The sequence below is a fragment of the Nymphaea colorata genome, chromosome 4 (assembly GCF_008831285.2).
Source record: "Nymphaea colorata isolate Beijing-Zhang1983 chromosome 4, ASM883128v2, whole genome shotgun sequence".
NCBI lineage: Eukaryota > Viridiplantae > Streptophyta > Magnoliopsida > Nymphaeales > Nymphaeaceae > Nymphaea > Nymphaea colorata.
The window spans coordinates 22,256,870-22,506,958 of NC_045141.1; the positions used below are offsets into that span (position 1 = coordinate 22,256,870).

General features: G+C 39.5%; 25 protein-coding genes and 1 non-coding gene across 41 annotated transcripts; 9 read left to right on the forward strand and 17 right to left on the reverse strand.

Annotated features, from left to right (window-relative positions):
• Nucleotides 1–27,133: 27,133 nt before the first annotated feature.
• On the forward strand, nucleotides 27,134–32,150 carry LOC116253130 (uncharacterized protein At1g32220, chloroplastic). The gene is made up of 7 exons (XM_031627903.2): nucleotides 27,134–27,357; nucleotides 28,994–29,087; nucleotides 29,210–29,298; nucleotides 29,412–29,467; nucleotides 30,812–30,958; nucleotides 31,446–31,571; nucleotides 31,665–32,150. Exons 1-7 carry the CDS (start codon nucleotides 27,200–27,202, stop codon nucleotides 31,943–31,945), a joined length of 951 nt encoding a protein of 316 aa, XP_031483763.1. The 5' UTR covers nucleotides 27,134–27,199; the 3' UTR covers nucleotides 31,946–32,150.
• A 1,176-nt stretch (nucleotides 32,151–33,326) lies between these two features.
• Nucleotides 33,327–42,008, reverse strand: LOC116253129 (homeobox-leucine zipper protein ROC3-like). 4 transcript variants are annotated; one of them, XM_031627901.2, is made up of 12 exons: nucleotides 41,807–42,008; nucleotides 39,079–39,277; nucleotides 38,773–38,942; nucleotides 38,439–38,556; nucleotides 37,983–38,171; nucleotides 37,242–37,703; nucleotides 36,830–36,934; nucleotides 36,392–36,604; nucleotides 35,709–35,883; nucleotides 34,992–35,260; nucleotides 34,786–34,881; nucleotides 33,327–34,411 (listed from the first exon to the last, which is right to left on the reverse strand). In XM_031627901.2, the coding sequence occupies exons 2-12, from the start codon at nucleotides 39,232–39,234 to the stop codon at nucleotides 33,992–33,994; spliced, it is 2,373 nt and encodes a 790-aa protein (XP_031483761.1). In that variant the 5' UTR covers nucleotides 39,235–39,277; nucleotides 41,807–42,008; the 3' UTR covers nucleotides 33,327–33,991. The 4 variants fall into 4 exon arrangements, with proteins under 4 accessions (XP_031483761.1, XP_031483759.1, XP_031483762.1 ...); XM_031627899.2 differs by having other exon boundaries at nucleotides 39,079–39,282; XM_031627902.2 differs by having other exon boundaries at nucleotides 41,709–42,008.
• Nucleotides 42,009–54,258: 12,250 nt separating this feature from the next.
• LOC116252132 (plastoglobulin-1, chloroplastic-like) lies at nucleotides 54,259–57,133 on the forward strand. Its single transcript, XM_031626210.2, has 3 exons — nucleotides 54,259–54,918; nucleotides 56,177–56,372; nucleotides 56,569–57,133. Exons 1-3 carry the CDS (start codon nucleotides 54,380–54,382, stop codon nucleotides 56,881–56,883), a joined length of 1,050 nt encoding a protein of 349 aa, XP_031482070.1. The 5' UTR covers nucleotides 54,259–54,379; the 3' UTR covers nucleotides 56,884–57,133.
• A 4,124-nt stretch (nucleotides 57,134–61,257) lies between these two features.
• Nucleotides 61,258–62,855, reverse strand: LOC116252105 (probable calcium-binding protein CML11). Its single transcript, XM_031626177.2, has one exon. It carries the CDS (start codon nucleotides 61,954–61,956, stop codon nucleotides 61,465–61,467), a length of 492 nt encoding a protein of 163 aa, XP_031482037.1. The 5' UTR covers nucleotides 61,957–62,855; the 3' UTR covers nucleotides 61,258–61,464.
• Nucleotides 62,856–63,963: 1,108 nt separating this feature from the next.
• LOC116252349 (uncharacterized) lies at nucleotides 63,964–68,329 on the reverse strand. Its single transcript, XM_031626540.2, has 2 exons — nucleotides 67,943–68,329; nucleotides 63,964–64,628 (listed from the first exon to the last, which is right to left on the reverse strand). Exons 1-2 carry the CDS (start codon nucleotides 68,071–68,073, stop codon nucleotides 64,172–64,174), a joined length of 588 nt encoding a protein of 195 aa, XP_031482400.1. The 5' UTR covers nucleotides 68,074–68,329; the 3' UTR covers nucleotides 63,964–64,171.
• Nucleotides 68,330–69,009: 680 nt separating this feature from the next.
• LOC116253595 (uncharacterized) lies at nucleotides 69,010–70,915 on the forward strand. Its single transcript, XM_031628499.2, has 2 exons — nucleotides 69,010–69,360; nucleotides 70,523–70,915. The coding sequence occupies exons 1-2, from the start codon at nucleotides 69,033–69,035 to the stop codon at nucleotides 70,696–70,698; spliced, it is 504 nt and encodes a 167-aa protein (XP_031484359.2). The 5' UTR covers nucleotides 69,010–69,032; the 3' UTR covers nucleotides 70,699–70,915.
• A 2,717-nt stretch (nucleotides 70,916–73,632) lies between these two features.
• Nucleotides 73,633–77,059, reverse strand: LOC116253648 (binding partner of ACD11 1). Its single transcript, XM_031628579.2, has 5 exons — nucleotides 76,807–77,059; nucleotides 74,888–74,991; nucleotides 74,728–74,803; nucleotides 74,525–74,608; nucleotides 73,633–74,436 (listed from the first exon to the last, which is right to left on the reverse strand). The coding sequence occupies exons 1-5, from the start codon at nucleotides 76,810–76,812 to the stop codon at nucleotides 73,867–73,869; spliced, it is 840 nt and encodes a 279-aa protein (XP_031484439.1). The 5' UTR covers nucleotides 76,813–77,059; the 3' UTR covers nucleotides 73,633–73,866.
• Nucleotides 77,060–79,533: 2,474 nt separating this feature from the next.
• Nucleotides 79,534–81,972, forward strand: LOC116252351 (protein SAMBA). The gene is made up of 3 exons (XM_031626546.2): nucleotides 79,534–79,764; nucleotides 80,193–80,303; nucleotides 81,396–81,972. The coding sequence occupies exons 1-3, from the start codon at nucleotides 79,641–79,643 to the stop codon at nucleotides 81,518–81,520; spliced, it is 360 nt and encodes a 119-aa protein (XP_031482406.1). The 5' UTR covers nucleotides 79,534–79,640; the 3' UTR covers nucleotides 81,521–81,972.
• A 1,853-nt stretch (nucleotides 81,973–83,825) lies between these two features.
• TRNAK-CUU (transfer RNA lysine (anticodon CUU)) lies at nucleotides 83,826–83,898 on the forward strand. Its single transcript has one exon. It is a non-coding gene; the product is annotated as a tRNA-Lys (tRNA).
• A 3,914-nt stretch (nucleotides 83,899–87,812) lies between these two features.
• On the reverse strand, nucleotides 87,813–90,722 carry LOC116252958 (heat stress transcription factor A-1-like). The gene is made up of 2 exons (XM_031627618.2): nucleotides 90,285–90,722; nucleotides 87,813–89,407 (listed from the first exon to the last, which is right to left on the reverse strand). Exons 1-2 carry the CDS (start codon nucleotides 90,546–90,548, stop codon nucleotides 88,145–88,147), a joined length of 1,527 nt encoding a protein of 508 aa, XP_031483478.1. The 5' UTR covers nucleotides 90,549–90,722; the 3' UTR covers nucleotides 87,813–88,144.
• A 3,192-nt stretch (nucleotides 90,723–93,914) lies between these two features.
• LOC116252532 (uncharacterized) lies at nucleotides 93,915–102,293 on the reverse strand. Of its 2 annotated transcripts, XM_031626864.2 has the most exons (7): nucleotides 101,565–102,293; nucleotides 97,175–97,249; nucleotides 96,570–97,101; nucleotides 96,001–96,386; nucleotides 95,224–95,447; nucleotides 94,931–95,078; nucleotides 93,915–94,406 (listed from the first exon to the last, which is right to left on the reverse strand). In XM_031626864.2, exons 1-7 carry the CDS (start codon nucleotides 102,141–102,143, stop codon nucleotides 94,278–94,280), a joined length of 2,073 nt encoding a protein of 690 aa, XP_031482724.1. In that variant the 5' UTR covers nucleotides 102,144–102,293; the 3' UTR covers nucleotides 93,915–94,277. The 2 variants fall into 2 exon arrangements, with proteins under 2 accessions (XP_031482724.1, XP_049933440.1); XM_050077483.1 differs by lacking the exon at nucleotides 93,915–94,406 and having other exon boundaries at nucleotides 95,005–95,131.
• Nucleotides 102,294–102,384: 91 nt separating this feature from the next.
• Nucleotides 102,385–105,453, forward strand: LOC116252534 (THO complex subunit 7A-like). 3 transcript variants are annotated; one of them, XM_031626869.2, is made up of 4 exons: nucleotides 102,398–102,535; nucleotides 102,744–102,930; nucleotides 104,075–104,705; nucleotides 105,051–105,453. In XM_031626869.2, the coding sequence occupies exons 3-4, from the start codon at nucleotides 104,112–104,114 to the stop codon at nucleotides 105,180–105,182; spliced, it is 726 nt and encodes a 241-aa protein (XP_031482729.1). In that variant the 5' UTR covers nucleotides 102,398–102,535; nucleotides 102,744–102,930; nucleotides 104,075–104,111; the 3' UTR covers nucleotides 105,183–105,453. The 3 variants fall into 3 exon arrangements, with proteins under 3 accessions (XP_031482728.1, XP_031482729.1, XP_031482731.1); XM_031626871.2 differs by having other exon boundaries at nucleotides 102,744–102,850; XM_031626868.2 differs by lacking the exon at nucleotides 102,744–102,930 and having other exon boundaries at nucleotides 102,385–102,535.
• A 1,367-nt stretch (nucleotides 105,454–106,820) lies between these two features.
• LOC116252533 (histone acetyltransferase MCC1-like) lies at nucleotides 106,821–110,364 on the reverse strand. Of its 2 annotated transcripts, none has more exons than XM_031626866.2 (6): nucleotides 110,216–110,364; nucleotides 108,501–108,672; nucleotides 108,251–108,395; nucleotides 108,077–108,176; nucleotides 107,762–107,990; nucleotides 106,821–107,195 (listed from the first exon to the last, which is right to left on the reverse strand). In XM_031626866.2, the coding sequence occupies exons 2-6, from the start codon at nucleotides 108,605–108,607 to the stop codon at nucleotides 107,015–107,017; spliced, it is 762 nt and encodes a 253-aa protein (XP_031482726.1). In that variant the 5' UTR covers nucleotides 108,608–108,672; nucleotides 110,216–110,364; the 3' UTR covers nucleotides 106,821–107,014. The 2 variants fall into 2 exon arrangements, with proteins under 2 accessions (XP_031482726.1, XP_031482727.1); XM_031626867.2 differs by having other exon boundaries at nucleotides 108,501–108,753; nucleotides 110,216–110,345.
• A 1,054-nt stretch (nucleotides 110,365–111,418) lies between these two features.
• On the reverse strand, nucleotides 111,419–116,250 carry LOC116252531 (alpha,alpha-trehalose-phosphate synthase [UDP-forming] 5-like). Of its 6 annotated transcripts, none has more exons than XM_031626857.2 (5): nucleotides 116,053–116,250; nucleotides 115,513–115,571; nucleotides 113,305–115,309; nucleotides 112,109–112,382; nucleotides 111,419–112,024 (listed from the first exon to the last, which is right to left on the reverse strand). In XM_031626857.2, exons 3-5 carry the CDS (start codon nucleotides 115,290–115,292, stop codon nucleotides 111,707–111,709), a joined length of 2,580 nt encoding a protein of 859 aa, XP_031482717.1. In that variant the 5' UTR covers nucleotides 115,293–115,309; nucleotides 115,513–115,571; nucleotides 116,053–116,250; the 3' UTR covers nucleotides 111,419–111,706. The 6 variants fall into 6 exon arrangements, with proteins under 6 accessions (XP_031482717.1, XP_031482719.1, XP_031482718.1 ...); XM_031626859.2 differs by having other exon boundaries at nucleotides 113,305–115,320; XM_031626858.2 differs by lacking the exon at nucleotides 116,053–116,250 and adding an exon at nucleotides 115,796–116,021.
• An 11,359-nt stretch (nucleotides 116,251–127,609) lies between these two features.
• Nucleotides 127,610–135,228, reverse strand: LOC116252923 (ABC transporter B family member 10-like). Its single transcript, XM_031627548.2, has 10 exons — nucleotides 134,705–135,228; nucleotides 134,368–134,422; nucleotides 133,850–134,025; nucleotides 132,731–132,931; nucleotides 131,673–131,932; nucleotides 131,045–131,585; nucleotides 130,289–130,659; nucleotides 129,478–129,899; nucleotides 128,273–129,211; nucleotides 127,610–128,166 (listed from the first exon to the last, which is right to left on the reverse strand). The coding sequence occupies exons 1-10, from the start codon at nucleotides 135,035–135,037 to the stop codon at nucleotides 127,610–127,612; spliced, it is 3,855 nt and encodes a 1,284-aa protein (XP_031483408.1). The 5' UTR covers nucleotides 135,038–135,228.
• A 9,543-nt stretch (nucleotides 135,229–144,771) lies between these two features.
• LOC116252917 (transcription factor MYB41-like) lies at nucleotides 144,772–146,617 on the reverse strand. The gene is made up of 4 exons (XM_031627538.2): nucleotides 146,564–146,617; nucleotides 146,207–146,474; nucleotides 145,365–146,015; nucleotides 144,772–145,062 (listed from the first exon to the last, which is right to left on the reverse strand). Exons 2-4 carry the CDS (start codon nucleotides 146,467–146,469, stop codon nucleotides 145,023–145,025), a joined length of 954 nt encoding a protein of 317 aa, XP_031483398.1. The 5' UTR covers nucleotides 146,470–146,474; nucleotides 146,564–146,617; the 3' UTR covers nucleotides 144,772–145,022.
• Nucleotides 146,618–158,898: 12,281 nt separating this feature from the next.
• On the reverse strand, nucleotides 158,899–166,864 carry LOC116253342 (uncharacterized). The gene is made up of 8 exons (XM_031628119.2): nucleotides 166,742–166,864; nucleotides 165,111–165,596; nucleotides 162,062–163,229; nucleotides 161,883–161,941; nucleotides 160,588–160,657; nucleotides 160,346–160,471; nucleotides 160,081–160,209; nucleotides 158,899–159,605 (listed from the first exon to the last, which is right to left on the reverse strand). Exons 3-8 carry the CDS (start codon nucleotides 162,773–162,775, stop codon nucleotides 159,198–159,200), a joined length of 1,506 nt encoding a protein of 501 aa, XP_031483979.1. The 5' UTR covers nucleotides 162,776–163,229; nucleotides 165,111–165,596; nucleotides 166,742–166,864; the 3' UTR covers nucleotides 158,899–159,197.
• LOC126409196 (protein FAR1-RELATED SEQUENCE 5-like) lies at nucleotides 165,174–173,260 on the reverse strand. The gene is made up of 5 exons (XM_050077689.1): nucleotides 171,630–173,260; nucleotides 167,373–169,775; nucleotides 167,208–167,308; nucleotides 167,032–167,139; nucleotides 165,174–166,864 (listed from the first exon to the last, which is right to left on the reverse strand). The coding sequence occupies exons 2-5, from the start codon at nucleotides 169,763–169,765 to the stop codon at nucleotides 166,860–166,862; spliced, it is 2,607 nt and encodes an 868-aa protein (XP_049933646.1). The 5' UTR covers nucleotides 169,766–169,775; nucleotides 171,630–173,260; the 3' UTR covers nucleotides 165,174–166,859.
• Nucleotides 173,261–173,394: 134 nt separating this feature from the next.
• LOC116253343 (uncharacterized) lies at nucleotides 173,395–175,159 on the reverse strand. Its single transcript, XM_031628120.2, has 3 exons — nucleotides 174,518–175,159; nucleotides 173,971–174,143; nucleotides 173,395–173,876 (listed from the first exon to the last, which is right to left on the reverse strand). Exons 1-3 carry the CDS (start codon nucleotides 175,085–175,087, stop codon nucleotides 173,771–173,773), a joined length of 849 nt encoding a protein of 282 aa, XP_031483980.1. The 5' UTR covers nucleotides 175,088–175,159; the 3' UTR covers nucleotides 173,395–173,770.
• Nucleotides 175,160–183,522: 8,363 nt separating this feature from the next.
• LOC116253745 (probable xyloglucan endotransglucosylase/hydrolase protein 30) lies at nucleotides 183,523–188,709 on the forward strand. The gene is made up of 4 exons (XM_031628726.2): nucleotides 183,523–183,905; nucleotides 184,101–184,201; nucleotides 185,791–185,999; nucleotides 187,917–188,709. Exons 1-4 carry the CDS (start codon nucleotides 183,692–183,694, stop codon nucleotides 188,428–188,430), a joined length of 1,038 nt encoding a protein of 345 aa, XP_031484586.1. The 5' UTR covers nucleotides 183,523–183,691; the 3' UTR covers nucleotides 188,431–188,709.
• Nucleotides 188,710–190,696: 1,987 nt separating this feature from the next.
• On the reverse strand, nucleotides 190,697–191,455 carry LOC116253252 (probable CCR4-associated factor 1 homolog 10). Its single transcript, XM_031628016.1, has one exon. The coding sequence runs from the start codon at nucleotides 191,453–191,455 to the stop codon at nucleotides 190,697–190,699; it is 759 nt and encodes a 252-aa protein (XP_031483876.1).
• A 1,406-nt stretch (nucleotides 191,456–192,861) lies between these two features.
• LOC116253588 (TOM1-like protein 1) lies at nucleotides 192,862–198,233 on the reverse strand. Its single transcript, XM_031628491.2, has 4 exons — nucleotides 198,078–198,233; nucleotides 196,945–197,525; nucleotides 196,463–196,717; nucleotides 192,862–193,468 (listed from the first exon to the last, which is right to left on the reverse strand). Exons 2-4 carry the CDS (start codon nucleotides 197,461–197,463, stop codon nucleotides 193,067–193,069), a joined length of 1,176 nt encoding a protein of 391 aa, XP_031484351.1. The 5' UTR covers nucleotides 197,464–197,525; nucleotides 198,078–198,233; the 3' UTR covers nucleotides 192,862–193,066.
• Nucleotides 198,234–199,884: 1,651 nt separating this feature from the next.
• On the forward strand, nucleotides 199,885–200,589 carry LOC116253253 (FAS1 domain-containing protein SELMODRAFT_448915-like). The gene has a single exon (XM_031628017.1). It carries the CDS (start codon nucleotides 199,885–199,887, stop codon nucleotides 200,587–200,589), a length of 705 nt encoding a protein of 234 aa, XP_031483877.1.
• Nucleotides 200,590–205,253: 4,664 nt separating this feature from the next.
• LOC116252742 (extra-large guanine nucleotide-binding protein 3-like) lies at nucleotides 205,254–211,795 on the forward strand. Of its 2 annotated transcripts, none has more exons than XM_031627240.2 (9): nucleotides 205,254–205,948; nucleotides 206,280–207,601; nucleotides 207,738–207,875; nucleotides 208,409–208,513; nucleotides 208,619–208,804; nucleotides 209,139–209,316; nucleotides 210,051–210,292; nucleotides 210,625–210,791; nucleotides 210,966–211,795. In XM_031627240.2, exons 2-9 carry the CDS (start codon nucleotides 206,510–206,512, stop codon nucleotides 211,549–211,551), a joined length of 2,694 nt encoding a protein of 897 aa, XP_031483100.1. In that variant the 5' UTR covers nucleotides 205,254–205,948; nucleotides 206,280–206,509; the 3' UTR covers nucleotides 211,552–211,795. The 2 variants fall into 2 exon arrangements, with proteins under 2 accessions (XP_031483100.1, XP_031483099.1); XM_031627239.2 differs by having other exon boundaries at nucleotides 205,256–205,948; nucleotides 210,048–210,292.
• A 546-nt stretch (nucleotides 211,796–212,341) lies between these two features.
• Nucleotides 212,342–219,849, reverse strand: LOC116253505 (26S proteasome non-ATPase regulatory subunit 13 homolog A). The gene is made up of 6 exons (XM_031628339.2): nucleotides 219,534–219,849; nucleotides 216,654–217,100; nucleotides 215,356–215,436; nucleotides 214,012–214,208; nucleotides 213,484–213,583; nucleotides 212,342–212,791 (listed from the first exon to the last, which is right to left on the reverse strand). The coding sequence occupies exons 1-6, from the start codon at nucleotides 219,681–219,683 to the stop codon at nucleotides 212,606–212,608; spliced, it is 1,161 nt and encodes a 386-aa protein (XP_031484199.1). The 5' UTR covers nucleotides 219,684–219,849; the 3' UTR covers nucleotides 212,342–212,605.
• Nucleotides 219,850–242,938: 23,089 nt separating this feature from the next.
• LOC116252070 (uncharacterized) lies at nucleotides 242,939–248,247 on the reverse strand. Of its 3 annotated transcripts, none has more exons than XR_004172062.2 (4): nucleotides 247,814–248,247; nucleotides 246,009–246,179; nucleotides 243,504–243,748; nucleotides 242,939–243,213 (listed from the first exon to the last, which is right to left on the reverse strand). XR_004172062.2 is itself a non-coding variant. In XM_031626114.2 (3 exons), the coding sequence occupies exons 1-3, from the start codon at nucleotides 247,877–247,879 to the stop codon at nucleotides 243,554–243,556; spliced, it is 432 nt and encodes a 143-aa protein (XP_031481974.1). In that variant the 5' UTR covers nucleotides 247,880–248,246; the 3' UTR covers nucleotides 243,286–243,553. The 3 variants fall into 3 exon arrangements, 1 of the variants encoding a protein (XP_031481974.1); XR_004172061.2 differs by having other exon boundaries at nucleotides 242,939–243,219; nucleotides 247,814–248,246; XM_031626114.2 differs by lacking the exon at nucleotides 242,939–243,213 and having other exon boundaries at nucleotides 243,286–243,748; nucleotides 247,814–248,246.
• Between the last annotated feature and the right edge of the window lie 1,842 nt (nucleotides 248,248–250,089).

The following is a 250,089-nucleotide window of genomic DNA, read 5'->3' on the forward strand; positions in this document are numbered from 1 at the left end:
AGATATCCAAACGTCTGTATTTTAATAGAAAAATCTTTTGCTTTTAATGCCTTCACTACCATTGTGCATTGGTAAAGGGATTCTTTTGGGTTTTGGGTGCATCTAGGAACCGACAGTCAGAATTGCCTTCCCCTACCACAGGCCAATAAAGTATGCCATCCCATCCTCCCTCATCAAAGGGGGTGTTAGGCTAAATATTACTAAATTCTACATGTAACCCTCTGTCAAAAGCCATGGAACTCTCTCCAGTGTCAGGACTTCCCCCTTGGATCGCCCTCTTCTTTCCCGCTTCTTACTTACTAGCTGTAGCACTGATCACTTTTTATATCCTTTCCATTTACTGTGAAATTAATTTGAAGGAAAAGTCAAGATCCTGACCTTAAGTTATTAATCTTCAAATGTAAGTGATATTCAACACCGGGTTCATCTTTATAAATTGATCATAATCTTTACAATTTTCTAGTTAGAAAGGTGAAAAGAATTAATGGCGTTCACGATTTTACTGTAGAATGTTGGCGCAATGTGCTGCTTTCCAGTGTTACAGTAAAGGGCCCGAGGCATGAGACGGGACGCTTATCTTCTTGGACATGCAAATAAATAGCAGGTCACATCATGTAGGAACGTGTGTTCCTCTCGTTGCGTTGTTCCTGATTGGCAAATGCAGTAAGATCTAATTTGAGATGTGCCCAAGAGAGAAGGAGAGGGAGAAGGAGAGGGATGAAGGAGTAAACCTACTCTCCCATATGTGTTGGGTAGTGGCCTTGAGCTTGATCCCTTTCTTTTTGCAGTTATAAAATTAAAACAGGAAATAAATCAAATATTAAAGTTTTCGTTTTAATTTTTACCATAAGTCTTCATGCCATAATAGTAGTTGGGATTTAAGGAAATCCTAAGAGGCGGTCTGTAAAGCCCAGCCTCTATTCATCTAAAAAACGTTGGTTGAGAAATCAACTGCGCGTCTCTTAGAAGCAAACCTTGTTTCTTTCTTTCTCTCTTGCTCACAGGTCTTGCATTTGAGATGCTGCTGGTGGTGGACCTACTTCACAGAAGCCGTTCCGCTGCTTAAGATCCAACAATATGCTCAGCTTTGGAAGATCAAGGTGGTGAATTCAAGCTAAAGTATTGGGACCCTGATTTATCGAGTAAAAAGAAGCCTGTTTCTGTTTGAGGAATCTTGCCACTGAAAACCAAAGGAATAGAGTTACTGCAAGCAGCTGTGGGTAGCAGATGGCCTGGTTATGGTTATACGTTTTCCAACTTTACTATACTTCATTTGCAGGCTTCTTCAAACTCACCCAGGTAAACTTTTCTGAGATTTAAGCTTTAAAAGGTTGTGTCAGAGCTTTTTACACTGCTCGAACTGTGATGGCAAGAGGGACAGGTCAAACTAGCTCCCTCACTTGTTAAGTAATTTCGTTTATGCAAAACTTTATAGTGCGTCAGGTAAAAGATAGAAAAGCCATTTCAAACTATCCAAAGAACTGAGAGAAAGATGGAGAGACAGAGAGATAGGGGGACATTTTTGTTCTTTGAACATCTCAAAACCCTAGACTAGTCAATCTCATGAAGTGATAAAACTTGGGAGGAAGGACAGAGCACATATTTTCCAGACACCACAAAAGAAAAAGAATGGGAAACGAATGAATGGCATCTAAAAAACAAATTATCTACACGACGCATTCTGACAGCATGTGAAGATGTGCCCTCGTTGAAAGCAAAACAAGCATACAGAGAAGCGTGTTATGAAGGTCTATAAGAGTCCTTTGCTTCTTCTTACCTTAGATTTAGCTCTTGTTTAATGCACATTTACTCCTTTTTCCAAGAAATTCCTTTTGACTTCCTTGAATCATATATTAATAATTTCCCTAGAAGTCTGTGGTGGTTTAAAGAATGCCTCTAGTTGACGACAAAGTGCAGGAGGGAGCACAGAAGCCAGGATATACTGGTCTGTAAACTCTGATAGTCCTAACTGCACTGGATGACCCACCCGCCTCACCTTCTGTTCGATCGAGTTTGAAAGGAAAACCCAGACCTTCTTCTCCCTCTTGTGATCAGATGGAAAGTGAAAGCCTTTAAAAAAATGATTCACAGAGAGTGGTGCTCTCGGAGAACAAAGTAGACCACAGTGAGATTTAGTGAGCCACTGTATGCGCAGGGAATGGAGCTCCTCTTTATGGCACACCAGTGGTTAATGAACCAAAAGAAGGTTAGGTTGTTATATTTGAATTTCAAGCTGACATGTTACCTCTTTCGGTACATGTGTCTCTCACTTCACTGTTGCTTCTCAGAAGTTCCTGCAAACATCTGAAAAACAGATACTGACTTGAAGTCCATGTTAGATAACTCATTTTCTGGTAATAATGAAAATGCTTCGGGAATCACGTTAATGAGTTTTCCTTCGCATTGGGGATCGGGAACGAGGGTTTTCTTACAAGATCCTGTACGGCTGCGAAGTGTTTGGTGTCACATATGTGGAACTGAGAGCACAGCTTCCACTTCAGTTTCCTGCTCACATTTTCCGAGTTTGTCGCTTGCCGGATGCAAAAGCTTGCTAGTTTAGTAAATTGATGATGTGGGGCGGAGTTTGCAGAGATTGTTTAAGTTAGAAGACAGAAAGGGAAATGCTTGAAATGAGAGCAACTTAAGTCTGCTGGTCTTTGTAAAGTCCAATCATCCGGTGATCATTTAAACATGCAAAAGTTTCCAACATGAGGATGTTTCATGAGCCCATAAAGTAACTTATTTCTCACTCTAATCAATTGAGCCCGGGTTAATCTTGGTTTTCTGGCTAAAGGGCACTCGTTATGAAATTTTAAATTTTTAAGGAGCACCATTACGTAAATGAGAAAAGTTACCTTGAAGTTTCCAGTTTCCATATAAAAGTAAGCATTTTCTTTGTAGGCAATTACCCACACAATGGCCGCATCTGTACAGTGGCGGAACCATAAATTTTTGGGTAAGGAGCACAGTTGTAGAAATTTTATGGGGCACAACAGATATAAATAAGTAAATGATTGTAAGACGTCCACATACAAATAAAATAAAATAAAATAATTGTTACTGGTGTGGCCTATATAGCTCCGCTACTGCACCTACCTCTGCCCCTAGTAGTAGAATTTGACCAAAGTCAGAGACAGAATAGCTTTAAGTTTTACCAGTTTGTGCTCGATTGGAGGGTATTATGATAATTTCGACCATCGGGCCGGAAACAAAAAGACCTGCTTGAGGCAGTTGGTTGGGCACTCTACTGGTCGTATATTGCGAAAAAAGCAGATGTGATGGATCAGGAGGATGCAGCGAACCAGTGCGAACAATGCGAACAAGAATCTGGAGGATAAGAAGGAAGAGATGATCTGAAACACCAACTATTCTGGTTGTGAATATATCAATCAATTGGGTGGAAGAAAGAAAGAGTCTCAAAAATTCACCAACACTAAAGGTGGCGTGGCATCTCTCTTTAAAAGATGCAAGGACCATGTCTTTATGATCAGTAAAAACACTAAAAAATGAGCTTTACTTGGTACAATACAGTCCCACTTTGATGATAAAGTCTCGCGCCGCCACGTAAGGCAGACTGAGCCACAAAAAATCAAGCACACAAGATTGGTGGGGGTCCAAAATCATGTGGACTCCAAAAAGCGAGTTCCATTTCATTAGAAAGTGAGTTTCATTAGATCACGAAACGGGATTTGTAGTCCCACAGAACTTGTTAGAGAGCGTCTGGACGTATGCATGGGGCGGGCCCCTGCTGTTCCTACGCCCCGAAGATGGCTGCTACAATAGCTGCAATCGATTCATTACATGTCAGGTTTTGAATTTCTTTACCATCATCAGCAGATCTGAATCTGATTACTGTTCAGATCTCATGTCGCAGTTTCATATGAGTATCAGATGATCTTAATTCTTATGCTAGTCGGATTCGATTTTGGTTTTAGAAAACATGGTATGAATCTGAATTTAGATTAGCTATATTCGGCAAACATGACTGTTTTCATCTTTAAGATTAGGGATGTCAATAGATCATACTCAAATTGCGAAGCACTCGTAACCTATCCGGGATTTTTTGGTTATTTGTATATTCGGATTCAAATAGAATCCAATTTTTATTCATATCTGAACCCAGATATGAATTTTGAACCGAGTTGCACTCGTTTTCAGAATGTAGGAGCATTGGATTTAGGATTTTTGTTTAAAACTAAATTTGATCGGATATTTATGTAAGTCCAAATTTAAATCTGATTAGATGTCATTTCTTAAATCTATCTGATCCGATGATTTCTTAGTCAGATATTAAACTTTTTTATATTTGATATTTTAGAACGATTTGATTAGATATCTGATTCAAATTAGATCCATTGACTAGGCCTGGGCGTTGAGCTGGGCTGGGGTCGGGTCAAATATTTTCTTTATCGGGCTCAACTTGAGTGAGCCCGGCCCGGCCCGAGAACTTAACGGGTCGGGCCCGGTTATCATTCTCTAGGCCCGGCCTGGGCCGACGGCCCGTTAAGTCTTCCTTCCTCCGCCGCGCCCTGCCGCCCTCCCTCCCCTTTCGCATTTTCCTGTTCATCGTCGTCGAACTGCGCTGGTCTCTTCCATGGTTGCCATCAACGGCGTCATCGGCGACAAACCCGCTGGAGAACAAGCCCACCGAAGAGTACCGAGCTTCTCATCTGAAAGCTACCCTTCCAGTGTCTCGTCCGTGTGATCGCTCAGGATTTCAAGACCGATCTGAGGTTTCAAACCAGCACCATTGCAGCACTTCAGGACACCAATCTGTGCACCATCCACACCAAGAGGGTGACGATCATGCCGAAGGATATCCAATTGGCAAGGCGCATCAGGGGCAAGCGCGCTTGATCGCGTACATTGGAAGCATGTTGGTGCCTGGCGAAGATTAGTTTTGCTAGGGTTTCACGTCCTTTCTTTCTGTTTGCGTTTTGGGGTTGGAAATGGTGAAGATCGCCTACATCACACTTTGTTGCTGCACGGGAGAGCGACACAGAAAATCTCCGATGGAAGGAAGAGGTCGGGGAAGGAAGGGAGCGGACGGCTGCCTTGGTCGCCGTCTGGGAACGGAGGGAAGCCGATGGGGTCGTTGACAGGGCGGAGAGCCGACGGGGAGGAGGCGAAGACGGTCGTGTGGGCATCAGGCCGACCCAACAAGACCCGGCCTGGCCCGGCCCGGCCCGCCAGTTAACAAAAACGGGCCGCGCTGGGCCTCGGGCATGGTTGACCAGGCCCGGTACCCAGCCTGGCCTGATACGTCAAATAATCGGGCCGAGCCCGGGCCAGGTCTTGGGCCCGACGGGCCGGCGTGATGCCCAGGCCTAATATTGACATCGCTATATAAAATCGGAAATTCAAATCACCAAGAGCTGATTTGAAACTGCAAGTTCGGGTACACTGGCAAAAAGTGGTTGCTTTTCTCTCACTCTCTCGTGTAAAGAATATGATCCAAACCTTGTTTCGTGTGAAATCAACGACCATGTATCCATCCATATGGAGTTTGATTTCAGTGATGAGGATGAGCGATAAGATTTTGGTGAGAGTTCCGATCTGGTCCAAGTTGGATCCACTCGTAATGGTTTTGAGACAGATCCATTGTCTATGACAACTGATTTAATGACTTATATTCTTACTTGAAATTTTGAAACCGAATCCACATTCAATTACAAAGGTAAGATATGGCTTTCCATGTATAGTCAGGTCAGTCAGATCCTTATCAAATTAAGGACTCAAACTCAAATTCATATACCCGACCCATATACTGAATTCAAGTTGGACTATAACTAGGATCCGTTTTGCCTTGTCAAATCCAAAACCATGCACGCCTGATCCAGGATCCATTTAGAAATCCAAGTTGGACATGGCTGTAAAACCAGACCCGTAATGCGCTTCATTAATTGTTCAATTAAACTGTAAAAGTGCAGATGCCATAACTGGGGAACAATGGTGTTACATATCACATGCGGTGCTTTAAAAGTGAGATCGGTTAACAGAAGAGCAAAATTAACGTCATCCCATCAACATGTGACTTAGATATCAACACCACAATCAAATGTATTTAGTACCCACCAAAAACTTTATCTTACCAAATTACTGAGGGTAAAGTGAAAGTGAGGTGGTAAAAGAAGAGTCCTACGCATCCTAAGCGAGCTTTCACATGGTTTTGACTTAGTGCTGTCAGTATCAGCTCCAGTGTCGTACCGGTTCGCAAACTGATACTTCGATTCAACGCCCATAATTGTGACACGTCTTTATTTATTTATTTTTTTTAATGTTTATCTGACTGTTACTGCATATTTGATTTCATCTATAAATCCATTTTTTTTTCCAATGAGTTTCAGTATCTACAAAAATTAAAACTTTTACCGTTTCTACTATTTCTATGTTATTGATATAGTATGAATATGCCAATTAGTTATCTATGACATAGGAAATGATCCAGAACTTGGGCAGAGATCAGCTACTAGATTTTTTTTAACTTACATGTAAAATTAAAAAAACAATCATTTATCCTGTATACAAATTTTGAAAAATTATATTTCAGCCCCTGTTAAAATTTTAAAACTATACTTTGGTCTTCCTCATGAAAAATTCTTTCCTTCACCCCTGATGCCAGCTATTTTTGTAACTAATTGGAGTGCAACATATATGTCGTTTGCATTTGCATTCTAGAGAAATAGCTCCATGGGAATCAAACTAACAACTGGGCTTTCACTAGCCCACCAGTTCGACCAGCCCTCCATAAGGATTTATACCAAGATAAATTGCTAGGTCAAGAAGCTACATATTGGACTAGAGTAGAAGCAAAGTTTGAGTCCAATAATATTTAGGGTGTCCATCTTTCATCGCAAAGCCAAACACGGGGAAAAATAGCATTGAGGAGTTTTATACCACATTGTCTTAGTATATAATCAAGATTGTAATTAAGGAATCGATAACAATTTTTAGGTCAATGTTTTGTTCCTAAAGCAACTGTTTCAAGTAGTTGATTTCCTTATACATATGCACCAAACACAGTCTAGTCTAGTCACAGTTAACGTACAAATAACTCGCTTTTAAAAAGACTTCTTGGACAAGATTTGGCTTTTAACCAATCTTTAACAAGTTAAAAAAATTAAAAAATTTGGTCGCAATCTTGGTGATATTAAAACCTGCGTCTACAGCCCAAGTACCCATCATGCGAAGCCAGTCATAGCTGTCAAAATTTCGTACACCAGTATGGTCAATAACATAAATACGGTACATCAGTATGGTTAATGACAAAAATACCCTTGAAAGTAAATTTTTTTCGAAAAAAACTAAAAAAGTCATTTCCTTTTAAATAATTTCTAAAATATGTCAACTCCTTATCCTTTCCCCGCCCTCTGGTCTCTCTCGCCTTCACTCGCTTTCTCACCCTTTATATCTTCGTAGATTTTCCATCGCCATTGTTTATGAAAAATTTTTCGAGCAAGCCATTGGTGGGATAATAATCGGGGTGGATTAGGTTCGGGTTTGGATTCCAATTCTAGCCTTGACTTAGATAGAGAAAATCCAAATATGCATTACCAATTCGGGTTGCGATAAGTCTATTGAACATGTCTTTTATGCAATCAATTAGAACCTAGATCGCAGCAAGTAATTCCGGTTCCAGATCCATATTTGAATTAAACCTCATTTAATATAGTTGTTAATTATGTCAATTTTCTCTTCAATGTCAAAGCTTGGATGCATATAATTCCAAACTACATATCCTTATTTGTATAACAGTCCCAAAAATAATTTCTTTGTCATGTGGACCCGAAACTTTGGATAATGTACTTATTCGGTACTAAATTCGTATCTGTAAATAATGATCCGGATTCACATGAATCTGCAGGGTTTGAAGCTAAAATGGCACGTTGGAAATATATTGGAATCTTTTAAGCACAAAAACATATTTGAGGAACACATGCCCATTTGACTCCTTAGCAGCAGTACAAAAAGGACATCGATCTGCTAATGAAAGTCCCCTCTTCTTTTGTCTGTCTTGAGTAGGAAGACGACCATTTAAAGCAATATAAGTGAACCAACGACCACAATGATGAACATCTTTGTTCCAAATGAATTCCCTCCAAGTTTCCTTAGGTCACTTTTCTCTAGTATCCTCCTAGGTATTTCTCACCTTAGCTTCAAGGGCAGGCCTCCCAACATAATGAAGAATATCCATATCACTTTCCAATTGAGGTTTGGGCATGTAAAACCTAGAAGAACTGCACCGAATTCAGGAACAAGGAAGAGATCAGATTCTAAAATTTGCTGGATGGTCATTGTTCTAGATTCTTGGAGAAATAAAAGTTCTTCTTCTATGAGGGCATCAGCCACAACATGACCTCCTCATTTACCATACCAATAGCTTATGTCACCTCTATCGATCTGCCGCACAACATTTCCCTTAACAGGATACCACGACATAATGCAGTTCTTGATTGTTTCGCTTTGGGCTTAATAACCCATAAACTCCTTGGAGTAACATATTTCTTGTGGCAAAATTTAGCCCAATTTACTTCATGAGCACAGATGGAAATAGACCATTTTACCTAGCACGCCTTAGACCATTCTTCGAGACGTGGTAATCCCACGCCTCCCTCCAAGTAAGGTTTGCAACCTTGGTCCCAAGCAATAAGGTGCCTAGCTCTATAATTCTCATCTCCTCCCCATAAAAAATTGGCCATAGATGCAGCAGCCCAAACACTTCTTAGGAAGACGAAAGACTGACGTTCAGAAGCCAATAACGCTGCTAAGGATGTGTTTGAGGAGTCATAGTCGACCAGCATAGAAAAGGGTGGCTGACTTCCACAAAGAAAGCTGGTTTTTTACCTTGTTGATGAGGGGTTGGCACTAGTCATCCTTAAGTTTACCAGCGAACAAAGGCAGCCCAAGGCTTAAGACCTAGGGAAGGCATCACAAGGCCATCCAAGAGTGGCACAAATCCGCTATGGTTACAAATAGAAAGCAAGAAGGATAACATGACGGGCATACAGCACAATGCACAAAAAGATCACCCCATTCATCACCAGAAGTTCAATGACTGCAGAAAAATTCAAATAGCGCCATTGCAATCAACATTTACTAATCTTGTTTGCATTGCTATGTGTATGCATTTGTGCGCACGCATGTGGGTATGATTCAGCAGAATGATGATTTATTTCCAAAGGAATATTTTAATATTTTTTTCCTAAAAATTCTTATCTATTGATGCATTGATCTCCCCTTTTTCAAAAGTCACTCATCCGCTCTTGCATCAGTTTAGTCGAGACAATATAAGATTGTGGTCATATGGTTGTACTTTTTTACTTTTTACCTTGGACATGGGATCAAAGGTTAATTGGAATCGGGGATTTGATTACTTCTTATTTGAAATCCATAGATCTAATATGGATCTATGTTTTTTCAAACCTCGCAAAAGGTCCAAAGTAAAATCCATGATTCAAGATCTTAAGTTTGACTTGAGATCCATATTTGAAATCCTTATTTCGTCTTTCCGCAATGAAAAAAGGTGGGATTTAAAATCAGAGGAAGGGAGCCTAATCTATTAAGTCCACATTCTCAAATCTCGAGAATGTTAGCTCTGACACAAATCACGCCCCTATTTAAAGATCCTTTTTTTTCTCGATGAATCAAACGCTTTCCATTAAGAGGAATTGAAAAACACAAAGAATATTGAAAAAAGAAAGGAAAAGAATTAGAAAAAACAATCTAAGCATGAGGTTTTTCTCATAAACAATACGGCAAGCTCGGAAAAAACGGGAAAAATACAGTAAATTTTTAAAATTTTTAAAAAACCAAAAATGAAAGAAAAATAAAACGAATGAGAAACTAATAGCACAAACATTAATACATTTGGAACAAATAAAAATTATAAAATGAGAGAAAAAACTGTTTCAATAAAAAAAATGAAAAAAATGAAAAAAAATGAAAAAAACTTGTTAAAAACACGTTTTTTTTTCATTTTTTTCAAAAAAACACATTTTTTTGTAAGTTTAAAACAGCCAGTTAATTTATCACGTTTTTTTTGTTTTTTTTTTTCAAGAAAACACATTTTTTATGACTATGATATATATATATATGGGGTTCTGGAAGCTTGTATAGTTCATACTTCATACTCGTCTAATTACTAAGACAATGTTTAATAGTTCCTATATAATATCTCATAAAATCATTTTTACAAGGTGAGACAACAGCCCTGACATTTACTCAAATTTAAAGTTGATCTTCCCATTGTATTCCTTGGGAATTCAAAGATTTGCAGCCTTTTGGTAAGATAACTTGAGGATTGCAGGTCTTGTTAGGCTTTCTTGAAGGTGCAGGAGATTATTATAGTTGTTATAGCTTTATCGTGTAAATGTTATCAGTTCTTTTTCCTTCCGATCGCTTCTTTTTCATCAACAGAATGGAGAATACATACTGGGAACTGAGGCCACATCATGTCAAGTTAATCTTCTCATTGATATATTTGTTGATGCTCTGGATGTGGGGATCCTGACCTTATAAAAAAGGATTGGTCAGACAACAGTCGTGGCACTAGGCAGATTTTGAGGAAACAGCAGATTAAATAGAAGATACAGCAGAACTAGGAAATGTAAAGCATAAATAAAACTGCCGGCGATGCTGAAGATTGCTGCCATCCATTGCTGGTTGCCGCCGGTCAGTGAAGCCCCCCCACTGCCACATATCTGCTTCTGTGCTGTGTTACATTGCGGCTGAAGAAGAAATTTTAAGAGGCATCAATAGAAGGAGGAGATGCCGGGTGTAGGTTAACGATCAATAGGGGATATATATAATAAGGAGAGAATGAGCCCCAAGCAAGCTATCCATTGGAGGCTCTGATGGGTAGTTTAGTTGACTGTTAACTAACAGTTGGATCCTCCAAACAGATTGTTTAACAGACCAAAAAAAAAAAACAGAATAAGAAGAAAAGTACCAAAAAACGAAAAACAGAAAAGACACTGATTATAAATTATATATACTATGTCTATATATGTAGTGTTATAACAATGTATATTGTGTGCATGTGTACAAGCGAGTGTGTGCAGTGTGTTTTGCCTAATGCACATTACTTTTCTACTGACTAATCTGCTCATCTTGCACTACCTTATGATGTATTTGTTTTTTAATTTTACATGTTATTAAAACATGTATATGTGTTTGACTTACTGACCTTGTTAGAGAATTCTTTATGTTGGTTGAGATGCAGAAGCACAATAACAACTTTTTCTTGTTTTATTCATTACTGACTACTGACAATGTTGACTCTATCTATGTTTCTCATCTTGTGCAAGGTTCAGATAAGGACTTACTATCACATGATAAACTCATTCAAGAGCTTTTGGATCCATTTGATCGGGTCAAAAAAATTGCAAATGATACTACCAACCAAATATGCGACTTTGTTGGTAAGTTTGTGAACTAATCAGTTTGTATCTTCTGATGTCTTGTTTAATGTAACTTTCTGTGCTTATGTAAATGAAGCAAGAGCTCAAATTAACATGCTCAAGGAATCCAGAAAAATTATTCTAAAAAAAGTAAAACCTCATGGACAAGTGCTTGTACATCAAGTAATAAAAACTAATTTGAGTGCACAACACATGAACATAGAAAAAAAATATATTTTTTATATAAGATACACAAGAAAATGTATAAAGTGGGTTCAGGAACTTTTATGTGCACCGAATGACAGACAAAATATAGCCATTAGGCAATTTAAGAGCTATAAACTAACGTATGGCAAATGCAACAACTAGTTGGTCATACAAATGGAAAAACCCTTATAATTGAAAAATAAAAGTACACCAGAAAATAAATTACAGGATAAAACATATATATTTATGTATGTTCGTCTATACTATGTGTAAAGCAGCTACCACACATAATACATGTGCATTACTTTCTCATTGTTGACATTGGTCAATGACATGTCATATTTGAGGGGTTCCATTTTGAGCAACAAATAAGGAAGCCGTCAAACTAAAGTTGAAGTTATGATTGAATAGAAGCTACAATTGTAAATGACTGGTTTTCGTGTTGCCTTGCTGGATGGTGAAGGATTCCTTTTCATTGAACTTCAGTAGCCATTCTAATGAAACAATGCTGTTATTTTTTCCAAATGAATGCGGTATGCACATTGAGAAAATTTTGAACCCATTACTTGAATTACAAGGACATCTTATTCTTGCTACATATTATAGTTTGTACTCTCTTAGGGAATATTTATGACAAAGTAACTTTATCTGACATATTATATATGGTTCAAATTCTATCCTTTTTCTATTTCGTTTCTAGGTGCAAAGGTTATATTTTGGGACCTGAAGGAGCCATTTTAATTTATATCGAGGGAACGAAGACAATGCTCGTCTGGAAATAGCTTTGGAGCAACTTGATAGTGTATGAGCATATTTTTCATATCCAATGTGTATGTACATGTGTGTGTATGTATATGTAAATGTGCTTTCATTGTGCATGAAGACCAAAAATCTCTCATTCAGTTCAATCTATCCAAGGACATTTCACCATATGATTGTTTGCTATAAAATATACTTCATATTGTGCTTTGTAAAAATGATGATTTTTTGAAGTCAACGAATTTTGTGTCATTGTTTTTTCTTACTCCAAATCCTTTTTGCACATTGCAGTCACATGAAAAAGGTGTATTCTTTGTTGAACTTAGGAAACCATGAAACTATAGACAGATAATAACAAAGGTTCTAACTTATAATATTCACTATTTGTGCATGATACCTGTCCATATGCCTACCACGTAGTGTTGTGCATACACAAGCATACTGCATTATTACATACATAGTTATGTCATGTTTTTAATACACAGTGCATACGAGCATGTATTTGCATGAAGGAGGATGAAAGTTAACCAAGTTTTCAGTAATTTATCATCTAGTGGAAAGTTGTTCGTTAGCTGCTTGATCAACCTAACCTCACATATCCATTTAGCATAGTATTTTTACAAAGAGGCCACTCTGAAGTGTGCTATCTTAACATCTTGATTTTTTTTTTTTAGATAGTAAATTCAGTGCAATGTGGCCCTTGATTTTGAAATTCTTACAAACCATCTATTCCTCCAAGACAATCATGGACAAGTTGCTCGATAAACAATTATAGAGATCATATCTACCGGATTTTAGTCCATATAGAAGGTGAAGAAAGAATAGCATCAAGGAAGCAAATAATGTCTGTTAAGTAGCACTTGCTTTAACTGTTGTGCCGAGAGCAGCTCCCTAGTCAGCCTCCGCCATGCATACCATAGCAAGTCCGTTATGTGTTGTCGTGTTTGCTCCTCCGCTACCCTTGTCTCATTCTGTTAACGATAAGGTTAAAAGACATTGTTTTAGAGAGATTTAAGGAAAGAATCCCCGCAAGATCAATCAAAATTAATGATAAAGAAAAAAAAAATCTTTTCACAAAAATTAGATTTAGTTTCCAATTTAGTTTCTCATGTTTATCGTCACCAAGATTATAATGTTAACTGTTGTAGAGAAATTCAAAGAAAATCTGAGCAAGATCAATCAAAATTAATGATAAAAGGAAAAAAAATCTTTCCACAAAAATTAGATTTAGTTTCTCATGTTTATCGTTGTCAAGATTATAGGAACTTCAATTATTTAACATCTTTCTATGCATTGTGTAACCAAGGCTCATGGTAGCCTTCCATGGTGAAAAACCATGCACGTTAATGAAATTGCTTTTTTTTATTTGTTTTGTTTCTTTTGATGTTTGATGAAGAAGAATGAAGCCCATAAGTAGCCTACATACGACCAAATATATCGCTGCCTTCTTCACGAAAGCGAAGACTCGATCCTGTGAAGAAGTATGAACTGTACAAGCTTCCAACATTACATATATATATATATATATATAGTCATAGAAAATGTGTTTTTTTTTTAAAAAAACACGAAAAAACGTGATAAATTAACTGGCTGTTTTAAACTTAAAAAAAAAAAAGTGTTTTTGAAAAGAATGCGTTTTTATTTTTAATGTTTTTATTATAGTCCTTTATGTGCGGTCCGGCGCTTCAAGGCCTGGGATCTTGGGGAAATATTAGGTTGGCAGTGCTGTTCATATTGCAGCCGACTGCCCTCCTTTTTTATTTCCAACGACCCAATTCCATGCACATTGACAATATTACTTGGGGAAGACATTATATATGTATGACTTGTTTATGAAGATGCAATAAATTTTGACATGACAAATTGAATACGATTCGAAGTCAAGGGACCTTAATCATATAGTTACACACCGTCGAGTGGACAACTACTGACTTTCGTTATGTTACACCAGCGCAGCCAAGGCCTTGGTTGTTCCGTGTTTAGCAGAATGTGTATGAGAATTTAATATCAATATTTTAACCCAATTTGAGAAGGGAATAAAAGTTTGGTTCCAGAGACTAAAAGTTCCCAGGCTTATTTCGTGTTCTTTTTCCTGCTATATCGAAAATCTCATTCTAATTATAGCCCGCAACCGGGATCAAGATGAATACCACCGCTTGAAGATGGGGGAAAGAAGAGAGAGAGCTTTTACTGGTGGGAAATCACCCACCAAAAGCAACAAGAGAGACCAGGAACTTCAAACAATTCCTAGTGCTTTCGTGTAAAATTGGAGAAGGAGAAACGGGAACCAGGACCACGAAAGTCATCGGCCCAAGTGAAAAGTTTCCTCTCTAAATCCCCGTGGACCTCCTCGTGGCCTCGATACTCAACCCCTATCTAAAATATACGTGGCCATCCAATACAGAAAAAAAAAAAAAAGAGCAAGCCAAAGCCTAATTGCGAAAATGAAATATAGCAAGACAAGCACTTGTACAAGCAAGGAATGACTTGAACGCCTGAATATATATGTAAAAGAAAAGAAAGAAAAGAGGAGAAAAAGAAGCGATGGTGGTCGTGGTATTTTGAAATGTGAGAAATGTAGATATAGCTCATTAATGAAAAATAATGACAATATCGTGGAAAAGTGAAAGGGAGAGAATGTGAAATTGGCGAGGCTATTTTGAGTGGCCTAAGGTTGAAGGCGTTCAACCCAGCACAAGTTTGACGTCAAATCGAATAAGTTGCATACTATTCAGCCCTATAATCTCATTCCACTCTTCACTCCTAGTCAAATCCATCGCATCGCCCCAAAGTTGGACAGTTTTTTACTTCTAAAATACCACGACCACCATCGCTTCTTTTTCTCCTCTTTTCTTTTTTCTTCTTTTATATATATATATTCAGGCGTTCAAGTCATTCTTTGCTTGTACTAGTGCTTGTCTTGCTGAACTCCTGTCAAAGCCCATTGACACCAAGGTTGCAATGGAATTCTATATATATATATATATATGTCATAAAAAATGTGTTTTTTTTTGTGTGGAAAAAACACGAAAAAACGTGATAAATTAACTGGCTGTTTTAAACTTAAAAAAAAAAAGTGTTTTTTTGAAAAGAACGAGTTTTTATTTTTAATGTTTTTATTATAGTCCTTTATGTGTGGTTGGGCGCTTCAAGGCTTGGGATCTTTCTCTATCTCTCCCTCTGCAACTATGCTCGGTCAATCCTGAGGATCTTCAGCATCTTCCCGATAGCTGAAAACATATCACTATGTACTCGTGGCACCCCATATATTTGTAAAGAAACTTAATAATAGTTTCTTATCAATGATCTTAAAAAATCAACAGTGCGATCATTAGGCTTTATCATTAGTATTTCTCATTGTTTCACGACCTTGGAGCAGTGAGACCACATCAAGATACGTGGGAATAGGTGGTTTGAGCATTGAAGTCATGAAGGTTTCATAACGTAAGCCTAACCCGTGAGAAAGCCACAAGACTTTTGTTCATCTTTTATGGGTTTGCCTATAGCAGTAAGCTCATCATGAATGAATTTAGAACCTATCACATATTCAATAATTGTTTGATCTTGTTTTTTATACATTTCTAATTTTCTTGAGCCATGATGAAAATTTGTTTCAAGGATCAACAGCAGATAGTTCTTCTAGTACTGAAATCCTTCATATCACAACACTTTTTTATGCCACGAACGGAAATTAGAGAACACAAGAAATGTTTTCGTGTGGTTCCGAATGAATTCCTACGTCCACAGAAATTAGAGCACCCCTAGGCTTTCCCCATTCCCTTTTTGTCTCCACGGTTCAAAATTCAAATAACCTTCAGTAGATTGAAGCAATCCGTATGCACGGCAGCCGCATTTGCCCTTATATGTATATATATATGGCCGAACAGGTGGTTGGCCGATGTCCCTACTCTTTCACTGCATTTGCCCTTATATGTATATATAAACTACATGCATTTATAAAGAACGTGCACATGATGCGTCAAAACTTAGACCGATGGATCATTAATTGGTTGGAATAGATAGATTATCTCAGCAGACAAAACTGAACTAACATCCATTACTATACTGTGATGCCTGCTTAACAGCGGAGACTGAGATGATACAGAGTTATCAAGTGCTTACTTTAAAAAACACCAAGGTACCGGCTATTTCATATCCTGTATAAGCTGTCACCACTGAACCCAAAAGCTAAGGTTAGACACGATTACGCCTCCAAAAGATGAGATAATGCACTCTGTTCCTATACTTAAGCACTCCAAAAGATTATAAACAGGAATTTCTGCGGACCAGGTCTACGTAGACCTAAACATTGTACAACGGGATCCACTGTCAACTAAAAATCCGAGCCTTTAAGTTAGTCCACTAAGTTCGCCTTTGAGGTTCACAGTCAGTGCACTAAGTTTTTGGCATAAGTCCATCGCATCTCTTTATCACACGGAAAAGGGGCAACAAGAAGCAGAGGTTGGGTAGCCGGTGGGCTTGAATGTTTTTGTGCGATTTGGCACGGTAGATCAACCAATCTTTGCTTTCAATATAAAAAGTTGTATGCAAATGTGTCAATGAGTTATAAGTTGCAACTGCATGCACCATTAAAAGTGTGATGCAGCTCTAAAACGAGTGCATGCAACAAGCAAGTTTTCAGGAATGTTGAATGTGCTTTTGGTTCCATTCAGGGGCGAAACCAAGATTTTTTTTCAGGGGCAGGCCAAACGGTATGCAGGTCAGGCCAAGAGAAACAAGAGGCGACAGGTAGGGCCAAGAGGAGTGACGGGTCATGCCAAACTAAAAAAATTGAATTTTTCAATATAAAACTTTTTTTTTGAGGAGGTTGGGCCAAGAGGAGTGACGGGTCATGCCAAACTAAAAAAATTGAATTTTTCAATATAAAATTTTTTTTTTAGGAGCGATGGGTCATGCCAAACTAAAAAAATTGAATTTTTCAATATAAAAATTTTTTTGAGGAGCAACGGGTCAAGCCAAACTAAAAAAAATTGAATTTTTCAATATAAATTTTTTATTCCTGCGCTCACCCGAGCCATGGCCCAGATGCACCCCCGCCCCTCGCTCCATCTGTTACTGGCTAGAGAGCTATGTCTATCTAGCCCATAGGTGTTTATTCTCTCTCACAGCTTCCTATGTTGCTTCATTCTGTCTATATATATATATATATATATATATATATATATATATATATATATATATATATATATATATATATATATATAATATATATATATATATATATATATATATATATATATATATATATATATATGGACGGAGCCAAGATTTTTTTCAAAGAAAAATGGGGGTTGGGTTTTGTTGGTTGGATTTGGATAGGGCCAAACTGAACTCACAATAAAAAAATACAATGAGGCAAAAAAAAATTTCAATTTTTACACTGTATTTTTTTTTTCATTTGGTTGGGGTGGGGCCATGGCCTAGGCGAGCCCCCCCCTCCCTCCGCCCCTGTATACACACACACTACCCATTCTTATATTTTTGAAAAAGTTATTACTTAGGAGAGAATTTTTGGTAGTAAGGAATTAGTCTTTCATATATCAAAATTACTTATGCTGGTAGCCAGGATTTACTTTCATAAGCCAAAGTTAACTACGCATAAGGAAATTGTCTATGTCTTTTGCTAGGATTTACTATTTCGTATGTGAAAATTAACTATATAATATGTGTGAGAACCTGTACACACTTAAAAGAAATAAAAAGAACCTGCTTACAAGCTAGCGAATGGACAAGAAACAAACATTACTCGTTAAGATGATATTTAATTACCTCTACTCTTTTCTTGGAAGAGTTGGAAAGGCTTCTACATCCTCCAAGCTTCAGCATCTTTAAACATCTCAACTGCTCAACACCAGGAACATCCACAACCTTTTGGCAACCGGTCAGGTCCCGTAATTCTAATTGAAGCATGTTTTAGGTGAAGTAAGTGTTTTTTGGTGACCCTATTACTATTAATGGAGTTTTCCCGAATTCTTGCCACTTCGCGTGCTCCTTCAGCTCGTCACCCTCATTTAGGAATCGGTCGACCAAATCATGGCAGCCAAAGGAGGGGGGCCTGCTTGGGCCCTGATTCGGGTGAGCGCAGGAAAAAAAAATTATATTGAAAAATAAATTTATTTTAGTTTGACAATGCTCATTGCTCCTCTTGGCCTTACCCATCGCTCCTTTTGACCCGACCCGTAGATCGTTTGGCCCGCCCTCAAAAAAAATCCTCCTGCTCCCCATGTATATGTATATATGTTCATTTCTTTTTCAAAAATCCAAAGACACTCTCAAAAGTATATGTATATGTTCATTTCTTTTTCAAAAATCCAAAGACACTCTCAAAAGTAAAACGGGGGCTAGCGTTAGATGCCCGGTACCCTTTATATTTCAATTGCTATGCACGTCAATTCAGTGGCTTCTGATTTACCTTTGAGACATGTCCATGATTTTGGCAGTGGATTTGAATCCGATTTCCGATTTGAATCGGATATCCGATTGATCCGATTCGAAATAAAAATTTAATATCCAATTAAGAAATCGGATCGGATTCGGATTTAATAAATGACATCCGATCGGATTCGGATTCGGATATACATGAATATCGGATCGGATTCTGATACAAATTCGGATCGGATTCAGTTTTAGACAAATATCCTCTATCTAATACTTGAAAAATGGCAAAATCCGGTTCAAAATTCGGATTCGGATATAAATATAAAAATCGGATTCAGATCGGATTTTGGATTCGGATATGGCTTTGCTTTATCCGAATTCGAATCCGAATCCGAATATATGAATATCTGAAACAAACGGATATAGTTGAAGATGTATCTGATCCGAATCCGATCCGTTGACATCCCTACTCACAGACCCTTTTTAATAGTTCAGGCGAACTTGAGTTCGATGGGGGTCGCAGAGTGTATATATTGTTTGATAATTCCCTTGTTATCATTTTAACTATTTATCTTGAAAAAAAAATCAATAACCAAAAAAGCGGAAGGAAAGGGAGGGCCAGCCGGGGCTATGGCCTCACCTCTCATTTTGGATTATATTTTTGAAAATTTTAAATTTGACCCATTTAAAAATTCTGAAAAATATTGTTAGGCTCCCGTATAACTTTTAAAAATATTATTCACTTCTTCCCTTCTCTCAACAAAAGAAAAAATTTCTGACTCTCAACAAAAGAAAAAATATCACGGTGGTTTTAGTGATGAATTTGAGTTTTTTTTTCCTTTTTAACAATGAACTTTTAAAGTTTAGTGACATAGCAACTATAAGTATTTAGCGACATTGACTATATATATATATATATATATATATATATATATATATATATATATATATATATATATATCACAATTTTTCTCTTTTATAGACAAACATCTAGTTGCATTAGGAATTGGTTGCAGCCAAATTCTAGCACTGGATCTGGATTGGAACTCCAACATAAAATTTGATGCCACGTCCAAGTAGGAGGCAGTTTTGGCTATTGGGTTCATCTGAACTAATATTTAAAGCTTAATCATATACAAGCCTCAATCAGAACCACTTATATACTTCCACTTCATGATAAGAAATGTCCCTTACTGCAGGTCGCGAAAAGATTAAAAAAGAAAAATGCTGATCACAGCTCGTGTTCAGCCACGCGGGGGGCCGGGGGCCTCAGGATTGACAGTATGATGTATAGATTTAATAATCTTGTATCAGGATTCTTGCTACCTCCCTCATGAACGAACGTGGGATGTTTTATGCTGGCGAACATAATGTTTTCGTCCATGTGTACTTCACTATTTGTTTGCTTTGTTTGTATTTTATGTGTTTGCACTTCTTCTTTCTGTTTCGAAAAGTTTGTGTGAAAACAAACTCAAAAGAAACGAAACGAGGCCAAAAGGAATCATGCCTACTCTTAGCAACAAGTAAGATGAAACAAGGAAGCAAAAGAACAAAAGAAAAGGCACACAAGAAGGAAACAGTATCAACATCATTTGATTGAGATGGGTACCTTGTAAAGTTGTACCGTGACATGATTTTGTTCCAACTAGCAATTCTTTGTTGATTTTGATGTTTCGGAAGGAGAAGGTCAGATCAAGAAAAATGTCGATGAATAATGGCACTTGTCAGGTAGAGGTATGATCTGCAAGTAGAAACACGCATCGTGCATTTTCTGCCAACAAGAGATTGGCTCAAGTAGCTAGCACATTGAAATTAGTTGGTGGGAACAGCAAATAGAACAGCTATCCAAGAACAAACAGCGGTTACAGAACAGCTATCCAAGGATCGTGAAGGGTTGCTTCAACCTGGATGATAGAGATGCACCAACAAAGATGGGTCAAGCCAATCCTCAAGGCCACACAACTGAATGAGGATGGCGTGGAAGTCATACAAGTTGGATCGGCAAATCCAATGAGGATGAGGGTGAACAGCATCATTCCTAGCTAGCCATAGATGCCGCCAAAATATGGTTCCCCAGGCCCACCAAAGCATCGTATCCCTTTCCAAATGTCTCACTTCGTCAGGGCCAAGAATCAGATCTCTGACTGTAGAGCCCACTCCGGCATGCGGCCTTGGGGAAGCCCATGTACTGTAAGGGTTCAAGGAGCGTGTATCAGTTGGAATAATCATATAATGATACGTTTAACTCCAGTTTGTATATTTAAAAAAGAGAAGAAAGGATGAAAAACTTAGCTGGTGGAAGAATTGTTAAAGGGTAAATATCCTGACATTCTGAACCTATCAATTTTCCAGAAATATGTGACCGTCTATAATAGATAACAAATAAAGAAAGATATGACGATATGAATAATACAAAAAAGTAATTCGTGTTTCTTTAAAGTTAAAACCACAATAAACGTTTTTCAGATGAATGAACTTGAAATTAAGAGATTCTGAGGGAGAGAAAAAAGATCGACACCTGCAACCATGAAGAAACCGTGCACGGTAGAATACTCGTTGGAGTTATAAGGTGAAGATGACTTTTCTTCATCATGCAGCTATATTATGCAAGGGCATCCATTTCACCATGGCAAGAACATAGAAATGGACAACAATAATGATAAATAAGAATAATAATAATAACAAACTACGACTATATTACTATTGCTAATTACTCGGAATCTTGCAAAGAAAAACTGTGTCTACGCGGCTGAAGGATTAGACTTGAGACCTTCACCTTCAAAAGTGAATGTGGTCAACGACTTAATAAGCAGGGCACATGTGCTTCCTACGAGCCTCTCTAGATCTACCTCTTGCTACAGTAGGCTTTGTCAGAGGCATTTCCTGGAGAAGTTATTTGCTTATTCTCTCCATAGGTTAAAACCAACTGTATGCAAGAAAGCAGCATATCTTTTCCTTGTTTTCCCATTTAGTAAAATGACTAGCACAAAAAAGTAGAAAACGTCATCATGTTGAGCAAAAACACACTGGAAGTTCATAAAACAGGATTTTGATAACTATCCCAGAGGTCAGTAGTTTAAGCATCCTTTTTAAGTCAACCACCGCTGTTTGTTGCTTTTCTCTTCTCCGTGGACTGTTCCAACTCCAAAATCTTGAGGTATGAAGATGTCCCCACAGACAAATGACAACCTGAGGCTGATATCCATTATATCAAACCCTTAAATATATTATGTCCTCTCTCCTTCAAGCACACAACTATGATTACTTTCAGGGATAGAACAAATAATACAACAATATCACACGCACATTCAACACCACGAGTTTTCTCTTTTCACATACTACTTCATGTCCAAGTTCCTCTTCCAAGCACCTTGTAGGAAAACAACCAAAACTGTAGTACCACCATCATCCACAAGAATGTTCCATTTGCCAACCTTCTCATTCTTAATTAAATTAGTAAGTGTGGAGAAAATGATCGTAATTATAATAAAAATGGGAAATAGAACGGTTGATTAAATGTGGTTCAATTTCAAGATTAAATGAATCCAAGCAAGCAGAGGACTTTTCATTAACTTAATCAATAAAATGAAGAAAAGTTGTGTGGCTACATTAAGAACAGGAAACAGAAAACCAAAATTTTTATTCAGAAAATTTAACAAGTTGGAGGCTATATGATCCATGGAATGGGATGATTGTTATCATCCGTTTAAGGGGCATTTGGCTAATGGAATAGTAACATGTTGATCCATGAACCTGCCCTAAAAATTGGCTGCACTGAATTTGGCAAGCATTTGGACTGTGTGGGTGCATGAAGCCTCTCTTTTTTTCACTATTTCCACTTTAGGCTTGCGATAAGCTATCCAGAAACTTATGTTAACCTGGACTCAACTAGGAAGGTACAGCACCTGCGTCAACACGGCCAGACAGAGGTGAAATCATGTGAAACCACTCCTTTTTTCACTGTTTCCACTCTAGGCTTGTGATAAACTATCCATAAACCTATGTTAACATTGACGCAACTAGGAAGGTACAACACTGGCATCAACACAGCCAGACAGAGGTGAAATCATGAGTATAGGTCTGGGACTTGCACAAACATGGATAATCCTGTTTCCTGTGCAGTTTGTGAACCTATGGCTATCCTCACCTAAAACATTATCGATTCATTTTGGCCTTTTTTAGGTCTTAACTGAATCAATTTACAGCAATTTTGGTTTGCTACTCTTTTATCATTTTATGGTTCATGAATGTATTGTTTATCATTTTGTTCACTTCAAGTTTAAAATCATATCATTAATTTAATCTGTGTTATACATATGCATATATAGATATATACAACCTTATGCCCACAACCAAGTTTTGTGAAAATGCTTTGCACCGATACACCCACCTATGTGACATAGCCAGGAAATGAGGATCAGTTGGCTGATGACTATGACAATAGAAAAGATTGCTACAATAAAAACAAACAAAAATTATGACGGATATGAAAAAAATTAAGCAAGATTCAGAAATAAAAGAAAAAGTTCATTTTAAAAACAAAATTGATTCTGTCATCTTACATTTGTATAACGAAAGACAAGACATAAGAAAACATATTCCTTCATTTACTAACTGGTAAATCACAATAACATCTCTGCAAAGCACAGTATGTCAATGTAGGTGATCTTCACATAGCCTAGGTTAAACATGAGAAACAACAACTGAGGCCTTCCCTCAGCAACCTGAAGTACACAGAGACTGCTTTGAGAAAAATCCCAAGCAACAAAGAGAATGGTTTCAATCGGTTAAAAATTAAAAAAGAAACATTAAAACATTACAATAGTTCAATGAAGGATGTTTTCAATGTAACATGTAAATTGACCCACCATCGATGAGTCCCAGAATGACATTGCCTGAATATTTCAAGAAGTTGGAGCATCAGACACTACATCAGAAATTTTGAGAACTGTATAACATGTATGAACTAACGTGGCCTAAGATGGGAAGGTTCTGCTTCAAACTGAAACAGGGAAATTCACATGGACCGACTCAGAGAACAGCACCAATAGTTCATCAATGAAACAGAAAGTATAATCTAGACATAGTTTCTTTCTCTTGCCGTTTGACATTCTGTTCTAATAGTTTGTGAAAGCACACCCTTATCCAAAAAATGGAAACCATTTTCTTCATTATCTCAAAGAGCCTAAGGTCCAAAATCTGGAAATATCTCAAAGTATTTAAACACACACACAGAGATGTAGATAGATGATTGCACAAACTTTGTTTGATCAATACAAAATGTCCACTTCAAATCTTGAAAGGTGTAGACAGATGATCTCTCACATCTTACAACCATAATTTCTCCATATAAGTTGTAATCACCCTGTCCATCAAACCAACTTACATCAAAGAATTTCAGAAGCATATAGACAAATGTTGTGTAAGCCGCTGCTGTCGCCACAAATGCCAAAGATGAAAAACATGTTCAAGGCTTCAAGCATTAAACATTGAAATAAGTTACTTTTAGCTGCCTAACACTCTTTGCAAGATCCCAACATGTTACTTGCAGTACCAACTAAGTACCAAAATGAAATGAATTTTGGACTTGAAAACTACAATGCTGCATGCGATGGTTGACAGGTTAGGACCATGGAACGCTTTTTCTTCCAGGTGAAGTCATGAAGAAGAAACTTCCAATGCCGTCAGCAAGCCCACTGGGCCACTAGAACACCAAGCCCAAAGATGGATGAAACAGGCAGTGAAGTTCTAAACATAAAATTTTATTATGAGCTATAACTGATGATAGCTCAGCAATCCCCGTCCATACGGTAACATGAATAATGCAAAATCACAATACAGATTACTGTAAAGCGAGGCATGTTGTTGAAACAAGAAATAGTAGATCAATGACAAAGAACAAAACATTCAATTGAAGGCCAGTCTATAACTTGCAAGTTGCAACCATTAAAGCACGATCTCCGGTTGCCCTCATCACCACGCGCAAAAACATTCAATCTTTTGAAATATGTCAATGCACTAGCTTTCTTAGTCCTTAGCACGGAAAATAGAAAAATAAAATACAGAAGAGCACATAATCCGCCGAAGAAAAGTTGGAAAAATGAGCATCAACTAGTACAAATTCCTCAAAGTATATCCTAGAAACGGTCTTCCAACAAGCCACCTTATACGGTATGCCGTCAATCTAGAAAGAAACTAAGCATATACCTGAGAAAAATTCCAGCGTACGGATTGGGGCGACGATTCAGGCAGAATGATGATTCCCAACGGGTCGATGATGTCCAAACCCATGGTATGTGACTATCTGAGAAGCCAGGGAAAGTGGGACAGTCGATAATGAAGGTGCAAGAGAGGAAAGGGTAGGACGGAGGACGGTGGAGAGGAGAAGCCAATCGTTGGGCTATTTATCGGTCCAAAAAAGGGGGGAAGGGCCTTGGTTTTGGCGCCTCTCGTCCCTGCCGTCGGTTTTTGAGAAAGGAAGCTTCGACCCTTCACATGCTAATACTCTGCCGCGACGGATAACATCCGCCGCAATTGAGTCGCCCTCCCACTTCCAGCGACGGATAACTTCCGCCGCAATTGAGTCGCCCTCCCTCAACGGTTAACTTCCGCTACTGAATGCCTAACATTACTTTCATAAATAGCAAAAACATTATCATGCTTCACTATTTTACATGTAATCAGTAGAAATAGAAAAATATATAAAATTTTTTAGCAGGTCCATTCATTCAAGTGATGGCCGAAACCACTTCCTTCTTCTCAACGCTGTTTAAAGCAGCGAATTGGTGTGAAATTAGCATTTCATGTTCTTTCTATGTAGCTCAAAAGAATAACGCTTAGGGGATCACTCAGACATTCAACAACTAAAAGAAGGATTGGTTCTTTGGGATCCTTCCTCTCTTCAAAAGAAACAAACCAGATCGAAACCCGAAATACCCTTCTTGATAATGATATAATTAATTAGCTGATCTTCAACTTTTATATAGTGTTTGATAATGTAGAATTAAAAATATATTTTTGCAAATATATTTCTTAGAAAAATGAAATGAGAAAAATCTTTCCGACTTTTTTCTCGAATATGCTAACTGTTCGCTGATTGATTTATGGATGTTGCAGAGATAAAAAAATTAGATGTATGAATGGGCCCTTGATCATTATTTAATGAAAAAAAAAGGGGGCAAAAGATACATAGATCACAAGAGGTGAAAAAAAATATTTTTCACCTAATTAAAAAAGGAATGACTCCTCATAAAAAGTATTTTTATTATTTTATATCAAAGATTTTTGTTGACAGCCAGTTTTTTAAGAATTTATGCCAAAAGTTAAGAGAATATACTGTTAACTTTTAAAACTTGAGCAGTAATTTATTATTTACCTAAGTAATAAACAGCCTTTTTCATCTTTTCAATAGTTTTTCTGAATAAGTATATGGGAAAGCTTGTTCCAGGCCAGCAAACAATACCAGAAGACAATAAGTTGACTTTATTTGTTATTATGCATATATTCAAACATAATTGTCTTTTGTTACAAACAGTATTTTGAATAACATTTTTGAAAATAAAATCATGATTTTTTATCCATTAAATGCATTGTGAGTTATTGAGACTTATGCTTTTGATTTTCCTTTTCATACTTCTAAAACTATCTCAATAATTCATGTTTGTCTAGTAGATCATATTAAAAAACTATTAAATCATATTAAAAAAAGGAATTGGAACGATATGTGTAGTTGGACTTTATCACATCGATACGATACTGCAATTCATAATTAACCTTAGCAGTCGCGAAATATGATTTTTATTCATGTGTTTTGCAAGATTTTTTTTTTCAATATCCGCCATTAAAGATAAAAAAAAAACCTGCTAAAAGTTTTACAAAACTGTTGTCCAACAAAAGCAGTTGCTAATGCAGCCATTACGATGGTTTTTCAACAGTATATTTTTTAAAGAAAAATTCGTCTTACGGCAGTTGCTAGATTTATTTTAGATTTGAAATAATATATATATATATATATATATATATATATATAGTCGATAAAATGGAAATGCATAAGAAATTCTTATATACAAAAATTGGAAACAAATCCTTAGTTGATGAGGAAAGAGAGAAAGGGAGATTGAAAGAAATCTTTTCCTTTGTGAAATTTGAAGTGATGCGCTACCTCAATATATCAAATTGGACTTTTCCACTTTATTTCGGCATGACCTGTCGAATTTCAGAAATTCTTCTGAAGGAGTCGTTGCGTCGATGTGTCAACCCAGATTCCAACCATCTTCATTTACATAGCAAACACGCACACTGAAGGGAACCACGCACCCCACGCCACACACAATTTCCCGCTCTCTCTCTTATAGCCACGAGTTAACGACTGTCCTTCTCAGACCCATTTCATTTGTGTGTGAGACAGTGAGAGAGGGAGAGAGAGAGAGAGAGAGATGTCGAGTGTTTCCCCTTCGACGGCTTCCCCCTCCATTTCGTCCTCCCCTCTCTTCTCCCCCCGCTCTCTTTCCAGAGCACTCCCCACCTGCCTCCAGCTTGGCCGGCGAGGGCGCCTCCCTTCTCTTCTTCTTCCCGTTTCTGCTGGCACTAATTGGTGAGTGCTTCCTGTCTCTTATTTCTCATAGTTCTCATCACCCATCAAATCGAGTAGTCCAAAATCTTAAGATTACTCGACGTTGTCTGAATTTTCTTTCTTGATGAGATCTGGAGACTGGGCAACCCGATATTATCAAATTGATTCAGTGTTTAATCTTCTCAAGCCCTTTATCTTTTTCCTTCTCTCTGTTTTGGGTGTTTCCAGTTAAGTTCAATTACTTACCCAGTCGTTTCAGAATGTTATCCTTGCAATCTAGGCTCGTTAAAGTTCATGTTTCCCTGCATGCCTTTTTGTTGTTTTTTTCTGAACTGAACATGCTGGCTTAGTTTGCATGGAGGCGTTTGGTGCTCATTTTGCTTGTTTCTGCTGGATGTGTTGTGACCCTCTATGAATCACTGCTGCTGGGAAGTCATGCCCAGAAAATAGAACCTCAGTGGTGAGCGGAGAGCTTGTCGAAAGTACTATTTTTTAGGACTTTCTGGGTTTTGAGTTAGGCTTCAAAGGAGGCTGTCGATGTCTTCGCACGCTATGTAAATATGAAAAAAGGAGAGAAATGCAATGCCATAGTTTTGCGCATTTGGACCCTGTTATGTATTGTATGACAAACAGGTCTACTGCTCTAAATGTCTCTGTTGTTGGACATGATCAAGATGGTCAAGGGAACACCGTTTAGCGATGGTTCAGATGACTCTTACAGGATAATGATAGTCGGTTTAAGAACACAAGTTTTCCTATTTGAGATGCATGGCATTAAGTTTGATATATGTATTGAGCCTTGAGATGCTCTGAATAGCTAAAATAAAGGCCTGAGGTGAAGACTGGGGAATGAAGGATTTAAGGAAATGAAGGAAAAACGAATGGCACTGGAGACTAGGATTAGAGAAGCGAGACCCCAAGTGATATTGCGGTATCTGGGGTATTTTTAATCAAAGTGCATATTGTAGGGTTGGCAAGTTCTTCCAATCTTAGCAGGATGATGATTGATGACGATCACTATTAGCTGCTGATTTGTTATAATAATTTTTACTACTAGAATGCAGAAATTGGATGCCTTCCTAATTTTTGTTTGATTTCTTTTCTGCTCATCATGTTCTGTCTTTTTCGTGGTATTCTAAGGAATTCTAAGGATGCATGTGTCGATATTTACTGACAGTTAGCATGACAATATGTGAAAGTGAAACAACTTTAGCGCATGTAATCTGGCCATTAATGAAAAAGTGTTGCAGATGCAAAAGCATGAACGTCAGGAAAATTTATTACACATCTAGGTTTGGCTTCCTTTTCTATAAATTATCTGTTGTCATTTTTCTTATGTTCATCATCATATTCATGATTGTAGATGATGCTGTAATTTGTGCTGTTATATCATTAATGCTGCCTCAACTATGACAACATGTGTCCGATCTGTTAGGCTGATCTAGTTGCACCATTGTCGTTGTTGCAACAGTATCTATATTGAGGATGACAATGGTTCACCTGTTAAATCTTTGGTGGAAATTTGTTACCCAAAGATGTTAAGGCTTGCTAATGTTCATACCTGAAGTTCCTTTTGCACTAATACAGTGACAAAGAGGTGATTAAATCTGTCAGTGTATCTTATATGGCTGATTTCAAAAGCTTATGGGTTCTGCAGGTCTAGGACCAAATGCAGTTATGCTGCAGAAAGTGTTAGTGAAAACTTTTCATCTGCCCCAATAGATGTTGTGGCTGATGTCAAGACTGAAAAGGTTCCAGTCTCACTTAAAGCTCTTGCCTAAGTTTATCTGCATGAGTTTGATGCATGACTTGTTCTGTTTATTCTCTTTCTGATCACTGGATGATGGCCATTAGTGGAACTAACAAATGACAGATTGTCGTCTTGGGAGGGAATGGTTTTGTTGGATCTGCAATATGCAAAGCTGCCATCTCCAAGGGCATAGAAGTCATCAGCCTAAGCAGGTAACATGAATAAATTGCTAGGTGCTCTAATCACATTATAACATTTGGTTGGGTTTTAGAGCTTATTTCTTTCAATCTGGGAATGCCGTTGAAATTTTTGTGCTGCCTTTAAGGTCTGGAAGACCTCGATATCTGGATTCCTGGATAGATCAAGTCAAGTGGGTTGAAGGTATGAAGATGCACTTTGTTTTTTTCTTGATGTCATTTAATTTAGTTTGAGATCACTCACATTGCAGGAGTTGCAATATTTTCACACATTCGCTACTAGCAAATAGCAAGTCAATTTTTACTGGAACATTTTAAGTGATAGAACTCTTTTGCTTATGCCAATGTTTTCAGTGGACAATTTGTTGTTAGTCTCAATGCTTCTGCTGCATTTGATGGGAGCAGCCTTTCATAATGATGTTTGTATAATTTCTGACCATATGTGGAGGCATATAGCCGAGTGTTGCCAATTCATCATTCTGTATTATCCTTGGTTACATTTCATACATAGGTATATGTACATAGGGATAATATTTTGTGGAGGATGTGCTTTCAGATCATTTTCCATGAATCACTTTGCTGATGAACATCAAGAAAGCATGCATTATGCAATAAAATCTTTGTTGCCATATGTTTTCAACATGCGGAATACCATTTAATCTGATTAGTAAAGGGGTGCTCTTATTCCAATAAGGAAGTATTATCCCATTCTCTCTATCGTTGCATTGTTTCCTGTAATTTTTCAAGGCAGTAAATTATCTACTCATGGTACACCTCTGTACATGTAAACTACCAGACCCTGAATTTTTTGAGATCTTCTTTGCCTAAATGAAGAAGAATAAGTTCCCAACTTCATACAATGCAACTAATAAAGTGGTACTTAGTATCTTGAAATGGTACCATGTTTCAGCGACATATTGGTTGTTTACCTGATAAGGTACTTGCTATTATATTGCATTGTTTATTACTTTATACCTAATATCTTTTCTCTACTTTCAAGACTTGCATGTGTGAACATTATCATTTGATGCATATCGGCCGATGTTGGTGAATGTGCATTGTGTCGACATAAGAAAACTAGATGAGCTAATATAAAATTTACCATTTTTTTTACTTTTTAACTAGTTAAATACTTAAATTATTTTTTATATTTTTTTAAAAGATAAAAAATGGACAAAGCTGATTCATTGTGATAACGTATGGTCAACATGGCCTGCTTGTCTATATCATTTCATGAAAAGGTCACCAACGATGCTGATATTGACAACATTATTATATAGAAATGCACCTGCCATTGCGCTTGTCTTTCCCCCATTATTGTTGGTTGTAGAGAATCTTTTCGTTCTTGGCATCCTTCAGTCTGGTCTACAAAAGAATTTGCTTTGCCTTTTTTCCAGCATCTAGTGTGCTTCATCCTGGCTCTTTTTTTAAATTTCAAGCTGCCTCTTTTGCTAAATTATCCATTCAAGTTAGCTAGTTAAGCAATTTATTGAAGAATATGAAGTCACCGATTTTAACCGTATTGCAGGAGATGTGTTCTATGCAAGCTGGGATGAAATCCTGGTTGGTGCCACAGCTGTGGTCTCTACTCTTGGCGGGTTTGGAAATGAGGAGCAAATGAAAAAGATAAATGGTCAGGCAAATGTTGTGGCAGTTGATGCTGCAAAGAATTATGGTGAGACCCCTGTCCTTTACTGTGCACACACCAAAATTTGAATCACACGGTTTAGTTTTCCATGTTAAAGCAATGCTCTGCAAAAGAGTCCCCCTTGCATGTGTGTCTGTTTATGTGTGTGTGTGAGAGAGTGTGAGAGAGAGTGAGAGAGCTGTAATCTGTTACATCTTGATTATAGCTGTAATCTGTTACATCTTGATTATAGCTGTAATCTGTTACATCTTGATTATAAATGTCCTCCAGTGGTTATTGCCTTGCTGGAGCTTTTCCTACTTATGGTTTGGTAGAAGTCACTGACTGAGTTCAAGTACTATTCTGACGTTTTCTTTTCCATTAACGAGAAATGAAACAAAACAAAATTTAGCTCAACCTCATCTACAGGTCTCATGCTATTTCTTTTTCCTTGATGCACTTCCTAATATTCTCTTACCATTCTTTTTTCTTGCTAAGTGCGCTTCTCAAAGTCACTTACATATGCTTGCCACAGGAATTCCGAAGTTTATTTTGATCTCTGTCCATGACTATAACCTGCCATCGTTCCTGCTTTCATCTGGATACTTCACTGGGAAGAGGGAAGCAGAATCTGCAGTCCTCTCCAACTACCCAAACACAGGTGATCTTCGAGTATTTGTCTCCCTGCTATTTTGTGTCTCTGTCATGCTTTTCTTACCTCTACTGATTATGTCAACCCATGACTGTTCTTAAGGAGTGGTATTGAGGCCGGGATTTATTTATGGGAAGCGAAGAGTGGATAGTCTGGAGATCCCCCTCGATCTAATTGGAGAGCCCCTTGAGAAAATCTTGAGTGCGACCGAAAATTTTACAAGGCCTCTGAACTCTCTCCCTGCTTCGGACCTCCTCCTTGCTCCACCAGTGAGTGTTGATGATGTTGCGCTTGCAGTCATTAAGGCGGTCACTGACGATGACTTCTTCGGTGTTTTTACTATTGAACAAATCAAAGAAGCAGCTGCCACTGTGAGGGTTTGATCTTGTCCGTGAAAACTTTTCTTCTCATCGTGGTTTCTGACTGTGAATCTGTTGTAGATAAGTTCTCTTTTTGTAAGTCCGGCATGCTGTACAACTTGACTTGGCGGAGAAGAGGTTAACGTGACGAGGAGATTTCCAGCCTTGAATAAATGTGGTACATGGATACAAGTAGTTAGCATTTGGTTTTGATGTTGGACACAAGGAATCCAACGCAATCTACCAAGTCAGGTTAAATGTCTTAGTTTGAGCAAAATGGCTAATCAGGTACTGTTTCGAGACAAAATTGGATCCCAAGTACCATCTGGTTTGGGCTTAAGTTTGGATCCGGAGTGAAAGCTAAATCGCGTTAAATTTCTCCGCTTTGATAAATACCTAGTGTTGGTCATGGAATATGTCCAGCACACCTTATCAGTGTGGCTTTTACATCGAACCTTATATTCAGCACAATTTTGTATTGGTCAAACACCATATGCTTTTCTAGTTGGTTTATTCAAAGTGCTCTCTAGTTGGAAAGAGATCAAGAGTTCAAAAATTAGGTGCAGTTCTTCATATATAGGAATCTTAGTTAAATGTGTCAATTGAACAGTTTTGCTGCAATAAAATGGATACCTATAGACAAGAAAGAAATGAGTAGATAACAGAATGATATGCCTGAATTTGTCAAACGGAAAACTCTTTTTGTTAAACACGTGACAGTAGTGAGTTGCTTACCATGATTTAACAGAAGATGGATTTGCTTAACAAGTGCAAATATCACGGAATACATCCAGACACCGCAAGGAAAGACACGTATGTTGCCTTCGCCCATTAGTCAGAGATGAACATGTAGAAAACCTTCCAAATTTTTGTGCCATCTCCGTGAATGTTCTTCAAATTAGTCCAAAAATTTCATGTTTGGAATGTAAACCACGAAAACAACAAAAAGTCCCGTTGATGGCACAATAACGTCAAGGGTTCTCTCCAGCTTTATCTAACCTCAATTTGATGCACAGCAAGGGAGAGATGAATGCACCACCTTCGTGAATATGCAATTCAGATTAGGTGAAACTGGAGAAAACCGCAACTGTACCATCTTCGTGAATGTTCTTCAAAATAGTCCAAGAGTTTTATGATGACCTCCACTTTAAAGACACAAGAACAGCAAAAAATCGTGTTGAATAAGAGTGAAAGATTATTTACCTCTTTGAAACTCAGGTTCATAAACATTAAATCACATTGCCATGATCTATGTTAGCACTAAAATAGTAATTAGACGTACACTTCTTCACGCGCACACAGAGATCTACCCTTTGGTTATCAACGAGCCATCCACTACCAAGTTGGTGAATCTAACATCATTTCTGTAGAGCTTATACGAGTTTTAAAGAAAAGAGAAACAAAATGTTTAAACAACAACTCATTGAGTTCTTCAAATATCATTGCAGCAACAGAACCAACAACAAGAACAACAACAGCATTACAGCAATTCAGAAAAGAAAAACAAGAAAAGCAGGAAGTCAATTCCCGAACCATCACCCTTGCTGCATGGTGAGGCCAGCCCCACTCTTTTTATCTCTCCCTGTGCACTTGCTTCTTCTGCTGCAGCCAAACCATACAGCAAGGGTCGAACATCTGGTGCGCTCTTGACTTCCTCATCCTACCCCACAGGAAATATCTAACTATTACCTGCTCTAAATCTTACTTCATTAGTTCTCAGTCCCTTCTCTTATTCTCATCATATCCACTATGGCCATCCCTATGATAGACTAGTTTTACTTCTTCTAATCACTATTAGGACTAAACCCTGCTTCTCAAAATGACAAAACTACCCTTTGCCGCAGCAAAGGGTACCTTAGTCATTTCAATCCTTCCTGGATGCAACCTAAGGCCAGAGGTCTTCAATGTCCCAAATGGGTACAAGGTCACCATACCATATCAAATTGCATTTAATTAAATCCTAATGTAGTAAGCAACAGGTTCTCTAATATGCTACATGGATCAAGGTACCTTAAAATTTTAGTTGGTCCATGTTCTTTTACTGGTAAAAGCCTTAGGCCTAGTAGTTAATTAGTGACTAGAAGGAGCTGGCTCTGAGGAGCATGTAGCCAATGCAGCATGGATTTGGCGAACGGCATTGCAGATGTGGTTGTTGATGGTAGTGACTGTAGACATGCTGATCTTGGATGCTGGAACTGCACTTGCTAACACTTGGAATGCCACGGTCAAGATGCAGCCGCCATTGATGGCAGGACTGCTGGCACCCAGATTGTCCGTGTTGATGTTGCAGCTGCCGGAGTTGTCATCGCCGCCGGGGACTATGACAAATCCGGATGGGAGCAGAGGAATGCAGGATGTGTCTTCAGCGCTCATTGCTATGTTGACACCAGCGACATCAATAGGTGCATAGACAACCATGCTCCCAGATGCATCAGTGAAGCTCTCCTGCACCATGAGCTCAGCACTCGGGCTCCCTGAATTGGTCGCAGCCTGCACGAGTTAACAGTTTTTTAAGATCAAGAAACGAAACCGAGAGGTCCATGTCTGCAGTCCTCTCTGATGAGGCTAATTTGGAAGATGTGAAAATATCGATGACCCAAAAATTCCAAAAGTTATACGATTCATTAGAAATATATGCCTAAATGGAAAACTTATTGTCCGTACTCTATAGAGTGATTCAACCAAACATGCCATGTATATGACATATAAGAGGTCAATTTTAGTTCAAAACTGAAACTCTGAGACTTCAAATTAAGTTGGCGTTTGTAACCCCATCTACGTGTGTTGAAGGCTTGTTTCTTTTACTCGAACATGTTAAAGACAAAAAAGAAGAAGAAGTGATTGTTATTGATCAACAAACTCACGTTTACACGAAGAAGAGCGACGCAGTTGCCGGGATGTGAACCATTAGCAATATGAGCCACCTCTTGGAATGTATTGCCACCTGAGAACACATCCAGCTGCAACAAAATAGTCGAGCACAGTCAGAATCTACACAAAATTAGGTACATTACATACAAAGGCAAAGATAACCCTAAGATCGAAGATAAGGGCACATAGGTTATTTCACCTGCGACCGCCTTTTCTCGCACCGGAGGAGTTCGAACACTTGGAGGTGGGAGAAAGGGAGCCAAGTGGAAGAGACACCACAGAGGATGACACCATGAGGTTGTCCCGGCCCGGTGCTCTTCCGGGTTGTGATCCGAACACTGTCGTCCACAGCGCTGCCAAGGGCTGTCCATGCCTGGCCGCCTGCCGAGCTTATGCTAATGCTGAACAGTCTCACCATCCTTCCCGCTAAATGCATGATGCTCCTTCTTGCCTCCACTGAGTTTGCCACTGTAAATTAAATAAAACCTCAATGCCCCATGAACCTAGCTAGCTGCATTCAACCCATATCTCCTTAATTAACTAGATTCAGATCCAGATATGGAACTTTTACCAGAAAATATCCGAGTTATGGTATGGGTGGTTCGAAGGACTGCCAAATCCAAACCGATATAAATACTTAATATCAAGCTTATGATGATCCACATATTTTTCATGCAAATACATATTGATGTGGATCAGCTTGTTGCTCCTTATCTAATTTGATACCGAATTTCTATGCATCCTTGCCTATTTCTTTTCTTCATCTTACTGTTCATCCATCTTCACACACACACACACACACACACACACACACACACATATATATATATATATATATATGTGTGTGTGTGTGTGTGTGGAGAAAATGATTGGCAAAGAAAAGAGAGAGAAAAAGAGAGATTTCTTGATCGTGTACCTCCTATGTCACGCTCCATTGTGTTGGATGACATGAGGCTGGCGACTCGATCACACTGGCGCTGCAAATTGGCAATCCATCGGTGTGCTCCAAATGCACTTCCACTGAGAACCAGCTGACTGAAGGTCTGGTGCACTGCCCTGTCTTCAACCTCTACGTGCTCCACCCATGTCACCTGTTGATCATTCATTTTTTTGTTTATGTATGGAACACGAAACCAACAAGAAGAGATGAATATATAGCAGACTGTTCAGTCCAGAAAACCCAGTATTCATCTCAGCCTGCAATGCTCTGGAGAAGTCTAGCAAGAATAGATCCAGTCATTTGTCAAATCTGACCTCCACCATCTATTAGACTCATCCGTAACCATTTGCAGAGCAAGTGGTAGATATGATCCACAAAAGAAATAATTTATTTTCGAATACTGTGCAAGTATATTCAGTGATGGGGCCATGATAAGTGCACCATTAAATACTCATGAGCAAGGAGCATATATAATATATATCTATCATAAAAAATTTAGACTCTGGAGACTGTAGATCTCTTTTCGATTGAAAAGAAGTAATGTACAGATCATGAGGTTAATTCAATGACATTACTGAGCTCGTGATGGATATTAGAACATTTTGGTAGAGTGATCTGATCGATTATGTGTTCTAAGGGGTCGGAGAAACAGTGCTTACCTTGGAGTAGCCGTTGGGGACGTCTTGGATGAGGAGGCCGGAAGGTCGTCTCCTGTAGACAGGGGCGAAGGACATCTGAACGCTGTCATTGAAGCCATCGACCGGGAAGTCCACGACCAGCCATATTCCGTCCGGGCTCTGCTGGCAGAAGCGGAGGAAGTAGCATTCCCTGGTTGGCACCAGCGGAGAAGGGAATTGAAACTCTGCATGCATCTGCACCAGTCCATGTTTAAAATGAAGAATATACAGGCACTACTTTTCCGTCCAATTACAGTGCAGTAATGTGCGTGCGGAATCCACCTAATTCACAGTATTTTATAAAAAGAAAAGTGCTAAGAGTATTAGGGCTTAATTTGGAACGAGTTCATGTCTCCATTCTTGCCGTGTTAGAGTGAAAAGATGACATATGGACCTTTTGTTTTCAGAGAGGAAGATTACCAGTTGAAGAGAGCCGCTGCTGGCATGGTTCCCTACAGATGGTGTAATGACTTGAACAGTCCTCGCACGCCCCAGCATGGAAGGAAACATCTCCATCCACTTGTTCTGTGATTTGGAAAAATAAATAGCGTCAATTCACGGACCTATCATACATAAGATTGCATGCATGTAAAGATCCCTTTGTTTCGGGGAATATTAGTTTGCGAGCTTCCGGTTTTCAGAAGGCTTTCAGATAGAAGACCAGAAGATTACGCTGGTGGAACTTCAAGCGGATCTGCATGTGATGGGTTTCTTGGATAGAACACGATCAGTTTCATAAACTCATAGGGATTTCACAAACTTGTTCATGCTCTGCTGATGCCAAAACTTTTTATTGAATTAAACGAAAAGGAAAGAAAGAAAAAGAACTTACTGCATCTAGAAAAACTCCCACAAGATTGGCAGCATTCATGATAACAAGCGCAATCTCCCTTGAGGCTTCAACCCTCACGTCCCCAACTTGCTGCCTGTGAGTAACAGGCCAAGGGAAGGCCCTCGAGTACTCTTCCAAGTTCAGTACCTCCCTTCCTCCTTCACTCATCTTTATCCACAGAGCCTCCCCATCCTGAGACATCCTTGACAGCTGCTCTATGGCAGTAACCGCGAGGTCGAGTGCCAATGGCTTCTCTGATTCGAGCAGGCCCACGACCGGGCTTTCTGGGATCGAAACCGATGACATCATGTCCGTTGACAAAGAGGGCATTGATTCGTGGAAATTTCTTGAATAAACACCAATGTCTAAGTCCAATGATGGCTGAAGTTGCGGCTGCGCCGGCCCCATGACCTGCAATGGCCGACTGTTGTACCTCGATGCCATGCTGCAGACCCGATCGAGCTGCCAGAAAAGAAGAAGATGAATGTTAGTGCTGCTAAGGACTTTGAAAAACGCAAAAATATATATCATAAAAGGATTATGCCAATGAAAATGTCGAGGAATATTCATCAAGCGATGAAACCTGGTTGTTGCCGATAATTTTGAAGGCCTTAGTGAAGTATTTTGCCAATGAAAACGTCCTAGGGATATTCAATGAAAAGTTGATATTGACAAAAGAAAAAGTACGTTAAGAGGAAGACAACAGAGATAAAAAGATGAAGATGAAGAAGAACAGTAAACCTCTTCCCTAAGACGTGCATTTTCCAAACGAAGGTGCTGCTCATCGTACGACATCTCCCCAAGAATGGCTGGGCTTCCACAGTTAGGGCAGGTGATGTTTCTTATGGCTGCCTGGAGTCTGAAGTTCTCACTCTTGAGGCTTTCGTTCTCTGCCCTCAGAATCACGTTATCGGAACGATCTTGTTGTGCCTGGAGGTTAAAGGTAAATGAACGTTTGAACGACCGAACGTTTCTCATGGTTCTACAATGAAATCCACAACTGAAGCAGAAGGAACAATAAAATGCTCATGCTGTTGCCACTGATCACACTCAAAATTACTTGAGAGTTGAGTTTTTCTTGCTACTATTGCCTTACACACGCAGTCTCGAACAGCATAACATGTTTCTTCCCATTGCTCTCTCTCTCTCTCATGCATAATGAAAAGTGAGGAGAAAAAATTTCACTGAGGAGATCACCTTCATCTGAGTACGGCGATTCTGAAACCAAAATTTTACTTGACGAGGTTTCAGACCAAGTTCTTGGCTGAGCCTCAGACGTTGCTTCTCATCAGGGTGTGGGCACTCCTTAAAGAGGCTGCAGCAAGTATTAAGCAGCTTGAAAAGTAAGAAAACCATAAAAGTCTTTACGGATCAACAAAAAAATAAGCAAGTTCAAAGAAATCAGGGTGTCAGAATGTCTTAGTTCCCAACACACTGAAACATGAAAACAATTACAGAACGATGTTTCCAGTAATAAAATGACTTCTCAGAGAACAGAAGAAAACCCCTTCATAAGAAAGGAGAGCCTTACGATTCCATCTCTTGGATTTGCTTAGATGTGTGCCTGTGATAACGCTTCTTTTTGGGCTGATGGTCTCCTTCTTGGTCCTCCCCACAACTGCCATCCATATTGCCACTCCCACCAGACCTGCTCTCCATCTCTTCCTCCTTGCTTTTCAAGGAACCAGCCATCTCTTCCTTCTGAGAAACCAAAGCAGACTAAATGTAAACTAAATAAAAAGGAAACCTTAGTGAAGCAGAAACTAACGGAAACCAGAAAATGGAAAAGAAATGTGCCTCTGTATTTCTTGAGATGGGGAAGAAGACTAAGCTTTACCGGAAGGAGAGTAGAGAACATGGCTTGAGGTTGGAAAGGCATATTTGCAAGGAAGTTTAGATTGGCACTTCCAAACATTGTAGTAGGCATAGAAAATAGAGGCTCCCCAGCTCCAGTTCCACCCATTGAAGACAAAACTTGGCAATCCCCATACATTGCTGCAGACGATAGCTATATTCTTCTCATCTGAATCTCAGCCCTAAACTACATTCAAATAGAGAAAGTTTAACAAGGACAGAATGAATAGACCTTCAAGTAGATTTCCGATCCACCAAAAAAATTAAGCAACAAGCTTTCATGTAATAGAAGCATAGATTGCAAACAAATGTATAACTATCAAAACGAGAACAAAATGCAACATGTGATGATATATGAAAGTGAACTTGATCGAGGAGTTTTTGATGTTTAGTTCTTTACCTAACTGTTTCCTCAACACTTCAAGAAAATACAAGAAAAAAAAAGTGCTCATACTTAATTTAACTCTAGACGAAGCCACCTTCGAGTAAAACGTATCTGAGGCAGAGAATTGGAGATTTGACAATAGAAAATGCACGATTCAATGCGGATAAATAGCTCCGAGTTAATTAAACAGATGGGCAGTCAGGAATCATTTTTACGATATTGTTCTCTAGCTGTAGATGCTGTCTGTATTAAAATTATAGCCTTCTTTTTATTTGTGAACATAGAAGAGGCTTTAGAACTACACCTTGGATGCATTGCTTGGAGAGAATGCGAACCTCAATACAACTCATCCCTCCTCAAATTATTGTGCTATAAGATACAGTTCTGTGGCATATACTGAACATGTTTCGATTAGATAATGTCGATTCATGGCAGCACTTGGGAAATTTGAACGTTCTACCGCTGTTCCTTCCAGCCCCGATTAATCCAGGGAGTTCTAATTGAACACCAACAACTTCCGGTTAAGGCCTGATGCTCTACGGTCCTGGCTAGAGTTTTTACCTCCTCTTACCATGAGTGGCAGCACGGTAACATGTTCGGCGAGAATCATCTAATAACTAGAAAGAGTACATCGAAATAATTCGGCCGAGGGGGCAGGTTGTGCTGTCAGGAAGCAGCCATAGTTCGACCCACAAACGGATCATCTTTCTCCAAAGCAGGAGCATGAATCTTTACAAACAAAAAAATAAAGAGCATTTGAGAGGTTTTAATTACAAATAATGTCATATATATATATATATATATATATATATATATATATATATATATATATATATATATATATATATATATATATATATATATATATATATATATATGTTTGGTTTGGTGGCTAAGGGGAGGGGCTTATTAAAAGGGTGGAAGGGAGCAGTTATTGCGTGCCGTGCCGGGTTAAATGCGGACATTAACTTCGCGTGGACAGAAACCGAGTCCTGGCAGAAAACCAGTCCACGCGGCTAATGTAACCGGCACGTGTGCTTCTCTCTCTCTCTCTCTCTCTCTCCCAAGAGTAACGCAAGTCAACCAGACAAGGCAGGAGTTACTAACAAGAAAGAAACAAGAGAATCCTCAAGAAGATAAAAGCGGCAGAGGAAAATGTCGAATCCAGGAAGAAAATGAAAAAGTAAGAAAGGAAGAAGAACACCTGCAGTGAGAGAGAGAAAGGTCGTGCACAATACAAGGAAAAGATAACTAAAACACCAAGAAAACCTCAATGTAAACCATGAAGGATCACAAACAAAAAAGGTTTAAGAGCAGAGAAGAAGAAACTGCAAGAAATTAAAGATGGTCCGTAAGAAGACCATGTTTTTGACAAATGTATAAGCTGCTGCTTCTTTTTCCTTCATTTTTTCTTTTTTCTTTTCCACCGCCAAAGAGATGGAGATAACAACACGGAAACTGGCCGGTGACAAGAAATCGAAGAATAAAATATTGTTGCACTATGAATAATAACGTTGCACTATGAATAAAACAACGATTTTATGATGGAAAAAAAGGAGGAAACATACTGTCTGAAAGAAACGAAGAATAAAATATTGTTGCACTATGAATAATAACGTTGCACTATGAATAAAACAACGATTTTATGATGGAAAAAAAGGAGGAAACATACTGTCTGAAAGAAATCATCTGTTTAAGAACTTTAAAAAAAAAGTGAAAACTCAAATATGTTGGACAAGTGAGACTCAGCATTTCCCTAAAATAAAAATGTATGTGTGGTCGAAGAAATGCGATTTTACTCCTTTTTAAATGAATTAACCTTCATATCAGTGAGGGCAGGGAAGGGACATAAAATAGGAGACATGACTTCTTGGGCACTGTAAGTTCCAAGTTAGCTGAAGCCCAACAAATAAACAATGATATTTACAGAGGTATTCTTCATATGACATTCATTCTCCCAACCAAAACCAATAAAGACCCTAAAAAGGAATGTGATAGCGAAGAAGAATATGGGCTACCCAAGAAAAAAAAAAATCCGGGAGGGAAAAAACCAGACAAAATACAGTAAACCCTAAAAGAGATCCCTATTTTTGCACGCGAAACTGATAAAACTTAGTATCATGCTCTTCTGCGGAAGCAACGGAGAGAAGCAATAAAAGGCCGACACCGAGAACCAGATTCTCAAAGATGAAAAGTTTGGTTCTTGAGATTGAAACGAACGGCCGAACCTAGCAGTTGACAGTACCAAGATCGCTTGAAGATGGCCGAAGAAGTGACCCCGAGAACAGGAAAAAGAAAAGGGTGTCGTTGGTGAAGATCGAGCTACCTTTCTTCTTTGTCAGTGTGGCGGTGTGAAGCAATACGCAGCTCAACCTCCTTCTTTATAAACCCCAAACTCTCGTTCTCACAGTGCAATGAGCACCTTTTCCTGGCTGTTGATGGCGACGAGAGTGGATCAAAATGCTGCAACACAAACTCCAAACGCTCTCTCCCTTTCCCTCCCTCCCTCTCTCTTCCTCTCCCTTTCTCTCTCCCTCTCTTCTCTGTCTCTCCCCCTTTGTGAGTGGGCGGGGTTGGAGAAGACGCTGGTCATACAATAAATACGAGAGGAATTTGCTACAGAAGCCACTGTTTCCTTGGTTGGCATGAAAGGATCGCCTCCATGCATTTTTACCTTTTTCCAACTTGATGCCCGTCATTTTAAAGATATTTCACAATGGCTGCTGTTACACTCTTACTTTCATCAGTTGAAGGTTTTTTATTTTTCCTTCGAAAACCTGTCAACGAGTTGGTTGGAATTCGAAAGTTGACCCGAATCGGATTTGAGAATCCAGTACGGGACCCGGTTGGACTCGAACCGGGTCTGTTGTAGTAGATGAATTAGGTTTGACATATAATATTGCTTTGATGTCCAATCTGATCCAAATGGCTAAGAAACTCCTAGTATAAGCACACAGTTTACTATTTTCTTTAGTCTGAATCCATTTTATTAATTCAACATAATCTGAAACAGGTATAGAACCTCAACAACGATCATTTTTTTGAGTTAAATTAAAAGAAGAACACGAGGAAAAAAAAGCTGATCTAGCTATTACATATTCGACCGTTGGCAGCCACCTATAGAATTCTAAGTACGATGTGAACGATTCAAGTCCAGACCGGTTATCCATATATTAATCGAAGTATTTGGATTCCAATCATTGGCTTCAAATATATATTCATGTTAACAATAAAAAAGTAAAGCATTATCATTGTCTTAATTAACTAAGTCTTACTAGCAATATTGCCCATCTGATGAATTTAGACTATTCTTCCCTTGAATTGGAAGAAGATTATTAGCCTGTCAAATCACTTTTCAGAACAAATCTGAAATCTGCACCATTTCCTTTTACGATCGACGGTCATTATTATGAGCATTGATGATGTACTTTTAGATGGTGAGATTGAAAAGTCCCTTTGGGAAGGATTGTGCAGATTTTGCTTTCAATTTTTCCCCCCCTTTACTAATTTGGTGCTATCTTGGTTGAGCCAAAAACTTGTCATACAAATAAAGGACGAAGCTGCAGGGTGGTGTACGGGTCTCAAGCCTTGAAATTGGACTTGTTAAAGCAAGTTGGCGCACATCCTGCAGGCAATCAGAAAGAAATTAATTAAATCAGGGACCAATGTCCAATTACCAGATCCAAATTATGTAGGATTGGACAGTTTGGGTTTTCCTGCCCTAGTGAATCTGATTTGGGTCCAAATCCCCATGTATTATTTGATCTAAATCTGAACCCAAGTCTATCCAGCTCATGCTTTCCCCTTCATTAATTCATCATCTAAAGATGTAGATCTCAACGGGAAGAAGAAGAAGAAGAAGAAGAGAGAGAGAGTTTGATTTTTGAATTCTTTTTAGTCTCTTCTATTTGAACTTCGGATTTGGTCCGAGGCAAACTCACATGTAACTGTCGCCAATCAATGAATCCTTGGTGCCAATTGAGAAAGAAATGGGATCCAGCTTTGAACTGCGGTTGAATACATTGATCATTAATGGCTTATGTTTGAAAAAATGGGATCCAAAGATCATATTTTGTAGCAGGAAAAGTAGCATAGTTAGTAGGTACGGGTATGTATGGTTTCATAATATACGATAGGATGGAGTTCTAAGCTTGATGGTGCGTTAAATTTCCGTTTTTAATTAAACCTCCAGCTATTTCCTTTGTCAAGATCATGTTCAATACCTTAACCATGTCTTTGATTAGCATTACACCTCGGTACGTTTCTTCTCGTAATTAAATGTGTTTTCCCCCTTTGGGAGTTTTATTTAATTTATTGGAAGGAATTTCACAAATTTAAGTAGAGCTCGCCCTTCTTTTAAAATTAAAAGAGCAATTTTTTTAATTTACGCTGCTATTTATTTCTTCCATTCCGCCGCCTCATTACCACCACCGCTTGACCGAGACTGCCATCTTCTACGGCCATCACCACCAGGTCCACCACCATGACTTCACCACCACCACCACTGTCGCCACCGCCACCATCAGCAGCAGCGGTAGCATGAAGCGTTAATTAAAAGTTTGAAACGCCCCATCATGACCACAACCACCACTGCGGCCATCGTGCCGCTGGTGCACTACCGCCAGTGCAGCCGCCGTCATCACCTACCATCGCCATCCATCTTTTATGCTTAACTTGTTTTTTTTTTTTTAAATATTACCATCTAATTGTTCGAACTAAAGGAAGGATCTCCTTTTGTTAACGTTTGATTTATGACAGTAAACAAAAAAATGATTGGTTATAGTTGCACAAAAGCTACTCAGTTTGTGGATCTCAAACACTACCAATTTGTTGAGTTTTATATATATATATATATTTTTTTTGTTTATTTATTTATAAGAGCTTCTATAATCTATAGTTTTGCCATAAAAGTTATTAACTGGATTCTGGAAACAGGCTTGGTACCATGTAGGAAGTAGAGAGAGAGGTGGCGGTGATAGGATAAAATACTTCTCCTGTTTACCTAAAACTAAACCATATTGGGATGAAGAAAGATGTTGGGGTATTGGGAGCATGTACAATGTGATATCAATGTTCACCTTCTCCTGCTTCCATCTCTTCTGTGTGAGTTTCCTATCATATACAGCCCTCTCGAAGGTCCTTCATTTATTTGGGAGTGTCTTTTTTTTTAATTTCCTATTGAAGTACAACCCTCTCCAAAGGTCCTTCATTTATTTGAAAGTGTGACTTGTGAGCATCACCAGACAGTACTACATCAGGCGTTCAAGGCCCACAAGAAATTAATCTTTTGAAAATAGTTCCTTCCTTTCAATAACTCATCCTCACGACACCAAGAGCTTCGACATAAGATTCTTCTTCTTCTTCATTTCATGTGTATTTCCACAAATTATAAGCCGAAGATGAAGAGGGTAAGCGTTTCCTGCGTATAGGTTGAGTTTAGATCCTTCATTGACGTTGAATGTAAGCGGTTTCGAAGAGGAAACCGCCACAGTAACTGGCTGAGAAAATTTTCTCCTTTTTATGTTGAAACAACTAACGATGTATTAAAGGTGTAGCCTTCTCTTACAACATGAGTTGTTCTATGAGATCATTCATATGACCGCGTTACTTTAGATATTAATAAGTTTTAAGAGAGCGTCCAATAACGCATGATCTAAGTAAAAAACTTCATTGACTTTGGTAGCAAGACTACCATCCGTGGAATGAATAGATTTCTCCATTAATTGACTGCATGCGATGGTGAAACTTTAGTTTTTCAGTCTAAAGTTTAACCCGATTTGTACGGCCAACCCGATTAATACGAGGGACTCCTGCTCTTTCAATTAAAACGTAAAAAATTTTCACATTTCCAAGTAACTAAAAGTTACAGTTTCATCTGAATTTGGTAGGACCCCGTAATTCGTTTTGTGGCCCTTGCGAACTGCAAAAGGTTTTACCTGTCAAAACTTATTCTGACGTAGAAATTTCAAGGTAGAAATTTAGGAGGCAAATAGCTTAAAAACGATCTACACATATTTTATAAGCATCACTCTCCTTGCTTAGGCAATTATAAGTGTATAATCTAAGGCCTAATAGATAAATGAAGGTGTTTTCCACTGCCTCCAAGATGATTCAGGTCCAAAACAGCTGATCCAATTTGTGGGTAGCGTGGATGCAAGCACATACCGGAGGACAAAAGACAAAAATGCCCTTGAATCGTAAAAAGAAGAAGAAAAAGAATCTCTTTGTAAAGGATGAAATTGGATGAGTATTAAAGAAGTTGCTTTTCATAAATAAATAAAAAAACTCAACAAAAAGGAAAAAATGGATCAAGAGCACACCAATCTAGGTTTGGGTCTTAATTCTCTTCTTTCTAAAGTTTATCTTAACTTGAAAACTGATGGACCCGGCCGCAAGTTCTAAAGAAAAATATTGAAAAAAGAAAAATCCAATCGAGTCTTGTCCAATCCAAAGTTTCTCCATGGTTATACCATGCAATTGAATATTAAGATTTCAAAGCACACATCCTTTCTGTTTTAATTGTTTGGTCTACTTTCTTTGCTGTTTAGACATCTATCTTTTCAGCAGATAAGACAAGATATCTTCACAGCAACAACTTGAAAGATCTCTTCCCGTGGACTTGCCACACTGCTCGATCCATTGCTGTTAACTTGAATTTTCCTTGTGAGCATACGTTACGTGCGCTGCCATTAATGAGAGCAGTTACACCATTATGTTCTCACACACATCTCATTTGCCAGCCATGAAACGTAAACTTGGACCTCTCACTCACCATCTACCTCCATCAAATGAGATGTGCGATGGCGATGGCGATGGAGTGTAACAGCACAGAAGCTATTATACATGATAGCAACTGCTCTCGCCATTAACTTGCTTCACTGTTCATTGGCCAAGAAGCTGTTTCAACTTTTTGTTCAGAACGGGAGGGTGAAAACCAGGAGGCGGCTGGCTGCTTCGAACTACACACGCCACCTTTTCTTCTTCTCCTCCATGATTCTTTAATTGCAACTCCCAGAACCCTTACCACTTGCTTGCAAGAGATTGCACCCACCTAGCTTTGACCTTGAAGCACAAGGATCCAACTGCATGCTTCAATTCATGGCTTACATCATGTAAGAAATTATGATGGATCCCTTGCCTCCAAGAAGAGTTTTGGTATTATATCTAAGTGGCAAGTTTATTACTTTCTTCACGTTTGGGAACCCGCCAGGTGCCCAAGTGGTTGCGAGAATAAAGCTCAGCCACTTGTTTCTCCTTGTTAAGTTGTTTAACTACTAGTCTACTAGCTAGACATTTGCCCAGTAATTATTAGTATATTCTCATAAGTATTAACCGTAACATAACACACTAATGTGGAAAAAAAAGTTTATTTCCATGTTGAAGATTTTTGAAAGTATTCGATAGTTTCCAAGAGCCCTAAATGATTAGTTGTCCTGGTTCCCGGACACGAATTGAATTAAGCTTGTTTCGAATCAAACAAATTGAAAGCCTGAACGTAGCTAGTGTGGAAATAAGTCGGGTTGTTACAAGCACAATATTAATTTTTAGAAAACCAAGCATATAATCTAAATTATTAGGCAGCACAAGCAAAGGGTGAACTTGTATGTGTTATTGTAGCATGAGCATTTGTACCCACATATAGGAATATGGCTATATCCGAATTCAGTCACTGTTCTGAAAAATTTGGATATTAAGAAAAATTTAATACCTTATTAAGAAGTCAGATGGGACATACATTTAAGAAATGATATTCAATCATATTTAGACTTGAATATGCCAATCATATTCAGATTCCCATCAGATTTATTTTTAAATAATTATTCTATATCCAATGCTCTTTTATTCAAAAATATCGATGTGATTTGGTTCAAAATTCAGTTTTAAGAAATGACATCTAATCGGATTTGGATTTGAATTCGAATATACATAAATCTCTGATCAGATTCTGATTCAAATCCTATTTAGTTTGAAATAGATATCCTATATTCAATTCTCTTACATTTTAAATATCGGTCATATTCGATTCAACGGATCTGAAATCAGATTTTAGATTCAGATATGACTTTTCTTTGTTTTTATTCGAATACAAATATGTGAATATCCGAAAAAGCAAATATAGTTAAGGGTATTATCTGATCCTTTAGCATCCGTACCCATATATATGTAAGTAAATGTGTAAATGTTTACGTTTTCACAAATGATCCACTAGTAAAACCTTGCAAGTGGCTGTTATAGTTATGGTAATTAACATACACGATAACTGCATTGGTCACTTTCTTTTCACATGAAACCGCATCAACATAACTTCGTCGACCGCCATGTCCTGTTTTGGTGTAGCAATTTATTGTAAATAGTATCCATTCACAAGTCTTACTCTTTAATGTAAGTTTTCCTATTAATATCGAGTCAATCATCTAACTCTTGCATGCATCTTCCCATGGTATGTGTGACTCACGATAGTAGGTTGCTTCTAATTTATGAGAGAGAAAGATTACATGCACAGTTGTTCTATATTAATGAACTTTGCTGTTTATCTTGCAAATTTGTTCATGTTCATGATGTGTACTTTCTTTCTTAATTTACTTTTCACCTTGGCATCTAATATTTATCCAAGGATTACTAATCCTATTACTTTAGAGAGGAGTTTGAGAGAGCAGGTTAAACCGCTGAGCATCATATTGGCAGTTAATAATGTTTTAAAAACCATGCATGGTCATCATTCTCTTGCTCATGGGCAGAGCCAAATGGGGTCATAAGATCTAAGAAAAAAATTTACTTGAAATTTTTTTAAAATTTTAGTTTAACCTATATAAAAAAGTTTAAAAATTATATAGTGGCCTCTGCTAAAGTTTGGGAACTATAATTCGTTTTCCGTAATGAAAAATTTCTGCCTCTTCCCCTCCTCTTGCTCCAGCCCATGCACAGAGTTGATAACTGAGAGAGTATGGAATATGCATTGTAAACATGTATGTAAGTAAATTGGACAAGTGTGCCTCTTCATATGTGATTTCATCTTATTAGCAGCAGATGGTTATATGGTGAAATACTTCAAGTTACCACTTCATGTAACCTTTTTCTTTGTTATTAACAAAGAATATCACAATCACATATTGCAAGACACCACCGCCATCTTCATAGTCGTACATGTACTGGGAGACCCTCGCAATGTTGATTCATGAAGGAACGAGAGAAGGCAGTCTGTTGTTGCTGTTGCTGAGCCGAGAGCAGCTCCCTATTAAACCTCCTCCATGCATCTCTTAACAAGTCCCTTATGTGCTGCCGTGGTTGCACCTCCGCTACCCTTGTCTCGTTCAGTTAACGATAAGGTTGAAAGACAACCGTTTTAGCGATATTTAAGGAAAAAATCATTGCAAGATCAATCAAAATTAATGATAAAGGAAAAAGAAAATCTTTCCACAAAAATCAGATTTAGTTTTCTATGTTTATCGCTGCCAAAATTATAGTGTTGACTATAAGGTTGAAAGGCAACCGTTCTAGAGAAATTCAAGGAAATAATCCCAACAAGATCAATCAAAATTAATGATAAAGGAAAAAAAAATCTTTCACAAAAATAAGATTTAATTTTTCATGTTTATCGTTGTCAAGATTATAAGAACTTCAACTATTTAAGCTCGTTCTATGCATTGTGTAACCAAGGCTTATGGTGGCTTTTCATGGTGAAAAACAATGCACGTTTAATGAAAAGAATCTTTCAATTGCTGGTTTTTATTTGTTTTGCTTCTTCTTTATTTTTTAACTTGGTATCAGAGCAAGATGTTTGACGAAGAACAATGAAGCCCATAGGTGGCCTGCAAACGACCAAATACATCATTGTCTTCTTCACCAAAGTAAAAACTTGATCCTGTGAAGAAAATCTTGAAGAGTCAAACTTGGTTTTCTGATCTTGAAGAGTCAAACTTGGTTTTCTGAATCGCTGCCAAAGTACGATCTACCTTCATAAAGAACTTCATGAAGAAAATTTGGGATCACCGAATCACTGTTAAAGAGATGACATGATCACATTTTATAAAGTTCTGCAACAAACTTAGACTTTTAGATTCATTATCCAGTTTGAGAGAGAATGTTAACGATAAGGTTGAAAGGCAACCGTTCTAAAGAGATTCAAGGAAAAAATCCCAACAAGATCAATCAAAATTAATGATAAAAGGAAAAAAAAATCTTTCCACAAAAAACTTTGAGACCGCTGTTGGGAAATTGAATTTATTTAATGTCACAGACTTGCTATTCACAAGCAATCATTTGTGATCATGTGTCCTGTTGATCCATAATCCTTGAGTAGATCAATGATTATCGAAGAGTTAAGAATTAAAAACTGTAGTTTGGAAAGTGATCTCCTCATCTATCTATAGAAATGCTTTGCCTTTAAAAGTGATCTCCAACCCAACCCCAAATGCATGTGAAAATCCTTGCAATGTTGAAAGCCACGTTCATAGAAATGTGCTCGTCCAAGCCCAAGTCCCTCCGCCACCTGCAAACACTTTTAACCTCAATTTTCACATGAATGTGGCTCTCAACATTGCAAGGATTTTGGCATGCATTTGGTGTTGGGTTGGAGATCACTTTTAAAGGGCAAGCATTTACTCTTAAATTTTGTTGTTTTTCTTTAAACTCACCTCAATTTGTTAGACTCCAGTGGTGAAGGCAGGTGTAGGTTGCTTCTAATTTATGAGAGAGAAAGATTACATGCACAGTTGTTGTTCTATATTAATGAACTTTGCTGTTTATTTTGCAAATTTTGTTCATGTTCATGATGTGTACTTTCTTTCCTAATTTCCTTTTCACCTTGGCATCTAATATTTATCCAAGGATTACTAATCCTATTACTTTAAGAGGAGTTTGAGAGAGCAGGTTAAACCTCTGAGCATCATATTGGCAGTTAATAATGTTTTAAAAACCGTGCATGGTCATCATTCTCTTGCTCATGGGCAGAGCCAAATGGGGTCATAAGATCTAAGAAAAAAATTTACTTGAAAATTTTTAAAATTTTTGTTTAACCTATATAAAAAAGTTTAAAAATTATATATTGGCCTCTGCTAAAGTTTAGGAGCTATAGTTCGCTTTGTGCACTGTAAAATTTCTACCTCTTCCCCTCCTCTTGTTCCAGCCCATGCACAGAGTATGGAATATGCATTGTAAACATGTACGTAAGTAAATTGGGAATATTTTAAAGTAGCTTTGAAACAAAATAAATCGAGACAACTTGATATATCCGATATGTATTGACTTAATTATGTTAATTTATTATATTAATTATAATAAATGAGGCCTAATCTCATGGTGATCCTGCTCACAAAATGAACATATAAATTGCTTCTCTCAAATCCAAAAAATAAAAATAAAAATAAAACGACAATGAACTTGAAAACCGTCCGGCCAAATTGCAAGAGAAAAAAAGATTTACGCAAGTTGGAACTGCATGCCCTTATAATAACGCATTGACAACGAATAGACTACCATTTAATGACAGTATTTATTGTAATCCCAAAACGCACGGCCCTATTCACCCTTCATCTAGAGAGAGAAAGAGGGAGAGGCACTGTGCAATACGAACAGTTCAATGGAAAATGGTGCTGCTTCGTCGGTTTTCCTTTGCCTGGAATTTAATACTTCACACAGGAGAAGTCAACAAACGAAGTGCAATAAATAGGCCTACGATTTTGGCGCCTTCTGATCAGTAATGCCTCATTTACTGCAACTGTTTTTCTTAATTCCTCTCTCTCTCTCTCTCTCTCTCTCTCTCTCTCTCTCACTATATATATATATATATATATATATATATATATATATATATATATATATATGAATGATCCACACGAGACTTCTCATCCATAATAAACGCCTTTGAGTATGTCGCATTCTACATTTTAACAAAAAAAAAAAAAAAAACATGTGCATTCCATACGGTTCCACCTACGGTGTACAAGTAAAGATGCAAAAGTGTCTGATTTTGATCAGCTAAATATATAACAAAGTTACCCGAGTTAAAATAATTATACTGTTGATCCGGGATCAGGCTAGGTAGGTAATTCTTGAAGGCTTTTGATAAAAAAAAATTGTATTTTTCCGAAAACACCATACTCTTGTTATGGAGGGGTCTTTTTCTTATGTACAGTATTAGATATAAACATGGTGTTCTGCACTAAATTGTCTCAGTTTGTTAAAAAAAATTAGAAATATTGATCATCTTGAATTGAACATTATGCTTTTCTTTTCTTTATAGACTTTTCCACCAATTTAAAAAGTCCAACAAAAATATTAAACTGATTTTTCTCATAAACAATTGTATGAATAACTTCGTTCATGCATACTAAGATGCATTTCTTTCATTAAAAGGAAAGGTCATTGTTGGTTGTCGACACGTGGTTGATAAAGATTTAGAAATTGAGAACAAAAGAGGGGAATTCAAAAAAACCAAAGTCAAAACCAAAGAATGAGAAGGAAAGTATGGAGCCAAAACGCAAAAGATGGTCTCGACTTGTCAATTTTAATAATGTGGAATTTTTATTTTCAAGTTCATAGATATCGACAAGTCATTACACGATCTCATTAAACCAAACCATTTACGGCCAACATTTGAAAAAAAAAAACTAAAAGCTAATAAGAGCTCCGGCCACTTGTCACCGGTGACGTTTGAGCCACATGTAGTGTTCATGTTGGACCACGGTCCCGCTCAATTTTTTTAAGCCGGAGATAAATAAATGTTTTTAAACAGTTAAAATTTTCTGGTTTCGCCACTATTTTTTAGTGAAAGTTGGTTTAGGGATACTGTACTGTACAAGGTGTGCATATAGAGCCACTTGAATTTAAAAAAAAAAAAAAATTATTGCCGATAGATTTTTCATTTATTGATTTTAATTTGAGAAAAAGGTTGAATTTAAAAAGACTCCAATAAATGCCTCAATTGAAGATAGTTCCCGGACAGTGTACAAACACGCCTTCTATGGTCCAACATCTGCCAGAGAGGTACACGCAACTCGGTGCTTCAAAAAATCACTTCAATTCTCTTCTTTCTCTTTTTGTGGCCTTCCTTGATTCCTCTGTTGGCCCTCTCCAGTTCCTTTTTTTTTTTTTTTTGAAAAATAGAAATTGTCGATTTATTTCCTTCTTTTTTTTTTTGGGGCAAGAAAATACATGCTCATTATTCCGGGAGGGCGTGTTTGAATGGGGTGCACAGAATATTGCATGTCTCCCAAATGCACACGAGGCTTGGTGAGTGACACTCTCTTTTATATCAAAGGTGGAAAGAGAAATTGTCTGAGACAGATTAAACTGGGGATGAACCAGATTGGATCCAGTTCCTTGTAAACAGCCAACCGAATTTGAATTCGCATTTAAATTCAGTTTAAAATAAATAACCTACACTTTATGAATGAAACAAAGTACCGACAACTAAGAAATGCAAAACCAGATAGATAGGTATATATCCGATCAAACCCTTTCAACACACAATCACATACGAAAAGAAATTCAATATTAGATTAAGAGTTTGAGTTGGATTTTAAGAAATGACATCCTATCGGACTCAGATTCAGATTGACATATACATAAATATGTGTTCGGATTCGGACCGAATTTAGTTTTAAATAAATATCATATATCCAATATAGCTCTTATATTTCGAAATCGACAAAATTCAGTTCCAATTTAGATTCAGATACAAATGTAAAAGCTGGATTGGGATCAGCCTCAAATCGTGAAATCAGATTTCAGATTTGGATATAACTTTTCTTCATTTGTATTTGAATCCGAGTATACGAATATCCAACAAAGCAGATGTTGGTATGAAGCAGCCTGTAAGCATGTAGGATTGTGTAAATTATTTGAGCACAGTGATGTCAAACCGGTGCTCACAGTCATATAATTTCTTTGCACCAAACCAGAGTGCAGACAACTTTGCTGATGTATCAATATGGATGAAACATGCAGCCATGTGATTTTCCCAGTTCTTTTGTTACCTTGAGATGATTTGAAGTTGATTAGTGATTGCATTGCACCTTTTAAGTGTTGGGCATTGTTCATGGAGCATGAAAATGAGGCTATGATTCTTGTATATATGTTTGCAACACTCGCGTGCATCGTCAAATCTCGAGATAGCATTTGAAGGCCTCTAAACATCCTTCCTTACTTGTTCATCTTTTAATTAATTTCAGGAAGATCTGATCGAGAACATATGTGGATGTTCTATTTCTTGATCCCTCGAAAACGCCAATGACATAAAATGAATGAATACTGAGGGCGAGGAACCTTGTTAAGAGCTATGTTTGACATTTATTTTTCTAACATTACGTCGTGACCATGATCTGAAATATGGAATCTTTAAGTTTCGAGGTAATAAATGAGTCGAGCAAATGCCGGACAAACTAGCTATGCACATAGTCCGTAACATATATATATATATATATTTGGCATATGACATCTTATTTTACGGCTCTCTTAAAAAAACTCTTCATGTATACCCGTTAGCAGTTTTTGAAACTCTTGACGCGTCATTAAGAGTTTTTTGATATATTAAAATATTAAAATTTTAAAATAAGAATGAATATAGAATTGAATACTCAATGATATGAACTTGACATTCAAGACCCAACTTCAGCCACCAACAAAACAAAAGCTTCGGACCAATCCAAACCCGATTTTATCAAACCTTAAACCGATCAGGGTCCACCCAACCCGATGCCCACACCGAAACCCACTAAGTCATTTCAACAATCAGATAGGGGTATAACCGACTCAAAAAAAATTCTCTCGCTCTCTCCTTCTCGCCTGTTCTCTCACTCTTGCTCTCTCACTCTCTCGCTTGCGCGACGCGGGCCTTTGGATTCTGTCCCTGCTTCTTCTTCCCACCAATTTCAGGGAGCTTCCTGGACTATCCGGGAATATGGCGGTGCTATCGTCTACGGCTTCTCTGTTCCTGGAAAAGCCTGGCGCTCCGCGCCACCACCACCGATCGTCCGGCACCACCCCCTCCCCGTTCTTGTTCTTTCCCCGGAACTCTTCCAGATACCGGTCTGTCCGCCTCGCCTCCGCCCTCGGCGACGGCGAGAAACCGGCCGTAGGTTCGGAATCCGGCGCATCAGCAGGAAGGAATGTCGACGAGTGGGGGGAGAGTGCGCAATTAGGAGAAGACGCGGCGGAGAGCGTTAGGGTTCCAGGGGCCGATCCACCGAAGAATGAGGACGAATGGGGAGCAAACAACGTCGCAGCCGATTATCCACCGTCTTCATCTTCTGGAACTTCCGATGTTCTTGATGGGTTGAAGCGGAGCCTTGTGGATACAGTGGAAGGGACGGAGTTGGGGTTGCGGGCGTCTGCGGAGGTGCGGGCTGAGGTTGTCGAGCTGGTTAACCAGTTGGAGGCGGCCAACCCGACTCAGGCGCCGGTGGAGGCGCCTGAGCTCAACGGGAATTGGATTCTTGTGTAAGTTGATCGATTCTTCCCATTTCAGTTCGATGGTTCTATGGTTTTCGCTTCATTCATTTTTGTTCACTTGTACATCATAGATTGATTTCAGCTAATAGAAAAACAAACGGTTGCTGCTTCTCTTCATCGTTTATTTTTTCATCTCTTCAAATTTGTATTTATAAAATATGAATGAGGCATGACTACTGCATACATTTACAACCATGAACTAGTAAAACTTGATTTGTTTGTCATTTTTAGCTTTTTCTAATTCCAGCTATTTTGTCATACAGTTGGAAAGTTGGAATTGTCGGTAGGACCTTGTTCTTGTGTAATTTTTGTGCAAAGTTTTTGAGAAGGGGCTCGACGTATCGTTTCTTCTTGAAAAAGAAAGAAATTCTAATCCACAACAGAAGTGTAGTTAAAGTAAATGGTATCGTTTGTTTAGAAATAGTGTACAAATGGATTCTAAAAATGGAAAAAAGGCCCTCCATATGGATAAGGAAAACAAAGGCACAGTTTGATGTTCTGTCATTTTATTTTCGTTTGTTAATGGAAGCTAAATCTTGTTTTAATCCTCTTTATTGTATCAGTGACAAAGAATGGGCATCTGTCGTCCATTACCAATTGGACTTGCACTCCCAGTTAGTTTGTCCCATTAGTCTGTTGGTAGTTCTCCTATTTGAGAAGAACCGATTAACATATTGATTCATCCTGTTTGTCTTTCCAGTTCCATTATGTCGATCCTGCTTGGCTCACCCTACCCCGCTGACATTTAGCTTGCTAAATGCTAACCAATAAACAGGTGAAACCTTTCTCATTGGCTATGGCGCCTTACTGTGAAGTATGAAAAACGAGATGAAAATGGAGATAACCATAGTTCAAGAATTTGAAGGTGTTATGCAGGTTGATCCTAAGGATTAGAACTGTTCCACAATCGCAGTGGAGAGCGAAAAGCTATGTGATCAGTACGAGCAATTAAGTACATGAAACAGTTTCCTCGTTATAGTGGTCTCTTGGTGACAATTATTTGGTTTATCTGGTTTAGTCTACCCTTTGTTTGATTACTGAAATGCTGTCTAACACACTTGTCTGTGTGCACTGCATTTGTATTAAGTACGAGATTTAAACTTAAAAGATTGCGCGTGTACCTTCTTCACCTTTCCTCATTATGTTTTTATTCGTGGTTATTGCTGTACATTTTGTTGGTGGGATTTTCGTTTTTGTCAGCATATTGATTCCTTCTCCTTTTCTGCCACTTTGAAACCTTTCTCAGGTACACCGCTTTCTCAGAGCTATTACCTCTGATAGCTGTTGGTGCATCCCCATTGTTGAGAACGAAAACGATATCCCAAACAATTGACACGAGCAGTCTTAACATCCTAAATAACGTGACGTACTCAAGCCCTTTTGCCACTTTTTCTGTTAGCGCCTCTGCATCTTTTGAAGTTCGAAGCCCTTCAAGAGTGCAGGTACTCTCTCTCTCTTTCACATTTCAGTTGTGATCTGAAGTTTTATGGTTGTCTTTTTATGATTAGTTACGAAGTATAACAAGCACGTTAAATCGTCCGACTGACAAGGAATTCTCTCTTCCTCTAAGAAAGGAGAGATTGGTTTCTTTCTTTCGTTTTCTGTTATATAGTATCATAGCTGGCATTTATTTTTCAGGTAAAGTTCGAGGAAGGAATATTTCGGCCACCTGAAATATCGTCCACCATTGATCTACCACAGAATTTCGACTTTTTTGGGCAGAAAGTCGACTTATCAGCCTTGCAGCAGTTACTGAATCCCATTCAAGCGTCTGTGGCAAATATTTCACGTACAATTTCTGGGCAGTCACCACTCAAGCTTCCAATTCCCGGCGAAAGGTCACAATCATGGCTAGTGACAACTTATCTTGACAATGATCTGCGAATTTCAAGAGGTGATGGAGGCCTGTTCATCCTTGTCAAGGAAGGCAGCTCTTTGTTGAACCAGCAGTAACAGACTAGCTATGTACCCTGAATTCCGAGACGGAGATTACGCAGATTTGCATTCCTTGGATTGATGGCATCTTGCCTCGTTTTCCTTTTCCTTTTCCCTTTTTCCTCACCTTGTACCTAAGAGAGTGATATTATACATGTTTCTTCGTAATGTGCATGATTGTCAGTGGGCTTGCAGAATGTAAATTTGTTGGTCGAGTGATGAAGTGGGCTCAAATTTAATAAAATTCTCATGACTGTTGTCCAGTTCATAGTGTGAGTGTGGCTGTTTATTGGTGACTATTGTGGTCAATCTTTCTCTTTGCTAACTGCTCTATCATAAAATTTTAGCGGACTGCTTATTATTGTTGAAGTTTCATGGGTATGATTGCTTCTGCTTATTCAGTTTTCATGGAAATTGATCCATCCGAATTGAATTGCCCTTTTATTCATTCGAACTACCTATAGCCGGGATTGGACCTCATCCAGCGTGTTTCCTTCAGTTCATTTGAATAGGATCCATCCCAATTGAATTTTCTTTTTCATTCAATCAAACTATTCGTAGCTGATATCTGACCTCGTCCAGTTTGTTTCCTTTCTAGAATGTTGTCTTCATGATTGGACAAACCCATTATGAGTCATCGATAAAACTGAGCAGGAAGCTGTACAAATAAGGGTCCACGCGCTTAAGCCATATTCTGTGAGAATGGTAGCAAAGAGAAGCTGTTGAGCTGATGGTACATTTAAATATGACCTGTGAAATGTGTTGGAACATAAACATGCAGTGGGAAGTGTAGTCTGGGTTATCAGACACTGCAGCCAATGACACTTCTTCCGCTTTTTATCCTTGATCATGATAACAAATCTATATATATATATATATATATATATATATATATATATATATATATACAGGAGAGATACCGTAGCGTGTACATCTTGCTGCCTCTCATATCCTCCACTTGCTGGAAGATCTTCCGAACAATTAGTCGAGTGGCTGGCACATCCCATTCACACATTTATTTATTTATTTATTTACTGCATATATATATATAAAATATACACTTTTATTTATTTATTTATTTGCCGCAGCGTGCTGCGTGCACATCTTGCTGCCTCTCGTCACTTGCTTGAAGATCATCCGGTCAATTAGTTTAGTGGCTAAAAGCTCAGCACATCTCACCTCCTAAACTCCACGCTTACATGTACCCTTTCAACAAGTTTCGCTTTCCAACGCGCGACCCACAAATTTACCAAAGAAAAAGAAAATACTTGAAATACCAATCGGACGACACTTTCTCCACCGCTTCTGTCGCATCAGTTGTAGTTGTGGATACGAATCTCTGATGATGTCTGTGATGGTCCCAAAGCGAAGAACAGAAGAAGATTTTTGCGGCTGCCCACCTTGACGGTTTGGGTAGCCCGGACCGGATCTGATAAACGCGGTTTGCTTTTTCATTTTTCAAGCTAATAAAAGATGTTATTCAAAGATTTCATTTGGCAAATTTTACAGCATAAAGTTCTCCAAAACATTACCATTTCAACATCCAATTAGTAGGATAAATCGTCAGTTTTGTTGCTAATGTATGCTTGGTATTGCTGAACTGCTGACGTTAAGTAATAATCGGAGACGAGACTAGACAGGATTTCAGATGATACTAGAGATGCATGATTTGATTGAGCAATATCAGAGAATTTTCTAGACTCTGCGCTCTGGTTCTCGAATGAATCATGGTTGGTCCGATCCCTATCTGGACCTTAATTTAAAGCCAGGTTCTGGATTGAAATATGAACGAAATAAAATTAAATTTGAACAAAACAAAGTTCGTTCTGGAACTCATGGTCCTTCTCCTTCTCATGCCATGCTGGTTGAGCCATGTGACCTGGTTTTACTTAGGTTGGGTGTGTATGTTTCGGGTGAGCAGGAGGGAAGAAAATTTCAACTCAGGCAGAAACCCCCTTCCTTCTTCTCCCTGTCTCTAGGGTTTAACAATTCACAGGACACTCGTAAGAATTGAACTGACAACTAGGCACTCACCAGCTGTACTAGGTCCCTGGAAACATATGACAGTCTTGAGAATATGCTGATAATAAAAGCCAAAGCCAATGAGATCAACTTGAATTTGTAAAGCTCGGGGTTGGAGGCGCTTTCAAGAGTTAAGCCAAACTGATAAAAATAAAAATTAATGAGGGAAACCACTAAAGTTGTGTTTAGATGACACCATAAAACATTGTGGGTTTTTGTGATCGAAACCGGATTTTATGACAAGCTGATTTTTTAACCAGCTTTTGAAACCTAGCGTGACCTTTACATTGCAAGACGAAAACAACGGGCGGAGCCATGTTATTCACGCCCTTTTCAAAATGTCAGTTTGTTAAATCTAGGTTTTCTGCAAGCTTAGTTTAGATTGTCAAGCAAAACAAGCCTTAAATGCCGGTTTGGAGGCAAATGGCATTTGAGGGTGCCACCAAAGACGCTTTAAAGCTTTTTGGTCACACTGCATTTCTCAACCAAGAGTTGTATGTCTAGCATGCCTCGTTCTGATTGATCTCAGAAAAGAATCTGAAGTAACCCTCCTCTGTCCGCCAGTAATGGGTTCTGTAGTTTTGCTTTCTTTAGCAAGAGATGAACATCTAATACAAACAAAAACTGCTAGAGGTCCTGCCGAAATAGGTTTGGTAAAATGAAAATGGCAAATCGTTCGAACCAGATGCATCCAATCTGCAAAACCTACACGAAAGTACTAAACTTTACACATCCACAAAAGCTTTTAAACAACCCATCTAACGAACCAAGCTCCAACGGCAACAAGCCCGAATAAACAGACCAGAAATCTGCTTAAGAAAATTCACAGTATTTTAAAGATGAAGAAAACATTAGGATTTCAACTGTTGCAAGCTAATCACAAACCTCTCAGCGACTTAGAAGACCCTTTAGTTGAAGAAGGTGAAAGAGTTTCAATAGATCGTTAGCATTCCACAGTAGAGAACAACCAGAATAATGCACATAAAATAAGTCCATGTGAACCGCTGTTTTGCCTAATGAGTTGAGACACAGCTGAGCCAGCTAAGCCTACAACTGAACTATGCGTCGACTTGCTCGGGTACATCTCCAAGCAGAGATGGCCCCTACCAGCCATGCTTTGAACGAATTACCAGAGCGCGGGGATTGGAGCTGGTATAATATAACTGTATTTTCCCGTTGGCTTCCATGATCAACGACCTTTCAAACTCTAGCAATAAAACCATTAGGGGAGGCAGCTAGATGGTGAATCACTGTTTCGAACTTTGAATAAAGCCCTTGCAAGAGACTCGTCCATGGCTCTTACTAGGGATAGAAGTTCATGGAGTTCAAGGGGCCTTCGACATTGATATATTTCATGGTCGATAGCAGACTAAAAGAGTGAGTGGAGACCTCACACCATGGAAGTGGGCTCTCGATTTGTGACAGAAAAAATAAATCAACCAAAAAAAAAAAACTATTCTATCAGATCATCCAAATCTGAAAAAATCGATGCTTTTATGACCTTAGAAGTTTTGAAGACTCGGGGCCTATGATTTTGAACAATCACAAGCACCTAATCAAGCTTTGGTTTAATAAAAAATGCCATTCCTAAGAAATTGGGCCTATATCACATCCATATACTAGATTTTTCTTTTCGAAGGAAAAGCAAAGAAGAGAGTGATCATGCAATTTCACTTCACACCAATCATTATCACGACCACAAAGCAAACTTCTGTACGTGATAAATTGCAAACGTAAAGGTGATTGTCTCCTGTCATGAGGGCAAAAGCTTGTCACGGAGGACTCGGGGTTTTCGAAGCAATAAAAGTCATACTTATCTCCAGCTAGAAAAAATCGTCCCTCTGCTAGTCAAATTCATGCCTTGAATAATTCAAGAGTGCTTGTACTACATACGACCGTCAAGTTCATTTCAGCCTAGATTTCGGATGCAAATATAAGCATCATACTACAAGACACAAAGTCGGTTAATCTTGCAAAATATACAACTCATGTACAGAAGATTTTAATACAGATAAATGTTGAACCTAATTGTTTTACTTGTAATCAGTGACCGGGAAATAAAAGTGTCTACCTTTGGAAACTCGACATAATTCTAGTCAGAAATTTTACTCATTTTGTAATAAACCAGTACGAAGTTTCTATAAAGTGGCGTCAATTTGAAATCCTGCTCAAACAATTTTCATGTTAACTAACCACTCTGCTAATAACCTCGAGAGAACCAACAGTACTAACAAGGCATCAAGGACGAAACTGAAGATGCTAAAAACACAACGCGAACAAAGGAGGATACGTGCAGTAGGAAAAATAACCCACTTGTTCCCATCTTTTCCACAAAGCAAAATCAGGAAGGCCCCTGAAGAAGAGAGAAGGTAAACCGAAAAAATGTACTTTCTAAATTCTATACAACTATTTTACCAACAACACCAGAAGTTACAGTGTTCTAGAACAAGAGACGAAAGAAAAAGAGAAAAATGGGAAAAACAAAAGCAGACTACTACTAAGGAAAACCAACCTGGTGGTCTTCTTCTCCTGGGTATCAGGGAAAATGAGATGGTTGAGTACTGGCGGAGGAAAAAGTCATGACCAGGAGTTGTCAAACGCCGCGGATGTGATGGCTCTAGCAAACTCCGGAAAGCTGATACGACCATCACCGTCGGTGTCGGCCTCTTTGATCATGCCAGTGAGTTCCTCCACGGTGAGCGCATGGCCGAGACGAGCCATCGAATGCGCGAGCTCCGCCGCGGTGATGAAGCCGTTGCCATCGCGGTCGAAGAGTCGGAAGAGGGAGCGGAGCTGTTCGTCGGTATAGGGGGATTTAGCGGGGAGGAGCTCAGGGGCGACGAGGGCGACGAATTCCGAGAACTCGACTAGGCCGTTGCTGTTAGTATCCGCCTTCTGAATGAGAGCGTCGAGTTGCTCCGCGCTTGGCTTCAGCCCGAGGGACCGCAACAGCGAGCCGAGCTCGAGCTGCGTCAGGCTACCGTCGTTGTTCCGGTCAAACGACCGGAATATCTCCCGGAGCTCCGCCAACTGCTCGTCATCCAGCTCCACTGTCTCCTTCCCGCTCATTGATTTCTATTTCAACCGCCTCTTTCTCTTCGTAGACCACCAGGTGGATATATAGGATTAACGATTTCGTGTCGCCTGAATCCCTTCGATCGGGCTCCTCCTCCGCAAGTTTTACCGGCCTTGTGCTGTTTCCGGCAACTTTCCACCGACGGATCTTCGATCCTTCTAAGCTTATGCCTCCTTCCGCATAATTCACTTGGATTTGCTCATCGGATCGTCCTTCCCAATTGGTTCGAGATGTAAGGATCTCCTTCGGACTCGCTTCTCTATTCCTGCCTAAAAATTAACGAAAGGAACATGTAAGACGATCGCTCTGTTCACGAATCTAGACCTAAAGTTCTCTGTCAACGTTCTCCTGATTGTCCACCTCTCTCTCTCTCTCTCCCTCTTTGTGGTTCGTCCTTTCGTGAAATCCTCCAAACTCGCATAAATTCCGTCTTCCTCAGCACTTACAAAAACCTTCTCTTGATCGAGAGAAAAACGACAAGCTCGCTCTCTTTTTGGCGCTCCGGTTGCCGGATTCTCCACGGATTCGAACTGCGACCTTCCGAAAACCTTCTCCCGCGACCGGAAAACCTGTGTTTTCCGTCAATAACCCTCTCCGCGTCGGCAATGATCCGATTCGAGAGCCTCTTTTCCTTTTCCTCTCCTCCTTTTTCGCCGGTCCAATATATCCGCCGGTTCCCCGTCCACCAGATCAGCGACCACCCACGGCAACGCGGATATCCTTCCTCTTCGGACCTCTCCCCACTCTTAGAGAAGCGTGAATTTCGGAGCAAGGATAGAGAAACGCCTCATCGGGTCCCCCCCCTTTTGGTTTTCCCTTTCTGGTTTTTGGGTGAAGGAATTGGAATGGTGGCACTGGCATCCCTCCTCCCCCCCCCCCCTCTCCTTTTTAGTCTTTTCAACGCTCTCCGTCTTCCTCAATCCCCGCCGTCAACTTCTCCACATCGCGGACCTGCCGACACGTCTTCCTTCCCGCCACCCATCGACTGCGTCAAGTCCACACCCACCTTCCCTCCCTTTTCTCCCCTGACTCCATATTTAAACCTCCACCCAACCGCTCGACTGAATTTTAAATGCTAGGGAAAAAAGCAAAGAAAAATTCGATCACTCTCGAGTGGAGTGGGCTGTGACCATCTCTTCCTCTTTCCCTTTTAAAAAATCTTTACATTGGTCGCAACATTCCGCCACATATATCAATATATAAAACTTTGTCTCATCCAAAGTCATCCATCCAAACAGTAAGATGCATAAAGTATGGTAGCGATCTGCCTTACTGTCTTCCGATAAGGATAAGAGCAGGTGAACAATTTCTAAAGAACAAATCCAAAAGATTGTGACAATATAAGCATCCACACATCATTACAGAATAAATCCGTATCTTTTCGGGAAAAGAATAGCCATAAATTCCGAAGGAATAGTTAGGAAATTTTTGCTACGTTAGAGATACAATATGTATATATACTAACTGTTTTTAAAAGTAGAACTTTAAAACCTGGTGAAGTAATCAAGAGATTTTAGAAAACCAGAAACTTGGGAAGAGGATAACCCTAACAATCAGCATAGTGAAATTGTTCTGGTTTGAAGTCACTTGAGAGTTACTTCTGAAAACGGGTGAGACGTCCAAAAGCAACACTTGGCAAAGCCTTAACAGCGACCCCAGTTTCCCAACCTTTGCAAAATAGACATTTATGTTCTTCCATTTCCTAAATACCCAAAGCACGAATTTCACTTAATGATTGAGTTATCGGCTGAGGTTGGCGGACCCAAGTAGCAAAACAAGAATGGTGGATCTTAGCAGCAAAGCAAAGCAATAATCGATTTCCTAAGGGAAGCTGAAAGCACCTAACTTGGATCCTCATAAGTAATTTGATATTGTTCTGTCTCAAAATTGCTGTCCGGGCCAAAGTTAAATTCATTAGAGCCGAGAAAAATTTCTCAGCATCCATATCTTCCCTGCATTTACGTGCAAACGCTAAGAGAGAACTCTGTAAAATCCTTCGGTAAGTCAGAATTGATAGGAGATTCTTCCTTTTATTAACAATTAGGAGAGTAATCAGTCATACTAAAGAGACTGCCACAGTGACACTTCAAGCCTGAAACTTCTTTACCATGTCCTGTTCTCTACTATCAGAAAGTTATGGCAAGCTAGGCAGTATTTATACAAAAACAGGAAATGGGTTTAAAAAGAAAAAAGCCCCCATTTCCCATATCATTGTCCCATCCAGTATGCAATATCGCTCCTAAACACACCATCAAATCTCCCAACATGCAGATGTGGTTCTGAGTGAACATGCATGTGACGATAATGGCGGCTTGGGCTGCCCGCAACCTTCTGTGGACGCAGTAGCATGCTTAGGGTTGGGGATGACTTTGGAAGCCTAATGTTCGGTGGAGATGAAAAAATGCGCCTGTCCATATCTTGACCTGCTATCCTTGTGTTGTTTGCTCCATGAGTGAACGTGGGCGGCTTGGAATCTTTGATGAGCTTCCTAGCCGTGGTGTCGAAGGAGGTTAACGGAGTTGGGTCACCTCGAATTTGAGCTGACGGTTTCATGCGGTCAAGCCAACGAAGAATCCAGTTACCAACATTCTTCCCAACCTCTATATCTCTTTGTTGTATGTTTCGATGTACAGTTAGAGCAACATCAAAGATCTTGCGGGTGCGCCTGAATAAATAAACCTCAACGTAAATATTATGTGCCAAAAACCCATTAAGAAACAACGAAATCATATCCAATAACTACTAATTAGAAGATTGGGTAACTAAAACATATTTCTCAATAGCTAGGCAGCAATATACACAATAGGGATGAGAACCACACGACTAATCTTTTAGAGGGAAATTAGAAATTGCAATCCCAAAACAAACAAGCATGGTGAAAGAAAGCAGCAAGTAAACGAGAAAAAAAATGCAAAATGAAATGCTTTTTCCAAGAAAAAGGTGAACTTGTTATCGTTGTTGAAGAACACAAGGAAGCAGCATCTAAATATTAGATGTCAACCAACAGTGATGAACATATCCAATCAACAGAAAGAGAATAAAACCTGATAAGCCAAAGTAAAATGGATAATATAAACACCAGTTGAAACATGGGTAGGCAGGCCATTTTGAGTGTTCTACCTGTAATACAAATACTTGGGTGTGCTATGTGTACGGCTCAGATTAGCTGAACGTACAATTTTTTTTCAAGCAAATTACTATTTGAATATATCTGTGTGTTGGTGAATGCATATATAACAGAGAGAGAGAGATTATATGCATGCAATATGCTTAAATGTACACTCATGTATAAATCTTTCTATATTATCATCTCATGCCTTCCATGCCCAAAACCACACTGCACCTATCCCATACCTATGTGGCATAACCAAATCAAACACCACATCTACAGAAGCATGAATAACAAATAGAACCACTCAACAAAATGGAATTTTCAACATTGGGTTGAGACATTATAGAATACAGTGGCACACAAACTAGCACACTTGCATGAAACCTAACGAGAGTTTGTTCAGAGTTCACATGGATTTTCATATTCAGTCTTGGATAAGCACTTTAATGGAAAGCTAGCATTATATGCCTTTCTATATATCCATGTCATCCTCGCAAAAAGCCTCTTTCCTCCCCTGTATTTGAGATGGGCCCTTTAAAGAAGCAGACTTATGAGAACTTGCGAGCTCTCTTAATTTTGTTTCGCCATCATATAAATGCAACCAAATGCATCAAGTCCAAAATTGTTGCAACAACTAAAAGAGCTAAGTCTGTCTATTCAATAAATCTTAGTGAAGACATTTATATTCCAAGAAAAAAAATTTCTGACAAAGTGGATAATCATAAAACGCATTTAGGCCTTTAACATAGGTTATCTTAACACGGCATTAACTTGCCTTTCCCAGGATATATAAACAAATTGCCGGAAAAAAACCCTAGCAAAACCTCACCCATTGAAACCAGCAATGTTGTTGCAAACATATTGATAAATGTTAAAACATGACTAAATTTTGAATGAAAAAAATGAAAGCATAGACTTAAATTGTATTAAAACATTTTTTCTAAAAAAAGAAAAACATTGTGATGATATAACAATAGCAATGCAAGAAATTCAATTTGATGGTATTTGGAAAACATCACGAGATTTTCTGCTTAAAAATGTTTTTTGCTGCTTTGGTTCAAACTTCAAACCAAACAGCTGTTGCCAAGGCCTACATTCATGATTAATCAATGTGACTTTCTCGCTAATCACCCATAAGCTCCTTCGTCGTAATTGCTCGCAAAATAAATATATGCATATCCAACAAGCATTCCAGAAAAATAATCATAATTATGCGGGTCCTAGCAATGACCTATGCATCTTATTCTGAATACATGATTTACACAAATTTTTCAACTGGAACACCACATTGGCTTACCTACTGTGAGATGCAGCCACGTCTGGTTAAGAGAACAACATAAAAGGAGAACAAAACTTAGTCAGTTCATCTTTTTGTTGATAAGGTGGTCCTACTTGCGGAGTTCCATGTCAAGCATCTCAAGAATGATGGAGTAACAGCCATCATTATAATAAATTATTAGGGTCTGACCACCTCATGTAAAAAATATGGATTTGAACCTCTCATTTACGGCATGAAAAATTGAAGACTTGCTACTTTGCTCATTATATCACAATCATATGTGATATTTTTTGTGAATAACTCAAAGAACAAGTTTACATAAAAGTGATAATTTGAAGTATTTCACCATATAAAGTATAAACCATTGCTGCTAATCTGATGGAATCACATATGAAGAGGCACACTTGTTCAACTTCACTCTTCGCAATACCAAACCCCCCAAAGTCCAACTGCTTCCTCCTCAGAGAGCTTTAACACCACCAACTAAGCTCAAGCGACCATCATTAATAAAACAGAAAATGTAAAGGAACATTATGAGTATTCATATTAATTTTTCTAACGAAGTCCAGTATTTTTTCAACTTTGTTTCATATCATGTACCCATCGCACCACCATATCTAAAGTTCCATCTGCAGACTGACCCTGTAGATGCAAATGCGAGCTGCTATTACCAGCAAGACGCCTATACTACGAGAGATGGACTAAGCTCCATATACAAATTTTTTTCCCACAATCATGTTTCTTTATAGACCTAGAAATTTAACTTTCTATGTTCATATGTCTGAAGATTTTCAGAACCTCAATGACTCGATCACTTAATGCCTAAAGAAGGTAGCACTATAATGTATTCAGAACCTGGAAATTTTATCTAGGTTAAAATTCTCTAGATTTTGGCAGTTGTCGGAACTTTTTAAAATGACAGTAAATGATATTGCAGGACTCCAGCAATGCTCAACGAATAAACACCATATGCAGCCAATAGCTATTGAATCGTTATGTTTGAATTGGACGTAATCAGCTTAATGAGCGGTGACGCAGGTAGTACAAAAAGGTGAATACTTAGCGTGTTGTTTTCTGAAATTTCACCAAACAGGTGGCAGACAACTACTCATTTTTCAAATGTTCCAAGACGAATAATCATCATATTCAAATAAATTATCCAGCCAAATGCTCCAACCATATGGAAGAAAAATAAAGTAACCTCCTACTTTTATGTCGACCACAGGAAATCAAGTGCCTCGTATCGATAAAGATATAGAATGAGCAACTCTTGTGGTGTAGTCTTCCGTGCTTTTCCCAGTGTCCTAAAAAAAATGGAAAGCCCTCAAGGAGAATAGAGCTGCATCCGACTCATATACCTCAAGAGATAAGTGGAGATCTCATACCCAAATAAAAAAAAAAATAGTATCACTCTGGCATTACTTCTCATTGTATAAAAACAATCAAAATAAGATGAAGAAAGATAAAGAAACAAATCCAAACAAGACATTACTTCAAAGATAACGATCAGGATCAACAATATGCCCGAAAAAAGCTCGCTGGATTGCCCACAGACGATAGAGAGAGAGACAGAGACAGAGAGAGAGACCTGTGAAGGAAATGACGGAGCTTGGGGTGGTCAGGGCGAACGAGGCGGCGTTGGATTCTAAGGGCAAGCCTGTAAGTCCTCTTCAACCCAAGAAAGTAAGCCGTGGTCACCGTGATCTCCCATAGCACCATCCTTTCTTCCTCCTCCTTCCTCCCCACTTCCCCTACCCGCTCCTTCTCCAGACTGCACGCAAGATGCAAGAAAACGAAAACAGATTCTCTCTCTCGCTTAATCAATGGGGGCTGGGGGAGGACGGGATTGAATGCGTGACGTCGCAAGAGCCATCCCGGCGGCCCGCCTGCGGTCTCCGCTCCCGGTTTCTCCAAAACCCAAAAACAAAAAAAATAAAAAAAAAAATGTCGCAGAGATGATCGACGCCCAGTGGATCAGCACTGGTTTAGGGTCAAACGAAGGCCCCGAAAATGATGGAATACTGGATCCGGATCATACTGGACAGGGCCCAGCTCCCTGCAACCCAAACCAAATCAGGCGCCTGTCAAGGAGTCCATTAACAGTTCCCGATTCTCATTCCCATTTTAGCTCCAGATTCTATCGAGATCCAAAACCCACTATCTATGTGATCATGATCACGATAAGAGAGCTAATCGGGTCTAAGCATAGCAATGGGGTTGATGCAAGTTCATCTGTTTGGTAGGTTTCATTTCAATATTAGAATCGAAACTGATAGAAAACGGGTTGTGATTGCCTATGTATTTAATCCAAATACTAAATTGATAATGATTCGTGCAAAGTTTCAAATGCACATGCAAAGCTGGCTATGGTTTTGACAAAATGATTTTAGTTAGTTAGATAGAGCATTTGTTCATATCAAATTCGTGCGTGCGTGGATCCAATAGGTATGAAAATAATACGAACCGATACATCATGATTCCATCAACCCGATGCGCCGTATCGCGTATGCCGATACTAATAAAAATTCATTTCACACAAATGCCCCTACCATTTCGCAAAAGCCCTGAGGGAAAGTCCCCCGCCCTTCACACGCCTATCCGTGCTCACCTTTTTCTTCCTCAAACGTGAGGGCAAAAACGTCAAATTTTCCTGTATAAAGCCCCCGACCCTGGGTGTCATGCGAGCGTCAACTCGTTCGTCGTTCGTCTTCTTCTTCTTGCGCTTTGCCCGTAAAAACAGAGGGAGCGTTTGCAGGCACGCAGATATGCACAGGCTGTCCCTCTCGAACTCCCCTTCGCTGTTCCGTGGCGGGAACGAGGAGGAGACCGTCGAGAGCCGACGAGGGGAAGACGAAAGCAGAGACAGAGAGGAGATTGAGGAAGCCAAGAGGGAGAGGCTCGGAATGCGTATTTGCCGGAAAGACAGACTCGTCCACCTCATCCCGTTCGTTCTCCTCCTCTGCATTCTCCTTCTCTACATCTTCTCCTATGATCCAACCCAGAAAGGTGCGACGATTTCTGAGCTCTTGCTCGGTCTCCAATAGGAATGTCTCCATTTCTCTTTCGCCTCTCTTCTTCTCGGTCAATTGCTCTTCATGCCTCGGCTGCTAGCAAAGATTTCGTTCTTACCTTCTATAAACCAACTGCATTGTGAAAACCGGTTTTGTTATGTCAGATTCCGATCCTGCACCAGGAAACTATCTGATTTTCTTGCGGTCGACGCGCTTCGAGTTCCTTTTCAAGGAAGATTTTTTCGTTTTACGTTAAAGAAGAATGCAATGAACAACCCTGCCTGTTTAAGAAATACGATCATCTGATTCTTCCCCTTTGTCGAAGTATTGTGCATTCTAAGTTTTCTGGTTTTCTTTGCAATTCGATTAAGAACCCTTGTCAAAGCGTATTACTGAACAAATGCCGCCACAAGTACATATCTGATAGCTTTCGCGCGATTCTTCATTTAAATCACCAGCAAGCACCAGGTTCTATGTATTCTTTCCTATCTGCGTCCAACGTACCTCTCTTTTTTCGATTCTTCGTTCAAATCGCGAACTCGAACGCTCGATTGTTCGTATTCGTCTCCCGATTTGCTGGTTTTCCAAGTGAAATGCCATTTTCCGTCTGTTCTTCTTAAAGTTGCTGATATTCGGCTCTCTGTTTTCTCTTTATCACATCCCGCAGCACTTTCGATTTCCAATGGAATATAGTTCCCTTTTCCAATACATTAATAGGTTTACTGATGTAAAATGTAATTTGCATTTTAGCCTCGTTGAAACGATTTCATTATTTTTCTTGATCTTTTTCCATACGTGACACGTACATTCCGTTTTTCTTCAACAGCTACCGTAGTCTGACTTATGGTCCTGTATAAGATCCTGTTGATTTTTTATTTTTCGCTTTTTCCTCATCACGCTAACCCGTTCTCCCATTGGAAACCCTCTCTCGAAGCAACGGGGAATCCAAAAGTCACGTAACATTTTTACAAAGCAAGTCGGTCCAGCTTCCCGTCATCCTGTTCTCTCTTATTTCTTGTTCCGAAAAACGAACCGTTCACCTCCTTTTGCAATTCAAAAACTCAAATCGCCGCTTTCTTTAATTTAGCTCCCTTCTTCTCCCTCTTTGCACTGTCTTCTTACGGTGACCTGTATTTTCTTGGTCGCCATTTCTCCAGGGGACTCGAAGGTCAGTGACTCGGAGCAATTTAAACACAACCGAGGGATCGGGAATCATCTAGTGCTCTACAGCCACCGCAGCGTCCAACAAGCCAAGAAGAACCTTGCCACCGCCACTGCGACAGCCTCTCCTCCCTTACATAGCTACCGGAAACGGCGTCAAACATTGGGATAGTAATTAAACAAATACAAAACAGGAAATGGAAGGAAGACCCCGTTTCCCTCTTTGGCCTCCGCAAGTTCGACTAGCCTTCCTCTCGCTTGTTGCCGCGCAGACCTCTTTGCGGGCCGTGTCACGTGCACTCCCGACGTGAGTTAATTTTTCAACTAAAGCACCCTTACAAATGAACAGGCTTTATACATTTGTTCTACTCACCGACGGATTAAAACTGAGAGGGACAGGAATTCGACTCTTACTATATGGAGCCACCAATGATTTTGGAAACCATTAAAACGCGTATGACTTGTCTGGTCTAACAAAAAGCCAGCGGCTACTAGCTAGTGCTGCTTGGATTCCCAACGGCCGAACCATCTTTATTTATTCTATTAGCCAAGCAGAAGAGACCAATTGGTTCGCTGGTTTCCTGATTAGGAACTTCAGAGCGTCCATGAGAAGCCCATGGCTGGTCCCGTTGGAGCGATGCCCTCTTCCCGCACAAGCAGCGAGGCAAAAGAGGCAGACTCTTGAGATCATCTCGGTCGTGGGCTTGAAATAGCTTTGGCAGGCCGTTTAGTAGATACTAAGCGCATTTCCTGCTGACAAATTTGCAGGTGCGAATTTATTCGGTTCTATTTATCAATAGTGGATGAAACACGCTTTAGTAATTGCTATTTTGCATCTGGGCAGACGGGTACGCCAGCATACAGCAGCAATGTTCTTGAAATCGCGGACAGCATCGACTACCTACAAATTTTTTTATACTAAAAAACAATAAATAGAGTTTATATTATTTTTTTCATGCATTGATGGAGAAAGAGACATAAGGCTGATTTTTTAGGGAGGCCAATTTGGCTCCCTTACCTTTCCCCTTTGTGAAAAATCGCACAAAAATCACTTGTTGTTCTTTGGCCTTCAGCATTTTGCAATATTTTGCAAAAAAAGAGAGACCAACCAATAATAGCTTTTCAACATTTTGTATTTGGCCGTTTTTGGATGAATAGGAGGAGCATTTCATCCTACCCACCAACAAAATAAGTCAAGCTCAGCTCTTTAAAATGTAAGGTTTGTTTTTGGTGTTTTAAGGTGATATCATTTAGTTATGCTTAACTTACATATCGGTGTTTCATTTCTTCACGTTTTTACAATTTTTTTTAGCAAGTTGACACCCCAAAAGTTTGAAATTAGAATTAACCACTCACCATTTCTGTTCATTGAAGGCTGGTAGCGTATGACATTTAATAATGTATATTGCAGCCGCAATGTGCGTGCAGGTCTTTTTATAAATATGATGAAGATGTCACAAGAAACACATTCATGCCTTAAGCTGGACGGGCTGTAAACAGCATGTCTTTTCTTTTAATGGGTTGGGTAGGGTTAGGCAGGTGATAGGATTCACCCCCAACATCGAAATTTAAACGATAGACCGTGACCACAGCTGACTGACACCTGTGAGAAAACAGGAACCAAAAGCTCGGCAAAGATTTAGCTCGAAGGACAGCACTTAAGAATGATGTATCAATAAGAACACCAAATTAGTTGGGATTTCTTCTCTGGGTAAGACTTGATAATCCATTTGAAACTAATAACTCATGTGTGACTTTACGCCACAAAATTTGTAGGTAAGACTATAGAAATGTTGAACTTCTTATATAATTAGAAAAAGTTCCAAGGTGTCACTGACGTGTGTGACATTTCTCAAGGTTGGCGGACTAGAACAAAGGAAGAACAAAAAAAAATCTGTGTTACACGCGTGATCTTAGCCCGTATTCACCAGAGGTAAGGCGCTTGGGCCCGACTCCGGCCTTAAAAGCCTTGGCTCGAGCTTAACTCAAACGAGCTCAGCTCCTTCGAACTAAGCTGGGTCCGAGCATGGCTTTGAGGATGAAATACATCCGACGGCAACACATTGAGCTACTCCTATTCTGAAACGTCGAATTGTCGTAAATATAGGGAAAATTACATATATATTCATTTTTATGTGACCAATTGAGCTTAATGAGTTTCTGTGGGCTAACTCAAGTTCGGTAGCTTCTTTCCAACTCCTTGGAGAAAAGCTACCCCCATCTTAAACCAAGTAATGATTGGTTTAAATTAGTGTAGATCAAAATATATTTTTCATTAAAAGTGATGTAAAAAACATCCGGTGGTCAAATTCAACAATAGGCTCTTGGACGATTGTGTTTTGCATAAAACTAACGAGGAACAGACTCGATCTGCAAGTTGGGGTTAGGCAGACTATCATCAGTTACATTTGCAAGCCAGGGTTAGGCAGACGACTATCAGTCGCATACAACTACCAGCTTCTTCTGTGCCCTCCCTCGTTGTTGAAACACATTTCTTAATTGGCCAGTTTTAGCTAGATACGGTTTTGCTGACTGGGAAATCTCTCAAAATCATATCAGAATTGAGAAAATTTTTTACCAAATATGACTAGCTGAGTGGATGATCAGTTCATGACCAGCTAGCAACACAAGTGTGATTACTTTATGAGTCGTTTGGCAGCATAGTGTATCATGAATCTATCCTAAAGATTAGGACAGATTCTTAGAACACTAAAACTATGGTTTTATAAATCTGGCCTAATTTTATCAAAGCAAATTCCAATTAAGCTAAGTTCAAGAACAATAGTTTTAGTAGTATGAAACTGCTCCAATGTTTAAAGTAGATTCATGACACTCACAAAGTGTTCATACTACCAAACAACCCCTTAAAAGATGCTAATACACCAACATGCCTATATCTTACTTACACAAATTAGGATGAGCCGTTCTTCATACGGTGTAATCTTCATACGGTGTAATGAATAAGTTACATATGGTGTAATGAATAAGTTTTACAAGAATAACACGGTCAGCAGGTCCAATCACTCAAGAAACCTTGAAATCATCCAAAGCATGAGCTACCACCAGCAAAAAAGAGTCTAGTATATGTGCCAACTGCCAAATGATATCAAACAAAATAACTTACATTACCACGATCACGATTTGAATGATTGCCAGTTCCACATCAAAGGCACTATCCTCTCTGTTGAAGAGTTGAGCTCTCACCATTAGGAAGACAGAGAGCACACGGTCGGCAATCTTTCACTTAACAGAGTCCAACCAACTACAGAGAACGGGATACAAACATGGAAACACCAAACGTTCAAAATTTATAAAGCCTATTCTCAAATGCCTTAGACAATCAAAGAATCAATCCTTGTGCAGGTGGAGGCTTTGAAGAAGGCTCGCTGGGTGTAATAGATTTTGGAGATTCCGAGAGATGAATTGCTTGATAACCTTCTGTGTCTTTTCCGGTGCGTTCTTCTTCTGCCTTGACTTTTCCTTTGGCCTTCAAGGCCACATCTTCTGCAGCCTTGGCAACTTTGTTAAAGGCACCAGTCACCCATGTAGCTCCAGTAAGCACATAACGGTTTTTCATAATGGCAGAGCCAGCAGTGCTGACCTGTTGCTCTGCAGCAGCAAATGCAGACTTAGTCTTCTCGGAGACATGGAATTTCTGATCGACTTCCTTAACTTTCTCATTGACCGCAGCGGTGCCCATGCTTATCTTCTCACTAAGTCCCATCTTTCTATCCAGAGATGCAACCTTGGCCGTAGCATTGGATGTGAACTGGTGCTTCTCATCAAATGTTTTTGCTTTGTTGAGGGCATCCTTACCTAAGATGAAACCTTTTGCAAGCATGCCGCTTACAACATCCTCTGCCTTCTGAACCACAGATTCTGCACCACCAGCAGCTTTGTTTTCTTTTGCCTAAAAAAGTAACATTCATTGAATAAATAGCCTAGAAAGTGTGGCATGCTTTACATAGAAAATGGAATTCACAAGAGAATATGTTTACCGGTGGAGGAGCTAAGGCAGCTGGTGGTAGCTGGTAATCAGGAGCGGGAGAGATGGAAACAGAGAGATCAACTATTGTGGCACCCTGTTAACAAGAATATCTTATGAACAATGTCACATAAATAAATATGAAACAACAGCAGATTAGCAGACATGTCACCAAATATTCTTTAGAAATAACGCACACACAGAGGAGAAACATACAGAAAGAAGTAGTGCAGTCTCAGCACCCTGTGAATCTTTGAAGGTGACAAAGGCAATTTGAGATCGCTCGCTTTCACTGCAAGTGAAAGAGCTGCCTTTGAAGAAAAAAACTTGAAGAATTTAACAAACCTTCATGAAATTGAGGAAGATTTTAACAAACCTTTGCATTTCGACATATTCAATATCACCAGAAAAGGAAAAAAATTCTTTAATGTCTCGCTCAGAAGCACCTAGCGAGACATTGCTGACCTTCACTGTTTTCACCTGTAATAAAGAAACATGGGGAAGAAGGAAAATAAGAACACTAAATAACCAATAACGCAGAGTTGATGTAAAAAAAAAAGTGGAAAATAAACAGAATACATTTCAACTTTCTGTACCATAACAGGAACAGCAAGAAATGTACAGAAGAAGAGCCAATCATGAGTTGCTCCTGCTATCGATCCTGTTGATCAAGCTCAAGCCTACCTTACTTTGTTCGAGCTGGTAATACCAGCTATTATATTTCTCTTCCTTATTTCATCGCCTATTAGAAAAAGTACACATAGACCCAGCCAGTAAAAGTTTATTCCAAGATTCGGCAAATTTATCTTGTTTGTCAAAATTTATGCGAATGTACTCTTCTTTTAGTGCATGTGAGAAACTTCATCGATTTCCTTTGTCACTCATCAAATTTTGAAAAACTTGGCCTATGACATGGACATCATTATGTTTTGAAATCTACAACAGATCCCAAAAATAAAAAAAAAAGGTGATCTGCCTAAACTTTGTGTTGAAAATGCTTAGGGTCCGTAATGCAAGGACACCTCGTAGGCTCATATACACATTCATAGTTACATAGCACAAAATTGGTTGTGAACATGTCTATAGATTGAATCTTAAATGGGCACACACACACACACAACCCAATTCCACATATTATATTCATACATGTATATATGAATTTCTGTACAAATAAATTGATTTTCCTACCACCATGCATTGGAGATTGTGAAGAGAAAAATATTCTACAAAGGAACACCAACGACTCTCATCAGTGGTGCATTCATCAACAGGCAGCCAATTGGATGAGATGTTAGCGCGGCCATCTAGCTGTACATTGAAATAATTTGGCACAAGAAGGCCAGCATGTTGATTCATTCACGCAAATATGGTCCTCCCTAAGTCTATATCTTTATTCTCCTCTATCTTAATTCTTAACAAAAGTTGACTTTACCCCCAAAAAAAATTAATTTGCAAAAAAAAGCAAATCTGTTCATGCATACCTAGAGGAAACAGTAGCGAAAATAGGCACAAATATCAAATGTCCAACATACAAACTATCTACGGATATATGTTCATGCATCTTTAGGTGCCTGTCTGCTGCGTTTTCTAGCAAACAACGAACAAGGAGAGTGCTCAGAAATCATGATACTTCAGTTTCCTAGTTCTGATTCTTCCTCATCTTTCCTTTTGGTAAATACTTCAGTTCACCTGATCTGGAATTGGATCGATTGGCAATTTAGCAGTAAGCAGGACATGGACATTTAGTTTCTTTTGAGGATTAGCCCAGAGGAACACCAACAGCTAAAAATTGAAACACACATAAGAAATTCCAGCAAGATCCATGGAAAAGACTTTTGATGCGCCACAAAACTTTCGCCCAAAATCCCATTTTCATGACATCTACGATGCCACGATCAAAGACCCAAGTGCCACAACCAACCAATCTGACCGTCAAACATAAATTTTCCCGATTCTGCCTCATCCCTGTAAACATCCCTTTTTCCTTTTCAATTTTTTTTTCTATTTGTTAGGCAGGCGACAATCAGAGGATGCCAAAAAACACATCTCTGCGCGTAACCATCGACCTCCGTTAATCAGAATGTCTTAAACCAACTCCCCAACCACGTGAGCAAAGCTCTCATTAACAGTATATGCAAACACTTATCAGGTGCAAAATCATGAATTCCAACTCCACAAAAGTGCTGGTGACAATTAACTCAATTAAGTACAAAATGGAAGAAAAGAAAACTAGCAAAATCGAGAGCAGAAGAAAATGAATTAAACGAATACCAAATTCGAAGAAAAGCCACTCACCGACATCGTGTCTCAGTTTTCCCGCTACCACAGATCTCAGAGAGAGAGAGAGAAAGGGAGAAAGAGAAAGAGATCTGGGATTTCTAGATCGGAAGGGAATCGGAGCCCTAGTCTAAACCCTCGAGAAGAAAGCGAAAGAGGCCCACGCTTCAACGTTATGCGTGTGCGCGGAATTGGGGATGAAGGAAGAGGAAACGGGAGGAGCTCTCACCGATTTATTAATTTACGAGGAAATTCGAACTTCAAACCACAAGTAAATGACGAGAAGGGCCCCTACTTTTAAAGCTCGTCACGTCCAGATGATCAAGAATGGCTGGATTTGGGATCCGTCTCTTCAAACCAAAGCAGCATTTTTATATGATATAGGATAAATATTTGCATAAAAAAAATAAAATAAAGAAACTTCGTAATCATTTCCTAACTATTGAGATTTTTATATTACGCAAGCTTGTTTGGGGTATAAGGATTGGGCATATTTGAATTTTAATCATAGATGGTCAATAAAATTGGTTTGGATCGGATATCCGACTCACTTGGTCCAAAAAACCAAATGTGAAAGACCAATTTAATATTTGATTATGAAATTGAATCGAAATCATATTTTAAAAAATGACATCTGATTGAATTGAGATTTATATTTATATTATATCCTGTCACATTAGATTCATATCCCAAATGAATTTAGTTTTAACATATATCCAATGTCCATACTTTCTTTTGAAAGTCACTTGTTAGCATATCGTAATGTGACTCACATCTCGTATAAAAGTCATGGTTAGATTTAATGTGAAACTGAAAATCGGATTCAGGTCACATTCAAATTGTAATTTGAACTCAGATATAAATTCAAATCTGAACATATGAACACATGAAAATGTGAATATGGTTAAGAGTAAGTTTGATTCAAATCTGAATAATATAACTCATTGACATCTTACTTGCGATTGGGTAGCACGGTTTTCCCACTGGGGAAGACCACAAAGGATTTCAACAATATTGGTTTTTTGAGAAAATGGAGGAAAAGCTATTACCCAGTATCCAACAAAAGAACTAAATATTTTTAAATACTTGCATCTAAAAGTGAATTTTGTAGTTCTTAATAAGTTGTTACTGCTATGAACCCAAGTTCATGAGCGATTTATGAAACACTAACATCTGAAATAACAACTTGTTACTGTTGCCAAACGAGCTTGTTAGACCTTTTTTTGTTCAAATCTTTAACCTGCCTTGAAAAAAAAAATCATTGATTTTAATTATCAATTCATATATATATATATATATATGTGTGTGTATATATATGTACAAGACCCTTTAATTTATTGTTAACAAAGTATTTTAGATAAAATATAAACATCATAATATATTTATAAAAAAACTATTTTGATATAAAATGCTTTGAATCAACTTGTTTTTATGAAAAGTATTCATTCTTTTACTATTGAAATGTTAATGCTACGAGGGCTATTCATTTTTTCTTATTATAAACACATTATTAAAACCAAAACATGATAAACGTATTATATAATTTACATCAACTTGTCCTCAAAATCATATTGATAAGGTCTCCATTTAAAAAAAACTTTGCATATCATATGTAAAGGGTCTGGTTTTTGTTCCTTAAGTATTGGTTTTCTCTTTCTCTCTCTCTCTCTCTCTCTCTATATATATATATATATATATATATATATATATATATATATATATATATATATATATATATCGGTGTTCGAGTCCTAACTAAAAAGTATCCACTGTTTGCTTATTTCGGAACAAAACAAGCCAAAAATGACGTGATGCCAAACACCTCTTTACGTTGGGCGTCGTTAGAAATTTAACTAATCGTTTTTATTTTATAGAGGCGTGGCTAGAAACGATTCCACGATGTCCCGTTAATCTCTTTGGTTGGTTTTTTATGGCATTGACAATCTTGCTGCATACTTACGCCAGGACAACGAGAAGGGGCGTAAAATATCGGCCACATTCGCCTCTATCACCCGATAAATACGACAAAAATGTTAACTCTACTCAATATAACACTAATTTAAAGTTACTGATACCCTCATATGCACCAAATCTTTAAAAAAGAAAGTAATTAGGTATTGATATATCAAAGCCACCATTTTTCAAAATCGAGGTTCACGCAGAATCTTTTTAGTTCTAATCGATGTGAGTCACTCAAAACTATTATTTATTTTACAAAATAATGCCAAAGTAACAGTCGCACAGCACTAGCTTGACATCGACATGAAATTGACACTCCAAAAAAAAAATTCTACTTTTATTTGGACACAAATATATATTTTTCTTAACTTGCATGTTTCGGAGCATCACCGGAAGTAATTGTCATATTATATTTTTACAAGTTTAAAAGAATTATATTCATTGATTTCAGAATTAAATAAAGAGATACTTTGAAGAGGCTGCTTGGAAACCTAAATAAGAAGCAATACACTTGTCAACTAAAACCTCATATCTATCATTTTCAACCAAAAAAAAAAAAAAAAACCTACGAAATTTTCTTACTAACAATTGGTGTCCAACTAACTACATTAGAAAAAAAGCAAATAAGACTGAGGTTTTCAGAAAAATAAAAAACTCTATGACGCGTAATAGTAAATTTAATAAAGAACCTGCCTGCATTTGGGAATACTTTTCCACATTACACACGTGGAAGGGAAAGAAAGAGAGCTTGTTTTTCAAATTCGTATGGCATTTTGCGAACCCGACTCGTCCATCCTTCTTCCCGCCCTCTCTGCCTCTGCCTCGCTCTCTCTCTCTGCCCCCAAATTTTGGTAGAAAGGGCGATCGGTTTCTTGGGATCGTAATCACCAAGAATGAGCTCTCCGGCGAGATCTTCGGTTTCGGCGAGCAACGCCGTCATGGGCGATGAGTCGCCCTTCTTCCAATTCCACGAGGATATCGTTTCTGCCCAAGATTGCAAACTAGAAGCAATGACTGGTAATAGCGCTCCGTTAACCTTCATCTTTTTTGCCAATCCGTAGCTTTTTAGTATGCTTTGGTTCTGGGAGTAGTATCCGAAACGAATTCATTGTCCGTTATTTTCTCACTTCTTTGTAATTATGAGTACCGCCAATCATGTTCTTCCTTAGAAGAGGCGCTGATCTTATTTCTTCGTCAAAGGGTCGATGGCGTCCTGTAATCACTGTTAAATCTTTGGTCTTGCCGATGCTTCCTCTTAGCATAGGTTTCCTGAGTGTGATGTATTGGTTCTGGGTTTTGCCTTTGGGGTTTCTGTCCTTGCTTCTGTATATCAGTACTTGGTTGCAGTTTGCATCGATTATGATTATTACTAAGTGGACGTCTCAGCTTAGTTGTACGAACTCTGATGGTGATCGCTGACTGGTGGAATTTTTTCTTTGGTTCAGTTCTGAAATCGGATGTAATGGCTGCATTGCACAAGGAGGTGAAGTCATTGGATGAAGACAGCTGGATGTTCTCCGGGCCTCGTTCCAAAATTCACCTTGTATCCAGACCACGTAAAGAATTTCTTCTCATATTTTTGTTAGTTTATTGGTTATGGTTGTTCAAACCTTCCATCTTCTACTCGCTTTTGCTTGCCCATAGTAGTTGAGTTTTTTTGCTTATGTAGTCGGAATGCTGAAGGTGGGAGTGTAGAGATACATTCATATGTATGAAAGTGTGAACTCTATGTAGGCAGTCGGTATCTGTGAACCAACATGCTAATCCATAAGTTATGAATTTGTGGCGATGAAAATCTTTCCTGGTTTCAACATGTTAGCAGCGAATAATTGTTAATTAAAAGATGGACTTAGCAAGCAAACCTTTGAGTCCTCTCGAAGCAGTTTATATACTGTCAATATAGAAATGTAATTTTTCTTGCAAAATGTGCTATATAAATTCAAATAGTCAACAGTTATCTTAATGTGTCAGTTATGATATTTCAAGTTTCTCATTCAATTTTTCTTTGTGAAGAAATGGAAGTCAAATAAGGCATATTCTTTACTGCAAACGATGATTAAATTTCTTACAGTCACCTTTTGTCTGCGGTATATTGGGATATGCTTTCTCTAGAAAAGTTTGCCTGTCATGCTCGCAAACGTGGACACAAGGATGTATACCCTTTCGAAAGCAATATACAATTTTTAATGATATTGCGGCTTTCTGGCATTAGCTGTAATGTGAAATTTCAATCAAAATCTGTCTCAAAAGGAACATATCACATCAAGCCATGCCATCAAAGTCAAAAGATTCAAAAAATCAAGAAAAATCTGCAAAATATATAGTTCATTATCTTGCAATATTGGGTGCATCGGAAACAAAAAGGCAAAAGGTTTAGTCTTGCGTGTCATGAACTCATAAGACATTGAGAATCCAATAACCAACATGGCATGATGCGAATAGCATGCATATCTCACGGAATAATGGAAGTTGTGAAATATTGTGTGGTTGTATAAGACACCTGCTACACCTGAAGGATGCATCTGTGTTTAGTCTTGCGTGTGGATGAGATTGAGTTAGCACATACATGGAATTGGTGCAGTATTTTACATGCTTATGTTCCAGCATCCTTTTTTCATGATTATGCACATGATATATTGGATATTTAGGAAATACTGTACAATTTTTGCCGCGGGAGCCAATTGGATGGAACTCAAGGATGGGAATTGGAGCCAGTGAAAGGCCAATACTCCATCTTCAGCCTCATGATACACTGTGTTACAAGCCACGATGAATCACATGACCGAAGCAAAGCTGAAGGTATTGCTCAAAGGTTGTAGTGTTGACATGTTTTCCAGACAAAGTTTGGCATAAGTGGAGCTTCGAACTTCGAGGCTTGTCAAATCTTCTTTTCCTTCGGAAGATCCATGTCAGCTATACCATACTACTGTTGTGAAAAATCACTAGTTGGATCCTTTCTCCATTAGATGCTTTGATTTCTTCAGGACATTGTCCTGCATATATTCCAATTCTGTCTGACATCTCGGCAAGTTGCTCAACCATGACATTGTCGAAGACATCCTGGATGGTGCCAATATGCAAAAAGCTATTCTAGTGAATTGCTTGTGTTAAGCACATTTATGTTATCTATTTTTGGATCAATTTTTATGATTATGAACATTGAGTTCCCCTTAAGCTATACCACCATATTAATACAACAAAATTGGTTGCAGTTGTCACAAAATATGTACTTTTTGTACAATTATTTTAGTCTTCTATCACAAGTTACACGTTCTACATTAGCAAGTACATTACATAAATTTTCGGTTATTATACTTGATTATTAACATAGTAAATATTTAGGTTTAAGACGAACCGGAACTAGTCAAATGTTAGATATCCCATCATGGATGCTGAGATACTTCGTTTCCATTCTCTTGTCTTTCGTTGTTGTCAGTTCACTTCATCCAACCATGGCAGTGAAGGTCATTATGGAATCTTTTAAAAGGGCCTTAAATAGATGGGACAATGAGAGGAAAATGCCAATCACTGAATTTCTAAAATCTGAGAAGAGGCAGTACTAGCGGACTGCAATCACCTTCTTTTTTTCATTCCTGGACCAAGGAAGAACAACCTCGTGGCCGAGGCATGAATGGTTCGGGATTCATTAGGTAATCACTTGGGATCCCCGCTTATGGAATTTTTAATTATTAAGTTCAAATAGAGAGCCAAAATTGTTGGTAAATGAATCGCATAGTGTAGGTTTGTATTTTTTAAATGAGCAACTACCGGGATCTAATTTCTGTGAAACTATTAAGATCCAGAAAAAAAGGAAAAATCCGTCCAATGGATCTTGTTGAAGACCGACCCTTCACATTTCCAAAATCTCAAATGGTTATAATCCTTAACTTGTCTGCATGAGGACATGTGCCTCATATGATGTCTTTGGTTGTTTGTTGTCGATTAAAGTGACTTGCTTAACTGTCTTTATTCCTTAGCATGTATTATGAACTCATACTCAAATGATTAGTATTTCGGTACATGAATGTTCCCAATATGCATTTGAAACATCTAAGTGCAGCCTGAGAATCAAACTAAGGCTAGTTAGAGTACTTGCATCTGATGTAGAAATGTTTTCAAAGTCGAAGTGGATTTTCTTGTTGTGTGAAGCTGTATCATTCTGATTTTATCCTGCCAATAAGAGCCCTCGATCAATTTTTACTATTTTTCATATCATTGCATCGGATAGTACGTCTGTTCACCAGGCCATTCCAGACGCCATTGCAGCAGCCAGTAACTCGGTCTAATTTCCTGAGGAATTGGTTCATGGTTTTACATTGGGCAGGTCGACCAAATTGCAGATGAGACTCGGAATCTCCATCAAACATGTTCAGTTCACATGGATATGTGCTAAGCTGCTATGTTGCGTTTACTGGCTTATCCAGAGACTAGTGTCGTATCAAATCTTGGTCAACTCAATCTAATGGTTGACTAAGAGGGAACCAAGTTATCCAATTTCAGTAAGATCTGTAAAATCCTCTCATATGACTTACTCATGTCGACTTGCATAGCCACAGCTGAATGCCTTGAAATCATGATAATATGTTGTATTCCTTATGCATGAAGAGATATATTATCTACCCATGCGTGAGGGGATATATTATCTGCTAGCTTTTCATTCATAATTCCAGGATTCGTGCTAGAATGAACTCGCTTACGTTCATCTCAACGATAAATTGCAGGAGCAAGGAACCAACTGTACAGTGTCTGATACAAGAATATTATCTTCCAAACTCTTACAGGAACAGCCAAAGGGCAGTGGGAGGCACTTGAGAACGAGGACATAAATGGTTCAAATTACGATCTTGTGCCCAACCAAAGTCTATAGCTTTTTAATCAGATTATGTAACCAGTCGCAGGTTGGTTGCCAAGTATTTCAAACATCACAAACTTTTGGATCTGAATTTGGAGCAAACTCAACAAAAAATCTGAAATAAAAACACAATTTTGATAAAGTGGGGAATTCTCAGGTCTAATCTGGTGCCAATGACTGCAAAGAAAACGCTGAAAAACATTTATTTGAGCGAGTGTTCTCAGATGCCCGTCTAGCTCAGTCGGTAGAGCGCAAGGCTCTTAACCTTGTGGTCGTGGGTTCGAGCCCCACGGTGGGCGTTCGTTTTTTTAACTCTTTCCTCGTAGGCATTCCCTTCTGCTCTCTACAACTCGGTCTCTGCTCTGGATACTTCTCTTCCTTGGTTCTTTATGGCGTTCCCTGCCCAGCGAGGTATCCTCTTGGCAATCTGCGAAACTTGTTGCAAATGTTCAGTATGAGTTCTAACCAGGGGCAGCTCATTATTTCCCTCGCTCCAAACATCTTTATGCAATGGAGGAGGGATGAGCCTAATAAAAGCGTTCACGGATGCTATATGGTTCATTTCAGTGTATATATTGCTGTACGTGAATAAGTTCCTTCAAAAGAAAACAAGTGCATGCATGGCTTTTCAGAGCTTTACTTTCATGTGTGACTATAAAGTTGTTCACCAAAGGCGTCCTCTATCTCACAGGCCTCTGTGCTTTCTTGTGGCACGGTACTCGCATGCATGCGTTGTTTCGGTCTCTAGAATTTTGGATCGAAGATGAGCTTTTGCCAGAAATTCTTTCTCATGTGTGACCTGAGTCTTTAATTTGCTCTAGATATATGCAGATATCAATCTTTAGGTTGCGATTACAACGCTTTCGACACGGTTTTCCGACGTTGCCAGCTTGCTTCCCGGCAATGGCGGACCAATTTCTGGCAGCCATACTCCTCCTGCATCAACATCCTTCACATCACACCCACACATCAAACACACGTCGCCTCATCTGTCATTGGCCGTGGAACTACTACTTCTCGTTTTCTAATTGACAAACTAATGACAACCCATTACGTGTTTTAGAGGTTATTTGATAATGAGAGCATTAATATATTTATGTAAGATTGAGACAGATTCATAATAAACAATATATTTTTATTTCCATTACCAACCTACTTGTAAAAGATCATAATATATTACCAATATATAAGAAATAAAGAAACTCGAGACGTGATGGAAGATCAGAACGTGGTGAAAAGAGCGGCGGATGGGTGAATCGATTTATTTGAATATGGGTTTCCACATTTCAGTTCATGACTTTTTGCTGTACCAAGTCTTTTAATCGAAGATCCGAATGGTTTAGATCCCCAGCACACGAGTCTTTAGCATTCAACTCTCTTTTTTCTAGCTAAAGCTCGAAAGCTTCAGGCTAACTCTCATTTTTTTCACAGGCTAATCTCAAAAACAAATGGCCGGCAATGTTCTTCCCAGATTTCACGCTTTTGGCTTACAGATCAGCATCTTTTTCCTTGCATGTTTATGGAGACACTTGGTTTATCGTTCTTCACTCAAGTCTTGAAACAGCCCTAAGCCCAAAAGAGAAAAGATTGAGTCTTTTGGAATTATTCCTCCAGAAAATTTGTTGACAGCATACCTTTTGTTACAAAAAGCATGCCCAAGTTCATCTTTTTCAAGTAACCTCTCAAATTAATAAAATTACTCTTTTACCCTTAAAAAAATAAACAGAAAAATATGTTTAATTTTACAATTACGCCAACGTTTTTGTTGTGTAGCTATCTGACACTAACAAAGGAAAACTCACCATGCTAATTTTGATACTAATAAAATAATAATTTGGGTATAATTAAACATGACTAGTAGTATTTTTCGATATAGTTAAAAGGTCTAATACAAATTAATCACCATAAAATTTGTTTATTCTAAGTTAATGATAACCTAGGGTTTATTTACTTTGATAGTCTGTAACGTATTGTGTGGTAGACTGTCCACCTAAAAAAGGGTCTGAGGTTCACATCTCAATCTCATGGTTGCTGTCATGACCTAAAATATTCATCTTCTATACTGTAATAGGTATCGATGCACACTCTGTAAACCTTGAAGTGATGGACATTGGGACGAAACAGTTGCTTCTTTTCAAAACAGTAAAAAGGAACCTAGATCCGAAGTTTTTCCATACTTAACGGTGCAAAACTGAAGTGTTTTTTAGGAATATGAAAAGGTTAAATGTATTATTGTCAAATCGTTACTAAAAATTTGTTCAAAATGAAGTCCGGTGTGACAACATAGGCAGCACTTGTCCTTCTGCATGGAACTCATGGCACATGGTGTCACATTTCCCTGTCTAAAAGGTAAAACTACCGCATCTTAAAAGGAGGCTGTGAGCAATTCTGCTAATTTTGCGTGGCGCTAGCTAGGCGACGATCATGCCGTTTTAAATCCACGGCGCTAGTTTCAGGGGGCAGGTCTGGCCTATCCCGTGGGTATTTGAAATGGCTAGTAAGTTGTAAGTTTCTCTTTTGGATTTTTGGAGTTTGAACTTTATACTGACATGTAAGTTGAAACATAGCGAAAACGACAAATAGATGCTGAAAACTGGCTTAGTAACGAAAATTTCAACTCTCTTATTCTTATTAAGCTAAGCTGTTCAATGAAATATTCGTTCTAGTCACCCAGCAATATAACTACTTGATGGGCAGCTGTGGATCGACTAACAACCAATCTCTTAATTTCAATGCTATTAATAGCTGAAAACAAAACATATTGGATACAATAATTCTATCATCAACAACATATGTCTAATTATTTTCTCAACATGCATAATTTCACGGATCCACTGGTGAAGCGTGATTCCCCAAACGACATTTTCAAAGATTGCTCATATCCTCTTGAACTAATAAAGAATGCTTAATACCTGCAAATATGAATTAGAACTTGTAGAAGATGCATGTTGAAAAATACAGACTTCTCGTGACGCCGAAGCCTTTACTGTAAAAGAAACGATTACGCACGGGAGGAAAGGAAAAAAGATTAACAACACCAGACTTCACGTTTGGATCATGTAAAACCACTCTCACATCCGGTTGGACGTCATTAGAATAGTGTTAAGAACTTGATTTTAGTGTAAAGAACTGGTTTAATCCAAAAGGCTAGTTTTCACGCGGAAAGGGTGTTTGCTTTCTGTTTTCTGGAAATGCGAGACGTTCGGTTCCTGGCATTTCAAGAACAGAGAACAACATATGAGCACAAAAGGGCATACATGCAGGCGAAGGACTGTTCTACGAGTCTTTTATTAATCTATATTTTTGATTTTGAGGCAGATTCATGAAATACACCTATCTTTGATTTTGATGCAGATTCATGAAATACTTGGCTTGAGTCCTGTGTTTGGATTGACATCGCTTGGGTCCTGTGTTTGGATTGACAGTTGATCATTCAAATGGAACCTCTGTCTTGCATGTGAAATGGACCTCTGAGTTGGCCACACTGAATTTTATCATCACATTTAAAGAATAGCGACTAGCGAGGAAGTTGTTCTATAGCTTGATAAATTGTTGGTGTGGTCGTCACCATGGATGACTTCTCCATAATAAAAAATTAACTCGCTTGCACGCCGAACCTTCATAACTCCTGGCTTTTCAACCCCCTTCCCGCAGCGAAGGTAGAGTTCAGAGCAGAACTTTATCGGGAATAACTTTTCCATGTTTGACGGCTGGGTGTATATCAGGAGCAGTCTCCACTAGTGCGCGAGAGAATAACCCGCTTTCAAAAGACGCCCATACAGTCCCTTGTGCAGACAAGATTTTCAACTAAACTGTAACGAATGTGATGTAGGTTTTAGCCATGAAGTAAATACAGGCTTTAAGTCATGAAGTAAATACCTGCTTATGTTGCTTACCATTGTATTGTGGTGGATTTACATAGGCAGAGAAACCTCCATTGATTAAATCTGGCGACCCAGCAAAAACGACTCGGACAGGCATTGGTCTCCAAGATCAGAAACACGAAGGCAGAACGTGAACTTGTCGACTAGATTTCCGGAAACCGTCAAATCACTCGAATGCCTGACAGACTCCAATGGGAGTCAATAAAAGGTCAGGGCCTAACTATGATTGAAACAGGAAAGTCGCTGCAACTTAATGGCATTGGTGAGCAACAAGATTATCATACAGAGAATCAAAGACTCCAGTAAAAACAGTCATCAAATTCATCAGATAGTTGAAGAAATCAAATAAACCCTTCGTTTCTAACTAATCGGAAGTTCACATCGCCGCCATGGCATCGCCCTTCAGTGGCAAAACAGGCAAAGCTTACACGCAAGCGGGCAGAGCGCACTTGCAGGTGCCGGAGGAAGGCGCTTGCAAATGCTTGTATCTTTTACTGGAAAGAAGATATTACACGCATAAAGGCAACAGTGCAGTAGTTGCAGAGTATAGCGCGAAGCTCCTACTTGCAGATTGCCTTATTGTTTTTCTTTGAAGGAAACAAGAAGCTAGAAAAAACAGGAAATCAGCTTCAGGATTCACAAATCCATATGCTGGTAAGGTTCATCCATTCGCCTCTGATGAAAGAAGACCCATCTGTTGGGTTAGCAGCTGCAAATTAACACCATCCCAGAGGGCGTTTTCCTTAGCAAAAGTATCCTGGGTGATCGACTCAGCCTCCTCGGTGTCATCTGAGATCGGAGTCCACGCAAGCAACTGTTCCCAGGGAAAATCACTTCCATCTGGTGGAACGGGCACCCCATTAAAGAAAACATCGACATCAGCTTCGGGGGAGAGCTTGTCAGCTTCTATGGGGATTGAGCCATCAACTTGTACATGATCCTTCTGAGGAAGCCCAGGTTGTGGAGCCACATATGCTCCACTTGCAAGATCAACAGCACCATTTTCTGCCGCAAACCTTAGCACAGACGGGAGTGTTGGACTATGAAGAACTGTCTCGGCAGAGGCCAAGGGCTCCGGCAGTCCACAAACCAAATTCACGTTAGGCGAGCCACCTGAACTCGTTACCACCTCTGATGCACCAGGAGAAGACTGAACATCTGATATCACAGAAGCTGAAGAAGCCTCTGCAAGTCCTGAGACAGCAGGCAGATATTCAAACCCAGAAGTTGGTTTCATATCTGGAACAGTTACGCCGGACCTTTGGCTGGCAGCACAGCCATTCTCAAATGGTCCGGAACTTGCCGGAACAGCACCCATAAAGAAATTATTGGGATTGTCTGAAGATGATTCTATCCGGGAAGGCATATCACCGTTCAGTATCTGCATGAGCATGGCTTTCGTAGTTTCTCTTGCAGACTGATATTTTATGATCTGCCCATCATTTGGTATAGGTTCGCCATCTTGATGGTGCTCCCTCTTCGGCAACCGGCGCTTCTTGTTCACTCCAACCATGCGCCGCCTGTTATTATCATTCTGCTGCACCAACTGAGCCAAGAAACCAGGGCTTTGCATTGCCTTCGCCAGAAAGGACATCATTTGCTGCTGCCTTTGCTCCATTCCTTGAATGCGCTGAAGTACTGTCTGCAGCTGCTGGTCAGTAGTCTGCTGCTGCTGCCTCAATCGAACAAGTTCCTGCATGAGGACATTCTTATCCCTTTTCAGCCTCTCAATTTCTTCGTCCAGCCCGAACTTGCCAACCTCAACGCAGGCACCTACAGTCGCACTCTGTCCTTGAGGCAGCTGCTGCTGAGCATTGCTGTGGATGGGCTTCCGCCTGGAGATCATCTTCAGCAAATGCTTCTGACCCCTTAAGAAACCTTCATTGGCAAACTCCCATCTATCCGGATCAACTTTCCTGAAACCCTGAAAATGGTAACAAGCAAAAGCACAACAAACAGATTAGCTTACTAGAGGGTTTTTAGACTCGGAAAATTCCCACCCATCAGGAACATTTCAACAAGAAGAGTACAATTCTGTCGATCATAACCAAAAGATAAATATGCATATTATAGGACCACACAGCCAAACCATCCTTCTTTGAAGTCACTGAACACAAGGCTGAACAAAATTAAGCAGAACAGAGCATCTCTGCCTAAAATAAGTCATGGCTGTATCAAGTCTACAACAGTCAGTCTGCTTCTTTACAGCAAGCAAGCATCAAAAGAACACACAAATGATCATAACACCATTTGTTTCCTTTTCCCATGGTGCAGATAACCTCAGCTCTCTTGAACATGAAAAATGAGGAGAAAATCAATGCAACCTGAATACTAACCCAACGACAAAAACTAGATGAAGAGAAAAGGGAAATAAGAATCAAGAACTCTTCAAACACAAACGCAGAATATCAGAAAAACACCAAAATCGGATCCAATGATGAAAGCGTAAGTAACAAGTAAGGCACTAAAAACCGAGCCAAACTCACAAGATGGTGCTAAATAAGATACAAGAAATCCACGGACGTTAAGCTTACCCAACCAAAACGCAAAAAGCCAAGAACACATCACTTAAAACCCTCCAAAAGACAGCAAATAATTTATCAAGCACATGAACACCACAAGCGAACGTCTAATTCCTCTGCAAAACCTAAGAAGAAAAGATCAACACATCCAGAGAAAAAACACCAGCTACCTCACCCACGAAAAAACCGAATTGTCGTCTCCGGGAATCGAAACAACCACGGCGATCGATCGATCATTCGGACGGACCAATCCGGCTGGATCGGGATGAACAAACTCACATATGTGTTCAGCTGGCGGACGAAGCTGGAGAAGTTGTTGTGCTTGAAGTGCTTGGGGAGAAGAACGCGCGCGAACTCCGGCGGGTTCCACACGACAAAACTGTTGTTCCCCTGGCTCCAGGACACCACCGCGTCCGTCGACGGGTCGTCCACCATATCGTACGTCTTGCTCAGAAACGGGGGCGGACTGCCAACCCCCGTTCCCCCATTTCCTCCACCTTCCATCTTAGTGACTTCTGCGACAGACCCTACTAACTCGCTCATCAACAACACAAGACGAGAGAAAGAGAGAGAGAGAGAGCTTATATAGGAGGGTGGGGGGTTTTAGGGGGAGACGAACGAAGAAGAAGAAGCCGACGCGAATGACGACGGCGATAGGGGAAGGCGGTGGAGCGATCGGGGTTTGTGGGGATTGGGGAAGTTGCGGGGGGGACGATACCTTTTGGAATGCTATCCGGTAGAGGGTGGAAAGGTAATTTCCCTTCTTCATAGGAGGACCCCCCAACGGCGGGTCCGGCGACACGAGAGGGCTTGTGACTCTGCGCTGTGCCAACTTCTCCGTCTTCGGCCCTCCCATTTCCCTTAATGACGAGCACGTCCTCACACCTCCTGCAACCGTCCGGGACGCGTTCGTCACCAACACATCGTTCCAAAGGACTTGTACTCCAAAGCATCGACCAATAAAGTATAAACTTAAATAAAAAATAAATAGTTTTTTCTAAAAGAAAGTATTATCCTTTCAAAACTATGCTTGGTGCACAAGGCATAGCTCGTATAAGTTATTAAAATGTTTTTAAAAGCATGTATTATAATTTCAAAAAGATATTAAACGTTTAATTCGATGCTCAAGCAGTAAATTTGCCACTAACATGTTTCAACCGAATGTGATAAAGTGAAAAATAATAAAAAGTTCCAGTACTAAGTCGACCTATTATGTAACTAAAGCATGAAAGTGACGAGGCAATAAATTCTAAGCCAACGTAGTGATAGATGTCCAGATTCAAAGGCCGTTGTTTAAGACGTATGGTGGAAAATAACATAACATATTCTTTTGGTTTTCCCTTTTCCACCGGCGCCCCTTCACCCACAATTTTACTCAAATTTTCCTAATGAACCTATCTTAAGGCAACAAAAGACATCAAAGGAGTCGGTCTGAAAAATATTGTCAGTAAAGCACCTAAAACCGATGGTCAATAAATGGCCGATAAGCTTTGAGCTTTGGTTGGAGTCCCCACTGTCATCCACTGACGGAATTTGATACGCAAATTTCAATAAAAGAAAATACTAATATGTAAATTTGTTCTTACATGCTGACTCTGAGCGCAGTAACAAATGAGCCAAGTCTGGATCAGCTGCACGAACATGAAGAGTTTGATCCATATTTGAAGTAGCTAAAGTCCCCCATCTATTTTATCTTCCATATTTTTAATGCTCATCCCTTCCTGTATTCATATGTTTTCTAATGAATATGAACTTTTACGGGGACATTCTTTTACACATTTCTTAAGACAAAACTGGAAAAAGTTAAAACATATTGTAGATCTTTTTTTCTTCTTTTTGGGTACATAACATATTATAGATCTTTCCTTATAATAGGATTGATAGTTCGAAAGACTTGGTATTCTCAGTATATAGAACAATGTACAATACGTTACAAGATCATATGTAAGACCGATTTTACGAAAAGGGATTCACAAAGATCGAGTGACGTTAGACTCATGGTCCTTTTCTCTGACTCTATAAATGGACCTTCCTTTTAACATGTCCCCACAATCGGTGCCTAAGCGCAGATTGTCTCTGAAACTTTCAACGCTTGAAGTGCTGAGTGGCTTTGTAAGCCCATCAGCATGTTGCTCTTGAGAGCGAATGGACTGAATTTGGATGTCATCTTTGTTGGCATAGCCTCCGATAAAATGAAAATGGATTTCAGTATGTTTTGTCCTTTCATGAAAAACAAGATTTGAAGCCAAATAGAGTGCTCATTTGTTGTCAGACCACAGATTTGGAGCCTCTTCCAAGGTGAAACCAAGTTTTTTAATCAATGATTCTAACCATTATAACTCGGCTACTCCTCCAGACAAGGCCTTGTACTCCACTTTCGTGCTGGAGAGAGCGGCCATCGCTTGTTTGCATGACAACCAAGATTATAGCATTTCCACCATGGTATGCGACACATCCAGCAGTTGATTTTCTATCATCTGTTTCAAGTATGTAATCTGTTCTAACATTTGAAGCAGATGCATGAGACAATAACATATTGTTACTGTTGTCAAACGGCCCCATAAAGTACCTTAATTTTTTTTTTCTTTTACGACTGTCCGACGGTCTTCATTTGGACTTTGCATATAGCTGCATACTTGATTCACTGCCGAACTTATATCTGGTCGTTTGTTAGACATAGATATTGTAGGGCTCTCACTATGCTTTGGTAGCGAGAGACATCTTTAAACGACTTGCAGATCTTACCCAGTTTGACGGTGGCACTTGCTGGAGCAGGGGACGGTTTAGCGTTCCCCATCCTTGTCTTCTTCAAAGGTCCCTGAACATAGCTTTGCTGATCCAGAAAGAGATTGTCCCCATCATAGGTTGCCTTCAATCCAAGGAGATACGATAACCGTTCTAGATTCTTAATACAAAAATTATTCTTTCATTCATAGGATTAGTGACTGAATTGCCTTTGTGGACATTCCCATGATGAGCGTACCGCCCACATACGCAGGATATAAATTTGCACCAAATTGTGTTTAAAGATAAATAATGGAGCATCAGAGTTCGTTTATTTGTTTGGCTAATACACCCAGAACTTGGGTGTTCTATGAATAACCTGAGAAAGGTCAGGTTTTGCTCTCCTTTTAGAAAACCAAGTTTTGCCAAAACCGGGTTTTACAAGTTTTGACAGCACCAAATACTCCAGAAAAGCCCACACCCCTTTAATCTTAAGGCATACCTTCTCAAACCATGAAAATTCTAACACACTGACCATTGAAATTCCTTCTATTCATATGTTCAGCAAATGGAAGTTGCAGTAGCAAGTTGTTCTTATTATGTTGATGACAGGTGAGTATTTAGCGTCGCAAAAGTAGCGCCTTAGAATAGCTAAGACAATATAATGACAGGTTTAAAGCTTGACCCACGAGCTTCAACTTAACGCCCTTCGTATCCCCTTCGCTACATATGGTGGTCTAGTAGTGGATTAACATCAAATAACGTCAGGCTATGAAGAAAAGAAAAACCAGTGCTGTAACCATTCTCTCTTTGTTTTAGGTAAGAGAGATTATCCCACCATCTAAATAAGAGTCGAAGCTCTCACCTCCCCATGCTTCAATTTGCATATAGAGCTCACCTCCCTTTTTGGTACAAGAGCTTAACCCCCAGCGATCGAACTAGTGATCACAAGCCACACATACGCCTCCAGCCCACCCGTTTGAGCTATACACCTTGGAGCCAATGCGGTCACTTTGTTTCGAAACTTAAGAACGAAAAATCCTGCAGTATCAACTAATGAAATTATATCCCATTCGCACGTCGCAAAAACATGATCATCATTCCATCGTTTTCGCATAAGGAGATCATATTTAACACTTCACAGTCAATCTCGTAAGAAAAAATCAACAAGTGTCTAGCTAGAGCTAATTGTAGATGACCGAAAGCAGTTTTATTATAAACTAGATTTCAGGGAGGTGAGTTAAGCTACACACCAAAGCTTACTAGCAGTTTATTCATGAAAGGATTTTCTTTTAATGAGTAACAAAATATTATGGACACAACAAGTGTGCAGAGAAACATCCCCCGCACAGGCATAAGCCTCAGAAAATGACACTTGCGATTGTAGACAAATGCACCATCATTGGAGCTTTTTGTTAACGCACTTGAACAAAAATCAAGAAAAATAGAAATTAAGATGAGAAAGAACTCCTGCAAATAAATGCGCCCCAACCCATGATCTGGACGGACGGTTTCTCAACTCAAATGGGGGTTGGGTTGCGATTGTAGTCAATTTTGAGTATGTTGTCTGCAGCCCTTCGGTCCGTAGTGCTGTGAGCTGCGCCTTACAACTTTGCCACACAAAGCACAGAAATGATTTTGGCAGGACCAACAGAAGATGTGGTTGTTATTTCCGATCTGTATTTTACAAGAGAAAAAAGATTTAGAGGAATGAAATGGAAAAGGAAAAAATGCAAAGGTTAGTATATCCAAATTCACATTGCTTTGGAGTTCAACATGTTAAACATGCTTCTGTGGCATCATGGGACTCGAGTGCATAGAACGAACCAATTGTCAAACATATAGTGTTCATGTTCAAAAAAGAAATAGAAGAGACAAAAGCATGGTCTCCATTGTTTAGATCAAAACTTTATTAGACTTAAATCAATGATGTAAAGCTTTATTCCTCCTATGAACCTCTATCTATGCATTTAGGAAACAAGATTTTTGTATCATTTCCTAGCTAATGGACACATTTACATGCATATGGTTAGTTTCGTAGAAAGTGCAGCCAACGTTATCCCTTAGCACTAGCTATTTCTGAATCCACAATGGTAGGCAACAATGTCTACTACTTTAAAATCTGTAGGGGAGAGAGCATTTTAAAATAGTGTAGCTACCCATGCTCCGTGAAGATTTCTTCCAATAACTAGACTTCTCACCTTTGCATTCGCTTGACCGCAGAAGGGACAAGGATGAGCAGCTTCAGGATGCAATTCAGCCTGAGCCTGAGCGATGGCTTGTCGATCATTCATCTGCCGCTCCCAGTTTTGAATTTCTTGCGCAGCAAAAAGTGTACAATTTCCTTCGCTTCAAGGATAATGAGGTAGGTTTAGATTTGGTTCCTTTTTATGGCAAGGTTGCTTAGATTTTCATCACAATGAAAGAAAACCCAATTCAGTGGGAAGAAACCAAGCAGAACAAAGCATGTAGGCAGCTATCGTAAAAAATGTACCTAAAATGATCATAGCCATCAATTGCCTTGTTGCACTTATAGCAAAAGTACTGCCCACAGTTCCAGCACTCCATCTTGTTGCAACCTTCAATTTTTGAGATTGCCATCTTGCATGAAGGGCATTGTTTTGAAACACGGAGCACCTCCTTGACGCTAAGAATCTGGTTTATAAGATCTAGCTCCTTGCGCCTTTGATCGGCCTTCAGCTGACGCTTTTGGCGCTCCTGTAGATGTGGCAAAAGCTATACAGTGTCAAGAGGTTGTCATGGTAACAAACCTACACATTCATGAAATGAAACTGGAATTGTTTCAGAAACAAAAATTTCTGGAAGCATGTTACAAGGAGATGAAGAATGTATAAAACCAATATAGATATCTTACATCCAAGAAGCATCATATCTCAATATAAATTCAATTTTGAGAAAAATGAAGGCACGCACCAATATCCAAATATAATAAGTAGAGTACATGCACACAGGAATCTAAGACGGAAGTCTCAAATCAAGTGGGATCAGGCAATTGCCAAGTTAACGATGAAGATGAAAAACCAAAGGTTGAAGTGGTGGTACCTATCGGCTTTGAAAGAACAGAGATTTCACAAGACGTGAGGGTAATTGGACAAGATAAGTTAACAATAAACATGTTATTATCCTACTCCAGTTCAGCCACTTTCTGCAGTTCTTTACCGACTCCAGCTCATGGGTTTTAGACTTTTAGTACTAGTTGGAATCAATCTGCTAATCAAATATTTCCACCATAAAGTTGCTGGGTCCAAACCTGCAATATCTGAAGCTTTGCTTCTCGCGTCATGCATTCTATTCCTACATGACGATGTTCACCACAGAGACTGCAAAAGCTAAAGAAACACTTGGTACATTGAGCATCATGATCCTTGTCCTCCAAACAGGGAGTTTCGCACCTTGGGCAATACACTAAATCAGTCATCGAGTCCAAAGTTCTTTGCAATAAGAGTGACTCCCATCTTTCAAATGCTTCAGCTCCAAGAAGACACTTAAGCAGTGCAGGTGGTAGAATGCTCTTACACTTCACATCAGGACAATGCAACTTGTCTACTGTACCTTCATTTACATGCATTCTTGACAAGGTTTCCATGCATTTCCAGCAGAAAAAATGTTGACATGGGAGTCGAACAAAGTCCAGTCCTGACAAATCAAAACATTTCAGCATTAGATGGTAAGAGTACAAAAAGAGAATGACAACACTTTCCGACCAAACAAGATTGTTAAAGAGTTATAGAACACATTTAAATTTTAAACCATGACAATTTTCACAAAAAGCAAAGCAAATCAACAAAGATAAGCACGACTAGAAGTTAAAACCAGTACCCAAGTGCTCACTGAGGCAGATGGAACATGTATGCAGATTTTTTTGAAAATCCTCATGACACTTGTTCTCATTATAACTCATAAGTGTCAGAATATTTGCACTTGGAGAGTCACACCCTGATACTGCCCGTTTGTCTCTTACAGAACAATCATATGGACCTAGTCTGATCCCCCTTTCACACCCTAAGTATGGAAGAGATGAACATTTTAGCCATTCAACACACTGGTATATTACTTCCTGCCCTTGTCGCTCAGTGCAGATAGTGTCCAACATGCAGCAAATATCACTTATTCTTTTAGCATCCAGCCACTCAACATAGATCCTGAAGTAGGGGGTTCTGTGACTTGGATAAGACAAGGGCAACAAACATGTCAACTTAATCGGGGGAAGATGCTGAACCTTGAAAGAATACACAAACTCATCAGATCCACAATTCCCAATATCCCTTTTATGAGCATCCCCAACATCAGTGGATGAGTCAAGCTTTACTGAGACAGTAAAATCATCAGGAATTTCACAGTGAATATGGATCTGCAAAAACAATATAAACGAATGAAAATCCTCTTTCCCTCATCTGTGTGCAATTTCACAGGTTATAACAAACCTGGAGTGCTCGCAGTCCTCCCTTTCTTTCAGAATAACTAATATTTTCCCCATAAATCGCCTTCAAAACTAGTTGCTGTAAAAAAAAAAATCAATATTGGGAAAAAATATGCAGAATCAAATTATCAAAACAAGTGAAATTCACTATTTGGTGGCTTTAATTCACAAGCACACATTCAAAATAGAAGTAAAAGTTGTCACTAAGAACAATAAAAAACAATGAAGGATCAAGAAGATAAAACCAATTGAACTCGAAGAGATACTGGGGACTGCAATTCTGTTAGACACTGATTAAGCATCAACTGGTTATCCAATCAGAGTAGACTCTGGAATGACTTTCTCAAACATAAATACTCTTTTATCAGTACCGGTTCTCGAACCTTGAACCTCAGGTTACACTATCATGTGGTCCCACCACAAGGCCAGGGGACAACCTGTCTCAAGCATAAATGTTAATTCTCTCCTGAATTCAACAGAATTTGGTCCCATTATGTGGGAAACTCTAAGATAGACAAGAGGATGTATCTAGTCAGTTAGGATCCATTCTGGTCCCTGTTTCACGTTCAATTCCATTGTGAACCCATTAGATCACTGATTGAGTAAGTTCTAACCAGTCAAAAGTTGAAATGAACCCTGTAAAGTGTGAAGTTTAACACAGAGTATCTTTGCTGTTCAGAGCTTAAGCACCTTTTCTTTCAGACAACTCACCTCAAAAGAAACCCTTTTCACCAAAATAGCTTTAAATATGTAAGACACTTTCTTTCCCTTCCTGCACCTTTTCTTTCTTCCCTAAAATTCTAGTAAACCTTTGGTAGTCTTAATAGCAATGGAGCTGCTGTAAACCATCAAGTGGACAGATCAATAGTTTGGTAATCTTAATAGCAAGGGAGTCGCTGTAAAACATCAACTGAACAGATCAATAGTTTAGCTTTACGCTTTTAATCAGTGGTAGTCAGCAGTCCCAAATGCCCAATATATTTTTGGGGGACACCACCTTTATATTTTGTAATCAATCTTCATACTCGTTAATGATCCCCCAATTGGTTTAATCTGTGCAATCAAATATACATGTCCGCTGTTCTCACATTAAGGAAGGACAATTCAGGGGGCAAAAGTTCTCTCTTGGATGTGAGCTTGAAAAAGTTATAAAAAGGCAGCTAGCTTTGATTGTTTTACAAATACATGCCCAAAAATTGAATACATTCAGGTTCCCAACATGTACAGGTAATTCTCAAAAAGGCAACTTTGGTAACCACTATCCGGTCAACTACGGCGAAGTATGAGCTAATGACATAAGACGACAAAGCAACCCCCCCCAGACAAAAACCTCTAGTTGCGAACTAGAGCTTGCAACCCCGCTTGACATCCGTTATCATCTCTTTGTGTGTGTGTGTTCTTGGCATCAAAACCTGAGGGAAAAGGTGGAAGCTATGTCACATGGGTGCGAGGTGTGGGTGCGGGATGCAGCAAGTTCCAAAAAAAATTTGGGTGCGGGTACGACAAGATCATATGAATATATATGTATACATAACACATATATTATATACATATATATGTTATTTGTTATATAAGTAATTTTATTTGTCTATATTTTAAAACTTCTTTTTTATCAAGGTTACCTTGAGTCGATATATCAATGAAAACTTGGCCAAATCATTTTTTAGAATGGTCAAAACTCATTTGACGCAGTGTCAGCCACACCAGCACCAGCAGCCGCACCAATGCGGGTACGGGTGCACCACCAGAGTTGGCGCACCCGTGTGATTTAGGGTGGAAGTGGTCCATTTGGACCGACTGTAAGGGTGCTGCAGCTTTTACTTGTGATTGGCCCACCAGACCTTAGAATATGCATCATGATCTCTTTCTTCACCATCCACTTCAACTTTTGCCTCTACAAGGTCAACAATAGCAGGTCAAGGAGCTTCATTGCTACTGAAGGCACTAACGCCCTGATCGGTTGGAGGGAAAGAGAGGGAAAGGGAGAGATTGAACAATTAATCCTTTGTTTGGTTGATTAATTAGAAAGGAGAGAAAAGAAAGAAAATTAAAAAGTTTGTTTGGTTGCAAAGGAAGGAAAAAGAAAGGGAGGGAAATGAAAGGAAAATGTAGTGTAAATCCAATCCCTACAAAATTGGAGTGATTTGGAAGGAAAGGAAAGAGCTTCTTCTTTCTACCCACAATACCCCTTTTACCAACGCCTTCACGTTCTCCTTGTCTTCCCCCTTGCTTCTGTGTTGCGTGAGAGCTCTTTCTACCGGCTTGTAGGTACTCTCTCTCTCTCTCTCTCTCTGGTGTCCAATTCGACTCGAGGATAGGTTTGGGTCAAACCCAACCCGTTGACACTCTCTCAAGGGTATGGAGCATGGACTCTCCATCGAACACAAGACCGGGGCTCCAAAGAGAAACCACTCAATCTTTTAGGCATTTTGAATTTTAGGGGTATTATTGTAAAGTATTATAAATTAAATCATTTCATTTCCTTTATGTAGTCCAAACAAACATGATTTTAGCCTTTCATTTCCTTTCTATCCAAACAACTTTTATAATCATCTCTTTCCTTTCATTTCCTTTCCATCCCATTCCTTTCCCATTCTCTTTCCCATCCTTTCCTTTCCCTTCCTTTCTATCCCTCCCTTTCCCTCCAACCAAAGAGGGCGTAAGGATGCTCTCAATTAGCTCCACCAGAATACTCACCAGCATTTACTTTTGATGGCGATGATTTTTTTGATCAATTGGTCTATCAATCATTACTGACCCTGTATTGAAGATCATTTGCATGGATTTCAAACCATGCTAAACAAAATCAACATAAAAATCCTGAGTTTATTATTATTAAGTGCTTGCTTGAAAATCGAAGTGAAGACTTAAGAAGCTAGGTGTCTAGAAAACAAAAAGGGCAGATTGCATCCTATTCATCCAAGAAGTAGAATTATTAGAAAACAGACCTACAACTAAATAGCAATGAAATCACTTTTAATTTTTAACAAAGAATTGGGAGCAACTAAACAGTTAGGACCACTTCCACCAATAAGTGCAACACTGGATCCACAAATATGGTTCCAGAAGAATGAAGCAGCACAATCCCTGAAAAGGGAAGCATGGAATCTGCTTTGTTCATGCCTACAAGTTTGTGCAGTGTTCCTTGGAGAAGTTTTGAAATCTGCTAGAGGGTTACAGGAATCAAAACAAATCCAGAGAAGAGAAGTACTTCACCAGAAAGCCCAATCGGCTAAAGCTTTTTGGAAGACCACTCTACGTTGGTCTCTTCATCTTTTAATGCAGATTACTTTGCCTACGCTAGAAGTGACGGTTCCTCGTGAAGGATACTTTTAACTATGGAAACATTAATTTTACTTTAAAAAGCCAAACCAGGCTTATTCACCTGAACAGCAACTTTAAGCTCACACGTTACAGCAAAATTGGGCTTTGATAAAACAAGGTTACCAAAGAAACCAGATTCTTACAATCCGTCCACTGACGTTGAACCTCACAGAGGATCCTATTAAAAGAACCAGATTTAACTCGACCTACACTACCAGCTAGACTCAAAATTAACCTGAGTACACAAATTGGAGGATTTCGAGTTTCAACACATCCTGTAGTTTATTTCGCTCAACACGAAGGGCTGTGAATCAAGTCGACCATATTAAGCTCAGGTATATGCAGGCACCATTCTCTTCGAAGATATTAGATACGAAACCATTCTCAAGCTATCCCTACAAACAAGACATTACAATCATACGGAAAACACATTCTTGAAAGTTAGATCACAAGATTCAAGAGTTGAGCATAGCTCTGAGACTATCTTGACGCAAACCTGAATTCGTCCAACCACCCGGTCAGGTAGATCCAAACTGTCCTGTATTTTGCTTTAGTTTGAAGGCTAAGACACAATTCTCTTTTAAAAATTTTGCATAGGAGACTATTCCCAAAAAACGTCGATATATGGGATGCTATGTTCATGACACGCACTGGTCAGTGGTCACTTACGCTCATGCACTCCAGTGGATGAGATTTTGTTGTCAATAAGAGAAAACGTAAATGTGCCTTATTTAGTGATCCTTCCCCTACTTGAGCGTTGCCAGCAAGTATTTATTGTTTTTGTAGGTTGTGCATCACATTGGGTTTTATAGTTACGGTATTATACTTACATGATTCTTGTCCTTATTTTATGTAGACAAACGAAAAAGATGTAGAAATGGAAAGAAATCTATAGAGCAGGATATACAACATATCAGCAGGATTAAGGATGTAACGCGTTTCCGTAGTGCGTTCGCTTTTAATATGCGGATGTAACCCAGTATGATAGTGCGCTTGTCTTGGCGAACAGAGACACACACACAGAGAGAGGAGGGGGAGGGGAGAGAGAGAGATAAAGAAAGAGTAAGTACCTCATCTTCCTGCAGTTCCTCGTTGATCCTGATCTCTTCCTCGCTCAGTTCTGGCTCTTGAGCACCGATAGCAATCTCTGCTAATCGGTCAAAGACCACCTCCGCGTCGAGGGCATCCGTGCGCTCATTAGAACTCTCTGCCACTGCTAAATCTCGTTCTTGCGACTCAATCGTAGCAGGTTTCCCCTCCTCCCCTTCCTCAGAAGAAGAGGCAGAAGTAGTATCGTCAACCTCCGGAGGTGCAGTAGTAGCAGAAGGCAAAGAATCGCAAGCCAAATTCAGCGACCGGCCGCTCCTCGGATCCTTGTCTCTTTTAACGGAGCCTTCGTCCACGGAATTCCGTTCGTTTGCTCTAGAACGTGTCACGAACTCGGATATGGGAACCTGGAGAAAACAGGCGTCTCGAGAGGAAGCAGGGGAGACCCGATCGGCATCGGTGGGGGAAGGTTCGCCGTCGGCCCCCTGGGTTTCTCCACGGAAAGGACCATCATCGGAGGAGGAGACAGGTAGGTCCTGGAACCTCCAATTCTCGGGGAGAGGGAGGGAATCCTGGTACCTCGGCTTCCTCCCCTTCCCCATCACAGCCAGAGAAGACTGGTCATGCTTCCTGCTTCGTGGCGCAGAACGAGGGAAAGAAGGCGGGGGAAGGAGGAGCCTCAGAGGCGGCGACAGCCAGGACAGAGTCACCGGATCTTCTACAGTTCTCGAGTGGGGATCTGATCCGACTCACTGACGTATCCACTCCGGTCACAGGTAAAGGTTCGGATACGGGGCAGGATCCATAAACTTGTTAACTGGACTGGGTTCAATTCCAGATGCCTTCCGTTTCTAGAAACGGATCCGACGAAATCCAGCCCGCCTCTTCCGCGCTTCCTCCGCTCTTCCCCGCCCCTTTTCATAAACCCTGGTACCCCGTGGCGGTCTCCGGCGACATTCCTCCGTCAAGTCAGACGTCCCGGCGGCGTGTCAAGGTTCTCTCTCTTTCTCTATTGCAGAAATTATTTTGTGGTTTTTCTCTTGATTGTGTTTTGTAACCGATTGCGGGAAGGGTCGGGATTTTTACTTATGTAGGATAGCTTTTGTTGTGGTCTGCGAATTCTAGATCTGAGAGGTCCATACCAGTGTTTGGTCAATGTATTTTTTTTATCGTAATTACTGGTCGCTGTTTAATTTCTTCAGACGATTGGAGACCTCTTTTGGTTTGGTCGGGTGAAGAAGAAAGTTTTTTCTGAAAGAGTTGCTGATACCATTTGCGGTCTTGAGCCAAGCGTACTGGCGCATTTTGAGTTATGAGTTTTTCATGCTTTACCTGCTCTGTGGTCTGGGTTGGTAAAAATTGGAAGACACTAGCTTATCCACATACATGGTTGGTTGAGAAATTTATGTTTTTTCCCTCTTTGGTGTCATTTACTTGTTTCATCTCGGTAAAAGTGCGTATCTAGTCTAGCTTTGGCCGAAAGTTCTCGAGCAATGGCGGACACTTGAAATGGTCGAAATTGGAAATGGATTTCTGAAATATGTACAACATTTTAGTAGAAAACTTGTTTTCCTTTGTATGATGTTAAATTGGCCTAGGTCAAACATCTATTTCTTTTATCTAAGAATTCTTACCATGCGGATGGCGTGCCGCTTGTTTCATGATAATGTAGAGAAACTTACTGAAGAGTTTTGGCCATTCAGGACAGTGAATTTTGTTGGTTAAGCATAGAGAACCTTTTCCTATATCTGATTCTTGTCCTTCCATGCTTATGAAAAGATTGGCTTATCCTATTTCCAGTGGTAATTGGGGATATGAAGCTTTAAACATCTGCATTTGCCAGTTTCTTGTCTACTTCGGCTTGAGAGCTCTTTGAAGTTTGACATTGTGGGATGAAAGCATTATCATCCCATATTGGATAGGCTTTCTTCGAATAATGTCCTGCAGCATGAACTAAGATGAGGGCACATAATACATTGAATGTGGTCTGAGAGGAGAAACAGGGGAAAGGACACAGTGATCAGGTAAGGTGCTTTGGTAGGACATTTGGAGATAGAAAATAGTTGACATGAAGAAATAAAATGAAGCCTGTTGGTGTATTCAACCATCACTAGGTCTAGTTTTCCTTTTGCGTAAGTATGATTAGGAGTTGCAGACTGCATCTCTTAGGATCTAAGATGTGATGCCATTAAAGCTTAGGTGCTTCTATGGTGAACATCTTTTGTAGTGCTATTTTGCTTTTTGGAGGGAAAAAGAGCCTTCACTTGATTGCATGTACAGTCACAGCGTATCTTGTAACGTGATATTGTTGCAACAATTGGATGGACCACCTAGTATATGTGATCTGCCACAATCGATGATTTGGTAGGAAGGCAAGGGTCTGAAGGGTCTTGCATTCCAACGGTACAAAGGTGTTCTTACAGTTTGAAAGACAACAGCAAACTGTAAATGTCGACATGCCATGAGTATATTGTAATAGTTTCTTATGTTCATTGCCTCGCTACCTTATACTGACACTTTCCTTTTTCTCTAGTTGCCTGTTTTGCAAGTGATTGCTTTTGTCTGATAAGATGTTAGTGAAAGGGAGAAAAGTTGCTGTTAGGGGAGATGAAATGGGTGCCCATTATGCGATCGGCCCCCTTGATGATGATGTAGTTATAAAACACAGGCTTCTCACTCGAACCACAACGACAAGGGGTGAACCACCTATAAAGAAGCTCCAGAAAAAGTTTGTGGCTTTTGCTCTTGAGATTGACAAAGACTCAGATAACTACAGCGACTGCGATAGACTTTACAAAGCATTTTTGCAGGAGATGGCCACCTTTGAACTCCCTCTCCTTAAGAGCAAGGCAGTTATTAGTGCAAATCTTCGTGAAAAGGATAATTTTAATGAACTGCAAGAAGAGATAAACTGCCAAATCTTGCAGGCTCAGGCTGACATAGAAGATCTGAAGAAACAACTTGAAGAGAGTAAGATTGAGAGACAGCATAAGGAGGAATGTGAGGCAATTCGAAGGTTAATTTCAATGCAGCCACCAAGATCTGAGACACAAAAATATATATCAGATCTTGAGAAGGAGATAGCAGTTTTGGAGGCAGAGAACACGGCTGGTTCAAGAATGTTGGACTTACGCAGAAAGCAGTTTGCTCTCTTACTCCATGTGGTGAGTTTCTTTGCACCTTCCTTCTTAATACTCACTCTTGCTTGAGTTTGAGGGAATGAGATAAATCTCTTGTAACATCTAGAATCAGTAAGCAAATTGATGGAAACTCTTACATGCTTAGTGCTTGATTGTTCAAGCTTCAAACAGGACAGGAGTGGATTAGCCTGATGCTTCTCGTCATGAACTTCGGGACTTCATGCATCTAGTATTTTAAAACCTAACCTTATGAACAAAGATCAATTGATTGCTTGTTATTGAACTTGTAATTATGGTTCACTAAGGACTGCATTTTTTCAAATTTTTTCCATCGCCATTTTGTTAATTTGCTTCATTGCATTTCTCCAGGTGGATGAGTTGCAGAGCACCATCGATGAGGACCAAAAGAGTTTGGCGGAGGAGCTAAGAAATGCTATGGAAGAACAGAAGGTTTCTTTGGAAGAAACAAATGAAGGCCCGGAAGCCATGGCTGTTGACTAGTATCTCATCTATCTCAAACTTGTCTCTTCCACAAGTCAGCAGATGCTATAACCTTTTTCTCAACTACCATGCCTGATTATGCAGCTCTAATGTTTGTATACATCACATAAGAAAAAAGCAAAAGGGAATATGGAGTTGTTCAGTTTTGAGGATTTGTTTTTTTTGTTTAAGATTGATCTCTCTTCAATTTGTTAGGTCGCATTTTTCTGAAAGCATGCGCTACATGATCTTGTAACCTGTCTTCCTCGTAGAATCGCTTTTTATTCCTTCCCGTTCAAGCTGTCACCTTTCTCTTAATCTGAGTTTTACTTATGAAGCTGCCTGGTAGTATTCTGTGAGTGTGGGCCATATTTCAATCACAAGGCACACAACAATATTTCATGTTCAAATGGAACAAGGCAAACAAATATCATTATACTTCCAGTGCAAAATTGCCTGAATGTGTAACAGATTCATGAGTGTGCTTATAAAAGATTATCTGTTAGTCATATTTTCTCTGCAGAATAATCAAATTATTTGCTAATTCTGCATGCACAGATAAAGATTGTCTTTAATGGAGGGCAGATGTTGCTCATATTACATTTAATTTTTGCAAAACTTGACAAAAAAGCTGCCTAGCTTTTGGGCACATACCAAACGACCTACTAACCTTTGACGCGTAACAAGTAGGCGCTTCAGTTTTACTCAGATCACCGTCTGATGGCGAAAGTCGTAAAATTAGAATAAGAATTTACAAAACAACCCTCACAAGCAAGATATCTCAAGAAACAGAAAAAATAAAATAAAAGGACTGCTGGACAGCGAGGAGGAGCCAGTGGAAAGATGAGGGGACTTCATATTCTTAATGTCGAGTGGACAAAGAAGCATATCCTATGCCCTTGAAAACCTCATTGCAGAGGTCGAACACCTTCAGAACCAGCGGCTTCGGCGACAGCTGCCGCCTTGTCTTCTTGCTGCTACGGCGCCTCTCCACCCCTCTTCTACCTCCGCCACTGATGCCGAAAATGTTGCCACTCATTTCGCGTTCCCATCTCTCGACGCCGCAGCATTCTTCTTCTCCACGACCCTCATCCCTGCCTTCAACGACACGATCAAGACCAGAACCCCCAAATCCTCCTAAAAAACCACAAGAAATCTAAGCCAAAAATAAAACCCCGGGCTCCCAAACTCTCTGCCCCTCGTTCATGATGAACCAAGCTCTTATGAGTCAGGATTATAGGAATGCTCCATTAGATCACTTCCTTTGATATTTTTTGGAATCAAACTTCTTGGAACACGGATGGATGCGAGAAGAACAAATAGTCAACGGCATGGAATTAACTCTCAAGGATAAAAAATAGAAAGCCCAAATAGAGGGAGGAAATCTCCGCAGCCCCTTCTTTCTTTATTTGGAAGTTAATGAAAAATGGTCTAACAGACAAGGTCCTTTCAGTATTAAAACGAGGAAAAATCGAGACAATTTCTTGACAAGTATCTGGTGAGCCACCCACTCCCCCTTGCCAACCGACGACATGTGCGCCACGCAGTTCGTTTTTTTTTTTCTATTTTTTATTTTATGACATGTTTTGCTGTGCAAGGGGCAGTTCTGTAAACTATCTCATTTATTTAACGTTTTCTGTTTGAAGGCGGTGATTTGAGAATTACGAGGAATACTTGATCGCCTATCTGTTGTTGCATGTCAAAAGTTGAGCGGTTATTTGTTATTCAGTCAATAGAGGAGCCGTTTTTTGTAATTTTCGAACTTTTAACAATAAAAAAATACATACACGAAGACAATATTCCAACCTCCATGCTGTTGGCATACACGCGGCCCTGATTTTGCAAACTAATTGTTAAACACATTGCAGTCCACTGCTGTCAGCACCCTGAATGATTCTATTTGAATTGGGCAGTAGAGAATTAGCCTCTTTACATTTTGGCCATGCAGGTACCACGTCTCCGTGCTTCCACAATCTTGTTGTCAGAGACATAAAAAAGCTCCTTAAGTATGTAGCAACTGCTACGATCAGGTCACTGTAACAATAATAAAAATTAAGCAGTCAGGACTTTAACTCAGGAAAAAGAGTTCATAAAGTGTCTCAAAGAGGACTTGAGGAACAAAAGCATCAGTTACTTCCTAATACCATAAGCTTTGGCAAGTGCAAAGATTTGTCATAGCATTTTCTTGTCGAGATATGCTTGTACCATGAAGATCTGTTATGGACTGAAAATTTCAGGCTCATGCAGACGGCAATCTATCATAATCAAGCAATACTCCAACAGGGAAGCTGAAATTCATCCATTACTGTTGGAATTGGAGTTGTGCGTGCATGCATGTAAATGTGAATGTGCGTTCGCTCTTTGGCCACCACAAAGAAGTACAGGTTGGGGGGGGGGGGGGTGCAGAAAGAGAAAAAATGGTAATAAATAGCTAGAATAATTGCGAAAGGGCAGACATGCTTTTTCTCATTTTTAATGAACTTACTTACTCTTTTTCAAGGAAAACATTTGCTAGCTACTATGCTAACCAAAGCAGTTTGTAGGCAGTAAAGTGCATAATGCACATGATTCGGTTGACAAGGTGTGCGCAATATACTTACAGAGCAGAGCAAGGAGACCGTCCCCCATTTACATGGTATGCATACAAATATGCATCAAAATGCTGATCATTGATGTAGTAAAAGTACGGCAATCTCCGCAAGCATCGGAAAGCCATCCTCCTGTAGAAGAGGATGGCAGGTCTGTTGTAGGCAATCACGTGTAAATAAACTGCTCTGCATGCAGGAATGCTTGAAGCATAATTGATAACCTCCCGAACGAGAGATGAAGCTGATAATAACATACACAAAGATGAGCTCCATTGCCGAAAACACAAGACCGACAAGGTTGGTCCACCGAGTGACAGCAAGACTAACCTATTCCAAGATTTCTATACTGCTGAGCTACACCAAGTGTAAGAATATAAACCAATCTCCGGTTTTTATCTGAAGTGTCACATTGCAAAATGTCATCCACCTGCAGAGAATTGAGCAAAACATGATACGTGCAGCGCAGTTGGAAAATATAGCTTACTATAACTTTGGTGATACCTCAGCCTGTGATGGTATGACTACACGTGCAGTGACGAATGCAATCAGTTCATCGGCTTTTTCATAAGGACGACTGCTGTCTACAGCAGCCCAGGATATGATATCACGACTATTGACTACATTCAAGAAGAATTGCGACTCATACCTGCAAAAAAAGAGATTCTCAGATGTACCTCTTTGTCAAACAATTGCTTTATCTATGACAGAAGAAGTCAAGATGAAGAACAAACATAAAAGTGCCAACAGTGACCTGATCGGGAACAAGGACGCATGAATCTCCTGAAGTGCTTCTAGATCAGACGGCCTTATGGGCCTGTAAGCGATATACTGAGCACGTTCAGACTTGTGGGTTACCATTGAAGGCAACTAATACAAATCCCCTCTGAAAGTGTGTGTTATCTGGCGCCCATCTAACAATATATCTGCTCCAAATTTCATGAGCACTTGCATTAGCGATGGACTCTTCCAGAAAAAATATTCTTGTATGCTGTATATGCCAGGAACTGCACTAGAGTTTGATATTTAGCAGAAATTCTTTTCCATATAAAAACAGAAAATAGCAATTCAAACATACATTGCACCTTCATATTGTAATAATTTCTAGATGGTGGGATGGTCAAGTAACAGTAATCTATTTCAGAGTTGCAAAAGTGATTGAAATGGCAACTAATTCGTGTAATAAAATGTGTCTCTTCTTTTCTTGTTTACCCTGCATCTTTATTTGATGTGTGTCCCAAAATGCTAGCAAACAGCAGGTTTGTGGGATTTGAGGATCAAGATGGCCCTTCACCTTTTGCAGAAGAAAGGTAGAGAACGGCTCTTACAGCATAAGGACAAACTCCTTCTACTTGCAAACAAAATTTAATTAAGGCAAGAAATTTAACGTGCATATTTTCCTGTTGCCTCCGCAAATGTTTCGTAAAAAGGCATCTGAAACTCTTTTGATCCTTGCTTCACGGAAACCGTTCTCATGAGACAAGACCTAGAAACACAGCACGTTGCCAGCCAATCATCACCTCACCATCTAAGCTTCGTCCTTTCTTTTTCGGACCAAGTGTCTCGTGTGCCATACTCAGCGATCAGTCGATCCTTCTCTATGATCCATGGACAGTCACAACAATGCATAAGATGGCCAATCTAAGTGAAAAGTTTGGAGCCAGAACCATACACAATTCTTTCAACCTAAAACACACTAGGTTCCAACCTTTATCCACTATTTATGCTTGAAGCCTTGAACAACCTTTTATGGCGATCTAATGATTCTAATCAATGGCCTTAATTATTCCAGGTCTCAGCAAGTGTGTCGATTCTAAAAGAAATCAGATTCCAGTCCTTATGGCCATTGATGAAGCTCAATCTTATCAATAACGTCGTGAATCCTTATGATCCGGTAGGAACGAAGAATGCAACCGAATTGCACGTCATAATAAACAATCACAAATGAGAAGATGATGACCCAATCAAATTGCTAAACTAACGAGATTCATGATCATTCATCTGCATTCCCCACTTCAAAACACACTTATCTTGATTGTCATTCCCAAACAGAAAAGACCCACACGGGCTAAACTTACTGGGGAGAAAGACAAAGCACATATATCTACAACGATCCCAAAGCCACAACATTCAACTTCCGTTCCCTCTTCAGAAATTCCACGGCATTTCTCGGAAAGTTAAAAGAAACAAACAACCAAACAGAGCATCGCGAGTCTAAATCACACATAAATGAATAAAAGACAACCTGGGAAGTAAAAACAAGCAAAAGAGAACACAGGCCATCAACTATCAAGCAACGAATTCCCTCATTTATTTGTGTAGTTTCCGCCAAAATTGAAACAAACAACTCACGGCCAGTCAAGAAAAATCTCCATTTCAACCATTAAACAAACGAGAGAAAACTAAATTTTTGGTTTATAAAAAAGAAGGAGAATAGCTTAACAACTGAAGGGTAAGGATCGTGCTTACCTCAATTCATGATCAAAGAAAAGGGGAGAACAGAAGAAGACACAAATAATAGGAGGAAGACGACCTCGGTGCAGACGCACAACCAGAAAATAGCAGAAGGGGACTTTTCATTTTCATTGTCCGAGAAAAGTATCCCACTTTTGTCAAAAGACCATTCTGGGCTCTAAATTTTCTCATTTCGAGTCCCAGTGACCTCAGAAGTGAGAAAAAGTTCCGACGTGAGCGGATTATAGATCCACGGGTCTCTTGCTCGAACCTCTCACTGGACTAAAAATTCTGGATCTTGTTCTTGCGGAGACAAAGGAGAAAAAACCAGAGAGCGTCAGACCCATTGTTGGAAATCAAACTGCTCACTTGGATCCGTGTGTTGTTGAAAGGCAAGGTACTTAAATCCATGCATTGGATGCGATATGAGATCTACCTAAGATCCATAACTCATCAAATTGAGGATTTCATATCTGATTTTGCTATTTTAGACTGGATCCATGTTTTCATGAAAGTCAAGTTAATACAAGGATTTCCTATCTGATTTTGCAAATTTGGTCCGATAGTAGAATGAAGTTAATTGTGGTTTCCGAACTGTAAGCAAGTCTTTCTTGGCATATTTTTTTTTAGGATTGATTCACTGTCACAAATTTCACTTTTTTTTTTCAAAATATAATGCTAAAAATAAAAAAATAAGTGAAAAGGGGAAAAAGTAAATAAGTGATATCCTAAAAACGTCAGCAAATGAAAACATCGTCCATTTGCCATGCTATTTTCTAATTTCTTAAGAACACCCTTTAATATAATTTAAATATTTGGTGCTTACTTTTACATTTTAATAACTTTCTGAATTTCGTCTACGTTCCTATGAAAAAAAAAGTATACAATTCAGATCCTTTTTAGACAAGCTCCAGCAAAAGCGATCGATTCAAACAACCCAAGAATGATTATTCAAAATAGTTAAAAGGTGTTTCTTTGCCTGTTTCCTGTGCGAGGCACCTTTCCTTTGGATGGTCATTTAACAGATGAATATCATTTGGGGCATTTACAAAACAATTTCCTCCTGAGGCATATGAAAATTTCACGCTCCCTGGCCATAGCAGCAAGTCAACGAAGAAGAACACACACACACACACACACACACATATATATATATATATATATATATATATATATATATATATATTGCATATTGCACGAACCAGAGAACATCGTAACTTCTTGGGGAGTATAAAATTTTAACAGTAACTCTTTGAATTGAGGAACCACCGTTGCACATATAGACAACATAAGCAGTACCACTACATAGTGCAATTTTCTAGTTACAGCATGAACAGAAGCGTAGTAGTCACAATGTTAGAATCAACCTCTACTCCTACCAGACAAGGTTCCTTTTGGTTTGCATGTTATTATATATCCAAATCTCCAAACTGATCAGAAGTTATTGCAATACGTGGTGATGGAAAGCTAGAAGCATGAGCATCCATGGCCGAGGAAGTGTCCTCATCAGAGGCTTTCAAATGAAAGTTGTGAAATGGAGTTCCTTGCTGCCAGCTCTGATGCAGTGGCAAGGCCCTGCAACATTCTGATGATCTCTGAAGTGTCGTCTAGGTAGTACTTTGCTTTACTTGGCTTTTGACCAACTGTGCAGGCAAATACCTCTGCTATCGGTGACAGAGAAGGACCAGCCATGGCACTCGTGATAACCTCAAACATATCTTCATCAGACCTATCATCTCCCACGCAGAGAACAAAATCAGGCAACTTGCCTTTCTGCTTCATCAAAGAAAGCAGGCGCTCTGCAACTAGACCTTTAGTGACACCCTGCATTGTGGTATCAAGTTCAGAAATTACGTTGGTTAACCAAATTCGTGCGTAATATAACCGAAGATAATGGTGGCTAGTTACCTGTGGTTTCACTTCTACAATATGCTGACCGCTTTTCACTGAGACTGGTTCATTGGCAAGAACACTCTCAAGATGATCAAGAAGCTCTTTGGCCTGGCAAGCTCCAAAGTCTGGGTCAGCATATCGATAATGCCAGACAAGGGCACTTTCTTTGGCTTCAATGGAGGAACCATCAGTTGTTCCAGTATACAACTTCATCACAGGTTCTGCAACTTGCTTCCAATCAAAGTCAGCAACAGAAACACAAGTTTCCCATTCTGCATCATACTTTACCCTGGACGAATGTTCAACTAAAATCAAACTTGAAGGCATTATGGTTGAGAAAGGACGAGAAAGGACAAGTGAATAGGCCAAAAGTATGGCCATAACAAAGAACAAAGACATACAGTTTTCAGAGCTACAAACTAATAAGTTCTCGAGCTGGGTAGGTAGCAAAGAGGGTTCATTGGATCCAAGCACTAGTTGAGGGTTCTCAGTCTTGCGAAAAGTGAATTGTTGCAAAAAAATATTATGGTCTAGATTTCCAGTCATGTTACTGAATCTCCAGAATTTGAGTGGTCGCAATCAGACAAGAAATAAGAATCCAGTAGCCAGTAGGGGTAGTAACAAGGTGGAAGAGGCATGGTACCCTTCTGCACGTTCGACCACTTCTAACATGACAAGAATGTAAGTATCAACATTCTTACATGACAAGAATGTAAGCATCAACACGTGAATCACAAAAGAATTAAAAAGCCAAATGCATGAAGGCTGTGAATAAGATACTCCAAAATAATCACTGTTTTAAGAAATAAAAAATACATGAACTGTGAAAGGAGACAAATCTATATAAAATACCATAGCATTGAGATATTTTATAGAATACTGCTCATAATTGTGAATGTTTGAAATCAAGCCTACAATCATGTGATTAAGTCCTTTTCTCCATCTGAAAATCCAGTTAAGTTCTCATGGGTGGTGGCAAAAGGAACTAGTTTAAACCCTACCTTTCTAATATTTTTCATTTTTCCATAACAAAAGGGATCATATTTGTGTAGGAAATTGATGTCATCTAATCAGAACAATTTGTCCTTCAATAACAACAGGATAACTTGTGCAAGTTCATAGTGGTGAGCAATGATGATAAAACCTACCAGGACAACAAAATTAGCATAAGATAGGATGAAACATAACCAAAAGAGAGCTGATGAACTTACCTTAGAAAATAGCCATGCTCTGCAGCAATTCCCAGGTTCTCACAAGGGGAAAACCATTCACTAAGTGTCTGCTTGTCCCTGGCACTTACAAGAAAGACGACATTCTTTGGATCTCTGCACAAACTATTCAATATACTAATGGCCTCTGAATTTGGCGTTTTACTGATGGATGTCTGCGGCATCATCGTTCCATCATAATCCAAGAGGATAGCCCTATTCTTAGTTCTCTTGTAAGCTGAAACAATGTGCTCCACAGAGAGCTTCCTGAAATTGGGATCAAGTGCTATTACCCTGAATCCTAAACCAAAACCAATACCCCAACATCTCCTCCTTATGTGATCCCTGCATGTCCTTTCTAAGTCTTGCAGGAAGCTGTGAGCCCAATAGCCCACATCATGGCTGCTTACATACCTATAATGCTTCTCATGACGGAACTGCTTTTCTGACTCTTGCATCATAATTGCAGAATTCATGGCCTCAGCCACTGCATCAATGTTCCAAGGATTCACTCGAATTGCTCCACTAAGAGATGGTGAACAGCCGATAAACTCTGAAACAACCAGCATGCTCTTCTTTGGTAGTGATGAGTTTACTTCTAGTTGCCGGTCTAACCTATCATTTCCTTGCCTGCAGACAATGTACTCGTATGGGATAAGATTCATTCCATCCCTAACTGCAGTTACAAGACAACACTCAGAAATCACATAATACGCAATCCTCTCATAGAACTGAAGTGGGGTATCTATTAACACCACAGGTTGATAATCAGGCTTTCCAAATCTTTCATTGATGCGTTTCATTGTGGAATAGGTTTCAGCCTGCACTTCTTGCACATCTTTCCCTCGCCCTCTTGCTGGATTTGCAATCTGCACTAGTACCACCTTTCTGCTCCATTCTGGATGCTGAAATAGCAGCTGCTCCATCGCCAACAGTTTCAAACTAATCCCCTTGAATATATCCATATCATCCACTCCAAGCAACACAGTTCTGTCCTTAAATTGCTGTTTGAGCTCACCAACTCTAGCTTCAGTCTCTGGAAGATCCAGGACAGACTGAAGCTGGCCCATATGAATTCCAACTGGAAGAATTTTAATGCTGACAGTGCGTCCATAATACTCAAGCCCGATATAACCCCTCTTTGATTGATAGCTCAGACCAAGCATTCGGCTGCAACAAGAAAGAAAATGTCTAGCGTAATCAAACGTGTGAAATCCGATCAGATCTGAATTCAGGAGAGCACGAAGCAGCTCATCTCGAACGGGAAGAGTCCTATAAATTTCAGAAGAAGGGAAAGGGCTGTGCAGAAAGAATCCAAGCTTCACCCTATTGAACCTCTTCCTCAGAAAAGTTGGCAATACCATCAAATGGTAGTCATGTACCCACACGAAGTCATCATCTGGGTTAATCACTTCCATTACTTTGTCCGCAAAAATCTTGTTAACTGAAACATAAGCCTGCCAAAAGGATCGGTCGAACCTGCTGCCTAAATCTGGAGATAGGGGCAACATGTAATGAAACAGAGGCCATAGTTGCTGCTTGCAGAAACCATGGTAGAATCTATCAAACAAATCGCGTGGAAGGAATGCAGGTACACATTTGAATACCTCAAGCAGAGTTTGAGCAACATCATCCTGCTCACAAGGATCAACCTCCTCTTTCAAACATCCTATATAGATCACTTCAACATCCTCACCTAGCCCATCTTTTAGCTGTAGGAGCAATGAATCCTCATCCCAACTGAAATCCCAACCTTCGCCTTCTGACCGTCTATGAGCTCGAATGGGAAGCTGATTGCCCACAATGATCATCCGATCTTGTGAAACAGAGGAGGAGGAGTCCGAATTCACACTGTTGTTGTTCTCATCTTCCAAATCCGATATAATGCCAGCAACAGTCATCACTCGAATAAGCCTCTTCCCCACTTGGCCGAATGCCGGAGAATCCCCAGATGTGAGGTCCAGGAGATTTGAGTATGATCTTGAAGCCATTTTACTAATTTGATATCCTGAAAAGATCCTGTCAAATCCTCCAAAATGACTGAAATTCACTCCAATTTTTTTGCTAGATACAATCTTCAAGTGAAAAACTAGATATAGCACCATTCAATACCCAAAAGTAGGGGAAAATGCAGCATAATCCCATGACTGCAAACGAATAAATTTCCAGAAGCTATAGTGGCACTCTATAGGACTTCAAGAGTACAAGTACCTTTTTTCAGCCTTTAGGCTTCACCTGCAGCCCATCAGCTCCTGGACTAGAACCAAACTCTGAAAAAAAAACATGAAAAATCAGAAATGCAAACTACCACAGACACCGTTCTAATACATAATATTCTATAGTGGCCAATAATTCACTTCAACCATGGCTGCAATTGGCTCTCAACTACACTAGAACCACCAATTACCAACGGAACAGAAATGAAAAAAGCTAGGCTACACAAACAGTCAAGCATGCTTGAAACTAAGAAGAAACTGGTCACCAATGAGTTTACCCCACGGAAGGCAGACAAATATCTGCCGCAAGCAAAAGCAGTCAGAGAAGAACCCAGCACCATGACATGAAAAAAGCAAAAAGGTAGCACAGTTTTTATACCGAAGCGTTGGATAGAGAGAGAGAGAAAGAGAGAAGACAGAAGAGAGAGAAAGAGAGAACAGAGAACAGAGAAGAGAGAGAAAGAGAGAACAGAGAACATAGAAGAGAGAGCGAGAGGGTACAGACTACAGAGAGATGGAGGTGGCAAAGAGGTACCTTTCACAAGTCCGAGCATGTGGTTCTCTACCTTCTCTCTCTCGTTCTCTTTCTTTTGATGGTAGACGGCTTCAGTATCGATCACTTCAAGATAACTCTGGTTAGACCATGGTGAACAATGGTTGTACATCACCTCATGCCGTATCTGCCTCGGTTGTGCATGAACGTTTTCTTGTAGATTCAACCTTGGTGAAGGGATGTGGACCGTTTGATATGTCCACAAATCGTGTGGTTACTGTGCACTTGAGGAAGCACAACCGGGGGTTCGATTATTTGGTAATCTGATGAAGCAATAGCTGCTTGAGAATTAAACGGACGTCCATCCCTTTTTTTCCTTGAAATGACGAGACTGCGTTTACTATTTGTCACAAGGAGTACGTAAACAATGAATGACATTCTCATGCGGTATTCTCCATATATCTTGTTTGGTTTCCCTTTGAAATGTGGCATGTCTAATGGAATTCCTAAGAATCTCATCTTGCTAACTTTCCCCTTCTCCTACTCTCTTCCAACACTGATTTTTGCTTGGATTTGCACTATTCTGAGTGAAATTTAACCAGGGGATAGATCAATCGCGGTCCCTTTGGCTCATATCTTCCACAGAGGGCCAACTTTTTATCTTGAAAAATTACAAGTCCCCGTAAAGAGGGAGGGCATTCGTAGCCGACGTGATGTGGTTTAAATTGGAAACTATGGCTCATCATAAAAAGTCATATAGTATCTTTTCGTTTCTTTCTCTGTTCTTATTTTTCATTCCTATTTCCGAAGGGAAGCTTGACTGTGACGTAACGAGGGGCCAACAACGTCCACTCCCTCCTTTTGGCTGCATTAGATTTCGCCGTAAAATTAATGGGCCTTTGATGGGCAGTCGAAACTTATTTTTCTATAGATTAGTGCAATAAAACTTTCCGACCTCCCTTCTTTTTCCGGCACACTTTTTCTGCTCTCATACATGGGGACCTAACTCATAAGGTTCTTTCCTTGTGGGCATTCATCATGATGGTTCCTTTTTTGCTCTTTTTTCTCTGGCTGCAAACATTTTGGAGTTCATTTTCTCGCACAAGGTCCCTCTTCTTTTTTAGTACACCAAAAATTCCGAGCCGTTTTTTCTTGTTCTCTCAGATGGCAGGTGGAAAACATTTCCTCGACAAATTCCTAGATTCATACGAAAACCATGGGTGATGGGGGCCACCACATAAACTTTTGTATTTTAACCCTTTACCAAAAAGGGTTTCTGCGGTCATTTGCGGCCACTGGGCTTAGCCAAATGGCTCTGATTGGGACGCACCCATTGAAGGTAAGGAAGACAAGTAGGGGCACATCGGCATGGGCGAATCAGATAGAAAGGCTCTAGCTACGTGGAGCTGTGAAAGTATTTTTCAAGGAATGAAGAGTGGTTTCCCTCTGAGAAAAGAGCATGGCATCTTCACGGTGGGATTGTTGAAAAAATATAAAAAAAAAAGCAAACTAAACAAACAAAAATATTTTTTTTCATTAAACATGCATGGTTTTTTACCATGGAAGGTCATCATAAACCTTGATTACACAATGCAAAGAAAGAACTTAAATAGGAGACATTGGCATCCATTTGACGATAAACATGGAAACTAAATCTAATTTTGTATAAAGATCTTTTTTCTCTTTATCATTTAATTTTGATTTATCTTGCTAAGATTCTTTTCTTAAATCCCTTTAGAAGTGATTGTCTTTCAACATTATAGTTAACATCCACCTTCAAATTAGACGATGGATTTGAAATCAAGTTTGCTGCAGAACTTTGTAAAAGCTGATCATTTCATTGGTGATTCGGCGAACCTAAATTTACCTCATGAAGTTTTGCTTCAAAAGGATCAAGTCCTTGCTTTGATGAAGAAGGCAACAATCTATTTGGTCGTCTGTAGGTCATATTTGGGCTTCAATCTTTTTTTCCTATTCTAATACCATGTTGAAAAAATATAAAAGAAGCAAAGTAAACAATCAGATGCAATGAAAAGATTAATGGTTTTTCACAATGGAAGGTCCTCATGAGTCTTGATTACACAATGTAAAAAAATAACTTAAATAGGCGATATTGGCATCCATTTCACGATGAACTAAATCTGATTTTGTAGAAATATTTTCTTTTCCTTTGTCATTTCGTTTTGATTTATCTTGTTGGGATTCTTTCCTTGAATCTCTTTTGAAGTGGTTGTCTTTCAACCTTATTGTTGACAGGAACTTCATCCAATTTTATTGTCTATTGCAAGCGAGCTATCCCCTTCCTCCTCGTCCCCACCATTGGGGACACTTCATTCTCTCCATTAATGCAAAGTGAAGGTAAAATGCCGAGAACAAGAAATAATTAGGCCCCAAAACATCTTGGGCAATAATGCTGGAGATGCAGGCATTTGAAAAACTACCAAGCAACACAAGAGGCAGGTGCATATATTTTTACCATGCTATATTTTAGTTGTTCCCCAGAGTAAAATCCCCTCCCAGTAAGGCAGTAACTTTTTTCATCTCTTTATTGCTTTGGCCTTGTGGTAGATAGCATACGCTTACTCCATAGCTACCAAACATTATTAATGGGAAAACTGAATACGGGTCGAGCAACTTAGTCACTCTCTCATAGCTGTAATAATATTGCTTTGGTTTGCTTAAAGAGCTCAAATTTTTGTGATTCCCTCATAACTTTACATCTCATAGATGAAACCCAAGTCCACTATGCCACCCACTTGGGCGTTACTTTGACAAATCCAGTATTAAATAATTAAGAATATGTTGAAGACTATTAATATAGTATTGACGTGTTGTCTTTAAAAATATAAAACTTTTATGGTCCTTAATGCTCACTAGGTCTGTGGCATGTATGGTTAACCAGTAAGGGCCTGAACCAGTCGTAAGTTGACCAGACTCCAAATTCATCTACTAATGACCAACCTGGGTCATTGGAACCCAGTCAGAGGTCGGTGATTCTTATATTTTATCTCTGGTGTTAATATCCAAGTGATGATGGTTAATTTATTAAATCATTGTATCCTATAAGGAGGTCAACACCAAGTTCTTTGGTCTTACAATTTTTTTTTTTTTTTTTTTATTTAAGGGAAACTAGATTCGGCATAAAACCCCCAAAACAACACCTTTATGCTTCTAAAGTTTTGGCTTTGATTTGGGATCTTATATGCTTCTAAAGCCAGTTTTGGCTTTGATTTGATATCTTAGTGGACCTACGACACACCCTTCAATTCGATTGTTACACTTGCCACAATTTGCAACCTAAAAGAATAACACATCAGATGGAAACAACGGCCACAGGCTTCGAACTAGGAGCCTTTTAGATGTGAACCACCTTGCCACCCGGTTGTCCCGGTTGTGTTAAGCCCATTAGGCCTTTGGTTTTGCCTGTTCTTCCTGTCACAGCATAAATTCTATAGATTGCCGATAAAAAATTTCGATCCTCTCGCTTTTTCTTTAGGCCTTACAACAAAGGATGCACATCTTTTGCTTAAAGTTCGTAACCTTCATGTCTACTTATAATAAATTATTCTGTCAAGGGATTGTATTCCGATGGTCATTTTGTAGGGTAAAGAGCAAGGAGCAGTGGAGCACATGAAAGACGAAGTTCTGTCCAAAGCTTAACGCTTTAGGGTTAGATGCTCCATTCAAATCAATGCAGCCAATTAATAAGTGAAAAGCATTTGTTTTGTTTATTGTTGAAAGCAGTGGTAGGATTCCATATGTTCCCCCAAAAGATGAGAACAAAATCCGGAAGGGTAGATGAACCAACCACGAAGCATAAGCCTATACAGTAGCAATGTATAAGAAAGAGCCACCTACCATGAAAGCTTCACGCAAAGATCATGAATGGTAGCTGCTAAAACAGGCGCTCAAGGTCCAAATTTGTGGGCTACCATCGATGGTAATTAATACAAACCCCCTCCAAGAGTTGGTGTGTTATGGCGCCATCTACCCAGAAAACCAGGCAAAGGTTAAAGAAACAACAGAGCACATATACCTATGAAGATCCCAATTCAAACTCTCTTCGCTCTACAGAAATTCCACGGAATTGCTCGAAAAATGAAGGAAAAAACAAGCAACCAAATCGAGCATCACATTATCTAAATGAGAGACCAATGAATAAAAGACAACTTCAGAAACAAGCTAAAAGAGAACATAAGCCACCAACTATCCAACACCAATTTCCCTCAACTGTTTGCGTACTTCAACCAAGAAAGAAATAAAGAAAGAACTGCGCGAATCAAATGAAAGTAATATCTGGATTTTAACCACGAAAGAAACGACAAAAACCCAATTTGTGGTGTAGAGTAGAAGAACAGCTTCATAACTGAAGGGTAAGAGTCCAGCTCACCAGAAGGTATCGGAGAAGACGCACACGAGAAAGGGAATTTTCACTTTTATAGATCCACATATCATATGCTCACTTGCATCCGTGTGTTTCTGAAAGGCAAGGCCTTTATTCCATGAATTAATGATATTTTTCCAAGTCTTTTTCTCTTCTAGGCAATCCCCGAGAAAAATTATCTTTACACCAAAAAGTAGGTGTGTTTCTTACGTCTGTTTATAGGCTACAATGACAATTGTAAGGATTATTTAAGAGCAGGCTCAAATAAGGAAACTGAGGGCCTCTTTAGTCTTTACTCAACCATGAAAAGTTAGGCGTCTGTTTTATTTCTAATGAGAGAAAATCCTTGAGCGCGGCCAGACAAATTATGAAGATGGGATCTTCTAAAACCGGAGCAAAAATGACGTTCAACTGAACATTAAGCTCCATTAAAAGCGATGATTCAAAGTAGTAAAAGGTGCTTCTTTGCCTTTTCCGTTGTAACTTCTTTGGGAGCTCAAAATTCTCAAGTAACTCTTTGATGTGACGAACCAACACAGTTTCACATAAAGATGACACGAAAAACAGTACCACTACATAGTGCACTTCGATAATGGAACACTGTCTCCAGCATGAACAAACACTTCATTATACAGGAACCAAAATGTACTCACAACAGACCTTTACTGTTTCCACACCAGGTTTCTTTCTTTTGCATATTATTATCCAAATCTCCTCCCTTGGACATTCTATGTAGATCACTCCCCATCTTTCAGCTGCCAGAGCAGTGAATCCTCATTCCAACTATCCCAAGCTTCGCTTCCTGGCCGTCTGTGAGGTCAAAAGGGAAGCTGATTGCGTACAATGATCATCCGATCCCGTGAAACAGAGGAGGGGTCGATCGAAGTCACAGTTTTGTTGTTGTCTAAACATGATAAAAGTGCCAGCAAAAATCGTCAGTCTAGGAAGCCTCTTCCCCAGTTCGGCTGAATGACAGAGAATACCCAGATGTGAGGTTCAGGAAATTTGAGTATGACTTGAAGCCATTCAACTAAATTTGATATTGGAAAAGATCACATCAAATTCTCAATAAGGATAGATCTCCAGAAGCTACAGTAGGCACTCAAAAGGACTCCAAAAGTTCCAATTACCTACCTTTCAGTATTCAGACTTCACATGTGACCATCCGCTCATCGACTAGGACCAAATTCCTCAGTTGACAAATAAACGTCCAAGCATAAAAAAATGAGAAGCGCAAACGAGCTGCCACTGAGACTGTACTAACATATTATAATGTAGCTCTACAGTCGCCAATAATTCACTTCAACTATGGCTGCTGTTGATTAATCCACAACTAAACAATAACCACCAACTACTGATGGAACTGAAAAGAAGAAAAGCTAGACTACACAAACAGTCAAAGATGCTTGAAACTGAGGAGAAAGTCGTTACCAACAACATTTTATCGAAGGCAGAAAAAGTTCAGCAAGCAAAAGTAATGAAAGAAGAACCCCACCTTAGCGACATGAAAGAAAGCAAAAAGGTTGCTCAAATTTTTATCAAATTGTTGGGGAGAAAGAGAGAAACAAGAGGTACAGGTAGAGGTGCAAAGAGGAATCTTTTCCAACTCCGAACATAGGCTTCTGTACTTTGTTGTATATATACATGTAACTGGTACTGTCCTCAGCCAGGATCAAGGTTAATATAACTATAGTTAACCGATGGTGTCGGATGGATGTCTTCACCTCAACAGTATGTTGCTGTAGGTTCAACCTTGGGGAAGGGATGCCGACCGTTTGATATGTCCATATTGCCAGGATAGGTCTGAAATTCAAGGGCCACTTGGTTGGTTTCTGTGTACTAGAGGCAAGCACCGAGTTTCAATTATTTGTTAATTTAATGGAGAAATAGCTGTTTGCTTCAGGAATATCCGCACATCGACCCCTTGACATTCTCCTGAAATGACGAGAATGTGTGTACTTTTCGTCACAAGAGCTACGGCGATGACATGGTCATGCAGTACACTCCGAATCTCTTGTTTGGTTTCCCATGGAATGTGGCATGTCTGATAGAATTCCTAAGAATCTCAGCTTGCTAACTCTGCACCCCCTTCTTACTCTGTACCAAAGATAATTTTTACTGAGATTGCATTGTTCAGACTGAAAGTCCAAGCCGGGTGGTGATAGATTCACCATGGTCACCTTTGATCATATTTTGCAGAAAAGGGTTGCTCTTATCTTGAAAGATTACAAGTTTTCGCGAACAGATGTAGCATTCATAGCCGGCAAGGCGTGGACAGTTAACCAAATTGAAAACTACCGCTCATCATAAAACTCATCCAATATCTTTTCGTTTCTTTCTTTGTCTGTATTCTGGTTTCCGATTTCCCAAGGAAAGCTTGACTGTGATGTAACGATGAACCCACTCCCTCCACTCCTTTCGGCTGCACTAGAATCAGCAGCAAAAATTTTGTGGGCATTTGATTGGCGGAGGATACTTAATTTTCCATAGTGTAGTGAGCTAATTAAAACTTTTCGGCGACCCCCACGATGAAGTTGTCGAAGCTGGCTGCCTGCAAAAGTTGTCCACACCTTTTCTTCTCTTTACGTACTGAGGAGACAAGGTTCTTCCCATGTGGGCCTGGTTCTTTCTCTCTGGCTGCAAAAATTTTGGAGTTCATTTTACGAACAAGATTCCCTCTATCTTTTGTGCGCACCAAAAATTCTGAGTCGCTTGTTTTTGTTCTGTTAGATGGCAGATGAGAAAACGTTCCCTCCACAAAGCCATGGATTCTCATGAAAACCATGGGCGCCACCACCTAAACGATTCCTTTTCACTCATTATTGGAAAGGGTTTCCGGGGTCCTTTTCCTACTATTTGGGTTGTCCAAATGGACCGGATTGTTCATTCAAGTTGGGGAAGACAAATAGGTGCCCATCGGGATGAAAGAATCAGATACAAGGGTGGGAAAATTCTTCCTAGCTACCCGGAACTGTGCGTAGCTAGAACTGTGAAAGAATGTTTCAGGAAACCCAGAGATTCTGTTTGAAAGCCACAGATCTTAGATTTGAGGCTGCATTAAGAATGTGCTTCTCAAGATCATCACTTTAAACAAACTGAGGATTTCTGTAATGTGCATCTTAAATTCATGTTGCATGTTAAAAACCATGTTGCATGTTAAAAACCATGGTTGAATTAGAGTAGGGTCTGGTTTTAAATCCATGAATTCGAGATCCTTAAGATCTCAGATCACCATGAATCTCATAGCCACAAACAGGCATCCAAAGATTTGCCTTACCCAACATGGTTATCGGTTCAATGCCGATCAAAATCAAGCCTGAATCGTCTTGATGGCGAATCTATACGATCACCTGCCGATTCAAGACTGACACATGCCACAGTCTTAATTACATTAAAAGTTTTTTCTGTGTTTTCAAAACATATATGATAATAGTTTTAGCCCGGATCCTTGAATTGGCTTAGTCGATTCGATTTTCGATTTCAATACCACTGCTCAAGGCTGGTGAATGCCACTCAATTCCATCGGGTTCTGAATGCCATTAAACAACAGCTGCTAAATAGACCAATTACTTACTGTGGGCGTGCAAGAATCACATGCAATGTTGGCTGCCAAGGACTCATAGCATGACTAAACATTCTCCTAAGCACTGAAGTTCCCCATGCCATGTACGTCCACATTTAGGGCTTGCCAAAAAGAAAATTAAAAAGAACAAGAAGCAAGCAAACAACTAAAAGGAAATCTCATTGACGACAAACAGAATCAAATTGATTATTTACTTTCCACAGACAACAAAAGAGTATTTCATCCTAACGTCTGATTGATAGCTAAAGTCTCCATGTTCCCCTCATTATCTTATGGTAGGATTTGATTATGGGGCCTTAGGATGAAATTTTCACTATACTTCAACTTGCATATCAATATTCCCTCCCCTCAACCAAAATTTTGCAATACAGAGAGTAGTGGCGGAGCCACATATAAGCTGGTGTGGGAAGTTTCCCACACCATCTTCTCAATTTTCTTTTATTTTTACATTAAGATCGTTTGATATATACTTTGTTATACATGTAAATGCCCCCTTCAAGTATGAAAACCTGTGAACCAATGCTCCTTTTAAAAAATTTTCTGGCACCACCACTTACGAGAGTTGACGCCACGACAATTTGAAATGGAGATTACCCACCTACCAACCCCTGTCCTGTCAATTGTGCCAACCCCATTAAGGATACTTAATTATTTACTTTGACAAACACAACAATAAACAACTAACAAGATCAATATGCTGTGAATGTTGTCACTCAATTTCCCACTTGGCATCTTAGCTTTCATGAGTGTGAAAGCTTTTCTTACAAAAACTATATAAGGATTCATGACCTTCTAATTAATCCCAATAAATTCAAAAATTGGTAAACTACCACGGATCTAGTCCTTGAAGGGCCCCATATATTTGACATAAAATTTTATGTTATAAATCAGAATTAGATTCATCATCTCCAACATATATATGTTCATGGACCCAGATAGCTTCACCACAATCTCAACCTGATGCGTCCTTTTACCTTATAAAACCTTTCTGGGTCCTACAATAATTTGATGCTTCCTCTCATGCTTTTGTGACATGGAGGATTAACCAATAAGGACCTGAACCAGTTGTAAACCGGACTCTACCTCACCTAATAATGACCAACCAGGGTTATAATTGGGACCCAGTGAGATGACTATGACTCCCTTAATTGCTTTATCTCTACCGTTAACTCCAAATAATGTCAATTACTTAACATTCATCGTTATCTTGTAAGGAGATTTGTTACCAGGTTCTGTGGACTTGCTTGCTCTTGCTGCCATAGCATGAATTCTACTGGTACCTCTCGATCTTCGGTGAAACACACACACACACACACATATATATATATATATATATATATATATATATATATATATATATATATATATCTTTTCCTTAGGCCTTACAGCAAATGATGCACATCTAGTTTTGCTTAAACTTCAGAAATCCTTCCACATAGATACTGCTTAAAATCTTTATGTAGCGCAAATCACATCTAAGTATAATAAATTGATCAGTCAAATGATCATCTTCCCATAGTCATTTTGTAGGGTAAAGAGAAAGGAACACATGAAAAAACAAAGTTGTGTCACTTGTGTCCAAAGCATAATGCTTTAGAGTTAGATGCTCCATTCAGATCAATGCAGCCAATTAGTAAGTGAAGAACATTGGTTTTGTCCATTATTTTTGAAAGCAGTGGTAGGATTCCTTATGTTCCCCCAAGAGATGAGAACAAAATCTGGAAGGGTAGATGGAGCAACCACAAGGTATCAATCCATACATTAGAAATGTAAAAGAGAGAGCCACCTACTATGAAAAGTTTCAAGCAAAGGATCCTGACTAGTAGCTGCTGAAATAGGTTTTCAAAGTCCAGCAGCACATTTTACATGATGATGCAAATCGCACCTCATTATCTTATGGAATTAAAGTAGGGTTAGCTTAACTGAGTCGACTTCGAGCTTGGACTTGGTTTACCGAGTCGAGCTCAAGCTCACCTCATACAGCTTGACTTGAACTCCAGTCGAGCTCGAGCCGAGTGAGTAATATGTGATTCAAGCCAAGCTCGAGCCAAGTGAGTAATATGTGATTCAAGCCAAGCTCGAGCTAGCTCGTCTTACATTTGCAAGGAGATCAGCACATTGTGATATTTAATGCTTGGAAAGTTTCCATTTTTGCTTGCCTATAGTTTTTGCTTGTATTTTTCTTTAATAAGGACCATACTTTTTCATAAAGACCATCAAATAAGGAAATGAAGTGCACTCTCTTTAATGTATTTATAAACAAAAATGCGTCAGATCAAACTATATTAATGTAATTTTACGTAATTAAAAAAAATAGAGCTAAGGTAGCATCTGTTCGGGCCTTTAAGGAAATCACCAAAAGTAATCGCTTTTTTAATTACAAGCAAAAATGGGGTAGGCTCTAGAATATAAATTTCTTACATACTTCGCTAAACAGTATATTTTAAAAATTAAACTAATAAGAGAAATGCCATCTTATTAATTAAAAATGAATTAAATGTTATCCCTCCTTTTCAAAAAGGTTGTCCCACTTCTCATTTTCTCACTTTGTCCCACTTCTCATTTTCTCACTTTCACAAGATTTTAGCAGAAGGGTCTGGCAAACAGAGGGCCCTGTTAATTTTTTTAAAATTTACATGTAAATTAAAAAAATCATGTAAAAGTTTTTAAAAAATATATTTTGCCCATATCAAAATTTTGAAACTATAATTCATGTTCTCTTAGGAAAAATTTCTAGCTTTCCCCCTCGTCGTGACTTCAATTTCTCGTGAAAAGAAACTAGAGTTGCACCCATAGAGGATGTAGATGGGTCAGATCCAGGATAAAAGTTCCTTTTCGCTTCAAATTTGGAGTTTCAAACCTGCTGATCCGAATCTAACTCTTCAGCAGCACTTGACTTCTCCAGATCTGGTCTGTTTGATATCACGCCACCATTTGCAGCCCAAATAAATAACATACTAGTGCATGAAAATGATTATAGAATTAAAACCTCAAAAACCTTGAATTAATATGAGCCACCTTGTTGCCTCGTCGCACTATAATCCTCCTCTTATATTTGACAGTTCAAGCATGCATGATCTTGCTTAGTTAATGGCTTATAAACTTATCTGAAACCTGTTATTCTCTTCATTATAAGGCCGAATTTAAAGAACACAATATTCAGTACAAACAAATTACAAGCTCTCTCATGTTTATACTCTTCATATAGCAGAGAGAGAGAGAGAGCTGGGGTAAGAAGAACCATACTTATCTGAAACCTGTTATTCTCTTCATTATAAGGCCAAATTTAAAGAACACAATATTCACTACAAACAAATTACAAGCTCTCTCATGTTTATACTCTTCATATAGCAGTGCACAGCAACAGCAACAGCAACAGCAACAATCGAGAATAGAATCCGATTATTCCTCACCTGGAGAACCCAATTAGCAGACGCCATTGCTGATTAACAGAAACCAAGATGGAGATTGGGAACGCACGAAAAAAGCCCCTTCTCTTGCTATGATCATAAGATGCACAAGAAACGTTCGAAGTTTTGTTGGGAGCTGATGTATAAGTTTCTATGAGTTTCATAAGATGGCTGTTAAGGGTCGACTGTAGCATTTTGCAATGACCATCTCCTTCATGTCGCTCACCTGAGTTGTGGTTGATGCTGTTTCTGCTGTTGTAAGCTGATCAACTTGAAATAAGGTCCGTCCTTCTCCACTAGGCTAGAATGGTCTCCTTGCTCAATGATCTTTCCGTCCTGCAGGACTGAGATGACGTCTGCGTTCTGGATGGTGGAAAGCCGGTGGGCGACAATCACCGTGGTTCGGTTCTTCATCAGCCGGTCCAGCGCCTGTTGGACGACGCGCTCAGACTCGGCATCTAGAGCACTGGTTGCCTCGTCTAGTAGCAGTATGGATGGGTTCTTGAGGACGGCCCGGGCGATGGCAATCCGCTGCTTCTGTCCGCCGGAGAGCTGGACGCCGCGCTCGCCGACCCGAGTTGCGTACCCTTCCGGCAGAGCACTTATGAAGGAGTCGGCATTGGCAAGCCGAGCTGCTTGGATGACTTCAGCTTCAGTGGCACCATCTCTGCCGTAGAGGATGTTTTCGTAGATGGATGTTGCGAACAGAGCCGGTTCCTGCTGGACCAGTCCGATGTGTTGCCGGAGCGACTTCAGGTTGAGCTTTCTTATGTCCTTCCCTGTTTTTGAATGAAAAAAAAAAAAAAAACTTTTACTACCATCGTCCGCCATTAGCATCTTCTGGATAGTTACGGTGAGAGGGAAAGAGGGAGGAATGAGGATTACCGTCGACCATGACCCGGCCGGAGGAGGGATCGTAGAAACGGAGGATGAGAGCGATTATGGAGCTCTTCCCCGACCCACTGGGCCCGACAATGGCCATGCTTCTCCCCGCCTGCAGCCTAAGGTTGAGTCCCTGGAACAGCACGGCGTCCGGCCGCGACGGGTAACTGAACCACACCCCCTTCATCTCGATCAATCCCTGCACTCTCTCTAACGCTTCCCCTTCCACCACCTCCTCCGACCTCCCTCCGCCGCTCTCCGCCGACGACCGTATCGACGGCCTCCTGTCCAGGATATCGAAGACTGAAGCAACCATCTGATTGCCCTTGAGGAGGTCCGGAACGAGAGCGAGCATTTCTCCCATGGCCAGCGCCGTCACGATCAACACCATGAACGTCTTCATCACCGTTTTGAAGGACGCGAGGCCGTCGCGCATCAGGCGGGAGCCGTACCAGAGGGCCAGTGCGTAGGAGGTGAAGATGAAGAACTGGGAGACGCCGTAGAAGACACCGGCGATCTGACCGCGGCGGAAAGAGCGGCGGGCCGGCTCCGCCAGGCGCTGGGTGTACAGGTCAAGGACCTTGGCCTCCGCGCAGAAGGCGGCAACGGTGCGGATGTTGCCGACGGCCTCTCCGGCTACCATGTTGGCCGCCAAATAGGCCTTGCTCAGGTTGCCGCCGAAGCCGGACATGAAGATCCGCTCACTGATGTGGCCGCTGACCATAAGTGGGTAGGTGGCTATGACGACGAGTGTGATGCGCCAATTGAGGATGAAGGCGATGGCGAAGGAGGTGACGATCAGGGAGACGTTCTGCAGCAGGATTGTGGATCTGTCCACCACGATGGTTCTCAGCAATGTCGCCTCCATCTCCAGCCTCGACGCCAGCACAGCGCTGGTGTTGGTGGTGTCGTCGAACCACCCGATCTCGTTCCGAATGATCGCTGCAATCCACCACATCGATTGTCAGAGTTCACGAGCAAGCATTTCTCCAAAATGTGGATTCATACAACCAAAGTGTAATCTTGCAGTGATATGTTTCCCGTTTCTGAGAATCTTTCCGCTTAAAAAGTTTGAAAAAATTTCAAAGTTTATGATATCGAATTGTTGATCACATCAGCTAGAATTCTCAGAAACAAACCTAAGCATCGCATTTTGAAAAGAGAGTGCACGTTTATGTATAGTTCTAGAAGTAGGTTGACAGACATACCTCCAAACATCCTCTCTCTCACGCGAAGTGTTAAGCGTTCACCAATGATACCAAAACTCAGGTGCTCAATAGTGTGAGAGACAATGGTTACGACGGCAGCACCGCAGAAGAGCAAAGCTATCTTCCTTATCTCTGTTTTACAGGTCTCCCAGTCAAAGTAGTAAGCAACCAGCGCCTGAGATACTCCAAGAGCAAACAGAGGGAACTGGGCTCCGGAGATTATAGCACCAATTATCCCCCAGATGGCAAACACCCAGTCTGGTGCAGCCATTGAGAAGAGTCGCCGCATTGACACAGGTTTCTGCTTCACAGGAAGGTCAATTACATTATCCTGCCCATAGGGGCTGACAGATTCGAAGTCGGACCGGAAGCTGGTTCCAAAGCTCATGGTTCTGTGTGATAAGTCCACCGAAAACTTCGCACTGGACAAGCAAGAAAAGGAAAAGATGGTAAGTCGAACAGCCATCTATGCAACAGTAAGTAGCTTAAGAGCCTGGTTTCCAAGTTCAGTACAATTTTCTTCTATGTTCTCAGCAAGCTAGGTTAGGCCGTCTCCGACCAGATTATGCAAACTCATGCATAATAAGCAGAGCTTTTGACCTTCTTCAAAAGGCAAGCCACCTGCCTTTGTCTGTATAGCACATGGGCAGGTAATTCAGGGCTTGGTTCAAAGCTTAGCAGGTTAACACCAATGGATCAGCTACCCAAGTTAAGTTTTTCACTGAAATGCTCAATTGTCAAGCTTACTGTGATTATTATTACCACTGTAGTTTTTGAGATAAGAATAAGACTGAGGAAAGCCAAAAGGTACCTATTCCTGGTTATACTTTGGCTCTCTGCAGGAGGCCGATTAGCAGCATCTTGAAGGCTGACAAGTGCAGAATAAGCACTTGCAGGATTTGATAGCAGCTCCTCATGAGTCCCACTCTCGACAATATTGCCTTCTTGTACAACTGCAATTATGTCCGCATTCCTTACGGTTGACAACCTATGAGCAACCACAACAGTAGTTCTTCCAACCATGACTCGGTCTAATGCTTCTTGTACACTCTTTTCTGACTCTGCATCTAGTGCGCTTGTCGCTTCATCCAGCATCAGGATTGAGGGGTTCTTCAGAATGGCTCTTGCTATGGCAATCCTCTGTTTCTGCCCACCAGACAATTGAACTCCTCTTTCCCCAACCTGTTGGAAGTCATACATCACTCAAATAGCCAAAGCTCGTGATGTTTCTCTATGAGCATGTGTATTTGTGCGTGTGATTTGGAGATGCAATTATCTAGAGACGGAGTTCCTAGGATAGAGCTAGGCACCATGTCCAAAAGCTCCTAATCATGGCAGCACAATATTTTTTCTCAAACCAAGTTTTAACAACCGACAGAAAACTGAAGCTAGGAAGTGTTACTAATGGAACAAATGTAGGAAAGGAATGAAAAATGCGACTGTGATAAGTCTCACGCGTATATGGATGCTCAAGAACGCCTTCAGCTGTAGCGACCAGTAAACACGAGTTCATCATGCTATATTGTTCTTTTGTTCATGTAAAGAAATCGTGCAACATTACCAATACCTGTGTCTCATAATGATCAGGTAGGTTGTTGATGAAAGAAATGGCCTCTGAAAGCTTCACAGCTCTTTCAATCTCTTCATCAGTTGCATCATCCTTACCATACAAAATATTCTCCCTAATGCTGGTTGCAAACAGAGCAGGCTCCTGATTCACTAGGCCAATTTGTTGCCTCAGCCACTTCAAATCCAATTGTCTAATGTTATGGCCATCAAGTAAGATCCTCCCTGATGTTGGTTCATAGAACCGTTCAATGAGAGAAATAATTGTGCTCTTGCCGGATCCACTGCCCCCGACAAGGGCAACGACCTTTCCAGCAGGAATGTCAAAATTAAGCTTGTTGAAGATGACAACATCAGGGCGGGAAGGGTAACTGAAGCTCAAGTTCCGTAATTGTATATGTCCCACGACTTTCTCTAGTGTTCTACCAGTTTTCTCTCTCTTTTTGCCAGCACTATTTCTCTCTATCATCTCAAAGATGGGATATGCAGCTGCTCTTGCTCTTATAAAGGCAGATATATCTGGTGCTGCTTGACCAAGTGACCTGCATAAACATTAGTTTATGTTACTGAGAAAGCTAAGCAAAATGGGAGCTTTATCTATGAGTAAATGTATGTATATGGGGTCTTACATGCCACTGATAACAACATTAAGCATCGTAGTGAATGCATCGCCACCATTGGCGATTTGTTTATGCACAACAATGCTGGTGTACCAAACAAGAAGGGCCCATGATAGAAACAGAACACAGTGCATAGAGCCGAGCCCAAGCCCTTTGGCCAACCCTCCTCTCTTCCCATACTTGTATGTTTCATCCAGAGCAGTCTTATATGATCGAACCGCTTTCTCTTCGCCGACGAATGCGTGCACTGTCCTTATGTTGCCGATCACCTTGAAGACAAAATCGGAAGAAAGTAAAAACCAACTTCAGTAAACTTGGAACTAATTAGACTGCTGTACAGATTACAGAAAGGTGGCACCGTCAGATCAAGAAAAAGAAATGGTCCATGGATCCATTACTGCCCATAGCTGAGCTCATGCACTGCAATAAAATATATCATGGTCATTGGTAGGTGCCAGATTGCCCACCTAGCTGGTGCCCGTTTACTTGTCAAAAATGACAAGAATCTGGAGCAAATCTAGCCCAAGAGAGTCATCCCTTGTTTCCAGGTTTTTCATGGGAGGTCCGAACCTACCACCAACTAACTGAAACAACCATTTTAAGTGCAGATTCTTGTTCTTTGCTTTTAAATTTAAGTATTGTTATCGCACAGAAAGAGAGGAAGCACTGTCGCGTTACAGAAAAGGGATGATGTAAAAGAGTGAAAATTATAAAATATGGAAAATTTAGAAGCCCTGGAACGCAGAGATGGTATTTCCGTTACATGAATATCAAGTCAGAAAGATGGCATTTTCCGAACAGCTGAATCTTTTGGTAAAATCGCACTTCTTTTTAACAATCCGCAGTAAAACAATGATGAGAATTGAAACCAAGTTAACCAACCTCCCTAATCTTTAGAAGATCAAAACAGCAGGAAAGTTCTAGATGTTTTGAAATTCTGAAACATCTTTCCTTGTCTCTAGGATCTTCGCTAGCTACTTGCGAAACTCTATAAGAAAATTCAGGAACGCAGATCTGCACTGTAAAATATAAATATTGAAAGAGTGAAGGGCGCAGTCCGGACGAACCTCCTCGGCGATTTCCCCGGCTCGGACGTACGATTTCCTGACGCGGGCGACGAGGCCCGTGGCGACATAAGCGTAGAGGCCGCCGGCCAGCGCGATCAACGGTACGATCGAGAGCGTCACCAGACTGAGCTGCCACACGTGTGCGAAGCCGATCGCGAACCCCGCGATGAATCGGCTGATGTAGTGCAAGAAATTCCCTACCTGCTCACAAAGCATAAGGATTTTAGTTCGTTTGCATGACAATGAGAATAGTTCCGATCACATGATCTGGGACAGTGAATGTCTATGACGGAAAACCAATTCCTCCGTGGGCACCTAACAGCATATTCAATTTCCTCGAAGTTCTTAAATCCAACTGAGAAAGAGATCCCCACAAACAGGGTTTAAAGGACTTGGATAGAAAGATCCAGGACTCTTCAAAGGAGGGCGATCCATTTAGCGATTCCAGATCCAAACTAGACGGATCCATTGCTTTTCATAGTAGAAAGGAAATGGAATCTATATGAAAGGATTTGGGAAATCTTGACAAACCTAAGATCCAAGTCCAACGACATGAAATAGTAATTGCTCTAGACAAAAAAGTGGGTATGATGATCAAATTGCCAAGCCCTGTAACATTAATGTGTTGCATACAGAAACACAAGTCATTTAATTTCTTGTGCCTGCAACAATCAGGATGATAATGGCTGCACACAGTCAAGAGCTGCCCCTTTCCAAGTTCCGTCTCCATCATATAAGTCTGCAACCCTATTTTTATTTTGAATTAAAGGTATATTGAAGAGGCGGCGGAAGGCCCTCACTCTTTCCCTTCACCTCTACCGTCAAGATCAAGAGCTGCTTTAGAACTTGAGTGGAAAGTCCAGTGAAAAGTCCAAACACTATCAACTGTGTGTTTGGTGCATTCACCATTTGCAGTTCAAAAAAATAGTGCTCAGGAGAATCTAAAATGAAGACGGCTAATCTGACCAACTAGTTTATATCCCTCTTTAAGTAATTAATTAAAGCCATTGAAGTAACCATAATTGCAAAAGAAGAATGTTAAAAGAGTATTGTTAATTCCATGGACGCTGCTCAAATTAATTGCCAAGAAAAGTTGAAGGACAGCAGTAGCAATCGCACCTTCTCGGAGATGGCATCCTGCACCACGATCACGTCGCTCGTGATCGCGGCGATGACCTGACCTGTAGAAGCCTCGGTGTCGAAAAGGCCGATGTCCTGGTTCAGCATCGACCTCAAGTACGCCAACCTCATCTTCGATGCTTGCCTCTCCCCAGTGTGCATCCAGCACGCCACCTCTTTGTTCATGCACCCCAAATTTCCGGCCATGTTAGTCCGTTTTCCGTTACTGTAATTTTTTTATTCACATACATCTGATTCCAAGAGAAGAGAAAGGTCGATTCTAACGAACGAAACCATGTGTAATTAATATGTACGATTTCTTACCGATACTTGTTACGTTTCACCATAGATGAAATTTTTGCTTTTGAAGGAATGTTGAACTTCACCCACCTCATGAATTTACTTTCTTTTTACCGTTTTGTTAAAAATTTTAGCCACTCACCTATCCTTTTTGAGAAAAACCTGAAGAAAGTTCATGCAAACCTTGTCTCATGGAGACAGAGAGAGCGCCGACATACCAGTCCATGACGAGAAGAGAACGACGATGCTGAGATAAACGAAATCCAAAGAGTACTGCAAACAAAACCAAACAAAATCTCTCATGATATGAAAAGAAAACACACAATAAAGAGAGACCATCTGCAAGTTACCATCTGAAAGCTAAGGGACCTTCCTTCTTGAAATACAGAAATATTTCACAGAAAGAAGAAGAAGAAGAACAGAAAGGCAAAACAATCACACCATGGCATCACATGAAGTCTCATTTTACTACAAGCAGCAAGTGTTTTCACTCCTCTAATCATTTCAAGCCCTGAAACAGCAAACACACACACACTCTGTCTCTTACTTTACTACCTTAGCGACTTTATCAGAAACAGAGGCAGGGTAGAAGAAGGCGACGCCCATGATGTTGATGAGCTTTCCGAAGAAGATGAAGAAGACGGGCACCGACGCACCGTGGGCAACCGCGCCGACCGAACCTACGGCCATCAGCACGTAGTCCCAGAAATCTGCGAAGGAAAAGAGCCTGAGGAACGGCACCTTCTGCCCCTCCTCCTCCTTCTTCCTCCTCTTCCTTTCCATCTCCCCACTGGCTTCATCCTCCTCCTCCAGCTTGTTCATGCCTCCTCCCTCCACTTCGAAACCTCGCCGCTCGCCGGCGACCCCACCTTCTCCCTTCATCAACATGGTCACCTTTGAGAGAGAGAGAGAGAGAGAGAGAGAGAGAGAGAGAGAGAGAGAGAGGAGAGTTAAGAAGGAGATTGCAGGAAAAGGAGGAGGCGAGTTGGTTAAGAAGGGAAGAGCCTCTGCCAAATTTGGCAGACAAGTCTCCTCACTCTTCTTCTAAACCACCCGCTTGACTACGTTGCTCATTTTAAGCTCAGATTCACCTTTTAGGTATAAAATTTTTCGGGTGGATTCATTATATACCTTCTTCTTTGGGTGGTAGAAGGAGACGTGGATCTGCTTCATGTAGGTCTTAATTTTGTCTCAAGTACGTTACGTTTCGTGGAAGCCATTCGCATGATTCAGACAGGATAGAACCTGTTGAGTCGGGCATTTAATATGTGATTTCTTCTGTTTGTTTCTTGTTGGTTGGTTTGAGAGATCTATTTCACACAATCTCGCCTAATCTTTTGAGGAATAGAAAATGCAAGTTTATCTTTGAATATATTGCATATTGATTCATATTTTTGTTATTTCTTTAGAAGAGGCATCGATCGTTTAGTGAAACCCTCGAAGATTGTATTATATATTCAATGAAAGAGTAGTACTTCTTACTGCTTATTCGCATTAATGCTAAGTGTCTTTAGAGTGTTTGAGTCATAATTTTCATTGCCCATTACGGCGTGGGACAATTTGTCGAAGTGATTGGCTTGCAAGCAGTAAGACATAAAACATAGCTTCACCAAGCCTCTGAAACAGTGTATATTGCATAAACCAGTAAATTTAAAAAATAATCATCATTAGTTCTATGGTTAAGCATCTTTACTTCATATGCGTACATGTACACGAAATTAGATCCTAACTTCTCTCAATTCTACAGCAAAACTTTTGTTTTCATCTCTCTCCTCACATCTCCCTCATTATATTATGCTATTTTAATGGAGAAAGAAAGGTGGTAGCCAGTATCTACTGTCACACGCTCAAACACACACACACACACACATATGTATAGATTTACAAGCCCTGTTCTATCTAGGCAATGCTGATTTCACGCTAACTGGTGCCTACAAAGTGAATCTAGGCTTCAGCGGGGATCGCTATGTAAGCAAGCTTGGCCTAGAAGCTGCATAAACTCTGGAACTTGCTTCACGATCTGGTTTTTGTGTGTAATTTGAGAGTATCAATTTGATGATTCTTGTGAGAAGAAATAGCTTAAATTATGAAACTAAGAAACTTTTGTCTGGGAACATCCCCCTCTTTCCCCCCAGTTCATGTCATTCTCCAGAAGATTTTAAAAGGATTGGTGCATCTTTCCATGAGATTGGTGTACCTATCTCTTGACTATGGGATCATTTCTTGAAAGAGTTTGATTACTAAACTTGTAGAACAATTTTCCACGACAAAGATAAACGTCGTCCATTCATGATGAATTGGATCCTTCATTAATGGAAGAACCATGAGGGGACAAAAGATCAGCATCTTCCCAAAGAAAATGCAGCGTCTAAGAATGGACTTGAAACTTTTTAAATATAACGTGGAAACGAATATTTGATTAATTGAACTACTTTTGTACACCTGGTTAGAGAGAGAGGCAGAACTCTAGGGACATTCATGGAGGTGTGAAAAGGAAGGGAAGAACAGTTGGGGAGTGGGGCGTGGTGTTACTAAAGATGGGGATGCACAGGTGAGAAGGTTTGAATGCTGGCAGGAAAGAGGACGTCGAGCTTGCAGTGGACACAGTCATTTAATGAGTTCTTTGGGTCCAGGCAGATGGGGATCACAGGCTAGTATTGCAGCACGGGCTAGCACCCACCTTCCTCCCTACGCTGCTGAGCTCTCACATGGTACCGGCCATATTCAAAACCTTGCCAAGGACCATAGTTAGGAATTCTTGTAAGTGGGTTGGATCTGGATCATTCTCATAACTCGGTATCGAGAACGGGTTTGATCATCTATAAATAAAAGTAGAAACAACTAGTTTGTTTTAAATCTTCTTTTAATGTTTGTCTCAAAGAAATTATCACATTCGAGCCAAGAGACTTTATCGCTTGCCTGGCGGTCTAAAACCCTTAAGCGAGTATCCTAACCTAAGTCCTATGCATGTTTAGACTTAGCCAGGAAGCACCCAATTCAAGCTAAGTTATATATAGTTTGTTCATCCAATTCGAACCGTCACATCGGACATCGTCCCCACAACGAGTTCTCCTACATTGGTAAGATCAGGCTCCAAGTACTGTAAATGGCAGACATGCCTTTTCTCGGTTGTGGAGATACATGGGGGCTAGTGTGGTCAACTGCCCACATCAGTCCATTAAAATTGGGGGCTAATGTGGTCAACTGCCCACATCAGTTCATTAAAATTTTAATTGAAAGACGTGATAACTCAATGGCGTGCCTATGCCAGACCTGGGCCATTGCCTGTCCCATTGCCTGTCCAAGTTGTTTGGCATGAACACTAGACACATGATTTTGCTAGCATATGTTAAATTTATGGATGAATAAACGACGGGTGATCAATTCATTAAGAAAGCAACGGAAGAAAAGATGTATAAGTATATAAAGTTAAAAAGAGGAAAAGCTAACGATTCCTTCCCTTTTCCCTTCATAAATTTCCATGCCCAATTCAATACGACTGGTTAGAGCAGATACGGGTTCAGGTTTGGATTCAAAATGTTTGGTACAAACATTAAATATAAAAGTGCCTCTTCTCTATCTGAATGTTCACTTTGAGTTGGGTATCTCCTGATCAACATTATGGGCGCATCTAATAGGCCCATTGGATCATTTGAACACGAGATATCCACACACTACAAAAAGAAAACAAAAACGGAAAATGAAAATTAAAAAGGACTGTGAAGAGAGATATCAAAGGGGATGCTCTGAACCACTTGCCATGGATCATACTGAATGAGAGAAGTGAGAGCAGCAGGGTCCAAAGATTGTGTTGGAGTTTCTTGGCCATACTTGGTAAGAAAAAGAAAGAAAAGATCCATTTCTGTGACTACTTGAAAACAGATATGGATTTAAACTAGAAAAAGACTGAAATCAATGATCTTTGGATGTTTTATTGGGCAGTAAGATGAAATACTCATCTTTCTCACCCAAGAATAATGTTCATATCTAATAAATTAGTGTGGGTTGGACCAAAAGGCTGGACCTACTGCTGGATCCAAAACTTGAAAACTCTTGGGAGTAACTTGTGAGTAAGTTGCAGCAGGCAGCATCATTTAAATTTTAAACGACAAACGCTTTAAATTGCAGCATTGCAAGGAGGAATAAAAAATGAAGAAGAAAACAACAAGGAAAGGAAGTGTCCTGGCCGGCAAATTTGGGAAGCAGTGCATGTAATCATTTTAATGGATGGCAGAGCCAGAGATTTGCAGAGCCTGCATCACTAGTTAAAAGAAGAAGGAATTACTTCAAAAACCGAAAGCTGCAGAGATGGATATATAGTCGAACCGACGCATATGCGTTCATTAGCAATTTCAGAGATGTGAACCCTGTTAGCAAATTGGGTTCAAAAGTTTGGACTCCAAAACTGAAAACTTTTGAAAGGCAAAAAAAGAAAAAGGAAATTTTGAGTTAAGTGCCTTGAATTCCTTTTGAATTATAGAAGCTGGTCGCCTTTCCAAAATTTCTTTCAAACAAACGCAGCCTTCCACTGCGTTACTTAACCGAGGTTAGATTCTTCTCCCTCTGCACTCAATTCACTTAACCAAAGTTAAATGCGTCTACATAATGTGCGTTACCCTTTTATCCCTTCTTTATCTCTCTTAATTTTTTTTCTTTTTCTTATTTTTGAGGAAATTTTTCATAACCACTTTAGATTTTGGCAATAATTGAAGAAAGGGCATCTAAAGTGGCAAAACATATTTTAAACAGTTTCACTTCAGATAGAGAAAGTGAATCAAAATGACCAGAATACCCTTAAAATAAGGGTCATCTTTGCTTCTCGTGTTCTTAAAAACCTTGTCAAACCTCACACCTTTTCAATTTCATTTGATAATAAGACATCCCACAAAATTGGAACAAAGAACTCAAAGTTGTCAATTTCAAAGCCTCAGCGATCAACGATGATAAGGGTGTGTTTGGCAATCGCCCGATTTGGGATGCTCAAAATATCTGTAAAACTTTCACACACACGCACACATATATATATATAAATTGAGATAAAGTGTCCTCAAAACCAAGTCGCAAACAGTTTGCGCACACAAACAAGTATGCCAAAAAGAAACGACTCTCGAGGTGAGGGACGTTGTTTAATGGCCTTGACCTTACGGAATGAGGTTCTCAATGACGTAAAACTTTGAGGTGAAGTCCCCTTGGTGCTTCGGACTTCGGAGCTTTCACTGGGCAAGTGTGGAGGAAGCTCAGCACACTGCAAATTTTATACAATTACAGGTTGCGAAGTGGGAAATTTTACACTGAAATGGCAGACCCGCCCATCCCTCGGGATGTCCAGTTCACACATATCACGCTCCCACACTAATCAAAATTACTTGTTTGGATCAGTATTGAATTTTCAATATGAAAATAAACACTTTTTATGGACTTGTGTGGGCAATTGCCCACACCTGCATGTAAAGCATATATGAACTCATGACATTCTGACTATTCAGTCCAATTAGCAGACCCGATACGTTGAGATTCCCTGGAAAGTGAAAGTGACATGACAACATAAAGCGATGCATTTACACCCAAATTATATTTATAGCTGCAGTCATGAATTAGGCCAACTCTTATTAGCTTCATGCATTTAACAATGCCCAATTGCATCAAATTAAGGTGCACCAAACTGAGTTTCTCTGATTAGGTGTTCTCAGTATACCTACAAATTAACCCTTTACCCAACCAGACCTTCCGCCCTTTTGGCTGCAGGGTTAGACTTAAAGACCTTCCAGTTAAAGCACATCAAGAGTTCGATACTGGATTGCATCTCTTAGCAGCATACACTCATTAGGAGTTTATGTCAATTGGCGCTCGAAAAATAAAAGAACGAAATCAGTAAATTCTATGGCAACAGGCTTACAAAGAGAGTGTGTGTGTGTGTGCGTGTGCATGTATCTGTGTGTGTGTGTGTATCCTCAACTCGTAGCCGCCAAATATTGGTATCCGACCATTAGTTAATTATAGACTGCTTGGCGTTTGCATTGAGAATATGTCACCGATCATAACAAAATTTATCAAGTGGGAAAACGAGTGATCATTATATAATGCTTCATGCCAGCTTCACTCAACCGTTAGAGGAATGTGCACATGTGGGTGTGCGTGTGTTTGTCTATGTCTGTGGAAATATATATTAAAAGAGAAGAAAGAAAAAATAGGTGTCAAACTCTTAAATATGTATGTGTGTGCATATATGTTTTTAAGAAAAGTAAATGATTATTCAGAGTCACTCAGGCGGTAAACAAGATGGATGGCCTTGATCAGTTTTAGTTTTTTTTTTCACCCCTCTAATATATTAGACGGCCCCGATTCAGCCATCCAGAGATCTGTCTAATCACGACCACCCATCCATGCAATGCATCAAGCTTGCACCAAGGATCTGTGTTTGTGTGTGTTTCTTCCATAAGGCCGATGCTGCTGTGGTTTGGATCATCACGGACGTTTGGTGTGTTTTGTGATTAGGCTCTTCATGAATAATAGAATTTCTCCGGTGAAGATCAAGGAAAAGATTTGAATGATATCATAACGTATCTAACAGAGAGGCAGATGGCACTTAACAAAAGCACGTACAACCATTAATAATAAAGAAAGATTGATTCCTTCATGTCCTCTATCTGTATGCATGGACTAATACTCCTTCCAAATACGTTATGCTAGAACCTGAAAATTTTGAACTTGTATCTTTGAATAGGTCTAGTGGCTCCAGCATGATCCACGAACATCTGAATTCATATTTCCTAACTAATCAAAGGAAGCATTGTAGTCAAACGCCGATGACGTTTGACATTAACCGATACTCATCGAATTATTTAAATGAAAATAGTTGGTATATTCTTTCTGCATGTCTGCATGAAAAGATATTGTATTCGAGAATCCCATTGAAGGGCCCCTCCGATCCTTCTTTATGAATACTTAAAAACAACCACTTGGATCCGAATCCTCCTTGCTGATTAACTCACATACTTAAATCACACGCTTACTATAGAAATACTTCAACAAGACCCTTAATTTTTATGATACTGTCTTTGAAAAATCCGCCAAAGACCAACCTAAAAGCATCCTCTGCTGGCACTATATTGTTTTGTTAATCCACCTGCCTCTTCCGAACCCTACATTGCACTGACTGTGATGGTTGAGAGGAATCAAGCACCATGGCCATGGTTAGGTGGAAGACTGGTTCCTATCTAATGGCAGGGACTGCACCTGCTTCATGGCACATAAACTGTTCTGTTGCTCAATGCTCTGGCGGGGTTAACTGTTCATCTTTGTCGCCATTTTCTTCTGCACCAAGAAGATTCTCGTGTTCATCTGCACCAGGCATGGACCACTTTTGCATTTGGTTCGTGCATGAGAATTTGATTAGGAGGACAATCTGGCTAGAGTGAGAAACTTTAGATGCAACAAAATGTGACGAGACTTAGTTGCATGTTTCACCCGAACACGTGTTCGGCCCTTCCCATGCTTGATTCAGGTCCTTAAAAGGGGCAAGGGTGGCCCGAACTGTTTGAATGTAGAGCTTATTCATACTTAATAAGTTTCCCTAATTTTGTAAGGACATTCATATAATTTTGCATTTTGTGGGTTTCACCTAATCCCCATGTTTATGAGGGGCTGGTTTTTTTTTATCTTCTTTGATTTTTTGTGGTAGTAAAAAAGTCTCTGTGCGGCCGTGGATGTAGGAGAATTCTGTATCCGAGCCACGTAAATCCTTCCTTCTCTTGGTGTATTAAGAGAGAGAGAGAGAGAAGGCCTCATTCCTAACACGAACACCAATGGCGGAGGCATATGTGGCCTTGTCCGAGTAATTTGCCTATATAGACCCACATAATTAGTCGCTTGTATGTTAATACCTCATGGTGATTTGCTTATTATTAACATATTGGTTATCCATTACAATTTGAAGTATTAGTGCCTCTTAGCCAGAAATTTTTACTGCTATATGAAACGTTTAACCTTGTTGGAGGGATAGACAGGGCATTATAATATTGTGATTTGATGGAAAATATTCAACCACTCGCTTTGAATTAGCTTTCCCTTTTATAAGAGACTGAAATGAGGTTTGAACTCATGACCAACCATCTACTGGCAGGAAACCCGGGGTAAGCACATCGGGTTCTTCACAGAACTTGCTCCAAAACAAAATTCCATAACGGTTTGTGGATTAGATAACAAGTGGGGAAGACGCAAATGCAAAGAGTTTATGGTTGGGGACAAGTGCTTGGAAAGGAGAGGCCAAGTTCTTGGGCTTCAAGGTGGAATGATCCGGTGCATGTGCGCCATGCTCATATAAAATTACTTCTTATCGGCATTATAATAACTTAGGGGTCCGAACATGGTTCATGATAATCGAAGTTTGAGTCCACGACGAACCCACTTACCAGCCAGTGGCTCTCCTCAAATGAAAAACCCATTCTCTTCTTGTTACTGATTATATGTCAAACCTACTATGAGGTTCCATTCTTTTTCTTCATCTTCTCTTGTATCTGGTCAGCTATGCTAAGCTTGAAATGAATATTCAAACCTTGCAAACCATTTCACCTTTTCTTTTGGTCCTTCTCTCTGATGTGGATCCAACTTCTGTGTTTTGTATTTGTGTATCTGAAACAAGAGAATTTTTTCGAACTTAATGCAATGCATCGTCGTGTACCCCAGTTTTATAAAGATGTTGTATGACCTGCATGGTTGGCCGTCGCTCGATCCTTCTGACTTTGAGGGCGCTTGGATGGGGTGGAGAATGGAGGACAACTTAATATATAGTGGATAACTTAATATATGAACTTTATATAGCCAACATGGTAGAGAGAAAGAGAGAGGAATCAGCAATGGTCAATCGCTTGTAAAGAAAGGAATAGCTCCATGCACGGCTCGAACATCAACTATTTTGAAGATTTCTTTAAGTGTGTCCAAGGATATTTATTTTTTAAGATTTTACATCAAAAACCTCATCGTATTTAAAATGTCTCCTTTACTTTTTTCTAATTCAACTTTTGCTTTTTCTTAACTAGACAAATACATACTTAGCATTATAAAAAGTGAGGAGTAAAAACTGTTAGGTACAACAGAAAAGATTATCTTCCCTTGGACGTGAGGATGACCTTAGATATAAATGAAAAGGGAGAGATGGTAACGGAAATTAAAGTATAAAAAATTGTAGGGATACGGTTCTCTATGAAACTAACCACATGTGTGACCCCTACGTTGGAAATTAAACTTAACAATCAGCAGAAAATTTATTAGGAATTTAAAATTAACGATTCACTTTCTTCTCGTATAACATCCTAATCATACATGAGAAAAAAAAAAGTTATTTTTGTGTCGTTTTTCATCTTTTTGGGAGCCAATATCTCATGTATATCAATAGTCACTTGAGAAAAGGCCTAGAAGAACTAAAAACCTTACTATTTATATGTTAAAGTGCATTAAAAGATAACTTAGTTTTCCTTCCCCACTAACCATCTTCAGTTAGGTTGTATAAAACTAATGACAATAGATTGTCCAAACGCAAAAAACAAGAGCATGATGTCTGAAAACTGAAAAGCAGAAAGCTGACATTTGAAAAAATAGCCAATAAAATGAGGACTAGCATGGAAAACCTTTTATTTTTTTAAAGTTTTCGAGTCAAACTGAGAACAAGAAAAACAAAAACAAGCCCCAACACTTTGGAAAAAGATGGCGTCGTCTTACCATTTGCCCACCTTGTCATCCCTCTAAAATCAACCACTGCTGCTCTAGGGGATATAGTATAGCTGGTCAGACTTATTGGCTGGTAAAAGTAAAGTTTGATTGTTAGTTTCATTCCCGTGAGTGTTACTCTTCTGTGCTACAAATGGTAGAAGAAGTTCAATACTTTAATTGTTGAGTGTCTTGCTTCTACCCAAGTCTCCCCAAGTCTCGAAGCCACCCGATACCCCAACAGGATGAGGAAAATAGAAGGGATTTTATCCACCACCTCACCCCACCGTTTTTTTTTTTTAAGAATAAAACACTCTTTTCATTTCTACTTTGAGCAATCAGAATTGGTTGCTTGAACACTGCAACCAAGTTCGCAAATGGATTTGATCCATGATCCATCACCCACACTTACCAGAGCAAATTAGACTTCCTTAATCCAAAAGACTTTACCTTCAAGTTTTACACTAATATCAAGATCAACACTAGCTCATCAAAACCAACTCCTCTTTCACCCCCTAAGAGTGGTTCCTTTATTTTAAAGAATATGTTCATCCAAATTTCAAACCTATCTACAACTCTCTTCTTTCATATTCATCGCTTAGGTTTGGCACTGGGGGGCACTCTAGTGGTGGTGCTAGGAATTTAAATTTTTAATTCAGCGAACTAAAGATGGTTAATCTCTATCTGTTTATGTTAACAATTTCAATGAGAAACACTTGGGGCTTGGCCCCGGCTCATATACATGCAGCTCCGCGGTCACGGAAAGAGGACAGTGACCCACACAGCCAGCTGTCATATCCCGGGCTGCCGCCACGTAATAAACATGAAAAAAGAGGTGATTCTATATGGATCCAACACAAATAACCACTTCAATTTGTTCTTGTTTGAAAATTTTGTACAACATGTAAGTGGTGCAAAGAAAAACTGTTGAAGTATAATGTGTTTCCATTAGATAATCTCAAATCATGAGGCCAATATTTTACAGTGGACTTGACAACATCTGCTTTACTTATTCTGGCCTGCACAGCACTGAACACAAATCTGTTTATGTAAATAAAAAAAGAACTATATCATGAATCAGAACTCCTTTTCTCCATGTACAAAGTTGCGGGCTGATCCTTCTGCTGATCAGTTCATCACCCCCTCTAGTTACGATGCCTCGTCCTTGCTAGTTAGATGCTTCCATCCACGAGGACGCAGCAGGTTGGCTGTGACACATTGCAATAGAGAGAAAATAAGTTGAATCATCACCCGTGATAGGAATATATATATATATATATATATAAGAAAATTGAATGCTGATTCTCGTGTTTGAGAGTCATCTAACCATCATCGTCCTATCCAACATAATGGATGGTTAAGAGAAAAAAGTGATATGTATTTTTGCCATCTAATATTATATTATCTTATACCTTTTCTTCCTCGTTTTATTCTCTATTTAGATGAACTATGCTATGAGTGACTCTAAATAACCAACCCACTTATATATACATATAAGTCTTGCACTTACTTGAAAAGCTCTGTCCAGCAGTCACTGGATTGAACATCGAAATTGAGTTCTCCCCAAGAGTCGAAATTTGTCATCGTTGTCCCCATCGTTGTCGTTGTTGCAGTTGAGGAATTGGTGGACATTTCAGATGGGTTCAACTGGTCTTGGGTTTGGTTGGGATTGGCATAAGTAGGTGGGGATGAAGCCGGAGTGTCTAGCGAAGGAATATATCCGTTCCCATTGTCTCCATACACATGATTCTGCTGGTAGGCACACGGAATTTCTGCGTTTTTCAGATTACAGAAACTTGGGTTCACTTGGATCTGCTCCATGGGGAGATCAGCGTAGGACTGCAGGTTTTCAAGTTGGTAGTTTTGCAGAATTGGTGGCTGCTCATTGAGCCCGAGGGGCAGGGAACAGGATTTGGCATTGATCACGGCCTGAAGGAGGTTTTGCAGGTAGTAAATTCCGGCGAGTTGCGCCGCGTCTGTCTGTAATCTGAGACTCTGATCAAGTGAAGGCAAACTTGTTAGCATGCTTAGGTCTAGTCTTGGCTTGTGGGTAACTGGATCGATCCCCATCTGGATGAGTTTCTTCTTCAGGTGGGTGTTCCAGTGATTCTTGATTTCATTGTCCGTCCGCCCTGGTAAGTGCGTCGCAATTGTAGACCACCTAGAGAACACAGAAAGGAAATAAGTTTTTCCGGCGAACACGAAGTGAAACTGAATTATTTCTCGTAACATACATATTTTCTCACAAACAGGTAAAAATTAAGCTTAAAACTTGCTCACAAGAGATTGGCATGCAACTTTTCTTTGGACAATGTGAAATCTCATTTACTGAGGAGAGGTAGAAGTAATTACTTGTTCCCCAGGACAGAGTGAAGATGCAAAATGGTCTGCTCCTCATCAAGAGTAAAATTTCCCCTCTTGATGTCCGGCCTCAAGTAGTTGGTCCATCTCAGCCTGCAACTCTTGCCGCACCGGTTGAGCCCGGCAAGCTTCGGGAGAGCCCTCCAACTTCCATGGCCGTGCTTTTGGATGTAGTCCACAAGCTTCTGGTCTTCCTCAGGGGTCCATGGTCCTTTCTTGAGTCCATTTTCATCACAGCATGGAGATCTCCCCATTTTACCTGCAAACAGAAAGACGAAGATACGAAAACCTAAGTATGATCTCCCTTAGCTTTCAAAGGAAGAAGATGGTGGTGATGAAGAACGTTACCTAGTAGCCAAGATAGACTAAGATGAAGCTCTGCTTCAGAAACACGAAAAACAAGTTGTGCTCTGGCGTTAGATGAAGATATATATATACACAGAGACTTCCAAGTTGTGGAAGAAGTTGACGTGCACTGTAAGGCTTTTTTTTTGTTTTTGTTAGTGTTGTTTAAAATCATGAGCTCCAAAAGGATGCCCCATTTGTTTAATCACAATGTAGGAAAAGCACACTTGATTTATTTAATCACTCGCAAGTTCCATACTGTCCCTCATATTTTAATTGAAGTCCTAAAGGAGAAACCCTAATTAATCCTCTCTGTAATGGCAAGGTGGCTTCCAATTTTGCAACAGGATATCTACCTACTCTGCCTTGATGAAGATGAAATTATAAAAAAAAGAAAAGGAAAACAAAGGACACATTTTTGACTTCGGACGTTTACATACGTGGTTTGACTATATATTTCCTGTTTTTTTTTTTAAATAATTTTTGCATGAAATGAATAATATTATGTGGCGCAAGTTGGTTTGGAGGGCTTCCTAACTCGTAGACTAGGTTCGGGGTTTATCTCCTGGATAAGAATAGACACTCGATGCTACACTTAACATTGGGTTAAAGAGAAAAAAAACACCACGGAAAACATCTACTTATAAAGGTTCCGAAGAGAATGAGTCTAGACTGACTAGGGCTGCTTGGGTTTGGATCAATCAGATATATAGGCAGCTTTCGTCACATTATATATATATATATATATATATACCATGGTCTACCCAACCTATAAACGTAGAACTTTACTTGAGGTGTTGGCAAACCAGAATCTCAAATTAACAACGCAATTGTCTTAAGAAATAAACAATGGTAAAGAGTGAATGAACAAAATTACCTAACCCATTTTTATCCGGTTCTTTTTTGCCCTTCTGATGAAAGCTGGGGGGGAGTAGAGAGGAGAAGGGTGAGGATGCCATCACTAGCTGCACTGTTGCTGCCTTCTGGCTAATAAAGCCCCGAAGGTCCTCCATGACAATTCATCCAACCAAGACAAGTAGCGGAGCCGCATAGAGGCTGATGTGGGCATTTGCCACCCCAGCTTTGATATAGTTGCTTCAAATATTCATGTACACGGATGCCCCTTAAGAAATGAAAAATTTCTGAAATAATGTTTCTTAGCCAAAAATAAAAATTTCGAACTCCCCCACTGGCCAAGACTGACAGACTTAACTGTTTAACCTGATGAATCCAACCTACCTCATTTTGCTCTTGGTGTGACAAGAAAGGGTTACATATGAATCATGACGCAATGTTGTAATTAAGTATATGGGAGCACCATTTGGTAGCTTGGAAGTTGTAAATTTTACAAGCCATTTCATTGTAGGAGATGTATTTTTCTTGGGCAACTTGTTTCTTTGTATATTGGTCTTCGGGTTGAAGAGTTCGAGATGATTTAGTAACATCCAATTTTAGAGACGAGATCTCAGTGATCCACCTTGTACTTAAACTGCTAGAATTCGGCACCCAATAGGGTTATAAACCAAAATGTAAGGCAATAGCGAGCTAGACCTATTACATATGGACAATATTCATAATTGCAATTCTTTTATAAATATGAAAAGCTTGTTTATTTAACACCATCTCAACAGGCTATATTACTTGGTAAACCAATTGGTAATCAACTGACTAAATCAAGCAATCTAAATGTGTGTAATCTTTTTTTATTTTTGCAGTTTGTTCTTGTACTTAGGGGACTTCTTGTCTTCAAATTTTTCTATGAATTCTTATTTTATCGGCTAAATGTATGTAATCTTTTAATAAGTTCTCTTATCTCTGTAGAAATTATGCCATAACAGAGTCAGACAAGTTGACACCTGCACCCAATATCTTACTTGTTCAGTACCATGGGCTGGATGTGCTTAGCACCACTTAGTTTAACTCCCATTTGACCTTATATGATAGTGAGAGAGACGGAGAGATTATTATTACTATTATCTTTTGCTGTCTCAATCTTAGATAGTTTATGGAATCATTGACAAGGCAGTGTGGTCTACAAAAGTCCATAATGGGAGGTATGAACCAGAGCAATTGTCAACGAGGCTGGTAGTAAAATAGAGGCATGCATCTCTCTCTCTCTCTTCGACGTCTCAAGTTATGTGGGCTTCGAGATCTACTGCTCCGGTCGAGTACTTGAAAAGAAAAGAAGAGACAAAAAAGGTGGTAGGTCCCAACAGATGCACATGTGGGCTTGTGTTGGCAATTGTCGGCACGAATGTCTCTTGTAAAAAATTAACTATTTACATACTAAAGCCCCATTTTTACTTAGTTATTTATTTATTTATATATAAATGCACTTCTCTCCTTTTTTTTTTTTTTTTTGAAAGGGTTTCTGGCAACCACTAGAAGAATGAGTTAAAAAAAAAAGGGCGATCATGCTCGACCCGAGCACCGAAATTGGTGTGAAGCGAAAAAGAGAACGGTGCATCCTTAGATGCAGCCAAAGCGTCCCTTTGCTCATCACCTCACCCACACAAACGCCCTCCTTTCTCCCGCTTTTTACCATGTCTACCCACCTTGCAAAAATAAGTTTTGCTGCACCACGTGTCATCACCCTATTTGGGCACAAATTCTCACCACACACGTTTCATCTCTTTCTCTCTCTAGACATCTCTCTCTCTAGACAGGACACGCAAAATCTTCTCCTTCCACCAACCCTAACTCCCTCCCCTAACAAATTTTTCAGACACACGTAACGGTCAAACTTGTTTTCAGCTGCTCCTCCATTGCATTTCTATGCAAATTTATTCACATGAGGCTCTTTGATCGATCACGTCATCTTTTATATATATATATATATATATATATATATATATATATATATATATATATATATATATATAAGACCACTATAGAAGATAGTGAAATTGATCGATCACGTCATCTTATATATATATATATATATATAAGACCACTATAGAAGATAGTGAAACATCTTCTATTCTGATATGGGGACCCGTACTGACCAATGGGGTTAGGTTAGGCTTCACATATGTGCGTTCAGAACTTAGGTCAGGCTTAACATATCTATCTGGGTCTGTTTAGATCTGGGCCTGAAATGAAAGTGCTGGACTTAATGGAGTAGTACTGCAACGCATGACCTAAGGAGCCCTTTCCTTTCCAACCTCCCCATCGTCTTCTCTGCATCTTAGCTACTGCTCTAACCATGCAAGCAACCCAACTTTTGTTTCTCCAGATACCCATCCTTCCAACTCGAAATGGGTAGGATAGGGACAGCTACAGCGACCCGATTCGATAACTCATTGCTAGTGTCACTAGATCAAGCGCCGCATTCAAATCACCAAACACGATTAGTCCCGGTCCATATAACCGAGCTAGAAATTTTTGGTTGAGGGACACTAATAACCGGTAACTGTCGGAAAATTTTACCCATGCAAGCCCACATGTGGTCTTCCCTTGAGTGGTGCTACAAATCTTATGATGATGTTGTGATCCTAAGAGGAAATTTACTGGGCACTAGCATTTTTAGTTGATTATAACTGACGTTCATTAATAAATTAATTAGATATGGTCCTCCTAATAAGCAAACAACTTGCTGGCATAATTAGCCAAGATTTTAGTTTATCATGACTTGCATGCAGTAAGATGGAAGCAAGAAAATGTCTCGATCTGTAATTAGTTAGGAGAGGTGACCAAACAATGTGTTCAAAAATGTGTTTTTCCAACGGCCCCCAAATATCCGCACCAATTGGTCATGGCCTGAGCTAGATAGAGAAAGCTTGACTATCTGTGACGTATGCCATTCCCCCAGCAAAATCCTGGATCCAAAATAAACCTTGTTCTGCAATGGAGAAAGTAAGGCCCATAAAAAGGACTGCCGATTTGACTTGATGTGAATCTAACTGTTGTAGTTTCAGGATGAATTTCAAGATTTGGAAGAATCGATCTGCTCCTTTATTTTAATGGTGTTTTAGGTGAAGAGTGGAAAATAAAATAAAAAAAAATCCAGAGGCCGTTTCTTTTTTATATGTTCATAGTTCTTGAGCATATTCATTTTGATATTATCATATGAAAATCATGTTGTTGCTCCTAATCCCTCAAGAAACGCCACCAAACTGTACATGTACTTTCCACGGTTGCTTAAAATATGAAGAAACCTTGCTAGTGGCTCAATTTGCAAGATCAATAGGTCATCAACATATTTTTATTGCAAATGTTTTGTCTATGGGCCTCCCTGCTGCAGCAGCGGCCGGGTTTTTACTTCTGGAAAAAGTTACCATCTGTTTGGAAGATCAGAATAAAAGCAATTACAGCAAATTAATACCAATTTATTTGCAGTCACACATACATTGTCTTCTAACTTTTCAAAATATAGCACATTTCAAACATATATATATGAAACCTAGTTGTGCAAGCAATTAAACCAAATGTTTATCTATGGACACTGCAGCAGCGGTTGGATTTTTAGTTCTGGAAGAAGTTATCTGCTGTTTGGAAAATCAGAATAAAAGCAACTACAACATTCAAAAATTTATTCTGGAGCCGTTTGAACTCCTCAACTCCACTAGGTTATGCAGTCATATGTACATTGTCTTCTAAATTTGCAAAAAAAAAAAAAAAACATATTTCAAGTAGAATGTGTGTGCGTGTGTGTGTGAAAGGTAGTTAGGCAAGCAATTAATGATATTGATTGAAGGTTTGATTATCAAGCCAATTAAAGACTTTCCCACCCAGATTAAATATGATCTAGAAGATCAGATATTTGAAATATTTACTTTATATATTATTGGTCGTCTACACATATAGTGGCAAAGATAGATACTCTAACATTTTGGTGGATGATATGTGAGTGATGAGATCAAGGAAGTCATCAAGAGAAATATTAGGTTGGCAGTGCTGTTCATATTGCAGCCGACTGCCCTCCTTTTTGATTTCCAACGACCCAATTCCATGCACATTGACAATATTACTTGGGGAAGACATTATATATGTATGACTTGTTTATGAATATGCAATAAATTTTGACATGACAAATTGAATATGGTTCAAAGTCAAGGGACCTTAATCATATAGTTACACACCGTCGAGTGGGCAACTACTTACTTTCATTATATTATACCAGCGCAGCCAAGTTCCTCAATTTAGAGTTGGTTGTTCCGTTTTTAGGAGAACAAGTATCAGAATTTAATATCAATATTTTAATCCAATTTGAGAAGCGAATAAAATTTTGGTTCCAAGATAAAATGGTAATTAAAAAGTTAAAGATTTACCTGGTTTCTTCATCAACTTTTAATAGGCGGTCGGTCACTAGTTCAAATCTCAAAGGCATTAGGCAGGACAAGCCAAGATAGAGGGGATCATGCCAGGACAATGTAAACACAGAGGGGAAAGGAAATGCTTTTCGAGTTTCCAGAGTAAATAAGTCTCTTAATCCGGGTGGTTTTTTGCCCCAAGTAATGTCCAAAAGAAAAAGCCACTATTGGTCCAATGAAATTTATGGCAATTAAGGAGTAGCATTAAGAGATGAGACTATCTCTTTTTTTTGGGTCTTAGTGTAGCACCACACTTTGAGAAGTTTAGTTCCTTAATAAAAATTATGAGAGAATTTAAAGGGTTTACAAAAAGAGTTGTTAAAATAGTTAGTTGTCGAGTTTTCTATTCTTTTTCAGGTTGAAAAGAAAGCTGCTAAGTAGTGGATTGAGATCCGTCAAACAAAGGGTCTGAAGCCAGTGCATGAATAGGTTGGATCATTTTACTCAGGGTCTTAATGAAGAGTTTGTAAAGAGTTCCCCATCAGTTCTAGGTGAGCATGGTTTTTTCACATTTAGTAAAAAACTGAAGCTTTCACCCAACCCCTTATCTCCTACGATACCGGAGAAGTTTTTTATTATTAAAAAATAGCAGTCTTCTTCTCACTCATTGGGTGCACAAAAATAACTCACGGTAAAAAGCATTCCCTAATATATATGTATATAATTTTCACATGGGAGGAAGTTCTTGAGGATAGAGCCCGCAATGGAGTAACAACATTTAATATTGTGAGCACAAAGTCTCAATAATTTGTTCCAATTTAAAAAGGGGGATTCATTTTTTATGGCAAAGAAATTCATTTGACACCTGCGCCAGGATGAACATCAGCATAGCGAGCAGGTCAACCAGAATAGTTTAAGTGGAGTATGTCAAATCCCTCTTGCCATATGTCGTCCAAGCTTACATCATTTGCCATAATTACAAGGCTTGCTTTTAACTAACCCTCACAGTAAAAACTAAAGAAAAGCAAACAATGTAGACAGAGGACCAAGCCTCAAGAAACCTAGAGAAAAGGTTCTGCACCAAAGTTCCAAAAATTGGTTATGAGATTGCTTCCTCAAATTGGGTTCCTTGACCTCAGGCCCAACATGATCACTTAGTGTTTGTACCATATTTTCTTCCTTGCCAAACTTCTTTTTCCTTTCTATTTTTCAATACTTAACCTAACTAGCTTTTCTATAATTTCTTTTTCTTTTCTTTTTTCCCAGCCTGAAATCTAGGGCTTTTTCTATCCAGATTTGTCTTTTCTGCCAAATACTGAATTTCCTAGTCTGGCCTGATGTGCGGCTACTTATTTAACTGGTTTTCCTTTACCTAGACTTAGATTCTCTTTGACTAGAGATGAACTCTAACTAGCAGTTTTCTCCTCCTTTTTTTTTTCTTCTTGCTTGTTTTGCAATCTAAGCTCACCATATTCGTGTATCGCACCTCATTCAGGTTTCAATGCAACCCAAAACCCTCAAAGTAGAGTTGTGAAGGTGGTTTGAGGCTTCTTAGAGCAGTGGATTGTTGACTACATCTCAATTTAAGTTCTATATTTCAAAAAACAAAAGAAAGAAAAAAGCGAACCAAGTTTTTGAGTTTTTTCTCTCTCTCTCTTATTTCTGTCTGCCATCTCGTACCTCAACGAGTTCCAAGTTGCAAGAAAAGATTTAGTTCTTTTAATGAGGTACAAGTGTGGGCTTGACAACTTCCATCCTTGGGGAGGACTCTGCATAGGAAAACTCCTTTTTAATTTTTTCAGAGACCTCCATTGACGAAATGCTTCGACCTGTTGGAATAAAGAAACAACGACGATAAGGGAAGGGATGACGTCCAAGGTTCTGCATGGGAAGACCCCTCAGCTTATCTCACCACCATGCACCTTCTCTCTCGATTTCTTGCTCATTACTCATGCCGCAGCTACTTCACCTACCTCAATACTCCACTGTACCTTCCTTCCTTCCATGTCCTCCTCTCCTCTCCTTTCCCCCTTTTCTTTTTTCCAACCAAGAATTCTTTTTATAACGCAATGAGAAGACTGCCATTATCTTTTAACTTGCAGCATTTATTAAAACCAGTAGCGCGAACCCACAAAAATGACGCTCCCCTTGTTCTCAAAACCTTCTTCGTCGTTGACATTCATACACCACGTGGATCTCTCCCTGCTTCAGCTTGATTCCGTTCCCATTCTTTGTTTCTGCCATTATTGAATCAGAGGCATTCTTGGAATGGACTTAACAAGAACAAAGTTAAAGGTGAGAACGGATGGAAGCGATGGAGAGAAGACAAAGCGCACGTACGTGATTCGGTACCAAGACCCTGCGCCTCACGGGCAAGAAGACGACAGTACTCGCTTTATTTCTCTTTTCATGTAATTTGTTTACTCGATTAGACAAACATGGAAGTTTAAGTAAAACCTACATAAAAAAGAAAAGGGTTGTCGATTATAAAGAAGATCTTATCGGATGAAGAGGAGATCTTATCAGAACGAGGTCAGAAAGATTATAGTGAAGATATATCTTCAATGATTGTTTTCATTTGCTGCGGATGGTAACAAAAGATCGGGCCACCTAAAACGTTAGTTATCTCTGGTTGGAGTCATCTTCGGACTCTGTTTGGTGAGGTGATGTGAGAAAAAAGTATCTGCTTTACAGGAATCTCGATGTGGGGGTCCGTGGATGAGACCAAGAGTGTGCTACGAAAATGTTCGTAATTTGGCCCATCTCGGTCCCTTTTGACACGGACAAGTTTTGAAGGGACAACACTTTGACAGTTGAAAACCGTCAAATCAATCGGCCCTATCTCGGTTTATATATATATATATATATATATCGATCTGTATCGCTTTTTTTCTTTGTTAGAAACAAAACAACTTAAAATATTTTCTATTAAGAAGAAAGAGACTATACACAGTTTAATTACTATATTTTGTTTGGTACTTCAAAGTTCAAAGCTGTCCAATATTGTGGTTCACAGTGGGCGGTGATGATTTCAAAGCACAAAATTTGTAATCTCGTTTTTAAGTCCCAACGCGGTAGAGTTTTGTTTTTCTTTGCCTTTTCATTCATTGGTGCAAAGATGCAAATGGGTCGGATATAATTATGGCATGCAACAAGTTGGCATAGAGTGCTGGTCGGCCCACCCATGAGGCTTTTCATGTCATTCGTTGGGGTTCAGGTGTTTTATTTACTGGTGTGAATGGATTGGATTCAAATCAAATATATTTCTTTTTATCATATTCGTTTTTAAGATATTTATTGGGTTTATATTTGGTGTTTTAGTTACGAATGTCAACGGATTGGATTCAAATCAAATATATTTCTTTTTATCATATTCGTTTTTAAGATATTTATTGGGTTCATATTTGAATTGTAGTGAAAAATTGGATTCAAATCAAATATATTTCTTTTTATCATATTCGTTTTTAAGATATCTATTGGGTTCATATTTGAATTGTAGTGAAAAAAAGTTTATACTACATCCAAATAAAGAACATAAATAAAAACTGGAAAATGTGACCATCCATTTATCCACCTGCCGGAAGTTGTTGCTGAGAACGGATTCCGGTGATTGAAATGCTGATTTGACTGCATTAATGAATCTGTAACTTTACATGGGGATGTGCCCAAAGAGGAAGGACTGGCTCCATAGGCTTTGGGGACTTTTGGTAAGAGAAATTTTACGCGCTGAAGGCTCCAAACAAGCACGTAATTAAAACTTTTACCATGCGTCAAATTCCGCAGTTTCCTCAAAGTATGAAACTTTCTATGCATAAAGAATGCGTAAATGCTTTGTCATAACGAAAGGTTGGCTAAGATCTATGGACCTAAGAAACGTACGCATGATGATTTAGTAGTTTGCAGATTTTCAACATCAAAGGTGCACGCGAGTGTATGAGAAAACGGATAAGTTGAAAGGAAACAAATGACTGTCAAATCTTTGGCTTGTGGTTCAATTAAGTGCCAGATGACTCTTTCTTAATGGTAAATTTTTTCCTTTGCGTCGAACTTGTTCACATTCATGACATGGGCCGCTATCTTGAAGCATCTAAAAGTCTGGCTATCACAACTCCTTGCCCCATGCCCGATAGATCCCATATCAGCCTGAGATCAGCAATTTGGAGCAAATATACTTTTAGAAAAACCAATAAACTCATGGATTTAGGTTATTACTGCTTAATTGTTTATCATTCATGGATCTCAAGGATTTTAGATATCAGAATCTTGATCTTAAATACAGATGCCAATTGAAGAGCTTCAAGGATTAGCTGAATTTTTAAACTTTGCACTTTAACATTCATTGATCAAAAGTCAGCCACCCATAGATCTATGGTTCTCAATATGCAGTTCCTCATATATACCCATAGATCTATATGGTTCTCAATATGCAGTTCCTCATATATACCCATAGATCTAAGGGGAGCCACAAGCTCTCAGATTTAAAATCCAAAAACATGTAGATTGCTTCATCTTCGTAGCTTAAAAAAATCCTCAAATTTTTCTCAGAAGTTTCTTCTTCATTTCTGAACTTTCTTTGTTTTGAACCGCTCAAACTTTTCGATCGCTCTTTTTTAATGAAGGAACGACTGACATTCGATCTCAATGTTCATCCCATTCACTAAACCTTCTCAAGAAGTTGCTCTTTATAGAAACCAATTATAAACGAATATATCAGACAAGCGCAACTAGACAAGAGGCGCCAAACTTCAACGAATGAAAATTGAGTGGTGTTCAATGATTTCATAAAGCAGCAGATGTCCATTTGTCTAACCAACATGTCTGCTGACGCCTCCCCTTTTGAAGAAAGATGATTGGCCACAATGAGAGCATTTGCTTTAAGGCCTGCAATTTTAGCAGTTAGACACATGGATCTGCTGTGGATCACGAAACTAAGTCTTTTTCCTTCGCCACTGTTCTTTTCCTTTCATCATATCAGGCGTTTCATTACTTTACGTAAGTAAGGTGTACATTCACCTTGCACTTATCGAGACGGAAAACAGTAAAAGGATGAAAGGTCATTGAAATTCTGGCGGTGATTCCAAAAACCAAAGATTCCCTTTCTCCAATTTGCATACTTTACGAAACTAAGCTAGTTTGGATGACATTAGAACTATGTTAAAACGACCAATCTTTACGTTGCAGATGGAGATACTTTAGTTTACGTTGCACTCATCTTGAACCCTTTTCCAATTAAAGATGAGTCCTGAAAGGAAGTAACGTTAAAATTAGATTCCTAGCATGACTATAATTTATATCGATTAGATGGGCATATAAACAGTATACAATGATAAATATATATACACGCAAAAGTATGAGCTTTGATTTGATGCTTAATCATAAGGTAGTGTTTGATAGTTTCAATCTCATATCCAATGGTGACCTGAAATTGGTGTTACGGGAGATCCACTGTTAAAACAAACTAGAGTTCTTGGCAGCGCGGATCTCATGTCCATGCGACATACATAGAGGGGAAAAAAAAACCTAGTGCCTGAGGGTGGTCGAACTTCAGATCCGCAGATCTGAGATACTTGGTCATTAGAGAACTGAAAATATCAGATCCGCGGCTACCAAACGAACTCAGATCAACACATGGCATTTGATAACGAAATGTATTATTGCATTTTTAGAAGTGGTTAGGAGCAGTCAAAGAATTGATTCTATGATGGATAATGTTTGTTTTCTATTGTAGAATTTAGAAATTAATTTTGTTTTTATTTGCTTTTCACCACTTCTGGTTTCGCGTGTATCTGCAAAAAGATAAAACTTCTCCAAAATAATGGGTATTCATGGTTTTTTATTTTGCATTTGCAACGGACCGTGATCTAAAAAAAAAATGAAGAAACGAAAAGCAAAATAACTAAACGATGTTCTTTTTCAAGGAAAAGAAGCAACATAAAATGGAGGTGATTGGATGACACAGAAAAAGATCATGTTATGGGAAAGTTGAATTTTACCTAAAACCAATTCTCTGGGAAATTAGCATTGCTGAATACCCTCTTTATTCTATTACTTACATGTTGACAATATAATTCTTAGGTTCATTAAGATTTTGATAAAAAGAAAAGAAATATCTTTTAGGTGCTTCCAGCTGGTTGAATCAACCAAAGTTGGTCGATCCAATGAATTTAGTGATTTAGCCGAGCCCGCTGTGAATCAACCAAAAATATTGAAAGATATTTTTTATAAGAAGCAGTGAAGATCTATAAAAGTTAATTAAACTCAAATATTTAATTTTTTTTAAATAATAAAAATCGGCACATAGCACTCTTGAATCAGCCATCAAATTAAATTGGTTGGACACCAATTCAGTTCAAACCAGCCAATTAAGGCCGATTCTGATTACATTATGCCATTGTCAGTGAAAACTTTCGTTTAAAAAAAAACCACTTTTTTACTCAAATAAGCGCGCCTAACAATTTTTATAAAATCCAACTAAATGGGTTCAAAGCTGAACAGAAAATTGGATGATTCAATACGTCGCTAAGTGTGGAATTGCTTCATAAGAGAAACGCTACAATCAAGAGTTGGTGCAGCAGCATGACGATTTGGCTCTCATCCTAATGTACCAGTTGAAGAGGGTTTAGTCTCAAAGGAAAACTAGAGATTTTGTAGGCTTCCAAACACCTTGAATTTGATTTCAGAATAATTCAAACGCTACAATAAGAATTTGCTTTATTTAATTCCTCTATAAAGATATCAGTTAACCTGTGCAGACCAGTTTCTCGGAATTTTTGTATAGTCCTCGTTATCCCAAAACAAAAAATCCCTTTATGGAGATCCAAATTATTAAAGAAACTTTGACACTTGTTTCTAGTGTTGAGAGATTCATTCTCTTGTGCGTCTAATTCCACTGTCGAAAAATTTCGTCGCCAAGAAACATGCAACGAGGGAGGAGACTAAGTGTGTGTCTGCATTGCCATTTTTCCACATTATTCAGTTCAAATAACAAAAACTGAATTGTTCAAAAAGGTTTGCCAGAAAAATTCGGCACCTTACCAGAGGAAGAACTCGGTAGTGTTCTATCCATCGGAAAATGGGAGTTGAAGCTTAAAAAACATTCGTTGGTCACTTTCAATTAAATTAACTTCGAGAACGCGAGCCCGTGGCAAAGATCCTCCACCATATCGGCTCATATTCTACAATTTCCCCAAACAAAACTCAGGAATACAATTTAATCTTGATCCCTGAAAACGACGGCATTTTGCTCAGATGATGCATGCCTCTAGGCTCTAGCTCACGGAAGATATTTACCTTTGGAGTGTACAACTCCTAGACTATCTGATCACCATAGTTCTTGCACTGAAAATTTTCCATTTTTTTTACCTTCCAAGGATTCGACATCCTGCTTATGCTTTTGGCCTTTTTGGCAGAAAACCTTTCCGTGAATTTGCTTTCCTGGCTGCAACAGCTGGCCGCTTGCTCTTGCGAACCTTTGGTTCCTTCCCAACTTCTCCATTTAACAAATTCAGATCATGCTTAAACCCTGAAGAGCCACTCTTACGCGCAGAGCGTTCCACTTTGCTTGCACGTAAACCCTGATACGAAGGAGCAGCAGCCTTTGCCTTGGGCTTTTGTCCTTCATCCAACGGTTTCTTGCTATACATAGTTTTATTCTTCTTGTATGATGAATCAGCTACTGGTTCCGGATTTTCTCGTTTTTTTGGTGTTGAATCAGGACGAGAGTGACAAACCCTCAGAACCCGGTCCCTCAGCTTGCACTCATTCTTTTTCTTCATAACCATATTTGCAGCATCCTGCAAAAGCAAAAGCACTTAGATGGTTTGCAACAGCTTCCACTCTTTTTTGAATGCTGACAGGCTGACAGCCTCTTTCTGACACGCAATAGGAAAGGCTCTCTCGATCAGAGTATACACCAAGAATGTCGAAGTAGAGTATCATACCAATTTGTGTAATAAATTACACTTTCACAATCTAAAGGCATGGGCAGCAAAGTGAAAGATGTATGGCGTTTCTGGGCTTTTGAGAAAACAATATAAACTCCCATGAAGTTTTAATTAATTGAAATTTTATACCAGCAGATCGAAGTAGCATGTAAGATATAGTTTGTTGTATGAAATGGTTCGTTTAGCAGAACGGTGGGATCTTATAATCTGTAAAAGAAAAAACTACGCAGAGAGTAGGAAAAAAAAAACCTTACAAAGCAAGCAAAAAAATGCACTCCAGGAAATATTGCCATGGAAAACATCTTCAAGAGGGATGATATCTTACCCTTGACTTAAACAAGACATAAGCAATGCCCTTTCCCAAACTTGTATGGGGATCTCTGATAACCCGAATAGCTTCAATACTAGATTCAGCCTGGATCAGATGACAGAATAATTGATAGAGCTCTTCATCCTGTAATAGACAGGTAAATTTTGGTAAAATTAGGGGCTAAGAGGATTAATAGAATTTGTAAATGGATTAATCAAAAAGCAATCTCCATACAAGAAAAAAAAGACTTCATCAAACATGCCAAGGAAAAAAGTATCACCTTCACATCAAAAGGAAGGTTACCAACAAAAATCGTTCTTTTATGGTCATAAAGAGAAGGATTCTCGCCTTTCACTTTCTTGCGGGGAGGACAAGCTCTGTCCACACGAATGTGATTCTCTCCAATCTACAAACGTGAAGATTGTTCATGTAAGTTACAATTACCTTTTCCTGCTTTGCAAAACAAAAATGATATGCATAGCAGAATCTTTAAGCTTAAAATGATAAGATTAGAGAGCATGCCTTTGCCATGTTATATGACAGAGCAGAAGTAGCTGATTCTTCATCTTTGAAAACAATGTAAGCATGAACGCTGAAAAATAGATGGGAAAAACACGCTGTCAAAACAAGCATGTCACGTGATAAGGGGGAAAACAATGAGAGAAGAGACTAAGAATTCTAATAGAAGGTTCCAGTTGTAATTATGCAGTCATACTCCAATAAATGTGCTTTCATCATGGACAAGTCAGATACCTCAAACATGATCAGAGTGCAAAATGAAATTCTTTTAGCCATTTTAATAGCTCAAGAATATGCATCTGTCAAGCACAACATACCTATCTTGAAGACAAAAATAACAAATACATATAATCATAATATTATACAAGTTTTTTTTTTTTTGGTGCTTCCAAGTCACATCTATGTCCTGTTGATCACATACCAACAAATATAACTGACTCACTGAGGCTCGTGTACGAATGTCCAAGCCCCAATTATAGGTACCTCTACTGCAGGTTACAAGTATATAACTGGGGTTCATGTACACAAGTACAAGCCGCATCATAAGCACTTCTACTGCAAGCTTGTTACATTCTATGTAAATACTTGTATTTATATTTGTTTATGCATATATATTCATATATAATCAGATATGCTTAATATATGATTATAGACATAGATGTGTATACAAATCTAACTAGTTCCCAAAACCGTGTTAGCCTGCATCATTGCTATCAAGAGATTGGACACGTTTAACATCTCAGAGACTATAATCATCAATGAACAGGCTTGTCTACAAGTTTTATGCAAACAATGCCGACTTCTCCTTTGGCAAAAGCAAATGTGAGAACGATGTTTTAAGTACGTTTGAACTCCTCGCAGATACTTGTTAGTTTTTGCATTTCATATGGCATGATAAAGTAGGAACAATTCCAACTTTGGGAAAATCAGACAAAAAGGAGGAACAAATCTAAGTTCAACTCCAAATTCACATAAAAAAAAAAAAAGCAGAATTGATTGGCAAGATTGCTATAAAGAAAAGGTGCCACCATTTCTCGATGAGCAATAGCTGAATTAATGCATCTCAATGGAGAAACCATGAACTCAATTCCAACCCAAACACCGGTTTAGTCAATTTCGTATGACAAGTCACCGAACCACGGGGTTTGCAGCTTACGCTATTGTTAGATGAATTCAAAGTTGTGTTCAGTCGGTCACTACCATCAAAATCTACACGATTTAAGACTTCAAACATCAACTAGAAACTAAATCTCCAAACTAAATAAAACGAGAAAATAAAGAGAATTAGCATGAAATACCTTGCCATTGCATCATTGATCTGCCCCTTAAAAATCGCACTCTTTCTCGGCAGCTTACTCTGCTCCGCAATTCAAGTGGAAACAAGACATATTAACATTTTTAAACTCTTTCCTGATAAACGCCAACTTCACAAACTTCAAAACAGGAAAATGAGATGCCAGAACGAACAAAAGCTCACATCTAGAATCGGCACCGAACGGATCCTAACAGATTCCACCTCCCCGAACCTAGAGAACTCCTTCACAAGGGACTTCTTCTTCATCTTCAACGGCAAATTCCCAACGAACACCGTCCGCCGCAACTTAGGTTCATCGTCGAAATCGTCCGTCTTAACGACCATCGCCTCCGAGCTCTCCAGTTTCCTCTTCTGCCCCACCTTAACAATCGTCTCCTCGCTTCCGACCTTTTCAACTCGTGCACCATACTTCGCCCGCTCGTATTCCTCCTCAATTTCCTTTCTCTTCCGCTTCTTCCCTTTCTCGGACTCTGTCTCCTTCTTCCGCCTCTTCTTCGAGCTCTCACCTTCCCCGATCTTCAACTCCTCCATTCCAGCCTCAACGACCGCGGATTCCACGTTTGCTTCCAAACCCGACTTTCCTTCATCGTCAGCTCTCTTCCTCTTTTTTTTCTTCTTCTTCTTCTCCTCATCCTGCCCGACTCCATCTACGTCGGCCCCCTCGACGACGAGCTTGGCCCTCTTAGGCTTCCTATCATCTCCGGAAGAGACAGCCACTAAGGACGCCGTTTCTGGAGGGACCGGTTTCTGGTCATCTGGCTTCCTTTTGTAAGGATTGTTGGTGAAGAGGGAGGAAGAGCCATCGCCAGAGAAGTTTCCGAAGAGGGCCCGAAAGATCTCCGACGAGTCCTCTCGCTCGCCCGATTGCTTACTCATCCGGCTTCCCTATTTAAGAACCAGAAAAGAAAAGACTAGAGAGAGACGACGACGACGAAGCCAACGACCTGCGTTTTAAGGCAACCGAGCTTATGGCGCGTTTTTTTGTTAGGGTTTGGCGCAGGATAGCGCCGGGAACGGGTCGAGCTGAGTCATCCTGTGAATTCGAAAACCGCGAAACTGGCAGCAGCTGTGAATGGTTCGGACATTTTTCCGATATCCAACCCAAATTCAAATCCAATTAGTGGAACTTGATCCGAAGGTCCAAATATAATTAGTAGAAGACTTTCCTACTGGATCCGGTGGATATCCGATTTTCATGCATGTAAGAAATCCAACGTCGCCTTTTGTACTTTTGAATATCTGAATCTTATCAAACTCCGGGTCCGACTAGGCTCTGTCACCTTCGTATGGCATGTGGTACCAGCGAAGCTTATCTGAATCAAAGTTATATCTGGGTCCAACATCAGACCATAAACACATCAGGTAGAGCAAACAAAATTTGAACAACTGTATTTTGAAAAGAGAACCATATCGAACAAGACACCAAAACGTATACTGGAAAAAGATGGATGATATCACTCAACTATATTAACCATATCATAGATATCAATGTAAAGCATTTGCACTGCAATGATTTTGAATCTCTGTATTCTACGTGATGGGAACTTGAAAAAGCTGTTAGCTGACCTTGCAACTTGATTTATACCGAGTTATTATTCGCTGATTAGGCCTGTGTAACCAGGTTTATCATTGTTACCGATGTGTTTATTGTCTTGTGCATGTGTGGATTGAGATCATTATGAACAACCATGCTGGTTATGCATCCCACTTGGGAACCCAGTTTGTGTTACAGGAAGCGAGATCAAAGTACAATACTCAAGACCGCGTGATAGAAGTTCCAGAAGGTGGTGGGCAATCAGTTTTGCTTTTGATACTTAGAACAAAGAAGGAAAGAAATTGCGATGGGCATTGGCGTGAATCCAGAAATTGGTCAACTTTTTTGCCGTTCGCAAGCCTGACGCGGCATTTTGTCTTCCAAGATATAAAGATTTACTTCGTAACCACAGAATATGTGCCTTATGTTGCATTTCCACGATCCACATATACTTTATATCAAATGGCCCACGAACGTAAACGGTTTGAATTCGGACAACCGGAACACCTAACGAAAACAGAAGAAAACCTGAGAAGCAGCTACTTATATCAACGAAGTTTCATGCTCTTGGATGCCAAATTTCAACAGGGAGGCAACTTTTAGCACCAGATAACTTCTCAAAGATAGGGAAACATAGATTCAGGCAAGAAAAAAGTAATTGTTTCAGTCTGCCGAACCAGACTTTGCAAACCTTCTCTGACTCAAAGCAAGGTGAAGAAAAACAGAAGGCAGAGGATGAGATATGTATCCTTGAACCTTGCTCCACCCACAAAGATTCTAGCATTGGGGAAAAAAGGAAAAGGAAAAAAAAGAAAAGAAAAAACTAATCTCCTGTACATTTTCCACTTGGAGAGGAACGTTTATATGCTCTTTCTGAAGACTTTGACATAACCCAAAAAAAAGGAACTGGGTTTTGACACTCAAACTGATCCATAATAAAGGACATAAAAAAAAAATTGAAACAACTGTAATAAATGCAACTAAAAAGTAGCCAATCAAACTTGATGAAATTATCTCTAACTCAAAGTAGAAAAGTAACGGGCTGTCCATCTTCTATCCACTCTTAACACAATGGTTCATCTAATATTTAAGTATCTAGATATCCAGTAGAGCTACAGAAAGTCAAAGTTTATCTACAAATAAACTTTTTAAGGCATCGTTGATACGTTTTCAATAGCCAGTTAAAGGTGTTCATAACTCAGGGAAGAACCAGACTCAAATTTTTAAGAAATCCTCTATTTTCATGCAGAGGAGGCAATGACATACTAGAGACATGGAAAGTTCAGGACATCGGCAAGGACAAGCTCGTGGGAAGTTTGTTTTCCTACAGCATTGGACTCAACCAAGTTTTCAATGTCTTTAGCAGCTCAAAAAATGGAATTTCAACACGCTGTGGTTATCTAAATCTGAACATTATACATTCCCATCGACATGATAAATTTTTAGGTGGACAAATAGCAAACACAAAATAATTCCAAGTCACGTCTTGTTGCTTACAGAACCCATCAGGTGTCAAGCAGTCAAGCATGCAACTCAGACATGTTAAGAGAAAGAAGTAGCAGATAACTCATCATTCATACAAGCAAATTGCAGATATGACCATGTGAGGACCAACTTTTCATTAACTGAGAATGTTACTAACATAAATCAATTAACCAGAAAGAGGATGACACTCACCTCTTATTTCTGCTATGCCGGTCGGTTGCTGGTACCAGTGGCATTTGCAGAGATGAGATAGAATGAAACGTGAATCCTCTGTGCATTACAACAATCAAAAAATTTGAACACAGCTGCATCGTGATGACCATCAACTACCTGAGTACAAACTAGACATCCTAAAACCACACCAAAAGTTACACGAGGAACAGCCAAATCATGAATGGGAATTAGTTCCTCAAGGAAAATTTGAAAAAAGGGCTCAAATTTTCTGTGTAAACGGAATCAAAGTTAACGGGAAGGTAGCAGTCAGTTAACAGTAACTTCAACAGGCTGTTTGACTGCTGTTCATGGCTTCTTTGTGATCCAACTTCGTCTTTCACAAAATTCAAGACCTGCACTGCTTAGTCAACTTTGCAGCCAGTGCATCAGCCGATCAAGTAACAATGGCAAATCTGAGTTATCCATCTCTAGAAGCATACCTGAAGCAGTCCTAGCCAAATCGTGCTGCATAATAGAAAGAGAGAAAAGTGACATAAGAAAGCAGCTCAATGGAAAGAGGGAGACGAGTATGCATCTGCAATCTCTGAACATAAGGAGAAAAGCGCCCGCCAAGAATCTGCTTCTGCTTCTCATGATCTGCTATGGCAACCTGACCACTCAATTTTAAGGGCTGAATAGAATGCCACAGGTTTGCCTAATCCACTGTTAGCCATGGTTTCCTTGGGGAAAACTTGCCCACTGTTCCTCATGTTTTTGATAATTGGCAGCAAGTTAGAAAACTGGAGCATAAAATGCATAATTATTGCCGGTAGTTAGTCATGCAACTGATGCATGATTTAGTTAGAACTCAAGTATGAGTTAATCTACTGACAATGGCTGCATATGGGATCTAGATAACACAAAAATATATTTGTGTGCATCTGTTGGCTCAAGTTTTACAGAGTCACCATATTCGATCATCACTTGTGCTGCCAACATGTGTACCATGACAAGTGGACTGCAAGTGAATAACTTTACTCAAATGAAAATATTCAAGTTATCCAAACAGACTGCCTAAATGAAAAGAAAACTATGAGTCAAAATCAAAACAGCATCAAATGTTCAAATCAATTTTTCTTCATATAGAAACTTAGTTCCTTGTTTGTCCAGCCTGCACCAACTGCATAGGCATACCAAGTTCCCATAGGGAGCCAATTCACCCAGAAAAAAACATTTGTCCCTAATCGAGCATCAAAGTTCCATATCAATCAAGGGAGAAACACATATACGTCAGCCAATTATGTGCCCAAAAAGCTGCATGGGTTTTGAAAACTGAACAAGCATGCCTAAGGAATATCAAAAGTGATTCGTCAAACATGAAGCATTCCATGTGTCAATGTTGTTCTACAAAAAAGAGCATTTAAACGAACTGCAGGTTCTGTGGGCATACTGACAAAAAATGCTGTGTGGGTCTCAATAAGAAGTTTGAAATGATGCCCTTTGAATTATGCTTTTGCTTTTGAAATATAATATGCCCCTTAAATTGCTTTTGTTGCCTCTGCTTATTTAGAAATTAGAAAACTTATGATATCGATGTACAGTTGTCACATAAACAGAAAAAGAAGTTACAGATACAAAGTAATCTCAGTGGATGAAGTTTCTATGCTTACCAATCTGTAAAAAACTAAATAAGGGCTGGGTAGACTCTGGCCCAGAGATCATGATGATACATGATGGTGCTCGCCATCTCTTTGGCATAACTAACTGCAGTGTTGTGTGTCAACCATTCTAGCCTGAACACACATAAGAACTGTCAGTAAATTTGCCAAAAAAGACCTATAATTGCAAGTTGCCTCAGCTTATAATTGCATAGAAGGATGCCATAGCAATCAACCCAAGAGTTTTTTTATTGACATAATAATGTAAATAACATGCATAGATTGGCCACAAGCATATTCACCTTCTTCATATGGAACAACCTCAAACCTAGAATGCACTACAGGGTTTGCTTCATATGGAACAAGCTCAAAACTAGAACGCACTATGGGGTCTCCAGCAGCTGTGCATCCTGCTTAAAATCATACAATTATTGTTATCATCGGAAAAAGTTAACATGTAAATTGCAAATGAATTTACCTGAATGTTTTAATTTTGGACAATTTCTCTTGTCATGGCCTGTTCCTCTACATGAATGACATATTCTTTGTTTGCCAACCTCACTATCAGTTGAAATATTCCTGCATAGCTGTCAAATAAGTAAAAATTGTTTTTTTTGCACATTGGATAAAAAAAATAATATACCTTGCATTCATGCTCATGCCACATGTGCGAGAATTATGTCCAAGTTGCCCACAAGTCTTACACGATCTTTGCACTTTGCTTTGTTGGATGCATGAAATGATCCGCTCTGAACTTCCTTTAGCATGCATTGTTTCACGATTCGTCAAAGCATCATCATGATGTTCATCTTCATCAGTGTTTTGCAATGCCTTCATGTGTGCACTTTCATTGGAACTGACTTGCACTTCTTCATGAACATTTATGACAGGCATACTCTTATGCATCTTCACATTTTGCAAGTGTTGTAACAATTTATCAAACCCATTTATTGCATCCTCATAACATCCACTTGACAATGCTTCATTAACACACATATTGGCCTTCAACTGGAGAATGTTTTTCATCATTAATGAAGAGTTTGCACCTGACAATGCTTGGGAAGTTGAACGCAATTGTACAACACCTTTTCTAGCATGTTTTGTCCATCTTTTAAGTATATAAGTTGATGGCAATTTCAATAGTTGTTCTGCATTAAACACTGTAAGCATATGGCAACAAACAACACCCAAAGATTTCCACAATTTGCATCCACAACTTGACAAGTTTTGAGTATTCTTATCAAATGAAATTGTATATTCCTTAAACACTGGGCTTGCCCCATCTCTACCACAGTCCTTCAATACTTGTTTAATAGTATATACTCTTACATCACCAGCATGTTCTTTAAGCAAAGGAGTGCAAGTTGTAATTGCCAAAAATTCGTCTTGAAAGTGCTTTCTAAACACCTCAGGAGTGTAAATATCCCGCAAATGAACTTCCATAGGATGACTTGTATTGGTGGGTTCAACTTCATTATTCATTTTGAAGTCCAACTCCTTTTCATTGGATCGTTGTCTATGTATTGCTTCTTCATATTTCACAATAAACTCAGTCAACGTTGTATGGGCATAAATGCATTGCTTAAAATAGTCATTCATGCTTTCACTTCGTTGGGTCATAGACATTCCCGCCATAAAAGTATCACCAGAATATGGTTTAGCCCATAAGGATCTTTCTTTCCATAAGTTTGTGGCCCACTCAGTGGTTTTCAATTGAGGATATAAATTAATCATTTCATTCCATCTATTTTCAAATTCTTCAATCGTCTCTGACTTAAAAAACCACGCATCCCACAAGTGTTTAAATTCATGATTTTGCTTATACAAGTTTCCAATAGATGTAGGCATTTCTGTCAATATGTCCCAACTGCAACACCTATGCACTGTATCTGGAAAAGTTTCAACTACTACCTCCTTTATTACAAGATTTTGATCAGTTATAAATGCCATTGGGGCTCTACCACCCATTGCATGCAACCACTCTTGAAATAGCCATTTAAATGTCCCTTTCTTTTCATCAACAAGTAATGCACATCCAAAAATAATACTTTGGCTATGATGGTTTACACCTATAAATGGAGCAAAAGGCATATGGTATTTATTTTTCTTATATGTCATATCAAATAACACTACATCTCCAAAATAATAATAGTCTTCACGTGCCCTTGAATCTACCCAAAAACAATTTTCTACTTTTCCAAACTCATCAACTTGGATGCTATAGTAAAAATCTGGATTTTCATCTTGTTGTTTCTTAAAATAATTTAACATAGTTTGACAATCTTTGCCGTAGTAAGTATTTTGAATTTTTTGAAGATGATCAATCAATTGCTTCTTACTATATGTCACATGTTCCATTCCTCCGACCTGATGTGCAAAAACATCCAAGACTTGTGATGCTCTCAATCCAGATTCAGTCTCTGTATCGACCATTTTCTTTTGAAGAGTATTCATATTTTTTGTTGTCTTGTGAAAGTTCATTTTTGATGGGGAATGCAAGTAATGGTTGTGTACATATTGAATATTACGCACACGCCACTTTGTTTTATTAACTAGTTCAATAGACATCCATGCCTTGCAACCACATTTTGTACTTGCATATTCCTTCCTTTCATTGTTCTTTTGTTTCTTGAAGCCATTTTTCTTGCAACAGAATTGTTTCCAATGCATAACACCCCTTTTCCTTTTACAGTCACGTATACATATATCAAAACCACCTAACCTTGCATATGTATTATAAAAGTCATATGCTTTAGCATCACTATCGAACTCCATTCCAACATATGGTACAAATTCACTAGAAACATTTGGAACTAACTCTTTTTTGTCCTTCATCTCCTCATCACCACGTATTTCATCATTTATTGCCTCACACCTTTCATCCAAATTAATGGCTTCATCTACTTTTCTATTATCATCCTTCAAAGTCACCATAATTTTACTAGTCTCAAACTCCGCCACATTTTCACTTGTGCTTGTGCCCATATGTATCTTTTTTGCCACATTTGAACCTGCTGAGCTGCTACTTGTGTCCATATTTAAAGACCTTCACAACACATAATGAACATGAAACAAAGTTATAAACAATGGCATTTTCTTTTATAAACTTATTAATGAGAAGACAATGTCTTAAAATAAGAAAAAGCAACAAACAGGCGGCACATACATACAGCTAAAATAGCAGAAAAGGATGAGCAAAATATATGAAAATTAATAATATGAAAGTGAGAAAACATGATCATATGAAGAAACAAGAGACCTTCCAACATTGCATAATTTTGGTAAGAACATATTTGGAAACAAGATATCAAAATCTAAACATGAACTATGAACACCAAAGCGAGCATGATAGCAATCAACGACAATTGATTAACCAATCTAAATATCATATTATAAATGTAATATGTCAAACTATATGGACAAGAACACCAAATCTGATACAATATTCTAGTTCACCCCTCTTGGTATTCATTTTGCTATACCCATGGAATCCCTTTTTTAGATTAACATTGCAGTTAGGAACAAGCATGCTTTTATATTCATCGAGATATAGGAAAGGTATACAGCCTAAAGAGAATGTACATTGTAACTGATATATGGAGAATAGGTAGCTACTAGACTTTCATATGTCAAACTTGATAGAAATTGTCTAGAATGTTGATTTTAAAAAGATCAATGATGGAGATTAAGTTGAAAAAAAATGGAAATTTAGTTGTATTTTCAAAAGACTGGAATGCCCTTCAAAGGAGGGAAGGGTCTCGATTAAGGAAACTCATATTTTCCTCCTTTGAGGAGTATTTCGGACTCTTGAAAACACAACTGGATTTTCATCTTTTTCAACTTAATCTTCACGACACACACACACACACACATATATATATATATATATATATATATATATATATATATATATATATATATATATATATATATATATATATATATTATAGAGAGAGAGAGAGAGAGAGTAAGTAATTGCTGTAAAGACTGAGGATTATGGCACCTTCATAAGTTCTTCCTTTTTCTAGTCCACATCTGAGCTTTCATTGAATAAGAGGATCAGTATAGTAAATTTCAAATAGTTTTTCCACATTACGAGGATTAGACTTTGCTACCTGAGGAAGAGGATCATGCTCCTGCTAAGAGCATATATGAGGAAAATGGTCTGTTTTCTACTGATGGCACGTCTCCATACACTTATACTTTCATTTCTGTCATGTCTGGATGTGTGCTACGTTCCAATGTGAATACGAGCTATTCAAGAAAGTAACTGCTGGCTATTTTCAGGCCAGTAGATACAGTGAATGATGAAAAAACAACAAAAAAACAAGAGCACAGAGCTACGTCTCCAGCGTAGGAAATGCAGAAATCAGTATCAACTTTCAGAGTTATTTAACAGTATGACGAAAACAAAACCTCAAATTTATACAGTTTAACAATTTAGGCCGCAGAGGAAAAGTTGATCAGCGTCGCTATAATAAAACATACGACCACAGGGGGAAAAAAAAGACACGAAATTCAGCAAATTATCAGATGTAAAAAAAAGAGAGAGAGAGAGCGCGAGCGACTAAATATCTAGAAGGCAGAGGAGGTGGCGAAGCTGCTTCCTCTCCCTCTCTTTCTGTGCGTCGGCGTATGGCCGGCGCAACCAAAGCAGCTCGTTGAGTGAGAGATGGAAGAATTATAACAATAAAAGAAAGAAAAACAAAAAGACATAGAGAAAGAGGTGCTGCTGCCAGAGCAGGTCCCTGTGTGCATCGGTGCATCGGCTTACAGAGACACTGGCCGCCAAAACAAAGAGGCAGCTCCGGCAACCCCTCTCGCTGTCTATCTGACTCGGCCGGGAAGGGGGAAGCAGAGAGAGAGAGAGAGAGAGAGAGAGAGAGAGAGGCTGGCATACCTGTGAGCGACGGCGACTGTCTGGGCGTCGGCGACGGAGGGGGGAAAAGCGAGCTGTGGGGCAAGGGGGACAGGCTGCGGTGAGGGCGACGGCGACGGGAAATGTGAGACACGGAGAGGGAGAGAACACTCGAGGTCGGAGGGAGGGAAGGAGCAAGGCAGCGGGAGAGCGATGGGACGATCGTAGATGTCCGATATTTCCTTGATTGGACGGCTGCGACGGTCGGGCCGGATTTTGATCCGGCCGGATTTTGAACCGGCTGGATCGACGCCCCTCTGACCAGATCCGGTGGGGGGTCTTCGGCGCTCAGGGCTGTGAGATGGAAAGGTTCGGCACTCGATCGGAGTCAGGCCTTTTAGTCGCGAAAGCCGTAAAATGCGAGGTTGTGACGGCGAGAGTCGAACTTAAAAAATGGGAGCAGAAGGCTCTCCATCTCTGTAGCGGCTTATTGAAAAAAGGTTCTCCATTAAGAATTTCTATTGTATTACTTTTCGGCTTTGCGCTTTTCTTTTATAATGTAATTATTTTTTGTGGAACACATACTAAGACTAAAGGGACGCTGTCTCCTAATTAGATACTGACGCCTTTCTATACCCTGGGGTTCAGTTCTTTCTATACAGTGGTTTAATCTTTAACCCGCATATTGATTAAAAAATAAAAAGAAAAAAGAAAATGAAAAGCGAAGAATTGGCAACACTCAAAAGCTAAGCAGACTAACTCATCTGAGTTTTGATCATTATGCAAGGAAGAGAGAACGTGTGTGTGTGTGTGTATATATATATATATGCTAGTATTGTGAGGTTAGTATGTTGGTTTGTAGTGAAAAGTAAGCAACAGTCAAGACTGGAGCAAGGTGGACAAGACCATGAATCCATTGATGGAAAGCAACAAATCAACTTCAAACATATTTGAAGATTTGGCTGTTGCTAGGAAACAGCTGTCTTAGAAGCATTAGCAACCTTTTGTGGCAGCATCGGTTCGTAACATTTTAGCCACAGTTTATGGTGTTTTTAGGGTCAATTTTTTATTTTTAACAATCGGATGATATCTTACAGGCCTACAAATTTAAATCTTTTCATGTATATATTGAGAAGGCACTATTTCTATACTTCGTCTAAAGACAAAACAAGAGATATAGATATGTATTGCCCAAAGAATTGCCAATGAAACCTGCAACACGTTAATGAAAGAAAACTTTAGAAAAAAATAAAAAAAAATAAAAAACCAGAATACCAACCACAAATCGGCAGCAACAAATGGGCCTAATGTGAAAGGTAGATGACCAATATTGAAGCCACCAAACTGCATGGATGGCTGCTGTTGGAGAGGGTGGTGTTGATGATGGTGGTAATCGGGCTCTTCGTGAGAAAGTTGATGGCAAAGGAACAGGAGGAAGAGGAGCAGCAGAGGAAGCTGAGAAAGAGGGAGAGAAAGCAACAGAGTCTGAGGGATCAAGATAGCTAACAGACCGAAAGAGAGGGAGAGCTAGAGAGGAGGGATGGAGAGTCTGAGAGACAAAGAGAGAAGCGGGAGATGGAGAGGGCCGAGAGGCGGTTAGAACTTTTCGAATGAAAATGAGATTGGGGATTTAGGATTTTCAGTTAAAATTTTGAAAACGTAAAAAGAGAGAGTCCAGCCGGGTTAAACGAGTCGAGTTCCACCAACTCGAACTTGACTCGTGTATGAATTGGTGCTTGAGTTTAATAAAAATGCCTGGCGAAGATAGTTGGAGAAGAAGTGGAGGAGAAGGAAAGATTAGTACAGGTTGATTCAGATTAGCTGCTCATAAATTAGTTCATTATAGCAAAAAGAACAAGGTCAGTGGGTCATAATACTGGAAGCAGAGCAGCGATTGGAGTACACACTGTACATTTATACAACTGAGCTTCACTGCTCGCTCCTCCTATTAGAAAGATCAGAAGCAAAAGTATACACTATTGAACTCTACTTATTATCCTCGCGTTATCGACTATGTTACTCTTCATATGATACAAAACTAGAGCTTAGCCTTGGGCAGCACACTAGTGCACTCGTTCGGTAAGGGGCGAAGGGATCGGGAACGGGAGTGGTACTAGCTGCTAGCTGCTAATGGTGGTGAAGAAATCGCGGGCAGCAGAAGCAGCAGCAGCGCTTCATTTTTGTCAATAAGCTGCAACGAGTGGCGATGACTCCATCCCCTTCTCTAATGTTGCTTCTTCTCCTTCTTCAGCATCCCATAGGAAGTGAGCGTATGAACCCAGCACATAGCTGCATTAACGTTGCAAAATAAGAGTTAGATCATATAACTCTCTCTCTCTCTCTAGGAAGACAAGCACAAAAGACATGAAGATATTAACATTACCAATCATCTGGTGCTGCTCTTATAGCTTGACCAAAGTAGGACTCGGCTCTTTTCTCGTCTCTGTAGATGTCCCAGATCAAGTTCGCGTACAGAGACAGCACCTCCCCATCGCCTGGACTCGCTAAGATCGCTCTTTCGTAACACTCTTCGGCTTTTGCTGCATCCTTTTCGACCTGTACATAGATATTCACATAACAATTAGAAGAGGAAACCAAAAAAGAACTAATGACATCAATTTCCCCTTAAATTATGAAGCAACTAATTACGAAGTATAGGCACAAAATTCAACTAGTTCCATTGATCCGAATTCCGATCATTGTAGAACCTCTTTCGGGGTGGATTTCCAAGTTCAGTACCAAAAAAAAACATCTATGATGGACTAAATTTCATGTTCTTCACGCTAATAAGGAAGACCACGGAAGAGAGGTTCTGGTTTCCCTTACAGGGGAAGAATGAAGGCAATCAAAACCGGATAATCATAAACAGAAGCAGTTATCGCCCAGCAGGAGATTGCAAATGGATAGAAACGAGAACGAGTTCAACGAACCTCGTGCAAGTATTTCCCATAGTTCATCAGCAAAAGAGGATTCCCAGGGTTCGCCTTCAGCATTTCTTTATAATACTCTCCGATCCTACTTCCATCGGCTCCTCCGCCACTAGACGACCCGCTCCCTTCACCTCTTCCTCCATCCCCGCCGCCCGTCTTCCTTCCTTTCCCACTCCCTCCACCGCCAAAGCCCAATTCTTCTGTCGACGCCCTTTCCGTCACCCCCTCGGAGACGTTCCAGATTCTCCTCCCGATCATCAGTGCGCCCTCTCCTTCCTCCTCGTCTAAAATCCTCACACTCCTCTCACGACCCTCCCGGCGAGGCCTGCTAGACTCCGCCTGCTTCAAGCCGTACTTGACACAAGAATCCCCCCACCCAGGGAGATCGACATCGGCTTCCGACCTGGTCCGCCTTAGGGCGGGACAGTCGAAACGCAGGGGATTCCGGGGCGAAGCGGAGAAGGATACTCCTTCGCCGGGACCATGACCGGTATGTATTCTCGGCGAGCCGGAGCCGATGGAAGGTAGTAGGGTCTGGCCGGAACCAGTCCTCCACAGGATCGCTTTCATGGCTGCCTCGAGATCTTTGGTGAACGGTGAAAAGTTATCAGGAAAGACGAAAAATCTCCGAAAAGGTGAGGCCGCCCTCTCCTGCCATTTATAGTCCCACCCTTTCTTCTCCCGCCCGGACGGAGCCTTTAACGCCGTCATGGAGCTTCTCCGTCCACGTGGCAGTGAGGGAACGTGAGGTCGATGACGTGGCTTCTTTTGATTCGAAACTACTCCATGCAGACTAGGTCCCCATGAATATGGAAAACGCCTTCCTCGCATCGCATTCTTTTTTCCTACAATGCCCACGATTGGTGCTCTGGTTCAACGACTGTGCCACCCACTAACTTACGATCGCCTCCATACAAGATTCCGGGTCTGAACGATAATTAAATCCACGACCTTGTTTCTATTTTTCGTATCGTCTTAACTACATCTCTCAAGCTCAACATAAATTGAGGGAAAAAGAAAAAGAATAAAAGGGAAGAAAATTTTAAGTAAAAGCTGACCGTCTCAGTTGTGCTTGTACTTTTAAGATCCCAAACTTCTCATCCACGCCACTCCTGGGTCGGTCTAAAACGTGATGAGTGGATTTGGATCGATCGCAAGGGCCGGGTATGGCAATGGCGTAATATGCACGGGATCTGAGGGTGGTTTCGGTGCACGGCGACTCATTTGCGGAGAAGTCCAAACCGCGTGCCTTCTTTTACGAAACCCGCGGGCTCCCGTCTATTTTCGGGATCATGGGTTTGGGGAAAACCATGTGCAAGTTATACTGTTTTCTTTTCTAGTATATCTCCAAGAACAACAAGTAATTTTTATTCTTCAAAAATTTTTAGTAGATAAAAGAAACTATAATATATGTGGACTCAATGGGACTATAGTTGGTCCATTTGTATTTTGATTTTGGTAAGTGCTATGTTTTTTTATTCTTTACTTTGAAGGCGACTCACTACACAAAAAACCCCGAAAGCAAAGAAAATAAACCCAAGACCTCGAAAGCAAAGAAAGTAGCGTAAGCAATTACCTACAACGTAGCTCTGTCACTGATCCTCAAAGTTGGGAGACTACGCGACCAAGTTCGGCCTGGTTATACCAAGCCAACCTTGCTCGTGCAGCGAGTGAGTCAAGGTCAGCGCCCAACTCGAAGCAAGTTGACTTACCTGCAATTAAAACGTCTTCGGTCGGAGTCCCTTAGCTTAGCTCTGGACTTTTGAGTTGTATATATGGAGTGCAAAAGTGGATTTGCCATTCGCCAAGGCCGACCTTGCTATGCTTGGACCTTGTTTCAATGATCGAAGGTGGTTACAGGTGGTTACATACACAAGCCTGTGAATATATATATATATATATAAAATATAGAGAAGCTCATATATGAAGGCCAAAGTTACACATGTCATGCAGCAGAAACTGTACACAATGCACCCCGGTGTATATAACCACCTCCTTGTTAGTGTTTTGGAATTATTTGGATAGGACAAATGGACGGGTGGTAAAGCATCTGCATCCCCTGAATTAAAACTCGGGTTTTATGCAATACCATGAGCGGAATAACTGGTTGGGAAAGAGACATGGAAGTCGCCCTCCAAGGCCAGCTACTTAATCGGTGTCATACTTTTCCTTGGACGAATTAGAAGAAGAAACCAGAAGAAAAGAGAACAAGAACAAGAAGCACAAGGGAAAAAAAATCAATTTGGCATTTGCGCTCCAGGCCAGATATGGCACCTGAACTTAGTTAGCGTTTGGCCTCTGTGAGTATAGCGTTGCTCACGTTTAACCAAGTCAGGATGAGCTTGCCTAAACCACAAGCTACTCAACTCCATTCCAGACATATGTGGCTTAAGATGAAAGATTCAAGGAGTGGGCGAGGTGGGTAGTTAAAGCCATGGCGGTCGAGCCCATGAACATGGCCCATGCAGGCCCCTCCTTGGCTCCGCCCTGGCATGGCATGGATTTGGTGAAGAATTACACCAAGTTGGTGAAGCTCAATGTTTTTGCTTGTGAAAGTTAAGGAGCTTTTCGTTTGATGTCTTAGAGTTTCGATTTTGGATTCAAAATTCCAGAATCAAATTGTCACCTCAATCTGGAATTACATGGAAGAGAAATTTCACTTCCACTTGAGCTTGATAAATATTGAATTTTGATTCTAGAATTACAAATGACTTGTTTCACAAAAAGAAAAGTAAAATTCTAGAATTGATGAATTAACGACTTCATAATTCTAGAGCCATAATTTCATCCCGAGGGTGGGTTCACAATTCTAGAATTTTTATTTTTGAATGAAGTTATAATTCCCAGAATCAAAATTCTTTGTTTTGATAACCTAAGTCTCATTTTTAAAGAACGAGAATCATGATCATGATCGTAAGATTTCATTGATTCCAAGTGAATCAAACGCCCCCTTAGTGTTTCAACATTTTTCCCTCTTCTTCGGAGAGTAATACTATTGCATCAGCATTGTTAGAGGTCTAATAATGTGCATAAACATATATTTTATGTTCTAAACTTAGCCAAGTGTGTTTTAACTTGCACAAACTTAACCAGACTTGCTCGAGCTGGCTCAACTCGTTCAACAAGTGAAATTTCACTAGTAATTCAACATTGATTCAATCAGCTTGTGAGTTGAAACCCAGCTACTTGACTCTCATGTAAAACCCTAGCAATAGGAGCAAGTTCATGAACATATGTTTTGAGTATTTTGACCATGCTTGGGCAAGTTCTAAGCATGCTTATCGAAGAGCTGAGACCTTCATATCACTTCAAATCCATATCAATAATCGCATTTGTATTGAACTTGCAAGAAGACATGAATAACAAGGATTGGCCCACAAAATGCCACTTGAACGGCTCTAGATGCTCCAATCACGTGACAGGAAATTTTTGTCAGATTTCGCCTGTAATTGGACGAAAGAAATGTTGACATTTGTCACAATGGGATTGACAATAGAAGTATGATTGGCAATTATAAACGAGCAGAGTTGAACCCGAGCTTGGCCAGCTCGAACTCGAGTTGAGCATCTTATAGCAAGCTCGAGCTTGACTCGACTACACAAAATCGAGCAAGAACTCGACTCGTTTATCACATTTAACTCGTTTAGCATTGACTCGTGTAAGCATTAACTTGTTTAATCGTGTAATCATTAACTCGAGTAAGTGAAAAAATTGTTTTTACCTTAAAAGTTAAAACCGTTGATTCGCTGAACCAGTTTTTACAATATTATATAGAGTACCGGCACGAGTCGAGTAGAGTATAAACGAGTCGAGTTCCTGAAACTCGAACTCGACTCGTTTATCATTTCAAGTATATTTGTAAGCTCGAACTTGACTCATCTATAAATGAGTCGAGCACGAGCCGAGTTTTTTCGAGCGAGTTCGAGTCAAGCCTGAGTTAGCTCGGCTCATTGTGCAGCCCTAAGTATAAATGGATGGGCAATTCAAATGGAGTTTGAATCTGATTGAGCAGTAAACGGATCCGTTCCAAGTTTTGACCAGCGATGCAGCCGGGTTGGACATGGCTGACATTCAGTCTGATCTTATCGGGTCAAGTCGAGTCTGATTTCCCAAGATCGAACATCAACGCCACTAGGTTAAGATCCACATCCACATAATCTCGGGTTTAGATTCCTATCAGATTTCACGGTCGATTCGGACCTGGGCCTGAAATTCCTGTTCTGAATACTGAATGCTGAAAACTAATCCAGTTACTATGTGCATCCTATTGCCCAACCTCATAGTGACACAACCCTCAGTTGGATTGAAATGGATAAACCAGTTCCAGTGGCAGTCGAACTCAAAGTTGGATTCTTGGGGAAGCAAGATGGGTGTTTCATCCTACCACCCAAGAAAAGATGTACATCCATGGTACCATGTTTGTTTTTGGTGTCGGGGGGTGTCATCTGCCACATGCTTCAACTTGTGCATGAATATCCTTCCCCCCCCCCCCCCCCCCCCCCCTCGCTCATTTCGCAGCGCAAGGTGGCTAATACCCTTGACAGTACTTGAATAGGAAACTGGTCGCCTATTAGCCCTGACTGAAGCCGTTGCACCAACCATCTTGGGAATGAATTCCAAAGTTTTACCAATAATCTTGTGAGGACATGTCAAAGACTCAAAGATGCTAAACACTATACATGCCGCTATGCCAATGGGGTGAGAACGTTCTAATAGCTGGTTTACATTGAACCTCGAGAGTGAGAAAGACGGGCTTTGGCTCTCATTTAGACGGTAGAAAGTGATTCAAATCGACAGATCAATCAACCTTGAGCTATTTCACCTCTACCCATAAAATTGTACATTACCCAAAGGCTAGAAATGAGCAAACTAATTCAAGAGTTCCGCTGATTGAACCAAGCTGATTGCTTGACGCTACTTTGTTGATGGAGGGAAGAAGAAGAACATGTCCTTAGAGATAGAAACTGTCGCGTGAATTCAGATGGAGTTCATCAGCCTGATCTCATGATTAACACAAGCTTGAGCTCCATTTTCCTAGCTCAGTGTGAGCTGCTGTCTTAAGCTGAGTTTGGGCAGCCTCCCCCGAACTTAATAGACCTCGAATAGGCACAGTATTGCTACAAAGGGCATAGCCTAGCTGGTTGAGTTAAGGACATGTGAAGTCTCTAGTTTGATTTGCATGTGTCCTACACCTCCAAAACTTAAGTGGTGGGAAATGGTGGCTAAGTTGATGGTTTGTCATTCTACTGATGAAAAAAACACATAGATGGTTTCCTGTTATTTAATACAAAACTTGCGATTGATGACAAGAACTCAGGCTACCAATGCATAATGAAGGATCATTTAATATCAGAGCTAACCCATAATTGGAAATAAGGGTAACATTTTTTTCTAATTAATTATGAGAATAAGCCATTGACAAGTTCATTAGTGCTCATTGCCTACTTTAGTCCATGTTACATCTATCAATGAACGTTCTTTATCTACGGTCTTTCTTTCAGCCCGAATTCATTCATTTTCAATTGAGTGATCAGTCTGGTCTTGTTCCGCTTGTAAGCCGCTCTTTTGTGCTGCTGGCGGCGTGGGCAGGTCGGTGCGCAAAGATTTGAAGCAGGGGCTGACGGACAAGAAGGATAGTACTCGCTCGGTTCGACTAGAGTCAGTCCCTTGATCCCGATTTCCTGAATGTTATGGAAAAGTCAGGACTAATTTCTTGAAAGGTGAGGATTCTAGAAACCTCCGTCGTTATGAGATAAGGAATCGTAGGTTAGGAATCGGGATGGGTTCCCAACTTTGAATGGCATGTACGCTGACCTTGACTTTGAAATTGGCTCGTGACGTGAACGGTTCACTTTGCGAGTGTTTTGTGGGCTTTGCGAATCTCACGAGGTCAACAAAATGGCATGAATGCATAATTAAGAAGCTAATATCAATTTGTTATGTTTCTTTGTAATGGGAGGAGATGAGGTCAGGCAGGCGAGCGCACTTGGACTTGTGTCTGAACTCAAGGCAGGGAGAAATCTCAAATCTCTAAGCGGTCAAAATCCAGTGTTTGCTTGTAATCCTAACATAAAGGCAATTTCAGGTCAGCCTTGGATCTGAGATTCGATACTACTATCAAATGCAACCTGAAGATCACTTTTTTCCTATCAAATCTGTGGAACTCCAGTTAAGAGAGTATGTCTGAGACAGGAACCGTTTCATCAGAACCGCGTGGAATGTGAATTACTTTCATGACTTGTTCATTCTTTAAGAAAAGAATCCCAATCTGTCTTGCAATCCATATATATCACAAGTTACCAAGACTTTGAAAGCTGCAGCACTCAAACATGGCTGTTCTGAGAAAGGTGCAACTCTCTTAGACCGTTAGACGGTGTTTGATACCCTGAATCTTAAGTCTAAAGTCTGATCCACTGTGAAATCCAACTTAAATGCATTGGGTTGAAGATGCAAAAACTACAAATGCAAACCATATAAACCTTCAAATAAAAGGTCTAAAATACTCGTTAAGAAAATGAAGATCTAAAATCCTTGGATCTAAGTGCCCAATATCAGAAACAAAAAGACCTCGATTCTGAGATCCGAAGCAACAATGAAGCATTCTCTTTTAAGCATCGTCTGTCGGCCTACCTCGAACCCCAACTCTCGAAGATCTTAAGAGTCTCTCAATTTCTTGCCTGTTGAAACTGTCAACAAAACTCAGCCGCTGCCATTAGCGGCGGAGAAACCACGGGCGTTCGGTCCTCCTTCCATTTTCACGAACCAAAGAATTTGAATGTCCAAGTTTTTTCTGGGAAATTGCTTATGGTTCTGCCTCTGTCGATCAAGTCACGGCCGAATATAGTTCTGCCAATCAGGGGCCGAACCAAGGTCCGAACAGTAATTCATAAATATTGCAAGAGGGCCGGTTGGTGCAGTCCCCAACAACCGTCCATGCCTAATTCCAAGGGAAGGTGCAAATATTTATTTAATGGAAAAAAGGTTTTATTAATGGAATATTAGATTATTTTCTCCTCACTTTTTGGCCTTTCTTTTGTTTTTTTTATTGCGACTTTTTCACCGCAATCTTATCTCTACATCTTTTTTTCTCTGTCTCTTGATTCTCACGGAAACGGAAATGCAAGTCTTAATCATGAGGCGGCCTCCCCGTCAACAACGTAAGGTAAGGGTCCCCTCCAACGCCGTTTTCCTCTCCGTTGACGATTCCCCTTGGCCGTTTTCCGTTGGACCGTAAATGTGTCGGGTGGTTTTTGGCAATGTAGTTAAAGGATGAAAATAACAAATATTTATGAAAATATAAGTCTTTTGTGCTTGCTTTTTTCTTTTTTTCTTTTTTTAGATAGAGCTGTACACAAGCCGACTTGAACGAGCTCGATCAGCTCGATTCGACTTACATATTGCTTGCCTTGAGCTCGGCTCGAGCTCGAGTCGAGCTGACTACAAGGTTAGTTCGAGCTACATTCAATGATAGATCGAGTCACAACACGTGCACGACTCATTTAAACTCTTTTATTAAAATTATAAAAAAGAGAAAGTATAACTTAAAATAAACGAGATTACTTCAGTTTAACCAAGTCGAGCTCATGTAACTCGATCCTGACTCGAGTATCAACGAATCGATATCGAATTGAATAAGATTCGAGTTTGAGTGGAATTGACTCATTGTATACTCAACGTTTAATTAAGGTCATCTATGAACTAATTTTTAAAATGTATGAAAATATATAAAAAGTTATAGAAATTTGATGTCTAAAATCGATTTTATAAGTTGAAAATCTAAAACACTTGATTTTTAAAACTTTATTAAACATAATTAATATATATGATCTTCGAGAATATTTATTGGAGTTGAAAAGAGGAGGATATGAGTTAAATTAAAACATGAACACTCAAAGAAAAATGATACTAAAACGATTGTGATGATTATTATTGATTGTGATGGAAGCACCAGAGGACTGGCATATCGAACCAAGATCTGGATCTGAACCACCAGATCGGTTGGCAGGGACCGTTGAAACCTGAGGGCTGAGGTTCAGTCATGACCTTGGACCCGATATTCTCGTTACTCCTCCATGGCGTTCCTCGTTTGGGGAACGAGGGGTTCCATCCATACATCCGTAAACAACGGGGCGAGGTTTTAGTCGCCAGCCCAGCATCGGTGTCTTAAGGGACGCGGTTTCATGGAGCGAGCCGGGAAAGAACTGAATCCCCTGATGCAAATGTCCATACTAACCTTGTCCAGGACAGTAGTTCCTACTCTCCCGCTTTTCTGGTCCAACGAGATTTTAAGTTAGGAACCTCAAACTACCATATCCATCCATTTCCTTTATATTTTGACCTGGATCTCATTACATGATGAATCTAAGCAAGATCCACCTTCCTCTTCCATCTCAATTCCTAACTAAATGTCCTCTTTTAATTAATTTTTGAAATCCGATTTGTTTATTCAGGTGTGAAGACAAAAAAAAAAAAAAAAAAAAGTCGATTTGTTAAAAAGTTGGGTTTTGTTCCAGACTCAATTTCAACCATCTTTCCTCCAAAACAACTTTTAACATCTTTCTGAACTGTATTGACATGAGTTCTTTTAAGACGCATTATATGTATTGAGCAGATCAAGAGATGCACCACAAGGATATGAAACATCATACAATTAAGTGGCACACCTAAAACGTATAAAATACTAAAAACTTAGAATAATTGCATCTAACCCACATGGTTTAGGGTGGTGAACCCATTGCTAAGCTAAGCACGAGGAGAGATCAAAACCGGTCCAACAATACTTTGGAACCTGGATGGAAAGCGGGAAGGACACGGTGGTCCTACAAAAGCGCGGACATTCGGTGGTCCGGTGGTGGGCATTTTCGTCTTTTTAGAGCAACGGCGAACGGGCGTTAAGACCGAAGAGATTACGGGCGCCCGAAGGCCACGTTGGTCATTTTTGGCGTCGTAACCAACATTTTGGTCTAAGAAAGAAAATCCCCAACGAATAAAAGGGAAAGACGGGAGCTGGTGGATTCCAGGTCACATTTCTCCTCCTTCTCCTCTCTCTCTTTCTCTCTCTCTTTCGTATATCAGGAGAGAGCGAAGCGGCGAGAGGAGACGTCGTGAGAGAGGAGAGAGAAGCCAACGAACCTGAACCGCTTGCAACGTAAGAGAGAAGGAGAAACCTCCGCCATGGCCGCCCTTGCCTTCCCAGGCGGCGGCACGGCGTCCTTCGCCGTCGCTTGGCTCGTCCTCGTTTCGCTCTCGTCCCTCTCCCTGGCTGCTGTGCCCTTCAACGTCTCGACGCTCGTCTTCGACGACGTCTACGCCCCGCTGTTCGGCGACCACAACATCCACCGCTCCGACGACGGGAAGTCCGTCCGCCTCCTCCTCGACCGATACACTGGTAAGCAGCCACCATCCGTCCGCTAACGGAATTCTGTTTGCGGCGATGATGACGGACGAAACAAGGAAAAAAGCGAAAACGAAGAATGTTTATCGTCTCGTCGTCGTAAAAATTTTTCTCGTTTTGCTTTTTTCTTTTCGTGGAAGGAAGGACGGGGGAGAGACTTCTGATCGTCGTGTATCTTGTTGTGTGCAGGGTCGGGTTTCATATCACAGGACTTGTACCATCACGGGCTCTTCAGCGCGTCGATCAAGCTGCCCTCGGAATACACCGCCGGCGTCGTTGTCGCCTTCTACGTAATGCCTGTTCCAACCTCCCTTTCTCTCTCTCTCTCTCTCTCTCTCTCTCTCTCTCTCTCTGATGCGATTCAACCTGAATTGAAGCAGTGGCTTCTTTTACGAAGCTTTGCAAGCTTAAGTTGATTGAGTTCCTAAATCTTTGGCGTTCTTCAAACATTTTGAAATTTTGTGTTTCGTCGGAAGAAGAATTTTCTTATTTCTTTGGAATTTGGATTCTTTCTCGTGTCTTTCTTCAAACGTTACGAAGCTTTGGAATTTTCTTACTCTGGATTTCTTCTTTATCGTGTATTATCTTGAAAATGATCTTAAGAATTGAACTTTTGGACGTCTTCCTGAAGAACGATACACCGAAATTCAGATTTCCGAATCCAAATTTCGGTGTTTCCTTTTCTTTGCGGTCGAGCCTCACTGGAGGTCAAGGTTCTCTCAGTTCCTTCCTTCTCCTACAAGCTTTTCTTCCTCTTCCTTTTCTTCCCGTTAGGCACAAGTTACTCTTCATCTCTTTGTCGTAATTTAAAATATTTCGAAAGAATTTTTTTTTTTTCCTTTTTCTTGAATTTTATCCCGGTTTCTTCGTTCAGGTTCGCATTTACGTCAATATCAATATCCTGCTTTGGACTTTTCTGTTTTCTCCACCTTTTTTTAGCAAAGAAAATCTTCATTTTTCTCGTTTGGGCGGTCAAGGTTATCTAGGTACTTTCTTCCACAGTTCTCTGTCTCTCCCTCAATTTAGGAGCTTCTCATAACCAAATTTAAACAACAATCCCCGGAATTTCTGCCGGCTTCTTTAAGCGATCGACCGGAATTCTCTAGGTCCCGTTGGTTTGTGTGGCTGGAAAAATCTCTGACCGTTGTTCGATCACCTGAAATAGTTTTTTCGTTTCCAAACATCGCTCTTCAGGGGGCACCAACGAAATTATTCGTGCAAATTTCTCCCATTTTCTCAAAAATAGAAGGCGCGAACCGACGCGTTCTTTTCCGGATTGGGCAAAAGGTCAGGTGCCACCCAAACGCGATCTGGCCATGCAATGAAAACCATAATGACTAAATTAACCTTGGATGACTGCATGTGTTTACGCCGGGTATTTTCCCCAGATGGTCTTGGACGTTTACGTCATTTCCCAAGGGGTCGGTCTCGGTCTCGCTGCGGGTAATACTCGATCCAATTTTATGGGGAAATCGTCCTCGTCTGATAGTGATACAAATGAAAACGTTACGGGTATATTCTTTCTGGATCAAACCCACCTTCAACTTATTGGATCTCTATGTGGATCTGCCTCACATCTCTCTAATTGCTCGGTCACGGCCTCCTTGACCAGGCAATAAGACATCATCAATCCGGGCTCGCACAAGCGCCTGGGTCCAAACTCGAGCCTTTTCAATGGGTTGCATTGAATACGAACGGCTGTTGCGTTCATGCACTAGGACTGTCGATTTACAAAGCTTTCTTTCTTAAATGAATTGACTGGAGCAGCTGATAAATACCAAATGGAGTTGATTTACGTTTCCTATTACGAAGCAGATTAATGATGCGAATTACTTGGGCTGATTATGGAGCCAATTTGGGTTTATTGTCATGAATGCAGACCTCAAACGGCGACGTCTTCGAGAAGACGCACGACGAGTTGGACTTCGAGTTCCTGGGCAACATTCGAGGCAAGGAGTGGAGGGTTCAGACCAATGTGTACGGGAACGGCAGCACATCCCGCGGAAGGGAAGAGCGGTACCTCTTATGGTTCGACCCCTCCAAAGAGTTCCACCAGTACAGCATCCTCTGGACCACCAAGACCATAATGTAAGTTCTCAGGCTCCCTCTCCCGTTTGTCCATGGTTCCCCATGGACGCGACGGTCCAGAGTCACGGGGTGTCCCGTGATTGTCCCCATGTCGACCAGTATAGTAGTATCTAATTGGTTCTGGAAGTTCGGGTCCGAAAGACATGGTGTCCGGTCTGAAAGGTCCACGACCCCGTCTATTTTAGGCCTGCACCGTTTCGGTTGGCTGACCGGTTCCGATGCCCACTCGTGGTGGCGCACAAATATCTCCTACTGAGGTCTGGTTCCCAGCGTAGGTGACTGATTGTGACCCAGCCAAACGCCGGCAAGTGAACCGGACTGAAACAGGAGTTTTTGTTTTTCCGGTTTGGGCTCATTTAGAGGTTGAATTCGAGTTTTCTTTGTTCAGCAAAATGCGACCAAGTTCTTCAAAATATACCAACATTTTATCTCGCCTTTGATGGACGCCGTGAGCTGGACCGTCTTCCTGTTGGATGGAGAACGACGCGTTCTCCACGGAAGATGGGCCCCAACTTACCTACCCTGGCGTTATTGGAACTTGACCGGAGTTTCTGGGGTTTCAGGTTTCTACCTGTTTCACTGCCACAGCGAAGAAATTTTGTGCCGAAAGCAATTATTTTACAACACTTTTCAGACGCTGAGGTCTGATGGATATACTACAGAGTCACCTCGCTTTGATAGTATTAGTTTTTTACCAATTTCTTTGACTCGACTTTTTGTACCGGTTAACTGCACCTTTTTCTTTCTCAGCTTGCTCTTTTACTTGTTCACCAGTGAAATTTGCTCATGGTTTTTGAATTTCTTATTCAACGATTTCTGCCAGATTGTCAGAAAAAAAAGGAACGGCACATTGAGTGCGTTTAGGAGACTTGAAAAATGAAGGGAATTAAGAAATCCCTAGTTTCCAATGCCTATTTCTCAACAAATAGTTCATGCATGGAGATCAAAATGAAGAATTTCACTTTCAATTTTCTCCTGGGATGACGCCGGATTTCCGGTGGGTACCTTGAGGAGATTCTCAATTGCAACTGTCCAAATGGCAAATGCAGCCAATGTGGAATTCGGTGATGCAAGCTGGTATCGATCCCACCAGCGTGTTGAAAGTTGAAACTCTTTCACTCGCATGCCAGTGGGCGTGATCGCCTTTTTTCTTATTCCATCTTTTGTTCTCTCCATATTTTTATTATTTTCCTTCTAACCAAATTCAACCGCAGACAAAGGAACTAAACCGCTTTTCTGCCTGTTTGGTTCCTCCCATACATCGAGGCCCCACTCTCCGCATAGTGATCTAGCGAATATTATTGGTTTCACTTTAGCAGGGTGCTGCCGGGATTGTCTTTATATGTTCCTTTGACTAGCAGTTGCTTGTTGAATTATAAAAATGAAATGTTGTCCTTGTTTATGTCCAAAAATGTGGCTTTGTTAATAACCAGTTTCGGCAATCTTTAGTTTGTTTAATGGCAAGTTTGTAGAGAGCAGTTTGAAAAAGATCTAATGGAATCCTATTTAATAATTTTCTTTTCTTTGTAAGAAGTCCTGCGCATTTGATGCGGCCTACGGTAGTTAATTGAACCTATTGCACATGAGTCCAGTTCTATTGGTCCAAAAAAGTCGAGTTTTCCTTTACAAAGAAGATAATGCCTGCCTTTAACCATTTTCTTATCCTACTAGTGGATTCTTCTTTCAACTGGATGATGTTGAAGGGTTCCCTTTTATAAAGTTTCATATTACCCTTGCCTTCCAATGCAAACTACAGCAGTGAATTATTGTTGTTATTATCTCTGTGGCTAAACTACTTGCTCATGCATTGGAGATAAGATTACACGCTCTGTTATTTGCATGTTTTTCAATGAATCATCCTCATAACACACTTGATAATTGTGTCCGCCACTCAACTCTGCTCCCTGAAACTTGCAGCTTCTACATAGACGACGTACCCATCAGAGAGGTTGTGAGGACTCCGGCGATGGGAGGGGACTACCCATCGAAGCCGATGGCGTTGTACGCCACCATCTGGGACGGGTCGACCTGGGCGACTTCCGGCGGCCGGTATAAGGCCAACTACAAGTACGCGCCCTTCGTCTCCGAGTTTTCCGACCTCATCCTCGAGGGCTGCTCTGTAGACCCAATCCAGCAGGTATCAGAGAGGTGCGATGAGCACGAATCAAGGCTCGCCACCGAGGAATACGCAGTCATGACACCACAGAAGAGGGCCGCAATGCAGAGGTTCCGGCAGAGGTACATGACTTACTCCCACTGCTATGACCGAGCTCGGTACCCGACCCCCATGCCGGAGTGCGTGTTCATCCCTGAGGAGAAGGAGAGGTTCAAGAACACCGGCCACTTGAAATTCAGTCCCGGCCACAAGCGCCACCACAAGCGGCGGAGCAGCACTCCGACAATGAAGTCCGACAAACAAGCTTATGTATAAGAAGTGATAACCAGGGAGGGGGAAACAGCCTTTTCTTCTTTGTTCTATAAAATTCACCCTCCCCACGAAAAAAGTGAGAGTATACGAACAATTTTATTGATTCTTTTGGGCACTTTTCTGCTTCTTTTCTTTTCAACCTACCTGTTAGAGACCCTATGACAACTCTTGATCCGTCCTTTCTCACCCCTCCGCCTCATAGTGCCGCCCCAACTTACTCTGGTGTATTGTTCCTTCTTGTACTATTTTCAATAGAGAAACGTACATTAATATGTTGTATCACATCTTCGGCTTCTCACCGGCGCATCACTACCGTCATCCGAACTTCAACTTTGTCAGAAAACTCTTGCAAGTTGTGCCTTTGTGTGTCGTAAGCACTAAAAATACTCCAAAATGAAATTTGGAACTTCGTTGGCGAATCTACGGTCATAGTTATGGTTCTTTTGCCACATAGACGAGAGAGAGAGAGAGAGAGAGAGAGAGAGAAGGGGAAGGAACTACAGAATTCATTTCGAAGAGGCTCATGAATTGTCACATCATTCATTTGAGAGAGATAGAGAGAGAAAGACTTCTTGGCAACTTTTCGATTTCATATACATAAGTTGGCAATTAGCTGGGATCATTTAAGGGGCGGCCTCATCTATTACTACTACTGAGCTGTCCATGGTCGCAGACATCTAGCTTTAGCTTGCATCCACATTTTAGACCAAACCCATTTGCAGAATGGTTCCAAATGGTCCAGACCTAGGCACTAAGGCGGTTTGACCATCCTGTTTTGCTAGTGCCAAACTCAATTTCAACTCCACTTGGGATGTATTCAGCTGTCCCTACATCCCAAATTCCTCACTTCAATGCACCCACACACCTGTAAAGAAACCAAAGGAGAAAAAAAAGAGTCCACAAATGGAGCCGCGTGACCAACTGGCTGTTGTTGCCTGTCAAGATCAGATCATGAAACTTGATTCGGTAAAGTTGTAAGAATTTTCTTGGCTTCCTTTTTGGAGGAGTTGCAAGTCTCCCTTAACTCATTTAATTAAAAAGCAAAAGAACATTAGTCTGTGCAGTTTCGTTCAACTTGACTTGGATTACGATTGCATGTGTTCAAAGAATGTCACAAAGGTGATCTCCTATTTGAAAATGGTTCACTGAAAAGCCTGACCCGTATATGTAAATTAGAACATTTAGGCTTGCTTTTAGAATTACCAAGGAACAGCTGCCTTTAAAATGAAAATTTTTTTCTCTGTCTTTCTTTCCTTCTGGAAGAATAGAAAGCCCTGGCTGACACTCTCTCTCTACCCCACTTAAGAAAAGCTTCTCTTTTCAAACTTGGGAAAGTGAATGGCAAGGTTGCTGGAAAATTCTGCTGACATTCTCTTATACCCAACTAAGAAAAGTTTTATTTTTCACACTTGAGAAAGTTAATGACAAGGATTGATCCCCTAGGGGAGGAGTGGCGCAGTGGAGTGAGATATATTATCAGAACTGGGCAAGAGTTGACTGAAGTTTTATTGCGCTTTTCTTGTATAAAAAATCAAGAAAATAAATCAATCTTGAGTTATCTCAACAAAATTTGGATTGCTTGTTATTAGTTAAAGGTGAGTTTAGAAGAAATGTGGTCTGATGTCTATGGGCAAATATCGTTCCATGCGGTAGAGGAAGTCATTGTGAGGGCTTCACCAGCAAGAATACAAAATTTTCACAAATCCTTCTTCTCAATCTACTACTGGGTCAGATACAGATACGTCTGATCACCAATCCGATTTTGATTCTGTTTAAATAGATTCGGTAAAGAAATTGTGCCAGAAAAAATGTGCCACCCATTTCAAGAAATTCAAGAATGTGGTTAATGTCCTCCATCGTGTTTGAATTGCGAATGGAAGGTCGATTCGAGAGAGAGTGTGTGTTAGACGTCAATCCAACCCCATAAAATTTCGTAATTCAAAACTACTACTCCCCTCCTACCAAAGGTTTCTTTCCTCCCTCTTGCAATGAATGCCAAAGAATCATACATCCACGCAGAGAAGCAGACGTCGCTCTTTTTCGTTTGCGATTCACGAAGAAACTCGGAAATTTGAAATTTAAGAGGAGAAGAAAGATGCTAACAAGATTTACAAGAAGTTATCGACTGCGTTACAGCGCCATGAATGAAATTGAAAGAAGGCGGAGCAAAAGAAGAAAGAAGCATCAACGAATCAGATCCAACGAGGCACCAATCTTCTGCATGCATCCGTGGTGATGTACGTAGCAGAAGAAACAACAAGAAGGTGCATCAAACTCGCTCTCCTTCCCTGCAGAAACCAAAGATCACGTTGGCCTGATCCTCCGGCAACTCGCCGCCGAACTTCTCCGTCATCGCCTTCAAGAACACACGCAGCGCCAGCAGACCGTCGGACGCCGCTCCGTAAGGAGGTCCAGTTTCTCTGCCCACCCCCATCGCCTTCGCCACTCGATCGAGCTTCCCTCGGGCTTTAGAGAGCCCCGGCGTTGCGGCCACCACGTGCATGACGTCGTAGAACGTGGGGAAGTACATCTTTACCTTCGCAAACAAGTCCTGGCGCTCCGGCGGCAGTTCAATGCCGGTGATCAGCTTGACGAGGCTGCCGAAGTCGAGGCCTCCCTTGAACACAACCCAGCAGTGGCGGCTTTTCCTGAGAGAGCCGGTGGCGAAGAGCCCGATGATAAAGTCGGCGGGGTTGATCCCCCTGTCATCGGTGACGTGCACCCTGAGGTTGAACTCCCACATGCACGGCTGCCCGGTTTCTTGGCACTTCGGCAGGTTGCCGGAGCCGTCGAAGAGGACGATTCCTATCTGCCTGACAGGAAAGACGTCGAGCACCAGTTGGAGGCGACCGTGGTTGGAGTCGTGGACGGCGGTGCATGACTTGGCTGGGATCTTGTCGCGGTACCGGAAATGCTTGGTGGAGATGGAGATGAAAGGGTAGGAGGGAAGGTGAGATCGGATGATGCTGTTCTCTTTCTGGCGGTTCTCCCTCCACACGCTCTTGATCAGCACTCCAGTGTCGTCCATGGCGGAGACGGAAGAAGCAGCACCACCACACCCCAAGAACCAGAGAGAGGGAGAGAGGAACTAGGTTCTACGATTATGGCCGGCTTGTTCGCTGTTTCCGATCTCGGGTTATGGCGTCAGTTGATAATATTTAGATATAGATAAAAGAAACAGGTATTTTCCAGACCGTGTTCCTCCCATGCAAATACCGGCCACATAGCTAAGGTAATAGACTCTGATTTTTTTTTTATGAATGGTTGAAAACAAGAAAAAAGAAAAGGAAAAAAAATCAATTAATAATAGATAACTTATGGTAGTTTTGGATGATACACTAAAAAAAAAAGTTTATGAAAACTAGTTTTTCAAAAATTAGTTTTTAAATCAATATCAGAAAACTGGTTTGTGTGTTCGGACAACAACAAGATCAAAACACATTTTTTTGTAAATAACCACTATGGCGCCCAAGTTATTGACTCTGTTTCGAAAAATAGGTTTTGTCGAAAATGAGTTTTGACGAAACCCATTTTTCATTATCTGGACATGTCTGAAATGAAATGCTGTTTGGAAAGCAAAAACAAAAAATGGTTTTGGCTATCATCCAAATGCCCCATGTATGTTTTTTTCTTTAGATAAAATCAATACACAAGATCATTCATGTCGGTTCCAACCCCACTGGATTGTCTCAGTATCTGATCAGAACCGAACTGTCTGCAGACGCAGTAAGGAGTTTGTGAGACTAATTGACAATTTCGTTCAAAAAGAAGTGAGTAAAGCATGGAATCTATTTACTGATCTATGGAACTTCTTAGGAATTAATGTAGGAGGCCTATCCTCTACCAGTTTATTTGCGGGGATCTATGGAACTTCTTACGTTTCAGTCCATGGATCATATATTCAATATTTAAATTGTAATGACATATCCATTACCAATTGATTAATATAAACTTGTATGCAGATAAATAAGGGTGTCAAAGGGCCGACACTGATCCAATAGGCAACCTCGATGTGCAAGGAATTTTTATAGCAGCCAGGATTACGCCTCTTCTCCAGTCAATATCACAATTTCCGAATATAGAGATATTTCAAGATAAAGCTTGTTGCGGCTGTTTGCTACCGACTGCCTTAACGACCCTGTCCTAGTTAACGAGTGTTCATTCTTGCATGTGGTGTTCATAACTCTTAATGAATGGGCTGTGGCGCTCATAACTCTCAATGCATGGGAGAGTCCTCTTCATTTAGATTTCTCACAGCACTTCTTTTTCATTTCAACGATTACAACCCTCGAAGAATGTTTGAATCATCTTGGTTTTTTCGCAATCTTTCTGTAAGCTACTTCTCCACTCGTACAGCATGACGTCCTGTCATTTGAGTATAATTTCAACCGGGAAAAAAAAATAGCATAGCAACTTTAGGAGGATATTAAGTCGTTATATAAAGCAGTATCATTATATAACATGTAGGTTCTTCAGTTTCTATTTAATACAAGAGAGGTTCGAATTTCCTATGCATCACATCAATCACGCCAATGTTGTTTTAAGCAACAACATGGACTCCTTCAATCAGAATTATGAAATATCTATGCGCTGGGCAACAGAGAGAGACAGACATCACTAAGGCGTGTGAGAGTATGAATCAGAACGTAATAAGATCATCTTTCTGTTCCTGCTTTTTCTGGCCATGACTCGAGGTTCCACCCTTACCAAATATCATCTCATCCAGGTCGTGCATTAGGTCATTGTCTTCACTCCTGCGTTCATGTGAACCAGCAGGTTTCCTGATCAGGGATTCCTCCTTTCCAGCTAGAACAGAATCTACAGGTTCAACAGATATGGGTATTGTGGCAGGCTCTGGGATGGCTGGAGGAGCAGAGGGCTTCTTCAGCTCTTCAAACTTGGATAAGACCTTTTGGATTTCATCATTCACATTCAAGGCCTCAAAGAGCAAGGCCTCATTGTCCCCAGCTGTCTCCACAATTCTTTGAACAGTGGTTTGAGATCTGCAGCATTGCTCCACCAGCGTAGTTGTCAAGTCATCCTGCACCAGCGATTATATGAAAGACACAAAATTAGGCTAAAAAATAGCCATAACAAGAAGTAGTATCCTCTTAAAGTTTTCAAATTAAGACCAACCCAACAAGCAATCTTGAGGTCAGTCTAATTGCATGAGAACGATCCCTACGTCAAACATACTGGTCCACAAAGGCACAACCCTTTTCTAGTAAACCAGATCATATCAAACTAAATAGCCGATTCATCAGAATCAAATTATTTGTAAAAGGTGCATAATCATCTCTCTCTCTCTCTCCCCCCTCCTCCCCAACGCACCTTTTATATATATATATGGTCAGCAATATTACATTCAGCGTGTAGGATAATGCTGTCACTTAGGGTCTTAACCTTGGTGCACTGCAAACCAACATGAAGTCCTTGTTGCAAGGTATGCATGTCCCTATGTATTTCCTACATGATGCCTTAGCATCAGTGCTTAGTACAACTTCAAATCCAACTGATAGAGCGGAACCCTTCCCTATCACCAGCATCTTTGCAATTATGACCATATAGCTTCAAAACACACCATGCAAAACTTTGAAAACTTTAGCAACAACAGTATACTTGTCCTAAAGAAAAAAAAAGAGAAAAACTTATCCTCAAACTGAAAAAATGAAAGGACAACAGAAATAGAATTCAATAAGGAACAGTAATATTCGATTGATATCTAATTCTTCAAAATTTTTCTCCCATTCTTGAACTTTTGAGTTCTATAAAGTTCTCGATTTGGTTCTCTTTGATTTTTCTTAGTTGATATAGAGAAGTACTTCCTCTATTTCAAATATTAATGATGCTCCTCCCAGGAAGGATCCTGCTCTTTTAGCTTTTAAATTTTCTATAGTATATTTCTGAACTTAACTCTGAGCCATATGTGTGCATTTCTCCCATTGTTTCTTGTATCATTTGTTGTCAAATGTCTTCCTTGTGTCCTTTCTGCTAAATTTAACCTTTTTCAGCACTTTCTACCTTTTCTGTCATGCTTGCATTGATGGAACTTTTATAAAAACTCCTAAGAAGAATTCAAGGCCGAACCGTAAGTTTCCAAGATGACACCAAAAGCCAGTAGGCTACCCTGTGGTTGAAAAGCCGATCAGGACATTTAAAGTCCTTCAGGTGATACCATATCAAATTTGGAAACAAAGTACTGTCATCCATGAGATTGCCATGTACAGTAACCAAATATGTGAAAAGTTACTGTTCACCTGGAGAGAAGTTAGAAACACCCAAATGCCAATAAAGAAGGTCCAGACATTCAATTTTTAACACCACTGCCACCAGAACTTTAAAAAAAAACCATAAAGATGACAAACTAAAAGCTGCTTATGTTTAAAAACCCCTCAAACAATAAATTCAATTTGGAGCTGGAGCTTTCACATGTTAAAGAATGAAATATGGCAGTCTGAAATCAGATGTAGTAGCCATTATCACTTCAATGACTGATTTGACCAAAAGAAAATCAAAAGAAGCAGTAGATCCTCAGCGGAAGTACTTTTACAGGCACACATGGCAGAACTTGCAAAATTGACAAAGCACAGAAAAGTTAATTTGTGATGGTATGCAAGGCCTACAAAAAATAACAATACAAATCAAAGATACAAAAACAAAAGATAAATAAAAAAATTTCAAACAGCCGATCAGCTTCCACAGGGACCAATCCAGGACTTGTTTAGCTACATAATTTTACTTTTAAAATATGCTACAGAAGCTACAACTTTCATGTCCTACTACTTATCATTGTATGACATAAAGAGAGTCATCAATGGATTGTTCAAGCAACTTTATATTTGAAATTGTCAATTAAGTGCATAAAACAAAATGCATCACATATCAGCTACTGGAGAAATATGTAGGTGTGTGGGCAAAATTATGAGTGTACACCAGATATTTATTAACTGATGCAGCATTACTTAATAAACTTAATGGGATGAACTCCAACTCAATGACCGCAAGTAATGTAATACCCCAAGTGTGGGGAACATACCCAAAGCTTCTACCTTAACTTTTCAAGAAGACCAGAGGCTTGAAGCTCCACCTAATGAAGGGAATGCAAGGAGAAACTCATTTCTCATCTGTTGAAGCTTGTTTCATCTAAAATAGAAATTTGACTTTAACTTATTTTTGCTTCATAGTAGATTATTTCAATTTTTACATTGTTTTATGAATCCTTATTTTCTCTCAATACACGCTGTTTTTCTACAAGCACATATGATACTCATATTATAATCATACACTTGATCTCTTGTCAACTTTATCTTTCATTTTATTCATTTTTCATGCTTTTATTTATTTAATTTTTTTGTGCTACATTTTCACTTATATTATTTTTTCTTATATAACTGTTCCCACTTACCATACTGCCTTCCATAACCATTTTATATACTAGAAATTATGGTGTGGCATAGGGCTTACGAATAATACTTAATTGAAGACTTTGAGAAATATTTTAAGGCGTGTACCCATCCTCCGTACAACCTAGTGTCATGGTTCAGAGGCCTTTAAGGCGTGAAATGGGCCTCCGGCAAGGACTGGGATCTATGATACCAACCACCTGAGTCAGTTTAGGCTGGGTCATTATACATATAATATACCAAACTAGAAGAGGCAAGAACCTTAAAACACAACACCATAAATAAATTATCCATAAATAGAATCTATATGAGGCCCACTCTTTAATTTTTACATTTCATGTTAAGCTTAAAAAAGTAAAAAGCCGTGGGACTTCAAATTCTTCCATTATTTAATGCAAAATCAAGTAAAATATGTAATAGCTCCCTGCCACTTCCTACCTTTGCTTGCTAGAATCGATACACTTGGCCAACTAGATTCTCTGGTGCTATGTACCTCAGCTGCTTATGTTCAATTTAAGATGACTTTGTAAACATTTTAAGAATGACAAACAAATAGAGAAAAAAAAAAAACTCCAGCAATATCATAAACCAAAAAATAGCATATATTAGGTCTAAGGACAGATCACAATCACCTTTAGCACATCCTGCTGAGGAGATGAAGATAAAACAGTAGAAAGAAGCTCAATGCTGTTACGTGCAATATCAAATGTTTCCTTTGTTTGTTCAGGAGACAAAATCTGAATAGGATGATCTTCATAAAACTGCTGTGGTGGATAGTTTGGGTTTGCACTTTCATCTTGAATAGAAACTGAACGTGGTGGGGTAAAGATTGGTGCCAGACTCTCATTGTCTCGTCCTGGGAAACGAATGCCCCTGGATTTTAAACTCTGAAACGAACACGAAGATTACGGAAAACAAGAGGATCAACCCCTATTCTGTGATAAGGGAAAACAAAGCCAACAAAGTAAGCAACAAAATTTTCTGCAGTTTCAGGAAAGAGAAGCACAGTCTGTACATTAATTTCATAGCAACATTTGAAATGTACAAAGTCACAGACTGCAAAGACAATAATGAAAACAGTAAATGAACTACTCTTAGTTTGTTGATTATTCACCTTGTAGGTCTCTTCGAATACAGGCAAGTAACGCAGTTGCTCAGTAGATTCACCCCACTGTTCGATCAAAGTCAAAGCTTTGTTTCGATTATTCACAATAGTCTGGGGATCATCAATCATCTTAACCATCTCATCAAGAATTCTCTCAGATGCCACCTCAGAGAATGCCTTCTCGCAGTTCTTAACGCAGGTCTCCAGCAACACGAGAGCCAAATACTGGACCCTGGGATTCTTCAACATGATCCTCTTCTTGATAGCTCGGATAACTTCCTGGCTATTAATCTTCTCGTTGTTCACCATATCGCAGATTTCCAGATTAGATGCCCAATCGGGCCCGTCCATGGTCTCCATTGTCGCCTCCTCAACAATTTTATCTACTTCGTTCTGCCCCTGTAGGAGCTCCTTCACCTTGAAGCTCATGGAGCTCATTCCTTCCGTCACTTTCCTCCCAACCTCAGCACCACTGATCTTCAATTTCTCACCCAAGGCACTCACTTTATCCATCAGGTTATCTCCCATCTTTCCAAAATCTCAGTTCTCGCACTAAATTGGGAAGCAAGAAAAGGAAAACAAACTTTCACCTGCAAAGCCCCAACAGGATTTACTAAATCCATTAAGCTGTCACAGAGTTTTCAAAAACACATTTAATCCAAATACGTCCACAAATGCAAACAGAAAAAATGCAACATGTCTAGGACCCCAGAACCTGCAATGAGCGCACAGAGAGACACCAATGTCTCCCATAAATCTGCTTAAAGGAACAACCTCCGAGAAAATATTTAAATAAATAAATAATCACACATATAAATTTCCAACAGAAAGAACAAGTAATCAAGTGAAAACAGAAGGAGCACAGATCACCAGAACTCCAACAGCCAAGAACCCAAACCCTTTTTGCAAAACCCCACAACCCAAAATACTTCGAACCCCATCGTTAGTACGCCAAGTAAACGACTTCCCACGTAATAATTCTCCTAGCAGCCTCAAAATCAAGAATCAAAATGATGTCTCACAACTTGAGGAACAATACCAATAGTCAGCAAAAAATCAAAAATTGCCCAATTTGTCAAAACAATCAGGAAAACCGAACAACTGAATCCTCTGAAACCCAAGTAAAAAAACGAGACACGTACCTCGATTTTCAATATGAATGTGATGAGGAATATCTGAGGAGCATGAAACAAAAGCAAATATGAAAGACGGAATAAGCGTTGGAAGATTCTTGGCAGTGGTAGTCCTGACGTTAGCTTTGTAGGACTTTTCTTTCATAACTTTCGCTGTTTTAATCGCGAAAGATCACAGCCGTCCGATCGTGCCCATAACGATCTTCCACCGTCCAAACCTTCCTCTCATCAACCGACGGGTTGTTAGAGGGTCGTCTCCTGAAGTCAACGTCGACAAGTTGCTTGGTAAACGGGTTTTTGTCTCTCCCGTAAGGTCCAAATGGATCGATTTAAGTTTCGTATCCGATCCACTGATGATCCAAAACTGGATGTGCTCAACTTGGTTCCCGAAATATTTTTCTTATTTGCTTCTCAAGTATGCCAGCCATTTTGAAGTTCTTTATTATAATGATACAGTTTCTCAAGAAACTTGAAAGTTATTAAATTGAAAATCATATAGAATATTACGCAAGTTGTGAAAGAACAAATTCGTCCCATTGTGCTCGACTTTGTCCTGATTTTCCAGTTTATTCGAAGAAAAAACTGCTCGCTAATCAAAACATAAGGTTAACTTTTCAATTAAAGGTCCTTTTCATGTGTTTTCTAAGCCATACTGTTCACTAATCAATTTCAGCTACCCGTCTTGAATCATAACTGGTCAAGAAAACGATGTTCAAATCCAATCCATATGATGGTTATTGTTTGCTTAAAATTTTTTTTACTACAGTTTACTGATAAAATGCACAAGTCCAGTAGTTCAAAGTAGAATTCAAGACAAAGTAAGTCGTATATTGGGTCGTTGGTGTCTGGTTTAACCAGAAAACAGGTCAGAATTTTTTATTTTCCGTATTCAAAGCCAACATGATTAAATTGAAGATTGGTCTCCAGTATCAGGCTTCAAGTGATCAAATAGTTGCATATTCAGACCAAGTTATCTTTGTACTTTTCATTGTTGACTAAATTATATAGTGTTATTCTCATTCAAGAGAATAATCAAGTATGCTAAACATATATGTTTGATTGGGTGAGTAAGATGAGTATTTCTGCCTATCAAGAAAAACGAAGCCTTATCTTTTCATATATTCTTTCAAGATGCTAAGCTTGTTTTTGGTGCCTTGTGGTGATGCGCCTGTTAATTCATGACCTTTCAATTTTTAGGTGGAAAAGATAGGCGTGAGAATGGAAAACAAGAAAAAAGAAAAAAATGGAAAGAGTAAGTGACAGAGTGAGAGAAAAGAGATATTAAATTTCAGTTTCAAAATAAAATTAGTTGATATATATATATATATATATGTATATATATATATATATATGAGAGAGAGAGAGAGATCCATGCTACTATGTACTACCTTTACCAACCAAAAAGAAAAAGAAGGAAAGAAATTGAATGTGACATGTGAAGCCGCTCTTTCTCCTTTTCCATGTATGAAGTTCATATCACCACATGCGAGGACGAGAAAAATCACAGCATGCGAAGCAATCGTACTCCAAGATGTAAAAGAGGCTAATCTTCTAGGCGTCGTCAATTCGGTTCAAACATCACCAGCATAAGCTCGATATTTACAACTAGGAAAGGAAAAAAAGAGAGAAAAGCTAACGTCTGTAAGCACTTCACGCTTAGCTGCTCACTGATTCATGCCAGCATCATGGCCTTAGTTGGTAGGACACCTAAAATGCATGCTAAGTGTCTCGTTCATCCAACACCACTCAGCGCCTGTGTGGTTCTGGACAATATTAAGCAGGTTTTAAGAGTTTTGAAAGCGTTTTAACTTCATCCATGGCTCCGAACCTCAGCCTGCTTCTGCTAATGGGCATCATAGTGGGTGTGTTTGCTGATGATGAACCACCACAAAGAGTTGATATCTCTGTGGCAATCACAGAAATGCAGGAAGCAAATTACTACACTTTTGTGACTCTGATTCAGATGCTGCAGGACAGTATTCCAGAAAATGCTACATTTCTGATGCCAAGTGACCGGATTCTGGCCAGGGTCCAGGTAAATGAGAATGCCATTTCTGAGTTTGTCAGGAGCCATATGATTCCATCTCCTCTTGTGTATGAACAGCTCAAACGTTTCCCATCGGGATCCTTGATCCCCACGTACTATCCAAGTCACATGCTCAGGATATCTACTCACAACAGAAGAATTTTGCTCAATAATGTCCAAATTGTCCGGCCGAACGTTTGCACTGCAGGCTCCTCCATCAGATGTCATGGAATCAATGGAGTGTTGGTGCATACAAGTGAAAGTGACAGACCCGCCACACCGAACCCACCTAGCACGGCTCCTTCTCCACCATCTCAGACTGCAACTCCAAACATATCACCAGTTCCACCAATGACTCCACCATCTGCAGAAGAAGATGGAGCCCCATCACCCACCATGGAGCCCCAATCGGTGGCCTCGAATCTGATGGTTGGACGAGAACATTTTGTCTCATTTATATCATGTGCGGCGGTTTTCCTCAGTGTGGTCTTTTAAAGTATCAGGCGTTGTAAGTTCCACTTAGTCACAATGTTTTTGTTAAGTGATTGTCTGCTAATCTTGAGAATTTTGGAGAATGCTGCACAGGTTTGGAGAATATTTGACATGTACCTCAGGTTAGTTTTGCTCAAGATGAAGCATTCTGCAACTGACAAGCTGAATTTCCCACAACCAGTTGTTAAATGTGTGGAAATCACATACAAACATCTCTTATCCTGTCACATGCATGCATCTATTTATATGCATGAGAGAGAGAGAATTCAGGTTATTAACACAATTACCTTGGTTATATTTCATCTCTTCCACAAGTTTTTCTTTTTATCATCTTGTTTTCTAAAGAAGCCTTGAAATACACGGTGCTTTCATGTACCAAGTTGATCAAGATGCTCGATCAGCTTCTGCTCTATAACTGCTGAAAAAGAAATGGCGCAAGAGGGCGACAGGAAACCCAAACAACTAATGGAAGCTAGTCCAAGATGGAGATAAGTATGCAATAAAATGATGTATGAAATAGCAAAAGATAAGTACGCAACAAAATGATGTATGAACCAGCAATAAATGAAGTTGCTGAATGGTAGGGTCCAATATGGATGCATTGCATGCTGCAGGATGCAATTTTACTGGAAAAGTTATATTACTCGAAAAGATAGAATGAATAGCAGATACTGACAGAATCACTAAATTTACATGAAAAACTCATGGAGTAGACAACAGTCTCAACTTTGGCTGCATTATCCAGTGTCATTCCATGCTTCAAGGCACCATTGGCTCAAAACATGATTAGTCAATCTAAAGTACCCACACCAACTTTTAATTTTATATCTAAGTTGCCGTCACACCATCCCAGAAATCACGGACGCACATTAGGCGGCAATTATGAACATCATCTCAAAGCACCATGTACGTAAATTTCAGGACACCGAACAACCCCTTAAAGAAAAAGGTGCTGAGCTAACACATTACCTGTGCTCCCAACACCCAGAAATGAGCTTGAGGACTCATGCCACATATGAATGGAAGAAACCAAGTGGAGGAATAGAAGAAGTACCAGATCCATAATAAGCCTACCAGTAAAATTGCAAAACATCAGGACCATTTTTGAGGTGATAGAGGCATGCATTTGACAAGATTTTAGCATATTAAACAAAAAAGATTTGAAGGACCTCTAACGTATATTACGTAACTACTACTCACACTATACATGCTTGGCTGCAATATTTCTATTGGGCTTGACATGAAGTTTATCTAATAGAGATAGAGAGTCGGTAGTAATCTACATGGTGCTCATAAAAGGAAGATGCCAAATCATCTAACAGCAATAAAAAGAAAAGGAAAGTGAAGAGCATTAATGATCGTCATCACTTTTCTAAAAGTTAGCTCCTCCTAGATGTCCCAGCTCAGCAGGCCCATCTTGCCTCAGATCTACAAGCTTCTCCAGCAATGGCATCTTCCTGCTGCCGTTCAGGTATAGCAGAAAAAAGGTGGTTTACATGTTTCTTGATGCCTGCAATGAGATGCAGATGGTGGTGATCGTCCAAGAGGATGTTTCTTCACATCTGGTGAAGACCCTGCTCAATTTCAATTACTCTTGTATTGTATCGTCGACTGCAAATCAGGGACTCCCCAAAACGATGTCCTAACTATGAGAAAGGATGAACTAGCAGATTAAAAATTTAGCAGCATTTTCAAACTACCGAAGGTATCCACTTATATTGAAATTTGTCTGCAAGTCTAAGTAGTAGCGTCCATCTAGTTGTAGAGAGAAAAATTAACACGTCGCTAATCGATTCAAATTGCACCTGAAGATCAAGAAATTGAAGAAGCAAAAAGTAGTTGAGAATCCCGTTGCATGGCCTGCCAAAGCATGATGCTTGATGCAAGGGATGAGAGAAAGAAGAAAGGTGGTTCGATCCTCTTCGATCGACATCCCGGCAGCAACTCGACTCATCGATGCGTCTATATATAACCTGTAAGAGTTACCATGTACACTTGTGACATGCATTCTCTTTCAGTCAATATCTTTACAGATGGTAATCCTCATTCAGATCGACCGATCCTTTCAGCTGGGGAGATAATCCTCTTCCTCCTCCTACCTTTTTGCAAACTTTTACAGGTAGTACAAATGAATAGAAATTAAAGTCGTTAATTCTCAGTACTTGTTCTACTTTCATCAGTGTATCTTTCTTTAATGAAGGCAAGTTGAGGCAAGCACATGCATGTGCTTACCCCTAAGGCTCCAACCACATGGCTTTCAATATATAAAAACCAAACACCGCCTATACCAACATTTTGGTCTGATCAGAGAAAAGGCAAATTAGCTAAAATAAAATGATCTTTCTGCATACGAAACGCCTCTCTCACCAACCGCACAATGACAATGAATTGATATTCGAAGTTCCAGTTTTCACAGAACAACCTTTTAGATTAGAACAAGTGTGACAAGAATAGTACTATAAGCAAATATTTCCAATAATAGCGCTAAGAACCGAGGTTGTCGCTTTCACCAGTTCAAAGAATTTTTATCCCAAAGTGAAGTGATGCTGGCCCGCGCGCAGATTGAAGAATCAAATACTTTTTGCTTCATTAAATTACTTAAAATAATTACTGATTTAGTTTTAAAATAAAAAATAAATAAAATTTGTCTTGGTGCATACTAATATTGGCAAGAGCCGAACCCACCACCCACCCGCAAGGTTGCTTGCACCAACTCAGTCTTACTTGTCCTGAATGATGAATCTTTCACAGGTTAATCAAATCCATGATTGGGATTTGAGATCCTGAGGATTTGAATTTAAATCAAACCCTCTCTTCCCTGATCTTAAATCCAATCTTTCTCCAATGCAAATGCAAAGAAGTAAAATGAAGATTTTAAGTGCGGATTTTAAATTTGACCTAAGATCATTAGTTTTTGATGAGCCATGAATTTTACCATGTTTCTTTTTTCGCATCAGCAAAAGCATGCCACATCAAATTCATGGATTTCAAATCAGCACCGAAATTCATGGACCCAGTAAGAGGTGATCACATCAGCACCGAAATTTTAGCAAGTGGGTCAGGTCTAAAAAGAAACCAATGCTGACCCAGTGGCTTAGATTAGATCCTTCTTAGCTTTATTAAAAGTGCTACCAACCCTGCCAGCTTAGCTCTTGATCTAAGTGGGTTTATCATTTCTCAATCATTCAGCCTTTCTCTCTCCTCAATCATCATTAGGACTGTCTTTTTAGCATCAACTTTAAAAATAACTTTCGACTTCTTTCAACATAATAAATTTATGTTTCGGGATTCAAAGTGCTTAACTAACCCAGTAAGATGGTAGCTGAAACAAGAAGAAGAAGAAGATATATATCAGACTTTCATTTTGGAAATTAATGTTCAAGACTTCGATAATTCCCTTCTTGGTTTAGGGCTGTAAGTGGGTCGGGTTTGGATCTTTCGAATCCAGTCTGAACTGGACCCGACATGATAATGCAATTCAATTTACTTCACTATCTACAGTGGGTTAACCATGTATGAAACCAACCCTTTGCCCCAATTCTGGTCATAGGCTTGTGACCAAGCTTGGTTTGATCCACCATAAGGGATTCCAAATAAGGATATCCACACACACACACATATATATATATATATATATATTGAATGAGTTTCGTTCACTCGAATTAAGTTTAATATAAAAATAATAAAAGATAATGATAAAGGTTAGGCCCTATTTGACGGGTATTATTGATAAGAGTGGCCGACCGGCCAGCCTAACCTACATAGTGTGTTAGGTAGACGGGCCATCAGGTCATTAATTGGCACAGTCTGGTCAACGGCTTGGTTTATCAACCTTGTGTGCTGGACTTGGCCGTAGCCGTAGCCGTAGCCGTAGTTCAAGTTGGCTCGTTAGCTTCAGCCCACTTATATGGACTTAGTTGTGCCACTAGGTCCGCCCGTGACTATATTCACGTATTCGTGGACCGAGCTCAGCAGGGCCAGCCTAAGGTTCGCTTGTTGAGAATATTAAAGACGTAGCTCATTAGTTATTGGACAGCTAACATTTAAAAATTTTATCATTAGAAAAACATATTAAACTGTTGTGGGATCATAAACTGTGACTGATGTCAAGTTAGTGACTATTTATTAACAACAAATTTTTTATTCAAACATAAATCAAGCTTGTAATTTAAAGTTCAGTTGTGAACTGGATACTAAATATGGATTTCAATTAATAACAAGATCCAAATCGCAAAAAACACATCACAACACAAAGTACAGAATTTATTTCACAACTGGTATAATATTTTGATGGCGAATTGTAATCTCAATTCCTACGCAATTGCTTTTTCACATCAAATTTCGATTCACAAACTTTTTTTCTTTCTTAATGATATCATCTTTAGGCCCAAAGAGAAGAAAGAAGGAAAGGAAGACCCAACTCATCTCCGGTCGTCGTCCACTTCCAGTTGTCGGAATAAAAAAAAATTGTTAGAAAAAAATAAAATATTAGGTTCGTTCATGAGATTACCCTAGAAAGGAGGTCCCTTGTAAGAAAAGAAAAGAAAGGGAACCACCCAATTTTTTTTTTTTTTTTTTTTGGTTGGACAAAAGTAAGAGGCTAAAGTCCAAAACAGGGCGCGGTGGCGCTTTGACCGTTGGAGGCGAAGGTGGGAGTGGGGAGAGAGAGAACCGAAATTTTCAGCAAGAGTAAGGTTGTTTCCGTCAAACAGAAAGCTCAAGCGGCGGCGTGGCCGGTGTGCGGGACGAGGGTGGCGGGGAGAAGCCGCCGTCGTCCGAGGGAGGCGGAGTCGTATGGCTCCGCCGCCGGTGGCAGCTCGCGGGAAGGAGGAGAAGAATAAAAGAGGGGAGAGCGGGGAGTTAAAGTCAATAGCAATTAAAATGATGTTGATGACGGCAACGTTCTAGCCTCTCTCTCCAACCCTATCTCCTTCTGTCATATAAGTCTGTAATGAAGAAAGCGATCTACAAGCCGAGACTCGAGAGTCGTCGGAATCGGATGGACCACACACCTTCTCTCTCTGTGTTTATCTCTCTCTTCCAGTCTGACTAGTCTGAAAGATCAACTTTTCTTTCGCAGCCAAGATTCTCTCTCTCTCTGTCTCTCTCTCTCTAACCACACCCTGGCCGTCATATATATATCAAAAAAGGCCAGTCTTACTTTCTCTACCTAAAAAACCATTCGACTTTTTCGCAGGCTCGTCGTCTCTCTGCTTCTCTCTGTCTCTCTCTCGACTCTCTCGCTCGCGTTGTCTTCCTTCCTTTCGGTGTCTTCCTTCTTTTTCTGTTCCAAGTGTAACACAAAAAAGCAGGAAACCGGGAGCTCGAAGGTCCCCTCCGAATAAAGAAGAAGAAGCAGCAAGTTGGTAGTCTCTTATATTGCTACTTTTCTCTTATGCTTCTCTCTCTTCTCGTTTCTTTCCTTCTTCTACTCCATCTTTTCAAACGCAAAAGGGTGAAACAGGAAGTAAATCCAGGATTTTTGTCCACGGTGGCATCTTCGCTCTGTATTGCCTGAACAAAGAAAACGGGGATCAGATCCCTCGTAGATTTTTTGTGTTTTTGGCATCTTTGCTTATGATGGGCTCTGAATGTCCGGAGTTTTCGCAGTTGTTTTTAATTTTTTGGTTTAGTGATGATGGGTTTAGTATCATAAATATCTTGTTCAGCTTATTGGTTCAAATATCTTGCAGGTTTTGGTGCTTTTCTTTTCCGTCTTGCCGCAGTGTTCTTCGAAGAGTTTTTAGGCAATTGTTGACAGGTAAAGGCTAGAAAAATCTCGCTCTAAGTTAGCCTTTTCCGATGGTTGAGATTCAAATCCATGCGACAGGCTCTGATTGTGAGCGATTGGATTTCGATTGAGATATTGAGTTCGGAACTTGTGAGCCAGTTCTAAGATTGCGGTGGCCGTTCGTTTAAACAAATGGCAGAAGCTGTTGATGAAAAGCAGTGGCAGGAGCTGCTAAAAACTATGCTTCCTCCGGGAGCTTCTCTCCCGGAAGAGGGCAAACTTGACTACTCAATTGCTCTTGAATACAGCGGACCACCCATACCTTATGAAATTCCTAGAGTTGAACCTGTAAATTCACCAATCCCGGTGGCAACCATGGTCAGTTCTTTGGCCAATGCGGACAATTTGGAAACCTTTTCCAGTCCTTATGTGGTAGAACCGATCTCTTTGCCCGTTCCTCGTACGAAAAATGCCACAGGTTCTTCTACTTATAATCCAAATCGAGTTGCAGGCGATGATTTTAATTTGAATGAGGGAGATAGATCAGGAGATTCTTCAGGCACCAGCCAGTTGGTTTTGCCTCACTCAGCTGCATATTCAAGCCCAAGGCAGTCGCAGAGCTCGGAATCTGCTGCATCGGCGTCGCAGAATAACGAGTCTCTGGGATGCTCACCTTCGGCTTCTCGATGCTTAGTTCGCAGTCACTCCACAAGCCCATCTAGGACGGCCATGAATGAGGGGAAGAGAGCTCCTGTTGTGACTTTCAATACTGTTGACAGATCTGGAAGGAAAGAAATGGGCACCAACAGATCATCTGAGAACCTTCAATTCCAGAATGCACGTTTGGGGATCGGTTCACAAAAGGAAAGGAAACGAGGAATCTGCAGTAGATGTGGTAGAGGCAGCAGGTTGTCTGACAGAGAGTCCTGCCTTGTTTGTGATGCTAAGTATTGCATCAACTGTGTTCTTAGGGCGATGGGTTCGATGCCCGAAGGACGCAAATGTGTTTCGTGTATAGGGGAACCCATTGATGAATCCAAGCGATTGACTCTAGGAAAGCGCTCAAAGATTTTGTCTCGCTTGCTTAGTCCATTGGAAGTTAGGCAAATTATGAAGGCAGAAAAGGAATGTGCTGCTAATCAGCTTCAGCCAGAGCAATTAATCGTAAATGGGCGACCACTAAGACAAGAAGAATTGGCTGAATTATTAGCGTGCCCATCTCCTCCACAGAAGTTGAAGCCTGGAAGATACTGGTATGACAAGGAGTCGGGGTTATGGGGAAAGGTGAACTCTCTCTCTCTCTCTCTCTCTTTCTCACTAACACGCGCACACACACATATATACCACATGGAGGGGTCCTGTATTGGGTTGGAATGGTATTATAACATGAAACTCACGTCTATCCTTTTCTCAATGGAAGGAAGGAGAGAAACCAGACAGGATTGTCAGTTCAAATTTGAACCTGGGGGGAAAGCTGAGTCCTGATGCAAGCAATGGCAACACAAAGGTTTTCATCAATGGTCGGGAAATAACAAAGACTGAGTTAAGGGTGCTAAAGGTAAACAAGTACTGATGAAAAAACTTTTAGCAATTTGATGTTATTTCAAATTGACATTCCCTTCAACGCCTGTCTGTTGGTTTCATGCCCAAAAGTGAGAAAGAGGCCCTCTTTCTCTTGTGTGGTGAACAAAGACCCAAGATGGGCAACTGGTGGGGGTTCCCACCAGCTGTGTAATGTTTTTTCTTACTACCTTAAGAGATGAAAAATCTTTCTTACTACTTCTAAAAATATTCTCAAGCCTTGACTGTGGAGAGAAGTTTGGTGATTGTCTACTTGTAATTCCGAGACTGGTTAAGTTAACTTCTCTTTATAATTTTTGGAGTACCATCTGGAAGCAGAACCATCCTCTTGCAATTTTTTTGTACATTTGAAATTTTTCATGGGCCATTTGATGTAATGTGCGAGATGACCAGCTCATTTTGGTGTTGATTCAATTGTATCTTCATGTATTTATACTTCTACATGACACATGTTAAACTACTTTCAACCTTGGGCTTCTAGTTTGACTGGCCTGTGTGTGACATTTGCAGGTGGCAAATGTACAATGCCCACCTGAAACTCATTTCTGGGTCTATGCTGATGGAAGCTATGAGGAGGAAGGTCAAAATAACATTAAAGGGAAAATATGGGAGAAGGTGCTACTTGATGATGCAACGTATTACTAAAATAAGTTCTATTGTGGTTGATCACGAGAAATATAATTCTTTCTGGACATTTTCTTTCTGCTGTTTGCTAGGCAGGCATCCATACGGTTGATGTGTTCCCTCTTTTCCCTTCCGGTACTCCCTGGAAACTCTCAAGAAACACATCATGATGCTAGCAACTACTCTAATAGATCTGTGCCAGAATATCTAGAACATAAAAGACTTCATAAGCTTCTGCTCCTTGGACTTCCTGGCTCAGGAACCAGCACCGTCTTCAAGCAGGTACTATTTTGTCTTTTTGTATTTTTGAGGATTTTATTTCTGGTCGAATTGACAATTCCCACAGGCTCAAACAGTGATCCTGTGCTTTTGCATTTGCAGTTTATTAAAAAAAAATCTTGATTCAAAAACATTACCATTGCGTTACTGCATGTCTGCTAGTTTGCCTTTTTGGCGTGAACACACATATATATACAGCCATTGGAAGTTTTGCTTATAGTTTATATTTTTATTTTGACTATGACTTCCTTAAAATAAAGAATGTAGCTTTCTCTGATTATGTTGTGATGGCTGATGCTGAAGATGGCTTTTCTTCACACATTTGGTGTTTGAACAGGCGAAATTTTTATATGGTAACAACTTCACTCCAGAAGAGCTGCAAAACATAAAGCTTATGATTCAAAGCAACTTGTACAGATACCTGAGTGTTTTGCTTGAGGGAAGAGAACGCTTTGAGGAAGAGGCTTTACTTGAGTTGGGATCTCCTCATCCTCATGATCAAAACAGTGGACCGGGTACTTGTCTTCATGGATTACTTCTGTTTCCTTTTAAATCTGTTTTACTTACATCCATGTTTTTGTCTGTGCAATTCGAAGCAGGTTTTTCCTGTATGGCATCTTTGTTGCGTTTTAGATCATTGTGTCTTTGCGATTATGAAATGTAAATTACTAGAAATGAAGCTAAAAATTGTGCTCTTATGAAATAATATATTGAACCACTAGAAATTGACCATAGTATATAATGACCTGCTGACAAACAAAAAATCAATGACTTGTGTTGAACTATGGGTATACAACAGCACCAGTCTCAATTACCTTAAGGCTATCCTCATTTTATACCCACCAGCACATGCTGAAATAGATTTTACTAAACTAGATGAGCGCTTACTCATTTTGCTGCTATTCAACATCCCGGAAGAAGGATTTTCCATCCAAGACACACAATGCTTTACTGAAAAATGGTTTTACAGTTCGCTCCTTTGATTCCATTTGATTTATTCCTGTATTTTCAAGGTTCTAAACTGATATTGCTAAGGTTAAATTGTGTGGTGGGAAAATGTCTTAGTTCATAATGCCGGGCGGCTTCTAATGAGAAATTTCCTGCTGCCGTGCGGATGCTATTTTTCTTTTCTTTGTGGAAGTTATTCAATAGTTTGCATGTGTGTCTTCATTTCTAGAGAATGTTATAGTTTTTCCTTGTGGCGTCACCAACATAGAAACTTGCTCATTTTGTAATGGAAAAATAGGAGGAGGGAGCAACGGTAGCCCACCCGAATGCATATATTCTATCATTCCAAGGCTGAAACACTTTTCTGACTGGCTCTTGGAGATCATTGCAATGGGAGATTTGGATGCTTTTTTCCCAGCGGCTACTCGGGAATATGCCCCGCTAGTGGAGGAGGTATGGAAGGATCCAGCAATCCAGGAAACGTACAAGAGAAGAGATGAACTCCATTTCCTTCCAGATGCTGCTGAATACTTCTTAGATCGGGTATATTTTCAACCCGATAGTTTCTCTTTTTCCATTTTCGGATAGTCATTCCCAAACCCCTCTCTCACAACTATTTGTCGCATGAGCAGTTGAACTTCTTTCACCTTTTGGCATCTTCATTCAAATCCCAAACTCCCATCACGTGGTTTTGTAATTTTTATAGTTGATTGTCAAAGGCCCATCTCTCATTCAGGGCCTGCACAGATTTGTGATTTTTTATCATTCTGTTGCTCCAAGCCATTATTTTTGGATGTTATTCTGCTAAAAGGAGGCACTGTAAATGCAACTGTGTGCATACTGTTGCACGTTCTGAACTATTTAACTTTTGGCAGGCTGTTGAGGTCTCAAGTAATGAGTATGAACCATCAGAGAGAGATATATTGTACGCTGAAGGAGTAACCCAGGGCAACGGGCTAGCCTTCATTGAATTCTCATTAGATGATCGAAGTCCCATGTCTGAACCTTACAATGAAAACAGTGAGAGCCAGCCTCTTACCCGGTAACATTTGCTACACCCCCCACGCGTTCTATACATTTTTCTCCTTTCATAATTGTAGCAGTTTTTCTGTGTTTGTGCATGTGCATGTTCATCTTTGTAGCTTGCTTTGTCATGTATCTTATATTTCCACACAAACCCATAATACGTTTTCTTCAATTGTCCTGTCTATGTCAGATTCCAACTAATCAGAATAAGCACGAGGGGACTGAAAGAAGGGTGCAAGTGGATGGAAATGTTTGAAGATGTTCGTCTTGTAACCTTTTGTGTCGCCCTGAGTGACTATGACCAGTTGTGGGCAGATACAGGCAGCAACACCCTTCAAAACAAGATGTTGCAGAGCAAAGCAATGTTTGAGACGCTGATCAAGCATCCATGCTTCTGCGATACCCCTTTTGTTCTGATCCTTAACAAGTATGATTTGTTCGAAGAGAAAATAAACAAGGTGCCTCTCGGTACATGTGCATGGTTCCAGGATTTCAGCCCTCTGAAAACTCAGCAGAACAAGCAAACTCTAGCAAGCCAGGCTTACTACTATGTGGCAATGAAGTTCAAAGATTTGTATGCTTCGCTCACCAACAGGAAGTTGTTTGTATGGCAAGCAAAGGCTCGAGAAAGGCAGACGATTGATGAAGCATTCAAATTTATAAGGGAGGTTGTGAAATGGGATGAGGAGAAAGATGAAAATTTCTATGGTGCAGCAGCAGATGAATCTTTTTACAGCACTGATTTGAGCTCGTCACCCTTCATCAGGCAGGAGTAACATCAAATGTAATTTATTCGTGAAAAAGTTCATTGTGCCATAAGTTGGTCGATTTTATAACGTACTGGCTTGAGCTTATCATCATTCATCATGTAGGATTGAGCAGATATAGAACTCGTCCTTGGAAGACAGGCGGGATATTGATTGTATTTGAAATGATAATAAGGGAGCAAAGCCTCTCTCTCTGTGGAATTGGCATAATGCAGCAAGCCTCTCTCTCTGTGGATTGGCAATCTTTTATTGACCATGTCTTAGCATGGCCGCTAGGTACTATGAGTGGATTGCAGTAAGCGCAATGATCATAGATGCTTGCCTGCTTCGTAACTTGAAAGCACGAGAGATTCGCGTTCCAGACTTACACACATGAGTGGATTGCAGTAACCGCAATGATCATGGATGCTTGCCTGCTTAGGAACTTGAAAGCACCAGAGATTCGCGTTCCAGACTTTACACACCCACTGTAAAAAATAGTTAGCATTTACCAAATCCAAAATTTTGGCTCTTTGTTACATTGCCTAGCAGATCATTCTCTTGGATGTCATGGTAGCCGATATCGATGCAGCGGGAGATACCCTGAAGAGCTGAAATACCCTTTCCTGCTGCCCTCGGAGTCCAGGGCTGCTTATCATCATTAAAAATACCAATCTGTATTGGCAGGAGTGGATCATGATTGACTTCGGAAATCCACTACTTCGTATTTTTCAGGTCACAAAACAGCGTACTGCTTCTAGTTACATGGTCAAGCAAATTCAAAGTAACCAACATGTTAAAAGTGTGTTTTAAAAGCCGGTAAGCATAAAGTTAACATGGTAATTTGGTGATTGCAATTCATGTAAGCTTAAGCATACGAATTAAAAAATTACAGCCCTCGAAAATACTAAGTAGGAAAGGTTTCCGTCCCTTCCACACGAAAAAAAAAAAATGAGCAAGAGGAACCGGGAAGGAAACAAAAAAAGGGAAGCAGAAAAGAAATAGTCGACCTGCACTAAGTTCCTTTCCTAGTTTAGATCTGAATATCAAGATCGTTACAAACAAGGAAAACAGACGCCTTGGTTCAAGCTGCCACCAGGTCAGGCGTTTCAGCTTCTACAGACAACAAAGCAGTGTGGACCTTGTCCAACCAACCATCTAGACGATCTCGAAGTGCCTTGATCTGTTGTATTCCTAGAACTCGCGGTTGCACCCAGGAGACATGCACGGTTCCTTCTACTTGGTCTATGATGCCTTCAATTAGATGAACCTGCCAAAAAATAAAGGAACATTATTACAGGCCAAGAAGACCAAGATGCACAAGAGATGACATCTACAAGTGAACTAGATACGTCCCATTATGAAAACTAGTTTTTGGTGTATAAGTGCTTATGCCTTAATGTGTCCATATGTGTGTGTGTGTGTGTCTGCCCTGGTGCACAACTAAGAAGTCCATATCAAGTGCTAAATTGAGGTGCGGTGCAGTTGCACCAATTTGAGCAATTAAACTCTAGAAATAATCTTTGCACGAGTCTATTTGGAAACCTTACTTTATGGATGTGATCTATGATCTAAATGGAAGATAAAAGCTTTTGGATCATTTGGATGTGTAAAGCTTACCGTGATTGAAAATTCAAACAATCACTTATTCTGAAATTATACAGGCTACAAATTTGTTTAAGCATAAAGTGATCCAAGGGTCAATTTTTAGGTTCCTAAGCATGAATATATTTTCCACCATAAGTATATAACCATTTTCAAGAAAGATTTTAAAACTTAACATGCCACATTCAACTTGTCAATTACTGCATCAATCCAGCTTTGGATCACAAAAGTGATTAATGAGTAAACTCTGATCACATGTGCCACAAATAACTAACCAAGATACCCTAAAAAACTTGCATATTTAGGTGTCAAAACATCAAACTAGGGTAACAAGATACTAAAAAATTAGCAACTTACAGATAGACTTTTCATAAGTAGATGTTCCACGTCTTCTATAGAAAGTCTCGTTCTTTGAGCAATGACACTCAAGGGGATGGTTCTATCTTCTGAAGGACGACTGCCAAGTAAAGAAATGAACGTCAATATATCTACCAAAAACACGAAAACTTCATAGACACACCAATCAGTTTGAGCTTCATTAACAATATGCAACCCTAGTCACATTTTTTAACTTGGATTTGCACAAGGGAAAATCTCACATTTAATTTTCAAATGTTGTCTTTCTTTCAGAAGAACTTATAAAGAGCAAACTTTTAACATAAAAATATGAAGGTACAAAAACTGACAGACTTCTTCAATATCCAAAAATATCAGTAACACCATAATATCATGACATGTCATCTTCTCAAAGTAAGAATTATTTTTCAATTTTCTTTTTCAGAATTATTTTTCAATTATCTTTTTTAAAACGATTAATGTGCAAATAATAACAAAATAAAGACATCCCCGAAATGAATGCAGGAACCTAGATAGGCAGATACAAACCTGAAAATAATCTCCATAAGACAAAGAATGTTAATCTTCTCAAGCAACTTCTTTTCATGTGCCACCAGGGCAGGCTGTGCATTAAGAGCAGCTGCATGAACACGACAAAGTTCTTGGTAACGAGCCAAATCACCAGCATTGAATGCCTGTAAGATGTAGTAAAGCCATTCCACGTTTGTTCCAAGAAGACTTTTTATCTGAATAAAATGATTAAAAAAGCTAAGACATTGCACAAAATACTTTGAAGACACGATATTAAATGACTCTTCAACGAATTGCACTCATAGTTGGAAACCTTCAGTGCAGTTAAATTAGTAAATATGGATTAAAGCATGCAGAATGGAATTTCAGGATGATTGGGTGATTTGGGTCGCCGATCTGGTACATTAACACATGTTCCTATCCATACCAATCAACACACTTAGACAAATCTACTCAGGTCCAGTGGTCCAAGTACATCATCGGTTGTGCTGGTGTGCACAATTTGTCCAGCAAATAATAGCATTAACTAGACAGGAAAAGAGCTCACAAGGAAGATTCAGGTTCAACCAGGTTAAGAAACTACATCCAAGCCCCAGACTAACTGACACACAATGAACAACTGGTGCACAATCGTTTTTGTTCAACGGGGAATAGGAAGCTGTCAAACTACATCCAATGAGTGGGAAATTGCAGGATATTTTCTAGCGGGAAACCCCAATAAGAGAACTCGAAAATACCCACTGTCACAAAGATTCAGCAACTGAATGAGAAGTACCTTATGATGGTAATTGTCTATATATACATAAATACAGGTTAACGACACAGATATAGCTATACAATTCCAGCGTTTTGAGTGTGAATATAAAAAGTCAGCAGGAGTAGTTGGCAGCAGACTTCTACAACTTTAACTATGCTAAGGATGAAGATCACCAGACTTATCAACACTCATGATATTACTACAATTATAATATTAAGAAAATGGAGACCACCTAGAACCTAAAAAGACGACCTAAACTTCACAAGAATTAAGGACAAAAGCAAAAAGAGTATGAAACACAACAGAAAAAATACTCAGGAAAACAACTTATCTCGGCTAAATGTAGCATATCTTTAAAAAAGAACAAAAAAATGCAAAGGATTAGTTATCACAAGATAAAGTTGGAGAAACTGCAGACTCGTACAAATAATATACATGAATTCAATGCAAGTGAATGTGTCACAATCTACTCAACCAAGATCTTGAGGTAACTAGAATCTTCAAAAATATCCAAAGATATGTCAAAAGAAAAATTAAGGTAGACGCAAGATAATTCAAGGCAACAGAAAAGAACTTTAAAATTTAAATAATTTATTTGATCTTACAATGGGATGTGCAAGAAGCTCCCCGAAGTTGTAAATGTTGTCACCCAGCAATGCAGCCAGAGAGAGATCAAATGCCAAGTCCTGTAAGATAAAAATTGTTGAGAACATACGTCAAAACATAATGCTACCTTAAATCTCAAGGGGGACCCTGCTTCAAAGATTAAGTACTGTCATTCCATAAGAAATGGCCTAATTTAGTAACCAAAGAGGTTCACCACCTGAAGAATATAGCCAAAATAAAGAAACAATTTAAACAAAAGCAACAATTATTTACACCCTAAATTTCCACAAAAATATTCCACACAGATTTCATAACTGCTGCATGAGAAACATTATTCACTTGCATGAGTTGGAGGCTCTAACAATTTTCTGACATGATGGAAGGAAGCCGACCAACTCCTAACATGCTGCCCACATCATGTTTGTAAAGGCACCGAAAGCTACAGACAATATTTAGATAAAAGACAGTTGCACGATTATGCAGATGGGTCTTGGTAGAAAAGAATGCAAGACTACCATTGTTGTACATCTGCATAATCAGATAAGCACCAAAGGACTTTGGGCATCAAAGAACGACAATTGCCATGTTGCCACAACAATGAATAAGTTTATCATATTCCCTGATACCCAAAAATGCAACATTTGCTAAATGAATCAAGACTGTGAAACAAGTCAAGCTTTATCAACTCTATAACACTTTCCATCAGTGTGCACATTTGTGTCTTACAAGCTAGTTGTCCAATGGATGGAAGGACGAAGGTCATGACTACTAACCAACAAAATGGACACGCTGAAAAACATATGTCAATGTTTAGGATTTTAAATGGTCAATCAGTAAGAGGTAAGCAGAAAGCTAGACAATACCGCAACAAATTGTTGGTACAAAAACTAACAGCTTCGAACAAGGGCCAATATCTAGGATTACACCTCAATGAACATGACCCTCACCTAGTTCCATATGGGAGAGTTGGTAAAGCATCTCCTTGGATGACAATATGCATCTAGAACTATGGCTAACCAACCAAACAGTTCAGGTGAACTGAACAGTATGTGCAGTGAGGTAAATACTCAATTACCAGAAGCCACATAACTTACCAATGGACCGAGCCATTGGTACGAAATATTCCAGAGATCAGAAAGTTAAAACCCTTAAATAGAACAAACAATTATTGCCAAAATATAATGTATAGATTGACTGAAATAATTATTAGTCTAAGCAATGGACAATTTTAACAGAATGCACGTGCATGTGTGTGTGTGTGTGAGTGAGAGAGAGAGAGACTGAGACAGAGAGATACCAGTTTGAATGGTTCTGACAGTGTTTCCACTGTGGTGTATGCTAAATAAAGAAGAGCACTTTTATAGAACTCAGCAAACTCTTGGCGAGATTTGTGGTACTGCGATGAAATCCAATAAAAGCTTGCATAAACTGAAGGATCGATATCAGTCATGCTGTCCAAAGTGCTCTTCCCTTCGTCAAGAAGTTTCTTACATTCCTTCTGATCTCCTTGTTCAAGCTTAAATGCAGCTATCTGCATCCTCACATACAAAATTGGTTCCTCTATCCTCATTTCTCTAGTACTACGAAGCTTCTCAATCACTGTCTGAAGGTAGCTAATTGCAGCTTCTTTCTCAGAATACTGACGTGAAACTATTACAGCAAAATGTGCAAGTTTAAGCAGATTAATTTTCATCTCAAAGTCAGTTATGAAATTCTCATACAGCTGTATAAGGCGATCACCAGCCTGCAAAAAATGACAGGACATAATCTATAAGTCTAACACAAGCTGTGTCACTTTCATAAATAACCAACAGAACAAAAGTAGTGCAAAAGAATGGAGAAGAGATAGAATGTTAAATATACATACATATACACAACTGAATAAATGAATCTCTAAAAGCAATCAAGTTTCTTCACATTGATTTGTTTCTTTGTGTGTGTGTGTGTGTGTGGGTGGGGGGTTGACTAAGACACATGCATAGTCATATGTATGGACCACTGTCACATATATCGTTTTCGGGTATTAAATGGCGATGTTTTCTCAAGTATCATACGGCACAGTTGGAAACGAAAGATCCTAAATAACATGTGAAATGTGAAAATAAAAATCTGCCAATTGAAAATGCAAAAAAAAAAACACAAAAAAAAATAAAAAAACAAAGGAACAAAAAATGTGAAAGAACTTGGTTTTTCGTGACACTGGTATGGACTGCCTTTGAATCGTTAAAAGAAACCAAATTTCTTCACTTCATAAAAAAAAGGAGAAAAGAACTATGAAATATGATTATTCACATGTCAGCACCAATTTCACATTTCTTTTTATAAAGAGAGGGGTGGACCTTGAAGGAAGGTTTTGGATAATTTGACAGCTGATCATCAACCCAGCACTCAGAAAGGTCTGGGATGATTTCACAGCCAAGCATTAAGCAATCCAAAAGAAAGGAAAAAATAACCACCAATATGCTATATTAATTGCAAAAATTGACAACAAAATGAAGCATTTTTTTAGTGGAAAGCATATTATCGACTTATAACAACAACAGAATCAAAATGCATGGCAAGTTAGCAACACTTATATATTAAATATTGCATAACATGATAAGAACCATGATTGACAGCTTGTTCTCCATTCCTCCTGCACTGCAGCATATTAAATATTGCATAACATGATTGACAGCTTGTTCTTCATTCCTCCTAAACTGCAGCATCCTGTCTCACTATTCATTTTAGGCATATATCACATATTATCACTGATTTTTATCAGTGAAAAATTATACCACATAGGAAATATACTTTTGCAGTTTTTCCCTGTTCTCTCCATCAGTTCTCAATGCCTAGCAACTATGCATATCACTTGCTCCAAATTAGCTCACCATTGGTACTAATACTGCCAAATAGAACATTTCCTTGCAGCATTCGGATTAGCAGTACTAGAAAATGGAAGCATCGGACATGATAAAAAATGTTGAGCACATCCCCCATTCCATGAGTAGACACAGTGCAGCTTTAATGCAACTAAACGGTATGAAAGACAGAAAGAAGACGTTCAAGCTTTCAAACTTGTCCCATCGTTGAAAGTCAAGGGTCATGTCGACTTGCTTTTGACTGTGAAAAGGAGACCTCGCTTCTGCTCCCCATAGGCAAGATAGAGGGAGTGAAGTCATGCTCTTAGCTACCTTCCTTTGCCTATTGCTGATGCTTGCTTTGCTTTTCTTTGTTAACTGAGAAAACTGACACTGACTGCATGCAACAGATCATATCCTAATTAGGTCCGAGATCCTAATTATACGCTGCCCCATTTGTCACAATCATGAAAGGATCTGATGTTGGTGCGGTCATACACAAAACTGCCATTTACTCAAACCTGCCATTGACCTAAAGGTGAGCTCAATGAGCTCATAACCATAAGCCTCCAACTTCCTTTTCCGCATCAAAAAACTTCCCAAAATCTTGAGCCAAAAATCAAATATGGTGTCAGACCAACAACATCACATCTCTCGCAAAGCAAAAAAAGATCAAAGGCACGCTTGCTTCCAGATGTTCTCGGAAAGATCACACAGCCAACAACCCAGTCGATAAAGCATATTGACGTCCTTCATATTTCAACCGTTCTTCCCGAAGGAAACGTATCCTTGAAATATCTCTAAGTACTTCAAAAACATTAGTCAAGATCTTCTACAGAGGTAGCTGAAGTGGACAACTAATTCATACATCGCAAAACAACTATTGCCTTGAACGAGAAAAGAAGCTAGACAACACCAACCGCATTCAAAACCAGCATCCACTTCAACCACCAAACTCGCAGACCGCGTTATACCCGAAATACTCAACAGAAGCCAGTTTTCGCGGACCAAAAAACGCACTATCATGTTCTTATACGGTTCAGTTAAATCCTAACTATCACCCTCGGACACGATTTCTTTAACGTCTGATCAAAATGATCACCATTAAACGATCGCAACCTACCGTCTGTTAATGAAATTACCGACAAACTCCACATCGAAACCCTAAACGCCCAGTTCCAGAAAATACTGCCTATCAAGACAACGCAGAAAGACAAACTCGGATCTTATACGAGAAACAAAAAAGCAAAAAACCTAATTGCGCAGCCAAACCTACTCCCAGTGATGAAAATAACAACTGCAAAAGGAGATGGGAAGCGGGGGTTTCAGTTCACCTGGAGAACCGCTAGGGCGACGAACTGCTCGAGCTTGACTGTCAGCTGGTGCCACAGCTTCTTCCGGTACAGATCGGCGAGGGAGTTGTACCATTCGGCAAGCTCCGGCTGGTCGGAGCTCGCCGTCTCCAGGTACTTTAGCGCCGCCATCGATTGGGGTCTTTCCAGCAAAATGCCCCTTCAACGTCAGGCGTTCCTGATTATTGTAGTATCTCCAAGAACCGGAAAAGATCGATCTGCAGACCCCCTCTCTCTCTCTCCCTCGCTGTTGCTTCCGGCTGCGGGAAAGGACAGGTCGGGAGGGAGGGGCTTTTTGTATTTCCCTTCTTTTCCTTTCGCCTTTTATCAGCAAGCCAATTTGACTAGATCGCCCTCGGTCTCATTTTCCATAATTCCGTATAACACCCAGTCTGGTTTGAGAAATTTCTGTTTACTCCAAACGCCGCCTTAACTTGCAAATGGATCGGGCATGGCATTATCGGATATTTGATCTTTACTGACATATCCGTTTCTGTTTGGAAATTTTGATTTTACAATAGTATCTAGATGTGATGTAAGTCATGTTTTGGATCTGGATCCGATTCATAGATTGTCCCTTCCTTTATCTCTTTGATTGGATCTATTTGGCTCGTATGTCGTAGTTCCAGATCCCATTCTACTTCGTTCATTCTGATTTACCAGTTCCGGAACCGGACTCGAATCTACCAGTTCCATCTTGTGTTTGAGCTGAGATTATCTGTCATATATGAGTAGATTATAAAGGAAATACATTCTTTTATCAACCCGCTAGTTGTATATGTAAATGTGAAAAGCCATTAGTTTGCTTATTCGATGTAAACGGAAAAGAGAAAGCTAGCGGATATTTGGATTGGCTACTGGGCTTACATTTATCTGATTCATTTTGGATTTTTTCTCTCACTATTAAATCTTTATGTTTTATAAAATGGAAATTAATAAATGTAACAATTTGTTCCCAGTCCACGTAACCCGATTCTAAAAATTTAAAAACAATTAAAAGTTAAACCTGCTAAGCTATAAATATAAAAAGCAGGTCAGACTAAGTCCTGGATAAAAGAATCTGAAAGAGTGAAAATTTTTTCTTACTATGTTATAAAGACTGACAACAATCTTAAATTGTTTGACGTAATTTCCTTAATCAACAAGAAACTATCATATTTAACAATTCATTTACTTTCCTTTCCTTTCATTTTTATTCAGACAAGTGTTTATAATAATTATTTTATGTTCCTTTCATTCCTTCAAGTTAATTTTTATCCATATATTTTCTTTACCTTTACATCCTTTACCACCAGTCACTTCCCTCCATCCAAATATAGTTTGAGGCGAAGAAAAGCATGTGATAAAAATCCAATTGGCTCGATTGCATTCAGGTTTAATTTATATATTCAGGCTCGTTTGGCAAATAGTAATATACTATTGTGTTTGATAGCCTTGGATTTTAAATCTAAGCAGCCAAAAAAGTGTCGATCGTTAGTTTAAACAATCTGAGGATTTCAGTAGCAAGAATTTTAAGTTCATGTTACATGTTAATTTGGTGTCTCAATATGATACTTTAAATCCCAGATTTTGATCCTCGGATATGAGATTCTCAATTTTCTCAGATCACCTCAGATCTTAAATCCGAATCTATAAAGTATCTTCCCACAATGTGTTATTATTATCAAATCTTTATAGTCAGTAAAGAGTTGTGGCCACGGGATTGAGATCCACGGCAATCTTATTCCCCGGATCTCAAGTCCCCGGTAAACAAACTTTACCTAGAAATACAATGGTTGGGTGAGATTACAAAAACTTATCATATTGAAATTCATTTATATCGATTGTTAAGGATCCGGATATGCTAGAAACATAATCTTCGAGCAAATTGGATTCAACAACGTTCGCACTCCTATAGTGATTGATCAATACTACTAAAACTTTCCATCATGTTTCTAATGTTTATATAATTACATAAGATTCACTAACAAAAAACTTCTAGATAATGGTCATCTAGAAGCATGTTTATATATATATATATACATATATATATATACATCAAACCTGAACCGTTTGATATGCAATCAGGTCACCCAAATCTTCCCTCTTCTCTCTCTCTCCCCTATCTTCCTCCCACAACCACGGTGGCTCCCCCTGCCGATGACGGTTTGCCGTCAAGTGGTGCCACCCAGCAGGGTACCAATGAGTCCACCAGAAAACTGCTAGGGCTCCACTTTTCTTCCCCCCATCATCGAGTTGAGAGTTTGGGGCAGGTTTGATGAGGTACGTTTGATTTGCATTTCAGTGTTGGAAGGGAACGCTAACAATAGAGAGTAGACAAGCAAGTGAAGAACATAAGAATGATGGCTACTAATCATATAACCTCACATTAAGTCTTCCGAGCCATATAGAATGAAACAAGATATGCATGACATCAAACCTCTTGGGAGGGTCATTGATCACAAAGTGCTTCTGAACCTTCATAACATTTGCTTGCAACTTCAAGTATGAATGTTCAGGAATGTTAATCAAAATCTCGTTAAGTTCGGGTATCTTTTGAACTGGAATTTGAACTGACAATCTAAAACATCATTGAAGGGGAGCACATAGCCATCTAAAATCGGCACCGGCACACAACCAGCTAGTATGGATTCAGTGAGCCCGGGAATGGCGACTTCATACCCACTTGGGTAGAGGAAGTACTTGGTGTTCATCATGTGCTCCTTGTAGCTTTGGCCTCTTGGCAGGCATTGAAAGATTTGAATTTGGGGGTCCTTGCCATCCCACTGTTCGAAGAGGAACTTTTTCACGGAGCCAGGGTTGCCTCTTGCAAAAAATGCTAACACCCTTTTTGAGGAAGGTGGAGTTGCGGTTCTGACGGCTCTTGGGAGACAAAACCTGAAGTAGAATTCTAGGAGTGGCACATCTTTTCTTGGATTGAAGCCTTCTAAGATGTTGGCACTGCACAACACCCTGATCAAACTTTACAGTGACATACGGTGCCTAAACATGACCAGAAAGAGCCCAATTCATATTGATATCGACTTGGTAAATCAAGATATATAAAATGTATTCAAGATAATAAGTTCAACATGCACCCCTATATATATATATATATATATATATATATACACACACAATGCCTTCCCTAGCCTGCTCTAGAAAAATATAGGACAGCTCATTTTTGATGTTAGGAAACCATAATACGCATTGGGAAAAGTGATTTTAGGATGGATTCACTGAGATCAACATTAATTAATGAATGGATTTTAGTAGCCCGGTTAGCTAGAGACTATGCTCGTGCTGGTGAGTCTGTGAGGGCGCAAATCTAGGTTATCCGGGTCTTGGATTTATGGAGGGATGAGGTCTTGTGTTGTTCTCTTGATCCCACAACCTTAAGCGAATCTTGGTTAAAAATGTATTGCTTCAAGAGTGCAATTAAATGGCATTATAACGTAGTGCATAGTTGGTCGAGTTAAGGGCATGTGTAAGGTAGGTTTATAGTGTGATTTTCATTTGTGTCATAAATGATGTGACATAGATCTAAGTTGAATGGGGCACCATTATCATCGTTGTATTCACCTTTTTGTACTACCTACGTCACCGCTCATTAAGCTGATTATGTCCAATTCAAAAATAACGATTCAATAGCTATTGGCTGCATATGTTGTTTATTCGTTGAGCATTGCTGGAGTGCTGCAATATCATTTACCGTCCTTTTAAAAAGTTCCGATGACTTCCAAAATCTAGAGAATTTTAAGAATTTTAACCTAGGTAAAATTGCCAGGCTCCGAATACATTCTAGTGCTACCTTCTTTAGGCATTAAGTGATCGAGTCATTGAGGTTCTAAAAAACTTCAGAGATATAAACATAGAAAATTAAATTTCTGGGTTTATAAAGAAACACGCTTCTGGGAAAAAAAAAATGTATATGGAGGTTAGTCTCTCTCTCGTAGTACTAAGTGTCTTGCTGGTAGTATCTGCTTCTATTTGCGTCTACAGGGTCAGTCTGCAGATGGAACTTTAGATATGGTAGTGCGATGGGTGCATGATATGAAACAGAGTTGAAAAAAATACATGACTTGGTTAGAAAAATTAATAAATATGAAACGAATTACATATTCATAATGTTTCTTTACATTTTCTGTTGCATTTAACGATGGTCGCTTGAGCTAGTTGGTGGTATTCAAGCTCTCTGAGGAGGAAGCAGTTGAACTTTGGTATTGCGAAGACAGAAGTTGGACAAGCGTGCCTCTTCATATGTGATTCCATCAGATCAGCAGCAGACGGTGAAATACTTGAAGTTACCACTACTTCATGTAAACTTTTTCTTTGTTATTATTTATTAACAAAGAATATCACAATCACATATGATTGTGATATAATGAGCGAAGGTAGCAAGTCTTCATTTTTTCATGCAATAAATGAGAGGAGGTTCAAATCCACATTTTTTACAAGTTCAAATCCGAAAATATAAAGCTTGCGTTGGCCTCGTATGGTATCGGCAAAGGGCCGACATAATAATATGCATGGGCTGAGGCGCTCCCCATGAGAAACAGTATTAACGACATTGATACTGTCGCGCTTGCTCATCTTCCTTCTCCAGAACCGTCACACGCAACTTTCACGCATGCACACTTCACTCCCCAACTCCACCTCTTACTACAAACAACAAGCATCTTTAATATAGTGTTTGCGTAACCTATGATTTTTTCTTTTTGCATAAATAGAATGCATTAAACTTTTATACAAAAAGAAAAAACCATAGGTTACGCAAACACTATATTAAAGATGCTTGTTGCTTGTAGTTGGTGGTGGAGTTGGGGAGTGACGTGGACCGCAACGTTAAGCTTTGTGTCATGGCTTGGCAGGGCAAGTACTTCCCCAGTTAAGATGAATTTGAGAAAATAATGTTACATAAATATATGAAAAAAAGAGAAAATATATTTAATTTTTAAATTAAAGGGATATTCATATCTAACAAACTAAAAAACAATTGATGTTTTTTTACTGGCTAAACAGGTGGTCATACTCCAAGACATTTGGTATGGTTAAGCTTTATAATCAATGATGTTTTTTTGTCATTTAATATTAAAAATATATTTTACATTAAAATATATATTTTATAAGTTAAAAACATTTTTTTTATTATAACCAATACCAGCCGACCCATGCCCACCCCTAAATGCAACCGTGGTAGGACAGTGCGGCCTAACCTAAAGAAGCACATACTCGCTGTGTGGTTACAATGGATACAAGGGCCATTTCTGGATCCGATTCGACCCGATTCCACAAATAATTGGATTAGCCAAGACCGGTGCAATTCAGCTACTTAAAACATTGATCATCCCAAACATCGAGTGTACATTGTGTGTTTACACTGTAAAATATGGTGTTTGCGGTTTGTTCTTTGTACATAAATAGAATGAATTAAAGAGGGCGATCATTCAGGTAGTAGCCTGGGTGTCGAGCCGCCGGCCTGGCTCGGCCCGTTTATATTAAAAAATTATTGTTAATTTTTTTTAATAATATATATTTATATATTTATTTTTAATTAAAAATTATTTTTTAATTAAAATTTATTTTTAAATTTTAAATGGACCCAACACGAGACCTGGACTATCAGCCTAGCCTGGGCCAAGCTCACCGACCCGATGCCCACCTGTTAAGTAAAAAGTGACTTAAATTTCACCAAACAGGTAGCAGACAACTACTCATTTTTCAATGTTTCAAGAAGAATAATTATCATATTCAAAGAAATTATCCAGCCAAATACTCCAACCATACGAAAAAAAAGTAGAGCAACCTACTACTTTTACATCGACCACAGGTATAGAATGAGCAACTCTTGTGGTATCTAGAAGGACTCTTTCAAAACACTTTTTTTTTTTATTTGGACATGAATCATGAAAGTTAGTGCTTTTGAGATCTAGAAGGACTCTTTCAAAAGATGATTAGAAAAAGTGTGTTGCGCTTTTTTACGTTCCATACCCTTTTCGTACAAAATGTAGACATGAATCTCGGTCATGAAAACAATAAAACTCTACCTAAAGTGGCGTTGCGATGCAGAAATAAGATCTTAAGAGTCAATAACATTCTTTTAAGCTTATAAAACTTACTTTTGTATTGATTTCCATCGTGTAAAACATAAAGATTAAAAAAGTTTGAGTTAAAATAATAAGGGGTCGTTATGTATATATATGCTTTGTTAATTTTTTTTGTCTTTCATATTGATACAAACTTAGACCCATTTGTACAGGATCTGTATTTTTACTTAAATAGTTTTTTGTTCAAGTTACCAAACAAGAACAACATTCATCTAAATCCAAACTGTTCTAGTGATAGTAAAGGTGAGATTAGAAGCACGCAGGCAGAGAAATTATGACTAGATGCATACATGTGTGTGTGTGTGTGTGAGAGAGAGAGAGAGAGAGAGAGTACTGAATTTAATTTATTAATGTACTTATTTTATTAGGAGATGATACATAGCATCATAAGTAGGATTTGGTTAATGGGCACCAACATGGTTATAAGTGGGAAACAACGACTACTGGTTTGCTTAGGCAGTCTGGATAAGCTCATCAATGAGAGAGTAGACACGGTTCATGGACTCAAACTGCAAGACACCAAAGCCATCTTCATAGTCGTACATGCACTGGGAGACCCTCGCAATGTTGAGAGTCACGTTCGTGAAGGAACGAGAGAAGACAGCCTGTTGTTGCTGCTGTTGAGCTGAGAGCAGCTCCCTGTTCAGTCTCTTCCATGCATCTCTTAGCAAGTCCCTTATGTGCTCTTGTGCTTGCACCTCAGCTAAACGATAAGGTTAAAAGATTACGATTTTAGAGATATTTAAGGAAAGAATCCCTACAAGATCAATCAAAATTAATGATAAAGGAAAAAAAAAAATCTTTTCACAAAAATCAGATTTAGTTTTTCATGTTTATCGATAAGGTTGAAAGGCAATCATTCTAGAGAAATTCAAGGAAAGAATCCTAGCAAGATCAATCAAAATTAATAATAAAGGAAAAAAAATCTTTCCATAAAAATCAGATTTAATTTTCCATGTTTATCATTGCCAAGATTATCAGAACTTCAACTATTTAAGCTCATTCTATGGATTGCGCAACGGCTCATGGTGGCCTTCCATGGTGAAAAACCATGCACATTTAATGAAAAGAATCTTTTCGCTGCTGGTTTTTATTTGTTTTGCTTCTTTTTTATTTTTCGAGCATATTGTTGATCCTTATGGTTATCTTTGAAGTAATGTCTTGTTTGGATTTGTTTCTTTATCTTTCTTCATCTTATTTTGATTGTTTTCACACTATGAGAAATAATGCTAGAGCGATACTATTGTTTTTGTTTGGCTATGAGATTTCCAATATGAGTCGGATGCAGCTCTATTCTTCTTGAGGGCTTTCCCTTTTTTTTTTCTTTTGAGGACATTGGGAAGAGCACGAAAGACTATACCACAAGAGTTGCTCATTCTATATCTTTATCGATACGAGGCACTTGATTTCCTGTGGTCAATATAAAAGTAGGAGGTTACTCTATTTTTTGTTCCGTATGGTTGGAGTATTTGGCTGGATAATTTCTTTGAATATGATAATTATTCTTCTTGAAACATCTGAAAAATGAGTAGTTGTCTGCCACCTGTTTGCATGTTGGTCAGTCTGCAGATGGAACTTTAGATATGGTAGTGCGATGGGTGCATGATATGAAACAGAGTTGAAAAAAATACCGGACTTGGTTAGAAAAATTAATAAATATGAAACAAATTACATGCTCATAATGTTTCTTTACATTTTCTGTTGCATTTAACGATGGTCACTTGAGCTTAGTTGGTGGTGTTCAAGCTCTCTGAGGAGGAAGCAGTTGAACTTTGGTATTGCGAAGACAGAAGTTGGACAAGCGTGCCTCTTCATATGTGATTCCATCTGGTTAGCAGCAGATGGTTTATATGGTGAAATACTTCAAGTTACCACTTCATGTAAACTTTTTCTTTGTTATTAACAAAGAATATCACAATCACATATGATTGTGATATAGTGAGCGGAGGTAGCAAATCTTAATTTTTTCATGCAATAAATGAGAGGAGGTTCAAATCCACATTTTTTACAAGTTCAAATCAGAAAATATAAAGCCTGCGTTGGCCTCGTATGGTATCGGCAAAGGGCCAACATAATAACATGCATGGGCTGATGGCTGATGCGCTCCCCTTGAGAACCAGTATTAGCGACATTGAGTTCTATGCTTAGCGATCGTAGATCGCTTGATTTGAATTTTATGATTTAAACATTCTTTTTCCATGATTTTCTTTTCACTCAAGAAAGTCTGATTTTTCTGGGTTCACCAATCCACCGGAACCGATCTGTCGGCAATTTAAGTTGAGAGAGAAAGGGAGTTTGGATACACACCATTAGCGGCCCCACCGCCCTCTCATCTTTAAGTGCTCCCCTTTCTTTTCTTTCCTTTCTACAAACTGATGAAACTCATCGGGTTGGGCCCCATGGCTACCTAATTCGGATCCATGTCCGCTCGGTTCGGGTCCTAACAGTAATAGGGCTTCGGTATAACCCCAGTGCACTGCTGCCTCTTTTGGGATGGTCAATGTTTTAAGTAGCTGAATCGGGCCGGTCTTGGCGAATCCAATTGTTTGTGGAATCGGGTCGAATCAGATCCAGAAAAGGCCCTCGTATCCATTGTAGCCACATAGCGAGTATGTGCTTCCTTAGGTTAGGCCGAACTGTCTTACCAAGGTTGCATTTATTTTAGGGGTAGGCATGGGTCGGCTGATGGAATCCACCAAAGACAGCTGAGGGACTTCTCGGGGTACAATCTGTCATATGTTTTACATTGTTGCTGATTAGAAAAGAACGGGATCTCATTTTGTCCTTAACTTTCTCTCCATCTCCCATGCCTCAGCATCTCCCTCCTGCAAAAGAACGAGATCTCCTTTTGTCCTTTAACTTTCTCTCCATCTCCTATGCCTCAGCATTTCCCTCCTAGTGGTGATTGGAGGCATAGGAGATGGGGAGAAAGTTAAGGACAAAAGGAGATCTCGTTCTTTTCTAATCAGCAACAATGTAAAACATAAGACAATTATACGCCGAGAACACCCTCAGCTGTCTTTGATGGATTGTCTGCACCATGTTGAAGTCGAGCACCAAAGGCAGCTGAAGGAGTTCTCTGGATACAATCTGTCATATGTTTTACATTGTTGGTGATTAGAAAAGAACGAGATCTCCTTTTGTCCTTAACTTTCTCTCCATCTCTCTCATATGTTTTACATTGTTGGTGATTAGAAAAGAACGAGATCTCCTTTTGTCCTTAACTTTCTCTCCATCTCTCATGCCTCAGCATCTCCTTCTGCTGGTGATTGGAGGCATGGGAGATGGAGAGAAAGTTAAGGACAAAAGGAGATCTCGTTTTTTTCTAATCAGCAACAATGTAAAACATAAGACAGATTATACCCCGAGAACTCCCTCAGCTGTCTTTGGTGGATTGTCTGCACCATGTTGAAGTCCAGCCTAGCCAACTCATGTTGCACTTGGCATCTGCACTCTGTCCTCTCGAATGTCTCTATATTCTCATCAACCTCCGCCCAGCAAACCCTTCTCTAAAATGAAATCTGCAGGGCACCCTGTACCTGTCGACACATCCTCTGGTCCATCCTCTCAACATTGCGAGGGTCTTCCAATGCATTTGGCGTTGGTGTATTGGAGATCACTTTTAATGTTGTAATAAATATCGTTCTTGGGAAAGTATTCGTTGGGTATGTCATGGCAATCGGAAAATATTTCAAGGACCAGGCACCTTCCATGAGTCATATAGTCCTTGGCATGTCATGTGGAGCCTTGTTCTTCAACAAAATTAAAACCTCTTCAGTGGCCATTGTTTTCCATAAGTTCTTGTTAACCCAAACCCAGACAGAGCAAATAGCAAGGTAAACAGCGGGGAGCATCACGTTTGTTCCACTTTCACTACTCAACTAGCTTTACGGCTGTCTAACACGTGGACAGGTAAATTATAGAGTTCCACCTGAAAAGAAGGAAGAGAGACCTCTGCAATCTGTCCAACAAATTCCCGTTCCGTATCAATATTTTGCACAGTTTATGACAATTTTCAACCTCAAGCCAATAAGAAAACCAACACGCTAAGTATTCACCAAACAGGTGGCAGACAACTACTCATTTTTCAGATGTTTCAAGAAGAATAATTATCATATTCAAAGAAATTATCCAGCCAAATACATACTCCAATACAAATACATACTCCAATATGGAAGAAAAATAGAGCAACCTCTTACTTTTATATTGATCAAAGGAAATCAAGTGCCTCGTATCGATAAAGATATAGAATGAGCAACTCTTGTGGTATAGTCTTTCGTGCTCTTCCCAATGTCCTAAAAAAAAAAAAAGGAAAAGCCCTCAAGGAGAATAGAGCTGCATTCGAGAACATTAGGTAACAGACCGCCTTCTCTCATTCTTCCAACAAACCAAGAAGAACCTTGCCACCGCCACTGCAACAGCCTCTCCTACCTTAAATCACTACCGGAAACTGGCCGATTTTTAGCTGACATTGGATAGTAATTAAACAAATACAAAAGAGGAAAAAAGGAAAAAACAGTTTGAACTTGCCCTTCTAGGGCTAGGTTGGTGAACCAAAGGATCTAGACAAAAGTATTGACCATTTCAAATTAAGTCTTGGCATCTGGCCGGGCCATAGCTCGGCCCTGCAGCCCAAACTTGGCCCGACACCCTAAACCTGAGCTTGGCCCTGACCCAGCCTAGTAATATATATATATATATATATACATATATACATATATATATATATATATAATACTTAAATATAATTAATCATAATAAAATATATATCATTATAAAAATAAAAATAGGGCATAGTGCCTATCTAAATCAGACTAAACCTAGGAAGCAGATTAATCCAGGGTTTTGCTAAAGTTGGATCCTTATATATAATACATGTATTTATTCTGCTCTTTTCTTTTGCTGCTTCTAGTCTTAAGCTGTTAAACAATTCTGACTCATCATAAAAATTAAAATGTTTGTGCGGTTAATGGAGATTTTTGAAGGATAAAAACAATGCAGATAGTGATATAAGATTGAGGTCACAAAGAGCAATAGATAAATCTAGCAACACAGCATTGGACATGTCAAAAATATGTTTGACTGTTCATCAAGTATGATGTTACTTTTGGTGCCATGTCCTGCCTACACAGGATACAGTTGGCAAGTGACAATAAGATATGGATCAAAATTGACTTATACAGTGTTTCCAAAATGTGATTCTTTAGGTTCTTTTAGGTCGATCCATTTTGTTTACCTTATATCTGCTATTCTAATATATTGCAAAGTTAAGAACCAGGATAGTTTGAGCTCCTGATTGTACAAATTTACTATCATGAAAAAACCAAGGTCTCTAGACAGGAACCTGCTTTTGCTGAACTCATACTTGTAAGAAAAAGTTTTTCCAATTTGTATGCAGGCATGGAACCACAATTTTTTCCGGGAATCTATATGAAGCCTGGAGGAGGAGGAGTACCTACTGGGATTCTTCTGGAATTGATTGAAAGAGATTTTGGCTCATTTGATGCATTTGTGCGAGAATTTAAGGCTGCAGCAACTACACAGTTTGGTTCTGGTTGGCCTTGGTTGTCCTGTAAGTACCATATATCGTTGCCGTTCTATGTGTATCTTGTATTATTGTTGACAGAGTTGCACAAAATTTACTGCCTGTAGGATAGCTTACTGCCAGTATCTTCCTTCTTCTTCCAGATAAGGCAAACAGACTTGCAGTGGGGAATGCAGTGAATCCTCTCCCTACAGAGAAAGATAACAAGCTAGTGATTTCAAAAAGTCCCAATGCAGTGAACCACCTTGTTTGCGATTACTGGGTACTCTGAGCTTGTTTTACATCCTTTCTTTGAAGATGTGATATCCTGTGGAAGGTTTTGGACCCATAACTTGAAGGACGCGAGCAGATAAGATGGCCTGATTCTAGTGAAGCGATACACACGCAAGGGCGACAACTTAAAGCTATGAGCTCAAGGACTGAAGGCATCCCTCCTCATATTCGACGTCAGCAACACTATCAATGGTGAAGGTGCATTTCAGCGTTAACAGGATAACCAAAAAGCTTCCAAAAAAGATCGTACACTAATGACAATTTCAGATCAGAAGCAGAAAATCAGGAATAACTCATTACAAACCTGTTTTGGTACATTCCACACAAAGGGGACATTGCACCTCTCGTTTATCGAACCCAGTGCATACGGAAGCATCATGAAACCCTTTAGTGTCCAACACGTCAGTGAAATCCAAGGCGTGCACATCTGGCGGCTTTTCACGTTAACAAGCTGCTCATTTCAGGTATTAGTTCTCTATTATTTGCTATCAACGAACTAAAAAGAAAGATAGCATATGACTAATTGATCAAGTTGAATATCATAAAAACCGTATCCATCTGACGAAACAAGCACTTAGGAATGTGCAAGGGGTGGGAAAAAGACAAAGACATAATTCTTTTTTCTCTTTTTTTCATGGGAGCATTGTTACATCAAAAAATTACAATGCATTGTTCAGATATTCACATATTCAGATTCAACAATGAACAAAGAAAAGTTATATCCAAATCGAAGTCCAATTTCACTATCCAAATATGATCCTAATCTGATTTTTGCATTCATGTCCGAATCCAAATTTTGAACCGAGACTAGCTCTTTTCAAAATATAAGAGCATTGAATATGTGATAGTTATTTAAAACTAAATCATATTCAAATCTGAATCCGAATTCGAATCCAATAGGGTATTCATATATATCCAAATCTAAATCTGAATACAATTGGATGTCATTTCTTATGTCCAAATTTCATCCAACATCTTAATCGGATATTAAATTCTTTTTTCTACATCATATTTTTTTGAGAACATTTTGATATGATATCCAATCCAAAGAGGATATATTAACATTGGTATCTAGTTGACCGTGTACCATGAGATCACCCAAATCCCAAAGCTAGCCTGTACATTAGAGCAGAAGAAATAGGGGAGGCCTTAGGTTCTTCAGTTGGCTTCCACTAAATAGTTTCCAAATTAAGATTTCTCCACGGTGGTTCCCCCTGCTGATGACGGCAGGTTCGCCGAGGCTCCGTCAAGTGGTGCCACCCAGCAGGGTACCAGTGGGTCCACCAGAAAACTGCTAGGGCTCCACTTTTCTTCCACCCTTCATCGAGTTGAGAGTTTGGGGCAAGTAAACAGATTAGTTATTTTACCTCTAACAGCTTTTCCGAATATTCGAGGATCTAGAGTTGCTGCTTTGGGTCAACGGTAGCATACAAATCCTAACTTTCTTTAGTTTATTTTCACAATGACTTTGAATAATGGGTGAAGAAGTAAAGAAAAACTGAAGGAAAGTTGTGGAGATTTTTACTTACCTAGTCATGGGAGGCGACTACACCATTTGTGGTGTTCCAATATGGGTACTTGTTTGCTATCACTTGGATGTAGTCACCGATGACTGCCCACATTCAGTGAAGATCCGCAATGCCAGCCTTGGATGCGACAAACCTTCTCATTCTTTGAACACTGAAATGGAGGAAGTAGAGCAAGGCCTGCTCTGGGTCACTGGTGATAAAGGGCAGCCTCTGCTTGTCCATCTCTTGGATGAAATGGCCCTTAATCGAAAACACTCCCATGCTAGACCCGTCATGGAAAATGCACAGTTTCCCTTCCCTCTAAATCCATATCTTTAGCCTCTTCTCCATCTCTATGTAGCTCCTGTTTAAACCAGTCATGGTTGGTCATCAACTAGATCTATGACTCTAATAACTACCATTTTCACATATGATCAGTAACAGGATTCAAATGAAATCTACAAATTATACACTCGTTGCTAAAAGATTCTTGAAGTGATCAAGGCCTGATCAACTCTTAGGAAGCTTGATCACTAGTTCTTTTTACTTTTTGTAAAAGAAGGCAAATACAAAGTTGATTTACTGATGCGATGCGTATGAATTGTGGTAGATGGCCCCCTCAGCACAAAGCTCTAGCGAATCCAAGAAGTGTAGTTTCTCGCCATAACAGCCCTTCTAATGGCCACCCTCGACCTGGCAAGATCCTCCTCCAACTTCTCCCACCTCCTTGTCTCAACACCGCTGCCTCTCTTCTTCCTCTGCAGCCAGAGAGGACAGTTACAGTTAGAAAAACTGGCTGGCCATTTCAATTGATCTGTGAAAGAAGATAAAGAGAGATATTAATTAGTTGAGTTTGAATTCATACGGTAATCACCGAAGCATTCGAAATGATTCTAAGTGTGTCGTTGGGCGTTGCGGGGCAGACTCGATGGGAGGCACAAGCATCGGTTCTTGGGCAAAGTCGGTGGGAGGGACATGCATGGGTGCAGGAGCAGAATCAGTGGGAGCAGGGGCAGACATGGTTACAAGGAAGAGATGAAAGAAGGAGAGTCTGGAGGAACTTGTTCCACTGCCATTGTAGGAACGAAGAAGGCCACAGAGAGTACGAGCACCAGCAAGAAAAGAAAGGCTGACAAGGCTCCTCTCGTATTGCTGCATGGGGCTCCGTCAGAGCAACCGACAGTGGCCTGCTACCACGGTTGGTCTGAAAAACTCTTCGCGCCAGCACGCGTGGGCGGTGCGTTTCAAACCGCTTCTTGTTTCCGCCACCATTGATCACCGCAAGAGATCCTCGTCGCCGGTAAGAATCTTTGAGAGTTCCTTCACGGTGGAATTTGAAAGGTTTAAATAACCACTAATCTCTGTTTGTCTTTCATTTTTCACATTTTCTTAAATTAATTACTTTGTGAACCATATGGATTTATTTGGGGTGAACGTGAGGAACATCCTACTGCCCCAAGCATGCCCTCCATTCTCTGGGTTTTTGGGGTCATGAAATGCGTCGGTGCTAGTTATACAACGATGCACCTTTCAACCAACCATATAGATTCATCTATTTAGTTTGATTTGATAAAAAAATTGAGATTTAGTTACTAAGCGTATTGGTATTCGGACTGCGATTTAATCGCCTAACCCAAATTTAGGTTTGACACGGTCCTTTAATTTTTGAAAAATAAGATTTTACTATTTAACATTTCCAAAAATTTTAATTTCACCCTTGATAAATTTTGGTAATTATATACCATCCTTCAAAAAATCTTAAAAGGATTGTAAAAGTGTCAACCAAGTAAATGGCGTCTTTTAATTGACCCAGTAAATTCAGTCAATTAAAATTTATATTAATTCTTTTAAAACAAGATGTTAAAAAATATTTAACCAGAAGGTGAGGTATATCGATCACGTGGTTGCTGTGAGATATTTTAATTGTGCAACATTCGGTCAACGTTAAAAGCACATAAAAAGTTAAAATAACACAAAACTTGCCTCGATTTATCAACCAGGAACAACTTTTTTGTCAAGCAGTATTGTTTGGCTAGGCTCATATTGCCCTATTTTTGGATTTTATGAGTTTTACAACTAAATTAATGTATTTAAATATTGATTTTAAGGCCAAGGTTATTGCTAAAATTAGTTGGGTACATGGAAAATTTTATTAAAATAACATTTATATCAACAAATTGTATGTTGACTGATTTTTATTGGCCTCTTTAATTATACAATATAGGATTACTAATTCTTTTTTAACTATTCAAATTAGTTATTTTTATTAATATTAAAATTAGTTAGGTAACTACATAAGCAATTTGTATGTCCTATATTACTAGGTTAGGGATAAAAATCAGGCTGCTTAAATGGAATGATTAAAGTACTTTTTCTTTTTAGCGATTTCTTTTTAGCGATGTAAACTTATTTACTGCTATGGTCTCATGAATAAATTGATGAGAAATAGACATTAAGTTAATTATTAAATGACTAATATAACGTCCAAATTTTAACCATGGAAAAATCTTCGTTGTTTGTAAAAACAACTAAAAATAAAACATGTTTTATATCAAATTGTTTTTTATAAACATATTATGATGGTTTTATTTTAGTAAAAAAATAGAGGATCTGGTTTTTATCTTTAACCTAGCAGCCTGTAATCTACCAATTTCCCGTTTGTTTTATATTGGATCTATAAATTTGTGATATATTGGATCTATAAATTTGTGAAAAGATGTTTTAGGTGCATTTAGATTGCAGATATGTTAATTTCTCGTGCTTATTTTAAATTATAAAACAGTTGCAATTTTTTACTATCTTCTCAGTCAATTTAACAAAAAAAAACATTTTAAGAATTATATTTATATGGGACTTCCCAAGATGGTGAAAAAAAATCTGGTGAAAAGGAACAACAAGGACGTGTTCGTGGGTCAGGTGGTGATGAGCCCGATGGCGACGGCCCTTGTAGAATTGGGCTCCGTCGAAGGCCTTAGGGTCTTCTATAGTTTGATCCTCGCCATTAAAAGCCCCTTTGTCGATGAGATCCACCAAAGCGGCTGTACTTGCACCTCCACTATCTTTGTCTCATTGTGTTAACGATAAGGTTGAAAGACAACTGTTTTAGAGATATTTAAGGAAAGAATCCCCGCAAGATCAATCAAAATTAATGACAAAGGAAAAAGAAAATCTTTCCACAAAAATCAGATTTAGTTTCACATGTTTATCGTTGTCAAAATTATAGTGTTAACAATAAGGTTGAAAGACAACCGTTTTAGAGAAAATCAAGGAAAGAATCCCAGAAAAATCAATCAAAATTAATGATAAAAGAAAAAGAAAATCTTTCCACAAAAATCGGATTTAATTTTCCATGTTTATCGTTGCAAAGATTATAGGAACTTCAACTATTTAAACTCATTTTATGCATTGTATAACCAAAGCTCATAGTGGCCTTCCATGGTGAAAAACCATGCACGTTTAGTGAAAAAAATCTTTTCATTGTTGTTTTTATTTCTTTTGTTTCTTCTTTATTTTTTAACTTGGTATTAGAGCAAGATGCTTGATGAAGAACATCGAAGCCCATAGGTGGCCTGCAGACGACCAAATACATCATTGTCTTCTTCACCAACTCAATTTTGTGAAGAAAATCTTGAGGAATCAAACTTGGGTTTTCTAAATCGCTGCCAAAGCACGATCTACCTTCACAAAAAACTTCATGAAGCAAATTTTGGGCTCGACGAATCACTGTCAAAGAAATGGCATGATAACATTTTACAAAGTTCTGCAGCAAACTTGGACTTTTAGATTCATCGTCCAGTTTAAGAAATGATGTTAACGATAAGATTGAAAGACAACCATTCTAGAGAGATTCAAGGAAAGAATCCCAACAAAATCAATCAAAATTAATGATAAAGGAAAAAGAAAATTTTTCCACAAAAATCAGATTTAGTTTTCTATGTTTATTGTTGCTAAGATTATAAGAACTTCAACTCTTTAAGATTGTTCTATGCATTATGTAACCAAGGTTCATGGTGGTCTTTCATAGTGAAAAATCTTGCATGTTTAGTGAAAAGACAATAAATCCACCTTTACAATCCACCATTTGACTGTTGGGAAATTGCATTTATTGAACGTCACAGACTTGCTATTCACAAGTCGTGACCATGCGTCCTGTTGATCCATATTCCTGGACGATGAGTAGATAATGATTATCGAAGAGTTAAGAAATAAAAAATGCAGTTGGAAAACCAAATGCCTCTTCATACAAAAACATAACAAGTACAGTACTGATTTCCTAGAAACCTCAATTGGATTTCTCTAGGAAATAAGAAAGAGAAACAGATAGCTACCTTGTAAAAGATTAGTCTATTAGGTTTATTGATGATAAAGAGACTGTAGATAGCAGCCATGAGCTTAACTTGAAAACGAATGGAAAGTCAATCAACTTATCAAGTCAACGATGTAAGAATTTTCATGCATGCCAAGGATTAAATAAAGAAGAAATGTCAAAGCACATAGTAGAAGCAAGTCTAACCACTCAATTTTTTCTATATCCAGCATAACTGGAGATGACATGTTGAAAGCTCTATGGATATTCAAAACACTCAAGTATGTGTTATCTTTGCATGTCACTCTTATGATATGCAGAGAACAAAAGAACAAATGGTAGTTCCATTTTTTGAACCACCTTCATATCACATTAACAAAGTGTCAAGTATTGTTGACATCGGCCTGGATCAGGCTCTAGCCATCCTACAAGCCTATGCCATGGCCGAACCCGAGGCCTGTTCATCAAGATTTGAACCCAAGTCCAGCTAGACTCGATTCAATTTTAATGAAGAAAATAAAATATTCGTGTTTAATATAGAAATATAGTATTTGTAAATAAAAATGAATAAAAAATATAAATATAATTTCATATTATATATGTTATTAGGGCCTAGGCTCAGCCAACCATACTCTACCTCAAGAAGTTCAATTCATATACTTATCTTTAATATAATATGGTATTCATGGATCGTGCGCATTTGTTCTTTCATGCCTCTAAATTTAGAGTTGAAACTCTTATCTGCTAAAATCCACTTTGTTTGCATTGTTTAGTTTCAATATCCTTTCGATTTGACAGCAAATATGGTCATTTAAATATCTTTAGTTGTCTAAATTTTCAATGCATTCTCCATTATGACTTGTAATGAAAGGCTAGCAATCAAATAAATCAATACAAACCACTGCAGTTGTTATTCACATTTTTGCTAAATTAGAATCCAGAGTTTGTTCAAATGGAGACACTGCAATATCCAGCAGTTGTAAAGCAAACAGTAAAGCCAGTACAGTACTGATTTCGTAGAAACCTCAATTGGATTTCTCTAGGAAATAAGAAAGAGAAACAGATAGCTACCTTGTAAAAGATTAGTCTATTAGGTTTATTGATGATAAAGAGACTGTAGATAGCAGCCATGAGCTTAACTTGAAAACGAATGGAAAGTCAATCAACTTATCAAGTCAACGATGTAAGAATTTTCATGCATGCCAAGGATTAAATAAAGAAGAAATGTCAAAGCACATAGTAGAAGCAAGTCTAACCACTCAATTTTTTCTATATCCAGCATAACTGGAGATGACATGTTGAAAGTTCTATGGATATTCAAAACACTCAAGTATGTATTATCTTTGCATGTCACTCTTATGATATGTAGAGAACAAAAGAACAAATGGTAGTTCCATTTTTTGAACCACCTTCATATCACATTAACAAAGTGTCAAGTATTGTTGACATCGGCCTGGATCAGGCTCTAGCCATCCTACAAGCCTATGCCATGGCCGAACCCGAGGCCTGTTCATCAAGATCTGAACCCAAGTCCAGCTAGACTCGATTCAATTTTAGTGAAGAAAATAAAATATTCATGTTTAATATAGAAATACAGTATTTGTAAATAAAAATGAATAAAAAATATAAATATAATTTCATATTATATATGTTATTAGGGCCTAGGCTCAGCCAACCATACTCTACCTCAAGAAGTTCAATTCATATACTTATCTTTAATATAATATGGTATTCATGGATCGTGCGCATTTGTTCTTTCATGCCTCTAAATTTAGAGTTGAAACTCTTATCTGCTAAAATCCACTTTGTTTGCATTGTTTAGTTTCAATATCCTTTCGATTTGACAGCAAATATGGTCATTTAAATATCTTTAGTTGTCTAAATTTTCAATGCATTCTCCATTATGACTTGTAATGAAAGGCTAGCAATCAAATAAATCAATACAAACCACTGCAGTTGTTATTCACATTTTTGCTAAATTAGAATCCAGAGTTTGTTCAAATGGAGACACTGCAATATCCAGCAGTTGTAAAGCAAACAGTAAAGCCCAGTACCAGTAAGCATTCTCATGGCATTCTGCGATAAAAAAATGTAATCATGATGTAATAGAAAATGGTGATTTTCATGGGCACTACTCCTATATACTATAAACTCCTATATACTATAAACTGTAGATGTGCAGTACTCTAATTGACGAGTGTCTCGTTTTTTATCCAAGTCTCACACCATAAATGCAATGGCTAGCTGTTTTGATTTCAACCCAGTGATGACTAGAACTCTCTCGCTCAGCAACTTGTATTTGGGTCAATCTAGATGGAACTTTACCGAAAAAAAAAACTTGCGAGAAGGTCTCGTGTCCTCGATGCTGCATTCTAAAATTTTTTACCGAAGTAACCCTGAGTCTCGTGAATCATCGATCCCCTCGTCGACTCGGTCGCAGTGGGCCCAGCGGTATGCTCGCGTCTCGGTTTAAGTCTTCCACTCAGTAATGGATTAATCAAGGAAAATTGATTATATAAATACCTCTAGCCCTTTTTCTACTGTTTTGATCGGCAACAGAGAAACCCATCTCCACCCCCCCCACCCAAAAAAAAACGAACAAGAAAAAAAGAAGGGAGAGGAAAATAAGTTAGCTTCGGCTCTGAGAATTGTTCTGGCGATCTCTTTCTCATTGGATTTTGCTTTTCTCATTCCTAGCTGCAGATTTGTTTTGGAAGGAATTGATCGGATCGTTTCTGTCGACGATATGTTAGTTTTGTTTTGATTCTTTTATTGCTCCTCGAGATTGGGGTTTTGGATGGTGGATTACGGTCTCTGAATTCCTTTCTGTCCTGCGTATTTGTTCAGTTGGAAAATGCGCAGTTGATCGACGTTGATCGACGAGCTGGTTGAGGTGCGTGAGCTGCCAAGTACAGCTTGACTTGGCTAGGCTGGACATGGTGCAAACAATCCACCAAAGATGGAAAATAAACCCTAAAGAAGTCGCAATCCCAAGACAAATCAATAAAAGAAGATCGCGCACCTCAACCAGCTCGTCGATCACCTCCGCATTCTCCAACTGAACAAATCCGCAGCACAGAAAGGAAATCAGAGACCGTAATCCACCGTCCAAAACCCCGCTCTCCAGCAGATATAAAAGAATCGAAACAAAACTAACATATCGTCGACAGAAGCGATCCGATCGATTCCTTCAAAAAAAAATCTTCAACGAGGAATGAGAAAAGCGAAATCCAATGAGAAAGAGATCGGCTGAACAATTCTCAGAGCCGAAGCTAACTTATTTTCCTCTCTCTTCTTTTTTTCTTGTTCTTTTTTTATGGGGGGGGAACGGGTTTCTCTTCTACCGATCAAAACGGTAGAAAAAGGGCTAGAGGTATTTATATAATCAATTTTCCTGGATTAATCGATTACTAATTGGAAGACTTAAGCCGAGACGCTTGTGTACCGGTGGGCCCACTGAGACCGAGTCAACGAGGGGATCGATGACTCGCGAGACTCGGGGCTATTTCGGTAAAAAATTTTAGAATGCAGCATCGAGGACACGAGACCTTGTCGCGGGATTTTTTTTTTTGGGTAAAGTTCCATGACCCAGATACAAGCTGCTGAGCGAGAGAGTTCTAGTCATCATCTGGCATACAATGCGGCCTCAGAACCCATTTCAGGGATTGGATCTTTACACGTCTTTGCCAACTCTAGTTGGTTGGGTCGCAGAGTTGGATGGACCCGGAATGGAAGACTGTATAATGAATATGGATTTGACTAATAATCAGATAAATTCGGTTCATTGACTTTCAAAGGCCATATCAGGCTAATTCAAGATCTAAATCTGAGATGCAAAGTTTGGATCTTATTTTCAGTTTGGATCCAGGTAATGTCCAGTGAAGCAGAGGTATTTGTTCTGAAATGTATGTTATGATATTGGAGCCAACAAAATAAAGATTTGAGTGTGTCATACTTGTCCGAGCTCTTCTATATAAGGCATCAATCTGGTCTTATCCAATACCAAAATCAACCTAATTAACTGAGTCATGTTTCGCGGCCTAGTAGACTTAGGGCCATACTTCAACTTAGTCATGTTTGCCACCATTTGCAACCTAAGTAACACATTTGTGCATGACATCGAACACGAGATTGGAACCTTAGATCCCTTCAAAGTGTAAGCCGCTTTGCCACCCGGTTGCGCTACACCCGTTGAGGCGATTAAAGTATTAAACTAATTATTTAACTTTTAATGTTCAGAAAAAAACAGTCTTACATGCATACATTCATAGATACCATTTTATAAACATATGTGGACATCAAGCCTGGGCCCAGATCTGTTTTCTCTCTCTCTCTCTCGTCTTCTCAAACTTGTTTTGTCAAATCCGATAGCTTGACCAACCAAGCTTCAATATCTCAAATGGCAGACGTTGAAGCACTAACCTAATGATCATCGCATCAACAAGCTAAGTCCTTGTTGAGAAAGAAGGAAAGCTTCATCACTTGGGTCCCCTGTAAAACGAAGATAGATATGCCTTGCTGGGAGGCACCCCTTTCTGGTGTCACCATGGATCACAATAATAGAGAGGAAGAGAGAGAGAGGAATGGAGTTGGGGGTCCTTTTCTGCGAATACTTAGGGTGGGGAGTATGTGAAAGTGGGAAGGAAGAGGCAAGCAAGAAAGTGAAGCAGCACCACCATTTTCTTCCTTCTCCACTAGCCGCTATACACCAGGCATTACGCATCATTTCCAAGGAAAAGAGACAGAGAGAGAGAGAGAAAGAAAGATAGATCTGGGGAAAGCGCAGGTGCACGCGACTGACTAATTACGTGTTCAATATTGAGTTACTACTCAAAAATGAGTCTTAGGAGAAAAGAATGCAAACGATGGGAAATTAAAGATCTTTGATTACAAGCTTAATTCAGCGATTGTAGAAGGAGTTTAGTCAGAGTGATCAACGGAGTTAATATGCAAACCCAGCTCGTTAGTTCATTGACACAAATGGTCGAGCCTTCGACAAGATCAAAGAAGCAATAGCATCATGTTGAGATCTAATTTAACCTTGAAAGTCTTTAAGTCCAACCTCCCTTGGCTAGGAAACAGGATAAATATTAGTGCGCACTAGTTTCCCAGAAATGTACTTTCTTCCAGCTCATGATCGGTTTGGCTCGACTCCGCTCCTTTTCCGGCCAACTAGGCGATAAAATTATCAATGTGGACATCAGCAATGGACAGCGGAGCAAAAGTGGATGTAAAGGGAATTATTCCTCAATCTCATTGCTCTTGTTGTACCGCACATGTAGCTTAGCTCTCTCTCTCTCTCTCTCTTTCTCTTTATATATATATAATGCCATGATCATTACCTGCTGATGAAAGAACGATCATAGGAGTGCAAAAGTGAATTAAGTGCAAGGAAATTTTTGTCTTCCGGTCACTCGCTGCTTCATCATAAAAGAATCCTTTTGTTCACACCTGCAACTTGCAAACAATTCAATCTACCGTGGTCGGCTTAGAAAAGCCAAATAGGAAGAGAACCACTTAATTTCGAGTTATGATGCTGAAGCATTTCTATTAGTTCCTGAAGCGAGATGTTCCAAGGCGCTCCATCCCTTCGTTCTGTGTTTTTTGCTTCTCAGGTTGCCCTTGACTCAAAGCTGCGTTGAAAGGTGTGATTTGGAAGATCCTTAGTAAAATGAATCTTAAATCCACATTACATGTAAAAATCAGATTTGACGGGGTGGGTCCGACCTCAAAGCTGCAGATCAGATCACTCATATATCAAATCCGCTGTAAAACAAACACACCTCAATCTAGGTTTATAAATCCAATGTTTGATTACAGTGGGCTGTAGATTTCATATCAGTCTCAGATTTCACACCCTCCGAGACTTGACTGGAATATCAGACTCTTCATCTTCAACTTGAAGTGTTCTTTATTGTTACCATGCACAGCATGCGCCGGACTCCTGCCACTTGGTTTAGACACTCATCATCAGTTACTTTGACGACAGTTGATAGAATTATTTGACAGAGAAAAGTAAAAGTGTAAAAGAAACATGCATTCAAATTGGAAATTAACGCATTTCTGAGCCGCCTTCAGCTGCTCTACTTTACGTTAAGATCCTATGGAACATTCTTACTTCCCCAGAAATTACATTTAAGTAATAAGCATGGCAATGTTCCAATCTGGACTCATTACAAGAAGCACAACGGCAAACACAGAATTGCAGCTTTAAGTATACAGACTGATATATACCACATAGCAGAAAACCTGCGAAGATTTTTTGATGTCATCTTCTGTGGGAATTACACTTCTTCAGAAGTTTCACGTTTCTGTTTATCAGGAACACCTACTGGTAGTCGTACAGGCATAGATGCAGGAGAAGCATACTTGATAACTGCAATTTCAGGTGGGCCTTGTGTTTCTTCATCCTTGAGGACAGACACATCTGATTGCCTCCGTGAGTTTCCAGCAATCCTTTCTTTCCACATTTTCCCGTCCTGCCATGCCAAGTTGTCAACCATAATGCTGAATTATGAAATATTAGCTGTGACAGAAAATAAATAAATAACAGGGGAATGGTTGAGGCAATGTGCAATAATCTTGGCCAAGTACCTAAGAAATACCTGACCACTCAGAAATCAGCATACACTTACTGATGCCCCCATTCCATTTCGGGTTTTGTTACCAACTGTTTTTTTTCAGATAATAATTGTACTTTTGCTAAGGATATTTGATCAACCGACTTGTGGAACAGACTTCCTATTACGTTTAGCATGCAATAAATGTCATTATGCTTATAAATTGGAAAAAAACAATCTCCAGTTAATGGCGCCCAAAATATTTGAAGCATTAAATGGTATTTAGCATAACAACAAAAAACAGGAAGGGATGGCTGTCACATTTGGTCTAGCTCCTCAATCTCGTACAAGATTAGTTTTCCTAGAAAAGAAAATTTGGCCTGGAGAAGAGACATTGATTGCCAATTATGGACACAAAAAATATGCTTATCCCTTTCAAGATCCTCAATTTTGATGGAAGTGCTTACAGATTATCATAGCTCTGAAGATGAGCTCCAGTAGGTATGCCGTAATCAGGGAGAAAAAGCTGGTGTGCTTTCTACAAGTACTCCGTTTTGTGCTTTCTACAAGTACTCCGTTTTAAAAACTCCAGCAGATTATTGTGGCAATCAGTTGAAAAACAAAAAAAGGGTTATTTGCCGAAAACAGAAAAACAGAAAACATTGTCACCTGTAAGTGAAAAGAGAATCAATATCAAGTACCGGATATCAAATCATGCTGGCAGAAATACTGGCTGACAGCCCACAGCTAACTTTTAGATCACAAACAGCAAAAAGGAAATTGCATCAAAGTGCTGTGAAATGGATACCTATAGAAAGGATTCTATAATCAAATCATAATCAAGACCATTATTAATTAGTAATATACGTTTGAATATTTCTTATATACATGTTTTGGACTAGTAACAGCCTGCATGTATTTTTCAAAATGGGATGTAAACTGATCAATTTGAGAATATTGCAATTGAAGGTAATATGAGAAACTGCAACAATGTTACAGAGAAGGGAAGCTAATTTGACAAGTTTGACTTCCTGCAAATGGCTTATCAAGCAAACTGTTTCTATGGCAAAAGAAGAAAGTTAATAAAGAAGGCTGCAAACAATCTCTGCAATCAGGAACAGTAACTTTGTGTTTAACTAATGAATCTTTTCTTAGCTATCGGCCACAAAGTGAATAACAAGGCATGCCCCTTGCCGGACATAGGTGTGACAACACGTACAATGCATGCTTCCAGATTTACAGATTAAGGTCGCTGAGCATATTAATTTGCAAGTTATCATGATGGGTTACATACTGGAAGTTGAACAAGATGAGGACATAGCAATATTTGCTGAAATTTGCATATCTGGTGCACATTCACGCAATGACAAATAAGGAAAGCAAATTCTCAGGAGAACCACCACACAGAATGTTGGGACATGGATTTTAGAGGGGTCTGATTCTGTTATATTTTCTCACTATTGGCTTCATATAAGTAACATGAACTTATGATATTTTCCCTCATAGTGGTTCAAAATGAATAGACATCTTTAAGAGATTTTTCCATGGATTTCATCAGACTGGAAATTTTACTACAGGAATTTTTCAATAAGACAATTCAGGTACAATCAACCATCTATGTTCTGGTCTGAGTTCCCCCATGTTGCATGTTGCGTACAAAACTTACGAGGCTATCTTCCCTACGAGGCTATCTTCCCAGGTGGCAAAAATTTTACGTGCCCCATGAAGTATAAGTTTTCATGCATGCACAAAGACGTTATGAAAATAATAAAAAGTCACAAGTGAGAACGGTAAAGGAATCAATTACAAGTGTAAATACATGGCAAAAAGAGGTTCATGGAGATGCACAACATGCATTCTGGACCACTCACTATTGACTAACAAGTAAATAAATGGAAAAAAGAGATTCATGGACATGCACAACATGCATTCTAGACCACTTATTGACTAATAAAAATTGCCAATCTCATTTTGACATCAGGAAGATCTTCAGATACTACTCTGCAGATCATATGTTATGTATCATTGCTATAGGTGATGCGTTATTACTCTATCTTTTATTGTCTATGCTTATGATGTGAAATCATGCATGTGCATGAACTAACTACCAAAGAAAAAGAGAAGCCCGTGGCAGTGAAAAATGACCATAAGTTCGTTTGACACAGCGTGCATTGCTTACATTTGATATTGATGGCTCTGGAGCTGGACATGTCACTGGGTGATCACTATCAGGTGGTTCAGTGGGATGTTCAATTGGCTTAAAATCACCTACTGTTTCAACTTCATGGGGTATGACCAAAGCAACATCAGAATTGATCTCGGAGTCTGGGAGCACAGTCTCTACCTCGTCCTGAACCAATAACAATAGAAACAATATTCATGTCAGATTATTCGCTAGCTAACAAGACATACACAGACGACATTGTATACAACAGTAAAACTCTGCCAGAGAGGACTATATTCGGCAGATTAGCTCTGCTAACAATCTTAATTGCTAAAAAAAATATCAATACTTAATTTCATTTATTAATTTTAATGCTAAAGAAGAGAAGACAATATAAAAGACAAAAGTCAAGCAGGTGCTTGAAATAAATGGCAGAGCTTAATCATTTTCCAAGTAACAAGATGGGGATGCCTCAAACCCTCACTTTTAGGACATACAAGAAGATGATGAGTAAAAAGAAAGTTGAAAAGGAGAAAGGATAGAAGCTTTATGGGAAAAAATTGCAGGAGAGCATATCAAGGACAAGACAAACTTCTAATTTTTTAAATGAAAGGTTCTGCAGATGGATATTAACGATCAGAATCTAAGACTTCAAAGTGTGGTTTGATGCATGCTCTTCTCTTGTAGTTGACATAATATCAGACTTCAAAATTTCTTGACAGCAAACATGCCAGAGCATTCTAAATGTAAAAGGACAAAGAGAGAGAGGGAGAGAGAGGAAAAAACATGAAGGCTTTACAGAAAGAGGAACGTCATGGGATTTCCTCTAATTTTCTTTTCCCCCTCGACAGGTAGGAACAAGGAACTTTTGTCTCAGTAGGCATTCTTTTGACGACCAAGACACTGTATGTTTCCTGTACTACAACAGTAGAGTAATTTCAGCTTTCTCTCGACGCATGTGAAAGTTGAAAGATTACTACAGCAAATTGTCATGAGATTATAAGAAGGAGGCATTACTGGCATGGTTAACCGACATAAATGATAGAACAGATTATAGAGAACTGGTTTTCTTCTCATTCTTGCTAAAGACTCGATTTAAACTAACATTTTCCGTTTGACGTAATGCACATATGGAAAGCATCTGAGCGCGCGTTAACTAACGGACGAAAATTAGAATGGCATTTACACAAGAACCAGGCACCTTCCATGAGTCATATAGTCCTTGGCATGCCATGTGAAGCCTTGTTCTTCAACAAAATTAAAACCTCTTGAGTGGCCATTGTTTTCCATAAATTCTCGTTAACCCAAACCCAGAGTAAATAGCAAGGTAAACAGAGGGGAGCATCATGTTTGTTCCACTTTCACTACTCAACTAGCTTTACGGCGGTCTAACACATGGACAGGTAAATTATAGAGTTCCACCTGAAAAGAAGGAAGAGAGACCTCTGGAATCTGTCCAACAAATTCCGCGTTCCATATCAATATTTTGCACAGTTTATGACAATTTTTTCAACCTCAAGCCGTGTCCCAGCATTGAGAAACTGACAATTATCTTCCAGGCTATGCTAAAAGCCAACACCAGATGTTTCCACAGACTCTTAACAAAAGTACAGAAAAGCATAACAGGATTGATTTCCATTAAGATCATAAGGCATTAAATCACAACCATGGAGTACTAAAAAAACCCAAAACCCACGGCGGAGCATACAATAACCGATGTAGCAAGTCCACCTCACGAAAGACAACCTTCGTGCTTAACAGCTCAACGGATAAAATGAAATCCCGCCATCTCCGACTAGAAAACGAAAATAATGACCTACCATAGAAGATCTAGTCCTTCGGTGGCTTCCTCTTCCCGAAGAAAACCTGGAGAAGATTCCCACCATTTCTTCTACAGACCAAGACGGATTTCTCCTTCTCTCCTCAAATTTAGTTGGCAGTCAAGATTAAACAAAGCACTGCGGGTCTCTTCTCTCTCTTTGTATTATCGACCGATCGAATACTGCTTGAGAAGAACGCCTTCCCATTTCCGCATTTATAGTGAAGGTCTTGAAAGGAAGCTGAAAAGGCCACGATCCCATCATCCTGTTCCATCGTGGGCACATGAGGAAAAGGAGGCTGGTAATGAGCAAGGATGTTGAAAGGCCTGAGAGAGTTGTGAACTCATTGGCAATTCAAGGTTTCTGTAAAAAATCGAGTGCTTTCCAGTTTCTACCTCGATGGTGGGGATCTTTTCTCGAGAATTCTTAGCGCATAACACTGCAAATGGCATGGGGAGCCCGTATACATACATACTGTGGCCCATGCGGTGACAGCACCCACATGGCTCAATTTGGTCTTTGGGCCCCATAGTGAAGGAGCTCACTTTAACAGCATTATAACGGCTAGCTGAACCAGTGGGTCGCCATGGCTTTGGTTTCTGTCATTTAAAGAAATTAAACACATGAAAGCAACGGTGAAATTTCACCTGGCACTGGGAGCAATGAGCAGCTACTTGTGCATTCTATCAGATAGCGCTGCTAAGACACTCTAAAATCTCCTCAGCTAATAATGGAAATTTGACGGTCGTGGTCGTTCTTGATGATTTCACAGGGCGCGTTTGATTTTAGCCCCACTCCTCGCTTTCAAAGTGGTTAAGACGGGGCCGTCATTATGGATAACAAAGTAATGGAATGAAAATTATGCCATTTTAGTTGTGCCTTCTAATCTACAACCTCACTGCCTTCACCTCCAAAACTAAAAAAGATCGACTTCAATATCAATCCGTTTTAGACATCTAAATTGCGAATTTTACAACAGTCAAGGACTTTACAATCTCAATTTTCTAAATTTTTTCCAGTTATAGAATCTTAATTAAGCATGCCAAATAACAGAAAGGTATGCTGAACATGATGATGATGCCAGTAGAACCGAAAACTTGGCGTGCACAAAAACTTTGGTTGTCATAATGAAGTGCTTAAATGGGTGCATCTTAATAATGCGATTTAGCATATAACAGTATGCAGTTTTCTTATTCTTCTTCATTTTGAGGGCAAACTGTTATCATTCCATTTGGGGTTAAAAATGCTAAAAAGTTTAAACAGCATGAAAATGGTATCCATCGATTCCGTAATAAAAGTGGAACAACTGTTTCTGCTGCAAGTGACGGCAAATTGAAGTTGACGTGTTGCAAATTTCATAATGATAACAAAAATAAAGTTAACCCATTCTGTTTAGCAATTATACAAGTGAACCCCATATTTTAAATTTTATAGACAAGAGGACCGTATTGCCAGAATCTCGCCTGTTCGATGCAATTTTTTCTGTTTTTCCGATTAAGTGTTGGGTTTTTCAAAATAGTTCTAGCAGATTATGCCAATACAAGCACCTAGTGACTTGAATGTATTGATATTTGATATAATCATGACAACAGCCGGACGGTGCTTCAGTGAAATTTCCATTTAGTGCCAACTAATCAACGTGTTTGCTCTTCATCTGATGAATTTTTTAGCATCTTTTAGTAGAGGCAACATCTTAACAAGTCTGTACGTGCAACTAAAAATTGCAGGTCAATGTGCCCGTCTTCTTCAAATTAATTGCTGGAGTTGAAATTCATTAAGTCTATTATTGCAAGGAATGGAACAATACACACATACACACACACACACACATATATATATATACATATATAAGATGATGCAAATGGTTAAAAATAAGAAAATGTTCTTAAAAAACAATTGATACAGAGCATTAGTGACTGCTTATAATACAACAATAATTTCGCTCTATCCATCAAACCAACTCTGGCAGCCCGAATTACAAGGAAGATCTATTTTTTCTGCTTTACTTTTGTGTTGGCACAATTCAGTTGTTTTTGCAAGGAAAGTTCCATTGATGAATTGACATTATTTCTTGTTTGTAGTTAGGCCTTTTTAAGGGTGAGCTGCCTTACCATCGGTTGCATTAAGCTCGTTGAAGTTTCCAATTTGTACTTGATAAACTTATTTTGCTGCCCAACGACATAAAAGAAAAATACTCAAAATTAGGGAACCGAATTTCCTATGTATAAGTTGCTTATTGTGTAAAATAATTCCCTCTATTATTCATCTGTTGAGTC

Bases quoted from the DNA above. Each gene is read 5' to 3' on its own strand.
- LOC116253130 (XM_031627903.2), top strand. From the start codon at position 27,200: ATGTCGAGTGTTTCCCCTTCGACGGCTTCCCCCTCCATTTCGTCCTCC. The intron at 29,088-29,209 runs GTTCCAGTCTCA...AACAAATGACAG, and splicing joins CTGATGTCAAGACTGAAAAG to ATTGTCGTCTTGGGAGGGAA. The intron at 31,572-31,664 runs GTGATCTTCGAG...ACTGTTCTTAAG, and splicing joins CTCCAACTACCCAAACACAG to GAGTGGTATTGAGGCCGGGA.
- LOC116253129 (XM_031627901.2), bottom strand. From the start codon at position 39,234: ATGTATGGGGATTGCCAAGTTTTGTCTTCAATGGGTGGAACTGGAGCT. The intron at 38,943-39,078 runs GTAAAGCTTAGT...TTGGTTTCTCAG, and splicing joins TGTTCTCTACTCTCCTTCCG to AAGGAAGAGATGGCTGGTTC. The intron at 36,605-36,829 runs GTAATCTTCCTC...GGACTGGTGCAG, and splicing joins GCAGCGGCTCTCTTCAACTG to ATGCATGCAGAGTTTCAATT.
- LOC116252132 (XM_031626210.2), top strand. From the start codon at position 54,380: ATGGCGGTGCTATCGTCTACGGCTTCTCTGTTCCTGGAAAAGCCTGGC. The intron at 54,919-56,176 runs GTAAGTTGATCG...AACCTTTCTCAG, and splicing joins AACGGGAATTGGATTCTTGT to GTACACCGCTTTCTCAGAGC. The intron at 56,373-56,568 runs GTACTCTCTCTC...TTTATTTTTCAG, and splicing joins GAAGCCCTTCAAGAGTGCAG to GTAAAGTTCGAGGAAGGAAT.
- LOC116252105 (XM_031626177.2), bottom strand. From the start codon at position 61,956: ATGAGCGGGAAGGAGACAGTGGAGCTGGATGACGAGCAGTTGGCGGAG.
- LOC116252349 (XM_031626540.2), bottom strand. From the start codon at position 68,073: ATGGTGCTATGGGAGATCACGGTGACCACGGCTTACTTTCTTGGGTTG. The intron at 64,629-67,942 runs GTCTCTCTCTCT...TTATTTATTCAG, and splicing joins CTCCGTCATTTCCTTCACAG to GCGCACCCGCAAGATCTTTG.
- LOC116253595 (XM_031628499.2), top strand. From the start codon at position 69,033: ATGCGAGCGTCAACTCGTTCGTCGTTCGTCTTCTTCTTCTTGCGCTTT. The intron at 69,361-70,522 runs GTGCGACGATTT...CCATTTCTCCAG, and splicing joins CTATGATCCAACCCAGAAAG to GGGACTCGAAGGTCAGTGAC.
- LOC116253648 (XM_031628579.2), bottom strand. The intron at 74,609-74,727 runs GTATGTTTCTCC...TCTTGTTAACAG, and splicing joins AGACTGCACTACTTCTTTCT to GGTGCCACAATAGTTGATCT. The intron at 74,437-74,524 runs GTAAACATATTC...TTACTTTTTTAG, and splicing joins CTGCCTTAGCTCCTCCACCG to GCAAAAGAAAACAAAGCTGC.
- LOC116252351 (XM_031626546.2), top strand. From the start codon at position 79,641: ATGAGCTCTCCGGCGAGATCTTCGGTTTCGGCGAGCAACGCCGTCATG. The intron at 79,765-80,192 runs GTAATAGCGCTC...TCTTTGGTTCAG, and splicing joins CAAACTAGAAGCAATGACTG to TTCTGAAATCGGATGTAATG. The intron at 80,304-81,395 runs GTAAAGAATTTC...TTGGATATTTAG, and splicing joins TCACCTTGTATCCAGACCAC to GAAATACTGTACAATTTTTG.
- LOC116252958 (XM_031627618.2), bottom strand. From the start codon at position 90,548: ATGAGCGAGTTAGTAGGGTCTGTCGCAGAAGTCACTAAGATGGAAGGT. The intron at 89,408-90,284 runs GTGAGTTTGTTC...TACCATTTTCAG, and splicing joins TCCGCCAGCTGAACACATAT to GGTTTCAGGAAAGTTGATCC.
- LOC116252532 (XM_031626864.2), bottom strand. From the start codon at position 102,143: ATGGGGAAGGGGAGGAAGCCGAGGTACCAGGATTCCCTCCCTCTCCCC. The intron at 97,250-101,564 runs GTACTTACTCTT...TTTTTTTTACAG, and splicing joins AGGAACTGCAGGAAGATGAG to CAACTAGTTTTGAAGGCGAT. The intron at 94,407-94,930 runs GTGAGAAGTCTA...TGTAAAATACAG, and splicing joins GCGGTCAAGCGAATGCAAAG to ATCGGAAATAACAACCACAT.
- LOC116252534 (XM_031626868.2), top strand. From the start codon at position 104,112: ATGTTAGTGAAAGGGAGAAAAGTTGCTGTTAGGGGAGATGAAATGGGT. The intron at 104,706-105,050 runs GTGAGTTTCTTT...GCATTTCTCCAG, and splicing joins TTGCTCTCTTACTCCATGTG to GTGGATGAGTTGCAGAGCAC.
- LOC116252533 (XM_031626866.2), bottom strand. From the start codon at position 108,607: ATGGTAACCCACAAGTCTGAACGTGCTCAGTATATCGCTTACAGGCCC. The intron at 107,991-108,076 runs GTTAGTCTTGCT...TGTTATTATCAG, and splicing joins GTATAGAAATCTTGGAATAG to CTTCATCTCTCGTTCGGGAG. The intron at 107,196-107,761 runs GTAAGTATATTG...TTATTGTTACAG, and splicing joins CGGTCTCCTTGCTCTGCTCT to TGACCTGATCGTAGCAGTTG.
- LOC116252531 (XM_031626855.2), bottom strand. From the start codon at position 115,406: ATGGTGCTATATCTAGTTTTTCACTTGAAGATTGTATCTAGCAAAAAA. The intron at 112,383-113,304 runs GTAAGTTCATCA...ACATTCGTCCAG, and splicing joins GAGCATGGCTATTTTCTAAG to GGTAAAGTATGATGCAGAAT. The intron at 112,025-112,108 runs GTAACTAGCCAC...ACCACAATGCAG, and splicing joins TTGTAGAAGTGAAACCACAG to GGTGTCACTAAAGGTCTAGT.
- LOC116252923 (XM_031627548.2), bottom strand. From the start codon at position 135,037: ATGTTGATGAAGGGAGAAGGTGGGGTCGCCGGCGAGCGGCGAGGTTTC. The intron at 130,660-131,044 runs GTATTGGTAATG...GACTTCCAACAG, and splicing joins CTGATCATTATGAGACACAG to GTTGGGGAAAGAGGAGTTCA. The intron at 129,212-129,477 runs GTATGTCTGTCA...GGTGGATTGCAG, and splicing joins GAGAGAGAGGATGTTTGGAG to CGATCATTCGGAACGAGATC.
- LOC116252917 (XM_031627538.2), bottom strand. From the start codon at position 146,469: ATGGGGAGATCTCCATGCTGTGATGAAAATGGACTCAAGAAAGGACCA. The intron at 146,016-146,206 runs GTAATTACTTCT...TGTGTTCTCTAG, and splicing joins CACTCTGTCCTGGGGAACAA to GTGGTCTACAATTGCGACGC. The intron at 145,063-145,364 runs GTAAGTGCAAGA...AATGTGTCACAG, and splicing joins TGCTGGACAGAGCTTTTCAA to CCAACCTGCTGCGTCCTCGT.
- LOC116253342 (XM_031628119.2), bottom strand. From the start codon at position 162,775: ATGAGTAAGCAATCGGGCGAGCGAGAGGACTCGTCGGAGATCTTTCGG. The intron at 160,210-160,345 runs GTGATACTTTTT...TGTCTATTACAG, and splicing joins ACCTTCCTTTTGATGTGAAG to GATGAAGAGCTCTATCAATT. The intron at 159,606-160,080 runs GTAAGATATCAT...TTGCTTTTGCAG, and splicing joins ATGTCTTGTTTAAGTCAAGG to GATGCTGCAAATATGGTTAT.
- LOC126409196 (XM_050077689.1), bottom strand. From the start codon at position 169,765: ATGGACACAAGTAGCAGCTCAGCAGGTTCAAATGTGGCAAAAAAGATA. The intron at 167,309-167,372 runs GTATATTATTTT...ACAGCTATGCAG, and splicing joins GGCATGAGCATGAATGCAAG to GAATATTTCAACTGATAGTG. The intron at 167,140-167,207 runs GTAAATTCATTT...GATTTTAAGCAG, and splicing joins TCCAAAATTAAAACATTCAG to GATGCACAGCTGCTGGAGAC.
- LOC116253343 (XM_031628120.2), bottom strand. From the start codon at position 175,087: ATGAAAGCGATCCTGTGGAGGACTGGTTCCGGCCAGACCCTACTACCT. The intron at 174,144-174,517 runs GTTCGTTGAACT...ATCTATGTACAG, and splicing joins ATGGGAAATACTTGCACGAG to GTCGAAAAGGATGCAGCAAA. The intron at 173,877-173,970 runs GTAATGTTAATA...ACGTTAATGCAG, and splicing joins AGAGCAGCACCAGATGATTG to CTATGTGCTGGGTTCATACG.
- LOC116253745 (XM_031628726.2), top strand. From the start codon at position 183,692: ATGGCCGCCCTTGCCTTCCCAGGCGGCGGCACGGCGTCCTTCGCCGTC. The intron at 183,906-184,100 runs GTAAGCAGCCAC...TGTTGTGTGCAG, and splicing joins CCTCCTCGACCGATACACTG to GGTCGGGTTTCATATCACAG. The intron at 186,000-187,916 runs GTAAGTTCTCAG...TGAAACTTGCAG, and splicing joins TGGACCACCAAGACCATAAT to CTTCTACATAGACGACGTAC.
- LOC116253252 (XM_031628016.1), bottom strand. From the start codon at position 191,455: ATGGACGACACTGGAGTGCTGATCAAGAGCGTGTGGAGGGAGAACCGC.
- LOC116253588 (XM_031628491.2), bottom strand. From the start codon at position 197,463: ATGGGAGATAACCTGATGGATAAAGTGAGTGCCTTGGGTGAGAAATTG. The intron at 196,718-196,944 runs GTGAATAATCAA...TGTTCGTTTCAG, and splicing joins TATTCGAAGAGACCTACAAG to AGTTTAAAATCCAGGGGCAT. The intron at 193,469-196,462 runs GTGATTGTGATC...TCGCTGGTGCAG, and splicing joins CTCAGCAGGATGTGCTAAAG to GATGACTTGACAACTACGCT.
- LOC116253253 (XM_031628017.1), top strand. From the start codon at position 199,885: ATGGCTCCGAACCTCAGCCTGCTTCTGCTAATGGGCATCATAGTGGGT.
- LOC116252742 (XM_031627239.2), top strand. From the start codon at position 206,510: ATGGCAGAAGCTGTTGATGAAAAGCAGTGGCAGGAGCTGCTAAAAACT. The intron at 207,602-207,737 runs GTGAACTCTCTC...TCTCAATGGAAG, and splicing joins AGTCGGGGTTATGGGGAAAG to GAAGGAGAGAAACCAGACAG. The intron at 208,805-209,138 runs GTACTATTTTGT...GTGTTTGAACAG, and splicing joins CCAGCACCGTCTTCAAGCAG to GCGAAATTTTTATATGGTAA.
- LOC116253505 (XM_031628339.2), bottom strand. From the start codon at position 219,683: ATGGCGGCGCTAAAGTACCTGGAGACGGCGAGCTCCGACCAGCCGGAG. The intron at 215,437-216,653 runs GTATCTCTCTGT...TTTATCTTACAG, and splicing joins TGTCAGAACCATTCAAACTG to GACTTGGCATTTGATCTCTC. The intron at 213,584-214,011 runs GTTTGTATCTGC...TTTACTTGGCAG, and splicing joins CTTATGGAGATTATTTTCAG to TCGTCCTTCAGAAGATAGAA.
- LOC116252070 (XM_031626114.2), bottom strand. From the start codon at position 247,879: ATGGTGGGAATCTTCTCCAGGTTTTCTTCGGGAAGAGGAAGCCACCGA. The intron at 246,180-247,813 runs GTAGGTCATTAT...TTATTGGTTCAG, and splicing joins GAAGGACTAGATCTTCTATG to GACGAGGTAGAGACTGTGCT. The intron at 243,749-246,008 runs GTAAGCAATGCA...TTGGCATGGCAG, and splicing joins CAGAGCCATCAATATCAAAT to GACGGGAAAATGTGGAAAGA.